This window comes from Melanerpes formicivorus, unplaced genomic scaffold (assembly GCF_026170545.1).
Source record: "Melanerpes formicivorus ecotype bairdi unplaced genomic scaffold, bMelFor1.0.p_v2 SCAF_28, whole genome shotgun sequence".
In the NCBI taxonomy this organism is placed as follows: Eukaryota; Metazoa; Chordata; class Aves; order Piciformes; family Picidae; genus Melanerpes; species Melanerpes formicivorus.
In genome coordinates this window covers 3,796,326-4,071,619 of record NW_027142380.1, presented here as the reverse complement: position 1 = coordinate 4,071,619, position 275,294 = coordinate 3,796,326, and the positions used below count along the sequence as shown (strand labels likewise).

Sequence of the window (275,294 nt, the reverse complement as noted above, 5' to 3'; positions counted from 1 at the left end):
GTGCCTGTCAGTCTCACTCCAGTATTTTCCAAGTATCTTTGCCTGCACTGGAGCAATCCAGGCAATAGGAATTGTAGCCTTCCAGAAGGAAATTTAGTTGACAAGTTTCTGACCTCTCTTTGCAACAGCGAAATGAAGAAGTTATTTTTGGCCTTCACAGAAGAGTCTGTGTTTCCACTTCAAAGTTGGCTTAATTTTTTACAAAACATAAGGCACAGTTTCTGAAAGATCAAAATGAGAAGAGAGCAGCATTTTCACCTAACTCATATGGGTTTTTATACTGTATTTCCTGGGGGGGGAAGGGAGTATTTGTTTGATCCCATTAAATTACATTAATCAACAAACCTGTGAAATTTTTCATTAAATTACTTCTGCCACTCTCTAGTTATATTACCTCCCAAGTGTTTGGAGACATGATCTGTTGACTGTAAGTGCAGGGGGGTCTGATAGAGATACAAGTCTAAGCCAAGGGAAGGTAGAAATATATTTCTCCTCTGTGAAACTGATTCAGGTCCTTCAAGGCAGAGGCTGGATATGAAGTGCAGAGTCTGGGGCCATGCACATCAATCAATTTCCACCAGGAAAACTTCAGTTTTGCTGGGACCATAAGAACCCACGTGGTTTCCATGTTATATCTCCTTAAAGCTGGGCATGTTCCCAAGCCTGTAATGTTCCTGCTCAATCTGAGCTGTCAGCAATGATATCAAGCTGCAGATACTTAAACATTTGTTGGTAGTCAGTGTCTCCATCTCTACAAGCATGAGGAGAAGAGCCAGAAATCTGGAGTAATCCCTGAATACAAACCCCTTTGTATGCAGGGCAGAGGGTGCTGGAGGAGGCAGGGCCCTGTCTGCCCTTAAAATCATTACTTGGCTCCATTCATATGCTTATAATTCCTTCACCCTTCTTTAATCTGTGACTACTTTTCAGATGAGCAATTAAATTAATCAGCTCTTTGCTGCATTGTGTCCTTCACTAATCCATCCTTGCTGGTTTGCTGACCTTTCTTCTTTGAAGCTATTCACTACTTGCTGCCTGCTTTCCCCCAACCCCTCGCAGACAAGACTGTTTTCTGTGAAATGCTTTAATTGCTCCCGCTTACGGTAGCAGGCAAGTGGAGATGGCTCCCTGCAAGCAGACTGGCAAGAGCAAACGTGTCCAGGTTAGCTGCTGTGGCTGGCAAATGCAAACGGGGGCTTGTTTGTTTCCATGCCTCCGTAGTCCCTGCAGCAGCAATGAGTGAAGCTGCCTGTAGTGAAGGATGCAAGTAGGTACCAGATGCTGCCAGGGGCTGGAGCTCTGTCCTCATGCATGGCTTCGGCTGCCGGGATGAAGCTGCCTCAGCTGCAGGTCTTTGGTTTGACCAGACTTTTGGAGCAAAGGCCAGATTTGTGGTGTCGGGAGCATGTAGCTGTGCACTTCCTTGCCTCTAAGACTGGTGCCTTGCTGGAGCTTAGCAGGAGTGGGCGCATACCCACCGGGGGTGATCTAGCCCTGCTTGAGAAAATGTAGCCTCAGATACAAAGTACCTGCGTTGGCTGAACTGGCAAATAACCGAGCTGTGAAATAATGAACTTCACATGGTGTGTGCCAAACTGATGAAAGGAGGCATAGCTCAGCAGCTGCCATAGAGGTTTGCATCCTGGCAGCAGCAGGAACAACACGGTGAGTCTTGCCTGGTGAGAGCAGAAGCCAGTGGCCTTTCTTCCCATCTGCACTGGGACTCAGCTGCTGAAAGACATTGCTGTCTTCCTCTCTCCTTCACTGGTCTCTTCCCAGGAGATTCCTGAGCATACCGGCTGTCTTCAAACCTACCTATCTTAGGGGACGATCTACCCAGGTCAGTGACACAAATGATCTAAGGAAAACTCAGCCTAAGGCGCTACAGCAGACAGCTCTGCTGCCTCTCACTTGAGCTGTTGTCCCCATCCAGGTGCAGCAAATGGAAGGGTGACACCCTACACATATATATATATATTTACAGATATTCCTAAATTCTGCTGACTTAATGGCATTAAATGGGGCATGCTGAAGTCTTTCCAACACCTCCTGTCCACATCTACAGTTTCATCCTGCTCTAGGTGGAAAATGCAGGGGGTGTGCCTTTCACTGGTGAGTAGCTCACCTGGAATAACCCTTAAGTGCTATTTGCCCGCCCTGGGAGAGGCTGCCTGCCTTAGATGCCCAAGATAATCTGGGTATATCCTCCTCTTCATCACCCTTCCTCCACGTCGTGCAAGTAATACGTGAAGCTTTGAAGATATGACTTGCATTCAGATTTTGCTAATAGTATTTTCTGGTTTGATCATTCCTAATGGCCTATTCCTTTCAAGACCCTAAATGTGGAGAAGCATTTAACTTGGGGGTATCAGAAGCTTTAGACAGCAGGTAGGTCCTGGGCTGTTTGCCTTGGCCAAAGAGCTAGCATCTCCAGCAGGTAAAAATAGCACAAATGTAAAAGCTGACAACATTGATGAACAGCAAAGAAACCATTTAGGGCATCTCAGAGACCACAGCTGTAGTTTTCTGAATTGTCCCTCAGAGTAGCTGCCTGACTCCTGCCTGATTCTAGTTCCCTACTGTCAGATCTCACTCTATTTATCAGCAGGTTTCAATCATGTGAGACAAGAAGAAAATGGCAATTTTCCTTTCCCCTAATCAGAAGAGACAATAAAGCAGCTTTTAAAAATAATAAAAAAAAAAAGAGTAAAGAAAAAGAAAGGAAGAGACCTTTCCCCCTGTAGGATGGCAAATGCATGATTAATGTGAAGGACTGAAGAACAACTGTGATGCTTCCAGTGCCACTGCAAGCAAAGGGCAGAGCGGCTCCACTCCTGACAGCTCACCTCCTGCCTCGGCTGCTGACACTTGCCTCTCTGTGAGCTACCCCAAGTAGATTTGCTTTTTTCTCATCTCCATGAATGGTCCTGAAAATTAAGCATGACAGGAGTGTGAATTTACAGCATAAAGCAAATAATTCTGTTGGCCTGCAAGAGAGCTCAAGGGAGTGAGAGAGGGGTAGCAGAAAATTACTTGTTGCTATAGCGCAAGGACGTTTTGTGCAAATTGGCAGAGCCCCACTTGATTGCTTTGTTTAGCCTCAAATTGCAAAGCATTAAGGAACAGCATGAACTGGGGCCATCCACCACCCACCTCTCCTCAAAGAGAGGGGAGGCAGAGCTGTGCCTGGGGAGCCTTGAGCTTGACAGGAAAGAAATCCAGTTCTGGGGAAAAGCCGCAGCGTTGTCATTTCAGGGAGCGAGTCACAGCCTGCAAGGGCGAGGAGGGGGCTGGAAGAGGAGCAGGAGGGAGGGGAATGGGGCGGCAGCCAGGATGCACTCAGTGTCCAGCACAACCCCTGCCCCAGAGTTTTGCCGCACCGGCAGCAGAACCTGAGGAGCCCGAGGTCCACCCAGCACCTCAGTAGCACACAGCCTGCCCAGTTTGAGGGGTGCTGAGCCCTTTTTTGAAGGGGTGAGTTTTGTGCATCTACTTGGCTGCATGTTCCATAGCAGGTGCTCCTCTCCACGGAGTGGGATTGGGCTGCAAGTTTTTATTGGTGTGGACTCCAACTCCCAAATGCTATTTACAGGGAAATTGAAGACTGCCTTCAAAATTAACAATGGATGGCTATAAATCTTACTCTGTTACCTAGCAACAAACACAATAAGGTTAAAAGGAGAAGGGTTATTTGGAGATACCTTGGGGAGTACATAATGGCCATTTGCATTCCTGGGTGGGAGGACAAAAAGAAAAAAAATTCCTGGGATATTTACAAATGACTGTGCTGATGAAGCGAAAAAGGTGAAATTACTCAGTACGGTTTTAATCAAAATACCTCAGAACTGACAAATCTAACCCAAAAAAATAGTAGTCAAATGGCTGTGATAAAGAGCACTTGGAAAATGCACGGCAATCCACAGAAATAATGGCAGGGTTTTGTTAAGTTGCTAAACCCACTTTGTTACTGTGTCTGACATCTGAAGTGTGTGTGCCGTGGACTAGCAGTGTAATGAATGTTCAAAGTGGATTTGACCAATCTGTGCCTGATGGAATATGCCCCAGAAAAAACCTACGCAGTGCAAAAAAACAACTTTAAAACTGAAGCAACGTTGCATGATTCATCCCGGCCTGGGCTCCTGTTGTGCACAGCACAGACTGAAATTCCATATCCCCACCTCAAACTGGGGTTTGAGCCTTTTCTGCCTGCAGTAATTGCAAACCTTGAAGCTGGAAAAAGTGGAGACACTGAATTGTTTCCTTCCTAAAAGACCCTCATAGGGGTATGTTTACCGAGGGAGGAGGAGGCTTGGTAGAAGAACTATGCAGTAAAATAGATGCCTGGTTCCCAGCACACTCCCTCAGCACATGGAGGTGTTTTTTAAGCCCTCCTTTTGTTGTTGAAAGGCTTCAGACAATAAATGCCTAATAACAGTCAGACATTTATTACCTTCAGGGTACTAGATGGAGACAGGGTTCATGTTGAGCTGTAATTCACCTGTGCAGGCTGCTGGCAGGAGGAACCACAAGGGAACTGACTTGGTCTGTAGCAGCCAAATTCACCTTGACACTACAGAGGAGGGGAGAAATGCATGGGTCCAGAAGACAAAATGAGAGCTGCCTTCTGCCTTGTTCCACTGTTTTCAGCTGGTGGTACAGCTACCTTGGTGATGATGATCAGATCAGGGCTCGACTGTAGGAAGCACAGGGGTGTCAGAGCTGATGGAGGGATGCCAAGAGTTTTCTGCAGGTATTTTGGAGGTGATTTTCTACCATAAAGCATGGGTTACAGTGTAGGAAGAGATCTGGGGGTGCACTCCTGGAAGGACTAGCAAACTTCAACTTTCCTGGCTTCCTACACAGAAGCGTTGTGTCTGCCAGGTAACTCCCATCCAAAAGTGCTAAAACGTATTTGGTTGCACAGACTTCTTGGTCTCTGGTGGTAAACGTTGTTCCCATATTTCCCATCCCCTGGTTGCAGCTACTGCTGTGGATCTGCAGCTCTTGTCCTGGTTGGTTAGATTTTTCCCACTGGACTTGGGCACAAGTAACTTCATTGCTGCTGCTGCTCAAGCTGGTGTCCCATAGGGGATGGAGGTCATCAGGGAAGCAGAGCCCAAATGGCATCTTCATTCCTTCACGTGCAGCTGTGGGACATACTGCAAGGTGAGACTCAGCAAAGCTGTGAGGCTGAGCACGTACCCTGGGATTAGGCAGCGATATAGAATCATAGAATTGTTCTGCTGCCAGAAGTTAAATTTGTTTGAAGAAGTGCATTTATCTGCCTGGGAGACATAGCACAATATATGTGTTGGACAAAGAGGGTTTGCAGGGCTTGTGACCAGAGCTACTGAGCCACAAGTTCTAACACAGCCTAGGTACACTGTGGCCACTGCAGTTCTTGCCCTGCATCCAGGGCTTCTTTCCTTCATGGATCCCACAAGAGCCCCTGCACCACCCAGCCTGTGACTGAAAGGTAACACTGGAGCTGTATTTACCTTCTACTGAGCTCTCTGGTTGTAATCATAAATACTTCTGTAGTATCAGGTACAACAAGCAGCAAGAAAAGAAGATCACCCCTGTTATTTCACTCTTCTTAGTCAGACAGAACTTCCAAAGGGAAAGGGATCCATCCCATAGTACATGAATGGAGCAAACTGGGTTTTAACCTGGCTTAGTCATAAGAAGGGTTGGAAGAAGTGTCATCTCCAGGCAGGTTTGGATGAAACAGAAATGGGAAGGGAAGATGATGTATGGAGCAATTTAAGTGACAGCAGAAACAATAATTTGTCAGACAAACTGTCTGATATATATTATTCATGTGTCTCTGTTTCTGAGCCTATTTGACAGCAGTATCTGACACCTTCCACCTCCAAGCTGAGTCTGTTTCCTCTCGGGAGGAAGATCTACAAGTTTAAAAAAAAAAAAATTAAAAAAAAAAGTACAAAAACCTCATTTGAAAGTACCTCTTGATGTAGCACAGGTAGGGTTGGATCTGTGTTCCTGTCCCCTGCCTGCCCAGCCATGCCAGGATATGTGCATCATCCCCTTCGAACACGGTGAGAACAAGGGAGTGGGAGTTTATTTCCTGAGAGATCTTTACTCTTGGCAGCTTTTCTGGGGGAGGAAAGAGAAGAGGAGCATTCAGGCCAGTGAGATAATGTCTTCCCTCCCTTTCCCAAATACATCCTAGAGATGATCTGGCCTGGCTGCTTCCTTATGTAGATGCAGCATCTGAACATCCACAAAATGTGGATCAAGTCCTCTTGACTAGCCTGTCATTTGCCCTGGATGTCTTGGGCCAGAGGGAAATTGCTTCCTCATGAGATATTTAGGTGCTATATTTAGGAGTCCCTAAGGACTTGATTCCACTGGGGTCTTTCATATCTGAATATTTTCATGTCTCTAGGTATTCATGATTTCCACAGATTCCCTTCCCCTCCTGCTGCACCAGAGCAGATGCAGTGAGGAACCCTCTTATCTGCATCTCCTGAACTCCCGGGCTGAGCCCTCATTTCCCCCCTCTCTTTGAACACACTGGTGCAAGTCTCAGAGCCTTCCCTGCTTTTTGCCTGTGTATTGAGAGGCCGCCCACCAGCATCTGCAGTATCTACTGAAACGAAGCTGGAAGATACAAAGCCATATAGGGTGGCAGGCAAATTTGGTGGCTCCATGAACAGCTTGGAGTGGAGGGAGGGGACCAACCTGTCTTGTTTTAAGAAGTGATTTAGGACCTGCCTCTTCATCAGCAGCCTGGAGCCGTGATTCAGCACAGCCACACCTCCAAGGAATTTACCCTCCAACTTTGACTTACTTTTGCTGTTTTAAACTTATAGCAGATGTCCTCACCAGCCCTGTTATTGAGGGCACACAGCATTGCTTGCAACAGCAAAGCAATTAAAGAGGATTTGCAGGTCACCTTTAAAGCATTTCCCACAGCACGTTGAATCTTGTTACAAGCCTTATATCCAAAAGTGCTTTTATTTCAGCAGCTTTAATTGGAGTTTTAAATATTCTGAATCTTATGAAAGACACCCAAAGTGTTGCAGATTTTCAGGTTCTCTTGCATGATTCTTGTTCCATGAAATCCTGCTGACCTTCAATTGAGATAACAGCAAGAAAAGATCACCCCTTCCCCTGAGGATTTGAACACATAAATGTACCACCGAATGTGCTGGAAACAGGGAGAAAAGACGAGGAGAAAAATGGTGAGGAAATGTAGCAGAAGGGAGCAATGGAGGGAAGCTGGGGGTGGGGTTAGGAGGGTAAAACCAGCAACTGCAGAAAATCAGAGCAGGTGGGATGTCAATATTTTCCACTGACATGCAGAATGCTCACCAAACAAACAAAACAAAACAAAAGGAAACATTTTCTCTGTAATAAAATTTCCTATTTAGTTTTTGGTAGGATTTTTGGGAGGGTGTGGGTGGGTTGCTTAGTTGGTTTGATTGATTTTTGAAAGCCCAACATTTTATGGGAGGAAAGAGTGAAAAATCTCCCTGAAACTTTTTTCTCTGAGGCTCTTCAAAAGACAGCCCCACAGCTCTCAGCCTCCTTTCAGTCTCCTAGAGAGGAAGACACAGGTGAAAAATTCACAAAAATAGGAACTGATTAAATGAGAAGAACCTATCAAAGCATTACATTTTTAACCAGCTGTGACGCAGCAGGGCAGAGGAACAGAGAGGCAGGGAAGGAGGGGAAGGAGATGACAGGATGTGTGAATAATCACGGGTGAGGCTGTGAAATGCTAATTGTGAAGCTGCTCCATCTCCACTGGGGACAAGTTCCTGAGGACCCCTGTGCTCTGTGAGGCATGTTCATTGCTCCCCCTTCTCCCCACATTTCATTTTCCTCTGTTTTGCTCCAGATGTACTGTTTGATTGCAACCCCCAGCAGTATGGGCAGCCGTTTGCAGTGGGGATCCCTTTGTAGCACATGACAATGGCTGGGCTGCCCCAAAGCTCCTAGCCCTACTGGCCCACATGTAGTTCTAAGACGACCACGAACTCTGAGGGTGTAACAAGTGCTTTGTGTCCTGGCCCAGCATCTCAGGCTGCAAATATCTTTTACATGATTATGTTTCTCCTGCACCCTACTCGTGTTTGTGGATTAAATCTGTTCTCCATGAGGAGAACGTAAGTCCAACAGGAACCCAGGCTGTTTGCTTTTGGCGATGCCAGTAAACACCCCTCCACCCGCTCCTGCTCAGAATTGTAACTTCAGAGCGTGCTTCTTCATCCGGGCAGACTCCCATCTCTTCTGGAGCTCGGGTTTTTTATTAACACTTGTGCTCTGGAGCGTTACGAGCGCGCTGCACGGCCGGGCAGAGCTGCTTAGGTGCAGCGGGACAACAGCCAGCGCCGCGACGGGCCCGGAGAGGGTCGTTAACTCTGAAGCGGAGTGATGACAGCAGGCGCTGCGCTTCGGCGGGGCGGTAAGAGCCTCTCAGCCGTGGCTGAGGAGGGGTAGCCGCGCTCTCCCGGGGCGGTGCCTGCCGTGCCGAGGGGCGGGGTGAAGGGGCGGGAGCGCGGCGGAGGGGCGGCCGCCGTGGGGGAGGGCGGGCCAGGGCGGCTTCTGCCGCGTACTCCGTCTGGGCTGCCCTGGGCTCCGCGGAGGGCGGCTTGGCGCTGCCATGTTCAGCCGCGGCTCCCGCAAGCGGCTCTCCAGCCGGTCGGTGAGTGCCGGGGCGGGGGGGGTTCTCCCTTCGACACCCTGTCCCATCCCATCCCGCAGGGTGCGAACCTCCGCCCCAACCTGTGGCTCCGTCCCGCTGCCCGCTCCTGCTGCGCCCCCGCTGCGGTGCCCATATTGCCCTCCCCAACCCCCTTTCTTCGGGTGTGTGTCCTCCCATCCCCTGGCCCATCTCCCAGCTGTGCGGGTGCTCCTTTCGTCACAAGTAACCCCTTTCCCCCGGGCGCGCTCCCCGTCCCTGTGCCCCCGGCATGCCGCTGTTTCCCCTGTCCCGTAGCTGAGGTGGCCGCGGCTGATCTCTGCGGTTTGTTGCAGCTGACGGCATCGGGGGAGCCTGAGCGGGGCCAGCCCTGCAACACCTGTGGGGACCAGTGTCCTGGCTTCGCCCTGCACAAGTGGAGGTAAGGCCCGGCGACACCTCCGTCCCATCGCCCCATCCCCGCATCTTATCCCCCCATCTTATCCCCCATCCCATCGTCACATCCCCCGAGGGCAGCAGGACCCCAGTGGCTCTCCCTTCGCAGAGGTTTGTGGCTCGCTCCCAACTCTGTGTGCATCCACAGTGCGAACGTGGCTTTTTGGTGGAGGAGCACTTGTATTAATCTTCGAGGCGTTGTCCACTCGGGCTGGTGGTTCTGGAGGCACGGGTGGGTTTGTCTGCGTCGCCGAGCAGCACGCAGGTGTGCCCTTGCCTGCCGCTGGTGCGGGGAGCAGCCAGGATCCAGACGTGGGACTGGGGTAACTGGTTTGCTAATTACCACCTGGCAGCTGTTCTGCTCCCGGCCGCGGTCAGGGGCTCGTCCTGTTGCCCTAGGTTGTGCCAGGGGCTGAAAACTCCCTTGCCTGGCAGGAACAGCCTGGGGTGGGGTGGGAAGGGAAGGGAGAGCTGATGCTAAGGGGCTTTTGAGTGGTTTACACTAAACTGCTGTGTGAAACTCCCGCCTCCCTCTGTGACTCCATGGTGAGATTTATTCCCTCTTGGTGATGCCAAACAGAGATTTAGCTGTTGAGGTGAATGGGGGATGGGTAGGCATGAGCAGGTATTTTTGGCTATTTCTGTTGTGTCCCTTTACAAAACCTACAGTGCTGGTGCCTAGGAGCCACCACTAGCTCTGGCGTTGTTCTGGATCTGCCCATTCTCCCCTCTCTGCCTTGTGGTGCCTGGAAATGAGTTCCTGCTCATGGGTTACCTGGGACTTGGTGATTTTAAATCTGGGCTGTGGGCTCTGGGACCTGGTGCAGAGACTTTGTAGGCCAGGGAGCTCTTAGTGACCTTTAAACCTTATTTTGTAGGGTATGTCCTTTTCTTCAGCATCTGCCATGCTCTGCCCTAGTTCTCAGAACTGTGTCTCAGCAGATTAAAGCACGAGTTCAGAGCGAGAAGGGGAACTGATGTATTTCCGTTGAGTTGTATCTTAATCTTCATCCTTCCTAATCATCATTCACAGTGGCATTTGCTCCAGGGTGCGGTGGGACAGAGTCCCTGGGCTAAAGTCTGTCCCAGTGGATGTAAAGCAGCAAATAGGGCTCAATGTGGTCCTCCAGCCTGGGCCTTCACACGTACTGGTGGCACATCCAAGTGCACAGTATTCCACCTCAGACCTTTAGAAGATGATGATGTCCCTTCTTCCTAGGCTGCAGGAGCTGTGGTCTCCTGATACTCTTCCAATTTGAATAGATTTGTAAGGTCATCCCTGAGCTCTCTTCTTTTTAGGGCTTATAAATAAATGCTTTCCTGAGCAGTACCAGCTTTCCTCACATCGTAGCAGAGTTGCTTTATAATGCTTAAAGGTGTTAAGGAGAACTTTCAAATGTAGGATAAGGGAAAAAAACCTCACTCACCAAAACTTTGTCCTCTGCTCCAAGGACTTAGGAGGTGCTGTGTTTTGTATTTCGTTATCTTGGAAGGTGGAATGATATAGTGGCTTTTAAAGAATGAATTGAATTTTTATATCATCCCATTGAAGGCCAAGCAGCCCAGCCAAAGAGGCACTCAGCTACTTAAGGAGTATCAGATGAGAATGGTGTGGTGGCTCTGTTCAGGTTGTGCCCTCTGCACCAGCACACCATGCTCCTGCAATATCCCACATACAGAAGGAGGTGGAGCAGGAGACTCCAAGACCACCCATCACTGTCTTGTAGTTGTCCTTTTCTGAGTGACCCTTGCCAGGATTTTGGTTAAAAGCTTGTGGAATGTTTCAGCAGCCTTTTCTTTGGAATGAAAAAGTTACCTGCCCTAGGGCAGAAGGGTGGAAATATTTTGGGTCGGGGTGGGGGTAGCCCCCAGAGGCTTTGCATCCCCTGGAGTGGGTAGGCAATGCTCAGTTAGACCTTCCACCAGGTTATTTTACACTGGAAGCTGGACAAGCCCACTGGGAAGCCCACCTGGGCACATTCACATTTAATTGCCTTGATAAAAGAGTAATTAGGCAATTAAACCAAATAAAGGCAACCTATTTGCCAGCACACAATAGAGAGGAACTGAGAAGCAGCACATTTTTCACTAGCCAGTGGCCTCTTAATGCCAGGGACCTGTAAGCAGGCAAATCATTAATAGTAATTTTGTAAGGTCAAAACCATGCCTATGCCCTCTGAACAGGAGGTGACACAGCCACCTCCTGCTGGGGATGCTCCCTGAAACCTCAACCTGCAGGGTGAGATTGGAGTAAAACAAGGGTTTTCAAGGGGATCCACAGATTAAGGATACAAACTCAGATCAATTAACCACTAGAGATTTGTAAGCCTCCTTATAATCCTTTTAATAGTAAAGTTTTGCTGATAAGTGTAAATGGGACTTTTTGCTTCAAAGATCAGAACTGGTGATAGGCTTTAGGGAAAAGGAAATGAGTTTATAAGCTTGCAGGCGCTGAGATTATTGCTGAGGTAGGCATTGCTGTATACCTAATTATGTAGGACTGTATTTTCTACTTACCTGTGATTTTAGGTGTGATCTGTGCAGCTACTCCATCAAGCAGGCGAACTGCTTCGTTAGCTGCCAAAGATTTCTGTGCCCATACGCTCCCTTAAAAGCCACTTTCCTCAGATGGGGAGATGTCTGAATTTATCATTCCTGGAAGCACATGCATACTTCCTGAGCCAGGGAAACCACTCAGAAAATAAATTGAATTCTGCAGAACTGTTTTCTTTTCAGAACAAAACCAGTCTCAGGGCTGTAGATGATGTGCAAAGAGAAGATGAAAGGGGATTGCGAACTAATTAACAAATGTCCCTGGGTTTAGAGTTTGGTTTTGAATCTTCTTAATTTTTCTCTGAAATTGTAATCTCGAATTCAAGGTAGTGAGGGAATTATCCTGTAAAACTGTTGGCATAGTTAATACTGTCTTGGTGAAAGCAAGGAATTGAAAACACCCTGTGTTACAGACACGATTAAGCTGGAGCCCGCTCCCTGTGTCGTACCCCTTGTAAGCTGTCAGACCTCCTGTGTGCCACAGACCTCTGCCCCTTGTTGTAAGGCAGAAATTCAATTTTCAGTTCTAAATCATTAGCCCCAAAGAGAAGAAAGTTAAGTGGCTTGTCTGAAAAGACTGAAGATTGAATTCCATCATCCTTGGGCGTGAAGTCTGCGAGGACACAGCTATCAAACTGTAACTGGTATAACCCCCAGTTTCTTGTGGCCTGAATGGCAAAATGACTCCTGGTAGGTTGTCAGTACAGTACATAAGGATTGAAAAGTTCATCTGCATGGGCTGTGGGCTGAAGGGTGGAAATGGGTTGTACCTAACCAAGTTCTCATTAATACAGGTCGATACTTGAAAGGTGGCTTTGTGTAGGGAAAAAAAAAAAGTGAAATCAAATTCAATAAAAATCTCCTGACTCCTTAGGAGCAGGGGTGCTGTTTTCTAATCAGATCTGCATTACATTAAACTGTGTGCCATTCAGCCTGTTAACAAGCTTTGGCATTAAATAAAGCTGTCACTGGAGTTCGGTGAATGAATAGCCATTAGGAGTGTCTTTTGCATAATGTCTTGCAGTAGAAAAGCCTTCGAGGGAGGTGGTCCAGGAGCAGGGAAAGGGAATTTATAACCTAGTCCTTGTGCAATTAGTGGGAATATGCAAACCTTAAAGGTGACAAATGGTTGGCAGCTCCAGGAAGGGAGCGAGTGGCTTTTGCTGCTGTTAAGCCTACTGTGAAGAACTAATTTTGGATTTACTCTGGGCAAAATAAAATTACAGCCTTAGTACTGTATTTAAAATAGCGGATCCTTCGCCTTGGGAGATTGACATGTGTTTAGCACACAGAGGCACGGCTTGCTTGTTCCTTCCAAAAGCCTTGCAAGAAACGATACTCTGGCAGTTCAACAGACCTTGCTGTTCCCTGCCCTTTGCTTTCTCCTCCAAAACCACCACCTAAAACCGTAGGTGCGGGACAGCGAAGTCTCAGGCTGGTAGTGGAGCTCTGGTTTGAGGAGTTGGGGGATGTGCCACCTGGTTTGCAAAGCCTGCAGAGGCTGATTTCAGAGGGAAGGCATTCAGATGCTGTGGCAGATAAGATAACTTTAAAAATAGTGTCTGAAAACCTTTGGAGAAGTCTGTGTTGCCATAGTTATTCTTCTGGTTTGCAGAAGCATTTAAATAACAGTAATAAACATGACATAAAGACAAAGACTGCCTTAGATTTTGCAGATGACACAAAGTTAGGGGCAGATGTTAGTCAATTAGAGGGTAGAAAGGCTCTGCAGAGGGACCTCGACCGACTGGAAAGATGGGCAGAGTCCAATGGGATGGCTTTCAACAAGTCCAAGTGCCGAGTGCTGCACTTTGGCTATGGCAATCCCATGCAGAGCTATAGGCTGGGGTCGGAGTGGCTGGAGAGCTCCCAGACAGAGAGGGACCTGGGTGTGCTGATCGACAGCCACCTGAATATGAGCCAGCAGTGTGCTCAGGTGGCCAGGAGGGCCAATAGCATTCTGGCCTGCATTAGGAATAGTGTGGCCAGCAGGAGCAGGGAGGTCATAGTGCCCCTGTACTCTGCTCTGGTTAGGCCGCACCTTGAGTACTGTGTCCAGTTCTGGGCTCCTCAGTTTAAGAAGGACATTGAGACACTTGAGCGTGTCCAGAGAAGGGCAACAAGGCTGGTGAGAGGCCTTGAACACAAGCCCTATGAGGAGAGGCTGAGGGAGCTGGGATTGTTTAGCTTGGAGAAGAGGAGGCTCAGGGGTGACCTTATTGCCCTCTACAACTACCTGAAGGGTGGTTGTAGCCAGGAGGGAGTTGGCCTCTTCTCCCAGGCAACCAGCACCAGAACAAGGGGACACAGTCTCAAGCTGCGCCAGGGGAGGTTCAGACTCGAGGTGAGGAGGAAGTTCTTCACCGAGCGAGTCATTCGTCATTGGAATGGGTTGCCCAGGGAGGTGGTTGAATCATCGACCCTGAGGCGTTCAAGGGGAGATTGGACGTGGCACTTGGTGCCATGGTCTAGTCATGGGGTCTGCGGTGTCAGGTTGGACTCGATGATCCTCGAGGTCCTTTCCAACCTAAGTGATACTGTGATACTGTGATACTGTGATACTTAGTGAGGTCTCCATTTCAGTGTGAGATTGTGTTTTACATCTTTTGCTTGGAGCCTCGTTTTTTCTTGAATATGCTGTGTAATCTTTGCCCCTTAAAATCACATTTTGGTGAGAAAGAGCTCTGCTTCTCTTCACATGTTGTCACACATCAGGGTCTCAGTATCAGTAGTGTATGTTTGTACAGCCTGTAATGCCTGGGCCCTGCCACCCAGGGCAACAATTTGTCTAGTTGTTGACTTAATACTCAGTCATATTCCATATTAACAGGTGAAGTTTTGGTGATACATTGGTTTTCAGTGTTGATTTCATTAACTCCACATCTCACTATAATGAACTGTAGCCAGACCCCCAGAAGTCTGATCACATCTGGCCTCATCAAATCTGAGAGCATCTGCAAGGACAAATTTCCCATCTTCTCAGGAGACCACATGGGGATCTGAAGTGATACAGGAACAGCCCAAAAGGTTATAATTGAGCACATAAAAACCTCTGGATAAGGAAAAAGAGATGTGTATTGTGAGATGGTGACCTGGTATATAAGGTAGTTGACCAGAAGCCCAGAGATGTTTGAGGTTGCTGAGTGATGGTGGATAGGACGCTTTACAACTCCCACCTCTGCCTTGTTGACTGTAGGCAAGGAGTTGCTAGTGGCAGTGGATGTTTGTTTTCTTTTGGTGTTTATCCAGTGCCCAGTGCTCTGGACATCATCTGCCTGTGCATGGCAAGCAGGGAGACACTCTGTGTTTGCAGCCTCAGACAGCATTTGCCTGGTGCTGGCCCTGACTGTGGGAGGGACGTCTGAGCAGGGTCACACAGGCACCCCGGAACATGTTAGGGTCTCTGTTTTGATGCTGAGTGCCTCATCCAGAGAGCAGAAACAATAATATTGGTAGCACAGCACGTGAATGAATAGCACCAAATTCTGAAGCATTTGTTTCTACTTTCCAAAATGGAAAAAAAAAAAAGAAGTACAGATTATTGCTTCCATATGTTTTCAGCATTTTTGGTAGGTTATGTATCTTTCTCAGACACTCCCAGCTTTCCCCTTTCATGAATAACATGCTTTGTGCCTCTCTCCTTTAGGATTCAAATATTCCACACATCCTTGCATGTTTCTTTTGAAAGGCTTTGGAGATGTGAGAATAATAATACCTTATCTTGAATGAGCTTGTGCTTGCATCGCTGCTCTGGCCAATCGTGCCAGTGGGTTTTAGCAGGCTTTTCATTTTGCAGCAGAGAACCTGCTGAAACAGGGAAAACTCTGCTGGTGTGGTCTGTCCAGCACAGTCCATCCCATTGCTCTGGAGACAAATCCCTGAGGGGGCAAACAGGCTGCTGTCCCCAGGGGACCTGTGCTTCTGAGGATGTTGCTGTCCCGGTGGAGGGGATGCACACACACACACACAAACAAAATATCAAAGGTGGGATTTGCCTGTTGATTTTTAAAGCCTTTCACAAAAGGGTTCAATATTGATAACTTGTTTTTAATGTGGTGTGGTTGGTTGGTTTGTTTTTTCCTGTCCTAAGCAGCTCAGAAAGGAGAAACCTTCCCCTGCCATGTTACTCCTTGACAAGCTGTTCTTCAGCTTCTGCGCCCAGGGTAGTTGGGGTGGGTGGCTACTGTGTGTGATGAGCTTCAGCTCAGGATGATGCTGGAGTGTGCACTTTGCTTAGCATAAATGACTTCACTTGTCCTATTTACTTAAGTGCTTGTGTGAGTGTTTGAAAAATCGAGGTCTACTTTTTCTTTGAATTTTCAACCCCTGTGGCAGCAGGGAAGGAGGAGGGTGCTGCTGCCTCCCACAGTGCCTCTGCCGAGGGGCAGCTGAGCCATCAGGTTGGGAGTTTGGGTGGGTTTGAGAGCAGAGATCAGCTTCATCGTGTCCTGGGATGATCCATCTTTACATAAATGTCAAGCACACGGTTGCATTCAAGGAACTCCCGACCAGTTTTCTTGGCCTGTTTCTTCCACATCTTCATGCCCTGCTGCTGAAACAGCACTTAGAACAGCCGAGACTGATAAGGTATCCTGTTTGTGTTGGCTGGGAGACACGATATCCACTTTAGCAGAGCATTACAATGTTGGAGGCAATGTTGTGCCTGGCGAAAAGCCTAAGACAAATTCTTTAATTTTTTGTATGCAATGTACAAAAGAGCAGGTGAGGTATGTGCTTGTTTCCGGGCAAGCCCAGGGAGCCTGTTTGAAGTCCTTTACAAGCCACTCAGGATTGTATTGCAAGAACTCAAAGGAGTTTGAGACACTTCTTGATTAAATTTCAGCTGAACACAGAGCCCTAGTCTGCAGCTGGTGTAACTGGAGTTGTTCTGCAGCCAGGCTCTGCCCTGCTCCATTGCAGCTGAGCTGCCAGCAAAAGCCAAAAAAAGCAGAGTTTCTCCTAGAGAAGGGGCAGCGTGGGTATGTTTTCTGTCTGTTTTGAAGCAGCCTTGTGCAATTCTTGTTCTGTGAATGGGCTGGAAAGCCACTAATAAGCTGTTGGGGGTTTGGGTTGGGGGGGTTTGTCCTGTTTCTGGAGTGATTGTGAATGACACTGATGGTGGAGGGGTTAGAGCGGATGAGCACTGAATTCATACTTTACCTGATATTTTACTCTCAGACTAAACAAATCCTTTTAAAAGTTGGTTGGGTTTCGTTGCATTGAGGTTCTTAGGAAAGTGACTACAGCTGCTTTTTGGTATGCAAAGAGTGAAATGATATCTGCCTGGTGAGGTTTGCCATCCAACAGCAGAGTGGCTTTCCCAGTGCACTGATCATGGACACCAGCAAAGCTCAACTTCCCCTCAGAGGCTTATGGGGACAAGACAGACGTGCAAAACCTGAAAGGGGGATAGATTGGCTTACAGGGGAGGTCTTCTTCAAGCAGACAGTTGTTGGTGCTGGAGGCTGTGGTTATGGATTTGGGTGGCACATAAAGTGTGATTTAGAGGTATATGGTGAACCGATTTAACAGCTTGGTGCTGCTGGATGCATCAGGTCCTGAACTCCCTGTGCAGACCCTCTAAGACCAGGTTAACAGGTGAAATTGGTCGTTGAAGCCTCTGCTGAGGTGGTGAGAAGGAGGGGATGGGAAATTTGGTATGCAAAGCTGGGCTGCCGTCCTTGCCTTCAGCATCCCCTTCTGCTTATTGAGTTTTTGTGCCCTGCCTCAGCTCCCTCAGTCTTCCTTTCTCGCCCTACAGAGGTGCATAGAATCAGTTTTCCCTGTCGGATGTGTCCCACTGAACCTCGGAGAGCCCCAGCGGTGCTGCCCGCAGCTGAGATCGCCCACCTGAGTAAACTCCTTTAATAAAGGGTTTGCAACAGGCGTGTGGTGTGGCATGGAAATGAGCTCCCAGCCACCAGTTTGGAAAGAAAGCCGGATTGGGTGGATGAATGCTGGTACCCAAGATTGTCAGCCGCAGGGGCCAGGGAGTAGTTATTCGCTGCCGCCTTCAGTCCTTTCTGCTGTAGGGGGCTGTTCAGTGCTTTCAAGAGTTTTTCGCAGGTTTTGTTCCCATTCTGTTTGCCTTTAAAAAAGTCAATCTGCAGTCTTTTATTTTTTTTCAAAGACATTCTTCCCCCTCACCCAGTAATCCATCCTTGTTACACCAGTGAGTCACTCTTCAAATAATCAATTGCGTTTTCATTGTCTGGCTTGTAAGTCTATCACCGAGCTTAAGGACGGCTGATAGCATCAGCTGAGACCTTTGGCAGATGGCTTTGCAATTCATGATGCTCATTTGGATATTTGCTTTTTTTTTTCCTCCAATGAATAATCTCCCAGCCGTGGCCGGGCTGGAAGCTCTTTCCCGCGCAGGCAGTATCTCTGCGGTCACTATCTAATGTCGGAGGAATTTGTAACATTAGCAGAATTGTCTGATGCAAGGAAGCCTAGTTTCAAGAGTAAGCCTCATGAGCGTGACTGTAAAGAGATTTTCTGGGTTTTTTTGTCTTGTGGGCTGTCGGTGTCCTCATGGGCTCCAGGCGTTCACCATTCCAGCCCTGAGGTGGCCAATGGCCAGAGCCTTGCTCAGGATCATCGATGCTGTGGCTGAGAGGTGGGTATGAAATTCAGGGTGCTCCTCTCTGCTGCTGGAGGGGACGTTTCTTCCCCTACAAGTGGCTTTTTGCTCTCTGCAGGGCCTTAATGCTAGAGCTTAGCACTTGGAGAGCTAAGCATTGCCATTGTTATTCTTACGGCAGAGGGAGGCACTTTGTACTCGGCCGTCGCAGCAAATATTTCATCCCCTATCAATTGCCCTCGTTCAGATGCCGCTGCTGCAGTGATAAAAGACATAATGGCTGCTTTTGCTGATAAGGGGAGTATATAAATATAATTATTGAAATCCCTCCACAGAGCCTGTGGATGGATGGAAGCAAGTCACTCTCCCTGCCAGAGGTTTCTTTTGCACTAGAGCCCATTGGGGAGAGAAGGATCAAGCTCCCCACCAGATCCAGCTCCTGGCAGCCGAAATGGGAGCTGCTCAGCCACAGCTGCGAGCAATTAGTAAAAAGATGTCTTTTTTCCTCCCCTTCTTTCCCCTCTCCACTTTTTTTCCCTCCTCCTCTTCTCCTTGAAACCAAGCCATGGGCCCCCCGAGAGCCCAGAGGAAAGCCCTGAGCAGCTTGGGTTTTAGATGCTCTTGGGGCCAGCTTAGAGGTGCTTGATGCAGGTCTAAGGATCCAACCCAGCCTTGCAGGAAGTGTTCTGCAGCCAAGGAGCCAGATATTATTTAGATCAAGCCAACAAAAAAAATATTTCCATGGCAGCAGTAACCATAGGAAACCTCCCCAGCGTGTCTTGGGTGGTTCCTGTTTCCTCGTCTTTGGCTGTTTGCTTTGCATGCAGAGCAGTGCTGCAAGTGCTCAGTACCTGTGGTGCTACCTGGAGTCACCGATGACCCTGGCTGTCCCCACTACTGGTTGTCCTCAGAGGCTCAACAGCTGTACTCTGGAATGCATTGCTGCTCTTGGTTTTTCTCTTGCACTCTAGTTGGTAAAAAAGATGCTTTAGAGGCTCCTTTAGATGCTGCAAAGTCTCAAAGCCACCTTTTTAAACTGGTGTCAGCTCACAAATGCGTGTTTGATCCTTAAATACCCAAGGCATGAAAGTGAATTGGCTCCCAGGGTCCAATTCTTCTTCTTTTCTATAGCGTCTTAGAAAGATGCTTTTATATTCCCTCTGGCTCAACTAGTGATGCTTGGCCTTCAACCAAGATGAGGAATCTAGGACAAGAATAACCGAGAATAGCAAGATGAACAGTTATAAAAATGCCATCATTTTTTTTTTTGGGGGGGGGGGGAATGCTGGTAAAGGATTTTGTTGTGCAGATTAACTGGAATATTTTGGGGCAGCTTCATGTGGGCACATTTATAGGAGGGTGTTAGAGTGGCGTTGTTTCCTTGGGTACTACCTTCTTGAGGAAATCCAGGCCATGAAGTGAATACAAATGCTGCAAATGGAGAGGTTCTGCCATGAGTCACTGAAAGGGATGGGGAACCAGTTGTGCCAGTGTGGCTGTGCCAGGTGGCAGCCAGCTCATCTGCTGACAAGGATGGGGTGGCTGTATGAGAGTACCCCCAGGGCCTGGACATCACTGGAGACTGCACCCACGGGTGCTCTGACCCCACTTGCTCCCCTCCTGCCCTCCCTGGGCAGTGTGGAGGTGTGCCCACATAGCTTTGCAGAACAGATGGGCCCTGCTTGCAGAGCCGAGGTGTTGCACAGAGACAGGTTAAAAAAAGATGTCTCCTTCTGTGGGAGCGTGAAGCAGAGGGGAAAAAAATATGTCAGGATGCCAATAACTGGGATTTTGATGTTTGCACACCATGCAGTACTGCTCCATCCTCAACAAGCCCTTGGGCACTTGTCATGGCAGGCTTTGCTCCCCAGAGGAAGACTGAGCCATCTGCCTTTGGTGGAGGTGGACCCCTTTACAGAGATGCTGTTGGGCTGCTTGTGTTGTAACCCACCCTGGCTCTTTGCAGATGACTTAATTCCTTTTGATGCTAACCCCACAACTCTGCAGAAGTTGGGCTTTTGCTTAACATTACATAACACTGGGAGAAGTGGCAATGGGACAGGGACAAGGGCGATGGCCTGTTTCTTCTCACCGGCCAAACAAATGGCAGCGCTCATCACAGAGCCGTGCTTGTGCCATATTACAGAATACAGACAGAATTAACCAGGTTGGAAAAGACCTTCAAGATCATCAAGTCTGACCTATCACCCAACACCACCTGATCAACTAAACCATGGCACTGAGTGCCTCATCCAGTCTTGCTTTAAACACTTCCAGTGATGGTGACTCTACCACCTCCCTGGGCAGCCCATTCCAATGGCCAATCTCTCTTTCTGTGAAGAATTTCTTCCTAATATCCAGCCTAAACCTCCCCTATTGCATCTTGGGACTGTCCTCTCATTCTGTCACAGGTTGTCTGGGAGAAGAGACCAACCCCCACCTGGCTACAACCTTCCTTCAGGTAGTTGTAGACAGCACTAAGGTCTCCTCTGAGCCTCCTCTTCTCCAGGTTAAACAACCCTGGCTCCCTCAGCCGCTCCTCATAGCTTCCACTGTGTTTGGTGCCATAAAGGCCACATGCTGGAAATGTGGCCTCTTTAAATGTCAGATTTGAGAAGAGCTGGGACGTGAGAAGACAATGAGAGTTAATATTCTCAAGTCGGGTTCGTGCAGCGTAGCTCGTGTTTGTAATATGAAGCGCATAATTTATGACAAGGTGTAGCGGTTTCACATACATATATTTGAATATGCTTCAATATTATCTTTCCTTCCAGGAGCAGGAACAATGCTGCTTTACAAAAGAAAAATGATTTCGTGTTGCTGTGTGTGATAGTTTCGGCTTGTACCTGTAATAGATGTGCGATTTGCTCAAGTGTGAAGCTATCAGATAAATGCCTGAATAATAAAGCTACATTGTTGGTTCTGATTTCCCTTTGCTATTTTCAAACATATAAATAAAACATTTTCACACTGTTCCTTGTGCAGGTCCAGGCCAGCCTATTTGCTTTCTGCTGATGTAACCTAGAGGAGACATGAATCTTTCAGGCTGACAGGAGGAACCCGGTGGCATTAATAGTGTGCTCAAAAATGACCAAGTGCGATTTTAATCATTATTTTGTCTGAAGTAAAGTTGTGTTTTAAAAAGCTATGTATTTTGGAACAAAGAAGCATTTGTCTGTGTGTACAGCAGAGGGCACTCTGCATCCCTGTGCTGGGCAGCTGCTGCTGCTGGGGCTGCTGGAAGGGAAGAAAATCCCTGTGCTTAAATGATATTTTGCAGAAATGAAATACTCTGTGTGTGTGTGTGTGTGTTTGCTTATATATGTGTGTGTGAGTGTGTATATAAAAAGACACAGGGTGGCATATATATAAAAATAATCCAAGCACATAATATAAAACTTAAATATTCCTAGTGGTGGCTGAAGTTGGATGAAGTGCATGTTGTGTTGATTAATGCTCAGCCTGGTGTTACGCTGAGCTTTGGAGGGGGTTGAAGCATGCTGAGAGGGGAAAACAGAGAGGCTCTGGTTAGCAAAGGGTTGCAGTCTTTATCTTCCTTGCAAAGGCACAGGGTCTGAAGACATGACATTGGGGAGCTACCCAAAGTCAAGGAAAGATCTTGAAAGGACTCCTAATTCCACGTGGCTCAATATTGTCCATCAGTCTTCTAGAAAGACAGCAGCACGTCAACAGGCTGGGGAGCTTCATGATGAAGCTTGCAATACTGAGAACCCTCTCTGAGCAGCATCAAAGCTGGTGGAGTTGCAGGGCTCTTAGTGGAAGCCCTGGAGGTGATTCCTGTCCTCATCTTAGAAGTTATCATCTCTTTAAGGAAACTTGAAGTAATGAGTCTGGTGGATGAAGCAGGGAGCAGTCCCAGCCACCAGGGCAAGGCAGCAATGCTGGACACTGGCTGGAGCATTGTCAGTTGAGAGGTGAGGCACCTGCTTGCTAGTGTGGGACACCAGCCTGCAGATACAGAGGTGTGTGTGCTACATTGTCCAGAGTCAGTCATGGAGATGAGGGCCTCACCTTGTGTAATAAGGTTTTTCCATCAGGAATGGACTTTTTTCTTTTCCCTGTAGCTAATTGCAGAGACACTACCGAGACATGTTTCTCATTGAACTGCTAGTGCACCTTGAGTTTCTTTTAAGAGCAAACAAAGAACTCCAGTGCTCATTGTGGGGTGGGAGGTATAGACTAGATGATCTGTAAAGATCCCTTCCAACTTAAACCACTTTATGATTCTAAATCCATGCTCAGCTTTTGGACTTGCTGTGACACTTAAAATATTCAGGGCAGCTGGATTTTGTGCCACACTGGGGGCAGTGTGTTTCCTGGTGAAACTGTAAGATGTCTTGCTGAATTTTCAGCTTTTAGTCATTAATTCAAGAGAAATTCAGATTTCCTCTGTCTCCCCCCAGCAAGCTGCTTGGGTTGGGCTTAATCTAAATCTCTGAAGGAAATACTCCTGTGAGGGTCTGGAAGTGTCAGCACTGTTGTATAAAATATGGGGCTGGTTAACAAGAGTGAGAGGGCATGTGGTTCAAGATAACCAGTTTATGCAAAACACACAGCTGGGTGGATTGTGCCACTGAGTATCTGTGGACTGTAATGATCAGAGAAATATGGAAATGTTGGAGGGGCTTTATAATAATGGGTGCTAATTAAGATGAAATGGATTTGGGTGGTAGGGAATAATCCAAGATTACAATACTAATGGGTTTTAAAGTAGCCCCTGCTATTTGGGAGGGCAGCAGTGCTCCTTGTTACAGGGCTTAAACCAGCCTCTCCATGGGAGTGTTGCAGGCAGCATTCACCCTTACCCAGTTATTTCACAAGAGCTTGGTACAGCTAAGATGTGAAACGTGAATAATTTCAAGGGTACAAGCTGACCTGCATGCTGTAAGGCACCTTTTCACTAGGATAAAGTTGCTGTTACACCAGTGTGCCTGGATAATTGCTTTTCTGGAGGTCTTGCTGGAGCAGGACTCTGGGAAGGGGTGATTTGTTCTGTTATGGCCATTCCTGTACTACACGTTTTGGAGCTGTGAGAACAGCCTGGGGCTGCTGCCACCAGTTAGATGTTCTTGCCCAAAGCTGATGCACTGGGAAATACTGGGAAAATGGTCCTGGGAGTGAACTCTTGTAGCTTTGGTACTGGGCCCAAAAGCAAGATGCAACACCACAGCCTGAACTACATGACCCTGGTTCTGCCCCAGTGGCTCCAGATTTTTGGGCAGGAGCAGACAAGCGGAGCCAGACACATTTCTGCTCATGCTGCTTGGCTTTTCTTCTTTTGTAAGTCTTCACAGGCCTTTTTGCAGCTCTGACCACACCACAAAGCACTGGACTTTGCACACAGTGCTTTAGGCACCCAACTTCTTCAGAAATGATGGTTATGGAATGTTTTGCAGGAGCTTGTCATCGTTAGAAGAGATTTAGCAATGCGTAGCTCAAAAGGCTGCACTCATGGGCAGCCCAGCCTTGTGCTGGAGACCAGTGAGCCTTAGGGCTTGCCTTAGCCAATGTCAATAGAAATGAAACACTTAAACACACAGTTAAAATATGTTGTTATGTTAGCATGTGGACCTCCGTGCAAGATTGCTCTTTAACTCTCGCCGTTAAGGACCCCCATGGAAGAGATGCAGGAGGCTGCTAAAAAAATTTCCCAGCCTTAACTGCTTGTTTGCTGCCAAGTGGATTTTGGGCTGAAGTGAAAGGCCCTGGGCTTGGGGTGTTGATATAAAGATTTTGTGATTCCAAAACCTTGTAGGCAGTAAGAAGAAATGGGTTAAAAAGATGCTGCGTGCTTCCTTTCAGGTGATGAAATCCAGCTGCCCTGTCTGCTGGCTTTTCTCTCCTGTGCTTTCATGCACAGTGCCCAAGTGTGGTAGCAGAGAAGGTTGCTACCAGTGGCTAGCACGTTATTGTGGTTCAGCTCAGCCATCTTCCTGGGATTTTCCAGATGATCTAGGAACTTGAATAGTTCATAAAAGGAGTGAGTAGCCAAATGGACCAATAAAAAGGAGTTTGTGGAAAGGCCCAATATATTTTATGAAGCAAGAATGGATCCTCTAACGTGAGGGCTGTGTCTTGTAAAGTTTTGCAGGGCTGCTGGTGCTCTTAAGCCCTGGCTTTCTGCTCCAGCCGCTCACTTGCAGTACACATGGTAACTATCTGAACTTGCTTTTTGGCCCCAGCTCTTCCAAGTTCAGGGGGAAATCCTGGCCCTGGGGAAGTTACTGGGAGACATGCCATGAGTTTCCCAGGGACCTGGAAACTGATCTTCAGTGTGACATCTGTGATGAGAGCCTTAAAATAAAAACTGTCTGCCCTTTGCAGAGTGTTTTAGGCAAGGTGAAATACAGCTTTACATCTTCTTAATACTCTTCAATAGCAACAACTGCACCTAAAAGATCAAAATTTGACTTGGCTGTGGTTCTTGTTGGGAAGAGCCTTTGTGTGATCCAGTAAGAGTTAAACCATTTAGATGTGAGCAATGAAGAATTTGCAGTGGTGGGGCAGTGTGTGAGCATGTGGCGTTTCTAACCATGGTAACCCAACGAGTGAAATTTCAGCCCAGCACAGAGGGCAAGCAGAAGGCTCAATCAATGATTTAAATCCCTCTCAAGCTGTTGAAGAGGGCTGTGGAGGAGAGAGCTTAGGTAGATTTCAGGCACCATTCATAGCTGCAGAAATCTCTTGCCCCTGCACTACCCTGAAGGCTGTAGGGTGGGGAAGCAGCAGATGAGACACAGCATCCCTGTACACTGAGCCCTTTCATGTCACTGAAGGGACTAGCAGGAGAGAATAAAACTACTGATTAAACATTTTATACATCTGTGCACAGAAGTAGCTGCAGCTTTGACCTTGGTGCTACCCAACCTGTGAGACTTTTAGCTAAATCTTTTTAGTATTTGCCTCGTGCAGTTTTAGCTTATTCTGATGGACTACAGAGATGTGGTGGTGCTGCAGTTAGGCTGTGATTTCTAAGCTGATAAAATGTTGATATCATTCTTCTATCTTGGCCCCAAAGGGCAGAGCTGCAGAGCTCAGCTAATCTTACGAGATCCATGCCTCTCTGGTCTGGCAGTTTCTGAGAGCAGTTACTGCTGCACACACACTTTAAAATGTGGCAAATCCCTGATTTCCAACCTGCAATTAAAATTGGCTTCAAATCCAATCTCTCAGCTCCTAAACACTGAACAGAAACAAATTTTGGGCTGTACCCCCTTTGTGAAGTGACCGCAGAGACAATGCATGCTGGTTCATGGCCTTTCATTGAGCTGGGGTGGGCTGACCCTGACTGCAATCAGCTCCAGGAGAAGGGTCCAGATTTTAATGAATTGGTGTTACATTTCCTAGTTAAAGTGAAGAGGGGTTACCTTTGAGGGCAACTTGGTCATTCCCAGCTCTGGGGAGTTGGCTATGCTGAGCTCTTCCCCTTGCTGGGGATGTTCAGCTCCTCTTTGGGTTCATGGAAGCCTCACAGTGTCTTCTTTCCTGGACAGCGATGCTCAAAAAACCAGGCTGTGGGGCTGGATGAAGCAGTGTGCTGACTGCCATACATTTGCCTATCCAAGCCCCTTCCTGGGAGCTTTTTCCAAGGTGAAGGTTGTTTTTTAGGGCTTGAGTTTGGCTGCCACTCTTGCTTTCCCCATGGCCGCTTTTTGAGGCAAACAATGGCCAGGTTTGGCAGGAGCTGCTTTATTCCTCGCTTGTGAACGTCGTGGTCTCAGCTGTCTGCGGGTCTGCGTGAGGCTCCATATTAGAGCTGCTTTGATGTCTGCACTGATACATCTTAAGGCATCTTAGAATGATTTCATGCAGTAGCCCTGAGGTGCTTGCACAGAAAAAGGTGCTTTAGATGTGTAAATTCTGTTTGAGGACAGATTTTTCCTCTGCTGCTCTCTGAATTCAGGACAAGGCGGTAAAAATGTAGCATTTAATTAAAGTTTGTAAAGATTTGGAAGTGAATTGCTGTAAACATAAAAGACATAATCAAATGCCTTCCTAATCCTCACCTTAAAGGCATATTAAATGCAGAAAGAATATAATATGTTGGAGACTAGGATTGAAAAGTGATGAGGATTTGGAGGCAGATCTTTTGTAGCTGGAGCAGCTAAATTATTTTACTTCAGGCTTAGAGATATAAATGTCTACATTTTATAGATAAACATGAAGCAACCCAATTCTCAGTTGCATCATTCTACCAAGTCATTTTAGCTACAGATCCACACAGCCTTGCAGTGCATGTTACAGCACAGTGTGTTGTCCTGACTGGGGGTGGGATGGGAATCAGCCCTTGGTTCAGCACAGAGTAGGGGAGTTCTGAATTGGATAGGTCTTTAGAGAGGAGCCCCTGAAAAATTTGCTCTGGCCAAATGGAACAGGGGGAAGAAGGAGATGTGGTGGTGAGTGGGAGGTGGGCTTCCTCAGCTGGGGAGCTGCCTTCTGCTATCTCCAGCTTCAATTTAAAAAAAAAAAAAAAAGTAAATCTGTGTGTGTATGTATATATATAATGATAGAAACAGAGTTTTCTCCTGAAAAACTCAGGAACCGAATGCTGTTATCTCTCTGGATCTCTAGGGAAATAAAATCAGGGTGCCTTGCAGCTGCCTGGCTCTCTCACCATCTCCCTGCTGTCCCTCCCAAATCCCTGGAGCCAGGCATCCTGGGTTTTCCCCACGGAATTGCTGAGCCCTCCCACTACCCTCCAGCAGTGCATTACCAACAGGACCACGCAGTGTCTTTGTTTAGCAATTAGTGATATTTGGCTTTGTTTGGTTTTGGGTAGGAACCAGGCTTTGTTCTGTGGTTTAGCTGTGATTCCTGTTGTTTAAGGCATTGTGATTTGCATGGAAACTGGTAATATTTCTCTTGGTGGAGAAAGAACAGCAAGGTGTCACCAAAAAACCCAGGGAGTCCTACATCTCATAGTGTTTGCTGGAACAGAAACAGTAGAGGTTTGCTTTCTTTGGGACCAAGGCTTGAAGATGTGGGATGGGAGAGGGCTGGCATGGACACATAGGTGGTGGTGATGCCTGGAAGAGCAGAGGTGGTGGTAGAGGATTGCCCTTGCTGGTAGAATCAGGGAACCAGCAAAGAATTAACTCGCCCTCTAAATGGCAAGAGGAGGAAAAGAGCCTGGGCAAAAGGGAAGAAGATGAAGTACCTGGTGACAGAGCTATAAGGTGCCCAGTTAAGGGGAAAATTAGTGCCGTATCTTCTACCGCAGGGCCCCATGGAAATGAGGAGGGCTTTCTTTTTCTGTTGAATCGGGCTCTATGCCAGGTGAAAGAAAACATTTTCCCAACACCAAATGGAAAAATGCAAGGCAGACGTCTTAAATGAACTGTTAAAGGAATAGAGCTGTGAAAAGAATACGTTTGCTGTGTGCTGGGGTTATGCATTTAGCAGATTTTTGACTATCTGCGACCTTTGCAATTTGTAGACAGAGAAATCTGCCGCAGAAACTCAAATTGTACTCACGGCTGAAGGCAAACGTTGAGATGTCATCGCCATTCCTGGCCTGGGCTTTGCTTCAGGAGGAATGGAGAGTGTCTTTCTATCCTCCCCCCAAAATCTTGCTGCGTTTTTGCCTTTCCCCTCTAGCCCTCTCCATGCTCTTTCTACAGATCATTGGCAGCTCTTCTCGTGCTTTAAAATAACCCAGGCTAAAAAGTGTGATTTGCGTTTCAGTGATTTTTGATTACACCCACGTCCTATATTTATTGCCGTTTAAATCGGCTGTGTTAGCTTCAGATGTGTTCCTTCTGAGCAAGGGAAAAACTTGACTCCGTTGCTAACTGTTGCTAAGGGAAAGAAGATATTTATTCATCAGGGCACTTCTTCAGAACTGCAAGGCTGGTAGTCATGGAGGAGTGTAAGGAAAAGAAATGGTTATGTGTTTAAGCCCTCTCTGTTATTATTGTTGGACTCTTGCCATATCTTCTGATGGTCAGCAGATGTCTTTTTTTTTTTCCTTCTTTTTTTTTTTTCCCCTCCCAGCATTGTGCAGCTTGGGTTAGAGGTGCAGCTTGGGTTAGAGGTGCAGCTTGGGTTAGAGGTGCAGCTTGGGTTAGAGGTGCAGCTTGGGTTATGGTGCAGGGCAGCTGGTCAACAACCTGGTGTGAAACCCAGAGGATCCCCGGACAGACCTCCGGGGCTTCAATGAGTCCCCTGTCCCATAGGTTTTATGAGGCTCCTGTGTTTTGTAGATACATTTCCCCATAGGCTCTCTAAAGAGCCTTTCTAGTCCTTGGCTTCAGTATGCTCTTTTTTACAATCCCCATCAAATCAACGCCACCAAGAGCCAAAAATGATGCACGTGGCTGCATTCCCTCCCCAAACCGCTGCCACTGGGGGACGTGGGGCAGTACCGTTGGCTGGCTGCTGCCAAGGCGAGAGGTTTTCATTTCAGCTGTCATAGCAACAAGAAAATATTGTTTTGATGGAGAGAAAATTAAAAATTAAATTTGTCTCTTCCCTAGTAAGCAAATTGCTCACTTGTGAAAAATCCCAATCGCTTTGGTCAGGGTAAATATCTTTGTAAGCACCTCTGTGGGTTCCCAAAGTGGATTTTGTAAGTCCCTCGTGCCACATAATGTCCCTGCTGGGTTTCTGTAGAGAGTCCTCTGTGTGTGAGCTTTATTTAATGTTAGGCTTAGGCTGAAAAAACTTCCTTGGCAAAACTTCCTTGGTGCTCTTGACCTGCTAGAGCTTGAGGGGAAAAAAACAGGTCCAACTAGTGCCTAGATGCATAAAGGATGACTCCTCAAATGTAGCAGTTCTATTCTTTCTCTTAATAAAATAGATGAACAAACAGTAATTTGGTGGTTTATGGCATGCTCTGGATCTTGGAACGTGATGCTGAGTACAACCTGAGAGCAGAGGGGAGGTGAGTCAGGTGAATGGGAGGGTTTGTTGCAGAGCTGGGAAGAGGAGTGCAATGTGAACATCTCTTGGATACTCTCTCACAAGTAAGTTATTTCCAGCTTGGGGACTTTCTATGCCAAGCATGATTTCTAGGTATTAGGTGGCCCCAGGTGCCTTTCTGTCCCATGAGTTGCCCGCTCTCCCTTTGATCCCTCACAAACTTTTGGCATCCACAGCATCTCTTGCTGCAGCTTGGTGCCCGTGCGTGGGATTGCTTTGAACCAGGTGGCATATGGAAACTCAAGCAAGTCCTACCTGTTTCCCCTGTGGCTTATACTGTAATAGCAATAGCAGATGTACTACAGCCAAACTGGTTCTCTCATCACTTTATCTGTTAGATTCTTAATTGCTAAGGAAAAGGCTTTTTTGATGGAAGGTAAAGTGAAAAAGGAAAAATATTTTTCTTGGCAACTGTGTAAAAGTCATGGATATAACAGGGCTTTTCGACTGCACAAACAACTCTGGCCTGACATCTGGCCCTGGAGCACCACATAATGAGGGCTGCATGAGCCCACAGTGCGGTGACTGAAAATTGTTTCCCAAACTCTTGTGGCAGATGGACACCAGGAGCTTCATCCAGATTGATATGGGGTGCCCCAAGACTAGCTGTGGCTAAGTGGGACTGTCCAATCAGTCCCTGTCCCTTGAGCTGCTGGCCAAACAGGCTTTGGCACTGGGTTGCCAGAAGCTGGAAGAGAGGGAGAAGCCACCCAGAAAATAACCAGTTCCACAGTTTATAGAAGGGACTTGTGGGTTTTTGGTGCCCAGGTCTTGCCTCAAAGGTGGTGGCTTTTTGTAATGAGCTTCTATTTTTATTCTTTTTCTTCTGTTGGGTGTTGGTCCCTGGAGAGACACAGCTGCTCTGCAGGAGATGCTACCTCTCCCATGCCCAGTCCAGGGAAACCTCTAGCCCTGTGTCCCATGTGTACGCCACAATATCTCCAAGAAAGGAGGACAAAAGAAAAGGACTGGTTTGAAACAGCAGCACTGAAATTATGGCAGAAAATTTGCTTCTTTGCCCATGGAAATCCATGCACTAAGCCTTTTCCCGCCAGGCTCCTTCTTAAGCACTCAGTATTGATTCATGAAATCAAATCGGGCTGGGGCGATGCCGTCGTTATCTGCCACAAGCCGATGGAGCAAGTCGATGCCAGCATCGATTTCCCCTTGCACGTGGCTCCCGTGGAGTTCATGGCAGACTGCAAGCACTGTGACACCACAGCTCTACCTGCATGGTTGGTTAGCACCTACTTTTTGGTCAAATCTTCCTCCTTTTCCCCAAACTGAGGTTTGCAGCGATGCTGGGGTCGCGGGGACTTGCATTCTTAGCAGATGGGCAGCAGCCCATAGGCAGCAATGCTGCCGGCTGCCTGCCTCTCCATGCCAGCAGGCATCTGCTGGGCATTTTCCTATGTGTCCCTCCTCAGTGTTACAGACGTGTGTGCAGAGCAGTGATGCACTGATGAGGATTATTATATTGCAAGGCTGCTTTTATTATTTTTCCCATCATACATTTGAAAAAGCAACACGAAATTGCATGTATAAATGGCAACATCTGTTACAGAGGCCTGGCTCAGGCAAATTACTGCTTCAGAAGGGCTGTGCAGATACTTGTGTGATTCACTTTCGTGCTTGCCAGAGTCACATCACAGGCACAGCGCTTTATTCCAGCGGCGCTAGGTGTGTCCTTTTCCTTTTACACCCACAGCAAATTCTTAAAATAAGAGCACAGTTAAAGGAAAAAAAATAACTTGAGTTTATTTTCCTGTGGAGTCCACCGGGCCCTGGAAGTTATTATTAGAGGTGAAGTCATCACAGAGGAGGCTGTAACCCTTGGGGAAGGGTGTGGGTAATGCTGCTCTTGCAGAGCAGAGCAAAGGTGGTGGTGGTGGTGGTGTCCTGGGATGAGGGGAAGGCTGGACAAGTCCCCAGCTACTTCTTGCCCAAATCCATAAGTCTGGCCAGACAGAGATGGAGTGTTTTGACATGCGTCTCTCCTCCAGCACGATGGCACCGGCAGCAAAGTGCATCTGCCCTCAGTGCTGCCAAGCTGCACCGTGTCTGCAGCACCATCCTTTCACCAGCTTGAGGTGCCCAGAGCACAGAGACAGCTGGAGTGGAGCTATTCTTTTTTTTATTTCCCATAAAACAGAGTTGGATCCTCGTTACCGTGGAAACCAGCAGCCCTAATTACAAGGAGTTTGATTCACTGGATGTAAAAAGCTATAACTCTTCTTTTTCTCATAACAACAAAAAAAAAGAGTAATAAAAGAGATATATCATAAAATGCCAACCTCATACCTGACATAAGGTTAATCTTCACTGTTTTCTGTATGAATGGTGTCTCAGGAATATGCAAAATAATACTAGGACTATATTGGTGAGCCAGGCTGGGATCAACAATACCATCCTTTGCTGCCCGCTACTTGTGGTGAACCATGGCTACCTTCAGGCTAACACAGAAAACAAATCAAAGTCATTGCATTCTGTGTGATTTTCTTCTTTATTTTCAATCTCCCTCTCTCTCTCTCTTTTTTTTTTTTTCCCCCTGTTGCATCACGTTGCAGCACAAGGAGAGGAGATAAAACCAGAGGGCAGAGGTGAAAATATCTCCTGCCGGGAACCCCAGATTGCAGCCAGGAAAAGAGCTCAGCAGCGCTCAGTGCAGGAAGGGCTAAAGTCTGTGCGGGGCCCATGAATAGCTCCATTGAGCAGCTGCTGGGCTGGAAGTTAAGCTGCGGCTTAAGCGTTTTGCCAGATCTGCTGGAATTTGCTTGTTTTGCAGACAGTGGTGAAGCAGCATCACAGTTTACATCAAAACAGGATACGAGGCAGTGTGCAAAGGCTGTCTAAAGAATGCGACGTGTGTGCAAAGCGTCCTCTTCTCAGAGGTCATCCTCCCCATTGGTCTGTCGTTGGAGGGAAATCAGCTGAAAACTGCAAAAATTGGGGAGTGTTTGCTGTCTTGGCTTTCTGGCTGCTGCTTCTTTAAGCAGACGGTGAGGAGGGAGCTGTCCCCTGCGGGTCAGAGCATCGGTTGTATTTGGGTCAGGAGGGTTACCGGGCGGGCAGGGATTTGTGCATGGAATTGATTATTTTATTCCATTTTTAGAATGTGCTTACTGTGGTTAAACTCAAATTCGTCTTGTAACACAGATACTGAAATCCTGGCCTGGAACCCTAGCTAAGAGGGGAGAGTTTAATACTTGCTAAATCCCAATTTCAAATAAACATGTGAGAGTGTGGCTTTCTGGTTTATTAGGGAAGAAACAAAGCTGGTATTTTAGAATAGATCCCATTAAATTCTGCAGAGTGGGCTTTCACATGAAGAGAAATACATTTAGGGCTGTCTCCCTCAGGCCATGAATAGCAAGGACTGTTGAAGGGGTCTTTTGGTGTAACTTCATCCATGCATGTCTCAAGGGCTTTTTCCAGCCTTGGATGTGGTTGCTCAAGTGTTCAGAGCTCATCTTCCACCTGGGAATGGCTGTCATGTTCATATTGTATGGCTTCCTGGAAAGAGCAAGGCTCGTGGTAGGTTTGCAGTTGAACTTGGTGATCCTAAGGGTATTTTCCAACCAAAATGATTCCATGATTGCCACCGTTGATTGGGTCAGCATCTGCATCACACAGATAACAAACCAAGCTGCGAAGGATTGGAGAGCAGCAGCAGCCCTGCCATTTCATCAGGAGAAGCCTGAGCTGTCTCTGTGGGTTGCATGTCACTGAGACACAGGCATCACTCCAGCTGGGTGGGACATACCAATCCTTCATTAGGATGCTCCTCCAGCTGGGCGAATGCCTCCAAACAACTCAGGCAGAGAGTCTGCTTACGTGTGGAAACGACTTTCCATCTGTGCCAGCCAACGGGTGGTTGGTCTTACCTGTTATTGCACATCCCTTTTGCAGCGATGGTCAGTGTCATGGCCATTCGTTTAAGGCCTGGGGGAATCATTTGGGAGAAGGAAGGCAAGGGTCATTCCCATTTGCTGGAGTGGGACAGGCGCCTGCACCTTGCATGCATGCAAATGGGATGAGGGAATCATAGAATTCTAGAATCGTTTCAGCTGGAAAAGACCTCTAAGTTAATCAAGTCCAACCACTGACCATGTCCCAAAATACCATGTCTATATGGTTTTTAAATACCTTCAGGGACAGTGACTCCACTGCTTCCCTGGGCAGCCTGTTCCAATGCCTGACCACTCAGTACAGAAATCTTTCCTAATACCAATGTATGGCTTGGATGAGCACTTGCAGAATGAGCATCCCCAGGGAGCTCTGGAGACTCTGGGGATGCTCATTCTGCTAATGGTTTCCACTTAATGGTGTCCTGATCTCTGTGATTATGTGGCAAATTGTGTGCTTAAAGTTGCATACTCAGATGGTTTATCAAAGGAAGCTGAGCCAGCTCCTGTGCTTGATACTAGGTGTGTGTTTAAGTATCTTGTTCAACTGTAGCTAAAGCAGCTAACCCCAGCCAGGATTTCAAGTGGCCTTTTTCTGGGCTGAAAGAATTGGTCTTCCTTTCAAATGCCTTGAGATTTTTACGAGGCATCCACCTCTGGTTTTAAAAAACCCATCAGCATGCTAGAGTGTACCAACAGCTGACAGCTGTGACCAGGTAAGAATTACAATGTTTTGAACAGAATTTATGGAACCACAAATTACCTTTTGCCTCTTGAAAATTAAAACAGTATTAGTGGTCTTGGACTAGCACAAAGGAAGCACAGTGCTTTTTCATTTAGCAGTCACCATGTGACTGATGTAATTTTTTTTAACATGCATACCTCCCCCCTCCCCCCACCCCCCCCAAATGTTTGGAATGCATAAATATATATTGGGTATTTAAAAAAATTATAAAACCCATTAGGTAAGAATAGCAGGTTAAAAAAAATTGTATTTTACATGTTTTTCTTAGGCTCAGTTAGCCATATGTTAAAATAAACCTCAGCAATGGCAACAACTCTTGTTTGAGATTATATCTTAATAAAATAGTATGTGGGTGGTAAATACAAGCAGATACATTTCTGTGCAGGAACCAGGATTCAGCTATTTCATATGAGGTTTATCTGAAACATCCCCCTGAGCACCTTCCACCTGCATCCCTCGGGTTAGGATGTGTCCCCTTCCCACCAGAGCCAGTGGGACATCTCCAGTGGGGTTGGTGGGCTGTGCTGCTGCAAGAGTGCATGTCCTCTCCTACCTGTGGGGTTGATGGACCACAGGCTGAGCGGGGCAGCTGGTGCACTGCACCACAAGTGTGGTGCAGAGCTGCTCCTCTGAGAGCAATTGTAGAGGTCCTGCATCTCCTAAACCCCTTGACAGCTGTGGTACAGGGACAGCAGGCAGACCTGCAGGACTTGGAGTATGAAACACTGTCCCACACTTCCAGGACTGGATACAGGCCCCGAGAGCAGCTGGACCCTCTTCGCTTGCTATGACTTCTCACAGGTAATTAGTGATAGAACAAGAGGGAATGGCCTCAAGCTGTGACTAGGTAGGTTTAGACTGGACATTAGGAAAACATTTTTCACAGAGTGATCAGACATTGGAATGTGCTGCCCAGGGAGGTGGTTGAGTCACCAACCCTGGAAGTGTTTAAAGGTCATTTGGACTTGGATGTGGTGCTTGGGGATATGGTTTAGGGGTGAACTTTGTAGGGTAGGGTTATTGGTTGGACTTGGTGATCCTGAGGGTCTTTTCCACCCTGAATGTTTCTGTGACTGTGTGAGGTGGCCCATGGTTGCAGGCAGGCTGGGTGCTTTTGGCTTTTTTCCCTCTGCTAGCATGAAGTCCAGAGCTTGTACTAGTGGAGACAGCCAAGGCAAATGTTCCCATCCATACACATACAGCCTTGTGGTGTGGATGGATGGTGGACACCAAAGGAGCTTCACATGCCAGAACCTGGCAGTGGGTGGTGGAGAGATATCACAGTATCACAGTATCACTTAGGTTGGAAAGGACCTCGAGGATCATCGAGTCCAACCTATCAACACAGACCCCATGACTAGACCATGGCACCAAGTGCCACGTCCAATCTCCTCTTGAACACCTCCAGAGTCAATGACTCAACCACCTCCCTGGGCAACCCGTTCCAATGCCGAATGACTCGCTCGGTGAAGAACTTCCTCCTCGAGTCTAAACCTCCCCTGGCGCAGCTTGAGACTGTGTCCTCTTGTTCTGGTGCTGGTTGCCTGGGAGAAGAGGCCAACCCCTTCCTGGCTACAACCACCCTTCAGGTAGTTGTAGAGGACAATGAGGTCTCCCCTGAGCCTCCTCTTCTCCAGGCTAACCAATCCCAGCTCCCTCAGCCTCTCCTCATAGGGCTTGTGTTCAAGGCCTCTCCCCAGCCTTGTTGCCCTTCTCTGGACACGCTCAAGTGTCTCAATGTCCTTCTTAAACTGAGGGGCCCAGAACTGGACACAGTACTCAAGGTGTGGCCTAACCAAAGCAGAGTACAGGGGCACTATGACCTCCCTGCTCCTGCTGGCCACACTATTCCTAATGCAGGCCAGGATGCTATTGGCCCTCCTGGCCACCTGGGCACACTGCTGGCTCATATTCAGGTGGCTGTTGATCAGCACCCCCAGGTCCCTCTCTGTTTGGGAGCTCTCCAGCCACTCCGACCCCAGCCTGTAGCTCTGCATGGGATTGCCGTAGCCAAAGTGCAGCACTCGGCACTTGGACTTGTTGAATGCCATCCCATTGGACTCTGCCCATCTGTCCAGTCGGTCGAGGTCCCTCTGCAGAGCCTTCCCACCCTCTAACTGACTAACATCTGCCCCCAACTTTGTGTCATCTGCAAACTTGCTGATGATATTGCCAGGACAAGAAAGACAAGGGGTAATTAACTTTCCACACACTCTCAAGAAACTCCAAATCAGACCCAGTTCCTTCTCTGGTGCCACAAACAGTTTTCCAAGTGCTGCTGGGCTCAGGGTCTTGACATACATGGCAAATCCTTGCTTCAGCGTGTTTCTGCTGTTTGCCATGGTGTGTATGTGTCCTTGCATGCCTGAGCACCCTGCAGCTCAGAGCACCACAGGCTCCTTGATACTGGCATGTGTAGTGGGTTAGAAGCACAGGAGAGTTAGCTGGGGAGCCAGCAGCCTTAGGACTCTGGTATACAACTGCAGTGTGTTCTTCTGCTGACTTTTTAGGACGTGGCAGTTGATACTTTTCAGATGACAGTTTGTGGGGGCTGGGTGATGGTGGGGTGCTGGCAGGTCAGCCTGGTGCCCAGCATGTTGTGATCACTGCTTTGTGCACTTTGTTTATCTTTGGCTCTGTAAGCCCAAACCACCCTCTGCTTGTTTTAATAATCTCTCACTTCTCTGCTGAAGACTTCAGATGAAACTGTTCCTGTATTATTTATTTATTTTTAAAGCAGGAGAAAAAAATAATCAAGGTCAGTTGCACACTGGATTGTACTAAGGGCTTCTGGAATTCACATCAAATGGTAATGTGAGCGTGATAATGAATGCTGGGAAGTTCATCTCTTAACCCAATGCAGATGGGCTGCTCCCTGTTCCCATTTGGAGGGCATTGTTTCATGTTGTATCACTCTGGTTACTTCTCCTAACACGGTGGAGGCGAAGGCTGTGCTTCTGGTGTGTGCCCATGTGCGTTTGTGTTGGGTTTAAACTGCTTTGCGTTGCTGCTGGCTTTCCTGTTGGCAAGGGGTGAATTGAGGAGAAAATGCAGGGCATACCCCTTGGATCTGACATTTCAGCCTTTCAACTTGCTCTGCACTTGAACAAAGAAGGATTTGCCTTTTGACAGTGCTTTTCCCCTAAGTCGGAGATCTGCAGTAAATTGCATTTTCACCTGCTCCTTCCTCCCTGTCCTGATACTGGTGTGGTGAGGTGAAGGCAGCTAAGTCTGCCTTAAAGACAGACAGCAAGTGAGGACTTGATGTCACTGCCACCAGTCTAAGGGCCAGGAAGAAAACTGGCTCTTCCTAGGGTCACTTTGGGGTTCATACCCTTGCCTCCCATGGTGGCAGGGCAAGGGCGCTGTCTCCTGCCCCTCATCAGATCCATTCCTCTACTATTTATCTTCACTGTTGATCATTTGCTTAACTTTGCATTTATTCAGGACTTTGCTCCAGCAGCCTGTTTTAATTGGTGGGGCTGCAGCGTTGTTGTGTTAAACTCAAGACAGATGGTGCTTAAACAGGGACCACACACAGAGACCTGCGGCGATGGTGCTGACCAGGCTGGCCAAGCATGGTCCCATGTGAATACCAGCGGGTGGGACCCAGCTCTGAGGCTGGGATGCTCTGCAGGGCTGCCCAAAGTGTGAGGTGGGGAGAGGCAAAGAAGCCTTTCTGCATGGAAGAGGAAGCATCACTCTTTCAGTTTCCCTATCTCTGTTCTTGTGGCACAGAGTTTTTCCTAGAAGAAGAGTGGAGGCTTTGCCAGGGCCAGCTCCATCCCCCCAGTGGGGTGCTTGTCACCAAAAAAAAGCCCTTTTTACTGGACGGATGGGGTGAGAAGGGCCCTGCAGAGCCATAGTTGGAGCAGTCCCTTCTCTTTTGCAGGCAGCATGGGGAGCAGGGAGGGAGCCAGGCAAAGGCTTTTGAAGGAGATGACAGAATGCCTTGTTATTAAGCATTGTGGCTGGACATAATTAGCTCAGCACAGCAGTTGCCATGGTGTCTGGCATGAGCACTGGGTTAGCTCTCTGCCCAAATGCCCATCTCATTCAGTCATTTCATCACCTGGAGCCAAGACAATGGAGATGTCCCCAGTCCTGATCTCTAAGGACCTTGTGGCTTCCTCATCATGAGAAGTAGGGGAGTGCTGGGAGTTGAGGTAGGAAAGGAGCCCGAGGATGTGGCATGGGGATAATTCTCCATCAGGAGATCCTGAACCTTGTATTCTGCTGTAGCACCTGCCCCAGGTCCCCTTAGAGCTTTCTCCTAAGGTGTAGTTGCCCTCCTTTCAATCTGGGCGCCAGCTGTTGGAGGTGTAGGGTAGAGCATACTGAAGTGATGATCTTGCAACCAAAACCATACCTTGGTGACTTCTGACTGTGAATGAGAGGCTGTGATTCACAGGAGCCCTCTGATGAGATTAGAGATTTACCCAACTAAATTTCTTGAGACCTCTGAAAAAGGAAGAAGCTGTTGTTGAGCAGACCTGTCCTCGCTTGTCCAGTCCTGCAACTGGTCAGTAAATCTGTTGGTCAGTGGTTTTGTGAGCTGCCAGGAGAGCAAATAAAATGTGCTGACCATGTAAAAGCACAGTGTTTGTGCAAAGGCTTTCTTGTCTCCCACGTGGAAATTGATTTGCAAGTAGAGACAAAGAACCTGGGAATGGTTCTGCAATTAGAAACTCATCTATCTGTGACTCTGGTGGGTTAAAGCAGCTTCACACCTACCTTAGAGTAAATGGCAAGGTAACAAACACTGGGATCCTGGCAGCTGGATTAGGGGTGATTATCATAGGATTTAAGAGAATTAATGTGGCAGTAAAATAAAGCCTGGGAAACAGTGAGAAGCACAACAGGAGAAGACCTGTCCTTCTCCATCTTCCTAACAGCTGTGTGCTCATGAGTGCTTGGTCTTGTCTAGCCTAAAGCAGCTTAGGAAGCTGCCCTCAATTTAGGAAGGAGGTTGACTTGCTGGAATGAGTCCAGAGAAGGGCAACAAAGGTGGGGAGGGCTTTGGAACACAAGTCCTATGAGGAAAGACTGAGGGAGTTGGGGTTGCTCAGCCTGGAGAAGAGGAGACTCAGGGGTGACCTTATCACTCTCTACAACTACCTGAAGGGAGGTTGTAGACAGGCGGATGCTGGTCTCTTCTCCCAGGCAGCCAGTACCAGAACAAGAGGACACAGTCTCAGGTTGCGCCAGGGGAGGTTCAGGTTGGATGTTAGGAAGAAGTTCTATACAGAAAGAGTGATTGCCCATTGGAATGGGCTGCCCAAGGAGGTGGTGGAGTCGCCATCATTGGAGGTGTTCAGGAGGAGACTTGATGGGGTGCTTGGTGCCATGGGTTAGCTGTTTGGGTGGGTTGGATTGGTTGATGGGTTGGACACAATGATCTTGAAGGTCTCTTCCAACCTGGTTTGGTTTATTCTAAATAAAGAGCTTGTGAAGTGGGATGGGTCTGATGGACAGTCATGAACCTCTGATACACAGTGTGATGGGAAAAGCAGAATGAGACGTCTCAGGGTGTAATTCACCCACTACTAATTAAATATGATCCTGGGTTGTTGGTTGTGCTGCAGCCAGGACGCTATTATGTGCATTTTTATGAGGCATTTTATCTAGAAGTGCATTTTGTCTCGAGGACCCTTTAGGTTGATTTTTCCACATCAACTTATTTTTATAATTGCACCATGTTTACTGATTCAGTCTCCTTATAAGGTCTGAATGTTGTAACTGTGAGGCAGCCAACCTTTCTGGGAGACTGCATTGAGTAAATACAATACAGAGGAACTGATACAGCCAATTAATTAGCTTGCACCCAGTCTCAGTAATGAAGAGACTCATGGGGTGTTTATCCAGGGAGTCACAGCTTCCTTTGGTCTGCCCAGGGGCAGGTAGACAGAGGTTACCTGATATCCATCAGCTGCAAGTCTGCTTGCCTGAAAGATGAAAAGCACAAAGTGGAGCTGACGTTCAAAGCTGAAGTCTGGAATCTCTAAGTAGGAAATAGAACTGAAGAGGAAAAATGAAAATAAAAAACCTCTTTATTGAAGTACTTGATAAAGAGAAGTGGTAACAGAGATGAATAGGGAAAAAGTTTGGAGTTATTAGTGAAGTAAACAGAAAGCAGACAGGATTAGAATTAATTGCCATTTTTCCTATGGATTTTTTGGGGGGTTATCTTTTTTTGGTCCCAAACCTGTATCCTATATCAGGGAATACCATCCTACTGGGAAATACTTTTTCATCACTTCTGCAGCTGATCCACTGCACAAGTCTGTTGCCACAATATTTTAGCTGTCATTTCACTTGACTCCTCTTTCAAGTTCTATACAGAAAGAGTGATTGCGCTATGGAATGGGCTGCCCGGGGAGGTGGTGGAGTCGCTGTCATTGAAGGTGTTCAGGAGGAGACTTGACAGGGTGCTTGGTGCCATGGGTTAGCTGTTTGGGTGGGTTGGATTGGTTGATGGGTTGGACACGATGATCTTGAAGGTCTCTTCCAACCTGGTTTGGTTTATTCTAATAAAGGTTTTTATTCTAATAAAGGCTTTATCTAACTCTGGGATGGAATGGTGGCACGAAGCAAAAAGCTGCACCAGGGGAGGTTTAGGCTGGAGGTTAGGAAGAAGTTCTTCATAGAAAGAGCAATTTGCCATTGGAATGGGCTGTCCAGGCAGGTGGTGGAGTCACCATCCCTGGAGGTGTTTAGGAAGAGACTGGATGGGGTGCTTGGTGCCATGGTTTAGTTGATTAGATAGTGTTGGATGATAGGTTGGATCTCAAAGGTCCCTTCCAACCTGGTTTAATCTATTCTATTCTACTCTACTCTATTTCCACTCAGTAAAATTTGTCTTTTTAGACCCAGTTTGGACTTTCAGAAAATGGCTTTGTGTTTTTGGGTGGCTCCTGGTGCAGAGCAAGCCTTGTCTGGTGCCATGAGGTGCTTAGAGTTCCAGCAGCTCCCTGAGAGCAGACTGAGGTTCCCTCTGATTTATAACCTATCAAACCTTCCCATGTTTCTCAGATTTTTCTGCCAAAATGTGGGTGCAAAGCTTTGCAGGCCTCAGTTTGGGCTTTGCACTTTGTGCCTGCCATTAATAGAGGGTGGAATATTGCTTACAGCCTTCATTTGGTGTAAAGTAGCTCTCCAGCAATAAACTGTTCATATCAAAGAGGGAAATAAATGAAATGGATGAGCAGATAGCTGGGTTTGGCAAACAGATGTGAGAAACAGAATAGAATTCAAGTTCTGGAGTTCTAATAAGTAAAAGAATTTTCATGCTGTTCAATGCCCTGGTTTCCCTCTGGTCCAGCATCCAGGGAGGAGGGAAGCAAGGACTTGGTGACTTGCCCCATGGGAACCCAGAGAGGCTTCTGGTGGCAATTCCAGCCCATGGTGAACATTTCTGTAAATAAAGGAGAAGCAGGAAATGTTTCAACAGCTTTGGGAACAATATATCAATGGCAGCTAAGCAAGTTTTTAATAACGCTTACAAAGGGGTGGAGAACAGCATTTTCCTCCCAAGATCAGTTCCCCCAACACACAAGTGCCAGTTTGTGCTGGGATGCTGTGCTAATGTGATTTATTGCTGGCCTCGTTATTATATGGCCTTTCTAAATGATTTTTTATTAATTCCAAGCATTTGTTTGGTCCCTTTCAAACAGCAAAGGAAAGAGCCAAGTCTGACAGTTTGATGGTTTGGTGTATTTATTGAGATGTGTGTGCTCTGATTATCACCCCCTTCCAGTTCTGCAATGGGTTTGTTTATTCTGAAGAGGGGTTTATGTACTGCACATGGAAGTACTATAAAAATTAAACCAACTTTGCTTTTGTTTTCCTTCCTGTCTGAGCTCCATCCTCGCAACCCATCCCAGCCAGCCAGAAGGATTTGGCCGGGGCAAAAGCAAGGTGTGGTCGTTCTCATTGACATTCTCCTCTTGAAAGGCAGAACATCCCATTCTGTGTTGATAAAACAATTTATGTTCAAAAAAAATAATAATAATTAAAAAAAAAAAAAAAAAAAGAGGATTCCAGGTACAAAAGGGGCAGAAGCTAAAAGAAATCAGTGATAAAATCACCTGGGAAAGTCACAAGCAATAGATACCTGTATTATAGATGTGCTATATGCATGTATTTTTTTTGAGCTGTGCTATATGTATATATTTTGTGGAGGTTTTTTCTGTTTTATCTAAGCAAAGGGCTTTTCACAGTCTTTGTTTGCAATTGGTGTGGTCTCATCTGGAAACCATTCCTTCAGACGTGCATCCTACACAATAGATCACTATTTTGCTGCTTAATATTGGTGCAGTTCCCCCGAGCACACAGCACATCCAGGCGCTGGATGTATTTCTTCTCATCTATATTGCTTCATTAATACTGCACAAACTGACCCTGTAGCTGTGCAGCTGCTTTTGTGTGCTTGGTATCATCTCTTGCAGCCAAAGGAAAAGTGCGTGCCAAGGGGCTGAGGTCACAAATCTGGCCACGCAACATGCTTATGGGGCTCTTAGCCTCCACTGACTAATTAAAGTTGGACTCCCATTTGCTCTGACCTGACAGATTGATGGAAGTTTTTGTTTTGTTAGGGTTTTTTTTTCCTTAAAAAAAAAAAAAAGCTCAGGTTGAGAAGAGTGAAGAGAAGTGTGCTTCTGTGATGGCTGAATCATAGAATCACTCAGGGTTGGAAGGGACCACAAGGATCATCCAGTTCCAACCCCCCTGCCATGGGCAGGGACACCTCACACTAGATCAGGCTGGCCAGAGCCTCATCCAGCCTGGTCTTAAACACCTCCAGGGATGGGGCCTCAACCACCTCCCTGGACAACCCATTCCAGGGCTTCACCACTCTCATGGGGAAGAACTTCTTCCTCACATCCAGCCTGAATCTCCCCACCTCCAGCTTCATTCCATTCCCCCTAGTCCTATCACTACCTGATATCCTAAGAAGCACCTCCCCAGCCTTCTTGTAGGCCCCCTTCAGATACTGGAAGGCCGCAATAAGGTCACCTCAGAGCCGCCTTTTCTGCAGACTGAACAGCCCCAACTCTTTCAGTCTGTCATAGGAGAGGTGCTTCAGCCCTCTGATCATCCTCATGGCCCTGAAGATGCCTTGCCAGCCTGCAGGGTCACTGCATGCTGTATGTGTAGAAGATGCACTATAGAGGAAACTAGATGGGGACTGTGCACTTCATTTGACATGCTTGTCCAGGCTCTTTTGGACATCCATGGCATTGAGCTGATTTAAATGAACCCCAGTACAATTCTCCTTAAGGTGAGAATGGCTTTTTTCCCAGACATAATAAAAATGGGAGCATTTTCCATGGGAAGTGGATAGGAGAACATGGGAAATTTCAAGGGAGGATGAATGTGTAAGGGAACCCAGCTCCTACTCCAAAAAGAAACTGAATTGATAAGAAAAGCTGTCTTGGAGCCTGGAGGAAGGCAAAGGGGTGCATGGACTCAACCTCACTGCAATCCAGTAGGATTTGTTGTTTCAGTGAGAAAGCATTGGAACCTTTCTCCTTGTTTGTCTGGGAAGAGTGATGTGCACCCAAGAAACCATAGAAACAACAAATAATAACGGCAGCACTAAATGGCTTGCTCTAATCAAAAGCAGATTGTTGTGGTTCTATCTGAGCACTGTCACTACAAGAAACTCTGTAATGAGTTTGGTTTTGGTTGTGTGGTTTTTTTTTTCTTTTACCATTTGCATCAAACAGATTCCCTGTATTAACTTTAACAGCCTTCCATGGAGCCTGAGGTATTTACAAATGTGGTGGTGCTACTTCAGCCTTGTGGGAGGATTTTTAGTGCAGACTTACATCACCCGAGACAGTTATGCCAGGCAGATTAAAAGCATGAACTACGTGGAAAGTAGCATGCAGAAGCTTTGCTGTCAATGAGTGCTCTATAGTCCTGGCTATGTGGAGACCCAGAACTTTCCCCTTTCCCCTTTCCCCTTTCCCCTTTCCCCTTTCCCCTTTCCCCTTTCCCCTTTCCCCTTTCCCCTTTCCCCTTTCCCCTTTCCCCTTTCCCCTTTCCCCTTTCCCCTTTCCCCTTTCCCCTTTCCCCTTTCCCCTTTCCCCTTTCCCCTTTCCCCTTTCCCCTTTCCCCTTTCCCCTTTCCCCTTTCCCCTTTCCCCTTTCCCCTTTCCCCTTTCCCCTTTCCCCTTTCCCCTTTCCCCTTTCCCCTTTCCCCTTATGTAATATGTATTTTTACTTACTGCGTTGTGGTGGTGATGTTGAATGCCCAGAGGATCTGGGAAAATAAAGATGGAGCATCCTGCTAATAGGATTTTTCACTTGCTGAAACCCTTTCTCTAGGAAACTTTGGATTTTGGCAAGTGTAATTTGGTTTATTCATAGGGTGGTAGTCTTATTAATAGCTAAATTGCCAAAAGTGTTAGAGTTAATATTTTTCTTTTTTCTGGAGGAGGAAAAAATTGTATCACAAAGACTAGTGTTGACAGTCTGTCTAGAGCCAAAAAATGCAAATCCGCTTGAGGTAAGCTGAAAAGCTCTTCCAGCCCTGGTTTTAAGAAGCATCAGTGAAAAGAGATTCTGCTGTGGCATTAGTTTAGTTTTGAAAGAGAAAGCACATTTAGGGTGGATGGAGTCTACCCATACTTTCTTAGCACTGAAGTGTGGCCATGAGCTCCCAGGGGAAGTGTATGCCTTCTTTCTCACATTGCAGTTGCCACAGTGCTGCTGGCCACTTCATGATGATTTCACTTCCGTTTCCAACAGCTCGAAAGCAAACTGTCCGCCAGCTCCTGCCTCGCATCTCCCCAGGGTGTTAGCAGGCATCACATCATAGAATAGAATCATCATAGAATCAATAAGGTTGGAAAAGACCTCAAAGATTATCAAGTCCAACCTGTCACCCAAGAGCTCATGACTACTAAACCATGACACCAAGTGCCACCTCCAATCCCCTCTTGAACACCTCCAGGGACTGTGACTCCACCACCTCCCTGGGCAGCACATTCCAATGGCTAACAACTCTCTCTGTGAAGAACTTTCTCCTCACCTCGAGCCTGAACTTCCCCTGGCACAGCTTGAGACTGTGTCCTCTTGTTCTGGTGCTGATTGCCTGTGAGAAGAGACCAACCCCCTCCTGGATACAACCTCCCTTCAGGTAGTTGTAGAGAGAAATAAGGTCTCCCCTGAGCCTTCTCTTCTCCAGGCTAAACAATCCCAGCTCCCCCCAGCCTCTCCTCATAGGGCTTGTGCTCAAGGCCTCTCCCCAGCCTCATTGCCCTTCTCTGGACACTTTCAAGAGTCTCAATGTCCTTCTTAAACTGAGGGGCCCAGAACTGGACACAGTACTCAAGGTGTCATCTGCCCACATGTTGGTTATACTGATGGGTAATTGCACCTCGTTGTTGCACTCCATTGGTTTGAAGGGATGGTGAAGGTAATGGCTGAGGCTTTGTCATTGGGTCAGCAGACCTTTAAAGCCTAGCTTGGAACTCTGAAAAAAAATACGGTTTTGGAGCACTGTCAGCATTGTCATGGTGGCATGATATGTTTGTGGTGGAGATGTGGTGAAGAAAGGAATGTTGTGAGGAATGAACAGCAACCAGACCTTTGGTGCAAAAGGCTTGACGAAAGCCTCCAGAAAGATAGGCACTGGGGTTTTGGTAGTGCTTGAGGACAGGCAACCTTTCTGAGGAATTGAGCTGAGGAAAGGGTAGTGCCCTGGAGAAATGTTTCCTTATTTTTCAGAATAGGTACAACGTGGTAATCCAAGTCAATTCACTGTGTATTAAAGTATGGAAGGATCACGATTGTTTCCTTTGTCAGAGAGCCTAGCACACAGAGAGCATGTGGTATCCTCCAATAAAACACAACAGTGAATGGTTAAGGGAATGTTACAAGTATTTTAATGATTTTTCCCAGGTGTATTTGTCCATGCCCTGCTTTCAGTTATGTCTAATGGACCTGTAAAAGCAAAGAGACTCAACAAAACCATACATGAGCAGCTCGGGGCTGTCTAACAGGGAAGGACAGAACTGCTCTGAGGTTTCCCAAAACAAAACTGCTAAGCCAATTCATGAGTCTTTGGTTGCAGTTAAAATTTTGCATCCCAGCCAGCTGAGCACTGTGATTGCCCTGGGGAGAGAACATGGCCCTGGTCTGGGCTGTCATGTTCCCCTCAGGGAAGTTTGTCCAACAAGCATCCCACATGGGAGCACCAGTGGGAGCAAGGCAGCCAAGCTGCAGTGGCCATCTGCATCCTTGTCACATTTTGGTGGTGTATTGAAAAGTTGCTTTTCTTCTCTTTTTTACCCCTTTTTCCCCTATTTTGATGTTCTCCAGCTCGCCTTAATGTAATGGGACTGTCTCTGCTGATCATTTCTCAGAAAAGAGTTGTTAAAGCAGAATCTCCCCGTTTCCACAGTGCTGTGTCATCACTCCATCTGCTAGGTCCTCCCTCATTAGCTGAGATTCTGGGTCAACACTCTGGACCAATGCATCTGTACAATTTAGCACCTGTTTAAAGTGGATATTAAGATTCTCATTTTCAGGTCAAGAGATACCTTATTTAATTCAGTGTTAGGTTTTCAGGGATCCAGTGAGTTCACAGAGTTTTGGAAGGCTCAGGCCTCGTGTCAGCTTTCCTTTTCTTTTGGCATCCAGATGCTAATTGCAGATTAGCCAAGCAGTGATGCTGATGAGCCTGTTCCCACCCGTAAACGCTTACAAGGAATGAATGAGTGTCTTGGCTGGAGCGAGCGCACGCTTGCCTTCAGTTTATGTGAATCCATATACCTCTGAAATCGACGTGCAAATCCACATGTCACCATGAGGCATTGCCAATGGATTTAACATATGTGTTGCAGGAGCTGGGAATAACAGAATCAAAGTGTAATTCAGAGCACAGACATCGTCGGTCCAGCTTCATTTATCATCATTGCCCTTATCGTTTGGGATTGTGACTGCGGGCTGCTGTGGGGCAGATGATGGTAGCTTTGTGGATGGTGCTCTTTGTGCATTTGCTTGCAGTGCAGCTGTTTGGGCCAACAATGTGGGCTTCAAAATTCTTTTTTTCATAACATTGTTATTCTGCTGTTCATATTTATGGCATGTTGGAAGCAGAGTGTACTTCTGCACATGGTTTTTCACGCTGCAGAGTCTTGTGGTCCAAGAGTATCTGGTATTACCAAGATGTTTCTTAATGGGAAACATCTCTGTAGATGCACTCCAATTTTCATAATTGCATGCTCAGTAACTACCAACTGCATGCTCATTTCAGCAGATGGATCTCCACCATTTCCACCCATTTGCTTCAGTTCGTGTTTAATAGGATCATTTATTTGGTCACAAGGCTTGGAGAATTTCAGTGAGCCCAATTTGCAATAAGAAATAAGGGAATAATAAATTTTGCAGAAGTTTTTGTGCTGTGTTTAAGGTACAGGAATCACTAACTGTTTTTTCAGGCATCAGCACAAGCTTGGCTGTTCCACGTCAGTGCATGACAATGTGATGCTGCAGCTAATTCCTTCCACTGCCTCTTCCTGCATGCATGGACATAGCCAGGGTCCAAGACGTGCACAATTACTCACACAGTCAATGCAGTCAACCTTTGGGGCATGATGCTGGACTTAAGGGACCTTGCATGAACCATTCTTGAGGGGTTTTGTTTGTGTTCAGTCATGTGAAATATTGACTTTATATCTTGTGTGCACGTAGTTTAGCGACAGGCTACTAGTTTTATACCATTCCTTGCTCTTGAAAAGAGATTTGCAAGGTGTTAACCATTCATCAGAGACTTACTATTGAATTCTGTGGTTGTTCAAAGTTCCCAGCTGCTGTTGGCTTTGAATCTTCCTGATACATATTGCAGAAATCACTCTCTTCTACAGTAATCATTATAGCAGGGAATATCTTGGCCCTGACTGCTTTCTACCACCATCCATTACTCCTTGGGTTTGGGCATTGCTGCACAAGCGTTTTGGCTGCCTGCTGGTATCTCAAATACTGCTTTGCACACAGGTGAGCAGAGTTGTTTTAAAATGCTTCTGTATTAATCACAAAGCGTGGAAATTCAGTCCTTTTTTGTGCTGTCCTTATATGTCATAGCCTTCTGTTGGGTTTTTAAAAAGCCAACTGTGTAATTCACAGTTGGGCTGTCGATAAAGCTGCCCAGCAGTATCCTGCAGTGGCTGTAGAGATTTGTTTTGAGCGTCTCTCTCTGGATTTCACATGGTTTGATAAACATGCTCAGTCTATCATCCCTCCCTCTCTGTTTCCTGCAGTGATAATGGATTGTAGAGACCTTAATAAGCAAATTCAGGCCGATCCATCAAATAAGCAAGTTGAAAGACATCATGTCTTTCTCTCAGCAAACAGATGCAAGATATTAGGGCTGCGAGTCACAGACCTGCATGAATTTAATAGGGAGTTTCTCATCATTCCCAGGGCCTTTGCCTGGAGTTGTAAAATAAATTATCTTGAGCAATTTTAATATTTCATGAAATCTTGCAAAGTGATGGCATTCTGGGCAGATTAATACAAAAGCTATAAAACTCACATGTGCCATATGTTGTGAGAGCACCAAACGGGACGCCTGGGATTCTTAACATCAATATCATTTTAATGTTGGCTTCAGCAGTGATTCATGACATGTTCATCCTTGATAAGAACCTTGGTAGTGTGAGTGATGTTCCTTAGGTGTTCATTTGCTCTGTGCAACTGGTTATTTGACTCAATTCATGGAAAACTGCCACACATGGTGTTTGCTGGCTGGTTTAGGTTGTGTAAGGTCTGCATGGTGTCATGGTACCACTCTGGCTTGCAGATGTGGCTAGAGACACCATCCCCTTCCTGTGGCACCTACAGAACAGGATTTGTGGCAGGCTGGTGCCTCGCTGACCTGCCAAAAAGTCTCATTCCCTCTCTGTTAAATAGCCAGGCTCAATTACACCTGGATGGTGCTTTGGTGCAGACATGAGCTCTTTGACAATGCTCGCTTCCATGCTAATGAGCCAGCTTGGATTTCTGCATTAATCCACCTGTACTGTTTTCTCCTTCTGCTTTCAGCCTCCCCAGGCTCTTCTCATCTAAGTAACCCTGATTAAAAGCAGCAGTACAGATGGCAGGTGTAATGATCCTGTCTTAGTCCTCCTGATTCTAGGGTTTATTAGGAAAGTGTTGTACCCAGTCAGCGCTATCAGGTGCTGTTTGTAAACTGACAATGTTAAACACAACAATACTCTTTAGAATACTCTTTAGAAAGAGATCTCCCAGCTGAGCTCAGGTTTGGTTTGTTGGTTGTTAATGGGTTTGGTTTTGTTTTGGTTGGTTGATTTTGGTTTTGGTTTGGTGTGGTTTTTCACTATTGTTTTTAAAGTGTATATATATATTCATTTTTTCTTTCTTGAAAACCCCTGCCAAGTCTACACTGGACCAGCACAGTCATTGACATTGCTTGCTACCTGACACTATTTTCATGGAATCATAGAATGTTTTGAGTTGGAAGGAACCTTTAAATGTCATCTAGTCCAACCTTCCAGTTTGCCTTGCCTCTGCTCAGATTGTGTATCTGTTCATTTACCTCAGACCCATCCATCACTGGTTAGGTCTCAGCCTGTCTCAGTCTGGCTGTTTTTTGGAAGGGTGATGCTTTGAGGAGCTACCCAGGTATTTCAGTGTGCTGGGCTCCCCTGCAGCACCTGCATCCTGCAGCATCAAGTCCTGGGATAACATGTTGCTGCAGCTGGCAGGAAAATGATGGCATAGCTTGGTTTGGGTTGCTCACTGGAGAGCCAAACTCTGCCCTGAAGAGGGATTTGGGAAAGCAGACACATTTCATGCTGGCACAGCTTCAGTAGTTCATTCACTGTACAACACACTGTCAGGTCACAGGGGTGTTTTAGAATCACAGAATGTTTGGGTTGGAAAGGACTTTTAAAGGTCATTTAGTCCAACCACCCCTGCACTGATTATAATTATCTTAATGCACTTTTAACCTGGAGGTTATTCTGCAGCTTACAGAATGGTTTTAAAGATCCTGTCCCACAGGCTTTCTTATGTGCTGGGTTTTAGTACCATTAACAGGGAGCACAAAACTGTGCATTTTTCTTTCCTTTCTTTCCTGGTACTTAACCAAACAGTCTAATGTGCTCAAAATAGCCAATGTTCTTCCCATGGCACATGTATTTATTTGTTAAATACTCAGCTTTCAGTTTTTCAGGCTGCTGCTTGTTCTCTAAATATCCAGTCTCGTGCTGCAGTAAGAATGCCAATATAGTTATTCCTTAGGAAAGGGATGCTTAGTTGGCAAATTCCTTGTTTTTGCAGGAATACAGCTATAAGACATGAGTCTGTAGGCCAGAGGAAGTGCAGTTGCTGTTAGACAGTATTTTTTACCTTTTGCACTCTAATTTCACAGCACTGTAGATGCCTAGGAAGGGTCTAAGCAGAGCCCATGACGCCCTGGATGATGTGTGTATTCAGGAAGAAATAAAGGCCAGGAATCTGGATTGACACTGTTAGCTTACAGCCTGCCTCTTGGACGCCTCTTGAGAGAAAAGTCAAAGGTCTCTGAAAGCCAACTAATCAAGGCAATCCAGGAGCAATTAAAAGAGTGCAGGTGTCCATGCTGCAGAGTGGGTTGCAGGCATTAATGAGCAAAGCATTAAAAAACAAACAGGAGAAAAGCGCTGGGACTGAGGTTCAAACAGAAAACAGCTTCAGTGTGTGGATGAGTGCGTTGCCTCCCGCTGCTTAACATGCCTAAAGCTCCTTGCTTCTTGGCTGGGGAGGGGAGAGAGGTATGAGGCCAGTGCTGGGGACCGTATGGGCACTCCACCGGGCTCGTTAGCCCTCGCTGGGGACAAGTCTCATCCAGAGTTTCATTTGTCCCCTGGGCATCCTTTCTTAGCAGAGGCTGCCTTGGCAATGGCCCCTCCTCTCCAGGCCTTGGGCTTCTTCTTGGTCTGAGACAGAGAAGGGCAAGACTGACAGGTCAAAGGCAGTGTTAGGCTTTGTGATGGTGCTGCCATGTCGCTGATGCATCATCCCCAGCCCCGTGCTGGAGTGAATAGAGTCCTCAGGAGGGCTGAGGCACGCTTACATTCTGTCTCTGCTAGTGATAGTAGGTATTGCTTTAAATAGGTTTTCTTGATGTGATTTCCACTCTTCCCTGTCCCCTCGGGAATTCAGCGTGTCTGAGGCAGACAAGCAGGTTTCCGAGGAGAGAGACAGCGCAGCGCTGCGCCCGCTCGCCCGTCCCACTCCCTGGTGGCGTGTCACCAGCTGTCTCAGCTCCTTGCACGGCACCGTGACATCCAGCCCTGGTGTTATCCATCTGCAGAGATGGAAGCCTCATGAGCCTAAAAGGAGGTGGGGGGGGAAGATGCAGCAGTGAAAAGAACCAAACCCACAGAGGCTGAGTGAGGCTTCAGCCAGGACCCTGATGCAGATCTCAGCCAAAGATGTATAGTGAAGATATTGGGAGGAAACTCTTCTGCAGGCAATGTGTTTGAAGGGAGGAGAGGAAGAGGAGAAGCCGTCTGTGGGTCAAGCAGCCCTGACCACCACCAGAGCTGTTGGCTTTTGTCATCCTTCCCCCCATCCAGACATACCAGTCTGGATTTTCTGGTGGTACCATGGAGATGGGGCTCATTCTCAGCTGGCAGGACACTTGGGGGTTAATTCTAGGCATCCTTCCCTCTTTCAGCAGAAGGACAGCAAACCCTAGCAGTGTTTTGTTTTTAATATCAGTTGGCCAGTGCGAGAAAAGGGATGCCAAAACCCCCATCTTTTAGTGACAATATGATTAATTCCTCCTTAAGGGGAGGAAAAAAAAAAAGCTTTGGGTATTTTTTCCTTGCTATTACCTAAAGATGGTCTGTGACAGTAAAGAACCTGTGATTAATTGCACCAAAAGAAATATAATAGACACCTTTTCTGGGCATCATCTGTATTTTGTGTGATTTTACTGCTATCTCATTGGCTTCATGCAGAAAAAAATTCTCTCTGAGGCTGCTGTAAGGGATGTTAACTTCCTTTTCCTTATCACAGATTGATCTTTGATATCTGCTTTTCTCTGAGAGCTCTTTTATTCCCATAAGTGAGGCAGACCTTCGGCTGTTTTCCCTATGTTGCCCTGAAGTAGTTCAATGCCTTTTGGAGTCCATCTGGGAACATTTAATGGTTGCATTTAATGATTGCTGTATTTTGGAAGGCTGTGTGATAGGAAAAGTTACTTTATTTTTTTAAAACCAGCTGAATATATCTATGCTGTTGGTTTCAGATAAACCAATATTTTGCTACTAAGGCAGAGAAATGGTCCCTTTCTTTTATTATTGTTTATATCCTCTAGAGTGTGAATATTTTTCCATCTGTGGTTTCCAGTAAAATGGATTTTCAATCTCTCTGAAATTTCTGCCCAAGTCCCAGCAATATTTGCTTAAGAGTAATCAGAGCATTACCCAAATCTCTGTTCAAAGCAACAGTGACCTTACCAATGGTAAGCAATAATTGGATTATTTTCAGAGATGTAGGAAGATTCACTGTAATAACAAAAGAAGAAATACCAGATGATAACACCACTTGTCTGCAGCTCTGTAAGCTGCAGCACTTTCCATATCATAGTTTAATAGCTTTGCATATTATGAATACTGAGTAAGAAAGGTAGAGAGTTGGGGAATAGGCACTGCATGTGGGTGATGCACATGCATGTATGGGGGGTTCTTTTATTATTCTCATTATTATTGTTGTTGTTGTTGGATGATGATGATGATCGTTATGCTTGTCAGCATGTATAGAACTTGCACCTATGGCAGTGTTCACCTTCCTGTGACTTGAGCTGCAGTGAGCACTTACCTCACCTTGATGGTGCAAGTAAAGGCACTGCCCAGAGTGTCCTGGCTGGGTGGTGTGGTGAGGCTGTGACCGGGACATTTAGGTGTCCCGGGTCCAGGCTGCCCACAACTTGGTTGCAGCTGGGTGCCACCACTGTGCTATGGCCAACTTCTCATTGTTGGTTTCTCCTTCTCTGGAGAGGTATTCAATACCCACCTGGATATGATCCTGTGCAACGTGCAGTAGGTGAAACTTCTTTAGTAGAGAGACTGTGTTAGGTGATCTCTAGACAGCCTTTCCAATCCCCAACATTCTGTGGTTGCAAGTCAGCCAGCAAAGCCCACGGCCATGGACTGCGCTGGGGGTGAGGGAGCAGCATCTCCATGCTGCCTGGGGCAGACGCCAGCGGGGTTTCTCCCAGAGAGGCTGAGCTGCTGTGAAGACAAATTGGAAACCATTTGGAAGAGTAAATCCATACCAGCACAGTGCTGGTCGAGCCTGATTGCCTCTCTCTCTGCTTTTAATTGTAATGAATTATATGGCTTGGCACAGCAGGGGGCCGAGCCTCTTGGCTGAAGCTGGTGTAATTCACGTAAGTGTTTACACAAAAGCCAAGTAGATGTTAAGCTTCCTACAGCTTTCAATATACATGAGCCCCTGTTTGGGAGACCAGCGGAAGGGAAGCAGCGCGGCGTATGTCTGTGTGTCGGGGCAGGGGCTGTGCGTGCATGCGGTGTGAACTGCACATGGTGAAAGAGATGTAAAAAATACTACCTTTAATTTTTCCTGGAATGGGGTTTGCAGTGACCTTATTCCCCCACCCACCCACCCCCCCAAAAAAAAAAAAAGAATCTGTGTAACTTTGGTTTATTAGGAGATCTCAGGGGCACAGAGGAGTTTCTGCCTCTTGACCACTAAAAAGAGAGTTTCGTGCCATCAAGGCTACCGGCGTCCTTTGAAGTCCCCCTGTGTGCCCACATGATGATTCTAATTACTGCAAATGAGCCTTCTGCAGCACAGGCTGCTGTGTAATTCAAACCAGCGCTGCTCACCAGATGGGATCCTTCTCAGGATAGACCTTGACCATCTCTGCTCCTGTAATAGTGACAGGGAGCATATCACATAAGTGGGATGAGACATTGGTACTGACCTCTGACGATGCCTGGCTGTGCCCTACCATGTTGAGAGGTGACCCTTGGCTTGTAACACAAGGTCTGGTCATGCACACCAACAGGATTTTTGGCTTCCCCTGGACTTCAGAGGCACTGAAATTTGGGATCCTCTGTATCAGCTGAACCCTTGTACTGACAGGGCCAAATTTGCTTTGAAACAAGCAAACCAAACCAGGCTGTTAAAGAATTTGCATGAAGACTGCTCCCTGGGCACGGTGCAGCCAAGAGATCTGTATACCTGGATGTAATTGTATTTTTAGGAAGCACGTTAAGGAGTATAACGACCTCATTACTGTGTCAGTTGCAGCCCTGCCTGTTTAAGAGTGTTTAATTGTTTTCATTCTGGGTGCACAGCTGTTTCAGTGGATAGGGCAAAAGCAGAAGAGGGAGTTTGTGTTGACTGGGAAAAATCAGGATGCTGCAGCAGAAAAAAAAAAGTGCTTGTCTTGAAGCACTGCTGTAAGATCCTCTCCCTAAAGCATTCCAATGCTTACGGAACGTACCATGTTTTGGAGCCCTTTCCTCCCAAGAGAAGAGGTTTCTCTTCCCATTGCCTTCTGAGGAGCCACAACTTTTTCCTCTTTTAGGCCTTTCTCTCAGGGGAAAAAAAGAAACCACAACAACCAAAATCAAAAACCCAACAAAACACAGCTAGTGTTTGAAAGGCTCCCAGGCTCCCACTTCATCAGGAGGCTGGGGATTGAGAAGAGGAAAGAGAAGTGGTAATGCCATGGTATTTGGAACACTGACCCTTCACAGCTGCTCCCTGGGGTCTTCTCTTATGCCTCTTTTTATCTTGAGTATTTATTGTCTCCTTACTGCTCCTGTGCAAGGCATAATGTATAAAAAGAGGTAAAAGACAGGAAAGGAGGAAAATCAAAACAGGACTTAACGTTTCTCTGGCAGTGGTTTTTCTAAGGAGCTCTGGTTATTCTGCAGTAGTGGAAAAAAAAAAAAAACACTGCAGAAGATGTAAATAATCTTCAGGATTATGCTAAAGCCAAGCTTCAGTCATTTTCCTGGAAAAAAAAAAATCCATGAGGCCTGTTCATTTAATAACGATCAACCAGAATTTCTCTAGGGCTTCTTGTATTTTTATGAAAAGGATCAGTTGTCTTGAAGAGAAATGGTAATTCTGGTATCTACAAATACCCTTTGGTTGGAAAGCTTGTGGCTCAGCTTGGGGTAGTCCTTTGATTGGCCTTTTTCCTCCCTTTTTAGGATGCTGTTGAATGCTGTTGCCCACTAAGATGATCAAAAGCAAAGAGCTGGTTTATCACGAAATGACAAACCACGGCTGCACTTTGTGGTGCAGGCTGTACTGAGATAAAAACACTGGATGGTTTTTAGGTTTCCCTGTGTTTATATTCAGTGCCAGAGGTACTTGAGTGATTTTGCAAAGTGTATATACTTTGCAGTCAGGCTTTCCAAGAAAAAAAGAAGAAGTAAAAAAAAATGATGGTATCTTTAGTAATCTATACAGGATCTTACCCTGCTGGGCTTAATTTTAGACGATTGAGTTTATCATTCAAGGAGGGGGGAAAAATGGATTTGTTGTGAGCTGCAGTTAATCAATTGCAGCAAAAAATACCCCCAAAAAACTATCACAGGCATCGTTCATCTTCACAAGCCAATTTTTGTTTCCATTTTAGTCATAGAAAAAAGCCCTGCTCTGGTAAAATGGACTCATTTATTGTGCAGATCTGATGGCACCAAGATTATGGCTGCTGGCAGGTATTGGCTGGTTTGTGGGAGCAGTCCCCATGTGGATTTTTGTTTTATGGGGTTTCAGTGTTGAGAGCTGTGTGTTTAATTGTTGTAGAAATGCCAGGAGCTGGGGATCTGAGGATGCTTGGAAATAAGGGAAAGTGTTCCCACTGCTGCTTCCAAAACGCAAGATGTATTGCAGAAGCCTGAGACTGCTGGGTTTCCAGCAGCTGGCAGGATTTTAGGGTCCTCATACATCCTTAGACAGCTCTTATCCTTCCTATTCACCCTTCCTCCTCTCCATCCATGGTGGAGGTGAGAGGTGCTCATCTCTTTCATAGTACACCCAGGTGTGATTAAGTAGTTGCGGGTTCCAGGCTTGAGGGAGACCTGTGGTCTCTCTCTGTTCTGCTCAGGTTCTGGATGTTTCAGTGTTTCTGTGGAGTCTGAGGTGATGAGGGTGGGTGAAGGGAAGGGAAATTTCCACCATGACTCATGGCAAAAGACCAATAGGTCTAGGAACAAGCACAGAGCACAGCGGAGGTTATGTTTCCCAGCAGACAAAGCCACAGCTGACGTTTCTGCTGTGAGGAAGCCTGTTGACTGCAACTACAGAATATTTTAATATTTAATGAAGGCTTGAGGAGTCTTCAGGATTCATCAGTCTTGGTCTTGGGAACATGTGAGTAGTTTAGAGAATGCTTCATCTGCTGCAGTGGTCACACATGCAGAGCAGCTAGCAAAGTGCCTGGCTGGCAGGAGCCTGAGCAATGGGGATCCTTGCTTGTGTAAATTTTGAGCAGACAGGCATGAAAATTCAAGCCCTGAGTGTGATGTTAATAAAAATGCCTGGCTTTGTACAGGAGAGCCCTTGGCGTGGTGGGGATGCTCTGATTTACTGGTGTGCAAGGCTTGTGAAGGTGGGATGTTGGGGCTCACGTTTCCAGCAGTTGCCACCCATAGGCTGCTCTGGGATTTCATCTCCAGCAGCCCTTAATTTGAGAGGCTGTTTCGGTCACTCTGGCTTCAGTCACAGGCAAAGAAATGGCTGAAGGAGAAACAAGTTGTGGGAAGGGAGTGGTAGTGTTTTTCAGAATCTGATGCATTAAACCCATAATCTTTCAGGTCTGTTCCTGGCTGTCTCATGTATCTGTGGGTCCTATTCTCCAGGTTTTCACATGCTTGTGAGCTCTTCTGGCACTACCAAAATCAAAAACAGGAGAGGGAAAAAAAAAGGAAAACCAAAAACAAATAAACAAAAAAAAACCCCAACAACCTAGAAAAGCCTGGGAAGGGGGCAGGGAGGGGATGTGATGCCAAGTGGAACAGTTCTGTCTTACCCAGCCTCGAAGAGAAATCAGCTGAATGCTGAAAGAGACAGGCTCCATTGCGCAGATTAATGTGCAGTGTTTGAAAGCAGCCAAGAACATTTTATACTCACACACACAAGGCTGGAAGGAGCTGGGTGGTTCACCTCTGCAGAAGCCATTCCTTTCCCTAAGAGGGCATTAAAAAACAAAAGGAAAAAGAAAAAGAGAGTACAAAGGTCTCTGGGAGCAGTCAGCTGCTCAGGCAGTTTAATTGGCTGAACATAGCATTTTACAGTTGGGATTAATATGGATATTTCTTAATAATGTGTCACCTTGTCAGGAGTTTCAGGGTCGTGACTGCAAGGCTGCATCATGCTGGCAACTAAGGTTCCCACCTTTTCTCCTGCTTTTCATTACTGCAATAGCTCCTGGTACTACGTGTAGAAAGGAAGGCGTTAAGTTGAGTTTCCTCTTTGGAACTAGTGAAGAAAGTGGAAAGATGAGGGGAAGGATGGTCTGCAGAGCTTGGCACTGATGATTGCAGTATAGGTTGGCTCGCAGGTCCACACCAGCTTTGTCCTGGACGCCCGGATATGCAGCATATCAGCATAAACATGGTGAGCCCAAACCTAAGCAAATCCCACCAGGAAGCAAATAAAAGGATGTGATTTAGCTGTGATCAAGATGGCTTGAAAGAACTTGAGACCATTAGCGTTTTTACAAGTATTTTACAATGGGTCTTACTGCCTTTTATCTCTGTGGGCCTCTTTTGAGTGACCACCAGCATGGGGGATGCCTGCAGGGAGAAGGCTAGAAGGCTGTGCCCTGCTCCCAGGCAGCTGAGGTGGTGTCTGCCACTGTTGTGTTGAGGATTATTTTTCACTTTTTTTTCTGGCTTTCTCCTTTTCTTTCTTTTTTCTTACCTTTCCTCCCCATCCCCACCCCCAGTAATTTCAGAGGGCTCTGGGAAGCCCACCTTCTTGATCAGCACATGTAATTGCCCCCAGCCCTAATGGGATGCACTCAGAAGAAGGTTTCTCTAATTTCCCCATGCTCCTGCCTGCCCTTACCCCCCTCCAGCAGTGATTGCCTCCACAGCTTCCTAATCAGCATCTCCCCACCACAGAGGAGAGGTTCCTCTGCCTGGAGACACCGCAGCGCGGAGCGATGAGGCTGGAGCCTGCCCCACTCTCTATAAAGTCGTTAGCAGCACAAAAGCGAGCAGCAAGCGTGCAGCTGATAAAAGTCTCAGCGAGGCTTTTGCTTCTATAATAACCATCTTTTATGCATAGATAATTTTGATAGAGTTGCACTTCCAAAGCCTGCTGTCATCAGGGCGGTGAGAGCTGACCTGTTAATCATAGGAAGAATTAATGGGAATTACAGCCGGCGGAGGCCCCTCTCTGAAGAGCTGGTTCAGGGCATACCACTGGAGGGGAATTTAAAACCCAAGCAGTGTGTGTTGTCCTTTAGAGCTGCAGATAAAGTGGCAGTGAGTCAGTTCCCAGGGGAGAGACGAGGTGTGGAGGAGATAAACTCCAGGAGTATAAACACCAGATTAACAGCCTAATTCTGAGGAGTGTGAGCACATGTGCATTTTCATTGCATCCACTTGGTAATTAATGGAGACTTTTAATTTAACCAGGGGGAGGGGAGGCAGTGGGAGACCGAGGCTGCCAGGATTTGCAGCCTTCATGATGACTGTACCCAAAGGGAGACCCAAGTGAGATGGTCCTGCCTCACCTCTCTTGATAGTACTCCTGTGGAGTGAATTAGTTTAGCACCACTGACTTGAAGGGAACTAAAATAAAAGGAACTCTGCTGATGCTTTACACCACCTGAGGTCCTGGCTGTCTCCAGATATTACCAAACAGCTACTTGATCCTTCATAAGCATTTCCTTCAAGCTTTCTTTTTTAGGATAAGTTTCCTTTTAAAATGCTGTATAGCTGTGTGGCCTGCAGAGATTAAAAGAGTAGCTGATCTCATCTGTACAGGAGATCCATAAAGTCCTTAAATATGCTTTATACTGGTGCTTCTTAAAGGAATGGTTGATTGCCTGCTCTTAAATATCCAAAAATGTGTCCCTACGTGCCTGAGCATGCATATACAAGAGATCTCTGAAGAGCAGTCAGAGAAGCTGCTCAGAGAGATTGCCCTTAGAAATTTATGAAGAATAACATAGCAAGTTGCACTGTGAAATGCTGTTGTCATTTGTGCATTCAAAATGCAGTTGGGGGGTTGGAGCAAAGGACAGCATATTCCTGGGAAGAGGAGAATGAGGGTTGAGTCAGGCATTTCTTCTTTAACAATAAAAGGAAGATAAACAGTGTTTGGTCTGGTCCATGTTTGCACATCAGGAGTTGTTAAAATCAGTTCACCAGTGTTTTGGACTAGTCCAATATAGAGGAGGGGCAAGTTTCCTGCAGAATTAGCAACTGGATTGTGCTCTGGGAAATGCAATGAAGTAATCCTCTTCCAGGACAACTGGAAAGCAAAACCCTGAGCAAAGGCAATGTCTTTACCCAGCACAGTCACTAGTGGGACTGTGGTACCCCTGTGCCATGAGAGCCAAGGAGAAATGCTTTTGTCTGTATGGGCTCACTCCAGCAGTGATGGGATTCCCCCATTTGCCTGCTGAGCAGTGATGGTCCTGCAAGCATGCAGGGAGCAGCACAACTGGAGAAGAGGGAATGGTCTGCAAAGAACAGGCTATTTTGTGAGATAGCTAAGCAGGTACCTGGAGCTCCTGGCTGGGAGCACTGCCCTGTGACAGCAATGATGCTGTGGCACAGTGCTTTCCTTCCATGGCAAAGGCCAGCAACTTAAGTTAGGACCTGAAACCTGCATACCTGAGTATGCTGCAGAGGCTATTTGTTACACAGACAGAAGCCTAACCTGTATCATTACAAACGAGGGGATGAAAATCTCTGTACAGAATATATAGCCAGGAAAGGGGGGAACCCCTCATAAAAGATTAATTTCTCATTGGGATCCACATGATTTAAGATCAGGAAAGAGAACAGATCATGCTGCTCTCCAGTTCCACTACTGCTGTCTCTGGCTTAGCAGAGATTTGTACCAGGTGGCATGTGAGTGGCTCTAACTCTGTTTGTTTTGAAGCTCAAAAGGTCACAGTCAAGGGCATGCAAGGTCTAGTGGTGAGGTGCTCCTGCTCACCTACTGAACAACCCAGGCAAAATAAAGCTTTTGCTCAGACTTGCAGGGGAGGGTGGGGAGAATGTATTTTGGGTAGTCTGTCAGTCAGCTTGACACTAATTGGTTGCAGTAAGTAATCGTTCTCCATGTAAATTAGACTCCAATTTCCTCTGTAGTCTGTCTGTGTGCTGTGTGGGCTTCGGTCTAATTAGGCTCTCGAATGGCAAACCTGGTTTGTAAGCTGCTTTTGTTCCTGTAGCACCAGGCTCAGCCCTCCCCGAGGCTGCCCGTGCTCTTCGAGTCCTGCTCCCAAGTGGGATGGTTCTTAGATCAACACTGCCAAGTTCAAAATAAGTTCTTCTTTTAATGTGTGTTTTGATTATTTCTATATTTAGAGCTTGCAATGGTGATGGGGTTAAAATGCAAAGGTGCTCATTAGATTTACAATGGGAATACTTCACAGAAACACTTCCTTGGCATTCTTGGAAGCCCTGCTTGCTCCTCCATGAGCAGGCCTTATTGAATCACCAACCTCTATGAAGGCCTGAGCACCTTGTCAACATCTGACTATCTGTGTGATAGGTTGGACTTAATCTCAAAGGTCTTTTCCAACCTGGTTAATTCTATCCTATTATATCTTGATCCTGCTGACTGCCCACTGGGACACCTGGAGCGCATATTGCTTGCTCCAGCTCCCTCACTCAGAGGTTGCTGTGTATGTGTGCATTCGGAGCTCACCCAAACACCAGCCCATGTTCTGGAGCTGCTCCAGGTTGCACTTCTGTAACAGTGTGCAGAAATGTGGATTTGCATGAGAGGCTTTTCTTCCCCATCACCCTTTGTTTGCAAATGAAGGTTTTGAGGTCGCTGCCCGCACTGGGCAGCTGCCTGTGGTGTAGCTCTGTGCTCTCTGAGCTGCTGCCAGTAGTCTCCACCTTAACCCAAGCATTGGAAGCAAATGTTGTGGTCAAGCATCTGGATTTGTGTGCAAGGGAAGATTTGTGGCTATGGGAAATGCCTGCACTAGGCTGCAAAGAAAGGAAAACCCTATGTGCCAACTGGCCAGGCTATTTGCCAGCAGTGCCTCTTGATCCAGTAGTTCTACCTTTGTGAAACTTGGTGTAACTTCAGGAACCATGTGCTAGCCTTTCTTATAAACATCTGTATGTGATAAAGCTCTGCCCCAGATGTGTCTGTGGTACCATTAGGTGTTCTGATAACTACTGCTTTTATTGGCACCTCACTGATTTTCAATCAAACATATGTGCTGTGAGCTGCTGGCCTTTTCCATTGCACTCTCAAGGCTGTGGTCCCTCGAATTGGGTAGATAAGAGACTCTTTGGGGAGAGAGAGGTGAAGCAAATTGAGTGTGGGGTTTTTTTATTGCTTCTCCTGACGTGATTTATATATTGGCAAGGTAACTTTGCTTTCATACTGCTAGTCAAAACTGGAAGGGATGTTGGCTCTGTGGAGAGATAAATTTGGGTAGAGAGACAGGATTGGATTAGGGCTTACGATTTTCACCAATAAGCTAAAACTGCGGTGGGCGTCACTCCGCCGCCTGGGTCGGCAGCTGGGAGCTTTCCCTCCCCAAATGACCGCAGCCCCGCCGGCGTGCAGGCAGTTCCTGGCCCAGCCACTGCTGCTGCCGGAGGATGCACTACGGTTCCCCGCTCCAAAGACGCTCGTCTCGCCGCTGCCCATCCATCCTTTCCAACTTTCCCATCCTTTCCTCTGCCCTTACCCATGACATGGGAGTTTTCCAGCGCACGAAGTGAATGCCTGTTTAGCCTGGGTGAGTAGTTGCGCCCGATGTATATAGCATGTGTAAATGTAAGCTGCTTTAATGCCGTGCAAATGTTTGCATTGGGAAATTATTTTCTTTTCCTTCTCTGATCCCTGATGCCTTCCCAAGCGCCAGTTCTCACTGCCGGCTGAGCCTAAGGGCAGGCAGGGGCTACCGGGGGCAAAGCACAGCCCCACCAACCCATCCAGAGCAGGGATGTGCTATATCCCCGGCTAGTATCTCTCCCAACGGACACCATGAAACTTTTCCGTGATGCAAATGTGACTTCTTTCAGCAGCCCCTGAGCCGCTCCTGCTTTTTCGCTCTGTTGAAAAACCCCTGAAGAGTAAAACCCTGCGGGAGGCTGGAGCTTATCTCAGCTCTGGGTTTCCAAACGTACCCTGTGTCTTGTCAGCTGTTGCAGGGATTTATGCAGAATGACAAAATGCAAATTTTGAACCTTTGGCAGCTGTGGTTAACACACAGGATAAAGGGGTATTTTTAACTTTGGGATGGTGAAGTTTGTTTGTCTTGGTTCGCATGAATTCAGGAGAAAATGCCCCAATTCTTCTGAGGCAAAACAAAGGCTTCTAAGTACTTCAAACTTGCTGACTGCAATTGCTTTTGGATGCTTTAGGCATTAAGGGGATCATAGGGTGTGTTAGTGACAAACAAGAAGTCTGGTTGGAAAAAGGGATTAATTCCTGCTGGGGATGGCAGAGGAATGCGCAGCCTGCCAGACGCCTTCTCCTAGGCAGTGGTTCTGGAGCTGTTTGCTGGGCAGGGGTGTTCAACAGCATCCTCTGTTTGCTTTGTTTAGGCAGGGCAAATTATTTGTGTGCTTTAGGATTCCTTCACTCTTCAGCAGATGTTTTATCTGTGCAACTGGTGGAGTAATTAGAGCGAGCGATGTGGTGCTGGTGTGCAAACACTCCCTTGGGGGGGCAGGGGGAGAGAAATCACAGAGTCCATCTCGGGAGCAGCTGCTGAGGAGCAAAGTCAGCGCAAGATGCCAAAAGCAAAATGCATATGGCCCAACGTATTTGCCTGGGGCTGCATCCCAGGACAGGAGATCGTGCTGTTTCTTACAGCAGATTTCTCTCAATGTGTGAATCATTCACTGGGGATTTTTGCAGTGATGGCTAGGGGATGATTAAATGTTCTGTCTGCAGGAAATTGCCAGGAGATTTGAGTCTTTTCCTCAGTGGCTGTGGCACCAGCAGCGGGGTGGTATGGGAGCCTCCCCCAGCATAGACTGGGATGCCTGAAGTGTATCTTTGCTCTGCTCCCATTTAAACAATGGCAATGCCTCTAATGACCTTGATTAAGTTATTGGTTATTTCCTTAATTAGCTACTTGATCTACTGCCTTAGGTGAGTCTATTTATTCACCCAAAGGAGAAAAGAAAAAAATACTGGTTTTTTTTTTCTTTCTGTTTTTAGAGGCTTTTTTCCCCCTCTCCAAAAGGCAGCTGTGATCATCATGTGGGTCAATAAGGAAGCCTAGATGAGCTGACTTCCCCAGTGCTGCTGTATCAGGGATCTGTGAGACAGTCATGGTGTGAGCATGCTGACAAGAAGACTGTGCCAGCAGTGCTGGAGCACCCTGATGGTCACTATCCAGTCCTCCCCCAGAGAGATTACTTGAGGGTCTGGAAGTGAGCTGCTTCCAGAGACTGAGTAACACAGCGCCATCACTTTCTTTGTGGATGTGCTGCTCTGTAAATCTAACCAGCCTTTTCAGGCTGGCTGTAGAAATAGTGCCAGTGGATGCAACATCAGGAGATGGATGTTGGTGCTCCCCAAAGGCTGGTTCTCCTGGTGAATTTTAAATGGGACATCATAGATTGTACATTTATTCACGGCACCAGTGCTATGCAGTCAAACAAAAGACGTTGAAGTTGTCTTCTGAAAGCTGTGTTTGTGTGCATTAAGTGGGCCAGTGATGAGGTGGTGTCTCAAGGCCAGTTCTGGAGAAGAAAATGCATCTTTTAAAACCCACCAGTCTTTAAATTTCCCATGCATTGACATCCAGCACTGCACTGACCACTCAGTGTCTCTGCATGGCACTGCAAAAGCAGCCTCACCACCTGGCACCAGTTCCTCACCAGTATTGTCCACACACCACCATTGTTGCCCTCTCTCCTGTATCTCAGAGCAGAAAGAGTCCAATTTTTCACTTTGGAGACTCCCTGTGATACATGCAGCAGCAGCTCATGCTTCAGCCATGCCTTTTGTACTGTTTATTACTCTTAATGATATTCCTTTCGTTAGCCTTAGCTTCACACCCTGCCTGATGCAGAACCCGCTGAAACACATATTGCATAATGAGCCTGCTTCCATATATAAATTGGAGAGACAGAAGTTGGGACTCTCCCAGCTGAAACAGAAATAAATGCTTGCCCTCCAGTTACATTTTAGTATCTGTGCCAAAAAACTATGTATTTGGGAGGATTTACCAAAAAGTTCTAACATACACAGGCTTTATTCCTTCCAGTCTACTATATTTTTAGCAGTTTGTTGTGGATTTGGATTGTAGGACTTCCCTCTGAGAGGAAACATGGCCCATGTGAAAGCCAGAGAGTGTTGCTCCATGATGCAAAGCCCTGAGCAGCACCATGAACATGTCTCCAGCACAAATGCTTCCTCCATCTGGGACATGGACTCCAAAAACCCTGTGCTCCTTTTGGTAGAACACACAAACCCTGTACTCAGTGCTTCCAGCCCTGCTGCCTGCCTTGGCTGGCTCTGGGTGCTTGCCCTCACTCTTGTGGTGTTGGGTAATCCCAGGAGAACTGCAGCTTTCACTTTGGTTCACAAAAGAACTTCTCAGCTAAGGGTTGGCATGAAGGACTTGAATATATCAATTCAAATAGCCCAGAGAACAATGTCCTAGAATTTCTATATCGTGACTCCTAAATGTTTATCATGACATTGCAAATGCAAGCACGATGAGTCACAAGGTCGGCTGTGCTTTGGACATCTCAGATGAGCATCACAGATGTTTCAATGCCAGAGCAGCAATGGTGATGCCTCTGGGTGATCCACGTTCCTTTCTACATCTGTCCTGTATTGCTTGTGTAACCTCAGGCAGATCATGGACATCCTCCAAGTTTCGACTGGGGGAGAGCAGCAGAGCTCCTGATGCAGCTGTTCAGGAATTGGTGTCAGAGCAGAGCAGACCCTGGGATACCTGTATCCAGATGGTACATGCACATTCCTGTTGTGCCAAGGACCTCCAAATGCAATGGAAAAAGCCAATAAAAGCAGACGTGTTTTCTTTTTGAGTGCAGATATTTATTGCTGGATTGTTCTCCCTGCTTTGCTATCTCTGCAGATCCTGGGAGGGGGTAGCTGAGATGAAATATTTGCTCTGACAGGGTTAGATTTCTCTTTACATTCCTTGGAAATTTGTGTTTGGATTTCGCCCTGTTGGTTTATGCAGAGATATTTCCAGCAGCTCAATCACATGGGTATAGCTCAAAGTCTTGGTATTTTGTACAAAGATACAGAAGAATGGAAGGTGGGCCTGGGTAATGAGGTGGCTATTTAATCACAGCAAGACTCACAGGAAAATGTGCATTAAATATTTATGGGATGGTATTCATTAACATCTGCAGTGTGTTGGCACTGGGCAGTGCAGGAAAACTGTCAAGAGAACTGGAGTCTGTGTTACAGAGCCAAAGACCTGGAGGGAGGCACAGCAGAGGAGAGACATGAACGCTTGCTCTGTTACCCTGGTGTGTTTCTCAGAGCTGGCACTGCCTTTGGAGCTGCAGCAGTGAGCAGGATTTCTGTAGTTTCACTTACAGCTCTGAAAATGCTCGTGGTAAGCATTTTGGGTCTGATTTTCCCCATTGCTGTGTGAGTGCAAGTGGCTGACACGGAACCCCTGAATTGCAGGCAGGCAATTAGAGAGATAAGCCTAAGTGACTTCATGGTTCTCTTTTGGATTGCTCAAGCCTGAGTTGCTGTAAAGGGCTGGGATTAGCAGAGATTGAGTTCTCTGCTGTGGCTGGGGGCTTGTGTCCAACAGCTGCTGTAGGTACTGAGTTATGGAGTGAGTTATCTGTGGGCGTGAAATGGTGCCAGGAAGATTAGAACTGGTGATAAAATGGTATTAATGCTGGTTTTGTTACAGGGGGGAAGGGATCGAATTGCTCTGCTGCTATAAATCTAAAACATTTCCTACAGCTGGTAAGTGAAGCTATTTCAGTGATTGAAATAAGTTTATCACTTGGCTGTTGGCATCCTCAAACAGGTGACCACAGCAAAGGACGTTGGATTTCCCATCACAGTAAGAGGAAGGTCTGAACATCAGCAGCCTGATCAATTGAATATTGAAGGTGGGACAGGGTCTTGTGTCAGATTTTAGGATACCTTACTCTAGCCCTGGGCTCATGCCAAAGGTTGTACTGATTGCACAAGTCTGCCCAATTTGGCCCTTGGGTCCAAAGGTCCATGATGCTGGCCCCCTCCAATGCCATTAGCCACAGCCAGCAGCATGTCCAGCTTAGGCTGTGCCTGTGGGCACTTCCCTTAGGGAGAGAAAGTTCACCTTGGTGTTACTGTTGATGGGAGAGAGCTTTGTCCTACTTTTTAACAAGTGTAAAAGGGACATACATACACAGGCAGAAGAGAACTAGCTCCTTTCCCTGAGTGCCTGTTGGATAAAATAAATGCTAATCTTGACTAATTAGCTAATAGACTTACTGCGGATGTCCCTGCAATCCATCTAGGTACTTGAAAGCCCCATTAATTTCCACTGCCACCTTGCAGGAGAGCAGCAAGTGAAAGGCTCGACTGTACCCATGCTCTTTGGTTTCCAATACCTTCCCCCCACGAGAATGGAGCCCTGCCACTCCCATTGACAGTCATAAGAGTCGCGTGGCTCATGCCAGGCACACAGCACCACACGCTTCTCACCACACCTCAGCCTCTGGTGTGTCATGTTTTGTCACATCACATAAAGCAATGCTTTGTAGCATCCCACTTAGATTGCTTTGATTAACTTGCCACTTATCTTCTGCATAACCAGCAGTTAATGCATGCTGATGGGGAAGGGAGCTGCATGGGAGCTATCGAGGCTGGTCCACATGGTGAACTGCATCCCAGCCAGCTTGCTGGGGAGGATCAGAGTCACAACAAACAGCTCCTTGCTCCTCTGGTTGCTTTGCTGTGCTGCTTGTCAGGGAAATACAAATGTGTTTCTTTGCACTGGGAAATTAAAGATACCTTTGTTCTGGCTTCTCAGTGTTTGTTGATATCTTGGTTCCAGCCCTGTCTGGTTACTCCTGAGCTCTCCAGCACAAGCTGATTTGGGCTTCTTTCACTAAAGGGTTAAATTTCCTCCATGTAATCATTTCCTGCTTTCCAAGGTTGTTATTTGTTGTCTCCATGTTTTCATTTTCTTAAGTGCTATAGGAAACACTCCCTTGCATGAAGACCTCAAGGTTCACACCTCCAAATATTTTCACAATAGACACTTTGTCAGTGTCTAACACCCACTAGAAATCAGTGAGAGCTGAATTCTGGTCTACTGCTAAAACACCCAGTTTTCCTCAGAACCTGACTGCTTCCCATGGCCACCTCTGTTAGACCAAGGGCTGGCAGAAGGGAAGCAAGAAGAGCAATCCCTTCTGGAGCATAACCAGTGTGACATGCCCTGTGCCAGGCACCCATGCATGTGACGTGGGTGCCACTGGTGAGCTGCTGGCAAGCCACATTTTCAGCTAAATCTCCAAATGATATAGAATGAGATTTGACCCTGTAATTTCTCTACCGTTTAAAATGCTTCCAAACCAATTAACCATTGGCATAAAAATCCACTATGCTCTGTATCTGCCACTGTATCTGCTTTCCAGACCTTTAAAATACTATCCTGTTAAGAAGTCCCCTCTTGTAAACCAGGCCTGCTTTGTATTTTGGTGAGCTGCAGAGCAATTTTTCCCTTGCTGTATGTGCACTGCCAGCTTTCTACAAACGTGGTGTGGACCGGGACAAGTCTATTTCAGATGAGTTTATCTTAGCAGTGCTTCGGAGAAGGATGTTGGACACATGCCCATCAGAGGAGGATGGATATGTGCCACAGTAAATTATTTTTGTCATGCTTTGCCATGTTATTTCTGAGGCTGTAGTGACTTTAGAAAGTTGAGGATAGCAGTTTTGACTCAATGTGCAGGTGACAGGGTTTTCTCCAAAGCCACGTGCAAAATCATGGTTGCCATCAAAACTACACCCAGCGTCATGACCCCCCTGTAAGCACAAGGGGCTGCTTGCTCAGGTGAAGGTGGAGAAGAAAGCAGAAAAGTGCTCTTCTGTGTGTCTTATGTGGAATGAAATCTTTGATAAAGTCAAAACTTTTTCCAAAGCAGAGTTTCTCAGAGTACAGCAAGTGTCAAAATCCTTCTTGGCCATTGGTTTGTGCTGGTGTTTATAGCAGACGCTCAGGGAGGGGAAGGCAGCTGTTGAGCTGTGATTGCTGCTTATTACACTAATTATAGTCATCTCATTGGTATCATGAGCTTCCCTTCTCCTTCCCCCATCTGTCATGGATGTTTGGCCATCCATGGTTGCTCATCTTTTTGAGATGTGTGTTTGAAGTGCTCAATGCCACAGGGAGCCTGACTGCACTCCCCCTCCATTTCCCCATGCTGGTACGAGGGAATAATTGCAGTTTGCACAGAGAAGGAATTTTCAGGGCCGAGCTGTTGCTCTGAAATAAAGCCACAGAAATGTGAGGTGTTGCCCTAGTTCTGTAACACCGCATTTCCAAGGATCTCAACCGGCTGAATCACTGCAGTCTGTAGCATCTCAGCCTCTTTGGGATGAAGGGAAGGGGATGACATCCAGCACTTGCTTCATTGCCTTTTTTCTCTCTGTTTAGTTTTTTGCCCTCTACCAGTATGATCAGTCTACATACTGATCAGAGCAATCCCCTCCAGTCCGAGCATGCCACAGGGAGGTTCCCAGCTCTAACACAAAGAACATCCACTGTTCTTTCAGAAATATCCTCCTGTAAAAGCTTGGCCAAATGCTGTCTTTGGTACCACCTCTGGCAGCAGCTGAGCTGAGCTGACCCGCAAATTGCTGTTCTTTTGTTGTGAGGGGACACTGTATATGAAATGCTCAGCAGAAAACAAACACTGCTCCTTTGGATGCCCACCTGGTTTTTATTTTAGTGGGGAGGAGTTACTCACTGTCACAGGGCACTGGCTTTGAAAAACAGCCTGCTCCAAAGCAGCCAGCAAAATGCTTTCTGAACCACGAAACAATGGGGCCCACTAAATCTCTAGTAGCAATAATTGCTTCTGGAAGGCTGATGTATTTAGTTCGCTTGTGTTTAGCAAACATGTTTGCTTCTCCCTTTGAAGATAATGCTGCATGCAGCACAGCATGGTAGGGGAAAAAAAGAGGAAGAAATGGCCTGTGATTTTCAGTGTGTTTATCAAGCAATGGCATTGATCGTTCTGGCGTGTCCCCCATTAATTGTAAGCAATTGGGTTTCTCCACCTCTTCTGGTGCTCAAACTGTGGGCAGGATGCCTTATGGGCTCACACAAGCTGGGAGCACCACACCTGAGGCTGGAGGAGGGCAGCAGCACCCCAACACAGTGATGCTGTTATCTCCATGAGTGCAGGACATGTGTGAAGGTCCCTGGCTGAGGACATCTGTGAACTAAGCCTGAGTGTGGCTATAATGGGACAAACCAGCATCTCTTTGCAGGGTGGCTTTGCACCCTTCCCTGGAAGCTGCTACTGGGTGCATGGGACTGGAGCTTGTGTAGTGAGAAGGAGTGCTCTGGGAACGCTGCCTGCACAGGACACATCCAGGAGAGCAGGAAGGGAGCCAGTGATATTTCTGTCACTGAGAATGGTCACTTTTGGTCACCCCTGTCCTGACAGAGTCTTGATCTCTCTCCACGGGTTCTGATCTCCCCTGTTCCTACAGCAGACAATTTAACTGTGTTTCCCTGTAGCTCAGGAAAAGCTAAAGGCATGGCCATGCTTTACAATAAAAGCAAGAGGGTTCAGAGGCTGACAGGCTGTGCGAGGAAGGGCTGCGGGTTTCCAGCTGCGCGCTCTCGCCGCCGCTGATGAGGGCTGTGATTGATGCTGCGCTTGGAGCAGGCAGCCGGCGACGCGCTGACCTTTCCCTGATGGGCTGAGAGGCTCTAATGATCTTGATGGGGCTGGCGATTTGTATATTGGGTTTGATGTACGAGGCTTGACGTGGCATGGAGAAATGGGACCGGGGTATGACTGACAGCCCGTTCCTATTAAGGGTGGTGAGGCACAGGGATTTAGTTCGCTGTGAATGGTTTGCCGAGTTAGAATGGTAGAATTGTTTTGGTTGGAGAGGACCTTTAAGATCATCAAATCAAATTATATTGCAGCAGAGAAATTTTACTGTTAAATATCTTCCTCTATAGCTTCTAAACTGTTTTCAAACAAACAAAAAAGAAAAACAACAACAACACAAATAAGGTGAGAATGCAGTAATTTGTAGGCTTATCACTAAAAGGCTGTTCAAAGGGCCCCTCAGTTTAGGAAGGAGGTTGACTTGCTGGAGCGTGTCCAGAGAAGGGCAACAAAGTTGGTGAGGGGCTTGGAACACAAGCCCTATGAGGAGAGGCTGAGGGAGCTGGGGCTGCTTAGCCTGGAGAAGAGGAGACTCAGGGGTGACCTTATTGCTGTCTACAACTACCTGAAGGGGGGTTGTAGACAGGCAGAGGTTGGTCTCTTCTCCCAGGCAGCCAGCACCAGAACAAGAGGACACAGTCTCAGGCTGCACCAGGGGAGGTTCAGGCTGGAGGTCAGGAGGAAGTTTTACACAGAGAGAGTGTTGCCCACTGGAATGGGCTGCCCGGGGAGGTGGTGGAGTCACCATCACTGGAGGTGTTCAGGAGGAGACTTGACAGGGTGCTTGGTTACATGGGTTAGTTGATTAGGTGGTGGTTGGACGCGATGATCTTGAAGGTCTATTCCAACCTGGTCTGGTCTGGTCTATTCTATTCTATTGTATTCTATTCCATTCTATATTACACACTTACATTAATTAATATTTAGGGGAATTTTTACCCTGACACTAATGCTCAGGCTCTTTAGGCAGATAAAACAATGCAGAGTAGCTTCTGTCTGGGTGGTTTGGTTCTTTCTGTAATTCAGTTATATAAAAAATCTCAAACCCTTGACTTCTCGCAGGCAGCATTAAAACCTTTTAATTTCCATGAGTCGAGCTGTGTGTAAATCAAACCCTGGTTGGCACATCTCATGGGTGCTTGTGGCAAGAGTAATGAATTTCATGGTTTGTTATGAGCTACTAAAACCAACACAAACACAGAAAGCCCGTTGTAATCTCAGCGTATCACTCAAGGAAGCAATTTATTCCTAAGTATGAGCAAATGTCAAGCCACGATAACAAATTGTTAGCATTAATTAAAACAAAGGGGGAAATAGCAAACATCTCTTGTCCTTTGTGTGCAGTGCTAGGTCGTCTTGGGGACAGTGGAGCTCCATCTGACTTCAGCCAGTGGGACAGTCAAGCTGCAAACCTTGCCATAGCTGAAGAGGCACTGACCCACTCTGTGCACTCTTAGCAGGGCACTGGGCCACGGTCCTTAGTGGGATGGAGCTGGAAAAACCACCCAGGCTTCAATCAACATGCCACTTCAGAATTCTGTTGTTTGTTGATTTTATTTTATTTCTAATCAAAGTTAACTGGATTGTAGAAGTCTTGTGGTAGGTGGAGTTTGGTGGACTGAAACATGTGCCAGTCCATCTACGTACACTAGCTGGTTTTAAATCATCCAGGTCTGCTTCATGCTCTCAGGTATGAAATAAGAACTTATTTTGCCACCTTTCTTCCCACTGGGCAGTTAGGAGGTGAGAAACCAGGTGTGCTTCTGACCAAAGCTGCTCTCCCTGTGTTTGTGAATAGAGTGGGAAAGTTAAGACTCAAAGACACCATGAAAACACATTTCTGTTCGTGACCGTGCATGATTTCCTCCACGTGTGTTAGGGGAGCATCAGGCGGGTCCAAAGATGCACTGGATTTACCATTTCCCTATGTATTTAACTCAGTTTAGAAGCAAGCAGCAAATAGGTCTGGTCTTCTAGTTGTCAAAGAGCAGGCAGCTGTGTCTTTCCTGGATGGGAGCAGAAGCATGGCCATCTTAAACCATTGGTGGTTTCTGAGGAGCTTGGACAGAGGTTTGTGCAGCCTGGGGACCTGCCTGAGGTGCATAGCTTGGAGCAGCACCCAGCAAGGGTGTGGAAAGAACTGAAGTAATAAAATCATAGAATGTTTTGCATTGGAAGGGACCTTTAAAGGTCATCTAGTCCAATCCTGCAATGAGCAGGGACATCTTCAACTAGATCAGGTTGCTCATAGCCCCATCCAATCTGACTTTGAATGCTGCCTGGAATGGGGCATCTACCACCTTTCAGGGCAATCTGTGCCAGTGTCTTACCACCCTCGTTGAAAAAAAATTCTTCCTTATACCTAGTCTAAATCCCCTCACTTTTAGTTTAAAACCATTCCCCCTTGTCCTGTCACAACAGACCCTGCTAAAATGACTGTTCCTATCTTTCTTACAGCCCTGCTGGGAGTCAGAGTAAACGTGCACAGTCTGGTTTTCAGGGATGTAAACCCCAGGCTTGTGTCACTTGGCCAGGATTCTGGGCTGGCCGGAGACTCGCCTCTGATCACAGAGATGGTTGAGCATCATGCCCCATTCCTGGGGGATGCACAGCTTTTGGTGGGGTGACAACTAGGTGGTGCATGGCTGGTGCAGAGAGGAGCTCAGTGAGCAAAAGCAAGAAATCCTCAAGGCACAACCACTGACCCGGAACACTCTATTAGACAGGTTTGAAGCCAAAACATAAAATAAAAGTCATCTAATGTGACAGCAACTCTGACAGCATCAGGCAGGGAGAAGGGCAGCAGCGAGGGAGTCCTGAGCTGCTGCCAAGGCACATGTTAATGCAGATGTGCAGGGTTGCTTGGTTATCCTGGAAGTACATCTTCTATTTTGTGTAAATGGAAACTTAATTGGTTGCTGATCAAAAGTTTAGATCTTTGGAAAACATACCACTAGATAAGCTGAAGATTTACGTGTTTCCTTTGTGGCATGTTTTCCGTGAATGCTTTATTGTTTGTGGAAAGGCCCCAAGAAAAAGATCTCATTTAAAAAAAAATATAACCGTGGAGTTTATTTGGCTTAAATCACAATGCACTACTTTAATGAGGCTTTTGTAGACATCATTAAGGGACACTATTAAAAAGTCTTGAGATGAGAAGACTATCAGGCTAGCAAAGGGGAGAAAACCATGTGAGCACCCAGACTGTTGTTCGCATTCAGTTACAAATTTGATTTCAATACATTAAAGTGAGAAAGCATTGTAGTGTCAAGTTAAAGCCAGAGGCTATAAGAAGCTGTATTGTTGTTAAGCTCTCTAAAGCTTCTTGCATTAAGGTGATTTAAGGAAAAAAGAGATCCATCGATTGACTGAAACACTGCTGGGGTGCGCTGTGTGTTGCACGAGAGCCTGCTCTGCTGGTCTGCAGGATGAGGCTGTTCGGTGGGGTGGGGACAGTTGGTGAGTGAGGGTCTTTTGGGGGAACCTTGTCGTGAGGGGGACAGTGCAAGGCAGCAATGTTCAGCAGCATGCCAGGACCTCCCGTGGCGTTATCCCTGTATTGGTGTGATTGGGTACTGCCAGAGGACATGGACAGCACAGGGTGTGCTCACAGTCGCAGCCTGCACACCAGAGGATGCTAGTGAGGGTCAGGCCTGCCTTGCTGGCAGAACTGGTAAGAAAACAAAAAAATTGTCTCTCAAATCAGCCACAGTGTTTATGGGCTGTACCTTCCCTTCTGTGTCAGCTGCTGCTGGGCTCAGCAGTGTTTAAAAACTTAATTCCTCCTTGCAGACCTACAGCATGGATTCTTACCCATGGCTCTGCCGAAAATGAGCTGTGCGCAGCAGCGGTGACAGCAGGAGGAGCAGGGCTGTCTAGCGTGGCAGCAGCTGTACGAAGGCACAAATGGCAGCTTCAAGGAAAAGCAGAGGAGGCCAAGCTTAGGGGATTAATGATCAGTGTCTGGTGTTGGTCTCTCTGCCCCTCCCTCCATTCCATTTTGCTTTGAGATAAGACATCCTTGCTTCTGATGTTGAGAAGTATGGGGAGGGTCTGTTACCTTGCTTAAACTGAGTAAAGAAAAACAGAAGAAAAAAACATGGGCTCATCCTAATTTAAAGTCCTGACTTGGATTGCCTGAGTAACAAAATACAAGGAACTTTTCCCATACCTTGGGCACAGTCCTATGTGCTTCCTGAAGAGCCAGGCATTTGGTCAGGAGCAGTGGGAACGGGCTCTGCCACACAGAGCCTTCTCTCTTCACTGCTAATAGCTTTTTTCAATCACCATGCCTTTCCCCTTGGTGTTTGTAAAGCTGTGCTCTCTCCAGCCTATTACTTTGCTGCCTATCACTGCCCCATGGCCATGGGAGGATAGCTCTGCTGGTGTCCCTGCCATGCTTGGTTTCTGGCTGTCCCCCAGCCCAGAGACTATGTTGAGCACTGGGATGGGAGCCCTGGCTTGGTGAGCAGAAAATTCTTTGCAAATTACAGGGATAAGCATGGGAATGGGGGTGGGGGGGAAGAAAATCCACTGAAAGTGTTCAATTCTGCATTTCTGTGGGTAGAAAGAGCAATGGGAAAGTAATCTGGGTTTGAGTCTGTCATTATGAGCCAGAATGGCCTTGGTTATGGGGGGGGACCTGCCATCCCTCTAATCCTGGATAGAATGGTGCTTTGTGTGGCACAGGCTACAGCTTTCATCCCTTGGGGCAGCATTTTGGGACAGAGGAGGCTGAAACCACTGTTGCATCTCAAGGTAGCAGTGCTGTGCATTGATCTGGCACACTGCATCAGACGATGCTCACTAAATAATTCAGACAGGCAACTTGAGCTGACATTCATCAGGTTAGTAGCCCAGTGGCCTTGAGGGTGCCAGTCTGCTGTCGTGCTTGGCCATGCCATGTAGCTCATTGTCACTGGGAGTGTCACATGGAGCCTTGTTGATTGATGGCAAATCAATACACCAAGGTGACAGAACACAGTGTTTAGGAAACAGGTTCTTGGAGTGATTTGTAAATTAGCAATGGGAATGAGTTTGTACAAACGGCATCATGTTTAAAGTGGACTGGGTGTGGGTCTTTGTCTTTAAAACTGGCAGTAAAAAGCAGGAAGATGAGGCTACTTTTACAAGCAGAATTATCCATCTCACACCTCTGCACCTCAGTGGGAGCTTCCTGCTCTTGATCTTTATTTCAGTCGCTAAGGTTTTACTTCTGGTCGTTTGCTTCATCACTGGCAGTTGTCAGCATCCATCCTCGTAATGATGCAAGTCCTTCACGTGACCTTTGATAACATTCTCCACCAGCTCAGTGTTCTTTTTGCTGCTTAATGAAACACCCATTTCACCTGCATAATGTGTGGAATCTGTCAAGAAATCTTGTGTGCCTTCTGGAGTTATTCTAACACGCGACCTTTTCACAAGCCTTGCAGTGACTAACGGTAATATGGAGCAATTGCCAAGGAACGGGCAGCTTTCAAAGCAGGAAGGCTCATTTCCACTTTCCTCAGACAGTTGTCTCCAAATGTGGCAGCTTCTAATCTGATTTCTTGTCTCCAAAGAGCCTGGGATTGTGGGCATTTAGGTTTGCAAGTATTGGAACAAGAAGCCTGCCAGGAGCGATGACGATTATACACGCTGTTTGGAGACATAAAGCTCTTCTGCTCATGGCTAGATGTGCTGCTGAGATGTTACAAGCATTGGTCGCTGATCTTTTTACATCAGCTCATGATTCTCGCTCCCATTGTATCTTTGTGGACCAGTTTGCAGTTTCAGGTGGAACCCCTTTCTTGGGGATGATCCAGTTGGCCAGGGCAGCGGAGCAGCACTCACCTTTGCTGTGGGATGCTTGGTGCAATGGGCATAACACCACTGTTCTCCCTGTGCTGGGATCACGTCAATCCAGTGCTGTAGATGGAGTTACACAGGGTACGTTGTACTAGAAGTGTGCTTGGACAGTGAGGCTTGTGCCCTGCTGCCCTTTCCCTGAGCATGGGGCTAGCTGGCAGCCCTTTGAGCACTAGTAGACACTCTGCTCCCAAGTGTTTATAGCTGAAGGGCCTCTGCTCCTTGCAAGTTAATGCAGATAAAGTCAGGCATTTTAATCACACTTGGTGAAAATTAGTACCTCCAGACCCTGCCTTGTGGAGCTGTATGGATTCTTTGTGCTGGTTGTAGCCCCTAGTCACTGCTGGGGACTTTCAGCAGTACATTTCCAGGGAAGATTATTACAGTAAACATGGATAATTTCTACTCTATAGCATTTGTGCTCAACATTACCATTTTATAAGCAAGCTTCTTTATTTGGTTTTTTCCCAATTCAGTTTTGTCTCATTTCCTTTGTATGGTAATTAACATGCTCTGAATTTAAGAGGGAAAATACATCATCTTGGAACTGTGGGACATCAACCATAGAGAGGCAAACTGACAGCCTACTTGCAATGCCAGTGCAAGTTGGAAGGGGCAAAACGAGACAGTTTAGGAACCTAAAGGGTCAAGGGAGGGTTTTTCCTAGAAGTTCTGTTCCTCTGTGTACCTGGAGGAATTGGAGGGGACCCTTCCTGGCACTGTGGCCACCCCCAGCAGAAGTGGAGGTGATACTCCACCTTCCTCCATGAAAGGAAAGTCCGACACAGCTGGATGTAGTAACAGGGTCAGTGCTTAATTGTTGGACTTCATTTGGACTACCAAAAACAAAAAGGGGGAGAGGGGGAGAAAGTAATAATAATAAAATATTAGCAAGAGTAAATGCTGAAATATTTAGTCAATGACCTTAAACATTTTCTTTTGTCTGAAATGATTCGAGCCAGATGAGGTTTCTGCATATTCGCAGTCCATCCTGCTTGGCTGGAGTAAGCTGGGGCAGCTCCAAGGGGGAGCTGGACTGGTTTGTCCCAGCTAAAGATCTTGCCCTTCAGATTTTGAGTTTTAATTCTATGTAATAAACTCTAATTTATGAGCCTTAATAATAATAATTTAAGGCATTTGAGGCTGCCGAAAGACTCGCAGCTGTAGTTTCTGCATCCTTCTGTGTTCTGTAAACATAGCCAATGTTGCCAAAATCCAGGGCTCTGAAATGCAGAGCCAGGTCCCCAAAGTCAGGAGCATGCTACAAAAGCACTGCATCTTGGGCAAGTTTTATTTGCTTTCTGTTGTTTTTCTGAGCCCACAGAAATGATGTTTTTGAACTGCATTCAGTTTTTTGCAAATGCTAAAGCTAAAAAGTACCTTCTCCTTGAATTAGAGATTCATTTGTGACCATCTAATTCCCAAGCAACGGGCTTTAAGAGCCACAGAAGAGATTTGGCAGTGTAGCTCCCTCTCTGCATTTTCTTTTCTGAGAAGTGGAGGACATGAGGGAAGGGAGCTTCAGCATCCCATTGTGGTGGCATGTTCCTGGGTCTCACAGTTCTCGCTTGAGATACACATGAAAGGTGTGAATTGTGCATCTCAAGTCCACGGGGCGGGGGGAAGATTTATAATATGCACTAACCAAAAGGCCATGCTAATAACTTCTATTTCCCAGAATATTTAGCCCTGTTGGTGCACAAACATGCTGCGTCGAAAAACCAGTGGGGAATCACAGCAAATGACTGCAGAAAATAATTAAGAGGGCAATGAAAGCCAGGAGAAAAATGATACGTTGCTCAGAGCCAGCGGATCATTGCTTTAACAGCCCGCGTACCTAAGAAGCGGTGCCTTAAGTTTGACAGCAAGTTGAGAGTCGGTCAGCTTCAAATAAGATGATAGCTGGGGGAAGGATAATTAGTGTCTTCACACCATTCAATTTGGGTTGCTGGTACTGAGCCAACTCTTTGAAATGCGCACATGAGAGCCGGTGAGGAGGATTATTTTTTTTTCCCTCTCCCTTTCCCTAAGCAGCCTGCAGGATTTATTGATTTCTGAGAGCAGGCTGATTTCCATGTAAATAAATGGGAGGGCGGCCGGGCCGCGGTGTACGGTCCGGATGCGGTGACTTTGGCTTGCTGACATCATTGCTCATTAGCATGCAGGAGAGGAGAGCAATGCAACAGCAGAGCCCCGCGCCGCTCCCGCGCCGGCAATTATTCTCCACGGGCTGCATCTCTCCTCGTTAATGCCGAGTGCTCAGAGAGCAAATTGGACATCCTCTTGCCACTTGGAAAGGGTCATTTAGTGAAAGGCAGGCTGGAAGGGGGAGCTGCTGGATTCATTCCTATTGGGAGCAGTAAGGGGGACACCCTCTGGAGCTGGATTTCAGAGCAAGGCAATTTGAGTGAAAGCTTAAGACTCGGGGCAGGAATGGCACGTTTCCCCACGGCAGGTTTCCTTTGGAGACGCGCCGTGGCCGGTGCGTGCCTGCTCTGAAAGGCTCCGACAAAAGCCGGTCTGGCGGCAGCGTGCTGGGGCAGCGGCTGCGCCGGGAGAACACGGGATGCTTTATGGCACTGCGGTGCTTGGGCTGGTCCTAGGAGAAGCCCAGCTGGCACAGTTAGGACAGCTGAACAGCCCGCTGGATTATTTCCTCCTGCGCTGTTGCCGTTGGTGGGAACAGGTAAGAAACTGCCTTTTGCCAGCGACTTCAAAGTTGTCATAGATTCTTAGGAGGAATAGAAAGTAGAAGAGAGGAGGAGAAATAAGCAGCATTCTGTGGTTGCACGTAGCTGCGTGCTAACTTTGCTCAATGTGCTGGTGGTGGTGATCTATGAGAGGGTTGTGCTTTTCTCCCAATCTTTGCTGTTCTCCTTGTTTATGGATGTAAAAGGTTAATTCTTAAATTGCATTTCTGCAGCTGCAGGGGGTCAGGGAGACACACTCTTGGCCATTGTAGTGTGTTTTTTCATTTGAAAAAAAAAGCATTCAGGAGGGCTCAGCTGGCTCTAGATAGGAGGAATCAGTATCAAAAAAAATCTTCAGCTCTCAGTGTTAATTTTATTGCGTTGGCAAATGCAGCTTCTGGAAGCCTGGCTTCTCTGGGTGTTTTCTGAGCAGACTGCATGCAGCCTGCTGTTGTGGATGAGGATGTTGTTCAAATGTTTATTGTGGTTGTTTTGCCTTCCTGAGGATAGAGAGTTGTAAAGTAATAATCTTTCTGCATCCTTCTTTTTCATGCCAGAATGCCTAACTGTAAACCAATCTAGATCTGCAACCCAAGGCTTATGTTTTTTAGTGCAATCTTTTCAAGTCAATTTTTCCTTTTCTTTTTCTTGTTCCTTGAAGGAACATTTTAAGCAGATGTGACACAGACGTGACCTGTGACCGTGAAAAGATTTTAATCCAGTTACTCTTTGTTTTGCAGTCATGATTCCTTGGCAGTGCTAAACACTGATTAAATCTTTTCGAGCTGTTGAGGATTAGCACTGGACAGAATAATGCCAAAATAATTATTAGCACCAGATGCAGTCTCATCCTTGCAGTTTCAGCTCTCTTATCATGTAACTTATCTGACTTATTTTGATTCAGTGTTTATTTCACCTACTGTGGGAGCACTTACGCGCCTTGCACCTATAAGGATGCCAGCTTGAGCCCGTGATAAAGGTCTAGAAAGTAAAACTGTCTGCAGATAACCAGATTATATTTTGCTTTGGATTTTAATCTTCTCTTGTAGCCTGTTTTCTACCAGCCAGATTCAGCTTAACAAAATGACCCAGCCTTGCGCACTTGCTGTTGGCAGACTTGCTTGGGCTTAAGCAGCACACACAGAGATCCGGCTGGCAGTGATTACTTTCACAGGCTGATCGGTATTGCCTGTCTCAGGGGATGTCATCTAAGCCTTAACTTCTGGAATTATTGCGATTTCCAGCCTAGCTCATCTTGCTTCTGAGCATTTTGCCTATGAACCAGGTTTTTTCCTTTAGGATGTATGGCCAGGGAGATGCTGGAATTGCAGCATGTTTACTGCTTCCCCTGATTTCTGCTTGTCATGCTGCAAATGCAAACTGATAAAGTCCCTTAAAATAGCATTTACAGCCCCAGGGCAGATCCCTGGGAATTTCTTGGCTTAGTCTGTCTGTCTGCGACTGGTGCTGGAGAGATGGGCTGCAAGCCTGGAACAGGGTGGGGGAAAAGATGGGCAGGAAGATAAATATTGCCAGTGAAGAGACAAGGATTTTACAAACTTGAGAAGCCAGTGAGGACCCACATACTGGATGGAGTCAGGCTTCTTTGTGGAGAGATGTTTTTGTATTCAGAGAGAGAGCCTGAATCTTGCTAGAATCCCAGACTTGGAGGCAATTTTTTTCCCTCCAGTTAAGCAGAAGAAAGAAACCTCCTGTGATACAGCTCTGTGTCTTCTTAGGCTGAAAAATCACTGAATGGTATAATTGAAATCTGACAAGATAACCTGTGGTGTAGACAGGGGCCTTGCAACACAGGCATGTCTTGGCTCTTAGGTGGGGAGTGCTGAACTTAGCCCAGTTTGGCAAGGGTCCTGCTGCTGCCTACTCCTCCACTACCTTCTTGGTTCCATCCCTGCCAGCCAGGGACCTTGCTGGGCCCTCATGGCCTTGGGGTTGTTCTGTCACAGGGGATACAAAACCCCTCTTGGGTGTCCACAGGCACTGTATGAGTTCATCCTGTGGCTTTCCCTGTCTTCCAAAGTCATTAAATTAGCTTCAGCATTGTTTGCCCACCAGCTTCAGGGCTGTTATTCTCTCAGATTGGAAGCTAGTGGTTTGCATTTCTTCTCCATGACCAGGGTAAAAAACATTGTTGTTATTGTTTCTGAGAGCTGGACTTCTAAAGGGAAAAATCCCAACCCTAACATAAATGTGTTGAGATGAGTGGTAAGCCTGTGAGCTGGCAGGCTGCCTCCATCATCTTGGATGTGACAGAACAGCCTGTTGGACATCTTTTCTCCTGGTAGCATGACTGGGCAATAGGCTGGAGCTCATGGTGGCTTAGTTTTCCTCTTCTCTCTTTTCCTCTTGCTTAATCTTCAGCTCACAGGAGTATAGCATCTTTCCCACCTCTGGGCAAAGTCTGACCCCCAGGCTAACCTCTATTATGGAAAAAAAAAAAGAAATAAAAAAAATTTACATCTTCTGCAAAATATTCTGAGAGCTCCAGAGTTTTTCTGAGATCTGCCATGTTATTAACATACCTTAATTTAAGCATCTCATCTTTATGCATCAGAATTGTCATGGTTCCTGTCAAGGGTTGCAGCTCACGGGAGCAGCCTGGCAGAGTAGTTCGGGTCAGGAGAGTGCTTAAACACCCTGGGGCTCTTACATGGCTCATGGGGAGAAACCAGAGCTTGAGTGAGGACCTGTGTTCCCTGCAGAGCATTGAGGTGCACCTGGGCTCCCAAGAATGACCTGTGATATACCCCAGCTCCCCCAGTGTGATTTAGCCACAGGATGGAAAAGATGATCATGTTTGAATTCATGCTGGCATATGGCTGAGAGGGATGTTGTTGAGAGGTCTGGCTTCAGTTTTGGGATGTGATCCTGGTTCCTTGTTTACCTAAGAGGGCACCATGACAGCCTAGAGGAGGAGTTTGGGTTTTGGTGCATTGTGTGGTATTTTGTTGTAATTGCTGGGTCTCATCTGGGAGGAGCACAGCCTTGTGTGCAGATAGTTGCTGTCTGCCACGTGGTGCCTGAGACCACAGACAGCAAAATTGGAAGCAGCCTAGAGGCTGCCCCGGGCTGTGCCACAGGGAAGCAGTGGTCTGAGGGCGGGCAGTGGGGATCCACAGGCAAATGTTCCACTTGCTTCTCAAATTGATGCTCCTGTTTCACCATGAAGGCAGACCAACTGGAAAACCCTCAGAGACTGCTTTTGCTCATGTTTGGTTGCAACCAGTTATACTGAGGACAGTTCTTCTTGGTTTTTTTTAGTTCTCTTTCTTCATTAAGCAAGAGTAGCTTTTGCAATGGTAAAGAATTTTTACAGAGTCTTAAAAATAAAATGAGTCTCTAGCCTTAGACCGAGCATGGACAACTCCAGCCACAAAGGAGAATTTTTCCAAGAGTGGAAATGTGGTTTGTAATAAAGAGTTTCAATGCCACCCTGGATACCTTTGCATTTGCTGCTTTTGGCACTGTGGAGGTCAGAAGGGATTAAAAATAAAAGCAACACTGAAAATTTGTCTCAAGCAAATCAAGTGAGCTGAGAAGGCAAAGTAGATGAGGAATACGGAGAAGAGTCTGACTTGTGACTCTCTCTCCTCTCAGTGTTTCCTACGTACTGCAGATGTTCTTGAGCTGTGCAGCTACACATGCTCCCCTATTGCCATTGAGACTGGGGGGAGTTGCATTTGTAGGACTGGTTTGGTTGTTGGATTATTGCTCTCCTCCTTGGTTTCCTGGCATTATTACTGTTGTGCTGCTACCACCTGTTGTTGATCTTTTAAGCCAACTGTTCCTACATCATCTTGGGTCAAGAGACCATTGCCCTCCCTTGGTTTTCCTTGCAGACCACCAAGGGCACCTTGTGCTCCGGCTTTGCGTTGCTGCTACTGTCGATGCTTGTGTCTAATTCATCTCCTTTAGTCTCCTGCACCCCAGATGGACAGACAAAAGCTTTCACTAAGCTTGTTTTTCAACCCAAGTAGCACAATCTTTGGAATTCATTTCTATGGTAAGTTTTTTCCATCTGAAGTGAGTGAAGGAGCTGTGAAGTCACAGATGTATCTTGTCTATAGAGATGCCACTTTGTCACTGAGGTCTGTACTTGTTGGCTGGGGCTACTGGGAGCATTTGGTTCAAAATACAGTGTTAGAGAAGTTAGAGAAGCAGGCAGAGCTTCAGCTCCAACTGTTTTTGAGCACAAAAGCCTGGGGCTCCCCTGATGAAGCTGATGTCCAGGGAGTCAATAGGGAAGCCACAGCTGAGTGCTGCCTTTCCCATTTGTGAAATGAGTGAGCAGTGCCCATACTGGAGAAGAGCTGCTGGGCTCTCCATAAGGCAGAGAAGGGCTATGTTAATTTTCCAGTTTGCCCTGCTTATGGGGTCTGGAGAAATAGGTCTGTGTAGCTGGAGCTCACGCAGGCTGGGAAGATGCCTCATTAGCTCTCAAATGAAGGGAGGACATAACAGGCAGGGATATTAAGACACCCTTGTTAAGAGACTCAGGGGTCACATGAGCTGCCCCAATTCCTCAGCCCCTCCCGTTTCTGAGAAGTCTTGTGATTTACAGACTGATGATTGACCCAAAAGCCTCGTTGCAATCAGAGTGATGGCACAATGCTGGAGAAAAATCAGACTGTCGTATACATCTTAAGCCAAGCAGGAAGGGAATTGGCCTTTAGCATTTACACACCCCGTGCAAGCCAAGCAGACAATTGCTTTTCGAGGGATTCCAAATCTTGCATGGTAATGTGTGCACAAATAAATGCAAATCCTTTATTAGGGAGTGCAGCAGAGGCATTGCGTGGCCCAGCATGGGCTGTGGCATTCCTGCTCTTCTCATAGTCTGGAGATGGAGCTGCTCCCTGATACAGCCCATTTATTTCCATCCCAGAAGAAACAAGTGAGAAGCAGAGATAAGCAGCATCAGGGGAGGGGGTGGGTTTGATACAGCCTGTTTACTGAGTCCCTTCTTTGTCCACAGGGAATTTTAACATTTCTGCCACGATTTTGAACTCTGCCTTCATTCTTGCTCCTGCCAGGAGGGGTTTGGACGCTCGGGTTGCCCTTTCTCAAAATATCTCTGATGCCCAGCCTAGGCAGGCTTTGCTTGGGTGGTGTTTGCTGCACTAGGTTCTGCGTGACCACCCAGCTGAGCTGGCAGCTGTGGCTGGAAAGGAAGATCCCTGCAGCCAGGAGCTTTTCCTGCAGGCAGGGATCTACAGCTCCCTCAATCCCAGGGCAGTCTGGTCCTGCCTGTGTCACCCCAGACTCCAACACATGCAGGCTGTTCACTGGAGGAGCCCAGCTCGGCCAGCTCCTTTGCTTGGAGCCATTTGCAGGACCTGCTTTGCCTTGGTTTCAGGCTACCCCTGGTCTTTCTTCCCTGGCTTTTTATCTCTGCTTGTGTTTTCCCAGTTTGGAGCTGGTGCTGGATTTTCACAGCAGGGAGATCTCAGCTCTCTTCAGAAAGCTGAGGACACATTCACAGCTCTTTCTAGAGCCTCTTGCACAGTACTGGTGTTTTCAGTGTGGTTTAACTTATGTTGGTGCTGTTGCTATGATGAAAGGGCTGTGGGAGGCTCCAGTGATGGCAGAGGCTGTGCTTTGCTAACCACAACGTACAACAAGAGACTGCCTTGTCCCAGAGACCTAACAGGTCATTTGGCTCATTTTGAGCTGTATGTAGATGGACCTGACCTTCTGCATCCCAAGCTGGAGGGACTTGAGAGCAGAGTTCTCCACTTGGTGTGTTGTGCTCTGTTTGCTTCAGATTCCCTTTGTGTGCCTGTTTTCGACCGTAGAGAGAAGAGAGCTGGTGGTGTTTGCAGCATCCCCCTGCACCAACAAGTGGAAGGGGATGTAACCAGGGACCAGGGGTTAGAGTCTGCCTCCAAGAGGACCAGACACTGTCCCAAGAGCACCACGAAAGAGCAGCTTTTGAAAAATAAAATACACCCATCTTAGAATTTCACTTCATGAAACACTGGCCTGGAGTAGAACAAATTTTTCAGTCTGTTTTTGAGCCATTGCTGCTCTGTACCATGTGAAGTCAATTCAAGACAGGCTCCTTTCCAGCTAAATCTGACACCAGGAAATGTTCTTTTTCTCCCCATTTACTTTCCGCTGTCCTGGCCCCGCTGCAGGGCAGCTCTGTGTGCAGCTCCATGCCAAGCAGCCCGTCCGGCTACTCCCCAGCCCGTGCCTCCCACAGCAGCATGGCTGTTGGCTCTCTCTCTCCTTTCCTCCCAGTCCCAGGCTAGAGCTCCTTAACAGCTCGTTTATTTGTGCTCTGTACCTGAAACTGGTTGTGCTGTCCTCTTTCCTTACACAACATCCCTTAGCTCCTGGAGCCATGTGATGCTCCAGGATGTCTTCAGCTTTTAGCAGCAGCACTGAAATATCTCCAGTCCTGTGTCCTTCCTAATGCTGGAGATCTTTCTTAATGACCACAGCAAGTACTTTCCTGCAGAGAGCTTTCAGACCCTTTTCTGGGATGAGAGCAAGAAGGGAAAAGCTTAGAAATTAAGACAGGATTTCCAGAGAGTGATTTGTGTTAGTTTCTTCTTGCTTAAAAACCCAAACCTGCCCCCATTGTTCTCATGTTCTGTGCACAGGCAGCAGAAGTCATTATGATGATGCTTTGCTGGTGGTTAGGTGAGGTTTGTGTCTGGTCAGAGCCAAGCTAATGGGTTTCCTTTTGCAGGATGTGACACCCAACCTGGCCTGCAGCACCCTTTATATGGTCAGGAATGCAGCACACCAATGTGCTGAGCATCTCCAGGCTCTGCTGCTCTTCCCATATTAATGACTAATGAGCTGTTGCTGCTGAGAGCAAGCAGGCAGGCTGCTGGGCCATAGTGTCCCATTCCCCTCCAGCACCCACCAGCTCTATGCTGTAGCACTGGCACCCATGGCACCGTGTCACTGTGGTCACAGTGCACATGGTTGAGCGTCGGCACGTGCGTCATCTCACTTCATCCTGCTCTGCTTTGAGCACAATAAGGGGATACTGCCTTTTCAATTTCATCTTACATGTGAAATGTACATTTTCATATTAAATTTTTACTACAGGGAATCATTTTTAATTATAGCAAGCTGGAGAATGATAGAATAAAGTTGAGTAAGTGAGACTTATGTGACAAAGTCATAGAAACCATATCATAGGAGTGGAAAGACACTCCTAGGACACTGAATATTGTTCCCATGAAGCAACATATCCTAATGCAAAGAAAATAATTGTAATTAAAGCTGTTAATCTTCTGGTTTTAATGAGGGGAAAGGATCTGAGTATCTCAGAGGCAAGATCTTGAAGTTTGTAGTTTGTCCATGGAGGTGGTAGAAACCCCATGCCTGGATATGCTCAGTTTTTAATGGTGCAAAATTTTCACAGAGCCTGTTGTTGTGGCCTGGGGACATCACTAATGAGTAGACAGGCTACCTGTGCCCTTTACATCCTTAGCTTTTATGACCAGGAGAAGCCACCCATTGGCAGTACCTGCCTGCAGGGACAGGGCATGAGTGAGGGTGGGTGTTAAGTCAGCTCCCAAAGCTGGTCCTTGAGCTCCTGGCTATATGTGGTGTGAGCTACTGGATAGCAGTCACATGGGGTGATCTGAGATGTCTGATTTGTCATACTCCTCTTGCTTAACTCTTCAACACTGTTATTTAAAGTCCTCACAATGGCCTGATTTATCTCACTTAGTAAAAACCAAGACCATACTCCTGCCACCCTCCAAGTATTGGAGGGGATATGTGTAGAGGAGGGAGAAGTGCAGCACTTTACTGCACTTTACTCCCCATTGCAGCACTTGTGCTCCCGTTATTGCCACTAGCCAAGCACAGACCATAGAGTTTGTCTCCTTTTGAAGCTTGTGACTGATATCCTGAAAATGAAAATTTTGGCTAAGAAGTCCTAAACTGCATCAGAATATCTATCTCAAATGCTGAATGCAGGGCTCTGGAGCTATTAATTACCCTTAGCATCTGGTTGCATATCGAGCTGCTTCTAATCATGCTGTGGAGTAAGATGGAAATGGCAAAGAAACCAGCAGCTTTGCTGAGCTGCCCTTCCATGGTAGCTGATTAATTAAAGTATTCACATGAAATGGTGCCATGGCTATTTTTTAAGGTAACAGCTGGAGGCGAGGCCGAGACTCTCCGACTGGACGCAAACCAGACGTCGGGGGCGTGGGGGGGTCGCTGTGTGGTTTAGATCTGATGAAAGGCAGGAAATGGGAAAATCTGGCAAATCTCCCTGGCTTGACTTAACGGAGCCTCTTGACTTTAGCTGGAGTGCATTTTTTGTGCTGTAATGGCCAAGTGGAAATTTAGACTCGAATCTGGATTCAAGCACTGGTATGCTTTTGCTGGCTTGGATGCGATGGTGAAAAAGAGGCAAAGGTGTTTGAAAATTAAAGCCCCTGATGTTTAACTGTTCCTACCCTCTACATTTCCTTGTTTCACCTCATAGCAGAGAAATATCCAGTGGCAGAAGCAACTTATCCTTTACCTTTTGTGTGGTAGCTTATTATTTCTGAGATGTCTCCTTTCTGCTACCTTCTCATTCCTCAGAAGTCAGTGGTGTTTCATTAGCACAAACTAATTCAGAATCCCATGTTACTATAAAATATAGTTACTATAAAACAGATACCATTGACCCATGTTGTGTAAGAGAGAGCATTGCATTTGCAGAAACAGAAACTGATCTACCCACGTTCCCTTTAACCTTCTTTTATGAGGCTGGGGAATGTTTTCAGCCAGCTTAGTCCTTCACTGTAACCTCTGATGAAGCAGTGTGATAACCCAGCAGCCCTGCAGATAAATGCTCAGGTGCAAGGCCATGAGGAAAATCTCCCAAGAACTGTTAGCTGCAGGAACAGCCTCTTAAAATAAATGCTAAGAATTTATATTTGCAGTGAATTAAGCTAATAGTTGTTGAATTGAAACCTGTGGGCTGTTCTTTCAGTTCTTAGGTTTTCCCCTCCCTATCCAGCTCTCTGGCAGTGAGCAGAGCCATGGTACATGCCACAGAGCCAGGCAGTTAAGATGCCATTGTAGTGTGACTGGGTTTTTGTAGCCTCCCTTAATTTAGTTTAGCTTTTTATGTTCAGACTGTAATCAATTTTTATGCCACTCTAATAAGCAGATTTATGCTATCAGCATGCTAAAGAGACTTGTCATTCACAGCTTCCCAGTCAATCCACCATTTTCTGTATTAGCCAAATGCTGAGCTGTCCTAAATTCGATAACTGCTCAGCAATTACCGGCTGGCATGCCGACCCACACCGGGCAGGCGTGTGGCCCTTGCCTGGGCTGGCCCCTGGAAATGCTCCTCACGGCGCAGTAAAGGGACAAGCAATTACATCTCCCCAAACACTGGGCAGTCTGACTCAGCTGGATTGCCAAGTGTTGTTACAGCAAATATGGACTTTTTATTTCCTCTTGTGAAAGAGATAAATCCTGCTTTAGAAATTGCCTGAGCATATAAATGTGTTTGGTATCTGCAGGCCAGAGACTGGCTGGAACCACTTTCTTTACTTCTATAAAGTGTAACTCACCAGGGCATTTCCTCTTTTCCTCTCTCCTCGCTTTGCAGGAAGATTTGTCTTCACTGTAAGTGTTCCCAGGAAGAGCACATTGTAACAGTTATGCCTCTGGAGATGGAGAAGACTGTCACAAAGCTCATGTTTGACTTCCAGAGGAATTCGACTTCTGATGACGACTCAGGCTGCGCCTTGGAAGAGTACGCATGGGTACCCCCCGGCCTGAAGCCTGAGCAGGTAATGATGACACCACCCAGTTACCAGAAATAAACTGGTTCAATATGCTCTTTGGAAATGGTTCCCCTGATCTTTCTTCTATTGCTGTGAGCACTTGTTGCCTGTGGCTGTTTCTGGATGCATTACGGAAACTTGCAGGGACAGGTCTGTTCTGAATGCACAAATTAAACAAGAGAGAGATGCAATCCTTGCAGGGCTTGTGGTTTTCTGCATCGGTAGATGTCACTGGTAATTGAGCAGGGGGCAAACAAAATACCTCTAGGATGGGATTTGTTGTGGTTGTGCAAAGGAACAGATACAGACCTGTCTACTACTATTTCATGGGGTGAAAAACTGATGGGATTCCACTGTTCCTTGGGAACCTGGTGTTCCTGTTCTGCCACCATCTGCGGTAAGTCCCAGGCAGGCACACAAAGCTGGTAGGTGACTCTGAAAAATAGTCTGTGGGGTTGAGTTTTTCAAGGAAGGTCTTTGTGCCTTACTGGGGAGAACTGATCAAATGAAGTACAAGTCTCTTGGTACAGGAATTGAGCAGGATGGATTAGACCTCAGCATGCTGTCTGTGCGGAGTGCGCACTGATTTCTGCTCCTTGCAGCTTACATGATACGTGTGGTTTTTATGCTGAGCTACATGTTCAGCTCAGAACTTAATTTGCAGAGGAGATTGCAAAATGAGCTTAGCTTTGATAATTGCTATGGCAATCATTTTAAACTGTGTAAGGAGGCTGGAGAGGGTGGAAAGCTTTCATTCTTACTGTTGTGTTTGCTGTCCTTAAACGCTGTGTTTTCCTGAGCATTTATTCAGAAGGACTTAAGCATTTCCTGAAATATTTTGGCACCACTTGTAGGCTGTAAATATTATCTGTCTGATTAGAGAAAATCCAGTTGTTGGGTGCTTCCTTCTTGTCTTTATAAGCCTTGCTCAGTGCTTGCTTGAAACTCCACACTACCATGTGTTTCATTTGGTGCCATCCAACCATGCAAATCAGGCAGCAGTCTTGTTTTCTGTCATCTTCCTTATGTCAGAGGCTCCCTTTGTGCTTCATGGGAAGTACAAGACACAGGGAATGGACAGATGGAGATAGTCCTGAAGTAGCTCTGCTGGTCCTTCATGCTGTGGAGACATGAACCAGTTGGGTTTCAGGAGTTCCATTGGGGGACCATACCCAAGCTGGTGCCACCTGCTCTCAGCACTACCTTCTGTCCAGGCATGTCAGTGGCTTCTGGAGCCCAAGCTGGCCCATGTTCTTTGGGTGGAAATACAGATACTTAGTGACAGGTGGCACCTGACCAGGTAGACATGGTCTCTGATGAGTACAGCATGGCATGGGCAGCAACTGAAACCCACTTCCAGCATTGTAGTGACATACTCCAAAAGACCTGGATGTTTCTTTGATCCCTCTGGGGGTTTTTAACAAATAGCATGCCATCAGGGAATTTGGAATGCTCAGGAGGAAATAAAAGTCCATTAGCTCGAGCAGTAGGTACTGATGTCTCTTGTGTTACCCACATTAATGTATTCTTAGGTTCTTCAAGCATCTGTTTCTTGCAGAGGTCACGGTGCTCCATGATATGAACACCTGATTTCTAATTCCACAGCTCTGTCTGCTCTGCTGGGCCTTTTAGCAGATTTGCCACTTCAGACCTGTCTCTAATCACCATGGAGATGAAGAGCAGCCATAAGCAGGCACTGAAATCCTTCCAGCATAGCTCATCTGCCAGCCCTTTTGGGGCCTTTCATGCATCAAATGAGCCACTATGGACACAAAAGCAAGGTGTGATTTATCTGAGCTGTGAAAGAGCCACAGTGCAGGGCTGGGGGTTATTCCCAGGTGAAAAGCAGCACCCTGATTTTCTCCAGGAAGTTACCCTGCACCGGGGATGTCATGGGGCTGGTAGGTTCCTCAAGGTACAGAAGAGTGCAACTTACCTCCCAGGAGGCTAGGAGGAACCTCTGCAGCTACTTGCTGCAGCTGTGCAAGGCTGCAGACAGACTTGTGGCTTTCCGGTCGATGAGTCAGGTGGGCGCACGTGATGTGGAGCCTCTGGAAGGCTGATGTCTGCTGTGGAGCAGCTGGTGGGCTCCGCTTTGGCTGGGGACCTACTGGCAGGCTGGGCTGAAAACACAAATTTGCAGGCAGTGAATTTTTCCCAGCCTTCCACTGTTGTATTTCTTTGACATGAAACAGATGAAATGAAACAACTTTTTTTTTGTGCAATATTCCTCCTTTATTAAAATCTCTCCGCAGCATACGAGCTAGGGAGGCAAGTGGTCCCCTGAAAGACTAATGCAGTTTGCTTATTATACTTGGACGACAGCCTTCCTACCTCGCTGTTCTTGGGAGACAGTGTTCACGTCTCACTCAGCACAGCAATTTACAGGATTTCAGGGGGAGAGGTTGGCCAGCAAACATGACATCAGTTTTTTGGCAGTTTCCAAAGGTCACTCCAGAATTTAGAAAGTCCCTTCAATCCACAGCTTAAATTATTATGTACAAGCCAAAGGGGAATTGACTTGAGCCTGCAAGGCGTTGCTGGGTTCCTGGCCACTAATTCAGGTATCAGCTGGTCGATGCTACATGTCAACTATGTCACAGTCATGATGGTTACTTCATGCCCACTGCTAAGGAGAAACAGCATTGGTCCAGTGTTTACAGACAATGATAGAGACCTTGCCTTGAATGTTATCCCTTATATTATGGCTTATCATTGTGCAGGACTACAAAGTGCTCTACACAACAGCCATAAATAAAGGGGAGACGTTATTGCTGTCTACAAGTACCTGAAGGGAGGTTGTAGCCAGGTGGGGGTTGGCCTCTTCTCCCAGGCAACCAGCACCAGAACAAGAGAACACAGTCTCAAACTGCACCAGGGGAAGTTTAGGCTTGAGGTGAGGAGAAGGTTCTTCACAGAGAGAGTTGTTGGCCATTGGAATGTACTGCCCAGGGAGGTGGTGGAGTCACCATGCCGGGAGGTGGTGGAGTGACCATGCCTGGAGGTGTTCCAAAAGGGATTGGACATGGCACTTGGTGCCATGGTTTAGTCGGTCATGAGGTCTGTGGTGACAGGTTGGACTTGATGATCTTTGAGGCCTTTTCCAACCTTATTGATTCTATGATTCTATTCTATGATTCTATATCTCTTAATGTGTTTTAAACATAAGAACAAAGAAAGCAATATGGAAATGGAAAATTGGCTAAAAATTAGTGATGTTTCTACTCAAGAAAGAGGGATATCAATGGAAAGGAGACTGGAGATGTTGTTGAGGAGCCTAGAGGAGCTTGGTTTATTCAGCCTAGCACATCGAAGGGCTGTGATCACTCCCTATGCATTAAAGGAGGAAGAGCAGTTATTCAAGCTCCAACTTTGGCACCAAATCATAGATATAAACTGGCTCCAAACCCATTCAGGCAGGAAATTGGAAGGGGTTTCAAGCCATCAGAGGTGTAAGGCTCCACGGCAACCTGCCAACAAGGAGAGTGACGGGTAAAAACCCAGGACTGAGCTCCATAAATTATAATGTGATTAGAAAATGTGGTTTCTTGTAATAGCAGTCAGCTATATAGGATGGCCAAGGGGCTCCTGTGGGCTCTAATCCTACTTGGGTTGGGCCTCAAGCAGAAGTTGTTTTATGGCAGACGAACTTCTCTTCTGGAGGACATGGATGTGAACGGGAGAGGTGGCTGTACAGGAGGCTAGGCAGAAGCTCAGGATGTGGGCTGCGAGAAACACTTTTTTCCTGCCTGCCTTTTGATGGTTGGATAAAGAAATGAGTGTGAAAGTCTTGAAATGGGCAGACACCAACAGAAACGTGTCCTCAGCAAAGCAAAATCCTAGACCAGACCTGGCTGCAGAGATGGGGAAGGCAGTTTCAGGAGCCAGTTTGTCTGCCAAGGCTGGCAGTTGGACAGCTGATCCTCCTTGCACTGACTTAAATCGGAGGGCAGATGCTTAAAAAATAAGTACTTTTGTGATGTGCTTTTCACATTTTTAGGCAAGGCATGTATAAATACTTGTGAATGGCACCCTTGAGTTCCTGGGGCCTGTCGTTTGTAGTAATCCAAAGGGGTTATAACATGCCAGCTCGAATTTCTGAATACAAGGGATTTTTGAAGATATCTGACTTTATTGTGCCTCAAAAATAGGAGCAGCTGCTTATGGGCACAGATTTCCAGTCAAACAAAAGATGGGGCTCCACTTCAGCTGCCTTTTTTATGGCTCCAGCATGCCAACATTTGAGACCCTTGTGTGTGCCATAAGAACTTAATTCCCTCTTGCTGTCAGCACTCTGAGTTCCTTGAAAAGTTATGAAAATCTCATCTTAGCTAAAATTAGTAGCATGAAGGTTAAGGGGACCATTTTCCTCTAAGGCAGCATCTCAAGAGCTTTGAGGTGGTGTGAAGCCTGTAGCTGTCACATGGAATTTATTCAGGGCTAATATATGTGTTGATTCCTCTTCTGGACCTTTTGCAAGTCCTGTGGCAAGGGCTTAAGTTATAAAACCTCCAAAATTCATCAGTTGCTGTTCAGGTCACAAGATGAGGAAAGGAGAGCAGACATGCACATGCATTTACACCTTACCTAAAGATACCCTCATGCACCACCTTGATGTGGTAGTACTGGCCCAGTATGTCATTTGGGGCATGTGGCCCCGCTTGTGCCTATGTGTCACCATCAAGTGTGTTTTACCTTCTCATCCTTTTTGGGGACCCGAAGTTCAGCAAACTGTTTCACGCCTCAAGAGACTAAAGTCTTGCATGCTGCAAGGAAGGAGAAAAACAGACCAAAGCAACCCTGTTGGGAGCAGATAAGCTAATTTATGGCCAGGGGGAGGAAGAACAAAGGTCCCATGAAGAGCTCTACCTTCCTTGATAGCTCCTGATAGCCAAACACAGTGGATAGGAAACTGAGTGTGTTGAAGAGGATCTGTGATTCCTGTCTGCGGCTGCTAGGAGCTGCAGCTGCCTCTCTCTCTGCTCCCTTTGCTCACACATATGCTGTAGTATTTTACCCAAAACCTGTGCTTCAGCACATTTTTAAAAGCTTTCCAGTTTCACGTGGAGGTGAGCAGTAAGTCCATCACCTCCCCAGTGAACTCCATTGGTATCTTGATAGCCTGGCAGTTAGCAGCTTTTATTTCAAGGCTGAAGCTATCTAAATCCAGCCTCCAGGCATCAGACCGTGCAGAATGCATCCCAGCTGGACAAAGCAGCAATCCTGCACACAAAATGCTTTTTCTGTGTGTGATGCCAGTGCTGCATGGGGGGGAGCTGAGGCAGGTGAGGAGATCCTGGAGCTATTCCCTTTGCCCTGGAGCAGAGTGGATGGAGGAGCTTTGTGTGCATCCCATGCTGCAAACCCATGTGTCTGGGCTTTTGCAAGCAAAACCCTTCACCCAACATGGTTTGATCAGTTCTTAGATGTGAACGAGCTGCATGGTTCTTAAATTTGAATGAGCTGTGTGGTGGTCAGCAGAGATAAGAGGCAGGGGAAGAGCAGAGACTAGGAAGCAAGTCAGAATAAGCCTGGACTACACAATATAAACTTGTCCTTGAGCTTTATTCCAGCATGCAATTACACCTCTTCCTTATTGCAGCCTTATTCTAATGTGCAACCCTGTGGCTTAGAAATGCATGAGCACTTTAAGTGGCATACCCAGGGGGATTATCTGTTATGATCAATGATCATTATAATTGCTGCTCCTTCAGGGGGGACTGTGGGTGCTGCAAGAGCTGCTGTGCCTGTCAGTATCTCCCAGCACAAAGACCACTCTCAGATGCTTTTGAAAAGACTGTGTCTGGTTCCTTTTAATCCAAATTCGATTTCTGCTTAAGAAAGAAAAATCATGGGATGTGTTTTCAGAAGTCTGAAACTGGTGGATGCACAGCCTTCATTCAAATGTTCTTCTTTGATGCCAGCAGGAAGCAATGTTTCCAGGGGATCTCTTACAGACCAAGAACTGCTCCAAAGGCTTGGCAGGAATGGATGTCACTTTCAACTGGTGAGCAGCAATGCTCGAATGCCTCAGCTGCCGTTAGCTGTAGGAGAGAAGCACGTGGAGAGCCACAGAGCGTGCCAGAACAAATAGCACTTAGGAAAATCATTTTTCCTTTGTCCCTGCAACTTGGGAGCGGGTTTCCGAGAGCAAGCCCAGCGTTGTGGGGTGCCAGACCATCCGACGCTGGGAACCGAATCCATCACGTTGCCAGCAGACAGGCATACTTACAGATTTGGGGGTGACAATAGTCTTCTCCCAGCTAGGGCTGCAGGGTCTCTGGGGGAACTCTGGTTCCCTTCTGGAATGTGTGCCTGGCTGCATCCCCATGCTCAGCAGTTCCCACTCTCCTCTCCATTTTTGAGCATCTGGCCTTGCTGCAAGGATTGTTTTGCTTCAAGAAACAAATAAGTGCTTTGTACCCTAATGGCCACTGGAAAGCAGCACGTGCCAGACCCAGGCCAGAGCACACTGAACCCCTTTTCCAGTTTCACACACGTGTGAGCCTACGTGTGCGAGCACTCGCAGTGTTCTGCAGACACGTCGGGAGGGTTATTTGCATATGGATTGTTGGGTTGTTTGTTTTTTTTCTTTCCTCCCCTTTGTTTATCCAAGGGAGGCCAGCAGGGATAAAATACTGAAGACACCAGGTTTGTTTCTGTGATAATTTTAAGTGCTTGGTGTAAAAGATTGTTTAATGCCTGAAGTGCCATTAGAAAGCCAGCTCTGGGGACAAGCAGGTGAGCTGCTGGAGCAGCCCCACTCGCCTGGGCTTGTCAGAGCTGGTCACCTTCCTCCCACTGCAGCCAAAGCTTATGGGGGCTCACACATGGCGAGCAGGGGGTCAGGGTCACAAGTGAGTGTCCACACACATGCCCCAACAACCGCTTCTCACATCACTGTGCTGGCAGCCCCCTATTGTACATCCCTGGGTGGCACGAGGTGGCCTGCTAAGGCAGTGGGACCACTGGCATGGTCCCTAGGAAAATGGGCACAGGGGGTGTTGGATAGTGTCAGCATACTTGGATTTTGAGCATGGCTCCCTGCGTGCAACAATTTATTGCTGTGCCTGAGCGACGGCTGACCCACCGAGGTCCCCTTTTTGGGGACATCCATGTTCAGGCACATTGCTTCCCATGGGCCAACGTGCAGGCCTCTTTGCAAAAGCCTTAGAGCTGCTTTTGTAGTTTATTTGCTTTCATGAAAGCCAGGTGGGATTGCCCAGCTGGATATGCTGGAGTTGTTATGGCTGAGCAAGTCGGCACCCATTAGCTGAGCCACGTCAGGACACCATGTGCTCCTTTGTAGTCCATCCCAGCTGTACAGTCATCCCAAACAGCCCGGTTTGGTGAGTACTTTCACTTAGGGGTGTTGTAGTAAGGATGACTACAACTAAATGTTACATCCCAACAGCAATTCGTGGCATAAAAAATGTGGTATTTCCTTCTCCACCTCCTTTAATTCATTGATCAAAGAGATCATCAATGTTTGCAAGCTTTTTCTTCCAGGAGAAGGTGTAAGACTGCAGCTTCTCCCAGCAGTCCCAGGGGTAGCCAAAGACAAATGTGCTTGTGTGGACTTTGTCTTTGGTCACCCCGGGACTGCTGGGAGAAGCTGCAGCCCTGCCTTTATTTGGTGGGGTTGGATAGGTTTGTAAACTGTCAAAGTTAAACTGGAAACACACCCCAAGCCTAGGAAGAGTACAGAACACAAAAGCATTTGTAAACTAATGTAATTACTTTCCTCAGTGCCTTTGAATAAAGTTGGCTTCACTTTAAAGGCTTTTTCCTACCCTTGTTTTACAATTACGTTCTTTCCTTTCTTCTGGTTTCTTTCTTTTTTTAATTTCTATCTTCCCCCTCCCTCTACCCTCCCCTTTTAGCTTCAAGAGGCTGTTAATTTCCAAAATATGTATCACTTTTTGTTAGCAAACCTTGGCATTAGGAAGGTGAGAAGAGCACCCTGGGAAGATGGCTATCTGCTGCACTGGTTTCTCGCAGCACAGAGCCTGTCCGAGCACTGAGGAGACCTCCCCAGGGCAGGACAGGGCTTGCCCAGCTGGCCAACATGCCACACCACCCAGCACTCACAGCCAGCCCGGCTTCCAGCATGCTGGCCAGTCCCATACCCATGGCATGGGGGCCTCATGATGTTGTCTGAAGCCTGACTTTTATTCAGCCTGATGTCTTCCAGATTCCTCTGGGGTTTCTCCTGTCCAGATGCAAGCAGATGTCACAGTGAAGAGAGGAAAGTGGGAAAACCAAGGATGAAACCTATTCCAGCTCCATGTGTCTCCTGTGTGCTAATGATCCTTGTTAGAATAGTCACAGCCCGATCAGATCTGTTGCAAGGGGCAGAGCAGTAGCTGCTCTGTTGTTCTGCGGTAGAAGTATTTAATAATAAAACAGCTAAAGATACGACACAGTTTAAAAGGGAAATGTTATCTGTCCTGGGTCATTGCCCCATGCTGTTTTCCTTATCTGGATGCAGCTCATGTTGCAGAGACTGTAAGGTCAGCAAGGAGCCATCCACCAGTGCTTTGTGGGGTCTGAATCAGGCCTTTTGGCCACAGTGGCCCTGTCAGGCCTGGTGCATGCTCTGAACTGGAGCTGGACAGAGGAGGAGTTACTTTAACAGAAGACAGTGACCTTTTGTACAAAAGCAAAGTGCAGACTGAGCAGTTTTAGTTCTCCAGCAAGTTAACATTTTCTAGAAGCCTTTTCCCTGAAAAGCCAGACTGAGCTGAGAATCTTCCCTTCCCTTCTTTATTTTCCCTTATTCTTGAGCGTCACAACCAGGCTATACCAGCTTAGCTGCCTTCACCCACCCACAGGGTCAGAAACGGTGCCAGCTGAGCACAGAGGCAGGGTTTGCTGGCAGCCTGTGACTCTGTCCCTCCCTGGCTTGGCCATCCCATCCAGGGAGCTGGGTGCATCCCATGGGTCATTCCTGATGGACAAGAGTGTGTATTTGGTTAATGTCAGCCTGGGCAAGGTGTATCCTGCACTTTATCTGTGCTCCTCTGAACCTCTTGAGATAGGAGTGATGCCCCAGAGAAAAGGATCTGCACATCCCCCTTGTTCAGATTTGTCACCAGGAAGGTTGGCATATGTAAAGGCAGGGCTGGAGGAAGCTATCAGCAGGCATAAGAAAAGGATTTTCTCCCCATGAGATGTCCTGTTGGGCAAGGACTGACAGCTGCCTCTGCTCCATCCACTCCATGAGCACTGCTGCAGAAGGTCCCTTGGCTGATATGGATCCAAAGCAAACCCTTTTGAGTTATTTCAGGCAACAGAACACAGGTTGGAGCCTGTTATATTTATTTGGTTTTGCTTTTCAAACTAAATTGCCCATCCCTGCCGAGCTATGTTGCTGGTGTGATGGGAACCAGTTCCTGCAGACCTCCTGAGCCTAAATGGAAAACTTCCTAGTGGAAGCTGGAGTGGAGTTGGGCACATACATCCCACTGCATCAGGCTCTGGGAAGACAGTGCCCAGGCTGGTAATGGAAGAACTCCCATCCCAGCTTTTCACCCAAGGTGAGCATCTCACAGCTCATTCCATTAAGGACTGGAGCAGCCTGATGGAATTTGGCAAACAACTCTAGAGAAAAAAAAAAGGCGGGGGGGAGGGCATTTCTGATTTCAGCCAGCTTCAAGGACTCAGTGGGCAAGAAAACCATCATCACAAGAAATAAAAACACAAACTAATGAACCGGAGCGCAGGGGAAAGCCAGCAGCCTGTGTGCACGTGGGGAATTTGGCAAGAGAAGTCAGCAGGCATCTGTAGCCTGCCAGCCTGGTGAAAGGTGTGGAAGCCAGGGCATCACTGAGAGATTTCCAGCTGCAGGCTCTGCTGAGGACTAGTTGCATGAACTCAGGGAGCTTATTTAACATCATTATGCTGCAAACAATCCTAGCCAGTGCGTGTATTTCCTACCTTGTGTAGCATGTTGTAAGAATTTAAGTGTCTTTAATGTGCTTTGATGTCCCTGGATGAAGGATGCTCTCTAAATGCAAAGGAAGTATCCTAATGTATGTAGTTTGTTTTCTTTTTAACATAACAAAATGCTTAGCAGCCTCTCTTTTTTTGACAGTTTCCATAGCTGGTGGGTCTGTTTCTGCTGTGTCTTAGCAAAACAAATTCAGGGTTTTGCAGCGACATATGCTCAGCATGTTCCTCAGCTTCATGACCTGAGCACTTCCTTTGTCATCAGCACTGCAGAGTTCCAGGCAGAAATCTGTTTAAAAAATCTCCCTTTCCACAAAACCTGATGATGGGGAAGGGTGGATATTAGGATTGGTTTGGAGGGGGGCCATAAAATTAGAGGAAAAGTGATTGCAGCTCTGCTCTTCAGGTATCTCTGAATGTGATCAGAGAGTGAGCTGAATGCAGAGTAATTTTTCCTGAATAACGCCAGATTTGGAAATTTATTCTGGCACAAAAAGTGATTTCTTCCTGTTGAAGGTAGCTCCCTGTATGAGCAAGCCCAGCTCCCCCGCCAGCCAGCTGTGGGTGACCTGCCTCTGTGTTCCCGTCTCTCCCAGTGACCCACAGTAGCTTGTGATCCTGCAGATGCTGTGGGCTTTTGTGGGCAGAGTGGGCTTCTCTGGGGAAAGACAGCCCAGATGGTGCTTTCTAGGCCAAAGCCCAAAATGTAGAAAGGAAAAAAAATCATCAGAAGCCACTGTAGAGCAAGTGTTATTCAGGGTAAGACCTGTGAAAGCTACAGGCAGCGTGGCACGCACTGAGTGAACAGTTTGCACCTCTCTAGCCAAACACAGAGTTAAGGAGCCTTCCGGCCCTTTGCACCCACCTGAACATCCAGAGGCATCTAGGGCTGCACAGACTCCTGATCCCAGCTGAGCTTTCTCATACCTTTACCTTTTCCTGGTTCTTCCCAAACTGTTTAACCTCACCATTGTTGTTTCAGAGCTGATCCATGGCCAGTGAGCCCCATCCTGATGCCTGGCCCAGCCCTTTAGTTCAGATCCCAGGTGTGGCAGTCAGAGGAGAGATGCTGGGGTTCAGGGTGTGCTTCCTCTGCGGGCTGCCACCGGGCTCCTGCCTCTTTAATAGCTGATTTTTAATTATACGCTCCGAGACAAAAGAGAAAAACTGAGCCTTCCAACAGATTTTATCTGCTGTTTATTTCCACAAATTCCTGCAGAAAAAAGCCCAGAGGGTTTTGATGGAGGTGGAGGCTGAGATAGCCAGCAACACAGAGGCTGCCGGGGCGCAGCCTTTTTAACCTTCCCTGCCAAGGCAGGTGCTGACACATCCCCGCAGCCGGCGAAGCATGCTAACGCTATGGAGGCTGACCGAGCAAACGGTAACGAGCCCGCCGCCTCCCGGGGCTGCCAGCCTTCTTTCTCCATGGCAAAAGGGCACCGAACCCGAAGCAGCACCTGGCTGCGCTTCCTGCCTCAAAATCCTCGTTGGGAAGACCCCGCTGGCTGGGGGGTGGCCGCTGGACGGGCACGGTGGCACGTGCTCGGCCAGAGAGCCCGACTGCAGCCCCCTCTCTCGCTCCATAGGTGCACCAGTACTACAGCTGCCTGCCCGAGGACAAGGTCCCCTACGTCAACAGCCCGGGAGAAAAATCTCGCATAAAGCAGCTTCTGCACCAGCTGCCACCACACGACAATGAGGTCAGTAACCAAAAAGTGTCTTTGGACATCTAGCAGGGGCTGCAGGTGGGGAGGGGATCCCTCCTGGGGCTGGGCTTGTAGGAAATGTGGTTGATCCTTCCCCAGCCCTTTCTGCAGTTCACACCAATTTAGTTGGAGTTTGGCTTTGTTGCTATTTGAGTGCCATATTTGCTCCCTGCTTGGATTGTGTGGGAGGTGGGGAGGGAGTTGTTTGTTTCTGAAGTTAATTTTTTTAAAACTATCTTTCTTTGTTTCTCTTGAAATAAAATTACTTTCTCGGCCCTCAGAGGCCAAAGCTGCATTAAAATCTGCATGGAAAAAATGCTGTTGAGATCAGCCAGAGCCAGATCCGAAGCTGCAAAAGCTTTTTCCCGAGTGCTGCTTCCAACTCACTTTGGGAGTGGGAGTGCGTGCCAAGGAGGGGTTTCACCCAGGCTGAGCCTCATGAGTTGGGAGAGCCTGGAAAGCTGGTGGCTGAGTCAAGACCAGTCAGAGCAAATAAACCTTCTTCTTACATCTCAAGAAAGATGTGAGGCAGCAAAATGGGTCCGGTCTTTGACATCCTGTTCTCACCGGTGAGAACATTGGCTTCCGGTAGCCCGCAAAATTTCCCTTTGTAAACAAAACAAAAAAGAAAGAGTGATTTTCCTTCTGCTTTCTGAAGAAGCCGCCCTGGGAAATACGTACAGGTAACTGGTTTGATCTAGGTCAGATTTTAACGAGTTTGCCTTCGTGTGGCTGGGTGCCATGGGCACAGTGTGATGCTGCCAGCGCTGGGGGAGCTCCAGGCACTCGTCAGGGGCTTCTTCCCGTACACCCTTGGGCTCAGACCTGCCTGCCTCTCTTCCCTGGCAGCTGCTGAAAACCCACAGCCTCTGACAGTTGTAGAACACAGGAATAGGTACACGTGAATGCCTCTACTGCAGGCTGGAGGCACGAGCCCGTGTGTATTTTCTGCAAATTGGCAGATTTTGCATCTGCTTTCCCCTTGTGCTCGCTTTTGCTCCTTTGAAAATCCAAGGTGTGTTGGTTGCTCGTGTGAGTAATCCTACTCAGCAATGTGAGCCTGCTCTCCAAAGAACAGGAGGCAAGCTTGGGCGCCGGTGCTACACGTAACCACCTTGGCTCTTCAGTCATATTCTGCGGGGATATGCAGTCATCCAAGAGTTAAGCCTGTAGAGTGAAAATAGCCAGGGGAGCCTCAGAGTTTTATAAGCTTCAGGGAAACTTCATCATTACTGTTTGTATCCTTTTGTTTCACTTAGCACCTACCAATGTGGAGGTTTTGCGTATGTGCAAACTTGACTCTACACCAAAACAATAGTTGGAGTTCCTAAATAGCTGGAAATTCATCATTTACACAGTGAAAATAGGCTGCACTCATGAAATAAATGCCAATTAAACATTTTGGAGCTGCTGTAAGATCTCTGCCATAATGAGAAGACAGGAAAACCATCATTCTGATTGCTGGCTCTGGCTGGTACCAAGAGGACCCAACTTTTAAGACTTTCCTAGAAACTTAGCACTCAAAGAACAACCTTCCTCCTCCCCTTTCTTCCTAGCTCTACCTTTTGAGATTTTGGATGAAGCCCAGATAGCTGGTGTCACTGGCCACCCTACGCCCAGGATGGAGTTTGTTTGTGTAACCCCTGTGCAGGGGTGTGCAGAGCCTGTGGGGCTGCAGCTCACTGGCCAGGGAGTCAGGGCCACCTCTAACACTGAACATCACGTTGTGTGTTTTAGGTCCGCTATTGCAACTCGTTGGATGAGGAGGAGAAGAGGGAGCTCAAACTCTTCAGCAACCAAAGGAAGAGGGAAAACTTAGGGAGAGGCAATGTCCGGCCATTCCCGGTAACCATGACAGGAGCCATCTGTGAGCAGGTGGGTAGCAGCTGATGACCTGGCATAAGCAGGGTGGATTTTTAACCAATGAAGTGAAACTCACAGGAGCAGCGCCAATCCTGTACCCTCTGTGAGCTACAAGCTCTGGGGTCTGTCAGGGCATGAGCTGGCAGCACCCCACAGTATTTGATGTGGAGCAGTCATGCTGGCTCTGGGCCTCATTCAGAAGGGAATCTGTTGATATTCCCCATAGAATGGGGATGAAAAGAGATTAAGAGAGACCAGAAAGGAAGCATGAATTAGCATATTCTTCTGCTGTGGCTGTGGAAGCAGCTGGTTGGTGATGGGCAGCAGCTGGCTCCCCAGCCCCCATTAAACGCTGGCTTTTCCGACAGTGCGGCGGCCAGATCAATGGAGGGGACATGGCTGTCTTCGCCTCACGAGCAGGGCACGGCGTCTGCTGGCACCCTCCCTGCTTCATCTGCAGTGTCTGCAACGAGCTGCTGGTTGACCTGATCTACTTCTACCAAGATGGAAAGATCTACTGTGGCAGGCACCACGCCGAGTGCCTCAAGCCCCGCTGCGCAGCATGTGACGAGGTGAGAGCCAGCTCAGCCCTGCTCTGCCCACTTGAAAAATATATCCTGTCATGGATGCTACCCATGGGAATGGCATGAGAGGATTCCTCTTGCCAGTTGGAGGGTATTGCCCTTCCATCTGCCCTGACATCAGTGAGTGTGTTAGCATGAGAAGCCTCTGCACATGAAGTACAGTGGTTTGGCTTTTCCAGGGGTTCATGCAAGCTTTTCCTGGGGTTTCAGGTGAGCATCTTGGAGATTCTTAGTCACAATCTGCTTAGGGCTGTTCTAAGAGAGGTCCTCATTTCTGTGCTGGGAGCCATGGGGGAGGCTTTCTGTGAGGGTTTCCAGTAAGATCACACCTTTATGCTGTGTGATTTTTAGCCTAGCTCTGTGTGATGGTTCTCCCTTCAGCTCTGTTCTCCCCAGAAGCCATCTCTGGCAGCATGAGTGCTGTGTTTCCTACAAGAAGATAGTGCCTGAGTACATACCAAGCTGAAACAGGCTTTAAGAGAGGCGATTAATGGACTGGAGGAAGCTGAAGAAATGGAATACAAAACAAATATAGAAAACCATACAGAGTCACCTCTGAGAGTTTTTCAAGTGTCAATCTCAGTTTAAAAGGCTGCTGAAGGAAATTGTTCTGGCTTTTAAAGTTTTGAAAGCCATAGCATGGAAAACCATATATGTACTACAAAATACTATGTCCCATCTCTGCAAGCGTGTAATAGTAAACCTCCAAGGCTATATGCTCTTCAAATATAAATAACATTGACATATGTATTCAATTAAATTTGTAATATCACCAGTATAAAAACAACTCCTAACTGTTCCACTGCCCCTATTGCCTTGTGGCTTAGGCTGGGTAGTTTTTTTATCCTTGCAAGTGAGCCTTTCATTCAGCTCTTTCTTTAACACACGCTTCTTCCCCTGAAACATCCAATGCTAATTGTGAGAAAGAGGTAAGAGAAGCTGCAAGGGAAAAGCTTTTGATACGACCCATGCCAGGGTGGAGACCCAGGCTGCTGTTTGCTACTGCAGCTTGGCTTTGGGAGTCAAGATGTGGTGGGGATGAGAAGTAGAGACAGCAAGAAAGCTAGATCTGCTAGAACCATTTCAGATGGCTGTTTCACCAGCCCACTATTACTAGTGCTCTGTGCCTCTGTTTCCCTGCTGGTGTAGTAACTGCGGTGTTCTTTATAAGCAAAGGGGTTGGAGTAGAGGCGATGGTGAGGAGCTAGGTAGCTCCATCTTTTCTCCCCTCTAGAAAGCTGCCATTTCTCCTTGTGTTTTCACTCATCCTTGTACTCAGGTCCCTGATTCAGAGACGGATAAATGTGTTTGAGTAAGCAGCTGCTCTGTTCTTCCGAAGTCCACCAGATCGATAGGTTGTATATAAGTGTGTTTATTACCCTGATCGACCCCTCAGGCTGATGGATGGGCTCATGAACATGTTACTGTGAGCTCTGCCTTAACACTTTGTAGCCTGTGCCAACCTTGGTCCTGAGCTGTTTGTGTTTTAAAGGATTTCCTTAAGAAGTGATGGGTGCCCGTGCCACACCAAACCACAGGAGTTTTCCATGCAGGATGAAGGGATTAGCTGTAAAATTTGAAAGTTGTGTGAGCAAAATTTGAATGTTGTGTGGCCAGGTCCTCTCCTTGACCAACTCTGCTCCATGCTTGTGTTTTCCTCCCCTAGATCATTTTTGCTGATGAATGCACCGAGGCCGAAGGACGACACTGGCACATGAAGCACTTCTGCTGCTTTGAGTGCGAGACAGTGCTGGGGGGTCAGAGGTACATCATGAAGGATGGCAGGCCCTACTGCTGCAGCTGCTTCGAGTCTCTCTACGCTGAATACTGTGACACCTGTGCCCAGCACATAGGTATGTGCCATTGTCCCTTTTACCTGGGGCAAGCACTGTGTGGGAGGGCAGCAGGGCAAACCCGTGCTTGCAAGGTTTTTTCTGGCAACAAGAGTGTTTGGCAATGACTCAGGGCTACAAGCAGGACTGGCTGTGGCTGGGGTCTGCTGCAGCCCTGCGGCATCCAAAGAGGCTCATGCCCCTCACATCTTGCAAAGGAGCCAGCATGGTAATTTGTTTGGTTAAACCACTGCATATCCCTTTTTGTGGCCAGAGAGTGGAGGGCTACCAGAGAGCAACCTCAGGAGCTGTTGCAGCTAATGAAAGCTTTTGCTGGTCTCTGTAATACATGCATTTTTCCCTTAAATCTCTTTTTCCCGTAAACAGTGTCACAGATTCTTCCTAACCACGCTTGTCAAAGAATCCTTATGAGTTAATGAGCTACTGACAGGAAAAATGCCTGTTCATTACCCATCATTATTGGTTTTGCTTGCCTTTTTTAATTGACCTACAGATAGATGTTCTCAGACAGAAAGATATAATGCCTCAGAGTCAATCTCCATTTCTAGAACAGTGATTTAAAATGTGTTTTATTCTAGGGGGCTAGCTGTTCCCCCGGCACTCAAGGGTGCTAAGCCAGGCAAGGCTGGGAAGCTGCCTTGCTGCTCTCCCATTCCCATTTGCCACTTGGCTGAGCATTTCCATGTGCTCACTGGTGGGCAGGGAGCCTTTCTTTGTCCGTGGAGGTGAGCTCACATGTTCAAATATTTCATAGGCTGCAGGGAAAGAGAGAAAACGAACCATTTTGCTCTTGTGCAGCATCCAGATGGCAGGAGGGGGGAGGAAACTCAGGGTTTCTGCAAAGCACTTGGAGAATGTGTTTGCTGTGACCTGCAGCACATCCTTCCCGAAAGCTCAGCTGTGGAACAGCGTAGAAGCAGCTGTTAAGGCTTCTTGTATGCTCCTTTTTCTCCTGCTTCCCCCATCTGCTGTCCTCCCCTCTTTCCATCCATCCTGGTCAGGTTTTTGTGGCAAAATGCCTGTTCTGGTGCATAGCTGCACATTTCTTGGAAAAGAGAGGCTGCAGCCATTTTGCTGAAAGTTGCTTGTGTAGTCACTGAGCACCACGTGTGAGTGCCACATAAATCAGACGTAAACATATGCTTAAGAATTGTAAGGCTTGCGTTGGGCAGCTGAGGCTCAGGATAAGGAATCTCTGCTATTCTTCTGCAAGATGGTTTGGAAAAGGAGCTGATAAAACCCAGCTACCATCTTGTCTCTCTCTTATCCACAAACATAGCACTGCAGTCTATCATACATTATAAGGGGGAAAAAAACAACAATTAGACTCAGGCAAATTTAGCTTTGGAATAAAACAGGCCATTAACATACCATTCACTCGTAAATTATCCAACAGCAGTCAGCCCCCCCAGCAACACGGCTGTGGCAGTGTGCAAGCACATGTAGTGCACATGTGGTGCAGCACCCTGCCATGCCAGCCAGCCCACCAGTTTCTCAGGTAACAGGGCCTTTTGCCATCAACAGGTGAAAGGAGGTTACCATTGAAATCTCAGGAGCTTTGCTTACAGCTTGGACCAAGAGTGATGTACCGCAGCAGGCACGTGCTCCCTAGGGTTTGGCTGGTGGGGCAGAATCTCTGCCTCAGTTTGTTAATCTGAAAGAGGCTGGTGGGGCCAGCCCAGGAAATCACAGAATCGTATAATTGTTTTGGTTGGAAGAGACCTTGGAAGTCCAACCAATAGGCTAGTACTACCAGGTCACCACTAAACCCTCTCCCTCAGCACCACATCTGTGTGTCTTTTAAATTCCTCCAGCAATGATGATCCCACCACTTCCCTGGACAGCCTGTTCCACAGCTTTAAAATCCTTTCTGTGAAGAATTTTTTCTTAATGTCCAACTTAAACCCCCTGGCACAACTTGAGGTCATTTCCTCTTGTTCTCTCACTTGTTACTTGGGAGAACAGACTGACACCTACCTTGCTGACACCTTCTTTCAGGTAGTTGTAGACAGCAAGAGGGTCTCCTTTCAGCCTCCTTTTCTCCAGGCTAAGCAACCCCAGTTTCCTCAGCTGCTCCTCATAAGACTTGTGCTCTAGATTCTTCACCAGCTTTGTTGACCTTCTTTGGACAATCTCCAGCACCTCAATGTCCTTCTTGCAGTAAGGGGCCCAAAATTCAACCCAGTATTCAGTGTACAACCTCACCAGTGCTGGGTACAGGGAGACAGTCACTTCCCTACTTCTGCTGAAACAAGCCAGGATGCTGTTGGCCTTCTTGGCCATCTGGGCACATGCTTGGCTCATGTTCATTGGCTGTTGGCCAGTGCCCCCAGGTCCTTTTCTGCTAGGCAGATGTGGCAGGGTGGAAAGCAAGAGTGTGCACTCAGATCCCTGGGGCTTGCTCTTTCTACTCTGTTTTGGAGAAGGGGCCCCAGTAGCCAAAGTAAAGTTAGGATGAGGCCATGGTAGCAGCGAAGGATAGGGATGTCATCTGTTGTTACATACTTAACCAAGGCAGCAGAAATTCCTCATTATGGTTCAGTTGGAGGTTTTTTTGTTGTTTGGTTTTGTTTGTTTTTTTGTTTTTTTAAATAGGCAGCATATTATTGCTTTGACTTCAAGGACTTTATGGTGAGCTTCTTGCATTCCTTTACTTTATGATCGGAAATATCCCCATTTAATTTGAAATAGCTGGAGGCTTGGTTCTGCTGCCTTTCCCAACATTGAGTAACTCCAGAGCGAAGGCCTGCAGCCTGCAAGCAATTAGAAATGGGCTTAACTTCATGCATTAGAGAAACCCTGCTGAAGGGTTTCTGAGAGTGAGCCTGGGTGCATGTCACTCACGGGGGCTGTGTGTGATGTACGTGGCAGCTGACACTGTGTCTTCCCCCTCAAGGCATTGACCAGGGCCAGATGACATATGATGGCCAGCATTGGCACGCCACCGAGACCTGCTTCTGCTGTGCGCAGTGTAAGAAGTCCCTGCTGGGACGACCCTTCCTGCCCAAGCAGGGGCAGATCTTCTGCTCCAGGGCCTGCAGCGTTGGCGATGACCCCAATGGCTCCGACTCCTCCGACTCAGCTTTCCAGAGCGCGCGAGCCAAGGAGTCCCGCCGCAGCGCCAAGATCGGCAAGAACAAGGGGAAAGGCGAGGAGGGAGCACGCAGCCCATGCAACCAGCTGCAGGTCACTTCCAACCGCCTCTCCACCGACGTGGACCCACTGTCCCTGCAGATGGATTTGCTGAGCCTGGCCAGCCAGACACCAAGCCTCAACAGGGAGCACTTGTGGAGGAGCCGGGATGAGCTCTATCATTATGGGAACAAAATGGAGCAAAGTCAATCCCAGAGCCCTTTGCAGCTTCTCAGTCAGTGCAACATAAGGACCTCCTATAACCCCAGCCAGGTCCCGGGCTCGCAGTCGGATTTATGGGCAAAACATTTCAGCAACCAAAAGAGGAGCTCCTCACTGGCGATGAAGAGCCACAGCGGCAGCTTCATCCAGGACTGCAGAGAGGATTACTACTCAGGGAGGCTTCGCTCACAGGAGAGCTACAGCGACATGTCCAACCAGAGCTTCCCAGAGACCAGAGGAAATCTCAAAGTCCCCAAGTATGAAGAGGAAGAGGAAGGTGAGATGCCAACACCACAATGCCGCACCCGTCACCCCATCAACGCCCTGAAGTTTTCAGAGGACCTGACACCCACCGAGCAGACTCCCCGCGGCTCCATGGAGTCCCTTGCACTCTCCAATGCGACAGGTATGTCACTCCAGCTCCTCTGTGCAATGAGGTCTCTTGTGCTCCAGGTCAGTGCCACATCTGGTGTCTTCCTGTTGCAGGGCTGACTGACATCTTGGGGACCACTGCTTGGGCTATGGGCTTGCCTGCCTAGCCCCAGTGTGCCTGGTAGCCCCTCTCACTGCTCACGTGTTTACCAAGTGCAGGGCTGTATAATGGCTGGCCTCTCTGTGCAGCTCAAAACAAGCATTTTCAAGCTCTTCAATTCTGTTTTGTGAAGCAGGAGGAAAAAAAATCAAGGCCAGCTGCTAGTGCAGAGGGAGATTCCAGCCTTCAGCACTTGAAGGGCTGCTGTAAGCCACCCTTGCAGGCTGAAAATATTTTTAAATGCTTTGAAATAGGCCCTGTTAAGCCCTTTCATATGTTACATAGGACTCAAGCATATGACTGGCTCAAATCAGTTACCCCCACCCTTCCTCCATGCACAGCTCTTTTTTTTTTTTTCACTTCCCCAGACCTCTGGTAGAAACTGCAGGGAAAAGCCAGGCAAGGTGCTTGTCCCGTCAGGCTGAGCCCTTTTCTCATGAGCTCATCCCCAGGTAGTGTTTCTCAGTCCTCTCACCCCAAACATGTTTGGGTTACGTTGTGTGGCTGTGAGGATGGATGTGCGTGTTTGGACATGTCTGTGACAGGGCTGTGGTCCACAGTTTGGCCCTGGGGTGACTGGTGTACACCATCCTTCTATAGCCTGCTGTAGTTTGCATTACTGGGTGCTTGTGTTCATCTGGCATAGCTATAGCTTGCTTCCAAGTCCCTCAGCAGAAAACTCAGAAAAGAGAGAGCTGAGCCTGGTTTGCTCACCAGAGATAGTCTTGTGTTTTCCTTGCTGCTCCCCTGGCTTTTCTCTCTTCCAACCAGGCACTGCTTGGATTTGGGCAGGTATTGCACCTGTCCCCTGCAAAATGGAGCCCATTGGTCTTGCTGTCACTGCAAGCAGTTTGGTAACCAGTCCCAAAGGCCTCCCATGAGATATTGGCACTGGGTGAGGGGGATGCATCAGTGAGGATCTCCAGGCCCCTAGAGAGCTGACTACCACTGAGCCTGAGCTCTGGGTTCTGCCCCACCTGGATAGGCAAGTTTGCTCTGCTGCAAGCCGCTCCTGGGTTTCAGTGTGTTTGTTTGGGGAAGCTGCCAGTCCCATGTCAAGATGTGAACTGTTCTCTGTGTTCAGCCAGGATCTCCCTAACTGGCAAATGGTAGAGCAGGGAAGAGAGAAGCAGCTAATGAGCTGGAGAGAGTTTTGCTCAAACAGCCTTAGAAATACACAGAGAGAAAAAGGATGTAAAATGGTAAGGGATTTGGGAATTGCTGTGTGAAACAAGGTTTCTCTAGGCAAAACTTCATGTTTCCAAAACCATTCACATTCCTGAAAGCTTGTATTGTGTAAATCCCATTAGTACAAAGAGTCTTGAGCAACACTGGGTTCAGATGAGCAATCCCCAAGTGTTGGAGGGTTTGTTGCATGCTTTCGAGCTGAAGTGTATCTGGGATACAGGTCAACAGATGGGAATCATGGCAAGGCCTTCATACTAGAATGAAACTCATTTTGCCTTTCATATTAGAAAGACCTTTTTAAAATGCCAGGAGGGAGACCTTCCCAAAGTATCCATCCTCTTTATGTAGCCAAAGTGCATATTTCCTGACAGGCAGTGCCTGCCTTAACCACGTACTTCTTTCCTGCTTTCTGGAACAGATGCTCAGCATGATGGGGCTTGCAATGACTTCAAGCACTTCCATTGCAGAGTGAGGTGATAACATTTTTATTAATGTGTAAGATTCTAATAATTTTCTGTGTTCTGGGACCTGGCTCAGCACAAGCTGGGGGCACTGCAGCAGTAACAGGCAGCTCCTGAGGGCTGTGTGCACGATTATGGAGGGCACAATTATCATACCATTTACTTGGCAGTGTTTTGAGGACAGGAAGATTTGGTGACCAGGCCAACATCTGCTCTCATCATCCCCTCAAAGCTTCCCCCCCACCACAGCCCAAGAGTCCAGCTCACCTCATGCTCTCCTCCCCAAATGCCCCAGCTCTGCTTTGCAAGAAACTCCTGGGCATTCACATACGAGGTCTCTGTGAGCTACTCATGCTGCACAGTTGCTCCACCTTATAAAGTGAAATAATTAACACTGCATCCATCCAACATTTTATGGCATCTCTGAAAATGTTCTCTTTTTTTATAGGGAGCTGAAGGGCAAACAGTCCCTGACCTGCAGAACACATGTTAAAAGCTGATCCATCCCTGGCAGCAGATTTTGCTCTGATGTTTCTATTCGGGCTTAACTGCTAAGTAGCCAGAGATATCAGTAAAAGTGGAGAAATCTTGGGGTGTGCAGCAATAGTCCCTGTATTCTGGCCAAGAGGCTTCCTCCTGTGAACAGCTGTTGTCCCTACAACATTTGTCATGCATTCAGTGCTGCACCAGGGGTCACCCACTGAGTGGGTCGATATCTCTGTGATCCCAAGCCCCCTGCAAGATACCAGGTTTTCAGCTAACCAAGCAGGCTCTTCTTAATCACTTTAAACCCAGCTCCTTGTGGGTTACTAGAGAGGTGTGACACCATGTTAATCCTGGGCACTTCCCTCGTAGTGCTCAGTTATGTTCTGCTTTCACACCATGGGTAGCAGTGCACTAGCAGACACCTGAATTGCAGAGGTGACCATGACCCTCCTTGTGCTCTGTGTCAGGGTTTGAATTAGATGGGAGTGTCTGCTATCCTCTGGTTTGTGCTTGTGTAATTGCTGCCAATGCTGATGTGATTTAAACATGTTTGCTGGCAAAGGGCAGAGTTTCCTGCTGGTGGAGGGCATCTCTCCTTTCCTCCTACATTTGTTTGAAAAAAATCCCTTTTCTACCATCAGCTGAAGGCAACGACAGACTCTGATACACTACAATTTCTTGGAGATTGGGTCCTCCTCCTGCCTAATGTGGCCATTAGATGGAAAAGCAAAGAACACAAAAGATTCCCCAGCACATTTTCCAAGATAATTATTTTTGCTGATTTTAGATTATCTTTCATATTTTATTTTTTCTTTTATTTTCTTTTTTTTTTCCTTTCTTTTTTCATTTTTCCATTTTTTTAATGACATTGGTAACCACATAAAACAGTGGATGCTGTAGCAACGTTTACCTCATAACTCCCTTCATTAAACAATCAGGACAATGCTGGGATGGATTTTGTCCAGGAAGATTTTTTCATGAAGAGGAGCCTGATCTCCTCAGAGGTTAACCAATTCCCAGAAGATACTTGGGTCCGTCACAGCCCTGATCCCAGTGCTTGTGCTCTGTCTTGCTCTGCTTGTGCTTCCTTTGCCTTCTAAGAAGGTCTTGCAGGAGCTGCATGTGCCAATCAGCTAAATTAGCAATCAAGAGCTGATCTCTGCTGATTCCAAGCAGTCATTTCCACAAAAAGCCAGCTGGTCAAATAACCCACTTCAGAAAGTACCTGAGGACTAAATGTTATTCCCTGGGAGTAGTCTTTATGTGCAGCTTGCAGAGAGCAGGAGTGCTTTGGAGGTAGAAGTTGTGTTGAGTGGTGACAATGTTGTATGCAAAAGGAGAAATAGATTTTAAGTATTCCTTGAGAGAAAATGAGTCTTGGTGATGGTAAGAACCTCATCTGTCACAGGCATAAATCCAGGAAAAAAAGAGATGGCAAACTGGTGCCATTACAGGGTGGAATGTGATTTCATATGTATGACACACATTTCTCCTGTCATCTCTGTGCTGATACACCCAAAGGCCCCATGTAGCTTGATTTTTCAGGACTTAACAACAACTGGGATATAACCAGAAAAGACACAGAAAAAAACTCATTGAAATGTGTGCATAGGTCAGTGTGTTGCAGTAACCTGATGGCACCGTCTGGCTCCAGTGCTGCCTTGCACGGCCCAAGGAGGAGCTGAAAGGTTGGGGAGGTGAAGAAAGAACCTTGTTTCTCATGGCCAAGGTTGTATTTTCCAGGGAAGCATCCTAATGGTCCAGCTTCTCCTGCACTGAGGGCTCAGGAGCAGCTCCTGAACACCCTCAGAGGTGACAGTGAGGGATTCAGAGTCTGGTGGCTGGCTCCATCCCCATGTCCTCAGTGGCACTACATCCTGTGGGTGTTCCTCAGCCTCCTGGGCTAGAGACAGTGTAGGAGTTGGTGATGCCATGGGGGAGCTACAGGTTCTAGGTTCAATGCAATCCCTTTCCCTGGCAGCACCCATGTAAGGATTCTGGCAACCAAGGGGCAGATTGGTTGGGAAATATACCCCAACACCCTTGGGATGGCACCGGGGATGCACTGTGGGAGGCTGCCAGCACCATGACCCAGTGCTTGCCCAAGTGCTCTGCTTTCCCCTGAACTGTTTACTTTCCACAATTTCCACTTACATAAGGGTTCTGCTTTATTTCTGCACACCCTGAGGCCACTCAAAAGTGAGATGAGACTGAGCTATAAACAAGGCTCTGGGCAGACTGTTTCTCCACAAATTCTTTTTTAGTTCTCAAGGTTGAACTTGAAATAAACCCAGGTTCAGGAGCAGTGATGACGTGCCTGTCTGGTGCTGTGGACACTAGAGATGCTGCACCATCCCCTCCTGTGCCTCTATGGCTGCCACTTAAACACCGGCTGTCACAGAATCACTTTGATTTAAAGAGAATTTTTAGATCATTGAATCCAAACAATAAATCAGTGCCACCAAGTCCACCACTAACCATGTCTAAGTGCCACATCTATACAATCTTTTAAATACCTCCACAGTTGGTGAATCCAACACTTCCCTGGGCAGTCTCTTTCAGGGCTTAACAACCCTGTTGGTGAAGACGTTTTTCCTAATATCCATCCTAAACCACTCCTGCCATGACTTGAGGCTGTTTCCTCACACAGCACCTCAATGTCTTTCTTGTATTTAAGGGGCCAAAACTGAACTCAGTATTCATGGTGTGGCCAGTGCTGATTACAGGAGCATGATCCTAGTCCTGCAAGCCACACTGTTTCTGATACAAGCCAGGATGCTGTTGGCCTGTTTGGCTACCTGGGCACACTGCTGGCTGCTAGTCAGATGGTTGTTGACCAACACCCCAGGTCCTTTTTCACTGGGCAGCTTTCTAGCCACTCTTCCCCAGGCCTGTGGTGCTGCGTGTCTGGGCTGAGTGCAGGATTAGACACCTGCTTGAGGCTCAGGTGGTGAGGGCTGCCATGCACACCTATGTGTGCACTGTGCTCAATGTAAAGGCAAGAAACAAGCATCAGCACAGGCCTGGTTGTTTGCAATACCCTAATTCCAAGCGTTCTGCATTCCCCCACTGGGGTGAAGCAGATGATGCTATCTCTGTGGTGAGATGCTGGCTGCATTGGGGCCTCACCCCATGTCTGTGCAGCTTCATGGGGAGTTTAATTTAATGGAAGCTGGGAGCTGTTTCTCCTCGCAGGGGGCTCTACTCGCAGCCTCGCAGCAGCGTACGTGCTCTCTGCAGCCTCTCTGCTGTCATTCGTCGAGCGGTTTAATAATTCATAATTAATGTAACTTGCAGCCCTGCTTCAGCAAAGCAAACAGGGAGATGTAAGTGCCTCCGGGTGCTTTGTTGTGGCGAGGTTGCAGCCGTGATACTCACGAGGAATATCTTCCTGCTGTCACTTTGCTTACTTGCTTCTTATTTCCCTTGGCAATGTTTTATGTGATAAACACGGTTCTTAACAGGGGTGGGGAAGAACTTCAGAAGGGATGGTACAGAATGTTCTTAGCTAACCTTAATGTTAACCAGAAACCTGCTTTGTGTTCCCAGCGCTGTAGCCAACTTGAGTTTTATATCAGAACGCCTGCAGATGAGCTGCAGCTTTCACTTGTGCTCATCCTAAAGGTGTGCGTTTCTGTGGCTGGGGGGTGAAATATGGAGGCTGGCAGCTTCATGCAGTGGAGAATGGCAGCAAAATAACCTGCTGTGTCCACATGTCCCACAGTATTGGCTCCAATCTGGCCATGGCACAGCCAGACCATGCTGCCGGCAGCGGGTGCCATTGCTCCTCTTCTGGTGCAGGAGCCACTGCAGCAGCCACCGTCAGATGTGCTTGGTGTCTCCGACCATCATTTTGCAGAATTCTGGTGGGGTCAGCACATCACCTCTCTACGTTTCCACCCTTGGAAGGAAGGGGCTTGGTAATGTGGTAACAGCCATCCTGTGCCATGGGCCAGAGCTGGGCTCCTGCTCCTCTGGACAGCTTTGGGAAACAGATTCTCAGGTTTCCTTGTTAGAAAAAAGTCACTGCTGCATGGCGAGGTCTCCCCTCACACTCTTTCTTCCAGGTTAGGACTCACTTGGGTTATTAGTTGTGTTCCCAGATGAAACACTTCATTAAGAGGGAGCTGTAGTGGCTGTAAATAAGTACTGGTAATTCAAGAAGATTTGGCCTCAATGCACTGCTGTAGCTCTGAAATGGCAAGTGACCACAGGAATGGAGGGTCACGGCCAGCTTCACCCCTGAAGAACCCAGAGCCAGCCTGCATGTTGTGCCTGGACATCCACTGCCTTTGGGTGCCTGGGAAACCCTCCAGTACTGGAGGCCGTGATTGCACAGGAAGAGTTTTCTTCTCCAAGCTGAAATTTTCCTTGCAGGCCTGGAGAATAATGTATTCCCCTCCTCTTTGCATTTTTTACTGTGTTTGAAAGCTGTTATTATATCCCCATCAACCTTCTCTTCTCTAGACTAAACAACCCCTCTGCTCTTTCATGCTTTATTCCTAGGTTATATTTTCTAGATGAAATTTTTTTAGACAGATAGTTATTGCTGTCCTCTGAACTCACTGCAGTCAGGCTGGAGCCCTCCTGGCTTGCTCCTGCTATGCATTGCTGAGGCTTTGTGGCTCTGCAGAATGGAGCAGGATCATTTAGGGAGCTTTGAAAGACTAATCTGGGCCTAACTCCCACTCATTATGCTTTTTGCCTTGCACTGGTGTAAATGTAAAGTTAATGCTGGTGGCACTTTTGTGTTTTACTCAGGTTAGGAGTTACATCCTCAACCTGGTACCTACTTTGGTTACCCTAAGTGCCATGCAGAGCCCCCAGTGCCTTCAGTGATGCTGTAAAGGCACAGCTTTGCTCCTGTTGAGGTGGAAGAATTCCTTCTCTGCCACCATGAGCAGATAAAACTGATTTTTCCTGGTTCCCTAGCACACAGCTTCCTGGGTCACTTGCTAACATGGCTCCCCAAAAAAAAAAAGGCTTGTGCACATGCAGTCTGACAGATCTTCCTGAGAAGATGCATGTAACTCTCAGCAAGAAGCATTTCCCACTTGTTCATATGGAGAAATAAAGCCACTGGGTCTTGAGGTGGCTTTGCTGCAGCCTCCCAAGCACGAGCTCCGTTGCTTCCTGAGCTCCATGTGATGGTGGTGTACGTGTTCCATGCTGGAATCCTCTTACAGCTGACATTTTCCCAGAGATTCAAGATCTTAAAACGTGTGTGCTTAATTATAATCAGGCTGGCCGGATGCACAGCCAGAAACGTCCCCTGGACCTAATAATCACTAATTAAAAGTTGTGCTCCAAGCATGAGCCATGCATGTACCACAGGCCCCTCATCTGCAATTGCTTCCCCCTGTGCTGGCCTTCACTTTAAAGGGGAAAAGACAAAACTACTCACAGTGTCTGCTGGAAGCGTGTGTCCAAGGAGCATAAACTAAACCTATGGAGCACTGGCTTTTCCTTTCCAAAAGCCTCTCTCCAGGCACTTGGGAGGAGAACTTGGTTCTCACTGGATGCAGGATAAGAGGAGAGAGATGGCTGTGGCAGAGGGCGCCAAGACCTGTGGATGCCATCTGATGCATGTGGCTGTGCAAAGCAAAGCCGGGAGCAAAGCACTGGCTCACCCAGTGCCCCTGCCAGGCAGGACAAGGTCAGCCCCTTTGAAACGATGCTGCCAGGATCAATCTGCTGGCACTGCAGAAGCATCCTGTGGTGCTGGGAGCTGTGCTCGTGCACGGCGCTGTCGTCGCTCGCTCTCATGGCGGAGCTGCACTGGCTCTCTTCGTAAAGGGTTGCATAAATGTCACCGAGGGCTCATTTTCTTTGGCGTCAGCTATTGTCTGACAGATCTGATTAAGGCCACATTCGTCTGTCAGCAGCTGTGATTCACGTTCGGATCAGCTCCGCTGGCAATCCCATTGTTATTCTGGCTTTTCAGGAGGGCTCTGCGCGTGTCACTGAGTTGCTTTTTCCACTCGGGGGGCTGCTGGGCAGTGGCACAGGAGGGATGTGGCCAACAGTACCTGGATGTGACAAGCGACATCACTGGCAACAAAGGCAGAAAATGATGGCTGCAGAAGGGAGGTGGTGTGTACATACAGCAATGGCTCAATCCTCTGATGGGAGCAGGGAGCACAGGTGGGCAGGTCCTTGGAGGGGATGGGGAACCTGTATGGGACTGTTTCCAAAGGGTGGACAGCAGGGTTGGGTTAGCTCGCTGGAGAACAGCATGGCCTGGGGAGAAAAGCATGAAACTAGCTTGAAAAGTGTATCCTTTTCAAAATGAAACATGGCTTTAACATTCATTTTAACCCAGACTCTCCCTTTTACTACAGTGTTCAGGGATCACCTTTGCTTTAGCTTCCTCTGAAACCTGAAGTTCCAGAAACATCCCTGTTAACAGCAGCACAACAAAGGAGCAGAGAGAAATATCTGCAGTGGCTGGGACTCAGGAAGCAAAGCCAAATCATGTGAGACCCAGCAGTGGCTTGTGCTCAAGTGCCAAAGCTCTCCCTGGTGTCACTGACAGGAGGATTTGGAAAACCTTGCCCATCTTTGCAGAATCTGTTGATCTTTATAAGACTGAGTCCAAAGAAAGCCTGAAGCAGCTCATGAGCAGGGTTGGTGAGAGCAGCCCTTGTTCTTGTTCAGGTTTGGCAGGCAGCAGCTCATGCCAAAGGAGCTGAGCTCCCGCTGAAATGTAAGCAGCTTTTATTAAGGGAAAAAAGAAGTTTATTCTTGAATTGTGGGCTGGGTTGTTGATTTTTTTAATTCATTTACAAAGCCATAAATTCTGGGTGATTGCATAAGGGCTGTGCGTCATGTTGAAAATCCTGCTGATGGTGCACAGCTCTCCACGTTTGGTCTGCGCGGGGAGATTGTCAGAGAGGGACGGGAAGAAGAGTGCCAAAGCAAACACTCTGCATTTGATTTGGGATAAAATGGATTTCCTTTTGAATAGCTTGCGAAACGTTGTCCTGAGCTTGCAGTGCAGGCGCTGACTGCTGCTGGTTGCCAAGCCAACATGGGGATAGTCAGAAAATAGAAAACACCCAGGAAACAGGCCAAGGACTAGGGTGATGTGGGCTGTGTTGAGTTTTATTGTTGATGGGTAGGTGCTGAACATGCCCCACTTCTCTGCTGCCAGGGGAAGACTTCCTGAGAAGGAAGAGAGCACCTTGCAGAACTCGGGGCTGGCTGACACATGGGAGACACCCAGTGGGCCACCTTCCTAAGCAGGGCATCCAGTCAAGCTGGAGCTGGTATTCCTGGCTCCTGTCCCTGTGCAGCTCCTCGGATATCACAGTATAACTAAGGTTGGAAGAGACCTCGAGGTCTCTGCAGAGATAGTCTGATCTTCCCACTGTCCCACTGCTTACAGGGAAACTCTCTGGGGCTTGGGTGTTTCCTTGCCTCCAAAACCTGACTGCACGCACGTGGCCAAGGCTGCCCCATCAGTAACTCCGCAGGTGCTGAGGGAGACCTGCATGATCTGTCATGGTAACAAGCCTGAATTAGTCAGCGGCCCATCTTCAGTTGCCCCTGATGTTGTTCAGTCTTTCAAAATATGTTGTCATTGTACAAGGTGTGGGTGCAGGATCATGGCACCCTAGTTATCTCAGCGTGCAGGAGGCCTTGGGTTACCTCTGGCACATAATTTCCCCCTGGCATCAGTAGTTATTCCTATCAAGTTGCAGACAGTGTAGACATATGGGAAGGGAAGTGGTGAAAAGCAACTTGGAGTCCAACCCAAAACACCTTAAATTGGTGTGATTTCCCCAAAGGAGGAACTGCCTGCTCTTAAAAAAAAAACAACAACACATCTTGAAAGGGCTCTTTAGGACAGCATTTAAACCATTGAGTTATTTTTGAAAGCAAAAGTCTTGGGCCAAACCCAACCTTCTCCCACTGATAGCAAATTCTCCTTTTTAACTCTTTTTTTTCCTTCCTTTCCCCTTTTCCCACAAAGGCCTCTCAGCAGATGGTGGAGCCAAGCGCCAGGAGCACCTCTCCAGGTTCTCGATGCCTGACCTGAGCAAAGACTCGGGCATGAACGTCTCGGAGAAGATGAGCAACATGGGGACGCTGAACTCCTCCATGCAATTCCGAAGCGCCGAGTCCGTCCGCAGCCTGCTCTCAGTGCAGCAGTACCAGGACATGGAGCCGAACCTTCACGACCTCGCCAGCCCCATCGGGTACCGAGAGCGAGCAGGGGGGATGCAGGGGCGGATGCACCAGAGCTTCGACTATGGCAGCGGGGTGCCCGGGGGCAATCTGGGGGTGCAGGATGTCTCGAGGCACGCCCCCATGAGCGAGCGCACGCGCCGCCGAACTACCCTGCGGGATGACGACCGACACTACCGCCCACACCGGCCCCGGCGCTCCCGCCGCTCCCGCTCCGATAACGCCTTGCACCTGGCCAGCGAGCAGTGCTACCGCCTGAAGGAGAGACCCTCACTGAGAGCCAGGGAAGACTACGACCAGTTCATGCACCAGAGGAGCTGCAGAGAGACAATGGAGCAGGGTCCCCGCAGGGACGTCTATGGCCACTGTCCCCGGACAGTGTCAGATCTCGCCCTCCAGAACCACTTGGGCGAGAGGTGGGGGCCCTACTTTGCCGAATACGACTGGTGCTCGACCTGCTCCTCCTCCTCGGAGTCCGACAACGAGGGCTACTTCCTCGGGGAGCCGATTCCCCAACCTGCCCGCCTGCGGTATGTGACCAGCGAGGAGCTCCTGCACAAGTATGGCTCATACAGCATGCCCAAGTCTTCCACGCTGAGCAGCAGGGGACAGTTGCACAGCCGGAAAAGACAGAAGAGCAAAAACTGTATCATATCCTAATGGCATCCTTGCCAGGCACCTTGGGAGAATGTAAATTAACTCACAAACTTGCACTGGTTTAGATCATGTAAGCGCTTTTATTGTAATGAAACAAAGACCCGAAGGGTAGGGAGTTGTAAGAAGGTTGTAGACTGGCTTCTATAAATAGTCATAATCCTGGGCACAGTGAATATATTTTGCACATCTTACTTTGGAGTAAAAAAGAATAATGACAAACAAAAAGTTCACTTTAGCCTGTTGTACTATTTACCCCGTAGTTTTCCCTCTTCCTCCCCGATACTGCCTCCCTTTTGCGTTCTGTCTGTCTGTACGTTTTGGTTGCCACTGTTGACTCTCAGCCATCAGTTTGTCGGTAGCTTTTGCTTGCCATCACATTTTTGTTTTCCATTAGCCATGTTGGTAGGTAATTTGTCTCTCAGACAGCGTAGGAGCCTAAGTTATTTCCATGGTTGTTGTAAATGCAATGTAAATGAGAGTTTGGAGAAAATATTTTTGTATTTTGTAATATCAGAGGAATTTCTATATCTTAGGAGTCACTGGAAAAAAAAATGCATGCACATTCAGAACTGTTTTCAGCCAGAGCTAACCGAACAGTGCTTTTAGACACACACACACACTCTCTTTTCCATTTTCTCATCAAATGTCATTTGTTTTGAGGGTTGGGGTTTTTTAACCCTTTTTCCTGTTCATTTGTTTTGATCCTAGTAAATAAAGAGAACATTTTCTGATTCATTAAATCTTGAAGAGGCTTCGGTGGCAGATTGAAGCCTGTGCTTTTCAGGTCTGCTCCATCAGTCAGATACCAGAATCCTGACAGCTGCAAAAGGGACTTTCCCCACCCCTACCCCCCCTTTTTTTTCTTTTTTTCCCCCATTATTAAGTAGAAAAGAACAGAACTACCAAATGTCTGCAATTTTGTAAATGACCAAAGCCAGAGAAGGAATTTCACACCTCTGTAGAGAACGCTGATAAACATTGAACTATTCTTTGGAGTAAATAAAAGTGTAAATGGTGCAATTGTGTGATGTCAGCATGATGTTGTTTTGAATATAGACTTGTCTTATGGTGCTCTAGTCTCCTGGGTTATGTTAACTGCTGTTCATTACCAAGTGGAAGTCTCAATATTGCCTACTGCATAACATGTAAGAGAACGACTGCAGCCTGCTCCCCACAGGTCTCATCCTGCCCTGGCGCAATACCTTCATCCCTCTCAGGCCCCTTGTGGCCAGGGGGCTTGTTCCCTGGGTGGGCTCAGCCCTGGTGCATGGAGCTGGGCCAGCCCCACACTATCCTTGCCCTGGCACAGCACTCTGAAATCAGGCTCATCTGTCTTGTGCTATGGTGGATGTGAGTGCACTCTGTATGCTTTAACCTTTGGGTACTGCCATGGCAGCAGGTGCACTGGGGGATTCCAGACCAATGCTGGTAGTCCTGGTGCTTCCTGGGAAGGAGGAGGTTTACAACAGGAGCTCTCGGCACCCAGAGATGCAGGTTAGCACCTGGGAGCGTTAAGATAAAGCTGGGCTTTGAGCCGCAGGAGGGCTGAGAGGCTGAACCAGCTGCATCACCCTCGCCCCACGTGCTGCTGGCATCTCGGGGTGCCCCAGCACCTCTACCCTGCACCCCAGGGAGGGGGGTCCCACTGCAGGGCTGATGTCAGCACCCCAGGGTGTGCACAGGGTCACCCTGTTGGCCACTCAAAGCAGCAGATACAGAAAAATCCTGAAGATGGATGTCTCCATACCACAGACTATTGCTAGGAGTTTTTTTGTTGTTTGTAAAGGACAATGTGATAATTATTATTCCTTAAAAAAAAAAAAGAAAAAGAAAAATAAACTTAAAAACATTACACTTAAGTATATTTAAAAAAAATAATGTTTTTTTTTTCCCAGTTGGAATAAATGGAAGTATTCATCCCAAGGGAAGAGTCTCATGTGTATGTTTCTTTCTCTTAAGGAGTGTTGGTTAATCATGAGTAGAAGACTTGGTTTTCATTTAGCTGCTCATGCAATTAAAGCACAAGAACCAGCTCACATGGTTTCAGTGAGCAGGGATAGCCAAGAGAGGAGTGTCTCCTGCACACTGTGCACTTTCCCCAGGGTTGGTCACCTGGACCCATTTTTTTTGGTGTTAAAAACCCCAAGTCTTCTCCTGGGGTAAGTCAACACCAAAATCTCTGCCAAAATCTCCAGCAGGCCTCAGGCTTACACTGGGGGAGCCTTCAGTCTGTAATTGATAAATAACAGCCTTTTCCTTAGACAGATCACAGATCTTCCCATGTTTTACGAAACAGACCTGCTAAGTCGAGTAGGGGTATTGCTTTCAGTGGCAAGTGTGACACCATAACTACAGGTTATAGCATAATTGGTATTTAATATGTACAATTTAATTCATTGTCAGTGATTAAAAGCACAATGAATGTTGTCTGTCAGCTCAGTACAGCTGAGCTGCTATTTATACAGCAGGAGCCTGAATCGCTCAGCAAATGGTGAAAAACTAATCCCCAGCCTTTCCCCTTTCCCTGCTGCTGCCTCGCCCCAGGGGTAATGTAACAAGCTGTGAAGACTCCTCCCAGCAGAACTCTAGCACCTTTTCCCATGCAATTTTGTACCAAAATCCAGGGCCTGGAGTCCCTATAGGTGGGATGGTATCACTGCTGGAAGCAGCCCTTCAAAAGGCAGAGAGGCTGTAGAACATCTCTGCATCCCTACAGGCCATTGATGTGCAACCCACCTTTGATGCAAGACAGGAATCAAAACAGGCCAACAAACTGGGGAGATCAGACTACCTTGGGTGATGCTCCCTTCCCCTGCATAAAGGAAAGGCTTCATTTTGTAAGGATAGCGCTAATAAAGACTGAGTTGGTACAAACTTCAGCAATATAAGTGGAACCACAGCTTCCAAACCTCTGAGCTCCCAGAAGTCCCATAACCTTTGAGATAGATGCATTTAAACAAAATTAAAAAGAAAGCATATTTTTTTTCCTCTCTCCCTTTTCTTAGCCCATTTGGAGTATGATTAACCATTTCTGACAAACCCACTGAACCTGAGTGCTGGAGTTCCGAGTCTGTCAAATTTTGCTCTGCGGCCATCTGGCCCTGCAGCTTTGCCTCTCTGTGCATGCTGCGCACGGGTGCCAGTGCCTGTGGGAACAGGGTCCATGTACAGGCATTTGCTTCCATGTCTCCAATAATGGAGTAAAGGTGACACAACCTAAAGCTCAGGATGAATGTCAATAGGTCCAGTTTCCTTGGGTGGGCAGCTGGGCACAGTGCTGGGGTTACTGTCTGGATGAGGGAGTGAGAAGGTTATTGCTGGGACCCCAGCCAGCTGTGTTTCCAGAGTCAGCCTGGCACACTGTCACTGTTGCTTAAATAAATAATAAAATGTGATCAGGTTTGTTGCTGCCACAATTTTCTTCCATTAAAATTGTTTTCATTATTTCTCTCTCCCTACCCCCCCTTTTTCTTACCCACACACTCTCCCTCCCCCCCCCAAAAGAAAATAAAAGACCTTGTGACCCATGCAATAGCCATGCAATGCTGACCATGGCCAGGGGATTAGGCTGCCTTTAGGAATCTGCTTTGGAGCAGCATCATGTCCCTCATGCTGGTCCCCAGCAGGCAGCCACACAACCCCTCAGCAGCTGTTCCCTTGTTGCGAAGCCAATGTCTGCGCTGCACGCTTGGCTGCAGCCCAGGCACCAGCAGAAGTGCAGCATCCTTCGTGTCCATTCTCCCCAGCAGGCTGGGGTGGCTTAGCAGGGTCCCTACAACACCCAAAATTCCCTGACATGGGCAGCGTGCTGGCCCCAAAACCACTGGAGCTGTGCAGGAGAAGCATCCAGCACATTGAGGCTTGTGGCTGAAAGCCACACAACCCTGAACCCATGCAGATAAATCATAATCAACTGCACAAAGATGCAGAGATAGGAAGTACGAGGTTAGAAAGAATTATAGGCACCCTGATTTGGAAACTATTGTAGGCAGATAATCCTCTACCTGCAAAAGACCTGTTGGCTCTGGCTACACAGCTGCTAGCAAGCTCAAAGGAGAAGAACTTGGAAAATTCAGGGAGAAAGCTTGGCAAACCCACCTGCTTATGAAGAGACAGGTGTTTGTGCAGAGCTTAAAGACAGCAGCATTGGGTGGGGGTTTAATTAAAGGCAGCAGTTAGAGAAAAGGCTGCTGAGAAACAGGCATGCATTTAGCACTACGATTTAATACCCCAAACAGCAGCACAGGGCTGACGGAACCCGGCCCCTGGCACTGCTCTGGCACTGCTGCCCCTGCTCCCCTTTGCCCTTGCAGCTAATCTGGCCTCCTGAGCTGGGAGCTGCCATGTTATCTGATGAACTTTCAGGCTAAAATAAATAAATTAAAGCTCTCTGTGCCTTTTACATTTACATACAATTGTGCTATTCTTGAAATCTAGGCTGTCCTCATTCTCCTGGAGATTATCTGTCACCTGTTAGATCACCATCCTACATGGCCAGAGGAAGCTCATTAGCTGAAAGCAATTTCAGAGGACTTCATTTTAAAGATTTTGCTTTTATGCAACACATCCTCAACCTAGATCCTGAAAACTCTTTAGTAATTCAGCTCCTGTTTGAGTGCAAAGGGCCATTAAGGAGAGAACAGGGTCCCATTTCCAAAAATGGGCCTGTATTAAGAATAGTGTGGCCAGCAGGAGCAGGGAGGTTATTGTGCCCCTGTACTCTGCATTGGTTACGCCACACCTTGAGTACTGTGTCCAGTTCTGGGCCCCTCAGTTTAAGAAGGACATTGAAACACTTGAACATGTCCAGAGAAGGGCAATGAGGCTGGTGAGAGGCCTTGAGCACAAGCCCTATGAGGAGAGGCTGAGAGAGCTGGGGTTGTTTAGACTGGAGAAGATGAGGCTCAGGGGTGACCTCATTGCCCTCTACAACTACCTGAAGGGTGGTTGTAGCCAGGAAGGGGTTGGTCTCTTCTCCCAGGCAACCAGCACCAGAACAAGGGGACACAGTCTCAAGCTGCGCCAGGGGAGGTTTAGACGCGAGGTGAGGAGAAAGTTCTTCACCAAGCGAGTCATTAGTCATTGGAATGTGCTGCCCAGGGAGGTGGTGGAGTCACCATCCCTGGAGGTATTCAAGAGGAGATTGGATGTGGCACTTGGTGCCATGGTCTAGTCATGAGGTCTGTGGTGACAGGTTGGACTCGATGATCCTTGAGGTCTCTTCCAACCTTGGCGATACTGTGAAAAACATCCACAAGTCATGACATATTGGTGCATTTATAAACTGTGCCCAGTAATAACATTTCTTGTAGCAACTGGATTTACATCAGCCCACAAAGTGGGAGTCTTGTCAGCCAGATTTTACCACTCCATCTCCCATGAGGAAGCCACCACCCTTCTGGGCCACCTAGAGCAACCGCAGCTGAGAACTGACCTTTTCCCACTCTGTCATCACTGCATATGAGCTCACCAACCCAGACACCTTCAGTATCCATTTTCTGGGTTATACCAGCATGGCTTGATCAGCTCCCTTCACTTTGCTGAGGGTGAGATTGCACCTTTCCATTCCTTTTAAATCGGTTGCAGACAAGCACTGACCAGCTGAAGGGTGTTGGCTCCCCATCCAGGTCCTTTGCTTTGGACAGTCCCACTGCTATCTGCCTACGTGTCCCTTAGGAAAGCCATTCCACAGCTATTTCAGCACTTGACAATGTTGAAATAAATGCAAAATATTTAATAAATACAAATTAATAAATAAATGAAAAGCTTTTATGACCAGGTAGGTACTGCTGGGGGTTGAGATTTCATGTGCTAAGACAGCAAGACACTATTGTAATCACTTCTAGTGGCAAGAAAGCCTGTATGGACCTCTGAGTAGGAAAAGAAAAAAAGGGGAAAAAGAGACAACATCTAAATTAATTGAGTCTGCTGCTTCTGTCCATTGACACTGGACTCCAGCACTGTGCTAGACGTGCCTCCAGTCACGTAAGACCATCAGCTTCATCTCCCTCCAGCCTCACCTGGGAGAGCAGAGGAAGGCAGTTTGTAGGCATAACCTGCTTGATGGCACACTGTCCCTTACCTCAGGGACCTAAGGCCCCTTATCTACAGCTCCACCTTTCTGCTTCTTCTCCTCTTCTTATTAATAACTCAGCAAATTACCAGTTTCTCTGTTTTAGACAAACCCAGTCATTTGCTAAAGCAGTCTCAGGAGAGTTTTCCTGTTGTAAGAGCAAATATTTATATCTGCTGCTCTCTTGGAGGCTCTGGATATGATCAACTCTTAAGGCAAGATTAATCTGAAAGAGCTGATTTATTAAAATGGATAAACAAAGCCCTGTGAAGCAAGTTAATTCAGTCTAAATAAAGCATTAAGCTCTGAAGAGCACACATCAGATCACAGTATATACATGCATACACATACACATGTGTGTGTATATACAGATATATACATAAATATATATACACACACACAATTCATACAATCAAGTACACAGTCTCACAGACTGCCATACCATACAAACATCACCCCCAGCGGAAAGCTAGCCCTGAGCCAGGCTCTGTGTATATTAGCCAATGTATATGTTAGCATACGCCTGGATTTGTAACAAACCCAGCCCAGCTCCCACCCCAGCTGCAGTGATCCCCTCACCCTCTCACTCCTGCTGCTTCTCCATACCCCTTTCCCCATCTCCAAGCCTCCACCACAAGAATGGTTTTACCAACAAGGAGCTTCAAAACCTCAGATGAAGGAAAACTGTTTTAATGTAAACCAGTGGCTCTGGCTCAGGGTTGGAGGCAGTTTTGTTGGCAGTTGGATGCGAGCACACTCAGGCCCCCACCCCAGCCATACCTCATTCCTATCTACAAAAACCTTGTCAAGATCCTCACTACTCCAAAGAGCTCAGTTAAGCTGTATACAAGGGGGGGGCTTATTTTTAAAATTCTTTTAAGAAGTCAGACTTTAATTATCAATTATTTGCTCAGCTTTGATGGCTGATGCTGAAGCAGACTCAAGCAGTTTTTATTTTGGTACTCAATTAGCTTTTTTTGGAAGAGTAAGGCAGGGCAGAGATCCTTTCTTGCTGCTCATCACATACTCATTAGTTACATTTTTCTGTATCCCAAGTAACTCAGCACACAAAACAAATAAATGAAGACTGAAACATATACAAAACATCTGGAGATGCTGCAGTTCTGTAATTATTTCTGCTCATTCACAAGGCACCAGGGCTCCACAGAGTGCCTGTTGGAAAGGCCATTCAGATATTGGCCTGATTGAGATTTTTTTTGTGAGCCCATCCCATCTGCTTGGGTCAGATCTCACCTTGACACACTGCCAAATCTGAAACAGAAAAAAACCCATCAGTGTCAAGAGGCAGCAGACTTTGGAGTTCTTGGCCCAGGACAGTAAATACAGCTGGTCAGATTAGGGCTGCAGAATAATTTATGTGGTGGCTCTGCAAAATAGTGAAATACTTATGTGTCACACTGAGGAAAAGGGAAAGGGAACAAGGAAAGGGAAGGGAAAACAGGGAAAGAGAAAGAAGGAGGAGAAGGAGAAGGAGAAAGAAAGGGAAGGATGGAAAAGAGGAGGGAAAAGAGGAGAGAAAAAAGGAGAGAAAAGAGGAGGAAAATAGAGGAGAATAGTAGGAGAAAGAATGAGAAGGAGGGGGGAAGAGAAGGGGGGAAAAGAGAAAGAGAAGGAGAAAGAAAGAGAAGGAGAAAGAAAGAGAAGGAGAAAGAAAGAGAAGGAGAAAGAAAGAGAAGGAGAAAGAAAGAGAAGGAGAAAGAAAGAGAAGGAGAAAGGGGAAATAAGAAGAAAAGGGAAAGAGAAGGGGAAGGGAAAGCTGGTTTCCACACTGGGTACTCGGCAGCACGGTGGACAGCCCCCTGAGGCAGGGGCATCAGAGCATCTCCCACAGCAGACGCGTGCCCTGGTCGGCAGCCTCCTCCTGCCACACGGGCTTCCAGCAGCTTATTTTGGAATTTGCAATGATTAGGAGTAAGCGTGCCTGACTTCACCACCTGGCCCAGTTGGGATGGTAAAGGGTTTTGCTCAGAGGAAGCAACTCTTTGCATATTTATGAACATAATCGTTTATATGGCAAAAGATGCAAAGAGAGGAAGTTGATTTTGGATGCACAGAGAACTGAAGCAAGCAAGCATTGCTCCCCACGGAGGCTTTACTGCAGCCCCAGAGACCGCTGCCTTTAATGCTCCTTGCTTGTTAACAGCCAGGAGAGTATCAGGAGAGCCCGACTGGTATGGAAGAAAGTCAGAAAATCTCCCAGTATCACTTTCACAGTTTGCAGTTTCAAACGAACGCTGACGAGAATGTCATTATTGCTGAGCATCCACTGGGCTTAGGGAGTAGAATTCCTTTTATTCATCTCAAGTGTCAGGATTTGCAAGTGCAAGAAATCTCCAAGTGCTCGTCTAAGTCCCTGTTTGTATGCAAATGATATTGCAACATTTCTTAGGCTGAAAGTCCTGATTTTCAGTTCCACTAGTCAAAGCATCTGTCAGCCTTGTCATAAAAGAAACACTTTGATTCTTTCAGGTCAAAACAACCCAAAATTGTTTCTAGAATATTGAGGCAGTTTAAAGACATGAAAACTCAACTGGTTGTAGACAGGTGGGGGTTGTTCTCTTCTTCCAGGCAACCAGCACCAGAACAAGAGGACACAGTGTCAAGCTGTGCCAGGGGAAGTTTAGGCTGAAGGTGAGGAGAAAGTTCCTCACAGGAAGAGTTGTTAGCCATTGGAATGGGCTGCCCAGGGAGGTAGTGGAGTCACCATCCCTGGAGGTGTTCAAGAGGAGATTGGATGTGGCAGTTAGTGCCATGGTCTAGTAGCCATGAGGTCTGTGGTGACAGGTTGGATTTGATGATCTTTGAGGTCTTTTCTAACCTTGTTGATTCTATGATTCTAAGCCAAAGCTTGGGGGCAGTGAGAGAACCTTCTATATCAAACACTTGCAGGGGTGTTTTGCCAAGTGCTCAGGCACAAGGTCTTCTCCAGGAGGTAAGCCCTCTCTCCAGAGAGAAAACAATACCTCTATCCCTGCACACATAGACACCAGAGGTCTGAAGTTTCTTTCATTCATGCTGTTGCCCACAGGAACACTTTTCCCTTGCTGTGGCCTGGACTCATCTTTTGGCAAGAAAACCAGAGCATCCTCCATGAAAACACTGGGTAGCAAGCCCAAATCTGCTTGAGGCAATCTTTCTCAGCAGTGGGATTTCTACTTCCTAATGAAAATGATGTTTTGACAACCTGCTGGAGAACTCACAATGTTCCCCTGGGTCTCTGGGAGGGGGTTCTTACTCTGCTCTTGGCAGAGAAGGCAAAATGCTCTCCCAATAAATCCCCCCTTACCCATTTGTCACTGATGACACAGCTGAAGACTGAACAGCTTTAGCAAAACTATCAACCAAAAGTGCAGCTCCAGCATTGTGTTCTGCACTCAGCCAAGGACTAGGAGGACTGTGGCCAGCAGGTTGAGGGAGGTTATTCTCCTCTTCTACTCTGCCTCCAGTTCTGGAGCTCTCAGCCCAAGAAAGACATGGAGCTGTTGGAGCAGGTCCAGAAGGGAGACACCAAAATTATCTGAGGGCTGGAACAACTCCCCTATGAGGACAAGCTGAGAGAGTTGGTGTTGCTCAGCCTGGAGAAGAGAAGGCCATGGGGAGACCTTGCAGCTTTTCAGTACTTAAATGGGGGCTTTAAAAAAGATGGGGATAGTCTTTTTAGCAGGACCTATTGTGACAGGACAAGGGCTAATGGATTTAAACTAGAAGAGGAGCAATTAAACTGAATATAAGGAAGAAATAGTTTGTGCTGAGGGTGGTGAAACACTGGCCCAGGCTGCCCCGAGCAGTGGTAGAAGCCCAATGCCTGGAAATATTCAAGGTCAGTTTGGATGGGGCTCTGAGCAACCTGATCTAGTTGAAGATGTCCCTGCTCATTGCAGTTGGACTAGATGACCTTTAGCAGTCCCTTCCAATCCAAAACATTCCATGATTCTATGTTTAACTGGGATGTGCCAGCACTGCTTGGGATTTCCCCCAGCATCATGAGCAGGTTCCCAGCTGTTTGCATCAAAGCAAGGTTCAAGTCCCTGGGTTTGTTGGCAATAAAATAGCTGGTGTAAGGGTTTGGCCTGGGACCAGTGCCCTTCTATTAGCTGGTGGGAAGCAGTGTGCTGGCAGTACTGGATTGTGGACCAGGAATAGCCAAGTGGTGTGAACACTCCAGCACAGCTCTGGTTTGTTTCCACTTGGGTACTCTCTCCACAGAATCAGCAACAAACACTGCTGCAGAAATGGGGAGAATATCCTCAGGACTCTGAGCTGCTGCTTTGGGCAGCTTTAAGATCTGAGGGGCTTCCAGAGGAGCCCCATCTCTGTCCTCAACCAGTTACAGAAAGCTTCCATTCCTGGTGCATGGAGTTTGTACCCCTCCATCAACCAGTGCTCACTGCAAATGCCAAATCAAGCTGCCTTTGCTCTGCACTGAGCATCCATCTCCAGCACAGAAAGCAGATAGATTTTCATTTACTGAAGCTCTCCCTCTCCTGTGCACACACACACAGATGCACCGAGTTCTGCAGCACAGCCTCCATCATTTATATGAGGAGCCATGTGGAAAGAACATATTCTAATAACAGCATGAATACATCCCTTGAGCTCTGAATGATAAGGCAGTAATCAAGTTTCACCGATGTGGAGCCAGATTCCACAATGCTCTTTCCTAAAGATAAGCTTGTCCCAGGACCAGTGTCATACCCTTACCCCACCAGCACATGTGGCCTTCCAGAGAAGTGATTTCTCCAATAGCCACAACATTAAACTAGCAGAATATCCAGATCTAAATCAGCTCCCAGTATAATTTTTTGTCTAATAGCCCTGATAACCACATTGCCTTCATTTTCATACCACATTATTTATTCATAGAGCCTTGGGAATGGAAGAGCCTCATGAAGAGTGGGAGTGAAGCTACACACCCCCAAGCGAGAATGTTCCTCTCACCCATGCATTACCATAACTTCCCCAGCAAAGGACTGAGGAAATTACTTGCTTCCCAGCAGCAGCAGCAGCACACTGCCCAGCAGCATCCCAAGCACGCTAGCAGCATCCCAAGCACACTAGCAGCATCCCCAGCACGCTGCCCACCTGCAGAGCACATGCTCCTCATTCTTCACCCACACATGGGGTTGTTTTCTCAATACAACATCAACATGTCCAGATTTCTTCCTTCAGACTGAAATTCCCTATATTTCAGGATTTCAGCAGCCTGAATTTCTGAGCTTTATGGCTGGCTGACCCATCTGTCCTGCCAAATGCCATCTGCACAAGCAAGTCTGAGCTCTGGGATGTGCAAGTACTTCGGTAGGAATGTGAACGCTCACTCCTCTGTGTGCAAACTTGCCTGCAAATGTGCCCCATCCCGCCCAGGCAGGGCAAGCAGGTAGGATGAACTGACTGCTGCAGTCATGATATAATGTCTTGGTACTACATAATTTTGTCCTTCTAAATTAGGCACATGAAGTGGGTAGATGGTAGAAAGCACAATTGGTCACATGGTGGTGGTGAGTACAAATTCTGCGTTGAAGAAGTGGGGGGAAAGCCCTAACTGTTTCCCTTGGCTTCACCCACATTCCTAAGGTCAGCCACCCAAACCTGAACACAAGGAGGAACTGTGAACATCTCTCCAGCTGTTCTTGGTCCATAAAAATGCGCTGTTTAATGCCAAGGTTATTTGGTCCTTGCCTCCAACTTTCAGCTAAAAATGTACTGATTTCTGAAAGGTTTAGGTAAGAAGAGGAAAGAGCATTTGGAGTTCTTGCAAAAAGGTACAAGGAGATACAAGCTCCTGTGAGATTTTTACCTATTTCATCCCATAACTTCAATCCCATAATTAGGTCTCCTGTCACTTCATTCAATGCTCTGCCCCATTTATCTGCAGCTTTCTGACCCTGTTTCCATATCTGGCAATACTTTTTTTTCCATTACTGTTCTCAAAAGAAGAAAGATAAAGGATTCTTGACCTTCACTCAGATGGCAGAAACCTGTAAAAATTGCTCTAACTTTGTATTTTGAGGGACATGATCATATGTCATCTATATACATATATATGTCTCCTACTTTATAGATAGCCTATAAAGTAGGCTATCTATAAAGTAGGAGATAGATAGATAGAGAGGTAGGTAGGGAGAGAGGGAGGGAGGTAGGGAGAGAGGGAGGTAGGCAGGGAAGTAGGTAGAGAGGTAGGTAGGTAGAGAGGTAGGTAGGTAGAGAGAGAGAGAGAGGGAGGGAGGTAGAGAGGGAGGGAGGGAGGTAGAGAGGGAGGGAGGAAGGCAGAGAGGGAGGGAGGAAGGCAGAGAGGGAGGGAGGGAGGGAAGTAGGTAGAGAAGTAGGCAGGGAGGTAGGTAGGTAGATAGATAGATAGATAGAGAGGTATGGAGGGAGGGAGGGAAATAGGTAGAGAGGTAAATAGGTAGGTAGATAAAATAATGGAATCTATAGAGCAGATAGACCTCAGTCAATTGCCTGGCGGTCTCTCACATGATTGGACTGTGAGAGGAAAGGGCTCCCCACACTCCAGAGCAGAACTATGTGCAAGAAGTTTGATTTTGGGGGACAAACCTAAGCATAAAAAATGCAGGTGCCCTTCCAGGGCAAGGAGGATGTATGCTCATCTTGCATTTACATCGGAGTCAGCATTTATTAACAGTGAAGAGCCTTCCTGCCTGGGAAATGGTACATGCTTCCAGTCGGATCTGAGCAGTGAAACTATGTTCCCAAATGCCAAATCTAAGAATAGATGAGCTGCATGTCAACAGCATCACCTTTTTATCTGATAGATGTTTATTAAGTGAAGACAGAGTAACTGTTGCATAAAAGGAAAAGGAAGCCACCTGCTGCCAAACAGCAACCTTCACTCTGCCACAGATAAATGTGTTCTCAGCTAATTTATGCTAATACTGTACTTCAAGCTACACCAAGCTTGCCAAATTTTGAAAGGCCAGATTTCTCAGTGCTACAGCACAACCCTAGAAAGAGCTACCTCCTCCTCTGATGGGGACCTAAACACCCAGCACTGGCTGGAGTAGCTCCCAGCCACGGCAGTGAGGCCAACCTGCATCTGCAGAAGATTGCACTCAGGATTTTTGGGACGGAGGTTTGCCTCCCCCTGTCAGTCCATCTCCACGTGCAGATCATAGAATCATAGAATTGTTAGAGTAGGAAGGGACCTCAAGGATGATCTAGTTCCACCCCCCCTGCCATGGGCAGGGACACTTCACACTAGATCAGGTCTCACTAGATGTAGGTCTCAGGCTCAGCTTTATTACTTCCAACAGTTTCACCACTCTGGCACGTGGGTCCTCATCAAGCTGTCAAGCACCTCGTCCATACTCTGATTTCAACAAGCATCTCTCTGAGCAGCAATATTGCCTGGTGTGGGGCTGTTTTTCCCTCCTGCTCAAGTGTCAGGCTGTGCAGCCATGTCCCCCAGGAGGGAAGAGCCGGCAGCAGAAGCCAGAGCGGTTCACCTGCCTTATAACCAGCCTGGGCATCTCCATGGCAACTCCAGCGGATGCTGCACTCCTGATGGCTCCTAAGGAACTGCTGCACTCACAAACAGCAGCTGCAATCAAGCTCTGTCTTGGTCATCTCCAAGGGGGCAAGAGGATAATGCAAAAGAAATTAGTAAGAGGCATCAAAACTAGTTTGAATAGCATAATTGCCATAACAATACCCATGGAATAAAATCACCCTGTTCCTTACAATACTCAATATTTCTCCTGTCTCCACTTCAGCTCTGCCTTGGCTGCTCATTGATGCTCTGCACGTGAAGGGGCTGAAAGGTACCAAGCAGGATATGCTGCACACAGATGGACCCTCTGTACCAGGACTAGGTTTCACCAGCAGGATGTGAAAGACCTTGAATGACAGCATGGAAGATCCAACACTGTTAACCTAGTGCACCTTCTGACTGTGGCACACTGGAGGGAGGAGCATCTGAAAACCTGCTGGAGAGTTTTTGCAGCAAAAAACTAAAACCAGCTTCATTACAAGACATATGAGGGTCCTGACCTTAACTTCTAGGTCAAAGACTCAGTCCTGCCCACAGCACCTTCAAATCTCCAACCTTCAGCTTTCTCAAAGTCATTTACATGTGGGTAACCATGATGTAGTAACCCCTGAGGGATTTTGTCTCTCAGGTTAAGCGAAAACCTTATTTTTCATGCACAAGCTGCTAGGCAGCAATCCCTGAGGGCCACACAGCTGTGGGAGAGGTTTGCACTCTGACCTTGGCAGACCTGGAATCACAGAATGCTTTGGGTTGGTAGGAATCTTTAAAAGTCACCTAGTCCAAATCCCCTGCAGTGAGCAGGGACATCTTCAAATAGATCAGGTTGGTCAGAGCCCCAGCCAGTCTGATCTTGAAGTTTTCCAGGAATGGGGCTTCTACCACCACTCTGAGCAACCTGGATCAGTGTCTCACCACTTCCAGCATAAAAAAAGATCTTCCTTATACCTAGTCTGACACCTGCAGGAGCAGGTGGTGACTCACCTCACTGCTGGGATGCATCCCTGCAGATCAATGGACAAGATTTATCCATTACTATTCAAGAGCCAAAAGGCATTTCTGTCTCACAGCTCACATCCTACTCACCCCTAGGCTCTGCTGCCGTGGTAGGAGCTCTCCCACTGCAGCTCCACACACCAGGCTATCAGGGAAAACAAATGACATTGGGTTTAGGGTTAATGTGTTTGCACTCATATTGCAAGCCCTGCTTCCACATCTATAACTCATTTTCCAACATCTTCAAGCAAATTTCACACTGTTGGAAAAATGTCAAGGGTTTAATCTGATATGTGTGATACTTACTGATGCCACTAGGGAGAGAGATGATCATATCTTCCACTTCCCATCATGTTTCTTGCATGAGTGAAAACAGATCAGCAGACTTCACTGGGTTTTGCTGTACTTGGTTTATGCAAATGAACACAAATCAACTATCTGAGGAGCACAGACAAATAACTTTGCATATAAGAGACCCAAGGAAGAGCTTACGTGACCAAAAGCTTATCTGCTTTTTCCAGTTGTATTAGGTGGTCTGAGGGCCTTGCTGACAAGCCTGGCCACGGCTGTACTTTAACTGCACCAGAGAGCAGGACATGAAGCCTAGGACCAGCTTCCTCCATGCCTTGTGCTTGGCATCAGATGGATTAAGAGTGGAATTAAAGAGAGCTGGGGAAAAAAAAGCAGATGGATGAAAACTGCAGTGCATCAATACTGGGATTTTCCTCCAGTTAATTTATTCCTTGGAATATCAACAGGAGAAGATTCCTCCAAACATACAAGAAATCCAGAGAGAGTTTTCACATGCAGCAGAGAGGTCAGTGCCAGTCTTATGCCACAAGACAAAACAAGCAGAATGAAGCAAACAGCAATATTCCTTCTGGTCTGGGATGATTTGAAACCCAAGATTCAAAACAAAGTGGCTGTGAGACTGGAAATTAGTGGCTTGCAGAGCTGTGGTGAGGCTGGGGCCACCGCAGGGTCTTGGCGAGGGGGTGACAGATCTGGCCACGATATGGTTGCCCACTTGGAGCCAGCCCACAGAGCCATGCAGAAGGGATTCATGCCACAAAAACAGCTGAAGGAGCTCAGTGTGCCCAGTGACTGAGGGAGCAGGGATGTGATGTGGGCTGCAGCTGGGGCTGCTCACCCTGCACCCAGGCAGTGAGGTTTGTACCGCTCCACATCTTGGGCAGAAAGAAAAGGCTCAAGTTCAGCCCCTTGCTGACTCAAATCCTTTTATCTACCAGGAATAAAGATCCTCTATTTTAAAGCTTGAGATATGGTGAGCAGAGACACAAAAAACCTCTCAGTATTTGAATTGTGGTGCTAACCTGACCATCTGCAGACCTCAGGCAGGGCAGAAGACAGGGACAGGGCTCCAGTACCTGTGGGAGAGAGAAGCAGTCATTTCAAATGTCACCCCAGCCTGGCCAGTTCCAATACTCACACCACTGCCGGGAGCCCCCTTGGGCCTGTGGATTAAACTCAGCTATCATTAATGCATGACATTCTGCTGATACCCAGATACCAGTCAATATTATTGACTGCAGTAAATTCTGCACCGAGCAAATAACTATAATTTGCTTTTGCCCAGACCACAACAAAAAACCAGAAAGCATTCTGCATGAGAGCAATCTTCCAAAAGCTTCCTTTTGGAAAGGAAAGATGGGTCGGCTCTGAGAAACAGGACTTGGAGTGTTTGTGGCAAGGAATATGCTTAATTAGATTCATGTCTGAGAAGCCCCCAGCTGTTCCACAGACAAACAGAAATATCAGAGATTTCTTCCAGCTCTATGGAGACACAGAGCTTGGCTCCTCTCCCTGTTGCCCCAGCCTGAGAGATTTGCACGTACAATTATTCTCTGGTGCAGTTTCAGACAATACAAGATGCCACACAATCTCTGAGCACGGAGCGAATATTCCAGCGGTTTCTTTCATGATTACTTCCACCCTGCTCACTTCAGCATCCGAAAAATTCTTTGCTTTCCTTCCCCCCCACCTCCCACCTTCATGTAAAAGGCTTTTTGGAAGTTGGACATCACATGCATTCATGATGAAATGAAAATACCTCATGTGTTCAGGATGGAAAAATGAATAAATAAAGAACGGAATCCCTGGCTTTCGAGAAAGCTCTGTGAGCTTATTAAAAACAAGAGTGCTCGCTATGTATGTCATTCTGCCAAATGAAAAATTCTCCCCCCCCCCCCTCCTCTCAGGCTTGTAAGCTGCTTTGTGTGCTCAAGACATCTCTTTCCAGTGTCCAGTGCATTTTCATGGTCTGTCTAACGTGGAAGAAAACATCATCTGCCCTGCAACAACAGAAGGGGACCACTGAGCAGCCACTCCCTGGCTCCCTCATCATCAAAAAGTGATGCTGGGAAAGCCACAAACAAAACACCCTCCCAGTGTGAGACCTTGGGAGCAGATCTCTGTGCTACCCAAACCATGCATCTGGGGAGAAGCTGAAACAGGAACTATATGCCAAAACCACAGCTGGTCATAAACACTACAAATCAAGAAGAAGCGAGCCATGACCATTCCCAAAATCCACATCCCTGGGGCACCGTGGCAAGTTCAGCCAGACATGGAAAGACACTGTTTGGGAGCTCCAGCCTGGCTACTACTTTGAGACAAAGCTGTGGTGCATGGTAGGGTACGGAGGTAGGGGCTTGGTCCTAAACTGCCTCTTTTCCTCTAATTTGTTCTACCATCACTTGGGCATCCTCATAGTCCATTCCACTACCTGGGCTGGCCTTTCCTTTAGTCTCTCTGCCACCTCTTGGACTTCTTCATAGCCATGTCATTACCCAACCTGGCCCAGGAAGAGGTGCAGATAGGCACTGTACAGATCAGGCAACTTGGAGAAGCCCAGCTGGGCATCTCAGCACGACTAGCTGAGTATAGCCCTAAGCACATGGCATCTTGTAAATACAGCCCTTACCACAGTTTCTCTCAAGCTGTTGGGGCTGGAAACACAGCAGGGCATAAGGATAGAAGAAGATCAAACACTAGCAACCCTCAGGAAAGTGAGGTTAACTTCACAGTGCTGGAGCTACCCACAACAGGCAGCCTCTGGGTCCCGGTAAGACACCTCACACTAGACCAGGTTGCCCAGAGCCACATCCAGCCTGGCCTTAAAAACCTCCAGGAATGGAGCTTCTACCACCTCCCTGGGCAACTTGTTTCAGTGTCTCACCACCCACAGGAGGAAGAACTTCTTCCTAACATCCAATCTGAATCTACCCACTTCTAGTTTAGCTCCATTCCCCAGATGTCCCTCCCCACTCAAGCAGGGTCACATACTGCTGGCAGGCACCCAAAGGTTTTCCCAGACTGGGATAATTTGTTCCCAAAGGGCAGGGTGATTCACCCAGTATGGCTGCAAAACTCTGCATTTCATCTGACTAAGGATGAGATGAGTAAGAGCAACTACAAGGATGAATAAACGCTTAAAGAGCTTTGAAGAGCTGCTCTTGGCATCCAGCTAGTGGCATCCATTATCCCATAACCACCTTAAATGGGACCTCTTGCTCTCCCTCACACACTGGGAGCTGAATTAGTCAGTTGATAGGTGGTGGCAGTTGGGCAGGTAAGTTGTTAATTGGGGACAATTTACTACTGGATCATACATGACCAATTTTCAGGTCACATTCTCCATGTGGATTATCTGCAAGGCTCTCTATTTCCCTTCATTCTTCATTCCTGTTTGTGCTACAGGCAACTAAGGCTGCTTAAGAAGACAATCACTTTGGACTTTGGAAGCTTTTCTTTTTTTGTCTGATCTGGTATGTTTGCTCCTTAAAATATAACTTCAAGTGTTGTGACATTCTGGATGCTTTCTGTTTCAGTAGCAGGCTGGTAATTGTAATTAGTTTTATCATGGTGGAAATTCAGAAATCTGCTCTGAATGCTCTGCTTTGATTTGAGTTAAAAGACACTTTTGGAGCTGACAATCATCTTGACTGCAGTTTGTGAGAAAGACTCAGATTTTCAGCTTACAGGAAAGGCTCATTTTACTGCAGGGCTGAGAATCCACTGTCTCAGAGCTCACTGGCATCGTGAGGTGTGAGTGAGGGCCAGAGCAAATATTTCTCTGGGCTTCCACTTCCATGCAGCATGTTTTAGATTACACTTAAGTGGATTCAGGAGAGGAAGCTGGGGATGGTGAGAGAGAAGGACATGAGTAGGTAAAAAATGAAAGGAGGCAGCGCATGGAAAAATGGAAGGAAATGGTCCACTAAGGGGGAAAAACGATACACAGAAAGGGTAAGGAGGTACTGGAAGGGTTGAGAGTAGATCATACAGAAAGCTCAGAGCTGGGCTGCCCAGGGAGGTGTTTGAGTCACCAACCCTGGATGTGTTTAAAGGGCATTTGGATGTGGTGCTTGGGGACATGGCTTAGGGGTGAACTTTGTAGAGTAGGGTTATTGGTTGGACTTGGTGATCCTGAGGGTCTTTTCCAACCTGAATGTTTCTGTGATTCTGTATGTACCAGGTGGAATAAATAAGAATAATAAGGAAATACATAAATATGATTTATCAAAGGATTGCTGCTTGGCACTTCAGGAATGGCTGTGAGTCACTAGATGTTGGATGGAGAAAACAGGAAAGGAGGAATGAGCAATAGGAAAAGCCCAAGGAGATGCTAGAAATGTTAAAAGATGTTGAAATAGTCAATATATGGTTCAAAATATTCAATATATGCTTCAAACAGTCAAAATACCCTCTTTTTTTTTCCATGTTTGGAGAGCTTTGCAGTATGAGAGTAGCATTTAAGCACTGTAGAGGGCAGAGGCTGTGCCCAGGGGAGCTGGTGCTGAGGTACAGTGGGACAGAAGCCAGCCAGGGCTCAGGGTCTGCACAACTGGCACCCACACACAGCCCAAACCTGTTCTTTCCACATTCCTCTTTTATTCTATTATGTGCCAAACCTAGCTTCACTGTACTGGTGGGAATCCACGTTAGGCAGTAGGTTACCTTGGTAATCCGTGGTACAAATCCTTCTGTGGCCAATCTGTCCTCTTCCACCAGTCACAATATGCCGCTCCCTTCAAGGATGAGACAGCTCTGCCCTCCAAACCATTTCCATAGCAATATGTGAAATGCAATATATATATATATATATATATTACAGCAGCCTGCAGCACCTGTATAGTGCTAGTGGGACATACAAGAGACGTGAAATAAACCAACAGAATCCAGCATGAACTTCTGCAGTCAGATTCTCTGATGGCCAGGAGCGAGGGCAGCTTTGCAAAACAGCAACCAAGGGCAAGGCTGCCTTTAACTCTGGGGATAATTGTCATGGAAACTACAAGTAAAGCAGCACAAAACACAAGTAGGTATAAAAAAGGTAGCTGAAAATAGCTGCTCCAAGAATGCTTCTTTGCAAAGGTTCTAGACATTAAAAGTCAATGGAATAAACAGTTTAGTAATTTTAGATGTTCTTCGAGAATAGATTTTAAAGGCAAAATGAAGCAAACCAGAAAATTATGTCTCAGGCAAAACTCCAGGAAGAAAAAGCTCTGAGAGGAAAATGAATGCAAGCAAGACTTTTGCAAGCTTTATTATATGCATACCTATTTAGATAGATGAGCTCATGCATGTGTGTGTGGTTACAAATATACAGTGTAGTGTGCATGTATAGAGCAATATATTTAACTATATAGAGTGTCTATACATATATATAGAGAGAGAGGCTATAAATATACACCAGTGAAAAATAAGACCGAAAAAATGAAGCCAGCACAAACCAAATACTTCCTGCAGCAAACTGAAGACGAGAGGGTTTCTCAGAGATTAACTTGACTGAAGTCCAAGGCCTTCAGCAGGAGAGCAAGTTGTTTGATGAGTTGGACCGGTGTCTAAATGGCATCTGACCAAAGATGGCTATGACCAGAAAATACACAGCAAGGGTGAGATCCAGCCACCCAACAGCAGAATGGATGGGTGCCAAAGAGCTGGCACAATCAGCAAATGCATGAAACAGGGAGCTCAGCATGTCTGCAGAGAGCCCTGCTGATGGGCACGAAGTGGGGGTGCAGTGGATGAGGAGGCTTGCTGCAATTAACAGCAAGCATTTGATGACCGCAACCCAGGACACCTTTGTCTCTGCTCAAGAGAGCAGCAAACAGCATTTCACAACGTGCCTTTTCTTTGCTGTGAGGAACACCTCCCCACACCAGACTGATGATGGTTATTCTTCCAGCCAAAATTGCTGGTAGGCTGGTGCATGCAAGCTGCAAGTGCAGGGGAACGGACCATGGGGTGCCAGCTGGAAAAGCAGAGCAGCATGGTACAACCTCTGTAGGATGGTGCTGGGAACAGCAAGGCAGGACTCAGTTTGGACATGGAGGAAAATAGATGAGATGTGAAAGTACTGTCATGAAGGTCACACTAGGAAAACATTCAAGGGCAATTTAGGTACTTAGAGAGGAAAGAATTGAGTTGTAACAGGCAAAAATGTTAACTAAAGGATGCAAGAAGCAGAACGTATGTTACATCACTCACCAGCACATGCTGCTGGCTGGGGCCAGGATAATCCCACTCCATTTTTTATGCCACATTGGGATAAGCAGTGAATAAATGGGAATAATCCCGTGACAGCAAATGGTGTCTCTGCAAGTAGTGTCTGCCATGTGGTTTGTCTCAGCAGGCAAGATGAAAAGAGGCTGGCTCAAGGGCGAGTAGCTGAGAAGTGCTTGCTTTGCACCAGGTTTATGTGAGTTGTGGAAGGAGTTTTAGAAGCTGGTCATACCCATACCATGTAAAATATAATGATCAGAAACTCAAACTGCACCCCAGAAGGAGGCAACAGCTAGAGAAGCATCTCATTTACCAGAGGAGATGATTGCTACCAGCAAAAGCCAGGAACAGGCCCAGAGAGCAGAGGATGAGGAAAGGCAGAGGAGAGATGAAAAGAAAATGGAGAAGAACTGAGAGAAAAATAACCCCACCTAAGAGACAATTCCAACCAGCTCCAAACCGAGATTTAAATGCAGCCCCAGCTGCAGAGCAGCATGCTGTGGATATGGCTAACTAACTGCCATGGCAGTAAGGGCAAGGTATTGCAGTCATCCAGGGCTTCACAGGGCACTAACCAGGTATTTCCAAGGTACAACTGAAGCACAGGTTTCTTCACCTCTGAGTGGTAGCAACAAGGAAAGACACCAAAAGGAACTAATCATTCAGGGTTTTTTACTCAATAATGTCAAATCACAGATACATGACAAAAAAAAAAGAGTTACCTACCTTGCCACAATGCCACTAACAACACCTGCATTTGAAAGCTAAACCATGCTTTCCTTGCCTAATGCCTCTCTCTCTGACTTTTGAAGGTCTGATCTCAAGACATGATGAAAATCATCTGGAGAATTTTCCTCACCTCTACCAGATGAAGGATAATTCTGTTCTGGGAAAGCAGGCTTAGTCTTCCAAATAAAAGAAAGGAAGATATTGGAGGTACTTGTGCAGCTGAGTTCTCTGCTCCCCCCTGTGCAATGGCAAACCAGGTTCCATCAGCCAAGAAGCACCCTCCAGCACTGCACGCAGAGATGGACTCTCAGTTCCAGATGGTTTGAATTTTCTGCACATATCAAAACTGACACAAACCCCCTCAAGCAGCAGTTCAGCTATTTTCACCCAAACTGAAGTTTCTCAGGCTGGCAACTTGTCCATTAGCAAAAGTACAACACTGAGGGTGACTGGTGCCAGGGCAGCACAGCACTGTGAGCACACACCCTCACATCCCACTTGCTCTGGGACTCATAGTGCACTCAGGAGCAGGAAACAAGAGCACCTTCTTCAGTTAAATTGATGTTCAAGTCAATATGCATTCGGTAGGTGCTCTCCAGGTACATTCATAGTCTGCATCGATGGCCAGAACCAAATTCCCATATGTTTTAGAGAAGTACCTTGCCCTGTGAACTTAGCAGGATTTCAGACTGCTTCCACTCCATCACAGGGTTTATTTTAAAGGTACATTAATATTAATTAAGTATTAAATCCTCACACTGATGTTTGCATCAAACACCACTTCCCTTGATTAATAAATGTTTGCTACAAGATCTCAGTAGAACTTATGCAATGCTTCTCTGCCAAGCACTTTTCTTTGGGTGATGTGAAAATGACTTGTCATTAGACAGACTGGGGGGAAAAACATGAAATAAATGAGGCTGAGTGTTTGGAAAAGAAGCTGTGGAAAATACATCAATATTTGTAATTTCAGCGACAGCAGCTGCCCTGTGAGCAGTCAGGGGTGAAGGCTACTTTCCCACAGATCCCATACCCCTTCTCTCCTCTTCTCCCCCAACCCCACCATGGGAACATTCCCAGCTCTTCCTTCCTATGTGCCTCGCATCTATATATTTCCCATGAACCCTGTGATGGGCACACATTGGCTGGCCACATTCCCTGAACACCAGCTAAGCAAAAGGCACTGCTAGCTTGGGGTACTGGAGGACAGGCACCACAGGGCAGGACAGTGTGGGTTAGACAGAATGTCTGATCCTTGCCAGTTTGCATATGACTTACCTGATCTCCTCTACCTAACTTCAAGGAATCTGACATCATTGAGAGCTCCTGGTAGCTATCAGATTTGTTCAAGTTGACCCAGGGGTTCAAACACATTAGAGCACAGGAGCAAAGACTGATGGGCAGAGGGTATAATTGCATGAGACTACTGCCTTCAAAAAAGAGGCTTAAAAGAATCATCAAAGGACAAAAGTCACCAAGACACTGCAAGGAAAGCTGACAAGGCTTGAGCTAAGGAGAAGGGAAATGGAGTAACTCCCCAGAGGACTGAAAGATTTCAAAATCCTTGCTCTCCATTTCAAATGATCCCAATGAACTCTTAACTATCGTATCAACCTGACAGCAACCTGAAGATTTAAATAAGCTTTTGCTACCAGCACATGTAAACCCCAATGAGTTCCAAAGAGATGATTTATTTAAAGATCACATCATATGCACTATAATCAATATCCAGATTACAGCAGAGCTGTTGCAAGGAAAAATATGTTAATTGTAGACATGAAAAAAACCCCTCCAGTTTGGACAGAGACTGGGCCAGAATAATCAGCACTTCTTAAAGTCTTAGAAACACAGTGAAAGAGCTGAAGTGTGTGTAATTACCAGTAAGAGGCATTGTAGCAGAGCAGATAAAGTTAATTATACAGTACAAGAGCATTTTCAGTCGATGTGGTAGTAATCACAGTCAACAGAGAAGTGCCCAACAGAAGGAACCACGCACAATGAAAGCAATCATGTGGTGAAAGTGCACAGCAGAAATTACCTTAGAAACAAAGGCAGACAGACACGCAGCTGGAGCTGGCAAATATTAATACAGGTTTGTGGATTTCTACCTGCAACAGGACACCTTAAAAAGCAGCAAACCTTACCCCATGGATGGTATCCCCCAGAACTGTCACATCAATGCAGAGGACTTATCAGTATTTGTGCTGCATGTGGGGAAGCAAGAGCCAGATCCCACACCAGTCTGTGTCAATAATCACACCTGGGTGCTGCTGCTGTTTATCAAACAATTACACCAGTAAGTTGGTCTAGAGTACTCATTTTCTGAAAGTAAATCTGTACTTAGGAGAAAAGATACAGTAAACAGACCTCACACTGCAATTCAGCCTCGCAGGCTACCATTTTGTACGGAACATTCAATGTCTGCATCCATCAGTCTGCATTAAAAACAGGCAGGCTGGAAAACAGGACCTACAACAACAGCTTCAAGCACAAATCATTTGTGTGTGTGTGTATATTCACACATCACCACAAACATCTATAGGATAGGATAGGATAGGATAGGATAGGATAGGATAGGATAGGATAGGATAGGATAGGATAGGACTGGACCAGGTTGGAAGATACCTTTGAGATCATCGAGTCCAACCTATCATCCAACACCATCTAATCAACTAAACCATGGCACCAAGTGCCACGTCCAGTCTCTTCCTAAACACTTCCAATGGTGGTGACTCCACTACCTCCCTGGGCAGCCCATTCCAATGGCCAATCACTCTTTCTATGAAGAAATCCTTCCTAACATCCAGCCTAAACCTCCCCTGGTGCAGCTTGAGACTGTGTCCTCTTGTTCTGGTGCTGGTTGCCTGGGAGAAGAGACCAGCCAATAATGGGACCGATGTGGTACAGAACTTTGCTTTCTCAGGCCAGGGGTGCTCTCTCCCACTCCCCATTACAGCCATTTCACCAGGAGCTGTCTCTCCCTGTATGTTTACATAGCACCAAATACATGGGTTCTCATCTGGTCAGAAAGACCTTTCCTTCCAAGACCTCCTGAAGCTGCAGCACTAAATCAACACAGCCTGAAGTATTAGCATGCCATCAATCTGCACCCAGCACTGCCACAGGTATGGAATGAAGAAAGAGGCTCCCTCACCATCCCCTTCCCACCTGCCAGTTTGATTTCTCATGGCCATTAGATATTAATGGCTTTTCAGGTCTCTAATTAATGATGTGGTCTCATCCTGTCTTCCCAGGGTAATAAACTCCCCCTAACATGGCTGCTTGTTGGAACACCCTGATAATAGACTTTAACACTGTGAAAGACTTAATCTGGGGACTGTGTGAAACGTTGTCCTTCAAAGCATGATGGGGAAGGATGTATGGATTTGATAATATGAAGATAAATAGATAAAATACACTAACTGCTGTGAAACAGATACTTGGCTGAGCAGAGGCAATTAGTAATCCAGAGAGGGTGACAAAATAACTTCAAGGAAATAAAGAGATGCAAAATCCCACTCCAAGGGCATTTTCTAAGTGTTCTTACACTTGTGCCAGGACTTGCCTATTGCCAGCCAGCAGAGCTGTGCTGGCAGAGGGCTTGACCCTGTGCCTTTCACTCCTTGCTCATACAGGCTGTGGTTTCTGAGAGCCAGACTCACAGAGATGAGAGCCATATCTATGCCAACAGTAATTACTTATGAAAACAGATAACTTCTAGGAGCTTATTCAGAAGAAATCCGTGCCTAACACCTGTAGGTCTGTATAGTGCAGCTGTGAGTATTGCTGTCAACACTTCCACTACTGAAGGATGAAGAATGAAGCCAGAGGTGTCTCAAGTGCCATCTTTCCCAAAATTAAGTTAAAACAGCCCTGCAAATGAAACGAATGAGTTAGCCTTGAAGGTGTCTGAAGATCACAGCAAGCTATGAAAGCATAATTGGTATCACTGAGGTGAGCCTGCAACTCCTGGTGTGATGGCTGTGCACAGAGCTCTTCATTACAGCGTGGACATGTCAAACAGCTTCCAAGACCCTTCTCATATCTTTCATAATGCGAAAGGAAAGACATTCAGCAACACCTGGGTCTAATCCAGGAGCTTGGCATGGATCCGGATCTGCTAGCAGAGGATGCTCACAGTGCCAGAATGGTCCTTGTTTCCAAAGCCCAGGAAGGCCAGGTGGTGCCACAGGACCTCTTTGGAGAGGAAGGCAGAGCAATGCTGTACCCTGAGGTGATGTGAGCTTTTCCTTTTGCAGGGAGAGAGGGGCCCCCACACCCAGAGGGGCTGGATGAGCAGAGGCAGCAGTGACAGCTGGGGTCCCTGGCTGCACTGACAACACTTGTGAGCAAAATGCCCAAATTCTGACACTGCCACAATGGGTGGCTCCCTGCAGGCAGCAGGTCAGCCTCCACCTGGACACAAAAGCCTGTACACCAGGTATTGGCTGGTGAGTGGGACAAGCAGGTTTCAGCTATGTCCATGCAGAAAGCTGGTAGTCCCCAGAGCTTTCAGTGGGCATTTAGTGACAGTGGGGCTTCACTTTGTATGTTGGGCACACAAAAACACCCAAGCAAATCAAAACCTGCAAAGCAAGCACATAGAAGGCAGAGACTCAGCATAGTTATTGCTCTGAAACACTGTCACCTTGTGGTAGCTCAGCCCCAGCCAGACATGCTGCAGCTGATGGGCATCACTGGGCATTGGAGTGGTCTGGGCACAGCACTGAGGCTGAAGGGCTGGCCAGGACATAACAAGAAGCCTCACAGAGTGCAGAAGGAGCTGCCTTGCTTTGGGTAGCATTTACTAAGAGCTGTTACTGAGGAAGGAACAGATCTGTATTTGCACTTCAGCTCTGTCTGTGGCCTCCCACAGCTGCACGGGGTAATGACCATGCAAGATGTGGCCACCTGAGAACCACAGAGAGGAAGCAAATCTCTTCATGTGTATGAGCATCACTGGGAAGAGGGCAAAGCCCTCACCATCCTCTGTAATGCCTAGGGAGAGGCAGACCTCTGCCACAGGGAGGAAAAGTCACCATGTCTGTTTCTCTTAGACACCAGAGTGCTACCATATCCCTTAATTTAAGGAGTGGATGGCAGATCTCCACTACCCATGAAAGGAGCTGAGCCATCAGCTGCAGAACAGGCAGCATCCAATGGCAAATACTATACCAAATCAGAAGTCAATGGCAAATATCACTGTATTTTGCTATTTTTCAGCTTAACTGCACAGGTAAAGGGGCTGACAAACCTGTCCTATTCCAAACCTCCACCAAGCAGAAGATACCTCCTTGGATGCCCTGAATGCCACCAGAGTCACTCCTGGGATTGGTGCAAGGAAGAAGGTAGGAAAGATTAGTGCCTTGCAAGTGCAGAGCCATAGGGAGACGCTGGGGAGCTCCTGCAAAAGGGGCTGGCTCCTGCTTTCAGCTGGATAACCAGAGTTATGCTATTTAAACAGCCTGCAGCATCTCCATACTGTCAGTCTTTAAGGAAGGCCATCACTAGAGTGACTAGTGGGCCACCACATGGCTCCTTGCAGCCCTGCTGCATCTTGCACAGAAGGAAATTATCATTTGAGGTCCACTTTGGTGAAGAAAAAAAAAAAAGTGTTTATTAGTTTGGATCCCTTTGAATTCTCTAAGGCCACATGAGAATTACAGTCACCACAGGCTCTCTTTCTTCATATAAATATTTAAGATACAAATACTCTGCTTGAAATTTCCTGTCATGTTTAGCAGTGAATGTTACATGTACATAGCCAGATCCACTGCTACCAGTTATTGCTTAAATATACATAAATATGAAAATGCAGACAAATGTTTACAGACAATAAATGCTGGGGGGTTTATTTAATTAACTAGTGTTTCATACGGTTACAAAGCAAAACACAACACTTTAGCACTCACTTAAACCCAGGAAAATTAAAACTCGTCTCCTTTACTCTTCTCACACCTTATAATTTATTTTGGGGCCAATTAAAATGTGGCAACTCCAGAAATGGGAGAATGAGAACCTTTTTCTCCCACAGTACACAATGAAGCTGTGGCTTTCTCTGCCCCAGTGAACTGTGGAGGCCAAAAACACGGTGATGTTGACAGGGCGTGGGTACTTCTGCGAACAGTGAGAATGGCCAGAGACACAATAGTTCTGAATGACACGAATTTTGGAAGGGAGGCAGATCTCCAGCTGTGGTTGCAAACTAATCTTTATCAGGGATTAAGAAAAAAGCTAAGGTGACAGCCAGGTTATCTGCTTACAAGGGAGCCACACACACTTTCCACCTTCCTGCCAGCACCGGCTGCAATAACTGGGTATTGAATTTTTTTTCCTTCTTCAGTTTTTGTGAGCTAATCCTAGCTTGGCTGCTGACAGGATTAACTCTCACCTGTGTGTGCAGTGCCTCAGTGTGTGAAAGATCAGCCTTACTTAGCAGAAACAAAACCAACCATCCTTTTTCTTCCTAAACAAGGCACACTAAGAATAAACAGCATACCGCAGCGCCAAGCACACTGCCCAGGAAATGTAGCTGAGGACAAGATTCAAATGAAAAATATGCAAGAGGCCTAAAAGTGTCCATCATAAGAAAACCCCCCTAATTAATAGGCCTCTGAGCAAATGCAAAGGCCAACAGGCAAATAACATAAACACTGCTGCAAAAGATCTACGTGCAGTTCTCTGCAAAGCATCAAAGCAATTCCTTGTTGTGCAATCGGTACAAAAGTGATTGTGACTGCAAAGAAAAAACTGGAACAGAGGGGAAAAAAATTATCCCTGCTCACAAAGAAACAAAGGAGCTGCCCAAGTTAAAACTCAGATTCTCCCTTATTTTACTCTCAGACATTATAACTACAAGGCAATGGCTTAAATGAAGAAAAAACCCCAAACAAACCCAAACCAACCAGTCAGAATCAATGTAAGAAATATTAGCACTTATCAAGAATGCAGCAAAGGACAGTTCCTTCCAGCAAACTTCTAAATAATTCACACCCAATATCAAGAAGCCAACCTTAGGAATATACTGTGCCAAAGCAGTCAGGGGAACAGTTTCTTCTATGAACCAGGCAAAAACATCCAACCCCAAAATATGAGGCACAGGCAAGAAGCATTAAGTTTAAAACCCAGTTCCAGCAGAAGACATAAATTAAAATCAGAAGCATCTGGATATTCATGAAGACACACATGATGCTGTGCCCATATGTCACATCTATCAGATTTGGCACAGACAATCTTCAGGCAGGTGGGCACAGTGAGGCAGGAGCAGGGCTGCTGGGGTAGAGTGACCCACAGGGGCCACTCAACATCAGTGCCAGCCATCCTGGCTCACCTTCACCAAAGGAGAGGGAGGGCACTTTCCTGAAATACATTCCATCCGCTAGTGCCAGCAGAGAGGCTCAAGGGGAGACCTTCTTGCTCTCCTCAACTACCTGAAAGGAGATCAGAGGCAGGTTGGAGTATGTTCACTCAAATAGCAAACAATATGACAAGAGGAAACAGCCTGGAGTTGCACCAGGGAAGGTTTAGGCTGGATGTCAGGAAAAGTTTCTTCACCAAAAGCATTATTAAACCCTGTAACAGACTGCCCAGGCAATGTGATCATTACCAATCTCTTCTCTTTGGTAGCAACAGGACTAGAGGAAATGGATAAAAGCTGCACCAGGAGAGGTTTAGGCTGGATATTAAGAAATGTTTCTTCACTGAAAGGGTTATCAGACATTGGAATCGTCTGCCCAGGGCAGTGGTGGAGTCATCATCCCTGAAAGTGTTCAAGCAATGTGTGGACCTAGTGCTTACACACATGGTTTAGTGTCGACCCTTCACTGCTGGGTCAAAAGCTGAACTGGAAGATCTTGAAGTCTCTTCCAACCAAATATATTCTGTGATTCTGAGTTAGGTACAACCAAAACATGAAGGTCTAAATTTCCTTCTATTTGCCTTCTGGTGGTTTGTTTGGTTGGTTGGGGTTTTTTTGAGCCACAGTGATGCTTTTGGGTAACACATTCCAGCTTCCTTCTGCAACTACAAAGGCTACACGGCTCCTTCACTTTCCCCACACCAAATGCCGAGACTCCTTTTCAAGTCCCTCTCCCCTTGTGCCCAAAGTACCGAGCACTCGAGAAGCCATTCAGCAAGAGCTGAGCAAAGCAAACCGGGGTCGAGGCGGGGCACGGGGGCGGTACACAGCGGAGGCATCGCAGTGCTGCCCTGCCCACCGTGCATTGGCACCCCCTACAGACGAGGCCACCGCCCCTACAGCATAGCCCTTATGCACTGCCTGCGGCCAGGGCCATTGCATCCACTGTAGATCACACTGGCCGCTTGCAACCCTGAGCGCCTGCCACCCGTGCAGCCTGCTCCTGCCCAGCACAGGGGCGCCCGCAGCCCGCACAACCACTGCTGCGCCTCCCCGACAGCCGGCGCACGCCCAGCCCCTGCAGGTCACACCGTGCAGCCGCAACCCCTGCCGCCTGCTCCTGCCCAGCACCGGACGCCCCCTACAGCCTATAGGGTACGCGCACCCTCGGGGCACACCCCGTGCTCTGCCCCTGCACAGACGCGAGGGTAGGGGCCTACGCATGCGCATGTCCTCCCGCGCTCGCGGGCCTCCGCATCGGCAGGGGGCGCTGTCAGGCGGAAGCGCGCCGCGGTTTCCGCCCGTCGCGGCTGAGTCACTGGGCCGCGCCGCCTGCTTGCAGCCGTCTGACCGCTGCCGCCCGGAGCCGAGCCGTCCCGTCCTGTCTCGCCGCTATGCCGCTGGAGAACCTGGAGGAGGAGGGGCTGCCCAAGAACCCCGACCTCCGCATCGCCCAGCTCCGCTTCCTCCTCAGCCTCCGGCCCCGCGCACCCGACCCCGCCGCGCGCGACGAGCTGATGGCGGCCGTCCGGCTCCACAGTGAGTGCGGCCTGGTGTGGGCAGCCGCCTTCTCCTCCCCCCGCGGAGCTGGGGCGGCTCTGTGTGCCGGTCTCCGCGTCTGTCCAGAGGCGTGCGTGCGTAGGCGAGGAGCCAGTCTGACTGTCTCTGCTTTTATCCCAGGCAGGGGGTGGGGGGTGTTGACACGTTTCCCAGCTGGAGAACATCAGTCATAAAACCATAGAATGTTTTGAGTTGGAAGGGACCTCTAAAGGTCATCTAAGCCAACACTCCCAGCAGTGAGCAGGGACATTTCCAACTAGATCATGCTCCTAATCGGTCCCTGGGGCACGAGCAGTGTGAGAGCAGCAGAGGTGGGGAACTGGGGAGGCGGAATGGGGGTTTGGACCTACGGGTGTGGTGCCCTGTCCCCAGCTTTGGCCATGTGCTGGTGTTTTAAATGACATTAGTTGAGTGCTCAGACCCATTGTTCTTGGGGTCAGGTAAATAGGCAAGCCCAAGTGTGAGAGGTGTAAAGAGAGCAGTGATAGGAAAGAGCCAGCAAAAAGAAGCTAAAACCACTGCCTCTGTCATGTCTGGAGTTAGTAGGTACCTGTCTGGATATAGCTGTCTGTGCCAATCAGTGGTGCAGTCCTTCAACGCTCTGCTCTAGAAACATGTACACTCTTGTCGCAGCAAGTAGTAGCAGAAGCCTTTCTGCTTTTCTTTCAGATATGGCTCCATATTATGAAGCACTCTGCAAGTCTCTGGAGTGGCAAATAGACACAGATCTGCTGAACAAAATGAAGAAAGCCAATGAGGAGGAATTGAAACGACTTGACAATGAGTTAGAGGATGCAGAAAAGATCCTGGGGGAGAGTGAAATCCGAGATGCAATGATGGCCAAAGCTGAGTACCTGTGCAGGATTGGGGACAAGGTGGGTTGGCAGAGGCTGTATGGACTCACATTAAAAACACTGGGACCTCCACTGGCAGGTTCCAGTGAGCACCAGGCAACTTGCAGTGCATTTTCTCTATGGCACAACTTGGAGATGGATGGGAGATAGAGGAAGGTGTTACTGAAGTTCAGATTGCTGAGAGAAAGCAAAACATATCGCCCTTGAAATAAAACATTTTGTTTTCCTTGAAAAGGAAGAAAGTTCTTTCCCATTTGTTTTTCATAACATTTGCAGATGTTATTTTTCACTTTCATTACCTCTTCAGACTTTCCTAAGGTGTTTACCTAGTCCAACTTAATTTCAAGTTACAGAATAGATTGTCAGAGCCCTTAGAATTTTTAGCAAATTGGAGGATCAGCTTTTGCCTTGCTTTAAACTTTGATTCCTTAAGACTGTTCAGAACGCATCACGTTAAAGTTCTGGGGGAAAGTGCCAAAGTCAAGATTATCAGAAGAAGATAAATGTACATACAGGAGACATTCTGTAAATATACCTGGTGCTTTTCATATTCTCACAGTAGAAAAATCCTGTCTTCTTTAGGAGGGAGCTCTGACTGCCTTCCGCAAGACTTACGACAAGACTGTGGCGCTGGGACATCGTCTGGATATTGTCTTCTATCTTCTGAGGATTGGCTTGTTTTATATGGATAATGACCTCATCACACGGAACATTGAGAAGGCAAAAAGGTACTGCTTGGATTGAGTGCAGTTAAGGCACTTTGCAGACAAGCTATAACAAAAGAAATGGAAGATAAATACCTTGATGTCAAGAAATTACTGAGACTTGATTGCAAGACAGAATCACAGAGCGGGGGTGGGTGTTACCTTGCACTAGAGGGCTTCATAGTCCTGGCTCTGTTTTAAGGAGGAATCACAGAATGGTAGGGGCTGACATTGGGAAGAGAAAAAAGAAGTTAACATTTTGTGCCAGCTATTTTCACAGAATCATATAATCTATAAGGTTGGAAAAGACCTCAAAGATCATCAAGCCCAACCTGTCACGCAAGACCTCATGACTACTAAACCATGGCACCAAGTGCCACATCCAATCCGCTCTTGCACACCTCCAGGGATGGGGACTCCACCACCTCCCTGGGCAGCCCATTCCAATGGCTAACAATTCTCTCTGTGAAGAACTTTCTCCTCACCTCCAGCCTAAACTTCCCCTGCACAGCTTGAGATTCTGTCCTCTTGTTCTGGTGCTCGTTGCTTGGGGGAAGAGACCAACCCCCTCCTGGCTACAACCACCTTTCAGGTAGTTGTAGACAGCAATAAGGTCTCCTCTGATCCTCCTCTTCTCCAGGCTAATTTTCTAGCAGCTGACCTGAGTTAATCTTGTAGCCTACCCCTTGCTCCCCTTTTCTCCCACTTTCTATTCTGTCACTGTTGGAAGACAGTTTAGGGTGTGAAGGGATAATACAATGAGGTGCAGCACAGGATTGCCAGCTGCATCCAGCAATGCCACCTATCTGGCTCTGTGAAGTGCCAGCATTTCCTCTGGAAGCAAGAGCTGTGTGAACACAGTGTGCTTCGGTGCAGCTGTCCTTCAGTTTCCACTGCTGGCTTCAGTGTCTCTGTGCTCCCAACATGCTGAACTTCAGTGGTTCCTGTAGCAAGCTGTGATTTCAGTCTCTTTTTCTGGTGCCATGGGACACCAAGGTTCTCCCAGTTACAGTGTTCTTTGGGCAGTGATTTTTTTGTGTTGCCTTCTAAGCAGACTTTGCCCTACGCTTCTGCTTACAGCCACGTCAATTTTGTGGTAATGTGATTCTTGGAAAGGGGCAACTTGGAAATTTTTCTGTGCTGTTGGTTGGACTGCTCCTATTTCAGCATCACAGGCAGGGGAAATACATTGCTATAGCTAAGGCTGACAGTACTGTTACCTGCTCATCTCAAAAGACTGCTGTCACAACTTCAGAGGCTGTAAACTTTTCCTTTCAGTTGACATTTGCAGTGTGTAAAAGCATCTGGCCTCTCGTGTCCCAAAAAGCCTCTTTCCTGTCCCTGACAGGCGTGCAGTGCCTGAACTGTCTCAACAGGCTGCAGCATAAAACAAGTTATTCTTTCCTGACACGGCACTTCAGGACATGGCTTAGTGGTCATGATAGTGTTGGGCTGGCTGTTGGACTTGATGATCACAGAATCACAGAACATATCTGGTTGGAAGAGACCTCCAGACCATCCAGTCCAAACTTTGACCCAGCACTGAAAGGTCAGCATGTCCCTAAGTGCTAGGTCGACACACAGCTTAAACACCTCCAGGGATGGTGACTCCACCACTGCCCTGGGTAGACCATCCCAATATTAGAGAACCCATTCAGTGAAGAAATACTTCCTTATACCCAGCCTAAACCTCCACTGGCACAGCTTGAAACCATTGCCTCTAGTCCTGTTGCTTACCATCAAGGAGAAGAGGTTGGCTTCCTCTTCAACTCCAGCTTCCCTTCAGGTAGTTGTAGAGAGTGATAAGGTCTTAACTCAGCCTTCTCTTCTGCAGACTGAACAACTTCTGATCTCAGAGATTTTTTTCCAACCTTAATGATTCTGTGATTCTGTAATTCTTTAATTACATGGTTGATTGGCTGCACTACTTTCATATAAATTACTGGATAATCCATTGTGATAAGCAAACATTTCTTTCTGTTCTATTTTAAGTTTAATAGAAGAGGGAGGAGACTGGGACCGGAGAAACCGACTCAAAGTGTACCAAGGCCTTTACTGTGTAGCAATTCGAGATTTCAAGCAAGCAGCAGAGCTCTTCCTTGATACAGTTTCAACATTTACATCCTACGAACTCATGGATTACAAAACATTTGTAACATACACTGTCTATGTCAGCATGATTGCACTGGACAGGCCTGACCTTCGGGAAAAGGTAAGCAAAGCAGATGGAAGCACACCTCAGACACCTTAAACTCTTTTTATCTCCAGGCTGAAAGTGATGGTACTCAAACAAGTTTGTTTGCTTTCAGGTGATTAAGGGAGCAGAGATTCTGGAAGTGCTGCACAGTTTGCCAGCTGTACGGCAGTATCTCTTCTCTCTTTACGAGTGCCGTTACGCAGCCTTTTTCCAGTCATTAGGTAAGGCTGTGCTTTGTCCTACAACACTACTCCCGGTGCTTTAGTCAATTGTTCCAGATCACACACAACTTTTGTTGAGTAGCTACAGTCTAGATTTAGAACTACTAGTTGTAAAAAAGAAGAAAAGTATTGTTGCCTTGTTGTTGGTTTTGGTTTTGTTCCTGTAACAATGACCTCAAATTTGTGGCTGTTTTGGGTTTTGAAACAAAGCTTCACATACAGTAAGCTTTATGTAAAATCACATCTGATTAGGTAGAAAATGGCTGTAGAGCGCTGTCTTACCTGAAGAGGCAGGTCAGGTGGGAAAGCTCTGAAAGGTTTTGTCTTTGAAAGAAGTTATGGGACTTGGAGCCTGAAGGCCTTGAAATCTCAACCTGTGAGAGAAAGCACATAGAAAGTTTTCATTGTTGTCACCATTGGCTTTCTGCTCTGCTTTCTAAGTCGAAGGGTGACACTGAAAAAAACTTCAGAGAACTCATTCTTGCCAGTTCTCAGAATGCTTGTCTAAATCTGTGATACTTAGAATGCAAGACAGTGAGGTATTTAAAATAAACCAAAGAGATCCCTTTGTTTTGCAGAGGTCTAGGTCTGCTGAGATTAAGAGCTAAGGGCAATATTTTTCTAATGCTGGCTTTATCACTAGCTGAACTAAAACTGTCAGGAGAAAAAGCCTGTAAATCCTTGTAACTAACGTCAGAAGAGGCAGTTCCAGAGAGTTCATGTTGTTTCCTTACCCAGCTTTGCACAACAATGTTTCTGCCAGTGGTCACGTACATAGCCCTGCTGTTCCCAGCACCACGCTGCTCCCCGGGTGACTGCAGATCCCCCAGACAGTCCTGCTACAAGGAGGGACTCCTTCACACCCTGAAAGGAGGAGTCCCTGCTGACAGAGAGGGTCTTACTAGCTTTGCCACAGTTTTGTTTGCACATTGTTGCTGCTTCTGGCTCTAGCACTGATACAGATTGTACCGACTTTCTTCTGTGTACTGTCAAATACCTTCCATATCCTGAAGTACACAAGAATACAGTATGGTTATATTCACACTGATTACTTATTAACTGGTGCTATGTGTTTTATGTACTGAAATGATATTTTACATTTCTTAGAGATTACTGACTTTTTGTTCTTTTCTTTTCAGCTGTTGTAGAGCAAGAGATGAAGAAAGATTGGCTGTTTGCACCTCACTACCGATACTACGTGCGGGAAATGAGAATTCACGCATACAGCCAGCTCCTAGAGTCCTACCGGTCACTGACATTAGGATACATGGCAGAAGCATTTGGAGTCAGTGTAGAATTCATAGATCAGTAAGTTAATTGCTTTTACATATTCATAAAGATCTCACATTATATTTTTCAACTATTTGTAATCTTATCAAGAACAGAAATCTTTGTGCTGCTTTGATTCTAAACATGCAAAGTTAGGTTTCTGTGGAAGAGCCTGGCTAAATTTAATTGCACCTTGTGAAAAGAAAGTAATCTGGTTGCAGTCTCTCATGGCTTTTCCACTCCAAGTGCTGTATGAGAAACCAGTCTTTTATTAAGAACTTTGTTCTTTATACTGCTCTGTCTATTGACCTCCACGTTCCATGGAACTTAAGATGTTAGAGGATGACTTTTTTCACAACCATATGAATCATAGAATCAATAAGGTTGGAAAAGACCTCAAAGATCATCAAGTCCAACCTGTCACCCAAGACCTCATGACTACTAAACTGTGGCACCAAGTGTCATGTCCAGTCCACTCTTGAACACCTAAAACCTACCTTTGGAGATACACACATTCTACCTACTCTGCAAGTCTTTATCTGGTTTTGCATTCTGGTTTGTGGGCAGAATCTGATGGGTCTCACTTAATCAAACAGCCTGCAGTCTCAATTTGCAGTTCTTTACTAGCATAAAAGCAGCAGATTTAGGTCATGATAAGAACTCATGGGAAATGAGAAACTGACTTTTCCTCTACATACATGAGATGCATTGCTCCAGGTGCCCTCACAAGCCATTCTTTCACAAAGAAGCTTCAGATTTTCTAACAGAAAAGTGTTACAGAAATATGAAATCTGCTGGAAATATTCAGAAATTAATTAATAGGTGTTTCAAGAGAAACCACACACCATTCAATTCAAAGGTAAATGTTTTAAAGTAATACCAGTTCTTATGCTTCCCAGTAATTTATTGCTAGTTGGAACTTGTCTTACTCTTGATCACAAGAAGGTTTTCTTTTACCATCAGTAAAGTGCTGCAAATAATCAGATTAGGCAAAACAGTAATTAAAAACTATCAGCATATTTAGAGCTACTGGAGAGTAGGGAGCTATTAAGAGACTTTCCTAATGAGTCAACTGGCAGGAAGCTACTGACCTCAGGATAAATACCCAATAGGCACACTACCCGACTGCTACCTTTACATACGTTGCTGAGTGATAAATTTCACTAACTCAAGTGTGACACTTCGGCCTGACAAGAAAGTTTTGTATTCACAGTGCTAGAATGATCATTCTGATGTGTAACGTCCAAGCTTTCATAAGAGGAGGATGTGTAAGATACAGGCTGTTGCTTCAGGAGTAGTGTGTACTGTTGTAACAGCAGGTTCAGTGCTGCTGGGTCTGCAGGCCCTTGGTGAAGTGTGATTTAACCAGCTTTTCTTTCTCTGTGCTTAGGGAGCTCTCAAGATTTATTGCAGCTGGGCGGTTGCACTGCAAAATAGACAAAGTCAACGAGATTGTAGAAACAAACAGGTATGGAATCAGTTCCCAGAAACAGGCTTTGACAGACCAGTTGAATTCTGTATATTTTGATGACACTTGCTACAGAAATGTAAAGTTGCTTGGTGTAAAGCATGCCCTTACTTTTCAACTTCCATGTCTTTTTTTGTTCCCCACAACTCCTAGGCCCGATAGCAAGAATTGGCAGTACCAAGAAACCATCAAGAAAGGAGATCTGCTGCTAAACAGAGTTCAGAAACTTTCCAGAGTAATTAATATGTAACCTTTTTTTTTCTTTCTTTCTTTTTTTTTTTTTTTAATGCAAGGGAATGCAAACTTTAGGTGTTTAAAACATTTTGGAGGTAACCTATATATATATTGTATAACTTGGTATACTGTAGGTTCAAAAAATGCTAGTGGGAGAGGTAGTGTTTTTACTTTCCACTTCATTATGTAACCAATGTTCTGTTTTGGTGTATGGAGCCCAGTTCATTTATTAAATGTATGATACAGTTGGTGATCTCCTGTAATCTCCTTTGTTCCTTTACTTGGCTACATATACGGTGTTCAGCTTTTAACAGCAAAGCAGGGGCAGGATCTGTGAGCAGAGAGAACTAATGGTGATCCTGTGCTTGCTTTTTTAACACTTCTGTATTTGAATCAAAGAGGAAAAGAATCAGCAGCATAATAGTAAAGCAGCTACAAGCCTTAGCTGTCCAGACAGGACAGACTGTTTTTACAAGAGGACTGCAGCTTAAGAGAGAAGAAATAAGGATGAAAATTGCTGTGGTGAAGCAGTAATATGACCACCAAGACTGAGGACTGGAGCATCTCTAAGGAAGAAAGGCTGAGACACCTGAGGCTGTTTAGCCTGGATGAGAGTGATGGATATCGGTGTCTAAAGGGTGGATGTCAAGAGGGTGTGGACTGGCACTTTTCAGTGGTGCCCAGTGTCACGACAAGTGACAGCAGGCACAAAATAGAGCACAGAAAGTTTCATCTAAACATAAGGAAAAGCTTCTTGCTTGTGGGGGCCCTGGACCAGGCTGCCCAGAGATATTGTGGAATCTCCTCTGGAGAGATTCCAAACCCACCTGGATGTGATCTCATCCAGTGCTCTGGATGACCCTGGTTTAGCAGTGGGGTTGGACTAGATCATCTCCAGTGGTTCCTTCTAACCCCCACCAGGCTGTGACTCTGTGTGTGAGGACTCCAACTTTGGGAACATGTTTAACTGAAGTAGCCTCTCCATTAAGGGATGATTTTTGCCAGCTGTTTAAAAGAAGGGCAGCACATTAGCAAAGCCTAACTCCCTCTGTTAGACCTGCAGATGTCAGAATGAGAGGAGGAACAGTGGAAGATCCCACTGCAGTGATACAGCTGATCAGATATGGCTAGAGGGTTACGATTTCTTCACAGCTGCTGAGGAATCAATGTTCCAAGTGGGCTGCTGCCATACTGATGACACATGGTTTCTGGCCCTGGCAGAGCCTACAGCAGCAGCTGTTTACCCTGCTGGCTTGGCACAGCTCAAGGTTTCTTCTTCCCTCCCAAAGAAAGTCTGTGACTTGGTTCTGTTAGTTGTTTGATGCCACTGCACTTAGCAACGGAGTCCTGGTTTTACCTACGGCAAAGATCCACAAAACAAATCATAGGCTCTCCATTCAGCTTAAGTATTGCCATATATATACATTAACTGTAAGTTAAAGGGAATGGAGACTTAAGAAAACCAAGGGAAAATAGGCTTTATTCGCTCAAAAAACCACTCTTGCTGATATTTTAGTGTAGGTAAGAGCAATGGGGAAAACCAGCCAGCCAACCAACCAGAAATGCCCATGCGCTGAGGGAAATGAAGATCCTCAGCGTGCTGTAAGGTATTTGCAGAGCTTTCAACTTCTAAAATTTTATACTAACCATCACTACCATCCCATGGGAGCCAAGTATTGCAGGATCTGGTGTTCTCTGCTCAGGTGGGTGAAAAATCAATGCTCAAAAAAGAAGTGCTCTTACCCTACCAGAGAGCAAAGACGCTCTTTAAAGATGCTGGCTTACCTTGCTCATTTTCTGATCTCAGCCTCTGTCCTGCAAAGGAGGATCTGGGAGGACCCTGCAGGGATTCTTGACAAAGCTTTTTAAGCCAAGGCCTGGCAAAGAAAATCATGGTAATAAACAGGATAAAATTCCAGACAGTTGTAGCTCCTCACATCCACAGTTAGATGCACAAAGTGTAGCCACAGCAGTGATTTACATTGCTCTCCTGGAAACAAGACAATGCAATCTGTGCATAGTTCTTTTCCAAAGCGTAGGCCTGTTGAGGGGTCCAGGGTGGTCAGGCTTTGAGCTGACCCAGTTTTTTTAACTGCCTACTTCAATTTCTATGTCAAATCAGAAGCAATAGGATTTCTGCTTCCTTTAAACCCTGAAGGAACCTGAAGTTACCTTTGTGATAACTGTCCTGTGGTTGTCAGTTTAACCTTTAGTTTATTTCATCCCATGAGTTCCATTTATTTAACGCTGATTGTGAGTGGCACTCTACACACACCCGTTCATGCCTCAGTCTTGACAGCTTTCCACGGATTTATAGTCCACATGCCAAAGTTGTACATTCTCTCTTGTAATTTAAGCTCCTGCAGTTCCTTGACCTGAGAGCACTCTCCAATTTCTCTTTGGAAGGCTGACTTCATACTCGCAACAAGGTAGCCAGACTCAGACACAGATTTCAAGCCTTGCTCTGCAATACATTCACTGCCCCTGCAGTGGGGGATGGCAGGAAGGAAAGACAGGAGATAAGATGTTGGAGGGTTTGCCAGTGAAGCTCTGCTACAAAGTAGTTAAAATCTTTGGTTCACTTGCCTCTGCCGACCTGCCAGCAGCTCCCTTTCCTCTCACTGAACACTGGGCTCCTGAGGTTAAGGTCTAGCCTTGCAGACAAGAGGCAAGGAACTTGCTTTTGGAAGAAGTCTCCAGTTGTGGATAGAAGGGATGCAGGTGAAGGGAGCTCAGCTGCAAAGTGGACAAAGAAAACTTCCAGCAGTGTCAGAGAGCACCTAGACCAAGCAGCAACACACTGTCCCTCCTGCTGCTGAGGAAAAGCTTTTGTAACAATATGTGTGCAGATGTCAATTCCAGACATTTCTTGTGGGCTTGGACAAAACTTTATGACTCCATTTCTCAGGCCAGTTTTCATCCTTTGTAATGAAGTTTGAATCCAGGTTAGTTCATGCAACTTCAGAAAGGGTTTTCAAGATTGCCCTGAAATGTGGTGGGCCAGGGAGGAAAAAAAAAACCCAAACACCAACACCCAAACCAATACAAAACAAGCATATGTAGCTTTTTGGTGACAAAGATCCCATGCTGCTTGTTAGGAACAAATCCAGCAGCTAACACAGCTCTGAGCCAAAGCCCTGAGAAAAGCATTCAGTCAAATTAAGAGTCCCATGGCGGATCCTACAAGCCACGTGTGTTTGATTATTTGTTGCAGCAGAACGCGATAATAATGACCCAACAGGAATTTGCATTTCAATAAAGCCAATGGCGAACCCTTGTATTGGTTGTTTCGGTAGCTGGCATTAAGTAACAGCGGCCGCAGAGAGCTTCAGTTTACAAAGGCAGCGGGTGCCAGGGCTGCTCACTGCCGGCCGGGCTGTACGCAGCAAGGGCACTGTGCCAGCTTCACATCCCTGCCTCAGAGCTGCACATGCTGCGGGCGCGGGACCAGGATTCGGGAAGCTTTTCTGCCAAAGTCGGGTTGTAGCCTTTGAGCCCAGTATCTCCATTAGGAGAAGGCTGACACCTTCAGGTTCAGAGGACATGCCACCAGCTGCCATTTTAAATGCAAAAGGCGTTGACAACATGCACGAGCACAAACCCGTACGCACAGAGAAGCTCTGACATTTGGATTTGCGTTGCATACGTTATTGGGCTCAAATTCCATCACCAAGTGACTCTTCCTGGATATAAACCGGAGTATTTTCATACAACACTATCAGTGACAGAAGAGAAACGGCTTCCGACCCACGTCACTGGCTCACTAGCTTCCACTCCAGCACCTGATCAGAAGGCAATTTGCATGACAAACCCCTTTACTGAGCTGATTGAGTCACGGGGAGAAGCAATGACTCACTGAGCAGCTCCGCTCTCTGTCCTGGGGTCAGGGCTCCCTGGCACTGCACTGCAGAGTGCTGGCAGCAGTGCCTAAAGCAGCAAAGAGAGCGAGGGGAGACACCGCAAACCCACACAGCTCCGAGATAGTTCGGAGAGCTTTGAGTTATACAAGACACATGTACCTTTTTTCCTATGTCTTCACCTTCCCAGTTTTGTAGGACACCAAAGCCTACTTCAAATGCAGTTAAATAGTTAATCCTTCAGTTCTGAGGCAGACACAGACAGCGCAGTCACAAACTTGCCTGAATGAGATGCCAGGCTGAGAGATCTGTTCAGCTCTGCAAGCTCAGCTCCGCAAGCTCAGCTCCTGCACGCTTCTTGCTGCTGTCACTCACACAGCCCAGCACAACCACCTTCAGGGCCAACAGCTTATAGGGTGGAGCAGAACTTAGAAATTCCTACCAGAAAAGAAAGATGCTTGCAGGAAGGTAAGACAAGAAACATACAAAACCCTTGAGACAATACAAAAAGTTAATGGATAAATACTAGGTGTACTCATAAAAAAGCAAAGCAGAACCTACCTTGTTGCCTGACCCCTGTTTATATCTTGCAGCATTTATTCTAAATACTACGGAAAACTTGTTATAAAGGGAAAAGGAGAGAATAAACAAAGCACTTTGTCCTGGCTTGAGTTGAATCTGCTGCTGGTATTCAATACCACTCCACCATCATGCCAGCTTCAAAGTTGAAGTGCTGGTGGGAGCAAAGCATTGTGGGGCTTGAAGTTCAGATTGTAACATAAGAGGCTTCCAGTTTTGGTTGCTGCTTCCAGATTCTGATTTTTGGGGTGTTGGTCTTTTCTGCTGGGCTGGGTTGTATGCATGGGTGGGGGGAACTGTTTTATCACTGGCTTCTGCTGCTACTTCTGCATCTTGCTGCACTTTGCAGCCAAATAGGCTCAGGTAACTGTGCACTGTAGCATTTCCAGTACAACTCCAGCTCAACTCTTTCTCAGCCTAAAGGTTGGGTTTTGTTTTTTTTGCTTTGGTTTGGGTTTTGTAGTGTGGTTTTTGTTGTTACTTTCCCTCCCATCTGTGTGCAGAAAGAGGGGAGCTTGTGAGAGTGGGCTGTATTGACCCAGGGTGTTGTAATATAGATGCCATGGAATATCTATGAATACTTATCCCCCTATAAGGAGTTTTACCACTTTTACAAACCCCTCCTCAGCAGCTGTCCACTGCACATGGGCCCCAAGTCACACGCAGAGAGACGCCTCCAAGAGTATTTAACCTGTTCAATTCACACACTGGAGCTTTAAACTGTGAAAACACAGAAGTTTTGGAAGGGAAATGAAAGAAGAATCACAACTGTTGGGACCATTCAGCACACCACATTTGGGGCTGTAAGAGCTGCTGCTCTTAGAAAACAATAAAGAGGGATCCTTAAGTAACAGAATACCCTTTGCACAGGAAAAAAACCGTGGAGCTGATATAGGCACCTCCCCAAACCAGGTACCTAAAACCTGCAGGATGTACAGGACCAACCCTGCCAGGCTGGCTCTGCAGCTGCTCCCGTGCTGGCTCTGTAGCTGCTCCCGTGCTGCTGAGGTTCAGCGAGGGAATTTGAGCACATCCAATCGTGTGAAATCAGTTCACATAGGCACCGATACAGGTCATGTTTTCCTTTAATGGTGAATGGCTTTATAATGAAGCAGAAACATATAATGTATTCCATGCAACCAACCTCATTTATTGAAAAGTCCTATTTTTATTGCCTTGTTTAGTAACATGTTTGTTCAACAAACTAATCTTCTCTTTGTTTTTTTTCATGAAGCAAAGCACAACTTTTTCTTATAAATAGTATAAATTATTTTATTTACAGAAACTTGTTACAAAACAAATAGACTATATATTTATTTTTCTTTTTAAATATCCAAAGTAATTTTTCTATCCCATGACATTTGTTCATGTACTATACAGCAGCCAACACAGAGTTCAGCTGATCAGATGCTGTTGATTATGTATACAAATTATCAAACTATTCACACATTTTACACAGGAGATTGCTTTTAGAACCAGGCTCAACACCAAGCAAGATGCTTTCAAGGCCTACATTCACATTGACATTATGTAGTGCTCATTTTAAAATTCTCTTTTAAAACCTAAAATTATCTTGCACAAAAGGTAAAAATTATTCTCTGCTGAACAGTGAAACATTTAAGAATCTTTCTAAGCCCAATTCCCTCCTCCGGAACAAGAACGAGTGAAAGACGAGAGAGAGATTCCTTGGCAAGAGAACTCTTACAGGAAGACGACTGCCTTAGAAATGTCACTTGGAAATCACATCTTTATTTTCTAATGGTCTTAAGAGGTACTTACTTTTTGTTTGTTTGCTTTCCTGCAATACCAACTATCTGGAACATTCCCCAAATCATTCATTTCATTTAGCAATACCTTTCCCCCCCGCCCCCCAACAATCCCTTCCCGAAACAAGGCAGTTAAAATAAACTGCTGGTTAAAACCATATTTGAAACCCTTGGCATTACATTAAACATGAGTTTTGTCTATGGGATTGTTCCAACACGAGGTGTCCTAATTAAAAGATTTATATTTAGGAATAAAAAGTTACCAGGATCATCCACTTCCTTTTGTCAACCCCTCTCAATAATTTCAGAGGATACATATATATGGTAGGGGTGTATGGGTGTGCATATACACACACATACACTCACACATATAGATGTATGCACACACGTATTATTTATAGGTGGAAAAAGCAAGCTCCATAAAATTTCAACTGAACATTCAAGTCTTTTAAGGAGAAGCTGTCTAAACAGTCCAAGCTTAAAACTAGTTAGATCAGGCACTTTCAGTTTTTCCGTTAGTTTTTAAACCACATGAGACCCACACGAATGCGCACGCACACACACGCACACGAACACTAAAAAAAGAGAAGCAGTGTAGTCACTTCACTAAATGTAGTCTTCTGGGAATCAGGCAACTGATAAGCAATGCCATCTGGACCGTGTGGGGCTCCAAGCCTGCGCTCGGGTTCCCACCTCAGAACCCGGCTGCGGGCCGTAGCTCGCCTGCATCCGCTCCCCCGACACGAAAAGGGACGCAGCTTTCACGACACGGCGGCATCCCTTAAGTTGCAAAAGTAGGCAATGTTTAACTATTGGCTTGGCAGTGAACCACTTCAAATTATAAAAAGGTATTTGCCTTTTCTTTTTGTTTTTGTTTTTTTTTTTTCTTTTTTTTTAAGCTTTTTAATTAATTAATAAATAAATACTAGATGATCTCAATTGTACCAAAACTGGATATAAGAAAAAAAGACCTGTGCAAAAATACATATTTAAATATGTACAATCAATTAACAAAATATGTCTTCTGAAATAGGGATACTTCAATATTTATAATAGAACAAGAAATTCCAAAATAAAGATACAAAAGTATGTTGTTTGTTTTTTTTGTTTTGTTTTTTTTTTCCTGTTGTTTTGTCTTTTTTTTGTGTGTGGTTTTTATGTTTTGTTGGTTGGTTTTTTTTTTCCTCTTCCTCGTATAATTCTTTGTTCATCGTTGCAGCAATTTTTGTTTTTTTAGGTTAAGAAAACTGCAGGAGTCGTTAACGAGAAGTTGGAAAGACTATAAAAAACTGTATCTCTTAAATTAATACCAAAATCTGTCTAGAAACAACCCCAGCCACTGCAAATTCAATTTTGCAAGGAAAAAATTAATTTTAAGCTTCCTTAACTATTTACAATAAGAACTACGCGACAATAAAAGCTTCAGGAACAATGTTCTGCTTGTAACCAAGATCTAAAACACAAGATTTAAGCATGTCTATGCTCAAGGGCAGACAGAATTTACTGTGTTCTAACTCTTTAGTCCCAATGGCTTAAACCCACACGACAGAGGTGGCTGCAGACACCAGCCCTGCACGAGCAGCGATCAGGAATTCACTGTCCGACACGTCTGCGCGCTATCAGAGCGACACCAATTTGCCATTACGCTTTCAGACCAACAGAACCTTAGAGAAGACAGAGGAGAGTTCGATCACAAATTCACTAGTGTTCAATCTTGCCAAATTTTTGTTTCCTTTGCCTTTGTGTCTACTACCAAGAGTCAAATTGCACTTGTGACTTACACTATCCTGAAGTGGAAGCTCTGCCCCAGTGACTTCATCAGAGCGTGGATTTCACTCCAAAATACGCTTTGCTTTCTCTTTGTGGCATATCACTTTGGTTTGCATCAAACCAATTGCAATTCTACCAATCCTTTCAACAGGGCATCTCACTAAATACGAATCCTTTTGTTCCTGAAAAGTTGTCTATTTCTATTTTTAAAGTTTGCATAATAAGTGTCTCTAGTACGTTGCTTTCTCAGCGGGATCTTTCGTATCAATTCTAAGCTAAAGTGTCTGCATAGAGGCTTCTTGTTGTTTGTGTTGATTTTGTAGCAAGTTCAGGCTAAACTGAAAGCATCCTTAAGTAAACAACTAAGCAACTGCTACTCAGAGTGGCTTTGGATTCCCTGATGTACTGCTTGCCACCAGAACTGGGGAGAAGGCTGGGCTATGCAAACAACTGGACAGGCTCAGATTGTCTCTTCTCAGCAATAGCTGGTGCCCTTTAAGGCAGAAAAAAATTTATCTTCTTGGTCAGGAATTTGTTTTCCTTTGCTTTAACTCCTTAAGAGTTTCATCAGTTTTGAGACTTCACCTGACATTAAAAAAAAAAAGAAACTTAACAAAAACATCCAGACAAATCAAATCAATACAACAAGCCCTTTAGCAGAATTCATTTTTTGAGGTGTTTTGAAGCCAGAGAAAAAACACTTCATAAAAATTGACTGGACTGTACAGACCTGTGTAAAGTCCCCTTTAGCCACAGAGCCTGGGCAGGTGGGGGATGACTGCTGCACACGTCTGTGCTCCCCACTGAGCTCTGCTGTCGAACTGGCCTTTATTCCAGAAGTGTGAAAAAATAAAACTATCTTACTGACTGGTGGAGAGCATAGCACGGTAACAATTTAGGTATACAAACAAGGCATAAAGAAACTGACTTCTGTCTCTCATAGAAAATACTTAAATACTTTAAATAGTTTTAGAAGGGCTGGTTTTACCAGCTGGAAGGCAAATCCAGCCTAATTTAACCAATATAGCTGTCATTTTAAATAACAAAGGCCTATGGTATACAGTATAGGTCAATAAATACCTTCTTTGGGCATAGAGATTTAGAGGCCATTTGCCTTTGTCTCTTTGATGGGTTCGGATTTTTGTTTTAAAAACAAAGTGAACTTTTTCCTTCTGCAATCAAATCTCACTCCAAAGAACAGAAAACAAGTTTTGTACCATGCAAGTATGGCATTTGAATACTTGCTTGCCAAGCAACAGCCTCAGACAACCTTTTCTGGGTTTCGTTGGGTTTGTTTTGTTGGTTTTGGTTGTTGTTGTTTTAAACTCCTGATAGCTTCTTATCCCACATTACTTGCAAAAGGCTGGGCAAAACACAAACTATTTTTTTTTTAATTGTGCTATTTTTATATTCCATTAAAGGAACATTTGCTATAAAAACACTAAAGCCATATTCCCTTCTTGAGGGCTTCTTTCCATTGTGCCTCACATTTATTTGTTTTTCCCCCTTGTCGCGGGGTCCTCTCCGTTGAGGGTGTCTGTCTGGTTAGCTATCACCTATAAAAGACACCATCAGTATAAAAATAAGTCCACAGTAATGTTTATTTTCCCCCAGAAAACATTCCTTTGCCCAGCCAATCTATGTCAAATAGTGGCAAGATGATGTACTCCTGTAAGTAAAATCTCACAGATTCGTAGCAAACAGTCCAGACCACCGTTAACACTGATAAGAGCAATTATGTGGCTGAACTTCATCCAGTGTCCATTTCTAATATAGTCGCTGCTACAGACATGGCTTCAGGGAAATTCCTTGTTTAAGTGACAGTCCAGTAGATTTCCACACCTGAGGACCATGGGAAGTTGGGAAAACTCAAGGCATCTTGGAGTCCAGAAATCCAGATGGAGATTTTGCTTGTAGTGAAAATTGTCCAGTTTGTTTCTCACCACGGTGCATTCAGCTATCAGGGACGTGCCTTTGGCTTTTGAGCAAGCAAAAGAGAGAGAAGGATGAGTGAGCCAGGCTGGTACAGCAGAAGCCCTTAAAAGACATTTGCTGGTTAACAAGAGCATGTTAGAGAGAATCAGCAGGGCACAATGTGACACCACTAACATGTGATTGGAATCTCCAAGACTTGACAATCCTCAGGCTAAAGCTCTTTAAAGTTATAATGGTTTCGGGCATGACTTCCTTCCTTAATTCACTCAAGTTACACTTCGCCTTTATTTATATTGCACAGCCAAAATAGTAACTATCAGGCAAGTCCAAAAGTAAGTTCAGCCATCTGAATGGTTTTTGTTTTTGTTGCAACAAACACAACAGAACAGCAAAAGATCTTCCTCTATGGCTGAAACTGAAAATTAAGAAACCATTCTGAAAAAGTTCTCCCGGTAGACAGATTTCAGGTTATTAGCACCAGATGAAACAGAAGATTTCTAGGGTTTTCAGTTTCCACTTCCAACCTCTATGCTCTCCTTGAGCTATGTGAAATTATTTTTACTCCTCCAAGTTAATTTGAATAGTATTAAGCCTGAGTCACCACTTTCTAAATGATCTCTCATCCTGACTTACCAAGACCTGTTTGCTTTACTAACAAAAACGGTTTCTATCTTATGTACCACATTGAATCTTGTCATTACTAAGAAGTGAGCAATGACACCTTGGGATAATAGGCTTACTTCATCACAATATCACAGCTCTGCTATCAGCATTGTTATTTCCCACTTTGTAGCATGTTTATTATTGACACAGAAACAAGAAGTCAGGCTGAGACACAGCTCAGTTCCATGGCTGGCTGGCAAGATTTACTACTTCAATTATGTATTTTTTTCTACAATGGAAGGACTGAATTTCATCAGAGAGCAATTTGCAGGCAACTTCTAATGAACTCAGAACATCCTATTTAAGGTTACTTTAAAACCAAAAGCTATGCTTCAGCAGAGTGATTATAAAAATCTTGTGTAATTGTTCTATAAAACCATTCCAAATGGTGGAGCAGTGGACAAATAAGACAGCTCGAAGGAGATGTGTAACTGGCTGGCAATTAGGAGAACACATGCAATACAGGCACATGAGAGTGATTTCTGATGCCTGCAGGTACAATGTAGGTCACTTCTACTGCTGTCTGGACTGGTTAAAACAGCTCAGACTCCTTCCTTCGCAGTGTCTGGACCACCAGACTTTAGCAGGCGGTGTGCTTCCAAATGAAGTTAGCCATTAACCAATGCATGTTTACACATATCTAAAGGGTGCACATCGGGAAGGTGCTAGTCTCTTTTCAGCGGTGTCCCTGCGATAGGATGAGGAAGAATGGATACAAACCGGAACACAGGACACGCTGCCTCAACCTGAGGAAAAACTCTGCTGTGAGCATGTTGAAGCCTTGGCCCAGGCTGCCAGAGAGGTTGTGGAGTCTCCTTCGCTGGAGAGATTCCAAACCTGCCTGGACATTGTGATCCTGGGCAACCTGCTGTGGGTGACCCTGCTTTAGCAGGGGGGTTGGACAGGATGATCCCCAGAGGTCAAGTCCAACCTGCACCATCCTATGATTCTATGTGAAGAGATATGTGCATACTGGCTTAGTTAGAGACAAAGTTTCCTACCTGATGAAAAAGAGAATTGTTCATCAGTCCTTGTGTCCCTGGGATTGCACCAGTGTGTTTTGCATGAACATTGTTCACCGATGTCAATTTGGCAACTTTGTTTGATTTGCTGCTGTTGCTGCTGCTGTTTATGCTGCTTGAACCAGGTGAGCACTTTCTTTTCTTTCCTATTAATTTGTCAAGGGAAGTATGTGAATGGGAAAAACTGCTGTGTGAATTGACAGTCAGCTCGCTGGACTGATGAACAAAGGGCCCTAAGGAGAGCGTGGAGTCGCTGCTGTTCATCATCACACTCATTCTCTTTATCGATTCTGCAGGGCTTCCAGTCGGAGGACCCCTCCCTGATTGGTCATGTTTGAGACTAACAGAGTTAGCTTTGCTAGTCATACAGTTGAGGCCAACACTGTGGGACGAAGCTGTCACCGATGGATGGTAAGAGGTCCCAGAGTTTCCAGAGTTAACCACACAGTTTTTTCTAAAGGACTCTGTGGAATGAGAAGGTGCTAGCAGTGCGGAACTGTTTTTACGCTTCTTTCCTGAGCCGCCGCTGCTACTGACGCTGCCGGTGCTGTTACAGGTGCCACTGCCAGCAGAAGATTCCTTAGGTTTAAAAGATTTGCTGGATTTCATTTTCTGAGGTTTGCTGGGCATAGGTGAAGGTACAGAGGAAAGCACTGTAGGTGTTGAAGGGGACGAAGACACTTGTCTTGATTGCATACTGCAGACAGGATCCACTGCACCCAAAGTGGCAGGATTGGCATTTAGTGTCGTTCCATGTGATGGTACCGATTTGTTATTCAGAGACACACAGGAAGGAGATACCAATGCTGGCGATGACATCACCGTGGCAGGCAGGAGGAAACCTGCTGCACTGACACCATACTGTGAAGCAGGCACCGAGTTTGTCCGATGTGGTGCACGAACTGATGTTGTGTTGCTAGACGCTGGAGGAATTTTTCTGCAGGTGAAGAGAACAACAAATAAAAACCTACGTAGCTACTGCTCTTTGGAATCACACCCAATCTAATAGTGCTGTCATTAATGAGATTGTATCTTGAGGTTGATTAATGCCACTAACATGTTTTATTAAAATAACAGTTCATTGAATAGCTCATTCATGTGAAGCACAGACCATCAACCTTTGATGCAATTCATCTGTCACCAGAATACAGAATGAACCAGGTTAGAAAAGACCTTTGAGATCGAGTCTAACCTATCACCCAAGACCATCTCATCAACTAAACCACGGCACTAAGTGCCTCATCCAGTCTCTTTTTAAACACCTCCAGCAATGGTGACTCTACCACCTCCCTGGGCAGCACATTCCAATGGCAAATCACTCTTTCTGTGAAGAATTTCTTGCTAATATCCAGCCTAAACCTCCCCCTGGCACAGCTTGAGACTGTGTCCTCTTATTCTGGTGCTGGTTGCCTGGGAGAAGAAACTGAGACCCACCTGGCTGCAAGCTCCCTTCAAGCAGTTGTAGACAGCAATAAGGTCTCCCCTGAGCCTCCTTTTCTCCAGGCTAAACCACTGCAGCTCCCTCAGCCTCTCCTCATAGGGCTGTGCTCCAGACCCCTCACCAGCCTTGTTGCCCTTCTCTGGACACGTTCAAGCAACTCAACATCTTTCTTAAACTGAGGGGCCAAGAACTGGACACAGGATTCAAGGTGTGGCCTAACCAGTGCTGAGTACATGGGCACAATGACTTCCCTGCTCCTGCTGGCCACACTATTCCTTATACAGGCCATGATGCCATTGGCCTTCTTGGCCACCTGGGCACACTGTTGGCTCATGTTCAGCCTGCTGTCAACCAGTACCCCCGGCTCCCTCTCTGTCTGGCTGCTCTCCAGCCACTCATGAACCCAGCCTGTAGCACTGCATTGGGTGGTTGTGGCCAACTGGGCACTTAGCCACAAGATTACTATTCTTTGACTAGAATCCCAGGCTTCATGTGTTTCTACAAATACCAAGAATCATAAGAATCCTTTCAAGGCTACTCACTTCCACATCTGTGAATTCAGATGCTTCTCCAGCATGGTGTCAAGTGCACATCGAACACGGTTCCACCGCTTGTCAAACACGTAATAGCCTCTTCCAATTTGCCGACTACCAAATGTGCAAAACTGAGAAGACAGGGATTTTTTTTTTATTGGTGTTTCCTACTTGCAGTAACAATTCTCTGACCAGCATTCCACTTGTTTATAAATAAGTATCGCTAGATTCAGATGCTTTTAGATATTTAAATCAAATAGACAAAAAAAAAAAGCACACCAAAAATAAGAGAATTTTTGCTTCTAGGGCATAATGAGTATTTCACTTTTTGGCCTTGGGATCATTTTCTTCCCACCTGGCACTCTCATACTTCTGACCAAAAGAAAGAGTCAAATATGAATCCCTCTGATAAAACTAGGAGGGACAGTGGTAAGTGTTTCTATGGGTGTATAAAAAAACCACACCCCAGTACCTATGTAACATATGCTTATGAGGAGCTCTCAGCTATCTGCTCGCAGTCTGGTTTTGGTGGTGGCTGTTCTTTCTGTTTGTGTTTTTGGTGTTTTGTGGCTTTTTTTTTGGTTTGTTTTTAAAAAGGAGATAATTTGATATAGAGGCCAGAGAACAAAGCTTGTGTTTTAAGTTCAACTGACAAGCTTTTGTCACGATTTAAGTATAACACCACCACCACATTACTGCTACCTGGAGTAAAAGATGTGAGCGTGTGAAAGTCTGATAACAAAAATCTTACAAAAGAGGTACTGTTTACATGTCCTTTTTCCAAAACCACAGCCCTTCAAAGCAGTTACCAACCTCTTCTTAGGTGTTTTGGTATTTTGCTTTCTTTTAGATTGGGGAAGCATGTATTTCTTTAAAACATCTACTTTGCAACTACAGTTAAACCTTCTCTGCCTTCAAAGCAACAAAACAATTCTCTTTAATAAATCTAGGGGGAAAAAAATCCCACACCCAACAGAAAGCCACCCTTAAATCCCCACAGTAGTTTGTGTGTAATTTCAGAGGAAGTGAGAGACCAAGGCTAAGTTTAACGTAAAACGTACAGCGGCTGGTTGAGGATGATGACCTGAATAATGACAATCCAGTTTTTCAACAGGCTCTTCTTTTTCATCACATTCTCCCTCATCACTGGATAACCGAGATGCTGGCTCAGCTGCAGGCAAGGGAGGGTGTGGGGACTCATGGACAGAAGGAGACTCACTAGGGGCATTTCCACTGTGCTGGGCTGGACAGCCTGGAGGCCTGGGCAAGGCAAACGGTAAAGGTGTTATTGAACCAAGGGTAGCTAAAATTGCCAAGCATAAGCCCTTACCATTACTGACAGAAGGAAACATGATATTATATTTCTGCTATTTGCCAGTCTTATAACACATCTACTGAGATGAAGGTCAGGAGGTAATGGTACCCCTGGAAAAGCAGCACTGCGCAATCATTGTTGAACTGTTGTCAGTGATGCAAGCTGGCTTTTACTATTTCAAACACCAAACCCTTCTCATTAGGAGTTACAGCTCAGCATGTACTTGCTAACTGCAGGCAGACAGTCACCAGGCCTAGAGCAAAAACATTGCCCTATCCAACAGATCTATACCACTTTCAAAATCCACCTGATGAAGCCACCAGTATTAAAAGTCATACAATTGAATCTGCAGATTTTCCTTACCTTGGAAGACTGGGGGGGTGAGGTTTGGGTTTGTTAGGTAATAAAGGCTTTGTTTCTGTAAGAGTAACTCCATGAGAATTTTGGTGCAGCTCCTGGGAAGTTTTAGTAGGTGAGGGATGTGGTTCCCTGAGAGGGGGCATCTGCTGATGATGATCCGAATGTCGAAGAAGTTCCTTTTCCCTGGTTTTGCTTTTGTGCTCGGCTAGTAACACATCAAATCGTTTTCTTCGACCCTGTACAGCCCTCCGCTGGGTTAAGGAATGTGTCTGCAAAACCATGAATCAATCATTAATCCCAGGCTATTAGACTGGTGGAAATCAAACACTCAAAACATGTGTCTGGAGCCCTGAAACAGGAAACATCACCACACTCAGTTTAGTAAACAACTGGAAGAGTGACTGAGAAGGAAGACCAAGCTTTAAACTGCCTGGTGGATCATCGTATCCCTGTCTGATACAAACTAACACAACCCAGCAATTAAGTAAAGGGTGGATTTCACATTTCTTCTTAAGAAAAAGAAGCTGCTAGAGTTTCTTATAAGGTTCAGAACAGAACTGAAAATCCTTTCCAGTTATATTTTAATTGCCAACTAGCAGGCAACTGGAAATACTAAACATTTACTTTCACTTATGAAAATATTTAACACAAGAAATGTTTAAAATCAGACTTCTGATGGGAGAAGTGAAAAATATTTATAGAAAGACTTTGCCTCCTTCTCTATCCTAATGTATTCCTTGAAAAGTAATCAAGTGGATATTAAGGAATGTAAAAAAATACAACAGAATGCACAGTCAGAGAGAACTCTAAGTGTCCTGAATGCTGCACATAGGAAGATGTGTATGTGCACACATGGCACAAATTGGAGGTGAAGTGAAATAAATGGAAGTTATCTTCCTGAATTGTTACAGTCACATCCAATACCTTGTAAGTTTCAGATGGCATAAAAGGCTTGACTGGGTTCATTTTAGTCAGTAAAAAGTTATTATTACATAATTCAGACACAAGTAGCAATTCTGAAAAATACTTTGAGTAGGCACAATACAGGGAATTGCTGAGGAACACTTTTACTTTCTCTTTCACAGTTCTGATTTGCCTAGTTCTCTTGTAAAATCTTGAGGCTTTTTCCTCCACTATGAGCAAAACAATTGCCTCCCCCATGTAATTCCAAAAGGGCAATGTGTTCAAGTTCAGTTCCTTTGGGTCATTAGTGCCAGCTTCACTTACCTTTGTTCTGTAGGTGGTTTATTTACCAGATGCTTCCCCTACTGACAGTCTAGCTGCTTTGCAGGAAAGTAGCTAAAGATTACACAGTTGCAGGGGATCTGGATTTCTGAGTCCTTGGGACTAAGTGATACCTCTTTATCCCCCAAGATTTTTGAGCCAGAGGACATGTTTCACCTGACAGAGTTTTTATGGATTGTATACATTCAGAGTTTGACCCCGAGGCACACCCCATAGCTTTCTCAGAGGACTCATTCCTGAGTTGGCTGTAGCTGTACATGAGGTAGCATTAGCATTTACACCTATAGCTCCTCAGTATCTGCTCCAGACTTTGCAGGGGGTAAAGGAAAGGATGTGAGAAGGAAAGAGCTTGATTTATTTAAATTCTGTATGAATAAATACTACTTGTAATGCTTATGAGGAATTTTAACATCTAGCCTCTATGACCCAAAGGTTATCCCCAAAATGCAGAACGTGCTGGCCCCATACTACTTATATGGGGAGTAACAATCTGTCCTATGCCAACATCCATATTAAAGGCTTTAGACAACAATACAAATCTTCAGGTTACTTTAAGAAATACCTTTTTGAATACATGATTAACTGAACTTCAAAACCAATTCCTTCTTGGTGCTGGGCAAGTTTGAGAGTTTGCATCATTTAGAGTGGTAATTACTGACAGCAAAAATGTGTATTTTCCTATCATATTCCTCAGGAGACTGAATTAAAACTTTACATAATCTTATTCTGATTAAGATAGCCTACCTTGCATGTCAAAGACCTAGTACAAGGTTTCCTGGTTTCCACATCAATGACACCACAGTATATATCAGGATCAAATTCTCTCTCTGTCAAAGGTACATAGTATTGGAAAGTTATCAAAAGACACTTTGAAAGAATAATTTGTTTTCACCATAAAAATTAACCATAATGGTAACTGTTTTCAAATGTAACACAGGCAAATGTACCAATAAAAATGCACAATAAGTTCTTCCTACACTCTGAGGCAAGTTTATGGTGTGCTGAAATCCAGATCTGTAGTCTACAGATAGAAGGGAGAAATGCACTGGTGCAAGGGACCCCAAAGGAGGAGCAGATTGTCCACGTTAGCATTAGAGGTTGCCATCAGTGTGAACTGTGACAAACAAATGGTGGGGGTTTTGCTGTTGGTTTTAGTGTTAAGAACTTTTCTACCATTTTACTAACACCCTAAATGACTGTGGTTGAAAAGTGTAAAGAGCAGACTGGCTTTACATTTTGAGTTTGAGGTGCCAGTTGTGCCATTCTTGTACATTTGGACCCTCCATACAGGCACAAGGAAAAGAAAATCTTTCAAGATAGAAGTAGAGCATAATTTTGAAGCTGTAAGAACTGACAGCCTGTAGTTTCTGAAAGCAACAGACACATCAAGTTGTGTCCTGTAAGAGTGTATCAAGTTACAGACTTAAATTCTAATTAAAAAACCATACTTAATTGCAAGTTACAGTGTTGTCAGAGTGTGTAATTTATCTTTGAAACTTATACCTATGTAGAACATGTAGAAATATCTATAGACACATTAAGAGGAATACAGCAAACAGTAAGAACAATTACCTGACAATCTTTTATGTAAAAATTTCCTGTTATTTGTGTTTTCTTCAGGTTTCTTTTCCAAAAATGGAGGCACAGAGAGAAGACCTTTACCATTCAGTATCTGTCCAGGGGAAGGCAAGGGTGGCTTTGGTATTGAGGGACAATTAAGGCCAGTCTTTATTGAGGAACTCACAGTAGTAGAACAAGTTGGACCAACAGCAGCTTTCAGTTGGGCACCATCTATCTTTGGATGAATCTTTTCCACTTTGACAGATGGAGTCATACTATTATTTATGAAAAACAAAAGAGGGAAAAATTGGAAATTATAGTCATAAGCTATAAAAAGTACTTACTATGTTACTGCTCAAAATTATTCTGTTCCATTGACAAATGTAGACCTTCCTCCTTTATTTCCAGTTTCCCTTTCCTTATCTTTTATAATTTTCACTTTTTTTCTGGTGACATCCATAATCTCTCATTTTTCCCCCATTTCCTTCTAATGATTTCAGTCACCAGGGCCTTCAGAAACTGTTACGTGGATTCACAGGTACAGCTCATCACCAAAGCAACTGGAATGGGCCAGCTCTGCCAATGAGAAATGCCCTTTTTTGTGACAGTACTTTATATTATCAGTTGCAATCTACTTGTGCAGGTGAAAAAATCACCTAAATCAGAGCCCAAGCACCCTTATGATCAAAGTATGCGGATTAGATCAAAGAATTAAGAGTCCCTAGTAAAATGGCCTTTATTATAGTAATTTAAGATGCAGCTTTGCAGGAGTTCTTGCTCAACACAGTCATGAGTATCATCTATAATCTCACACTGGGCTGCTGGAGGAGTTGAAAGTGATTCTCTCTCAAACCAAAACCCTTCTAAAAGGAAAGGGAATTCTACTAATACAGCAGTGTCTATGCAAGAAATAGTATTTAATCCTCTGTCAAGAGGCATACTCACAGTTTGTCATGGGGAACTTTGCTGTGCTGTACCGAATGCATTAACCTGTTGTTTCCGCTGATCTGCAGTTTGTCTTTGGGTGATTTCAACAACTTGGAATTTGATGATGATGCACTAGTAGTACCTCCACTGGATGAACGATTGCTCCCACTTCCACTGCTACCTTTGTTTTTTGAAGGGAAAGATGAAATGAGGGAAAATACTGAAGAGGTGGGAGGAGTCAAAGGCGGCTTGCTGGAGGAGCTGTGTCTTCTTTCTGTAAAGGTGGGGGAAAAAAGGGGGTTTGAGATCCCATACAGAAACAATTCTTAAATATTTCATGTGGTCACCCACTCCATTTAGACTTTACTGGCTTGGAAGATTCTCTGCAACAGACAGAGCAGAAAGGATTCAAGCCTTGCTGTAATCCATGAGGCTCCACTCATTGCTGGTCCCAGCTGATTGTACAAGTCTCTCTTAACTTTAGGAGTCCTCAACCACAAAAGCTTAGTTTTTAGTAACATACTCCACTTCCACTTTCTTTTCATCTTAAAGGACTACCTACAGACCTAGTCTACCTAGACTACCACAGATCTAGTCATGAGGTCTGTGGTGACAGGTTGGACTCAATGATCTTTGAGGTCTCTTCCAACCTTATTGATATTGTGATACCAAGTGAAAACCAAACTTAGACCTCAGATGCATAAAGCAAAGAGATCCCTAACCTCAGGCCAAGGAAGCTTAAATATCCATTTCTTCAAAGGCAAGTTTGACTCCAAATGGTCAAAATCATGCTGGAGAGCCAACATTTTAACTTTCACTTCATGATGACCACTAGATCATGGTATGGTCCACTAGATATTCAGTGTGGCACATCCCTGAGATGAGCTGCTCAAATACTGACCTACACTGGGTTTTGGGATGCTCTGGTTGTTTTTCCTTTGTGTTCTATTATTTTTTTTTTCCACAGTATGATCAGTTTAGGGAGGTTTTATATTCAGGGACAACAAAAGGAGCAACAGATACCGTTCTACAAAACAAAAAATCCTGAACACTTGAATTAAGAGTGGTCAAGTTCAACTCATCTGGAAAGAAATTATTTAATTAATATTAAACCATTACTGTGCATGTTTTAATTGAAATAGTGCTAGCTATATACTAATGTCCATTATGAGGGTAGTTCTTGGGAACAAGAAATTCTCAGTCACAAAACACCTGGCAGTTTCAGTGTGTACCAGCTTTATGGTAATTGATTGTTTGCTCAATAGGTGCTTGGACACCTGTGACTCCTCGATGATCTGTGTAATGAACAGCTGCTTAAGAGACATATCTGGCAATCAGGTATATGCTAGCCACAGCTCTGAGAGAGAACTAAGAATCAGCAGGTCTACCAGGGAAGTGGAAAGGCACCTTTCTCCTCAATGGTGGTAACATCTCTTCCTCAGCCGAGAATGAGTAAAGGTATCCAAATCCATGACTGCTCAATCCCAGGATCAGTTTACAGATTTTGACTTAAGGTTAAGTAAACTAAAAGAAGCAGGCTTCTCATGAAGCAACAACTACAACCAAGAGTGAAAGTCAAGTCCAGCGCAAGCTCTAAGTCTCTAATACTCTGGAAAAAGTTGAGTTAATACATCTGTGTTCTGCCTATGTGACCTATTTTCCCCTGAATCCTAAATACAGCAATCACACACCACTCAGATGGTGACCAACCAGGACTCCATTTGTAGCTGGAAGCCATCAAACAATGCAGCATCACTGCAGCATCAGGTGCATCACTGTCTGCATGGCTCCTGCAAGCAAGACTCTACCAGTGCACAAGAGCAATAGGGCCCAGGGGAAAAAAAACTCAAGCCACTTCAGCAGTGCAAGGATGTAGGAGTAACATCTGGCAAGCTAATTTCTTACAGAGGTAGGGAAAGCAGCATTTAAAATACATTCACTAGCTCAGGGGAATAGAAAAAAAGTGCAGACCTCGAACTAGGGAACACCTAGGAAACCCCAGCCAAGAAGGTGTCTCAGACTGAAACAAGTGGTAGGTGTTTCTCTGTTTAATTGCAAAATGCAAACTGCCTAATGAACCTTCTGCAAGAGTCATTGCTTCTTAATTATACCAAATAATTTTAATACCAAAAAGGATGAGAAGTCAGGTGAAATGCTCAACAGAAATATGTAACAAATGCTGTAATTTATTACCCATCTCAAGAAGCACCTGCTTTAAAATTACAGTATTTAGACTAACTAGTTATCTGTGATGTTCAGAATCCTCGATTTTCTACAGCCAGGTGCCACTGAAGAGTTTGTAAGAGAGGCAAGTTAGCATATTTACGTCCCAGCAAATGGCTGTGTTTCTAATATGACAAACTGCTTATTACTAAATGTCTTTTTATAGCAATGGCAAGAATCCCTGAGCAGCTCTGATAAGTTCCTACTCGAGGGCCATTAGTTCAGTGATGTTACACCCTGTAAGATTACTCCATGAGATAATGAGAAAAATTGCTCAATACTCTTCCACCTTCTGTATATTTAGAGAATTCAAAGTCCAAGTTCTTATCACAGTTACATATAATCTCTAATAAGGCAGAGGATGACTAATGCAATCTTTGGGAGTTTGTTTTGATTGTTATTTTTTGTGAGGGAAGAGAAGGTGTTACTTCCTTGGAAAAAAAAACCCTGGCAGATGAAAAGAGAAAGGGACTACAGTAAGACTGAGTACCTCCTCCTACCCCATTATTAGGGATAAACAAAATATTAATCTCAGCTATTAATTCACTTTTTATGGCAACCTAAGCTGGTACTGTTCCTGGACTAAACTGAGATGTTACTGACTACTACTTGCATGAATGTTGCACAGCACCAACACCAAACAAGTAAGTTAATATCTAAAAGTGTTTTAAACTGCTGAAATCAAGAGCTGACCTCAGAGATAAAGCTAATGGTTGATTACACACCAAGATTACAACATACACACACAAAAAATTTGGGACAATTTCTGAGAGCTACTACATTTTAAGTCTATGCAACCTTCACCCACTCCTTCCATATGTAACCAAGACCTGGGTAATTTATGAAGAAAATGACAAGAATTTTCAGCTGATTTTCCATAACTTGCCTGGACTTGTTTTGTGTTGACTTGCATATAAGCAGAGGCAGTGTTGACTTATGAGCAAGAACTAGTACTTGTATGTATGTCACCTTTTAGTCTCTTTATTAAATTCACGGGTTTCAGTGAAATCTGCTTATGGTCTGTTTTGTAAACCATCTGAGTGCTACTGATACCTTGTCTGATCGGAGAAAGACGATATTAATTTGGAAGCCAAGTGTGTTTGAAGCATGGCATACTTGATCTAATGAATGTATTTATTGACAGACTGACAGAGTCTTTTAATGGAAAAATTACTACACAAACTGTCACTGACTAATCAAGACCACCATGCTTATTATGCTAAGCATATTATAATGATAAATTATACTAATCATCTGCCAATCTAACACGGTTTCCATTTGCCATTAACTCTGACTCAGCCCGAAAACATTTAAAAACATAATTATCTCCAGGTGTTCAGTTTTCAGATTTTAAAAGTTAGCACTCACATCCCTCCCCTGCACACAACTTTTAGGAGACAAACCATTTTTTTATGTCATGATTACTTTTATAACACAAAGTGGCATTTCAAACTCTGTCTGTGTAACATGGTTCTAAAATCTAAATTGGGGGGAGGAGAATTATTTTTTGGGGGGGGAAGGATCATTTTGGGGGAAGGATCATCTTTGGGGGGGGATAGAGTGGATGTTGTTGGGTTTTGTGGGGTAGGGGGGTGCTGGCTTTGGTTGGTTTTTTTTTACTGTGTTTTTTGTGTGTGTGTTTGTTATTTTGTCTTTGGTTGGGTTTGGAGGGGTTTTTTTGTTTGTTTAGAATCATAGAATCAATAAAGTTCGAAAAGACCTCAAAGATCATCAAGTCCAACCTGTCACCCAAGACCTCATGACTACTAAACCATGGCACCAAGTGCCACATCCAGTCCCCTCTTGAACACCTCCAGGGACGGTGACTCCACCACCTCCCTGGGCAGCACATTCCAACGGCTAACAACTCTCTCAGGGAAGAACTTTCTCCTCACCTCCAGCCTAAACTTCCCCTGGTCCTTCCTGCTATGGGCAGGAACATCTTTCACTAGGTCAGGTGAAATCTCTATCCAACCTGACCTTGAACACTTCCAGGGATGGGACATCTGCAGCTTCTTTGGGGAACCTGTCCCAGTGGCTCAACACCTGCACTGTTTCTTCCTTATATCCAACACAAATCTACTCACTTTCAGTTTAAAACCATTACTCTTTGTCCTGTCACTAAAGGCTTTGGTAAAAGTCTTTCTCCACCTGCCTTATAAGCCATCATTATATATTCATAGTGTCAGTCAGGGTTTAGGGTTTGGTCAGTTGTTTCTGGCTCCTCTTTGTGTGCTGCTTTGTTTGTTTGTTTTTAATAACAGAAGATACAAATCTGGCTTTCACCTAAGATTTGAAAGATTTCCTTGGTCCCACTGCACTTTGGAGAACCTGATCTAAAATGAAAGCCACATTCAACAAACCCTAAATGATAAGCTTTTCTCTAAATATTTTTGCAGTTTTACAACCCCTAAGCAGAAGGGTTGTGCAGAGAGGTAGAAAGGTATGAAATGAGACAGCATCCCAGCAAAGGCTGTCTCTTGTCTCTGCTTGGTGACCAGGATATCTGTTAGCTATCCATTTGGAAAAATACAGTGACATTTTGTGTGCTACTGGACTTAGAGTTGAGCAAGAATTCTATATGGATACTGCCAAAGCACACAGAGCCCTGATAAAATGGATTTTGAGAACTTAAAGCTCTTGAAGAGATTTAACAACTTCACTTGGCCTACAGTCTCACTGACGGTTTTCCTTGGTTTAGGATTTTATTTTCCATTGTTTCCTATGAAACACACACTAACTTCTGACAAAATGTGAAAAAGTAACCTGGAAGGAGAATGGGGGGGGGGGGGGAAAAGGCGGGGGGGGGGGGGGGAGGGGAAAAGCTTCTCACCACCTATGGCTACCACTTATTTTTCCAAGTAAACATTTAGGTTTAGTGTGACTTATATATTTTTCTGTATTTATGTTTCTATACAAGGCTGGTGAGAGGCCTCGAGCATAAGCCTTACAGGGAGAGGCTGAGGGAGCTGTGGTTGTTAAGCCTGGAGGAGGCTCAGGGGAGACCTTATTGCTCTCTACAACTACCTGAAGGGTGGTCGTAGCCAGAAGGGGGTTGGTCTCTTCTTCCAGGCAACCAGCACCAGAACAAGAGGACACAGTCTCAGGCTGCACCAGGGAAAGTTTAGGCTCAAGGTGAGGAGAAAGTTCTTCACAGAGAGAGTTGTTAGCTGTTGGAATGTGCTGCCTAGGGAGGTGGTGGAGTCACCATCCCTGGAGGTGTTCAAGAGGGCATGGACATGGCACTTCGTGCCATGGTTTAGTAGGTGTTGGGTGACAGGCTGAACTTGATCTTTGAGGTCTCTTCCAACCTTATTGATTTTGAGATTCTATTCTATATTAACATAACAGAAGATAACCTTTTATATTGAAAAACATTCTTTTGTTTTGGGTTTTTTGTTATTTTTTAAAATGTTACTTTCTTTGCTGTATGTTTAACAAAAATCAACAAGAAAAGAATTAAGAGTAACAACACTCTAAATTTTTCTAAGTATTCTCCTAAGTCTACACTTGGTTCCCAATATTTAGGAAATGCTTTGTGCTGTTCATTCTCTCTGGGCATCAATGAATATCTTTAAGCAGCAATTACAAGATGTACAGATAAAATGTCATAACCCCCTGTTTTTATTATACAGAATTCTTATGTAAGTACAGGACAAAAAGTCAAACTGACCTGAGTGAGTGCTAGCAGAGCTGTGACTGAAAATGAAGCACACCCATTGGAACACATTCAAGTTTAGTGCAGTGAAATAAGGTTTAGCTTCAGTTAACATTCATAAAGAGAGTTTTACCATAGGTCAGTCTAGATGCAAAGACTGTCCATCAGACTACAGAATTAAATGTGTGTATTGAAACAAAGCATGGAGATAACTTTTAAGTATTGCTTCATATATCTGTCTCACCTTAAGTACAAGCATGATTAAAATACAACTTAAACATTTTTTCCATCATACTCAGCTACTGTTAGATTTATCTTCTAAGACATTTAGTACAGCCATATTATAACAAATATCTTTCACCTGAGGATACAAATTTATCTCCTGTCAGTATAACTACTGTGTTTTTAGAGTAATTGTGGAGGGGTAATTTACTTGACCTTCTAATTTCTCTAGGAGAAACAGAGCTATGACATGACAGGAGAGCACTGGGACTGGGGGACTGCTGTGGAAGGGCACCTTATCACAGCTCCAGATTTTACTCAGCAACCAGCTAAAAATCCCTTTTGTGGCTTCACCACAAGTGCCAGTGTTGGGCTCTGATCCACCATCTCTCTGACCTCATCATGAGAAAGATTAAAATAAAAAAAATAGATCCATAAAGATTTCACAAGGGAGACTGGAGATAAAACAATCACGGGCATAGCAGGCAAATTGCTCTTCCTTTGATGCCACTCTGGCAGCGTGCAGCTGCTTGGGAGCAATCGCCTGTGTGGGACCTTGATCTGCTGCTCACTCACTTATTGCTGCTTCATTATCTCCCTCTAATCACGGGGCCTAGATACCAAGGATTCTGCCTTAATCTTCCACTGATGTCCCTTTAATCATCCCATCAGTTCTGTTTGCACTCTAAATCAAGATGAGGTCACTCCATCTTCCATTGTGTGGTGTTTAAGCTGAACAGACACCGTCTAAAGAATGAGTTATATTTTTTACTCTAGCAAGAAAAACTTTCAGAAAACAGTATTTATGGAGTCCAAGCTATCAGTATGACAGATTGCCAAGGCTTGATTGGCACCACTACAATCTGTCATGTCTCTAGAGAGCCTTCTTGTTATTTCATATAAAACCATTGCTCTGCAACTGGCAGCTGATATTATTGTTTATCGCCCAGTGTTAGCAAAACCACAAAGAGAATCTGACTGATAGTCATGTATGCTTATGGCAGTCCATTCACAGAGAAATAACATCTTAGCAGAAGAAGGGGAAAAAGAGGTACAACTTATACTGCAGCATACCAAATGCAAGTCAGTGGCCCATATGTAAGTAACACATTGCTTTGTGCATTTATATCACTTACCACAATGGTCTTCTGTATCTTCATCAGAGTTCTTAAGCGTTATAAATAAGTAGGCTTTACTACTAACAGTAATAGATACAAATTAAACCTAATAAGGAGCTTGCTGTAATTTTGTTTATGCAGACTATGGCCAAGTTAACTATACTGATACAAGCTTATGTCCTGTACCACCTCACTTTAAAAATAATCAGTGCAGTTGCACCATGGAAGGTATCATGCAACCTACTTCCTATCAGCCCAGGACTCCTAGACTGACAGATTTTAGGTCAACTTTCACTTGAGTTTGCTTTTAAATGCAGGTTTACCAAAACACTTGATATAGGAAATGTGAATAAAGCTGGGAATTGGAAAACATCCTCTAAAAGGTGTCCTGGCTTTCATCTTCCCCAGCCTCTCTGCACCACATTGGTTCTGCCACTTCAACCCTCTGAAGTTTTCCAATGTTTAAATTTGAATATTTGCTAAATTATTTACTCAGCTCCCAAGAGGTGTTGTGACAGTTAGCTATTACTATTGTGTTCATTTAATTACATTTGTTACAGAGGAACGTTGGCTACTTTTACAACTGTAAAACCAATCGCTCAACTCCTGATTTCTAACTGTGCATATCATTTTCCTAGAGTTTTACTTTCAAGAATCAAAATCCACTCACAAGCACTAACTGTGCAGAATACCTCAGAAAAAAGCAGCATGAAACTCGGCTTAAGTAGAGTCACAGTTTTGTTGATGCCATTGAAGAAAACAAAAGGAGGAGTGGAGAAAGATAACTGTCACTACTGAATACCAACTTCTGAATACCAACTTCAATACTTCAAAATCACATTTTGGTCAATCCTGTAACTATTATTTAAAGTATTTAAATGATGGATTAAGATATGGTACAAGTACAGCACAGCTGGGACAGCGTTGCAATTGTCTAACAGCACAACACTAACTGGGCAGGAATGGCCACCTCCACTGCAACAACTGCTGCAAAACAGGCCCACACCCAGCACACCTCCTCTGATCAACAAGATTACCACCACAGAGAGTAAGAAGCAGATTGCAAAGACTTAAGAACATAGTAAAAAAATAGCAAGGCTGCACTGAATTTGAATAAATAACCTTCATGTACATCCCTTTCTCCACTGCTGCCTCTCCACAGCTCTCTGTACATCGCTGGTTTGGAAGTTTTGCCATATTTGTTACGAATCCTTTCAAAACCCTTGTATCCAGTGCTCAGGAGTAGCCCTGTAATCAGTTTCCTTTCCAGGATTTAAAATTCCACAATACACAAGGCTTGCCCTAAGAGATGTAAAATAACCTTTGAAGCATCAACCAATTAATACTGTCACCCCAAGCCTGCGGACTGACTAGGATTTTGCTGTGTTGTGCAGTGACAAACTGGTATTAGGGACACTCCCATCAGGTTTGTTTCAGCCACTCAGAGCCCCATGGAGACCAGTAAAACTCTTATGAGCAACTTGGAAAACTGAGAGGCAGAACATCATTCATGGAGCTGAACCAGAAAGAAAACAGCTGAGCAGATCACCTGTTGGGAGGTTGCCCTTCACCACCCACAGAAGGATGTTTCCCCATTCTTCTGCATTCTCCTCATCCCCCGAATACAAGGGCTTGAACATCTCAGAAAGACTCTGGCATAATATCCAATGCCAAACTTGTGATACGCTTTCTTGAACAACTTGCCCAGAAGTGAGGGAGAGGACAGATTTCTCACCATGGACCTGGCCCTGGCCTTTTTGGCCAGTGGATGTCTTGTAAATCTGTCAAGCACTGGAATATAAATATTGCAAAGTTATTACAGAAGGACAGTAGAGTGTCTTAGACAGTAATGGGGCCATGGAGAGATTATAATGTCCACATTATGAGCACTAATCTCTGTATAGCCTGTTGATGACATGCAATACCTGCACTGTCTGATTAAAAGCAAGTACGGAATAAATCATTCTTTGACTATCAAAAAAAAAAGTTATTTGATATAAACTTAAGAAAACCAACAGTGATGATAAACCAAAGTGTCAACAGACACAGGTAACCAGTATAGATCAGCAGTGTACCAACATGCAGTATGGGGCAAAAATACAGCGGGAAAACTGATGTCTCATGTATGTTTACCCAGAATCATGGTAAAGAAAGACCTCAGGCTTTCAAAACAAGCCTAAAGCAAATGAAAAGTAGTAACAATTACAAAAAATCATTATTCCAAAGCTTAATAAAAAGTTGAGTGCACAGAAACAGGACTGTGTGCTGAAAGCATGGGAAATAAAGAAATAAAGGAAGAACCAGCAGTGAATTTCTGATGTTCTCTCGGCCCATTTTCTACCCAGAACTCAGGTTTACACCTTGAGCATCATGTTTTCCCCTTCAGCATCAACAATAATCCTTACAAGAGCTTAACATATCATGTAACACTGTTTAGGTATTCAGACAAGTTCACATGTCCAAATGCCTGTCTAATTTTCATCTTGATAATGCTTCTATTCACACCACAATTGGGAATTTTAATGTTTTTCCCTGTAGCCATTTCTTTACATGCAGCAACCTGCAATCATTGTATGTTGATGGTCAGACCCTGCTCCAAAAAAGGCAGCTGAGACTAAATACTTGCTTAAAATCTGTCAATGAACCAAAATACAAAGGGTATTATGAGCTAACTAATAAAGTTCTGGAGATGGGTGTAAAAACCCAAAAGGCCTTGAAATGAGAAGGTCTCCATATGAAAGAAATCAAGAAGAGTGAATTGACTTTGTTTTGAGCAGGACAATAAGAGGAAATATCACAGGCTAAACACAAAAGTAGCGTGTCAGCTAAGCAAATCACATTCTTTGATTTTGTCTTTCATACTGCATGACTAATTACTGACATCCACTGCCACACAATATGGAGGCCTTGTAAAATTAAAAAAGAGATAAACAAATAGATGGCTGCTTAGAACTAGCCAACCACTTCACACCCTCCTCTTCCCAAAAGTACTACTGCTCACAGTGGATAGGAGGAAGTGTTGGCTGATGGAGCTCTGAAAGAAGGTCCTGTTGCTGTCTCTGATGTCATCCATCTCTCACTTCTGTCCCATACACCTATTGATACAACAACCCATGCTCTTCCTTGTGGCAAATGGGACAAAAATGTTACCAAGCTTCCATACCTATGGGCAGCACCCAGCAGCAGGAAAACCTCCTGGAGAAATGCAAACAGTATGAGAGGTCCAGGTTGTGGTTCTGCCTGCACAGCTAACAATCTGTTTTCTGTTCTGAGGTTTTAAACACAACATTTTTAACCTTTTCTGGATGGAAAAGGAAGATGGGAACAAACCTGTGGCAGGGTGAAGGGTAATATTTCTACAAGATGTCTCAAGAGCCAAACAACCTTCAAGATTTGAAATCTTTTGGAACACAAATACCCCATTTGCAATATCAATAGAAAACAGAAAAGCCAATTTGGTTTCTTGTTTTAAGTCAGATCTTTACATTCTCTTATCCTGATTTAACACTTCTAAGCATTAGTCATTTTTCAATTATACAAAAGGATCATTACAGCTTATTTCATTAAGACTAGTCAATCACAATTGGCATGTAACAACAGTTTCCATGTTTTAAAAACACCGACAACGTTAACTATATGCTGATTAAAAATTCACTGCAGCATTAGCACAGCAAAGTCTCACAGAAATCACCAATACAGTCAAACAAGGGCAGGAACCTACTGTGCTTGCACAACAACGTCTTTCAAATTAAACAAACCAGCCTTTTCACATCTCACTTCGAAAGAATGGAGCAATGCTGTAATTAGGATGTGCTAACTGAAATGCTTGTGCAAGTTTAACTTTTTATTTAAAAACACAACTGCACTTGACACCTCCGGGCTGTGCCTGCATTTCCCATCTCCAAAGCCCAGATGTAACAGCACACACCATCCTGCCCAGAGCTAGCCATCCCCAGAGCCATAGCAAGGAATGGATTTGCCCTCTGATTTATAAACTACATGGCTGGGCACATTCAGGAAAACAAGCTAAAATGAACATGCTCCTAATAGTTTCTTTCTTTAATTAACACTTTGATTAACAGCTGCCAATTTATCTGGAGGCCTGACAAGACTGCAATCAGCTGTCTCAGGTTTTATTGCTCTTTTCTCCTCTTACACTGCTGCCATCAGAGCTGTGGTTTCAGAGTGCTTTTGGGGGATTTTCCGCAGGGAAACAATCTGAGGACAGAGGCCTCCTCTTGCAACACCCCCAGGTAGAGGTCCGCATACAGTTAGCCCTGAGCTCTGGAGGGCAGGCTCCAGTGCAGGCCTCAGCAGGGGCTGCAGGGCACGGCGTGGAGCAGAGCTCATCGGTTTGCCCCTGGTCACGGCTGTCTGCTTTTGGAACTGGGCCAGCCTGCTCCAGTGACATTTCAGCCGGGCTCACGCGGGCCGCTTGCAGCGCCTAATCCTTCGCTGGGGGATTATCCACGGACTCAGCATGCTCCGAGGCCTCGCAACACCCACGGGCATTGCTGCCATCCGCACCAGGCCACCTGGCCACCCGTGCTGGGGACACCTCGTGACACCCACAGGCAATGCTGCCATCCACACCAGGCCACCCATGACAGGGAGACCTTGCGACACCCACAGGTGATGCTGCTGTCCACACCAGGCCACCTGACCACTCATGCTGGGGAGACCTTGTGACACCTGCAGGCATTGCTGCCACCTGCACCAGGCTACCTGGTCCTCATGCTGGGGCTCCAGGCTGGCCTCAAGGCACTATGCAGCAAACAGCTGTTCCCCAGGCCTCTGGTCAGCCTCTGGTTTACCTACAAACCTGCTGCGAACAAAGGACAATGGAGTCATGGAGGTGGCAGTGGCAGTGGCACTGGTGAGGCATGGCTATGACACATCCACATTGCAATGTTTTCCCTGAAGCTCCCAGCCTAGGGGCACTCAGCACCTCCAGGGCTGCAGCTCACTGGGCTGCTGGTGGCCCAAGGGGACACGGCCCCTGTCACCCCAGTAGAGCACTCAAGGATGCTCTGAGGGTACTTCTCCAGCAGCAATATTAACTGTCTGGAACTTCCAGGTATGTCTCTCAACATCCCAAATTTCTAGGCTCTGAGGTTTGAAGGTCAAGCTCTAATTCCACCCAAACGCAGTGCATGGATACTAAGTTATAATTTTTACCAAGTTACTAATTTCTGGACCATTTCACTTGTAAACATTACAGTGTATCTGTAGCTGAAGAAAAATAAATAAATAAAAAGAATGGGAATAAACAGCTTGGGACTTTTGCTCATTTAAAATTGCCATCATTAAATCTGAAATCACTGGATTTGTCCTCACTTACCAAATCACACTCAAATTCATTAAGAAGAAACCAAAACACTTTTTCAGTAAATCAGACAGTTTGCCAAGAAGAAATGCAGGTGGCTTGTACTTTCTTTCCATTCAGGAGGGTTCAGCAGAAGCAGGGAACACCATTTCAGCAGACTGGGTTTTGTCAGGGTTTGGTTTTCTTTCCTTTTGTTTTTTTTTTTTAAAGGAACATGGAGAAATCTGGAGACTACTGCTCCCATTAACAACTTAGAAACAAACACTAAATCCTAAACCACGAACACTAAATACTAACTTGTCCGTGTCCCACACACTCAGAACACAAGACAGCACCAAGCTCCTCTTTTGCTCTGAATTTCATGAGAAGCTGACAGCTCCTATCACCTACCTGTTAATTGTAAAGGACAACTCAGGAATACAAAGACATTTATTTCCTTGGATTATGCTCTTTTTAAAATGCATCTCCTTCCAGCACTAAAATTATTACCAGAGGCATGCATGTATTTAAAAGGTTTGTTTCTACTGTACACTCTTCTGTTTGACAGCCATCATTAAACTTGGGTAAGGCTCCAACAGATTTTAGTGATTCACAACATTGTTGACTTTAAACTACTATGTGGGGAGCCAGCATGGGTGTATTTGTCATCATAAAAAAATAGAATTTGTCCTTCTTTGATTTGGCCCTACTCTCATTTTAGGACCAAGAGAGCAAGTAATTTCTTTTTGTTGCTTGTTCCACAAATAAACTGACCAAGATCAGGCAATTTAATTCTCATGTGGAACAATATAGAAAGCTGTCTTCCTTCTGAGTAAGAGTGAGGACAAAGAGCTCAACTGCTATGAAACCCAGCAGCTGGGCATCAAGGCAGGAGCTGGAATGGAAGGGAGAGGCATGACGGTACATTCACATGGGGAGAAAGCAGCACCGGCCCATGGGAAGGCACACAACAGCACAGAGAATGCAACGGGATTTTATGCCTGCTTATGGTACAGTAGCATCCTACAGGCCAACTCTTCCAATCTGTGTGTTTGTTTTGATTTACTGTTTTCCAGTGACTAAGGCATCTAAGTAACTTTATATAGTGAATCCTCAGGAGGTTTCACCTTGAAAAGGACCGTGCCTGTGCTGCAGTTAAACCCCACGCTGCAAGCGTACGCTGACAAATGCAAAAGCAATTTTACTTGATGTAGTAAAAACAACACGTTATGTAAGGCAACGAAAGCACCAAGCTCTTTCTCTGGTGCTAAATATCACACCAGCTTTTCAGTTTTATTTTCTGTCAACACTACTTAAAGTCATTAAAAAATAAAATAAAATAATAATCCTTAAAACACCAACGACATCAGACTCAATATAAACACTTACACCATCAGTTAATACCCGAGTTCAGAGGCCTAAAATTAGCCTTGCAATCTGTGGTAATACTTTGTGCAGATCCATACGCAAAGGGGCACACACCTGCGCCACTGCTCACTCCCAGGGAACAAGGCTGAAGTGACAAAACTTCTGCTCTAACGTCAGAAGGACGGCGCAGGCAGAGCAGGACGGATAGCTGCAGTTCAACATGAATCACTGCAGAGAATCTAATTTCCAGGTCTCTGGTGTTGTGAGATCATCCAAGGAGGACAACTTGAACTCTGTCGCAACCATTGCAGGGGCAGAAAGTTTGCTTCCTACTACTCAAGATAACAGAAAGAGCAGCATCAACCCCCTCTCCTTTCTTTTGTTTCCTCGCTGAACACACATAAAATGAAAAGATAATTTATCTCATTCATAATGCTCCACTACATACAGACATCCAGTAGCTCCCTACTATGAATGAATACTGCAGAATGTTAAGGAATGCAAACCCAAAAAGCCTCTAAGCATTCTACAACCTGAAGTATTCTGCACATTTTGCCTTGTTAAGGAATCATTTTAATGATTGGCTAGAGAGTTTTTCCATCATTCACTTACATTATATTTTTTTGAGGTAAATGCAGCTTTACCATGTCTCCTTCCATTTATCTCCATTTTAGCATTCTGTATTTTGAAATTAGGTTAATTTTAAGAAAGCTGAAGAGCTGGACTTGAGATGGATGTGCCTCCCCACTCCCCTGGAGAGGTTCTAAAGATACTGGGGTTTAGCATTAGCATCAGTGTTCAGACAGCAATGCAAGTGTTCTCATGGAAGAAAGGTAGAAAGAACTTCTCTGGCTGGTCAGCATGTGCACACTCTAGCCTAGCTGTGGCATACATGTCTTAAACTGGTGGGCAACAAAACAATCCCAAAGCAAAACATGCCATAACACCTGAAGCTACATATGTGTACAGAGCAGGTGTTGAAATGGGAGGGAGAATGATGGCAAAACACACAGGACAAAGCCACAGACAACCAGACTTCATTATCTTCACTGCACATGAAACAACTCATTTATCCTTTCTCAAAATTCAGCAATCCCAGGCACCGATTTCACAATCACTTTAAGCTGGCTGGTGTGAACTAATACTGCCACAGCAAAGAGTGCTCCTGCCCTCTCCCCCAATCCTGACTGTTCAGTTCAAGCCTTTGCACCATCTGCTCTCTCAGCAACAAAGAGCAAACCCATCCGTTCAAAGACCTGACAGCCTCACAAACCTCAAGCCTTCTTGTGCCAAAGCTAGCAATTAACAGAGCAGGGACCAGCAAGAATTAAAGTGTGACCTGATCCCAGGGAACAGGCTGGAGGCCTAAGCAACTGGGGGTGACAAAAGAACTGGGATGTGCACTGCAGTAATGATTAGTTTGCCAGTTCCTAGAAGTTTTCAGGGGTACATTAAAAAAAAAAAAAGAAGAAAGAAAGAAAGGTCAAAGAATTAAAGCTGGGCTTGCTTATACTGCAGTCTGCTTACATTTAGTACTGTCCAAAATGGTTTGGTCGTAAATATTTTACTTTGAAGAGATTGTTTAGTGACTGGCTACTAACATTATTCTTCCTGGAAGGAAGAGAATGATGGGCCTTGAGCCAACACCAAACTTCTTAAAGCTGATCAATTGAGAACTCCAGCGTGGTTACTCAGAAAAATCAACTTTGCTGCCATGTGGGGTGCATGGAAAGAACCCTGCCTTGTTCTATGTGACACCATGAAATCAGCCTTAGTGAAGGCAGCAGGAATATCATGTAAAAAGTAGTGCTACTGACTCGTACTTCAGGCCTTGTCTTTTTTTTTTTCCCTGGAAATGTGTGCTCCTACGTACTATCATGGCCAGAACCTCCAGAACCATGGGGCAGTGGATTTTGAGATTGATGGCTTCCCCTCTCTAGCAGCTGTCATTTTGGAGTGTGTCATACATGCTACAAAAAGCATAAATGTATCAAGCAAGATTTCTGGGTTTGTTCTTTTCTTTTCCAAGTGGGCATGCTAAGAAGTTCCTCGGGTTTCAGAAAAGTGGAGCATGACCAAAATAAAACGGATGACTAAGTGCAGAGGAACAACTTGACGGGCTTGTTGGTGCACAATCAAGTGACAGCATTTTATGCTTTAGTATCAACTCCACTTGCACAACATGCTTGTTTATACCAGAAATACAAAACATAACTGCTACCCATACAGCACACATGTACACACAGAGAGCAAAGGCTTCTCCTTAGACTTCTGTCATTTTTCAGGGACTAAAAGCAGACAATGACATTTAGTACGCTAGATTTCAAGCATACAGCCACAGCTATTGTGAACCACTGCCGTCTCAACAACCGGGACATGGCAGAGGAAATAGCAAGCAGCCCAGGAGCTCATCAGGGCTTTCAGCATGTCCCATGTGCCAGGCCTCCAGCCCCTTTGGGTACATTCTTCTTGCCAGAAAAAGGTGATGGGTACGATCCTAAAGGTCAATACCCATCCTCATGCAGAACACTGAACCTATGTAGAGTTGGAATGCAAAAGAAACTGGTCACTACCAACTTTAAGTGACACTAGATGCAATTCTCAAGCGCTGACAAGAAAGACATGAGCATCAAGCCTTGCAGTACACTAGGCACATGTATAAGCTTATATTACTTCCACAGCTATCAAAGCAGTCACAAGTATTTTTAGAAGCTGGCCAGTGGATAGGTTTGTGACCGACATTATGACCTTTGGTCATAAAGTACAAGGCACTATGACAGAGGGATCACTGAACTGTGGCACCTTAAAGCCTTTCCTTTGACCTTAGAGGCCAGGAGATGGCAACATGTCATGCTTTCAGGCATACACATGGGTACGTGTGGCTCCTCAGAGGCTCTAAGCCAAAATGAAACTGAAGAAAATGAGTGCTAGCTAGTCCTGTGTCAATGATGAGAAGGGCCAAAGCCTTACAGTACTCTGATCTGAACAATATGATCCAGAAAAGGGAAAGAAATGGAAACACGTACTAAGGCCACCCTAACACAGCAGGACATCAAAATGCTCAGCCTACAAACTCAAATGAATACTTCATCCCTGTAATAAGAGAGGAGACACAGTCAATTCCACGTGAATACCTACAGCAGCTCTTAAAACTATCAAAGCATATCATGCAAAACTTCTGACCAGCTTTACAAATAATTTGAAAAAAATCTGGAATTTTCAGGCTCTAAGGTGAAAGGGGTACATTTGCCTAACCCCCAGAGTTAGCTGCAATGCAGGGCAGAAACTAGGGCTTTTACTACTGCCAGACATGACAAACAGGTTCTTTGCAGCTGGCAGGGTCACACATAGAGGACACGGCACAATACAGCTTCTGCCTGGTGAAGGAAGAAAATCCTGTGGGGTGCAAAATGTAAGAAGGTGATCTGGCTAAAAGAACACTTCCTTTCTGTAAGCTGCTCTGTACAGAATCGAGAGCTAAAGATTTTCTGACAACCTTGCCAAAAAAAAACCCCACCAAAAACACCCAAAAACCCACAAACCCAAAAAATACCAAGCCAAAACTCAGTTATGTAGGACCTGCTTCAACTCTCCAGGAGCCTGGTCTAATTGCATCCTTTACAAAGCAGTGCAAAGAGTGAGAGCTTCATACTAACATGGGCTACTCATTATCTGGGGAACTGAGAACAGAAAAGAGAACAGGATTCTCTTGATGATGGCTCTTTTATTCTCCAACATAACCTGGGGAAACAAAATATAATTGCAATTTTTGTGGTCAGCAGCACTCTTGCACATTGCAGAATTTGTATGAGGCAGCAGAATAGGCAAAGATTGTTGGCAGTTTATGTATCAGACACACTGATGGCTGTCCTCCTGCATCTGTTTGTTACTCTTCAAACAATTAACCTGTTGCCTTGCTACATAAGAAACGGAGGGACATCTGCATAGAGTAAAAAGATTTTCTATACAAGCACTACATTATGGTTTTGCTTCATCAATAGCAGAAAATTTAGCCTGGAGAAGAGGAGGTTCAGGGGAGACCTTACTGCTCTCTACAACTACCTGAAGGGAGGTTGTAGACAGGTGGGGGTTGGTCTCTTCTCCCAGGCACCCAGCACCAGAACAAGAGGACATAGTCTCAAGCTGCACCAGGGGAGGTTTAGGTTGGATGTTAGGAAGTAGTTCTTCATAGAAAGAGTGATTGGCCATTGGAATGGGCTGCCTGGGGAGGTGGTAGAGTCACCATCCAGTACTGGAGGTGTTTAGGAGGAGACTTGATGGGGTGCTTGGTGCCATGGTTTAGCTGATTAGATAGTGTTGGATGATAGGTTGGACTCAATGATCTCGAAGGTCTCTTCCAACGTGGTTAATTCTAGTCTATTCTGAATAAAGTTTGGAAGTATTTTTGCTGTTACAGGCTGTGATAGCTAATAATGGCCTATTTAGGCAATAACAGCATCACAGACTTAGGTAAAATGTCATGCCCTATTTATACATTTCTGTTAGCAGTATTTTATTTTTTTTTTTAATATGACAATGTGTTTGTAATAGTTTCTGAGATTCACATTGTTATGAAGCTCTTAAAAGATAGGCACTGCAAGAGCTAATCCAAGACTGCAATTGAAAAGCTGTCTGGATCTTTGTTACAGGTAGATATAACCCAAGCATTTAGGAATCTGAATTTACTTCAAGGCTGCTGACATTGCTTGGATATGATGATTTAGTGTGAAACTGAGTTAAGCCTAACAAGAGACTTACAAAGTTGGCATCAATTGCACTCTTTTCAATTTCAATCTGCACTTTTTATTTTCATTTATTACATAAATCATATGGCTATTGACTCCTATTCATCAGTAAACTTACAGGTTTCATTGTATTTGTGTATTGTTATGCACTCCCTCTTCTGGTAATACCTTAAAAACACAGTTTCTAGACTATGTGTATCATATGTCAGATTTATGTGTATCATATTTCCTGGGGGGAAAGAAAAAAACAACAAACCCAAAGCAGTATCATGTCAATGCCTGCCAGTTTGTTTTTAAAAAGATGCCAAACTGATGATCAAAAATGAGTAAACAGCAGGTGAAAATTACTTGACATTACACCTGAGTAAATATGGTAACAACTACTTTGTAGCTGTGGCTAAAAATTTAATGTTCATTTAATTTGGCAAGAATCGCATTGTATTAAGTTTTTCCAATAGCCTGACCCTCACATGCTTGCCTGGTTACTATGTGCTGCACAGTTGCTGTAGGTGAGGATATGGCTTTCAGAATAATGCCTCCTTTTCCTGAAGCAGCTCCTACAAAACACAGCTTTAAGTAGGTCCAGCACAGGTAACTTTCTTGCATCTTCTGTAATATCTCCTTCTCTCCACCTGTAGAAATCTGGTGGGCATTCTTTTCATTACAAAAGGTGCTGAAAGCTACACATACATCCTACTCTCTGTAACAAAATAAAATATTAGAGTACTGAAAACTAGAATTTTAACAAGTCCAGAAAGAAAAGAAGAAAAAAAAGAGATGTATAGGAAAACAAACCTAACATAAGCTACTAATCAGTGCACGTGCCTGTATATATCTAGCTCTTTACTAAATGGTCAATGTCCCAAGCCAGGAGACATGTCTCAAGTAGGACATGCTATTGTTCCTCGCAACCCCCATCAAATGTGCAAAATCCAAGAATGTCTTGACCCTACACAAGGCACACTAATAGCACTGCTGCCAAAACACAGAGGAAAAAACAGTGAAAAAGCTTTTGTTTGTTTTGCCCTGTGAAACCTTTCCTCCTTTCTTCCACTTTTCCTCCCTCAATACAGAGTAATAAAACCAGCATCACACCTACTTCATTCTCCCTCTTGCAAGGTCATTTTCTCCTACCTTCCTTACTTAGCTTCCTCCTTATTGTCTTCATCTATTTCTTTTTATATGTATTTTACTTCTGTTCTTTGTTTTCCATTTCCCTTTTCAGCTGTTCCCTCATGTCCTCTCTTTCCCCTTCTTGGACACACACCCACTCAGACTGCAAACCACTTAATTCTAGCTGTGCTGAACCAGCCCTGCCAAAGCTGCCAGCCTTCTGCCTGTGCTAGCTGGGCACTGCTGCCCCAGCCACATGCTGCACAGCTCTGTGCTGGGAACAGTGCTATCTTGTCCAAAAAAACAATAATGATGGTTAATGATGAGATTTCCTATCTGACCTTTGTAGCTGTGCTTGCAGGGAAAAAATAAAAGACTATGTGCAAATTCTCTCTCTTCCAAATACAACAGTTGTTCAAGAGTTGGCTGGAGGGATGAGATGGTACAGTCTGTGCAACTTGAAACTATGTGCTTCCATAAAAAACCCCAAAAAACAAACCAGCAACAAAAAACCACCAAACAAACAAAACACAACCCAAACTAATTTCTTCGTGACAGTTCAATACTGAACATTGTTTTACAAGCTTCCAAGAATATTTCTCCCTGGAATCACCAAGCACTGTGGTGCTCATCTGAGGTTTGCAGTTCCTGGAATAATCTATACAGTTCATGAGAACATGCAGTTCTCCCCCAAAAATAAATTAGGAAGTCCTTACAAATAATTGATATGCATGCAGTTAGATTTTGAAATTAAACTATTTTCAACTCCACCCTCCAATACCACGCTGACATTCCCAACTCTCCTCCACAACAGCAGAAATCCTGCCCCTTTTTATTCAGATTCAGACTTCTTCCACCTCCCTGGCTTTTAAACAGGTTGCAGCTTCATTCTTCTGCGCTCAGCGTTGGGATGTGTGCCAAACCCTGCGTGCCCATGGCCTGCCCTCGCAATGCATGCCACCTCCTCTGGCTGAGCTCCAGCTTGAAGGAGTGGCTTAGGCGTTAGAAAGGGCCCTTTTAGCTGTGAAGGAAACCTTCCAAGGATGTAGAGCACGTAAGCTGATGCAGAACGGCCTTCCCTGAACCTGCAGGAAATCTGAAACGCTGGTTATGAGATCTGTGTTCTGCTCCACGTGCCGCTTCATCATCCAAAATGAGTTCTGAATGATGAAACTTAACATTGACTTTTCAATTGGTTAACTCTCTCATTGTTGATCATTTTTAATTATAGACCTGATATGACTACCTCAGCTGGATTCTTCCAAAGTGAAGCTGTAGTCTAATATACTCAACAGCTACTTTTTATTGGAACTACATGGTTTCTTCAGAATTTTACTCCAAATTGATCCAAATATTAGCTTTCTCCCTCTTGCTGAACAGCTGTTTCTACAAGTGACAGCCAAAGCAGCACCAATTCCCCTTTTCCCACAAAAATATTTGTCGTCAGTTCTTTCCACTTGCTCTTCCCCATCAATGTGTGCCTGGAAAAGGGAACACTTGGGCCCAGTTTTCACCTGCCTAGCAAGGAGATCATTATGACAGGGCAGGGTTTTCACAGAACCTGTGCATAATTTTTTCCATTGGACCACAAGGATTTCTGCATGCAGGCCTTCTGCTACGGCAGAACTGCAGGAAATTTGATTGATGCTAACCGAGGGTAAGAAAAGCCAAAAGCACACCAAAGCCCTTTAGGTTTGTATTGTTTTAGCATGCACAGTGCTGTGGGTAAATTAACATGAGTTACATGGTGAGCAGTAACTGAGCAACCAAGTTCTTTTTTAAAACTGAAGCGGAACACCACTTTTTGCTAGCTGATACGTACAATTACTTTGTGTCTTAAATAAAGAGCTTGACAAATCCATGCACCCACAAAAAAGGAGGAAGTTTTACTAGAGAACTGCCATCGACTTCTCAAACACACTCCCTGTGTTTTCATGTAATAAAGACCACAGCCATTACGCTCACAAAAATAACCCTCTGCATGTGGACCGTTTGCAATGTTACAATTGACCACAGCATCTAACATCCTTAAATCTGCATGGCGCTCTCGGTATTCAGCTAAAGGCTTTGGGGTACACATTTCAAAGCCCAAAGCATATTTACAGAGTTTCCTTCCAGGTGGTGATACTTTCATATTTAATAATGCAAGGACTAACTAATCAACTGAAGCATGGGTTGTTGGGGTTTTTTAAACGAATCCTGTGCCGACCTCTGAGTCCATTCCCTTCTGGGAAGATGCCAAGATGATTCTTGCAAAAGCTACAGAATTTCACAGATCTCTGCCAAGAAATTAAACTAGCTGCTGCTGGACCCAGAGACTAAGATCCAACTGCTGGAATCTAGACTGTGCGAACTACTGTGAGAGAAGAGTGTATTTAAACAGAAGCTGTTGAAAGCTGCCAATGATAATTTGTTGAATCATATATATTAACTCAAGCCATAATATGCCAAATGCCACCTGTGCACATTTGGCAATATGCTTGGCAGATTACTCCAGCACATCTGTGAGACACCACATAATATTCGAGTTATATTTTGGGTATTAGGCTACTCCAGAAGACCACTGATACCCAAGAAAATTCTCATGATTTCTGTAAAACGTTTTCATCACTGCTTTAAAGAGACATTAGTGAACAGTGGACACTTAATGACTGAAACAAATTGCTGGCTGCCAAAAGCATGCAGGCCGTAATGAAGGCTTATCCCTTCAAAATGCGGATGAGCTCAGGCAATCTCCTACTCCACAGGAAAAAAAATAAAAGAAGGCAAAAAACACATACACAAAACCCCTCACAAAATAAAGCAAAATAAAAGAAACACCAAACACCACCCCCCCTTCCAGTCCTCAGCTCCAACGGTTTTGGAACAAGATTGAGTACATTCCTTTCTTTTCCTATCTGCTTCAAATGCTACCCTGTACAGACAGTGTCTTTGACTTTGTGATCCATGCTAAACAGTCTCTCTGCTCTATCCTAAACTTGCAACATCTGCACAACTTTGAAAGATAAAACTCAAAAATATTAATGCCCATGTCAGATGTTTTCAGAACAATTAGCTGCTGCCAAACCTGCGGCAACAGAAAGAGGATAAGAAAACTTACATTCTATTTGCAGCATGTCAGAAGAACCCAAATACGTAACACTGTAGGGACTGCTGTAACACTTAAATTCCATGTCATAGCCAAAATCCAAGATTATCTTGGCGTGTTCATAGATCACTTACACCAATTAATATCACAATAAATACAACAAGTCATCTCTGAATCCAAGCACTCTTAACATTCTATTCACACCTAGACCAAAACAAAACACCTTTATAACTATCCAAAGTAGTAAGCCTGCTAACTAAAGGTGGCTGTGAGAACAGGCTGAGGGAGGAAGGAGTATGGTTATAGCATTAGATGGAGACGACTCACAAGCCCTTACACTGACTTGCAGGATGGATACAAGCAAACATCTCTTTCTCTGCTGGCAGGATCTACCTTCTGAGTCTCTCCAGGCTGAGCATAAGGCTATGCAATGACCTTGCCTATTACAGTCGCACAACCTCCTAGAAATCGCAAAAGGTGGGCAAAATCTGTATTAGCCTATTTCTGAATCCTATGCCTCAGGTTTAAGCATGCACCAATTGGAAAACAAAATGCTTAAGTGAGTCCCCACCAGCTCAGAGCAGCAGCAAGCAAAGCTCACAGTAGTTGCTCACCTTTGCCACTGCATGTCAAACCTATGGAAGTTAATCAAAACATTAGACATAGCCTTTTAATGACTCAACAGCCCAACACACTATCATCATCTCTTTCCAGTATGTACTGTATTAATGGTTTTCACAATCACTACTGTGACTCATGGGCACTCCAAATTTAAGTTTCACAGGTAGCCCTTATTATTACTGCTGAGAGTTGAACCCCACTTTGCATTTACAGAAACCAAGGCACAGAAAAAAAGAAAGAACTCTGGAAAAAAACTAGGAAAAATTAGAAGGAAAAAACCCCACATCTCTACACTTGATGCTACTTCCACACTGCTGAGCAATCTCCTCCCTCCGAGCCACAAAGCAGTCCACACAGTTGAGAGAAGCAGCTCTCCTCAGACAGGAGACTGATAACCACAGGGAGATGTGATAAGCCCATGGAACAGAAAATGCCAACAAAAGGTCATTCAACCCAAACCCCATGCCACTTCAGGGTTTCCACAAAATAACTGTCATGATGGCTTCCTCAAAGAGCAACCTTTCAGCACAGGAACTGTATCTAGCATGTTTTTGTGGAAAGGAAAGGGGGGAAATAAAAGGGACATCCCACTGTGTTGAGCAAGACAGTTCACAGTTGGACAGACAGCAAAGTAATTTCTACCGTAAGAATTTATACATTGAGAGGAAACTATTCAAGGATTTCTGAAATATTCTTGATCTAGCTGGTAAGGGTATGTAAGTTGGAGAGGCTGGCATATGGTCATGAAGAGTGTAGAAAAATACTCCATCTGAAGGAAAACACTGCCTTCTGAGAGCAGGTCATCATGATAAACAATCTCAGGTGCTCCACCTGTGAAACTGAAAGCCTGATCACTATACTTTTTTTCCCCTCTATCATTCACCTTTGACTTGATCTTGAGCTATCCAAGGAAGATGCTGAGACCATGAACATGTAGCTATTCCAAAAGCGGCATCAAGAATACTAGCAATAAAGGACTTAAAATTTTACAACACAATGATAGCATATATAGAATAAATCATTAAAAAGGCAATTCATACCCCAAATGCATATCTAAATTGTCTCAAGAAGTATAACTTAATTTTTATCTCTTATAGTCAAACCTATGAAATATGAAGTAGCAGTTACACAAAAGTCTGATTTGTATCAATGAAGTATTTTACTAAAAAGGTCAAATACACTGAGGAATAAAGTTACAGTTAAATTATTCCTGACTATTTGTGGTCCAAGATAAAAAGCCACTAAATATCCTGCAATGGGCTTTCAGCCTCCCTAGTTATGTCATTTATCACAAACATGCATTGGAAGAAATTAAGTAGCTCATTAGGTTTAGTTAATAGTTTGTTTCACCTTCCTGTGACAAATGTGACACAGAAAAGGAGCATATTCCACTGGTTTGGAAAACAAAATCCCACGTGACAAGTTCCAAAGAACACCAAGTACAAGTGACACATACCACCAGGGGTCGTAGAGGGAGGAGATTACTATTCCTCTGGAAATGATTAAAAATAACTTTAGAAGACCTTAAGAACATCACCAAAAAGGTAGAGCTTCACTGATGCCCTGCACTTTTTCAGAATTTGAAGTAATCTCTCTTTATTCAGTGCCTGAAACAATGCCACAAATAAAAGACCTAACTCAGAGCTAACTGACTGTGATGAATCCAAGAAGTGTTTTACTTTCTTGTTATCACAATAGCGTCCTTTTTGTTTTAAAGGCATTGTGTGTGTTTTGAGGGCTTCAGCAATTTCCTTTGCCTGAAGTACACTTCAGAAGTGCTTAAAAAAGCCACCACTGAAGTGTTTAAAAACAATTAAAAAGATACACCACTGCCTGGTAATCAATCACTTGCCACATTTATCAGCTTTCACATTCAATTTGTTAAAACAAGGGAAAACGTTGTAAGGATTTCATGAATGTGAAAGGCTGATAAAAAACAATGAGGGCAATGCTACAGAAAACTCACTAAGTCAGCCTTCTTACCTTTCTGAGCCTATTAGCTGGCAAACTGAGGTCCTTTAATGATGTTCACCCCACCCAAGCCTGTTTTTCTCATCAGATTGACCCCGCCTGTTTCCTCTGTGTGCCGCAGCGTCTTCATTGTTCAGAATGGGCTTAAGAAATACTAAGAATAACCTCATAATTTCCATCCCCTCCTTCTACCCTTCTCTCAAAGTATTAACGTGCCGCTGATGGAAGGTTTACATTAACGAAAGCTTCATGTCTAGAGATCGTGCTCCTAGGATGTGATACAGAAAGGGAACATCCTGTTATAGTATTTCTTCTTCTCTTTTTAAAAAAATATTTTCCATATCTTCATTTTGCACTTCTCTCTTCACTCTGTCCCATTTAAACTGTAAGTAGTGCTTACAGAAGAGTTTGAATTAGCTTCACAGAACAAGATAAACACTAGTACAAGCAGCATTACAACACCCCATGTTTTCTCATCCCTGGTCAAGAAGCAACAACCTACTTCTGCAGTTCCCGAACTGCTTCTGCAGTCTGCCCATACAGCTGTCATGTCAACAGCTATGATAGTGGCTCATAGAATTACAGATACCTGTTTTTCAGACAGTATTTGAAGATCCCCTGCTCATTTCAGAAAGACAACCTGAAGTGTCTGCAGATACCCACAGTTCTTCACCACTACCAATCTGAGCCATTTCAATTATTACTAACCTCAAAGTGGAAGATTCAAAATACCAACAGTCTGAACTGAGCACTGTCCAGTCCTCCCACATACATCTACTTTTAACTGTTAGAATCCATTGAATAGGATATTTTAGATGGATTTCTTAAACATCCCAAACTGAGAACAGTGACAGGTGAGGAATCACACTCACAAGGGGTAGACTTGCTCTTAACTGATAAAAAGGCTTATGGCAATGAGAGGAAGAAAAGCTGATGCCCTTTTCTTCTGTCTCCCTAAAGGTCTGGAGACCTATGCCCACAAAACTGTGGATTAAAACAAACACACGCACACAAACATAAACACAAAGCACACAAAAAAAAGCCCCAAAACTTTTATTAGCATTGCCATCCACAGAATAACAAACTATTAGGAGTTATGTCTGAAATGCATATCCTTCTCTGTGTGGACACAACTATGTGAGTCACTCTCTGACACTACTGCAGAGCCCAGCAGCAAGGGTAAGGGGGTACTAGACATCAGTGAGGCCTTACAACATGAAACCAAACACAAGGTGTCACAGATAAGTTTGACATCTGTACAGCATACAAAGACCTCTTCCAGGTCTCTGGGAAACTACAGAAGCAAATATCTTCTCTTGCCAAAGGGCTTGATTATTTAAGATGCAAGAAAAGTCAGCCCTTGCTCTCAGGGTAGGGGGAAAATCTTCCCTAAGCACATTCACCATCTTCTACCCTTCTAACACCAAGGCAATCAATCAGTAGGTGCACTAGCCTGGAAAAAAGGGAATGGATACAAATCCACACAGGGGGAAGAAGATGCTCTGTCCATCTTTTTTGGCACTTGGGCAGTAATCAGCCTCTAAATGTCTCCAGAAACAAAAACTTGAATACAGAAAGCCTCCTGTGCAAAAACTGGCATGAAAACATTCAAGGTTAATATCTAGATTTGAGAGGAGTGTGGAAAAGATGAACTTCCAGTCTCCTCCAGTGATGAGGTTTGTAGCAGTAATTGAGCACTTGAACTTGTTTAGCAATTAATTTTCTCAGTTCTCCATAAACCCTGGCTAACACCAACCAGTGCACAAGAGCTTCCTACCATAGTTTATATACAAAACCATCAGAGCAGTAAAACAAATACAAATTGATACTTCTGAAAATAAGCAAGCTTGCTGGCCATTGGAAGCATACCATGTTTTACCACAGAGTCTGTGATATTAGCTTTTAGCTCAAGTTCATTGTTCATGCTGTATCAGAACCCATGTAAAAATAATCTGTATAAATACACAAGGAGAAACAGCACACACAAACTCAAACACACTACCCATCCTCTCTGTGAAATATATACACTCAATATATATGTCATTTCAAAACTGAACTCCATGTAGTATCATAGTATCAGTTAGGGTTGGAAAAGACCACAAGGATCATCTAGTTCCAACCCCACTGCCATAGGCAGGGACACCCCACACTAGATCAGGCTGCCCAGAGTCTCATCCAGCCTGGTCTTAAACACCTCCAGGGACGGGGCCTCAACCATCTCCCTGGACAACCCATTCCAGGGCTTCACCACTCTCATGGTGAAGAACCACCTCCTCACATCCAGCCTGAATCTCCCCACCTCTAGCTTCATTCCATTCCCCCTAGTCCTATCACTACCTGAGATCCTGAGAAGCCCCTCCCCAGCCTTCTTGTAGGCCCCCTTCAGATACTGGAAGGCCACAATTAGGTCACCTCAGAGCCTTCTCTTGTCCAGACTGAACAGCCCCCAACTCCTTCACTCTGTCCTCATAGCAGCATTTCAAGAAGCTATTAAAAAGATTAAAAGGAACAAGTTCCACACATAACTGCATCACAATGCATACAAAATGGTTAAACATAGGTTAAGTTCTTTGGCACTATAAATAATGCAATGATCTATGTACCATCAATTAAAAAGAAAAAAAAAAAAAAGAAGAAATTGCCAGGCTTAATCCTGATTTAACCTCACCCTTAATTATTAAAAATAGTTAAGCACTTACCATAATGTGATTGAAATGCCTGTGGTTTTACGACCTGATTACAGTGGTTACACATCACCAAATAGAAATCATCATGAGCCGGGCAAAGACCAAATATTGGCATATCTAAAAACAAAAAGACAAAATGGCATCTCTCAGCTGCTGACAGTTATTGAGAAACAGTTTAATTACAGAGCCATGACACTAGTGTTGAATCATAATTTCAATACATTTGTATCAATTTTGAAAATGAGGCAAAAATAACATAACACAATAGCTAATTTTGTGCTGGGGTATTACAAAAGCAAAGGAAAAAAAATCTTCCTACAAAGATAAATGTAAAATGAGTGATTACTTGTAGAAAACATCTATTAGGAAACTGATTTAGGACTGATTATCTTATGCCAGATGCAAGAATGCAACAAAAAAACCAGACTGACTTCAAATGACGACCACAACATAACAGGGGATGTTCCATGTATTCTGAAAGGGGTTTGCACATCTACTCCAATTCCATTAAATGAACTCAAAAAATGAATTTTATTTTCTATTTCATTCTTTTAAAAATCATTTGAAACATGCAGTCTTTTACCAGGCAGTATTACATGCCTAATGGTTTTATTTGTTTAACAGTGCATTATAGTCCAGCCATCTGCTGCCAGAGATCTGTGTAACAGCTACATGAGAGAGAGAAATAGAGATAACAGTACGTCAGAGCATGTGTGGATTTCAGAGATAACACACATACTTGCAGACTTATTACTAAGAACATTAGTTTCTACAATTTGGGGTACTTTTATGAATACAGTTTAACAGCTAAAACTGCATTCAGAGACCACTGGAGCATTAAATACAGCAATTTCTACACAAAGGTATATACACGTATACAACTAAAAGTGTTAATTGTCAGACAACAAAAAATAGAAAACTGTGACATAGTAGCATAAATTTATTACTGCCAACCATGTGGCTAAGAGATCCATAACACTATGTAAAGGTTTAGAACTTCTATAAGAACACTTAATGTCTTTAAAAAAAAATGCTCAAGCAATAGATTTAGCTTAATAACTTCGAAATTAAGTTAAACTTATTTACCTCTCTGCTGGAAGTGACCTCAGAGTTTTAGTTTAAAGCTATTAATTTGTCTATGTGTATTTTCCACATCCACATTTCTGTTCAATACTAGAACCCCACCTATGAGATAAATTGCGTGGGCTGCATGGTAAGAGTGAACAACATGCAGCCACACCAGGTAACCACTGGCAGAACGATGCTGTCAGCCCTGTAAGAGCCCCACAGTCTTCACTTTGTTCTTCACAGACAAAAGAAGGCATCCACACCAAAGGGCTTCCAGAATTAGGGGCTCCCTTTGTAGCACAGATCCTCAAGGTAAAATATTAATTACTTTTAAAAGGCTGTCCCAGGTTTTCCAAAACCCTCATTAGTGTTACATAAAAATTAAGCATGGTACCTGCAATAATAGCTGCAACTGGATTTGGCAGTTGTATGCAAATACAATGACCATGGGCAACCTGACATGGCTGTAATAGATCAGAGCTACCCTTAGATAAGTCACAGGCAGCTTTTTGCAACTGAGGGTACATTAATACATAGCCATCTGATTTGTTCTTCAAAAAGCAGTAACTCTTGTTTTTCTTTATATAATACTTATTTTTTAAGGAGTCTTAACACCACAAGCACACCTAATTTACTGCAAATTAAGCAAAATTAGTAAATGTGTGCTGGGGAAAAAAAACAATCAGGAAATATAAACTTCTGATTTTCAATATCTACTTTCTGTGACATACTATTAAGATACTATTAAGCTATATGGGGGGGGGTGTGGGGTGTGAATGGTGTATAAACTTAAATGTCATTGTTAATATTTCATTCAACAGTTCTTTGGGTATGCCTGCACAAAAGGATTTCCACACAGCAAGCAAATACTCCGGGGTCACTTCCATTTGACTATTAACACACAGTGATGAATGGGACAATAACAGCGTGCACTGCCTGATATTTACATTGTTAATAGCACACAGACAAGCTACTACTGTATAATGTCTAACCAACTGTAAATCCACACCCTGTAACCTGCTCTCATAAGCATACCTTGTAGACAACGCTGCATTTGCAGTCTTTACACCAGCTTGCACAGAATGTGTGTGGGGGGAAAACCATGAGTGCCGGTGAAGAATTGCCTACTTCTGTGTCCCTTGCAAGATAAAGCCCTCCTTGACACCAGTCTGAGCCATCACACTCACTCTATGTAAGCACCCTTTGATGCCTGCTGGCAATACAGAACTGCAATTTTGAACAAGTGAAACAAATTGGCAGAAACTGATGCAAACAAAAATGTTTTCCCTATCTCACTTTGGGTATCCCAAGAAACTGGAATTATTTACAAGCATCCTTCACGCTGTGAAGCACATCCTCATGAAAGCTCTAAGGGACAGAAAGCAATGCCAAAATACTAGAAAACACTCAAACCCTTTAAGAGCCACTCTAAAAGTAAAATCATGTAACACAGCAAAGAGGATTTGCTGCACACCCAAAAGCAAACTGTGATTTCAAAGGAAGACATGTGCCCTATTACATCCAGGTCACACAAATCAATGGAAAAGATCTTCTACCCCTGCAGTACTCTCCTGCAGTGCTGATAATAGAGCAGCATCTAAATGTAACCAGTGAGAGGGTAGTCAAGGTTAGAGTCGTAAATGCTGTTCCTTTTGTTCTCTCATACAAGATAAAATGAACTATAGTTTTTTATTATCAAAGCTTTTATTTAAAACAAATACTTTTATCAGAGAAACCCATTGGGCCCCCCCAATACCACTGGAACCTGCCTATGCTGAGCACATCATGAACACAGAAGATCAACCTGTAAGTCCCACAGCCTAGACACAAGAGGGCAAAAAGCAGTATTGATGCCTCTGAGTCCTAAACATTACTTTTATCAATGGGTTTGAAGCTGTGACCCAACTAAGCTCAGTTAAAACAACTGGAAGAGATGCAAATCCACACATCCCATCCCAGGAACCTCAGGGCTAAGCATGTAAAAACATCCCATGTATTTAACATGCTTCACTGTCAGTTAAGTTGAGCAGAGCTAGAGCAGGTTTCAGGGAACTCTTATTTCTGTTTCTGTGCTCCAATGAGACAAACACCTGTGTGGTACTGTTATGAGAATGGCAAATCAGAGCACGTGAATTCTAGAGAAGAATATACAGAACACTTCAACGAGACTTACGTACGAAGTACATTCCAAAAGCAGGAGATGGATGTCTATTCTTTCTATTCCCCCCTGAACCACTTCTGAAAGTTCACAAGCCTTGCAAACGATATTCTAACGTCTAATACTTTATACCCATTTCATTTAATGACATGCAAATTCTCCATTTAAAAGTCTAATGAAGTTTATAGTATTTCACCAGTGTCATTTCAAACGCACTGTTCCTCCGAGTTTAAAGATTACTTTTTGAAATACTTCACTGTAAATGTAAAGCCTGGGCCTCTCAAGGAAGAGCCTAGCAACCATGATTCATATGTTCCTCTTTCAAAGCTGGGTTCATTTAACTCTCTCCATCTGGGACTGTTTTTCAAGGTCAAACTAAAAATTTAAACCGAGACCTCGAGCTTTCAATTTCTTTCTCCATAAATGCAGTATTTACACAGAATCAACATACAAATACTGTTGTAGGAGCTGCTAGTTACATTATTTAACATCATCAAGAAAACCAACTTCATTTACCCTCATAAAGTGAAACCTCTCAATGTTGTGACCTCCAGAATTCACTTCTCCTTTCAAATGCAACTTAGTTACAGTGGTTTTTAAAAGGTAATTTGAAATGATATATTGCTGTATGCTTTACCAAGACTGTAACAAGTCCATGCCGTAGGCAATTCTGAGGTATCTTCAATGTATTCTTTGTTGAGCATATAATAAGGAAAACCTTTCTTATTTGGAAAAAAGGTCAATATTGCATCTTTTCTAATAAAAAGAAAAAAAACCCCGAACAATAGTGGACAATCTGGCATACTGTACTTCAACTAACATGGAGCTCAGCATGTCTGCTCTGAAGCACTTCCTTAAACTGACCCATCATCTCCTCTTCTGTGGAGGGATGCAGAAGCAAGTAAATTATCTAGTAACTCTTAGTATTTCCAGCATTCTCTTTCAGAAGAGTTACACTACAGAAATTCAGGCTTGTGGCCATCAAAAGTAACTGTGTCTGTGTACTTCCAATTCTATTACTTAACATTACAGACAACAGAGCAAATAAAGCAGGCTAAACCCACCACAGATAAGGTCTGCAGTTCCACTGTGTATTTTTATTGAACTTCTCTTTAAAACCCCCAAAACATGAGATTTCCTACAAATCTCCTTGTCCTCTTTTCAGTCTGGGACTACTGCACAGTCCATCTATCCTGACATCTAATAAGACAACATCCCTTCTATAAATGAAATGAAAACCCACAGAAAAAAAGAGAGTTCAAGATCTCCTACAGGACAGCAAACTCTAGAGGAATAAGGTAAAAGAAGCCTTAATCCTGGCTGTTTGCAGAGACCAAAACACAAGATGCCTCTTTTGCAGAAGCCTGCTCACCATGACTGAAAAAACAAGGAGAATGAAAACTGAGAGGAAGAGAAAGCAAAACCAGCAAGGACAGAAGTGAAAGGGCAAAGAACAAACTCTATCAGAGTTAGGACACAAGAATAGAAAACTCGATGAAAAAAAAGTGAGATGAATATATAAAAGTACTGCACAAATATTTTTAAGCCGGAGCACTGCTATTGCTCACTTCTTCCCTATCTATGCCCAGCATGAACATCTGCTTCTTAAGATTATTTTCAAAAGGCTGGGTCTGATTTATCACAAATACATATGTACTGCTTGCCATTTAGTGCAGTGTGACAATGGACATTTCATGCTGATACTTGATGCAAACAGTAAAATGTTTTGACTACAAAGATACCCAGAGCATAGCATAATGCCTTCGGCACAACACCAACCTGACTGTACCTCCAGAATATTTTAATTGCTATAGCTGATATTAGCTGCAATAAAAACATGGTACCTTAGACTATTAACTTTACACCCACAACAGATATACCCCTCTATTATCTTTATAACTCCTTAAACATGGAATTTATTTTTCTTTTTACTGGGGTCTGATCCAAAACCACCCTAAAGCAAATGTACCAACTTATATTGATTCCCTAGGCTCTCTGCTAAGACATCAGGGAATTATTCTGGAGGTACTATATAAGGAAATTGTAAATATATCCCATTGTTTTGAAATGTTGCCAAACCTGAATTGTTTGAACTTCATGGACCAAGTAAGTTCAAACAATGTCCACAACAGCTATCTTGAACACATTTGCTGTGTGCTAGCTGTGTTTTCTCTTCTCATTAGAGGAGAATTAGCCTTGATCATACTAAGGTAAAAAAACACATGTGAGTACATCTCATTTTAAGTTGATTTCACTGGTAAATCTCTTTCTCTAAAGACATGCTTTCATTAGAACATTTATTTAAGATAACACAATTCTTCACTAGTATCTGAAAAAAAAAATTCAGAAAAGGGAAGAAACCCCCACCATGTCTGTAGTCACTTAAAACTAGTTGTTGTTTTGAAGGAAAAGAAGTTTTGTGCCACCTCCAGTACCTCCCTTAAAACACTTGTCCCAGGTATTGTCACATCCTGTTAAAATAATAAAAATGCTTCCATTGTTTTACCCTTTATGGTTGTAGAGAACATGAATGTCATTTTAATATCTGAAAGCAGACAAATTGGCGTTCTTAACAGCTTGTGATTTGGGGGAGAGGCAAAAGGAGGGAGAAGGAAGTTGACCAACAAGCATCGAGGACCACCTGAAACAGCCTTCACCAATCCAGGGCAGATTTCAGACAGAAAGCTGTGCTTGGTTACAACCCAACTAACAGCCAGGTCAGCCCAAAAAGCTGAAGTTCTGCCAGGAAATCTGCACATCAAGTGAGTCCTGCCAGAGTTGTTGCCAACACCAGTTGTCATTAACTACTAATCTTCAGGTGCAAGGAGGATCATCAGGTGTAAGCCTGAGGCACCCAGCACAAACAGCAACACAAAAGTATCTTAACTAACTCTGTTATCTCAAGCAAAGCTCCCATCAATTCCAAGCCATAGATTTCCTTAATTTATATTAATGTTTACAAAAAAAAAAAAGTTACTCAAGTTAGCACCTCAAAACTTACCAATCAGACACAAACACTTCACTTTCTGCAACTGAAACATCTTTTTTTTTCCCAAGCTCTTTTCCAGAAATATCAAGTGCTTATCATTCACGAACATGCGCAGCCCTCGGGGGGAACACACGTGCCCCCTAGGGGGAACATGCGTGGCTCTCCATACTTATCCATGCTGAAGAGAACACAGAGGACACAGCCTCAAGATGGAGAAAGGGAAAGTTTAGGCTCGAGGTGAGGAGAAAGTTCTTCTCTGAGAGAGTCATTAGCCATTGGAATGGGCTGCCCAGGGGGGTGGTGGAGTCACCATCCCTGGAGGTGTTCAAGAGGGGATTGGATGTGGCACTTGGTGCCATGGTTTAGTGATGAGGTGTGTGGTGACAGGTTGGACTTGATGATCTTTGAGGTCTCTTCCCACCTTGGTGATTCTGTGTGAAATGAAACTAAACTACTGGCCAATTTTTTACTGTGCGCTATGCCAAGATGACAACAACAACAAAATATTCCTTAAAAAGATGCTGCACATAAAAATAACTAAAGTTGTATGACATTCAGAGTGCTCTGCTTCACACGAGTTTTAAACCAAAACAACAGGTTTTAGTAAAACATACATACATTCCCTGCAAAATTTCAATTAATGAACACTTTAGGTATGAATAGAATGCAAGTATTTTATGAACCATATGTGCAGGCACAACGAAAGCGTGCCTGCAAAGAACATAAGCACAATCAAACAAACCAAACATAAATCAAGCTCATATACAGAAACACTTGAAAAAAAAAAAAAAATCAAATAAAAACCTGTCCCATGAGGTTTGTGCTCATGTGGCTTCACATACAGGAGAACCTCTTTAATACGAAAGAAAGGAAAACAAATGGACACTCTCATACCTGAAGCTGTTTCAATTAGGTTCAGAGAGAAGTATGGCTAAAGTATTTTCTGCAAGGTTACCTATTTTTTAAACTCCTTGCCAACTCTGCTCTATAGATTAAGTAACTTACACTTGTGCACATGCAGCTTTGAAAGCCCAGCTATTTGAGACGCTGGAAAAGGCACAGCTCTCCTTGGGTTCTGAGCACAAGTGCATGAACTTTGTTTCACCGTGCAGTTGCTGATTGATCAGATGAAGGAAGGAACAGCTGAAGACTTGATTAAATGTTTTTACTGCATTTTCCACTTTGGCAAATAGAGCAATTGCACAGCATTTTATTGAAGTCCTAAGAATACCAAAACCTCAAAGTTTTGACTCAGAGAAACTACTTTCACTCCAAGACCGAAAACCCCACAATCTAGTTTAACTAATCACAGGAGCTGCACTACAAGATTTGATCACTGTTATAAATCTTCACTAGTGTTCGGATCCTTTAACAAAAGCAGAGTCTTGTCTGCCCAGTCCTCTGTCCTTTCAAAATTCAAGACAGTGTATTTTTCCAAAGCTATGATTCTGTAGTTTTCACTTGGGTATTAATAGAATGCCAGTACTGCACTTTCCCAAATTCAAGGCAGAATCTTAACCAGTGAAACTTGAAGGGGTGAAGGAGGAGGACCTACCTCTCCCAGCTTATGTTTTCCATGGGTCCAGCCACGACATTTCAAAATCCTGTCCCCTGCACTGACCCCTCCAGCTTCACCTCCAGCAAAAAGGTTTGCCCCATGCTGCAGGCAGTAACACTCCTCCATGCACAGCCAAGTGGCAAATCCAAACCCATTTTGCAAGGCTAGCAGCACACAATCACTGCAAGGATCCTTCAGCCTTCCCTCCCTCCCCCTGCGAGGGTGCAGAACGCAGCACTGACAGTTGCTAAGTCTCTGTTCTCTCAAATTTAACAGTCTTGGAAAATTTCTGTATCATGCCCACCGATAAAAACTGAGCAGCAGCTACCAGAGAGAAGTGTGTCATGCACACGTGCACCTGCAGCCTAGCGTGCAGCTGGGAGTTCTAATTTTAGGCTCCTAAGATTTGAATGTTCCTGTAATTACATATAAAACACATACTAAAGCAGACATCTAAGTATTTAGTTAAATTCTTTGTATACAAATTCAGCTACAGCTAATTAATCTTTTGGAAAAACTAACACAAAACATACGTCAGATTGCTCATTCAAAGCTAATAAACAGGTTTTCTCAGTTTATTATACAGAATAATACAAACTTTCAGTGAGCCACTTTACAGCAGATCGTCTGTAGAAAGGTTAATACATTTCTCAATGAAACACAAGGAATATTTAAAGCTTTGCAGCACATGAAAGCCTCCCCCCACACACTGTATATTCTGTTACATCAGGTTTTCATCAGCAGTTTGAATGAAGTCAGTCATCTGCAAAAACTATTCCCATTTCCTCCTTAATGAGTTTTCAGAGTTGAAGATACTTTAAATTCTCCAGCCAATTTGTATTAATACTACAGAAATGCTGAACACAATTTGTCATGTAAAAAAAAACAAAAAGTCTTCAAAGTAGTCCTGCATTATTTTTAGGTGACATGATCTCATTGTGCCACTGCTGTATTTTAGGGAAGCCAATAAACTATTATTTATGGGTTTGTGTCAAAATAAACACCCATTTGTCACACATCCAATCTGAAATTGCTTAAGGAAGCCTCAAAGTTGAATTTTAATTTGGTAATTATGACACAAAAATTAAACAGAATTCAGGAAATTAAAAAAAAAAGGAAGTTTACACAGCAAAATTAAAATCAGGGCTAATGTAATATGAAAAGTACACACAGAAACAATTCCGTTATTATGCAGAAAACCAGGGTCTGTTATGAGGGGGAAATGTTTGGGATAAGTAACTAGTCATAAAACATAGCATTAATTCAAATTAAATAAATCATCCATAGAGCAGCCCAAATAGTGTCTTACAAGTCATATACCCTAAAGCATGCTACTACTTTTTAACATCTACAGGTTTGGTTCTTCACAGAAAGAGTGATTGGCCATTGGAATGGGCTGCCCAGAGAGGTGGTGGAGTCACCATCCCTGGAGGTGTTTAGGAAGAGACTGGATGGGGTGCCTGGTGCCATGGTTTAGTTGATTAGATAGTGTTGGATAATAGGTTGGACTCAAACTCAAAGGTCTTTTCCAAGCTGGTTCATTCTATTCTATTCTGCTCTGCAGCAGCTGTACTTTTGTAGTTGGAAATAGGAAGCTTGTTTTATTTATACCTGAACCCACAATTTACATAATACTGCTTATTGCAGCAGGAATATTTTGGCACATCATGGCTGGAAATGGTGAAAGTGTTCCAAGCTCATCACCCTCTTCCATCTCCTACCTAGACATGCTTTTGAGACAAAAAGAAGTTGATGTGTGATTTTTGCCACATTTTTCTATGTAACTGTCCATATAACAGCAACACAACTGGGTGCTGGCTGCCCAGTAATTAAGGAAGTAGAGCAATGACAACCAGTCACTTACAGATTTACACATTTTCTTACTAACTGAGAACTAGAGGAATACCTTGTACCCATGACTACATCTTTTGTGATAGGACAAAAGAACGAAATTTAGTAATAAAACCCCCCACAAACCAAAAAGTGACATCAGAAACATCCATTTGAATAGTCCTTATAAAGAGAAATCTATTCAAACCAATAAAAATAAGAACTAGAGACAGTTAGGCATTGCTTGTATGATGGCATTATTGCAATCTTCCTATTAATAACATCATCAGGTAATACATTATTTTCCCTGCTACATGTGAAACTGATACTGCTCATCTTTCACCCTCTTCTTCCTTCCTGACCGTGGCCCAAATCCCTGTGTGACAGCAGCATGGCACTACTCTTTAATTGCTCAAAGACAAAGCATCTTCACACAAAGAATATTCTCCATACGTTCTACATCCTGCACCTGATACCTGAGGGAGCAAATCAACATATATATATATATAAATAAATGTTTACAGTTCAGGAAAATAATACAAATGACCTGCTAACTGAACTGTATTTCAGCATTTTATTAAGCAACCCAGCTACCTAACACTGCCCCACCCCTGCCACTCCCATCCTCCACACACAGGAACATCCACTTCAGAAATATGAGTGTTTCAATCACATCTCTCATAGCTATAGGGAAACTGGTGCCTGTCAATGTTCACATACCAACTTAAATCTCCACACCCCTCTCCACTTGGCAGGCACAATTAGTTTTTCCATTCAAATTTACTTCCTTTGCTTTCCAGATTTATTAGCAGTTGATTTGCTACAATTAATAAAAATAAATAAATGCAGTTTGCACAGCAACAGACCTGTCAATGTGCTATAGCTTAAAAAAAGAAACCAATAACACTGTGATACTTCAGAAGATTAAAATATAAAGTGGAAAATAAAACAATGGGGTTTGTTGTTAAAGCACAGTGTAAGAGCTAGCTCACTTCTGTATCTGAACACACATAATGGTACAAAGCCTTTTAAACTTGACTACTGCATACCTTAAAAAAAGAAATATGACCATTTCAGCTATCTAGCTGAGGAACTGGTAAGCCCTAAATCTTTATTTCCAACAATTGATATATTCCAGCACATAGAGAGCTGTCAGAGCTTCCCTTCCAAGAGGAGATCTATACCTTCAGAAGTGCCAGGCTATAAATCAGTGCTAGTTGTCCTCCGACACCTAGTTATAGCAACTAAATAGCTAAGCAGGCTACCTGTTCACAGTATAAAGTCAGTAACTCTACTGCTGGGTGTTTATGACAACACAAATCCAGTTCAACCTGAAAACACTTTATGGGAGTGAGTATTATTTTTTTGTTAGGGAATTTCAAATTATTCTAAGTAAGAAATGTAGGGTTGGCCTCTGCACATCATCTCTCCTTTAGAATAACCCCATCACTATCCTTATTTCAACATGCATTTCTTTAGTGTTAAGAGTGATTCTCCTTGGTTTAGAAGCCTGTCTTCACAAAACTTTCCAGAATTCCATCTCCAAACAGTACACACAAAATACATCCTACCTGATGTAATAAAAGACGACTTTGAAAACACTGGGAGAACAAATGTGTAGCAGGTGTTATTCTCCCGTATCTGGCACTTGTACTCTGCTACCGAAATCAGCAGTTTCACTCAAATAGAAACAGGTTGGGAAGGACTACAACTTGTAATATTTTAATGTATATGTAAAAAGAAGATGATTTAGATCATATTGTACATGCAGAGGGTCTGAAGGGGCTAACATGCTTTAAATAACTTTTCTGTTCTTTCATGATCTAGACCTCTGTAAGACAACCAGAACTACACCCAACTCGTGATAGGCATAGAAAGTAATATCTTCAGCAAACTAAAAGGAAAAGGGAGGATAACTTCCTCAGACTACTGAGAAACTAGTCCTGCTCTTGTCTGCTCCTTCCACATCTAACAGTGCTCTTGTTAACACTTGGAAAGAAGGTAAATTGATACATATGAATGGACCTAAATACACAGGAGGAGGTAAAAAATTAAATTTTCTCCTTTTTCTGGGCCAGGTAGAAGCAAAACGTTTAAATTTTTAGACACCTCACATCAAAAAGGACACAAAAACAATAAACCTGATTATACAAGCAGCAAGACAAAGTTATCCTTATGCAGACAGAAAACTAGACATTTTTGGTGTATGACCATGCAACGAGACAGAGGCACCCCCATGAACACCACGGATCTCAGGCACTGGTCCTGTTGGAGTGTGACACAAGATTAGGTGTTTGCAAAGGTCTGTAGACATGTCACAGAAGACACATGGAGTCAGGATTAAGCAAGAGGCACAGCAAAGAACATAGAGAGTTGGTATTTCTAAAAAGGCACAGAAAAGAACATTTCATAGCACAGGCAACTGCCCCTAGATGACTCAGAATGACAAGAAGTAAGATCAAATAGACAAGAGAAAATTGAGAGGTAAACAAGAACCTTTGATATTATACCAAATTTATAGAGTTTACCACCCTCAGTACACTGACACGAAGTAACACATGCACCTTTCTACAGCAGACAAAAGATAACTACAGCAAACATATCTAGGATAACCAAATTGTGGTTTACAACAGAAGCAGATCCTTTGCCAGACAGCATTTGCACGCACATGGATCAGGACCCAGGCTTGAGGTCTTCAGCTCAAACCTGCTTGGAGACTGCGGCAGCCTCTACTGGTACCTATCCAGGGTAGGCAGGAAGCCAAAGCCACTGCTGCCAAACTTGTTGAGCCAGTCTTCCCTGTGCTGGCCCACAATGCACCACTTTGTGTTTGGAAATTGCTCAAAAGCTTTTGCTTCCAGCAACAGTGCTGAGCACTTGGGGAAAGACGCCAAAGGAGTCCAAGAAAGGGTATTGCAGAGCCACCATAACCGTACAGACACCCCAAATGCTCCTGTCAGTTGGTGACATCACCTTGAATCACTGTGATGACAAACAACCGCGCACTTCCTGTGAACCCTCGATCTCACAACATTACTCACAGGACAACTCTTAGTGTGATTAAATCATAAATAACACTGCTGATGCTGCACCTTACCATCACATCCTCCCATTTTACAATGAAGAACACTATCTATCCAGACTGATTTTGTACCTTGCCCAGGACAGGGTCCTTCGTTCACATCTTTGAGGTTATCAACTCTCAATGGTGTCAGCAGGAGGACAGAGAATTGCAGTGTTGCACATAGAACCCTTCTGCATCCCAAGCAGTTGTAAACAAGCCTCAGATAAGAGACACTAACAATGCACCGAAGATTTTACTCCTGTGCTCTACCTACTCCATGGATAAAAATAGCATTCTTATCTCCAAGGCTATCAAGCTAACACTTCAGATCATTAAATTAAGGCCACAACAACAACAGAAGGGACTCGCAAGTTTTATCCCAGCAAATGATGTAGTGGTCCACAGTCCTGCATTTCAGGGCATAAGCCGACAGTCAGGCAGAACCATTATGAAATTTCCCAAACACAAGTTGATGTGTTTTGGACTTCTTCAAACAACCCATGGAAACAGTGGTGTTGAAACAGGCAAGTGAAGCAAAGCAAGTCATCTGGCTATTAAAGCAGGTTCAGGAGCAGACAAGGAGAGGGCTCTGCCTAGCCTAGATACAAAACATTATCATACTCTTACAGGCATAGTTCAGACGACAGCATTTCCCCAAGAATCTCTTAACACAACTGGCAGTAAAAGTCTTCCTTCAATCACTAAGCCACAAGAACAGAAAAATAATATTTAGGACAAAACCTGGCCATTGATTACATAAGCAGGTATTACACTATCTTTGGTAGGCAACAGAGATAGTGAATTTTGTTCAAACCTTTTCTTCTGTAAATTACTAACTACAACATGGAACAGGAGCTCCTCAACAAGTGTGATTTCTGGACAGGTGCTTTGGGTAACACAGCTTACACAGAAAAAGAAAACAAAATTACTTTCTGAAATTCATCTTCAAGCACTTTCATGAAGCAAATGCTGTCTATCAGGAAAGTCATTGAAGCCTTTCCTCTCACTTCCTTTTACTAGCAGTGGAAGCATGATGACTGCCATCTCTTAGAAGATCAGGACACATTCAAACATAGATTACATGTTAAAAAAAGGAGGAAAAACCAACAAAGAAATTATCTAAAGAAATCATCAAAACCCCCAAATTATATTCCTTTCAAATCAAAGCCCACCAAGGGCTTCTAGCTGTGTTAAAGGAGTTTACCTTGCCTTTGACATTTCTGAAATCATCCTAAGTGAACAGAAGGGAAATGGACATTTTTGACATTTCCTGGGAAAACCCATTATTTTGAAACCTGCTTTCCAAACAATTTTACATGGTTGTCTCCATAATTCAGCACCTACACCCTGTCTACAGAGAAAACTTCTTGTTCCTTTGGCATATCCATCAGAAATAAAGCCAGTTAACCCAAACCTTGGTAGAGTTTGAGGCCTCTGGATATGCTACACTACTACAGATTTGTTCTGAAGTGATAAAAGGAGTATTTGGTATGGTTCACATTTACATATACTGTATAGGTGATGTCTCTTTTCCCTTTTGGCAGCCTTTGCAACAGACCTCCAATAAGAGATAAAAATAAACGACTTCCTCAGCAGAATAACCCAGATTCAAAGGGTATTCCTTTCCAGTTCACAAAGTTATTGGAAACTGTCTCCAGAATTTCAGTCAAAGAAACTTTTGATCTCTATTACCTGGCTTTCTGACATATTAACTACCAAAAAAAACCAGTAACAAATATGTCAAATGATATAATCTAATTCTTACTCACTGATTAGTTTTCTCCATATTCTACTTATATCTGACCCTAACTCACATTGCAGTTATTCACTGATACAGCCTAACACTCTAAAAGATAACCAAGATAAAAGATCTGCTATGCTACACAATCACATTGGTAGCCATGCAAAACTCCAATCAGATTCACTGTGAAAAGATGCAGAATCAAGCACAGTCCAACAGATTCTAAGATAATCAGGCCAAACATGCTAGAAAATTTAGTATCTTCTTTAAGCAACCATCGTCTTGCTTTGGAAGCAATTTTAAAGTTAGAATGCAACCACTGTTTCACAAATGTTTAACTCAGAGATGGAGGAGCTGCTTAATCCAGTATTACTGGGAGGAAAAAACCCCACCACTGTAGAACCACACCCTAGGTGTGAATGGATACAGATTTTCTTCTGTATTTTAGCCTAAAACAATAGCCAGAGGGTGTCATTTAGGCTATACACACCTTGACAAAGCAATGGCTACAATATCTAGGGACCGACAATTAAAATGTTTGCATAGCCAAGTACCTTCTCACAAGGTGATCTCTGCCTTGTGATCTCTGATGGATCACAAGGTCAGCGTGTCTGCCTCATACCCGCAAACTTTCCCCATAACCTGGCCCTGCATCCTCCCTCCATCACAAGCAAACCCTTTCTTTTTGACTCGAGTGGATCACAGTAAGACCTCACATCCCCAGACACCACTTAACAGAACTTCAATTCTCCCACTGACATTATCTGCTACATTGTTTATTCTGTCAATGAAAAAAAACTATAGACAGAATCCTGAATTTATTAAAGGAAAAATACAACAGAATATGCCAAAGGAAAACAAACATCCAATTTTCTGTGTGTTCAGCATATTACTGCTTTTCACATTTAACTCATTAAACCTTCTACACTTGATTTCAATGCAAGCTGCTATAAGACTTTCAGGCAACTCTAACAGCGTGAAATTATCCTATAAACTTTATCTGAAATAAAATGTGAGAGCTCTAAATTTCAGAACAGAAGTGCACATCACAAACTTACAACCTCAAGGCTGCTGCCTGTTGGAATTTAGGCCTTTTGTGGCTTCGTAGACATTTTTTCAGTGCCAGCACAGAACATTGCATTTTCTATTCCACTACAAACAGCTGATGAAAGATAGAACTTCTGCATAACCACAGAAAAACAGCTCAAGAACACTATGTTAAATTTTTTGGCTGTTACAATCCCACCAGATGAGAAGGGAATTATCCTTTTCACCTTTTATTATCAGTGAAGTTTGTCTATGGGCTACACTGGAGCTATCAAAAGTTGAAATCAGGGTGGAGGTGAGCTTGCAAATAAACGATCTTTCTCATGGGAAAACAGGTTACCACAAAATAGCTTATTCCACAAGGGCTGACAAGCAACATTTACACACAAATAACTGAGCATTGGTGTATTTCTAATCTCCTTGAGCCAATCATTTAGAACATTTCCCATCACAGTGACCATTACCAAAGCTAGTGATAATGACTCCAAGTGATGTGGGAGCAGCTGCATGTGCAGTTTACTTTGATGAAGTCATACCCTGTAGTATCTGGGGTTACCACAAGAATCAGCTTGAGAGAGCAACCACGCCACCCATCCCAGCTCACAGCTGAACTCAGCCCGCACAGACAGGGAGAGCTTTTGACTGTGCAAAGCCTTCTAGCAACAGGAACACCAATTACAATAAATCCATTGCCTTTCACAACTGCTTCTGCAGTCGTACTACTCTGCTTCCATTACACTTTGAATTCCCTTGGCCAGATTTTAACACTGCTGAAAACTGAAAGTGTAAGTACAAAGCAGCAGTCACCTCTGCGCTGTCACCTACATGGTTACAAAGTCTAAAAAGTAACACTGAGTATCACACAACTCCAACAGCAGTGATTCTTTTTTTTTTTTCCCCTTCTTTATTAAAAGGGAAGAGAAATAATTTTAAGCAACTTATAGACTATACAGAATATTTAATTACAAATCAGATACTACAATCACTTGTGAAAGATGAAACCTTTCCTGTCCTGGAAGTGATAAGAGATCCCAGGTCTCCCTGGCCAGTCTTTGGCGGTTACAGCCATAGCTAAGGCATAGCCAGAAAAGGTGTAAGAACCATTTGCCTTTTCTTTCATAGATCCACTTTGATAGAAGAAACAGATTTAAAATAGTTACCTTAGAGGAATCTGCATCCTCTTAACCCAATTTATTTAAAAGTACCCTTCACTAAGCCTTTTTGTCTTCCCTGCTCTACTTAGACAATAGCATTATCAACTCATGTGAAAGCCATATTTCTACATAATATTTAGTGCATTGTTCTTCTACTTAGCATTTCCTGTTGAAGTATAGAACAGAAACTGTACAAAAAGCAATGTTTAATCAAGTGTTATCAAGACAGCTTCTCTTCTGCATAGTGATAAGCTAGCTAAGTGTACATACCACATAAGAAGTGTTACAACAGTAAATTCCTGACTGTCACATATAGACAACTATTCAAGGGTTCTTAAAATGTTTAGAAAAAATCCTACTTCCTCACATGTTATGGATAGATTGAGGCAGGTTTGTGGCTGCAGTTCCAGCCAGAATCCCCAAGAACTCGCAATATCCCACTAACATTATGGTAATATCTAAACCCTGCAAAGTATCTTTAAAGCATAAAAGATGACACAGTTCTAACTTGCAGTCTAACATCACAATATTCTATTTATAGCATGTGACTCATCTCACCAGAAATAATTAAATATTGTAAACAGAACTTGGATTTAAGGGGGGAGGAAAAATAACAAGAAGAAAACGAGGGCCAGTCACTGCAGATAATCTTACAAGTAGCATCCTTTCACACTGCATGCTTTTCAAGCTGTGTCATAAAATCTCTACAATTTTCTTGAACAGTTCAATGCATGTTTAAATTCTCTCTGTAATTGTTTTACAATAACCAGTCCACAAATCCTTAAAACACTCAGTGTAAATAGTCAATTAAAATGCTATGAAATGAAGAGGAGATTTATCTGATTACAGATTGTGAATAGCGATGCAGAATGTCAAAAAAGAAGCATGGCACTTTGTACTGCTACCTTAAAATATTTATTTCAATCCATTAAAAATTCTCACAGTGTATTTGCAGGCAGCCAAGGACTATAGAGTCCTCTAAGCATCTTTGACATGATTTAACACAATAAAAATCAACTCAATTGAGCACCTCCCAAGACTGAATAAAAACAAATTTAAATTTGAAATGAGATGCTGTCTCTTACTTGTATTTACAACTTAATATTGGAATAAGTTTCACCAAGGCTTTAATTATTTATTGAACCTGCTGCTGGGAAAATTCTAGACCTTGGGTCTATATGATAAAGATGCTTCTAGTAAGCCCTCCTGGCCTGATCCTGGAATTCACTGCTCAACACTGCCCAGCACACTCAATTAGAACAACAGGTTCATTGCACAGCTCTCAGCAATAGTAACTTGCATTAATAACAATTAATATAACCAAATCTCAAGGCTTCTGTTGAATTCCCTCGAGGTTCATAGAGTCTCTTCCCATCTCCCCAGGATATATTAACTCTTCAAGTTAAACTGTTGTCAGACGACATGATACAGAAAAGAATTTGCTCCCACCTGCTCCCCTGATAGATTGCTACAGTCACCAAGTCATCTGGAGCGTCTTCTAAAGATGCCTACCAAGAACCAACTATCTGCATTCCCACAGAAAATTCAGTAGTTGCTGTACTAAGGCCAGTAGAGTCTAAAAACTGTATGACTGGTGCCATGCTACATCACCATGCAGCCATCATCAGTTCTGACTTGTGATACCTCTGCATCCCTCAACTAACCTCAACCTACGATGAAGTAACTGCCTCCTCTGCATATCCCTACATGACTATCATCAGGACCACCTCATCCAAAAGAGCTTAGTTAGGTACAGAGTGTAATCAGAAACTTCTTCGGGATTCTCAGAAGCACTACATACAAATAGTAAGAACAAATCACTGGCAGACTGTATGTATGCTGTAAGGGAGGAAAAGATCTCTTTTTAGTCAAGGTTCAACAATCTTGCTCAGTTGCAATTGATTAGGTTGAGCTCAAGATTCAAGTGACAAAGGTTCTGTCCTGCTCCTATACCTTGTGGCCAGTTAGCTATGAACTATGGTGACAGTACTAGCAAAGTGCTTCAAACAGGCAGTACCAAGGGACTCACCTCTTGAAAGATGTAATGTACAAAACTAAAAAAGGGTGTGCATATGTAACAGAAAAAACAAGATGCTTAAGCTTGGGCTGAATACCTTATTAAACACAAACAATTTAAAATTGTTTGACCACAACTCTCCACACTTATTTTCCATTCTGAGATGCTGTAATTTCCTTCGAATTTTTGGCATTACACATACCTCAAAATGATTTCATGAGCCAATGTAAAAATCTAAGACACTTTCACCCCAACCACTTTGAAAGGATTTCACACATTAACAACTACTACTGTAAATCATCATGATCTCTGTTAAGAATAGATAGGTTCTTTCTCTCTCTCCAAGATAGCCTTGGAGGTGGTGGTTTGGTGTTTTGGGGTTTTATTTAAAACAAGATAACTGGCAGCAAACAGAAATTTACTGTGGGGAGAGTCAGAGTGTCTCAGGGAGTGAGGAAGGGTTAAGTCCCCAGTCCCTTTAGGTGTCATTGTTTCTACTCAGAGCTGCCCTACTCTTCCAGCAGAGTGAAAAAAGATCTATTTTGAGATCATCTTCACAACAATAATGGGCTAGATTTTTTTTTTAATCAAACCAAATTCAATGCAAGTGAGCAAAAATCTCCTGAAAGAAATTAACTTCATTGCCCACATTTCAAGCACTAATTACAAAGTCTGACGTTAAGAATCATTTCTTCAGATCAGATAGTAGACACATCAACCTCCTTTTGAGACGTCTCCCAAGGTGAACTGTGTGATGTGAGCACGTTAGCTGTGTCTGCTGGCACATGCTCCCAGTATCAAACAAGATTGAAAGATGCACTTCAGCAAAGTTCCATTTCAAAAAATGTAAGAAAAGGCCGAGATCGTCTGACACCGTTTTAGAATGCATTCACAGATTACAATGCATCATGCTCTGCTACACTCGCTGCATCACAGCAAAAGCTGTGTGGCAGGGGAATAACACCTTGAGCTGGTTCACAAGCAGTCAGTAATTAAGTGAGTGTATGAGCTAAAAGACTGTCATGTGAACTACATGTGGAAATAACGGAATTGCTTCTAACATGCTCTTACATTGGTAGTATTGCTCATCACTAGAAGCCAAAGCATATAAAGTCAAAGTAAATTGTAAAGGGTACTTTAGAGTAAACGTTTCCCCACAGTTATAGATGCCCCTTTCTTATTTCTACCTGTTAGGGATTTTTTCCATACCAAAAGCAAGCCAAGTTCATTGTTCCATCCCTTATTCCCACAGTTCTAATTTCCACATTGAAGCTCATCATGCACTATAACTACCTCAAGAAGCAACATGTAGGAAAGCATTCAGTGAGCTTCTCACATTGGTTAAGGTCTGTGACAATCCCAGTAGGAATGACTGCATATTACGGAGTAGCAGAATAGAGAACATGTAAAAGCAGTGAAAAAGAAACAGGGAAATGTGAGACACAAACATTTGGAGTTTGGGAAGCCCAAATTCTGTTTCTAGCTCTTCAGTGTGAGCTTGGTTACGTCAAGCAGGGTTAGACTGGGAAAAAAAAAAAAGTGTTTGAGACTGTGAACTAATTTTAGTTTCCTGATCCCTACGTGGAACTAGCATCACTGACAGGTATTAAGGACTCATCAAGCTTCACAACCACCAGCATGCTGAGAGAGGAGCTGCCTGATCAGCAAATAAGAAATGCCAGCAACAAAAGGTGTGTCTGAAATCCTGCCTCTCTCCACAGCTTGCAAATATCTTGAAATTACAGAGTTAGGTCCTTTAGTCCTTTAAAAGAGTAACAGGCATCGTTCTTTTCCTTCAAAGCAATGAAAGGAGAAGCTAGCAATGTTAAGCCATTTTTTAACACAGTGTTGTAACAACAGGAACTCTCACTCCTAATTCAGGAGACCCGGACTCTACTGCCTGTGAGCCCTAAATCCATCTCTTGCCACCAGGCAGGCTGATGAGGAAGCTGCTCCCACTAGAAGAAATGGCATGTGGGAAAGAAAACAACTACAACCTGCAACCCAGTGTGTACACTGGCCAGTGGGAGCCTGACATGAAAGGTGACAACTGTTAAACAGAGAAAACAGTTCTTGGTTTTGCACCCAATTCTAGTAAGTGGGCTGTAAAGTCAAGCTCTCTCCTTCATTCCCTCTCTAGGCCATGAATATTTAATTCTTTTATGCAAACTGGAAGAGTTGCAATGCAAGGTTAAATTAGCCTAAATAACCTTGAAACCCTTTTGTGAAGTTAGGCCTCTGAGTCAACTCCCAATCCATAGAGAAAGAACTTTCTTACACAACGAGTTCTTTTGTTAGCCAGATTTAAAATACTGTGTGGTACCACAACCAAAACCTTGGTTAGAGTTGATTTGGCAAAATTTATACCTTTGGTTCACCTTTCTGTATTAAGGTCCATGGTTTATGTAGTCCAATCATTTTAGTAAATGTTTGTTCCTGAGTTTTGAATGCAAAATTCTTCTTGGGAAAAGGAATAATTTGTAGTATTCTCCAAACTTTAGTTGATGACACAACATATACACATGCTGACATGCTTTGCTGCTCACCTAGTTCTTTAACTGCAGGTTTTATCAATACTACCTTTTCTTTTGCTCTGTTTTGCAGTAGTCTGAGCTCCCTCCAGACCAGCTACAGGTCCACACTAAGTCAGTGTCTCATTCATATGTCATAAAGTGACCAAAATAAATAGACTTCTGGAAGCCTCAAAGAGCTACCGAGTTTCACTTTTAACTCTCCAAGTGCTTTGTGAACTTCCTTCAACTCATAACCCTACAAATTGTTCACATGGTTGGAGTCAGTGCAGAGAAGCTGTCTCTCGGTGGTCAGTCTATGCAAAAACAGTTTCATGATCTCTCTCCAGACAGAAGGAGGAGGGGAAGAAAAGAAAAAAGTATTTTTCACCCTCTTAGGTAATCTTTAAAATCTATAAACCTTAGATGCATGCAATTCAAGAGGTAGAAATATGAAAGAATATTTGAAAATCCTCAGTAAAATCTTTACTAGGGTAGCTTGTATGCTTCTTGCTATAAATGCTGGTTTAGTACTTGAATGATTTGCCTGTTCAGAAAAATGAATATCCAACTGCTAGCCTGGACCTCAGCAATGAAGTGATAAAGTGATTTTTCAAATGGCTAAGAACTTACACGTACACTTAGAAGATGACAAAATGGAACCCACAGTTCTGAATGCCACAGCATAGCTGTCTATTACATCTGTCTCACAGGTCAGTGGCCACTGACTGGTTCTAGCAATTGACTTATTTTTTTTCCTGTGATTTTATAAACACTGGGAATTCTACAATAAACAGGCATTTTGATTCAGCCTCAGCACCTCCCCTGCCTAACTAGCCCATACCACCTTGCTTTAAGCTTCCTTTGCTGTTTGAAGTTCACAAGTGCTGAAATGGATCATCTCCCTCGTAGATTTTGCCTTCTGTGATTGTAAACCACATTTACAAACTCAGTCATCCATTTCTAACAGCATCAAGTAAATGACCCAGGTCTATCTGATCAAGTATTTAGAAGAAGGAGGCCTATCCTGTGGCACTTCTCAGAAAGCTCAATGGAACCGAGCTAGTGCCAAGGAAGTTTTAGAACATTTCTCTGCTACAAAACAATTGTTAAACTGGAAAAATAAACACTAACAAAAAAGTGAACATCACAAATCAGACTCCTCACTGTTTTTTTTTCCACTCCCTGTTACAAAGTTACCAATAATCTAGAGCTTCCATTCAGCATCTGCTTACAAACTCAAGTAACATTGTTACTCTTGAAACAAACTGGGCTGTTAATGGGCTTTTGCTAATCACAGGTGAAAGGTCACTCTCATTTAGCAGTACACTAAGAAATAAACAGAACACAGTGACATGACAGGGGAAGAAATCAGTGTTCAAATATTGACATGGATTATATTAAGGACCAAAACATTTCAGCTCAAGATATATCAGTCCTGGTCACACAGCTTCCTTCGCACTATTTATAGTAAAAAAGAAAAAAAAAAAGGAAAGAAAGGAAAAAAAAATCCAGCTAGAAATACAGCAAAGGCAATAAGTAACCTATGCCCTACCTTGCAGTTTTGAGATTATATGTTAATTTAATAATAATACTAATACCACTGACAAATTGAAAGTCCCAAATCCAAAAAATTGATGTTTCCCTTCTCATTCCCATGCACGCCCTCTAAATAGTTACGATCAGGAAAACTTCTCGGTGCACTTTTCTTCAGGAATGAATTGCACTCACCTTCTCGGCAAAGTCGCATTGCATCTCGGTTTCTTCCATATTCCTTGAAACTTTCTTCTAATGCTGTTCCTAAAACCAGAAAGTAACAAGATCTCGATCTATGCATAAACTGAGAGTTGGGCTGACCCCGCTCCGCTACTGACCTGTAGCCTTTCTTCTAAGGGAACAGACCACCACATCAGGGATATGCGCTCCCACCGCTGCGGCAGTAAATACAGCTTCAGACGGACCGAGACCTGCCGTCCCGTCCCAGAGAGGGGAGCCGGTGCTGCCCGAGCCGCTGTCAGGGGCGAGGGATGCCTCACCTGAAGCTAGAGCTCCCCGCGCCCGAGCCCAGGCGGAATCGAGGGCAGGAGGTGCCGGCCTCCGGCGACTGGCTCAGACCTCCCCGCACCATGTCCCGGATTACAGGAACTGGGGCAAGCACTGCCCGCTCCGCGCCGCATCCGACTCCCCGGCCGGGGGGCGCCGCCACCTCGGCAACCGCGTACCGGACAACGAACTCGGCCGCGACGTTGGGGGGGGGTGGTGGCGGTGGAAATGGACCCAACCGCCACCCCGGACGTAGGACGCCCCCGTGCCGGGCACCCTGCCGTGTTGTATCGGCGTCCCATGGTCCCTCCCTCGGCGGGGCCGTGAGCAGGGCACCCCCAGCCCCGAGGGAGTGGGGGCCGGGCCGGTAGAGACGGAAGGGGGGGAAAGGAGGGGGAGGGCCGCCGCTCACCGTCGTTCCCGTGAAGTTTAGCAGCATCGACCCAATGGCTCCAGGGCTGCCCCAGCATCGCCTCGGGGCTGGGCAGGGACCTGCGCTCCCCGACAGCCGCCATTGCCGCTGCGGTGGCGGCGGGGCCGGCGCCGCTCCCGCCTCCTCCGCCTCCGCCTCCTTCGCCGTGGCGGGGCCGCCGCTGCCGCTGCCTGGCCGCCGCCGCGCTGCGCTGCTCCCTTCTGACGTCACCCGCGGCCCGGACCGACATTCTTTCCGCTGCTAGAATGTAACGAGAACAAGTCATCGGGCGGTTAAGGTGGCGCCGCGATTTTAAGGAAGCGCCGCGGCGCTGTCAGCCCGCCCGCCCGCTGGCTCTCCCTCCTCCCCGCGGGCAACCTGCGGCCCTGCGCCGCCGACCACTCACCTCTGTGGCAGCCCGGGGGGCAGGAACCGGGTGCCCATTATTGTAGGGGGAAGCACTCCCTTCCTCTTCACCGTGTAGGTGAGGCTCGTTTGTGTATTTGCGCTAACAAAGCAGCGGAAGGGAGCGAGGATGGGGGGGGCGGGTGTGAGGGGGTAAGAGCAGGACTACGCCGCTCGCCAGGCGTTCCCCAGCTCCATGGATTGCCTTTCTCTCTCTCTCTCTCTCCCTCGGCACCACAGCCCCGCGACCCTACAAAAACAACGGCCGCATCACAACCCCGCCTGGCACCCGCTGCCCCGGGAAGGCCGGGGGGGGTGGACCAGCGACGCGACGCTGAGGGGAGGAGCCGAATTTGCGCGCCCCGCCCCTTCTGGCCGGTCCACCTTAAACCCGGAGCCTCCTTAAAGGCATCGGCGAGCAGGAAACTCGCTCCGAGCGGGCGGCGTCGCTTCGGCGAAGGCGGGGGGGGGGGGAAGGCGCCACCCGCTCGGAGCGAGTTTCCTGCTCGCTGTTGCCTTCGCTATACTCCTAACCTGTCTCTCGGGGTGGCTGGGGGGGTGTCTCGTCATTACTATTGCTCGTTGCTTTTAAAACAACAGCCTTTTTATTTTTCCTAAACTTTGGGATGAGGTTCAGCGGTGTTAAAAGCTAGGATTAAAGGATGCTCTCCTGCCTGCAAACTCTTAGTAACAAAGTTTAAACTTTGCAAAATCAAGTTCTTTGATTAAAATAAAAAAATAAGCTATGTGGGTTTGGAATACATTTCTTACGCAGTATTATCTCCCATCAACCAATATATACTAGCATTAATATCAATCTCTCGGCCCACGATCTTGCGAGTATTTCTAGCCACACTTGATGCCACCTTCAGTGACAGGCCAAAAAAGTATATAAAGCTGATCTGCTTCTCCCTTATAGATGCTCAGCCCACTCGTGGGACTCATGCCCTCAGTGGAACTGCTCATGGACCCCAGAGATCTATTCACAAAACTAGACAGCAGAAATCAAAACTGTAAATAAATTTGTTTAGACTCTGCAGTCCCAGTCCTGCAGAGCTGTATTTACATGCAGGCTTAGCAAAGGCTTTGCTACTTCTGTTTAAAGTGTGGAACTATGCAAGCTATAGATGCTTCTTTCCACATTTATGCCTATAAAAGATGTATAAATACAAGCTCATCAGACAATTGTCATACGGGAGGGGATAGGGTGTAATTATAATAGTTTCAGTGTTACACCCAGCTGATAACTTATGTCACGCTCATTAGGTATCTGGTAAAATTGTAGATCCAATACAGAAGAGCTAGTGGGACTTATCTCTCCTCTTGATCAGTGCAAGTCTAACTTAACTAAAGGCAAATACCAGGAGATTTAGACAAAGAGAACAACAATGACTTCTACTGCAGCATCTGTGATGGGATTAATCAGCAATGGGTAGCAACTTCTTGAGCTGGGCCCTGATCTTTCTGGCAGCTACATTTGCTCTTTACTGCAGCTTCCCAAAACAGTGAAATAACCATTCATCTTAGTCTGAGTGCGAGTGAAGGTGTTTATGGAACCACAGTCTAAAGACAGATGCTGAAAGGGAGGGCATTATTGTTTGATTCACTATCAAACAGTATTCTTTATAGCATAAAAAATGACATATAAAAACTAAGAACATCACTGCAAGAAAAATGTGTAGTAAGGTGCAAAACACTTTCTCAACAGAACTCAAGCTCTTTTGCAGTATAACAGTCTGACAGGGAAAAAAACCCCACAATCCACGACAGATCTTTTTCAAGCTTAGTTCAAGCACTCCATAAAATGGAGTCCAACATAACACCTGTAGCTGAATTCAGACTCCAGACATAGGATAAGGCAACTTACGGACAGAATAACTTTCTCTGTGTCAAACATTCTGGTTATTACTATAAACATCACTCATAGAGCTCTCCTTTGTTCTGCAGAAAGCTGTCAGAAAGCTGCTCAGCTGCAGTTTGACAAAGACACCTCAATACATCCAAGTATCCATCAAATTCATAGAGGCTTTTTCTATTACTTATTTTACATAGAGCATCAAGCAAATACAGTGATGGGTGACCAGAGAGCCACAGAGCACCATCATCTACCTTTTAATAGTGACAGATTTTTACCCCAGCATATCAATTTAATGTTCACGCATCACATGATTCTTTTTCAAAAACATTACTGATGTATGTATGCCAAAGTACACAAAAGTAAAATGGCTCAATTTGGCAAAATTACACTGATTAGCTAACTACTTTAACAAGCCACTATATTATCAACTTTTCAGTTTCTGATGCTGACACTCATCAAGTTACTCAAAAGCGCCTCTTGCTTTAAAAGTGCCAGCCAAAGAGGTCAGGCACACACCACTGCTATTTCATACAACTCTGATAATCCTCTTTCTTGCTCTTTGTTGTTTGTTTTTTTTCTCTTTCAAACTGCTTGTTGCATTTTTTACCCCTCCCTCTTTCACACCTTTTCTTTTTTTCCCCTCTACATACCCACTCAAGATCTAATTATGTAGTCCGGGCCCGAGGCTGTCCTTTAGGAAACCTTCTTCTGCTAGTAAAACATTTTCCCACTATGTTGTGAATACACCAGGACTCCAGCAGAGGGAGGAAAGCAACAGCAGGAAGATTCACCTCTCCAATGCACAACACTGATTAGTCAGAGAACAGGAATATGGGCAGATTAAAAACTAATTTTACAAGGATTGGAGGTGGAGAAAATTTCTTTCCCTGCAAAGTCAATAGGCTGAATATGTGTTTAGGTTTATTTTAAGCATGCAAGTACAACTCTCCCAAGTTGTTTCCATAGTGCTATATATGGCTACATTGATGATTTTAAGGGAAAATAGGGAAAATCCTGAAAATGCATCCTGTTAGAAGGAGATCAGAGTTGAGAACATATTGACAAGCCACAGATTTTGAACAGAGGTGACTATTACGAATCAGAGATATCTTGATTAGCAGTGCAGTCATCCGATGATCCCTTGGGGAATCAGCAGAGAGACGTGGATACTTTTGGGGGCAGTTTGGTCCCCCCTGGTCCAAAGGACTTTTTGAAGAAGCCCTTCTCCTCCCACTGACCACAGAAGCACTCAAGAATGACCATGGACATAAATTAAGCACTGCAAATAATGTAGAATGAATATGATCAGGACTGCACAGAACACTCAGGTGTGCCAAGCACTGTCCAGAAGCCAGTGCACCTTTAAGAGAAAAAACAAAGGGTCCCAGAAATGCTACTAGTTCAAAGGGCTTGAATGAGGCAATAAAATACCCCAAGAAGTAGCAGTGTGTGAAAAATCAGACTGCTCACCTGTGTGGATGTGAACCACTATTCAGGGAAGGGACAAGCAAAGAGGAATTAAGCACAGGTAGAAAGTGGAGAACGAAAAATGAAAGGCAAGAAAACAGCAGAAGATAGTAGAAGATGGAGAGAAACCAGCCAGATAACAGGGTGAAGAAAGCATAAATAACCAAACAAAAAATGTAGCAGCCTCCAAAAGGCATCAAGAAGAGGAAAAAACATACAAAAAAAATTCAAAACCTCACAACTTTAAAGCTCACTAAATAGATTAACATATTGAATATGTTTGGTAGTACTACAGCATGCAACTGCTCAGAAGTGCCAAGGGTGGTTATTTTGTGGCATGATGCTGCAGGTGTTTTCACCTGTACTGGCAGGTTTCATTCTTTCACTAGGTGGTCTGGGAAAGCCATTCAAACTGGGAACACCTACTTCAGCTGCTCAGTTAGAATCTGTAAGACAGCCCCCGTACAGGAGCTGAGATGTAACTCTGAACTGGAATGAAAACGGAAGGATGAATCTGCTGCTGAACTCTCTTAAGAACAGAAGTACAATGACACAATTCACCAAGGATTTTCCACAATGGAAGCGAAAGGATGCAACAACTGAAGCGCAAAGGCAGAGACAGGGAGGGAGAACCTACAAGGATGTCACTTTATCAGTGCTCAGAAGAAAGAAAAATAGTGAATTCATTAAAAAGTCTGTCAAGGAAAAGATCTGAGTGGTATCACAGCATTAAAGGAAATCAACTAAAGTTATTTTTAGCTAGAAGAGAAGGAATGATCAAGAAGGGCTCAAAAACTAAGAACAAATATAATTAGCAAAGACTTGGTAGATGTGATTCAGGATGAAATTGTAACTCCAGTAGTTGACATGCTGAAGTGAAGTCCTGACCCTCCTATCAGGTCCTGCTGACAGCAGTGGAACTGTGAGTACATTTTGTGCATTTCAAAACATGTCTCCAATATGAGAAGTATGAGAATGTAATAGGGCAAGCAGGGAAGAGATAAAAAGTTTGCATGTATCAGGTCATCCAGCTGATGAGAGAACTATTGGGCCATAACAAACCAGACCATTTCATTTCAGCCCCACCACAGAAAAATATTAATGCATTAAGACAAACGCATTATGGTAATCTGTAGCTTGCTCTCACCTCCAGTGAAATCAAGCAACTTGTGCCTTTATAACTCCCCTTATAACTATACACACGACTAGGCATTCTGACATCACAGAATAATAATCATGAGCAGCACACAATAAAAAAAATCATACAATCAACCATGCCAGTCTATCATCCTTTTTTTTCCCCCAGATCCTGGGAACAGGTTGATGTGTATAATTTTATTTATGAGTAACACTTCAAAGGGGGAGTTGGAGATGCTCATAAGTGCTGGAAGGTAGCACTTTACATACTGGAATATGAAATTATTGTGTGTAACTACTATAAACCACCTGTATCAAGGAAAAAAATAATACTGTTAAGATTAGCAGACTAACTTAAAGTACCATTTTCTGAGGAGGGATGGGGAAATGGAGGGTAATAAATGTAAACCTGCAAAGGATTCTGCATTAGGATAAGAATTCAATAGATGTTTATCCAAACATCACAATGACTGCACTGAAGATAGTACACTTTTACACCCAAATTATAAGCCAGTGTCACTGCCATGTGTTAGCAAAATACACAGTATCTAGAAAAACATTTCAGCCACTTCTTTCTTAGCTATCAAATATGTCTTAAGTGCAAGTCAAATTTCTGCAAGGATTGATGGCTTGGAGATCTAAAGCAGAGTAAGGAGCATAAGAAACATAGGAACACAGATATTTTTGCCTTTTTGGATATCACTAAACATGGTCAATCTTTGAAGAGAATCTTGCAATGAAAACACTGAAGAGCTACATGAAGTTTTCAAGTGTTAAACAGGTAAAACTATGCAAAGTCCATCCAGTTAATTACTATTAAATCAAACTAATGTTTATTAATTTTATATAAGGTATTGAAATCACCTTTTGAATTTGGAAATGCTAAAACAACATTGGCGACCTAACTATGCAGATGAATTATTTCCATCAGAGGAATCAGAAATGGGTATGACCTTTTAAGTTCTCATTTACACACAGAGAATACAATATTGCAATTTGGAATTATTAAAATGTGCAGCTATTCAGGCCAGCTGTAACACAACATTAGTGCTGACTTCCCACTTATTGACACCAAAGCACTTAATGGGCACAGTCTGACATCAGTGATCTTCTAGTGGAACCTAACTACCATACAAGGTTTCACAACCCTTCCTGGTTTCTTGCCAGCTTGGCTACGTTGCTCCATGGCAATTCATTGAGGCAGAAGACTCTGGCACAAGACTCAAGAGTTCCTTGAGACCACAATTATGCCTACCTATGATGCAAAGCTGCCCAAGTCCTCATACCCTCAGAAGTCTGACATGCTGATTAACATCAAATTGAGGAACCTGAGAACCCTGGCACAAGGAAATTTAAGTTTATGCCGTTCTTCTCACATTTGATTACTGTTTGCTGCACTGATGACACAAAGTTAGTAATAAAACACTATACAAATTGGATACAGACAGGTGTATGGGACTTGATAGGATGCATGCAAAGGTGCTAAGAGAGCTAGCGTGAAAGCTCATGGATGTGGACCATGAGACTGCTCACACACTGGCTAAATTATTGTGTTCAAAGGGTGGTAGTAGCTCAATATCAAACTGGCAATCAGATACAAATGGAGTTTCCTGTGGGTCAATACTGTGCTCAGTCTTACTCAGTATCTTTTAAAATTATCTGGATGATGGGAGTAAATTTGTCCTCATGAAGTCTGCAGATGATACAAAACTTGGAAGACAAATAGATACACCTGAAAGAAGTGTCACTATGTACAGAGACTGTGGCAGGCTGGAAGACTGGGCCAGTTCAAGAGACACATTACAAAACTGGACAGGGTCCAACAGAGGGCCAGCAAAGTGATAGAAGGGAAAACTTACAGAAGAAATAAGAAGGAATTGTTCTGCCTAGAGAGAAGGATCAGGTTGGTTGTAATCACAGTTTTCCAATAAATAAAAGGTAATTATAGAGGAGATGGAGGTAATTTCTTCACAAGAAACACAAGGCAAGAGGCAACAGGCATAAGCTGCTTCAGAAATTCTGTTGGATACATGAAAAAAATATTCACTGTCTGAACAATTAAACACTGGAACAGGTTGCCCAGAGAAGCGGTGGACTTTTCCTTGCAGGAAATATTTAACACTTGGCTTGACCAGGCCTCAGATAACCTGCTTTCAACAGAAGGTTGGTCAGATGATGTCCAGAGATTTCTTCAAATTTAGAACTTCCTATGACTATGTGAAAACCTGATAGATGTTGTGACCCTTATTTAGTGACAAGGAGCAAGGAAGTAGATAGTAAGGCAAAATTTTGCAACCCCAGGTACTCTGGGTTCACTGATATAGCTGCTGGAAAATCCACTTCTCAGGCTGCTGGAAAATTCAGGGAAGCATTTTGTTACAGAAACTTCAGATATTAGAGCTTCCAATATTACACACTGCAGGAGCCACATCATGACAAATGTTCCTGGCTTTTCTTGAGCCGAGGTTAACTCTACCACTGCAATAAGTTCTGCAGACCAGCTCCATGCTAACTGAAATGGCCCTTGCTGCTGTAAGCTATTTTAAAGCACATTAAAGGTGATTTGCACAGCAAATACTAGCTATGCAGGCCATAACAGACTGGATTCTTCAAGTCTGTGCCTAAGAAAAATGCAGTCTTAGAGCAAAGTCTTTTCTTTTGTGACTTCAAGCAAAAAATGTGGAATGCATGTGATTATAAAGAACAGAGATGAACATAAGGGAAAAAGAGAAAGGACCAGATATTGTTTCAATGTATTAGCAGCACCTGATAAAATAATCTGCACTAGCACCTTTTTAGCCAAAAGTTTCCATCTATTGTCATCATTTTCTCTTTGTCCTAACATTCTGCCAGGTGCACTAGTCATGAAGAATTACCCCACTGTGCCAGGCAACTGTACAGTCTTTGCCTCAGTTCACAATTCTACTTTCTGAACTTGTCAGATAACAGAACTGATGCAGCTGGTAGGCCATGGCTTATACAGCAGAGCCTAACTGTCTTCAGATGCTTTCAAATATGACGGAAACACAGAAGTAGACAAAAATAATTATTCTTGGAAAATTTGTTCACTTCTAAAATGTAAAAAAATAATGTAAAACATTTACTGTCTATCACATCTTATTTGTACAAATCACCTCATATAAGTGACTGAGAGATATAACCCACCTTACTTTTACCTTTGTAAGTCTGACTGCTCCATGCATTGAACTCCTTTTAGGTTGATTGTAAGGTCACTTTATTTCCCACTGAAATATATATTAAACACCTGTGCTTCTTAAACTAAAAAAAAAGGACTCCCTGCTGCATCTGGTAACACTTCAGACTTGCTTTGCAACCCTGCTAATATCCTGTTCTCCACGCTTCTCACATCTAAAGTATGTGAATATTATGCTTAAGGAAAATATTTGGGTAAGTGTGTCACAATACCTTAAAAGTGTGGTGAATCGCTGGGTTGATTTATCAATTGATCTTCATCTGTTCAGATGTTGGAAGCTTTCTCTAACTTGTACCTGATTAATTCTGAAAGAAAACAAAAAGAGGACAGCAGTGAGACATTTGAAACCTTCTCTTTGGTTCACAACAGTAACTGTATCTGTTGAAAACCTAATCCAAAGAATTCTGTCAATTTTACAAATGCAGTTTCTGCAATGGATTCAAAATTGAAAGGTAAGCAGGGAGCTGTTATGTACTCTTATGTGCAGAGCAGCTCTTTAAATGGCAGCCTGACATTACCAGAAAGGTATGCATTGGATGAAATCTCAATCTTCAGCCCAGTTACTGCACTTAGATCGACTATTACTGACCAGATTTCCAAGCAGACGGTTCTGTCTGTGCCACAGGCTGGTAACACAACAATGCTGGATTTTCTGCAGAGGATTTTTCTAGAATTATAGCACAGCTCCAACAAGAGGGGCTCTTGGTACACACTCATTGACATTTTTACCACCATGTCATCGAGCGCAGATAGCTAAAACTGATCCCTCCCATAACCGTCCTTAGTGACTATTGCTGTACCCCTGGTGAAGAACTGAACAAAAATTAGAGAGATGTACAGACTGAGGCCTTTCCCACTAAAGGAACTTTTGTCATCTCAAGCACAGGTTTTTTAAACCCTTTCTTTCAATACTTATAAATGTACTGTTTATATAAATCAAATTTAAGCCTGGTTTGCTTTGGTGTAGCATAAATCAATGTCTAATCAGTTAAAGCTAAGTCAAAGCCCTGTTAAAACTTCAAAAACCCCAAACCATACATTTTAACCATCCTTGTGCACAGGTTATAGTAAAGATTCAATAACTGATTTTTTAAAGTGCTCTGAAATTAAACTGGTCAGTTGTTTTCATCTACCTAAAAGTCATGAAGACAGATAAAAAAGTAAGCCAGTCTAGCACTGGGACCAGATGACACTTCAGAGAAAACTATTTTTTTCCCTCTCAAGGATTAAAGTCCAGACAAGAGGAATGCAGTCCAAGAGGGCATCCATGCCATCCCACAGGCTTGCAGAACAAACCTTTTCCTGGCTTCTATAGCTCCTCTGGGAAGCTGCCTGCGAACTGAGTTCATGTCTTTAAACCTTTCTTATGCACTGAGAATAGCAGCCCTTTGTTGTTTTTCCTCCTAACCTCCAGCTTACTAGCTGAGACTATCTTGTCTGAGAACACCTACAGATATATTTACTCTTTCTAAGTTTTACTCTGCTCAGTGATATACTTAATCCTAAGAAGCACATCCAAGCTTAACCATATTGTAGTTACTCCATAACATCCGAAGTTTTCTTGTCTTCAGTGGACAACACTTGAGAGCAAGTCCAGCATAATTTTTTCTCTCTTCCCTGCAATTATTTTGCTGCTTAATGCTTTATGCTTAATAAAAATTTCTGCACTAGTCAAAGTCTCAGAAAACATTGTTATTTCCTTCTTACACATACAAATCTCAGTGAACACTAAAGTGGAAAATTTTCTTTTCAGCTCTTGTTGCTGCAAGACTGGGAAAGGCAATGCAGTGTTTGTCAGAAATCTTTTTTCTCCTTCATTTGTTTAGGAGAGGAGACTGACTTCATACAATTCCCTTCACAGGGATCCCAAACATTTCAAGCATATGACCTCCATGCTTTGGAAGTAACTTAATCCTTCATCTCCACCCCAATTTCTTTAGGGGATATGAAAGCTCTGCATGCAAAGTGCTCTTTCCTTTATCCTGACATAAATGTTGTTTGTTATATAAAACACAAGTGAATTGCTTCATGCAAAAATGAAAACAAGAACTACCTAGACAATAGAAAACTTCTCCAAAGACTCACAAATCTAGAGATGGGGCAAGAAGTGTTAGGTACAAAAAGTGGACCAAATGAGGGTGAAGGAAGGATCAGCAAAAAATTTATTCCTGTACAGAAGAGATCAGAGCATACTATGTCACCACCTGTGAATTTTGCTGTAGGGATTACATCTGGAGTTGAGTTTGAAGGAAGTCAAGAGAATAAGTTTCAAAGGAGTAAAGTGACAGCTTAATGACCCTTTAAAGAGAACTCTTTCTGTGGATAATGGGTGCAAAAACCAGGAATGACTCTTGTTGAGAATTTACAGCAGGTCAATTACAACCACAACTGTCAGCAAAGAGTAATGCAAGGAACCGATGGGATGATTGAGGATAAGCCAGGAGGAGGCTCCTTCTCCAGAGGGTAAGTGCTCTCACATCATGGAAAAGGGAGAGCTAGATCTAAGATGGAAAGATGACAAAAACAGTCAAAGCAGCAATTCAAGAAAATGGAACAAGGCTTGCATTTCAAACCAGCTTACAGCAGAGAACTTAGAGCTATGTCACTTTTGATGCCTGACTATCAAAGAAACTTGGATGCAATTGCTGTTTGATACTTTGAGGAGTTACTGTTACACATAATAGGAAACCACAGCCCGGCAGGGCAAAAGCTACATGCCAGTTAAAATGCAATAAAGGTACAGTTACAATGACTAATGTGTACTATCCATGTAAGGGGAAACATATTTACATGAAAACTATAATTGCAGATCAATTTGTTAGAATAAAGGAAATGTAAAGGTATGTGATAAAACCATTCCTAACTTTTGAAAGTATCAAGACTAATGCCTCAACTACCCAAACTCCTTTAACTTTTCAGCTGTCAGAAACAAGCACCAAAGCACGTGCCTAGATTTCAGAACATTCTTTCTCCTTTGTTGTCTACTAAATACCTACATTTAAGATAAAATACTACATTGACATTTATATAAGCAAAGATTTGGACATGCTAGGTATAACCACCCCAATACCAGTCTTCATTTAGATGCTTTGTCTATGGGGATGACCTACTGAGGTCTTTATACTACCCCTTGCAAAGATGGTTGCAGGAGGTATATGTGTTGGAAGAGCATGAGCTGGCCAGCAGAAGGCCAGGGGCTGCTGTTGTGGCCAGCTAGTAACACAAGGGTAAATCACAGCAATTTTCATTTGTGCTGGAGACTGATACAGGACCCACCACCACCATCCCTGGAGGTGTTCAAGAGGGGATTGGACGTGGTACTTGGTGCCTTGGTTTAGTCATAAGGTCTGTGGTGATGGGTTGGACTTGGTGATCTTTGAGGTCTCTTCCGACCTTGGTGATTCTGCGATTCTGTAATCTCAACAGGCCAAAGATGGTATAAAAATTGTAAGCTCTGCCAATTACATCAATTACACCAATTACATCCCTCCTATTCTGTTTGGGAGACACAATTCTTTACATCCTCACAGATTAAGAAATAAATGCCAGCTACATGCTCCAAACAGAGATTAGATACCAAGAAGTAGATACCAAAGTTCTACAAATACCAATTACAAAATTGCAGCATCTGAAGATTTCAAACAGTTTCTGTGTACACTAACATAAACTATTTCTCAGAACTACCTCAATATTTACTATTATCTATGCAAATACAAATGCATCAGAACATTCACTGCAAAATATAATCAGGATGAAAGTCACTTTACAACTGTTTCAAACATGCATTGGTATCTTCCTATATAATTAGAAGGCCCAAACAACTAAAATCTTAGTTAATGAAGAAGTAACAACAACTTTGAGCTAATTCTAAATAACTTTATAAAAATTGCCCAAAAAATTATGCACAGCAAAGTGCATTTGAGGGGTTTTAATTATGACTACTGTCATTTGCCTTAAGGGCAAGGAAATGCCCCCCAAACCAGGTTACCACTAATTTTACCTTCATCTTCCAACAATTTCTCTTTTAATTTGAAGTTTTCTCTAGCAGTAAGACTAACAGAGCCATAAAGAAGCGTTTGCATACTGCCTTTCAACTGTTTAAGCACAACCACATAAAGCACAGAGCAGACAGGTTAAATAAAAAAGGACTTGGTTTCAGAAATAATGAAAAATATTCTGTAACTGAGTATCTTGTCTTGTCTTATATTTCAAAAACACCTGCATCTTGCAGCATGATTTACACCACCATCTGAAAGTTCAATCCATAAACCACATTAGCTTACTGCATCTAAGATAAATAAGGACAGTGGAAATGATATTTAGGCATTTCTTTTAGAATGGTATTTATATACAACTGTAGAGCAGAAAAACCTATGTTCTGTGGTCTGTGCCGAAAGAATATTTCATACGAAGTACAACTTGCATTACATCAGAAACACAAACAACTAAAGACTAGTAGCAAGCAGTAAGATACTGGGCATTAGGATTTTCCATTTCAAATATTAAATAAAATCCTGATTAGTTCATTTCATAGAATTACTCAGTTTGGAAGGGACCCCCAAAGGTCACAGTATCACAGTATCACCAAGGTCATCTAGTCCAAGCCCCTCTGCAGTAGGCAGGGGCATCCTCAACTAGATCAGGTCGCCCAGAGCCCTGACAAGCCTCACCTTGAGTATCTTCAAGGATAGAGACTCAACCACCTCTCTGGGCAACCTGTTCCAGTGCTCAACCACCCTCAGCATAAAGAACTTTTTCCTAACATCTAATCTAAAGCTACTCTTCTCTAATTTAAAACCACTGCCCCTCATCCTATCACTTTGTAAATAGTCCCTCTCCGGCCTTCTTGCAGGCCCCCTTCAGGTACTGGAAGGCTTCTACTAGGTCTCCCTGGAGCCTTCTCTTCTCCAGGATGAACAACCCCAGCTCCCTCAGCCTGCCCTAGTAGCAGAGGTGCTCCAGCCCCCTGATCATTTTCATGGCCCTCCTCTGGACCCACTCCATCATGTCCATGACCTTCCCGTCTTGAGGGCTCCAGAGCTGGGTGCAGTACTCCAGGTGCAGTCTTACCAGAGCAGAGTGGCAGAATCACCTCACTCGATCTGCTGGCCACACATCTTTTGGTGCAGCCCAGGATGTGATTTGCCTTCCGGGCTGCAAGCGCGCACGGTCTGCTCATGCCCAGCTTCTCGTCCACCAGCACCCCCAACAGGGTGCGTGAAGTAAAACAGTAATGTTAAAAAGAATATACAATTGTATCATATAAACATACTTTTCAAGACTGTAAGGCACAGCTAATCAAGACAATGCAGAGTACATGATTAACATGATTTGCAAGACTTATTACTGAGCCTCTCTGTTAAAGGTAATATTATTCAAACTACACCGTCACGGTTATTGCAGATTAAAGATTTCAAATTAGCTCCTCATGTATATCATTATTGTGAGTGGTTGTATTTTATCTGTCTAATTTTAAATTACTGCAGGCAGATGAAAGTCATCTTAAAATCTGACTCATAATTTAGGTACCATACCACTAACCTTAACAGAGATGCTGCTTCTTACACAGGTACAACACTATTCTCAATGTAAACAAAGGACACCGCCATGCACCCCAGGCTAAGGATGTCAGCATTTTTCAAACACCTTTCTGACTGTTCCATTTTATGGTGATGCAATATGACCTACATTTTCAATGGCCAAAGAGAGACAGAGAGATAGAAAGGGAGGAGACAGAGAAAAAGATAGACAGACCTTTGCTGTCTTTATCCTCCATTAGCTACAGCTTTAACTCTCCCTCACAAGGATGGTAATGGGTAGGAATAAAAGCAGAATAACCTTATGGCAATTTCTGAACAAGAAGCTGATAGATAGCCTAGCATAAGAAATTGCAAGATTTTTTTTTCTGCAATCCTGTGAACAAGTACATAGTAATACCCTCAATAGGAAAGAACAGCAGAATCAATAATTTTATAATCAGTTGCCAGTACCAAGCTGTCTCTAGTACAGATGCTTATTTCACCTCCTCATATTTTGTATCATGTTACTACCACTTCATTTCTATGTATTCCCTTTAGATCTCAAAGTAAAACACAAAAGAATAGACATATTATCATCATTTTTACAGACAGAAATTGAGGAAGGAGGAGTGATTTGTCCACAGTCACCTATCAGGCCCAACGCAGGGCTAGGAACAGGAAGCATCACTCTTCATTATTGCTACACTCTGCAATCTATTAGGGACTCTGATACCTGTCATCCTAATACATAATCTTGACATAATACCAAAATTATCTCTACCTTGTCTTTCTTGCACATGAATTTCACAGAGAAAACTGCACTGGATTACTGCTGACTCTCAGAAAGCTTTCCCTCACAAATGATATGCCACATTTCTCAGACTGGCTCTGAAAATGCACTTGACTCTGAATTTCAAAACTTGGCATAAAACACCAGTGGTATTTTTCATGACAAACATGGAAAAATAAAGATCTAATTAGAGCTTTGGTTGATTTTTCATTCTTCTGCAACTAAGACACCTTTCCTCTCAAAAATCAGCAGTTTTCCACAGTTACACTAGTACATTAAGAAATTAAAAGCTTGTTGCTAGGATTCTATTAAGCAAAGAACAAGATCTTCTGATTTGCAGTTATTCATTTTTAGTGCAAAAAGATGTCCTACCACATAGTTGCCAAGTGCTTATATGATCACAGCCTCTTCAGTAATGCTGGTAGTTAATACAACAGTAAATAATTTTCTTATTATTGAAACTGAAGGCCCAAATGTGATCTTAAGTATATCTCTGTAAATCCAGAATGACTCCAGTGCTTTTCCAAGAGTTTCTTGGGATCTGCACATATGTAAACAAGACTGTAATTCAGCATTGTCTGGGAAACCAGAGGACAACCAAATCTACAGATTATTTCCTGTTTTTTTTGAATTGTATTTATTACAACAAGTAGCTTTCTTATCAAGCAGTATTCACCTCATGAATTGAAATCATGCCCACACAGCAAGCACTGAAAAATTGTTGTTCCTTTGCTAGAGTGCTGTGGCCTTTTTAACTGCAACTTTACATCAAATTGTTCAGTAGCGGTAAGTTTGGAAGGCAAACAAACAAAGAAAGGAAGATCTTATCCTGCTTTAAAGAGAAGAGACAGAACAGAGAATCAAAAGGCAGACTGCTAACAGGTATGAAGGAATTGCCTCTAAGATTATAGGAAGGAGTTTTGAAATTAAGAGAGGATGGACACTGCAAAGGTAGGGAGAGAGTGGAAAACACAACACCTTAAGCAAAATTAACTACTTCTCTAACAACATGCCCTCACCAGACTGTGAAGAAATCCTCACTTGTTAAAATGAGATTACACTCACACATTTCCTCCACTCCTATTACCCCTGGTTGTACCTTGCTCCATCTATTTCTCTCTTCAAAACTGAATGTAGTGGGAAATTGGTATTTCTCCCATTATAAACAAATTTATTTCTGTTAATGTAGGATAAGGTCTTGCCAATATAAAAGAATCTCTTCACTACTTGTCAACATTACTAAAGGTCTCTTTATGAATGTTTCACAGCAACATTTTCTGTTTCTCTTATTCTTTTGCCCTGTTTTCTCTTTCCTTCTTTCACAGTATCTCTGTTGCAATTCGGAAGAGGGAGAAGCTGAAGTGACAGGTTTATTGCTATCCAAAACCATAAAAATTCCAGCTAGAGAAGCCTACCGATGCAGACATTTGCAGGGCCCAAGCAAGCACCCCAGAAGGATCCTTCCCTTTGCCTACCAGTGACTGCCATCTAGAGTCAGAGGACACTGCCTCACATTCAACACAGTAGGACTGGTAACAAGGAGAGAAATGTTAGACTGATGAGAGAAATGGTAACCCAATTAAAAAAAAAACAGCCAAGAACTCACATTCTAGAAACTATCTTTAAAAAATTATTTGGGTCTCTTCTCTTAGCATGCCTCCTGAGTAATGAGCATTTGGCCCACATCTTCCCACTTCTGCTGGAAAACAGCAACTGCATTTGTTATAAGCACTAAAGTTGTGTACGTGACGAAAATACACATAAAATAGCACTGCTCTGCTTTTCAAGTAAATCCAGATTAGTTGCTAAAAATTATGGCAGGCCTTCCTAAGAAATGGAATACAACATTTCACAATCAGCTGAAGATGAAACAGGCACCTTGCAAAGACTACCTGTGCAAAAATGCTGGAAGTGTTTAAGACCAGGCTGGATGAGGCTCTGGCCAGCCTGATCTAGTGTGGGGTGTCCCTGCCCATGGCAGGGGGGTTGGAATCAGATGATCCTTGTGGTCCCTTCCAACCCTGACTGATACTATGATACAATGATAAAGCTTTACTTTTAATGACATTACTGATAGTAATGAGATGAAAAATGCCTTTCTAGTGGTGAGAAAATCAATTCACAAACTTTTCCTTGGTCATTGTAAGAAATATTAGTATATTTGGGCCAGTATGACTATGTCCTCAGTGCCTACAAAACACCACCACCACTTGTTATGCCCTGTAAATTTGACATATATTTATACACCATATATAACTCACAACTGCTTATTACACTCTATAAAAATCATGTATTTTTCTAACTGCTGCTACTCATGTTGCTATTAATAGGACACTCAATACTCAAGCATTAATCAAACAACCACCAGATACTCTTTAACTGAAGAAAGGGAAGGATTTCTTTGGTGTGCTATTGTTTACCTGGAGAATACAGTCATTTGCATTTTAACATATTCCCAGTAGCTGTCACCTCCTCTGCAAACCACACACCGACATGAAGTCACAGCTGTGTCAGTAAGTGCTAGCACACTCTTTAAATACTTCATTAGCTATGGCTAATAAAGTTGTGGGAACTAATCAGTTCTCCAGTTTCCCAATACTTCTGATCATGGTCAAGAAGACTGCTAATGAAGCAAGATAAAAACACACAATTTCTTCTCAAATCTGTCCTGGCAGTAGGTGCACAACCACCAGGACACACTGAATACCTCCTCTTACTGCTAGTCTCACTAAGAAACTAATTTTTCCTAAGGGAATACATATTCACAGATGAAATGAAATTATGTGAGATCATAAGGCTTGCTGTTGAACCCAGCTACCAGACATCAAACTATAGTCTATTTGAATCAGCAATTCCCACCTCATGCATGCACACAGCCAGGTGGAACAATTGCTCATTCTGGTCCACACTTCTTCCCTACAAGGCACTCCACAAATCCTCTTAATTTTACCACACTGAATAATAATTCTGTAACTAGCCTGCAACATTAATGCAGAGAAGAGCATGTGTTTAAATGGAGGAGGAGAAGTACTCACTATAGCATAGTCCTGGAAGATTATATGCAAGAAACAACTCCCCAAAATGCAAACCCATTGAAGAACATAATCTTTACTTGGCAACCACCACAGCCTTTCTTACAGCTATAACAAATTCCATTTGAAATAGAAGTGCTAAACAGGTTACAGAGGTGGGAAATAAGTTTCAGCATGTATCCGTTACATGCTCCAATTAAAACCTGTGCAATGCGCAGTTAGAGGTCTGTTAACCAAAGGAGGGATGGAAGGAACCTCCAAAGGTCAGACAGTCCATTACTCAGCCCCAGGGCATGATAACTAAACTATGTGGCAGTAACAATACAGGCAATCGAACTTGTTCTTAAAGACCTCAGGCAATGGAGGTGCCATTATCACCACAGGCAATTATTCCAACCTTTCAGTACTCCCACTAGAAAACTGTTTGTCAAAGATGAAACTTAGTTGCTGAAACGTGATTTATTTCTTCTCCTACCTGCCATAAGCCTCCCTGCTTTGCAATGCTCTTCAATAGATCTGTCTTCTCAGTCTCTGTGCCCTCTCAAGGAATTGCTTTCTTTTGACACTTGTTTATGCATCAAATTTTCAGATATTTAACCAATTGCACAGGTGTCTCCATACCTCTTCTTTCCTAATTTCATTCCACAACACATGCCCTGTTGTTGCCCTGCCTGTGTGCAGTTAATTAACACTTTATTTCAAAACAAATGGAGACAGAGCAGTCCAAATTGCAAAAACTCAGGATTCTTATTAATGTATGCAACTTTCCACCTGACAAAGTTTAGGAAGCTCAGATGGAACACCACTGGCACTCCACCCATATGCAGTGGTTTGTACTTACAAATAAACCAAGTAAAAGCATACATGCTGCTCTATCACCTTAAAAATTCAAGCCATGTTCCTGAGACAATAAAATGTCCTTATTATATATGATGTGAGCACAAATACAAAAATTAGGTTGACCCCACTGTCTTGCAGCAAAACTATGCATTTTCCTGCTGCTGTCACATATGGTGTACAAAGAAGCACTGGTCATGTAGCAGAAATACAGAAAAACACTCATCAAATGGAAATAAAAAGTTTATAAATCACGTAAAAACATCAAAGTAAATCTTCACAAAACAAGATCATAGAAAAGTGCTTTTTTTCCTTGTCTGTACTTTTCAGTATTGTATTTCTGTCCATAAACTCCCAATAGTTACATTTTTTTGTTTTTGAAGTATTTCTAAAGTAAATTTTACTCTTAAGCTTTAAACTCTGTGAGAGTAATGGACAACTATATCACAGTCTCAACACTCCTCTTGATGAAGACCCTTGCCTGGGAAGATCTTTGACTTGACATCAGGTGATTTTGGCAAAAGAGATCCTGGAATTTTCAATTACTCTTTTCCTCTGATCTCAATAAAAAGGTTAATGGAGCCTAGCAAAACCTGGGCCCTGTTGACAGCTGGATTAGGAGAAATCATTCTTCTTTAACTACACTGACACACAGTTCTGGTAGTCTTTTCCTATTTCTATAGCTCTGTCAAAAAAAACAAATCCAAAACCCCAAAACAAACAAACAAGCAAAAAACCTTAATGTATTTGGCAGAAATTTTTGCAACATACTACTCAACAGCCCTGTACCCTTCTCAGCTACTCATACCTACTAGACGCTGTTTTGTGCTGGAGCTACCTGTTACTTATTTTTGCCCAAGCAATGACAGTATTGCAGCTGCTTAGAAGATGCCACCTGCACAGAAGCCAGCAGAGAACAGCTGCTTACTTGAAGATGACTATACTTGCCCAATAATGCCTCTCTGAGGGAGCAGCACATTCTGACAGCATCCATCTCCACAGAAGAGCAACAAGGAGAACCACCACCAGAAAAAGATATGGAATAGCAATTATACTCACTGATACAAGCAGAAAGAGAAGGAACTGTAGGTTGCAAAATGGCAGTCTTAGAGGTGTAACTCTCTGTGCCAAATCTAGTAGGCCAGTCCTAGAAAGACATGATGGGGAACAGACTCTATAAAGATGTAATTACAGACAAAGATTTGATAAGAATAATCCAGTCATTAGGAAACTTGTTACCTGTTTTATCAGCACATTACAAGCCTACAATGACATTTGAGAGGACCAGTAAAGTTAAAAATTCCTTCAAGAGCTTGCAAGACCAGAACAGACTTCTTTCACATAAACATTGGAAAGCAGCAGCTCTTCAGCTACTTCCTTCCATTTGTTTGATGACATAAACTACAGATGCTCCTGTTTATGCAAGTCTTTTACCTAACTACAGGAAAGAAAAGCTTTACCAGAAAACCTGACAGTAAATATCCTCCTATTTCAATCTGGGCAAAGTGGCTGCAGCTCAAGTGCAATGTAGGTACTTTTAAAATCAAAGTTCAAATCAATGACATCTCTAAAAAAATCTTGCTACTTGCTTTACTTTAATACACACGTCCTCAATTTTATTTCAGGATATGTTATTGTTTAACACCATCCTAACTTTACATATACATCTACACACATACCAAAAAATCTAAAAACCAAACCCAAACAAACCAACATCCAACCCCTAACTGCTAAGAGACACTGGAGTGAAACTGAAGTGAAAATATTTACAACAAACCACACAATCCCAGGTGCGGACTTGCAGTTATTACTAGCATGGCTTCGTTTTACACTCATCCCTTACAAGCCAATCTTCATTCATCTAATTTATAAAATCCAATTGATCTGCCTTGCCTCTTTTATTAGTTCAATTCTCCCCATGTATAACCAACATTTACATTTTTATTGAAATAAAAGCAAAAGGCAGAGAACCAAAGCAAACTCGCTTGTGGGTTTCAAGGACTCTGCGCTAATGTTTTGCAGAAGAAAGAACAAGCAATCCTCAGCGTTTGTTTATACCAAGTCTCCACTAAGATATTATTGTAAGAAAAGTTATCTGGGAAGTTTTGTAAATACTGTTCAGAGAAATAACTTTTGAGGCTCAATGTTTGGGGCATTTATGTTCTGGTGAGGGTCTTTTTAGGGTGTCAGGTAATGACAGGTGTTTCATAGAATCAATAAGGCAGGAAAAGACCTCAGAGATCATCAAGTCCAACCAACAGGACTGGGGGGAATGGGAAAAAAAATAGAAATGGGTAGATTCAGATTGGATGTTAGGAAGAAGTTCCTCACCATGAGGGTCGTGAGACACTGGAACAGGTTGCCCAGGGAGGTGGTAGAAGCCCCATCCCTGGAGGTTTTTAAGGCCAGGCTGGATGTGGCTCTGAGCAATCTGATCTAGTGCAAGGGCTCCCTGCCCAGGGCAGGGGGGTTGGAACTAAATGATCCTTGGTCCCTTCCAACCCTAACAATTCTATGATTCTATGATACATGCAACCATGTAGCATCTCAACTGAAAATGTACATCGATATATACACAGATATGCATGCAGATATACTTTATAGATACTATATTTTCTGTTCAATTTCTCTTTTTCCCCAATGTTTGATATTAATTTTTCTATTTACTTTTAGCAACTCGCCAAAACATTTCATGAAGCACGTTATCTCATTCCAAAATGTGTGTTTTTCTGTTTGCTATCCTTTCCCAGTCCAAATTCTGTATCTATTTGCAAGTAATATTTGGAAATTGCCAGGAGGGCACTCATACATCTTTGAACAGATTCTGATCTGCAGTGCAAAAATTATCTTGCATGTTCTTCTCTTGTACTTCTGAAATGACTCTTTCACTTTTAGGGATTATTTCCTTAAACACCTTAGTCCTCGGTCATCCAGTACTTCCTGTGTTGGGCTATACCATCATGTTTAGTCTACCTTTCTGCAGCAACACCACCTCACACTAGTCAACAGCCTGATGATTACAAAATTCACTCTGATAGAAAGAATTATGGGCATTAATCCCCTCAGGAAGAAGGACAGCTGGGTTGAAGTCTCCCACACGTGGTGAGCAGTCTAGCGGATAACAGCTCTGCTAATGACAAAAAGGGAACCAGAACCATAGCCACCTCCTGGGCTTTGAAAGCAAAGATTGACCTTTGCTCTCTTCTTGAAAGTAAGGGCTTATGATCCTAATTTGAAGAGAGCGTGATTCCAAAATGCTCCCTAGAGAAAGGTGCTTAGCCTTGGATTTAAGCACATTCCTACTTCAGCTACTGCATAGAAAATGTGCAGATACACCATCATCTCTTTCAAGCTGCTGTGGTTGGTATAATTTTAATGAAACATCAGCATACACTAAAGCATTTGACCCTCTCCACCTTCACAGAAACATGATCCATCAGGCCTCAGCCAGATCAACCTTCCCTTTGGTACAGCCAGCCTAAGTAAAGGCAAAGAAATGCCATAACCTAGACCTCTCTCTTCTGGATCTGAGAGTCTCTACTGGAAAAGACCAGTTATCTTCTCATCATACATTTCTTGAAATACTTCAGATGGCAACTGAAGCAACAGCTAGAAGCCACATTTGGCCCACTCAGAAAAAGAACCTGAGGAGAGAATGCCTTCTATCTCAGAAGGCCACAACTTCTCTTTGGGTTTCACCCTTCTTCCAGTCATTACTGATAGGATAATAGTCAGAAACAAAGCTCAGTGTTTTCAATCAACATACTTAACCCAAGCAAGCATCACCAAAGCTTGAAACCATGCCTCCAACTATTTCTGTTTGTCTGCTCAGGCTTGTAACTAACTCTCAGAAATCAGTGGGTGAGAACATGCTTTAAGTGTATCATGTTTCAGGGGACCTGTACATTTTAGCAGCGCTTAAGCACTACCCGCTGGCAGAGTTACTCTATTAAAAGAAAATAAACCATAAATTAATCCAAAGCAAAATCCATATCAAATTTAAAATGAGATGCCAATGTTTATCAACAGAGACCTGATACCCTCTTTCTTCATCTCCTGAGACAGAAACATTTCTCCTAACATCTCTCCACGATGTGCCCAAGCAAAAAGCCTTATACAATTTTGTGTGTCTCTCATTTGAATAGAATAAACCAATTTCTAGGTCTTCTTTCACAGATTTGGATTGCTTTAAAAAAAAAAAAAATCAAACAAAACAAATCAACTAACTTTTATTACACTTTGAAAAGCTGACTCAGAAGCTGCGCAATAGCTCTGATTCAGCTTTCTTAGCAGAGTCAAAGCATCTGGCCACGTGATTCAGAAAACACCACTCTGAAGTCGGGCAAGAGCTGCTTTCCAAAGGAGGAAATGCCTGTTTTCCCTTTTAAACTCTGTGGAAAATTTCCTCAGTAGCACTGACATTTATTTAAACATGGAACAAGTAAATATGATAGCCACAATTCTAATATTGTTCATCCAATGTTTCAGGCCACAGTTAAATGCAAACATTTACAAGTTGGCTCCATGCCCACAAAGACAAAGTCTTCTTCTCCGTCAGTGTTAGAACTGCATTCAACATCTACCTCTTCCTCTGAAAACTCTGGCACGCCACTGATGATCTTCAGGGCACAATGTAAATGCTACCAACCCTATGAACTGGAAGCTTGGGTAAGGAAAAATAAAAACATGTTATGGCTTTTTTTATTTATTAGAAAAATCAAATAAAGAAAGCCACACTAAAAACATCCTGCCAACAAACTAAGAGGCTACTAGGAAACTGCCTGATCCTGCCAAAAATAATTCTGAAATAATAAATGGCCATTTCCTTAGAAAACAAACAAAACACCACCCTAAAATTACCTGACAGGCCTTTTACATCACGGAACGCAGACTCGCTGTGGGAGCTCTGAGGCATTGCACAGGCAGCTGAAGTCTGTGCTGTTAATGGTTTTACGAGGAAAAGAAAAATCCAACTGTCTAATCTGTCTTGCAATCCTTTCACACCAAGTTTTGTGAGATACCTGTTACAGCACCTTGACTGTCTTGCCAAGTGACTGGGAATTGGTATCACGACCTAGTGTATCAGTTCTAACTACTGGTAATTCCACTGCCTCAATTAAACCCCCTTTTGACAGATGTGTGAGGCATGCTTGCATTTGCTGGGTGCATCCCTCCTCCTGTAAACTGTTTTCTACACTGAATACCTTAAATTGCCAGTATCATGTCACTTCAGCAATAACTTGCAGTTTGACAATCTTTAACAAATTAGTGACAGATCACCTTAAAATGTACAATAATTGATCTTCAAGCTTCATAAATATTCATGACATGAAGAAAGCTGTTACATAATTCCTGTGAAGATATCTGTAAAAAGGGCAGTATCAGAATGCCACCTGTGTAACAAACACAGTATTTCTAGTACTTGCATTTTTCAAACTGCTTCTGTCAAAAATTCTGCAAGTTTACATGCTTCTTTCAGTCACAATGTGAAAAACAAGAAGCAAAACCAATCCTGCAGACCACAACTGGTGGTTACCTTACTTTCTGATAGGAGTCTGGGTTTTAAAGTATAGTATTAACAGTACATGTAATCAATCGTGGTAACGCAGGCAGTGGACAGCAAAATTGATTACTGTTTGGATAATAAAATGTTACATTTTAAAATGATTGCTGTTGTCACTACAGTGGCAACAAGTATTTTCACTCTCCCTTCTCTTGTTATGTTGTAATTCTGTGAAAATGTGCTAGCTCTGCAGAAACACAAGGGTCCATGTTACGAAAGCTTTTTACAAGGCTGAGAACCACACTGCTTAGCATCTAAAGGAGGGGAAAAAAAAAAATCCTGCTACATTTTTACCCCTATCACTGGATTGAAATATTTCAGGTTTCTCATCCAAAAGCAAGTATTTTAATAGGTGCAGAACTAGACAGCCAGAGTCTAAGAATTTGTACGGAACAAGATGACAAGCACTTGAAACACTGATGCTCATTTTTAGTAAGCACCGAGGCTGAAGAAGACTGCAAAGAAAATAGAATAGCCTAATATAATTTACCACAAGAAAATAGAGTGAGACCAGTAGGTTAGCTGGATATCAGTCTTGCACAAAATCATGGAACATAATCAAGAAAGAAATAAAGAACAGTGGTAAAAAGTAATGCTAAACACAGGCTGACAGAAAATAGGTCTGGCTAAGTAAATTTCATATGGCTTTCTGACAAGAATATAGGTTGAACTGGATAAAAATACCTTGTAGTTTCTGACCTACTATACTTAGATCTCTGTAAGATTTAGTGCCACACAACAGTCTGATTTAGAAGTTATTCAACACGAAGAAAACCTGGAATCTAAAACCACCTCATAAATTATTAGGGAGGCGTAGGAAAAATATTTTAAATCCACCTCATCAATAGTTAAAGCTGTTTCTTAGCTCTAAAAATCATAGTTCATTATAGCCTGAAATACTACAAAAAGCTTCTTCCCTTTTAACTTTTCTTCAGTTGAAAAGAGAAAGAAAAAATATTCACAGTTAAAGAAAAGGGGAAGAGGTAGAAGAGGTACAAGAGATAGAAGAGGTAGATGAGGTATAAAGTCACTTTAAACTTGTCTTTCATAGATTATTTTTGTTCCAGGAAAGAAAATTTACACTGACAGATTTCCTCAATAATATATATAAAAAAGGCAAACAAACAAAAAACCAAACCCCAAACCAAACACCAAAACAACTGATGTATTTAAAAGCCATTTTTCAGCAAAGAAAGGATACTCATGAAAAATCGGAGCCAGTTCCACACACGTGTAACATCTTGCACTACTAAATCTACCCAGCTTATACTTCCTGTGTTGAGTCACCTGGAAACATTACAAGGGATCATTTAACATTTTTGACAAGGACAGGTGTGCAACAAATTATTATGTATAAGCTGTTTCAGGGCCTTACCATATGGCACACATAAAGGACTTCATGAAAAGAGAGAAAACAACATCACGTTTAGCTTGGTTGGGAGCTTGCACACACAGGTACGTATTCCAAAATACCTGGCACAGAGTAGGGTGCCCTGTGCAAGGCATTTGTTCCCTGTTGCATGAATCTGCAATGCTGATGCATTAAGGAAGGCCCAATGCCATTCACTATTTCTGTCAGTCAGCTGAAGGATTATATAAAAGACTGTAGCTGATAGAATCTGCACTGAATACAAGAACTGGTGAAGGACAAATAAGAGTAGGTCAACCCTGCTCCAGAGATCTACATGACACAGGATTAATGGAAAAAAATGTATCTGTACACATCCCAGTGCAACACACACTCCATGTATGTGAAGCAAGGATTGTTTCCTACTTACAAGACGAGAAACTCTACTTGGAAATCGAGCAAGTCAAAAAAAGACTCCAGAGGCATAGTGAATACACAAGTGCACACAGAAACCCAGCAAGCTGGAACTGGCTCCCTTAGCAAAAAAATCTCAAGAATGTTTAAAATGGCAAGATAGTGCAGGAAAGAGAACATGCTATTACATTGATACATAACCTTACTGAGATTTATGATGATGCATTTACCAAGTTCTACTTCCCTTTCTGAAAGAGAAAAAGGTAATGAACATTGATAATGCCTGAAAGTCCTATCTTACCAAGAAAAAAATAATAATGGCTTTGTTCTCAAAATTGTTCTTATGGGCCTAAGACCCAGAACAGAGAATTTGTAAGAATCCTGTAATCAGTAACACATATGAAGACAAGAATAGCACAAAAGTCATTAAATATTATTAAGTAATCATATGGGCTGCTCTATTCTAAATGAATGACTCAAAGACTGTCTATTTGCCATTCTGGAGAGTTTAGTAAGACTGTGACCAATACTAGAATGATGAACAAGAAGTGAGAAAATGTGACATTGGATTGAATGACAGAAAATAACACAAGAGTATTCAAGCATGATTACATAAATAATTGTGGATTTTCACCTACAATAGTCTTCAGATCAACTTCTCTCTGGAGCAGAAACAGAAAAGGCTCAGAAAATGGAAAAAGCTCAGAGAAGGGCAAGAAAAACACTAAATCTTGATTAAACCGGACGTGTCAAAATGCTTAAGGCTTCCAAAAGGTGATCACTAGGTAAAGAGGGAACAGCAGCAACAAAACACACTGAATAAAATCTGTGTAGAGAATTTCAGCTAGCTCTTCTTCTCCCATTTGGTAAAATACTGGGGCTATACCGCAGTGACCAAAGCCTTAGGAAAAACAAAAGGTTTTATCAAAGCAACAAATGGCAACAAATTCAGAGTTTTTAATAGCACTTACATGAATCCATAGCCTGTTCTATGGCCAAAACTTTGTATAACTGAATAGCTGGGTTTTCATACAAATTATAAAACTCAGAAATCACAAAATAATAGATAAAAACTTCAAGAACAGAAATAACTTATCCATATTTTCTATGTTGGAATCTTTATTCCCTACAAGTTATGGCTGAGTTTTAATGGCCATGCCATGTAATGCTTTCCCAATAGCACCTTCCAAAGAATCTGCCCATTGAAGACAAAGTACTGGCTTGAAAAAATTTACAAATCTATAAATAGCTCTTAAATGCCAGTATCCAGAACAAAAAAAAAGTGCCTCATAATCACTCACAGCTCTAAAACCAGGAAAGCACAGATTAAAACACACATTCTCTTTGTGCTCTTACCCTGATTTTCCCCACACTGAAATTGTTGGTTCAAAGTGCTGAGCAGAACAAGTCCATAAACCACTTCAGTGTCCAAACCAAAATTAAGAGGGGATGGGAGGTTGCCAGGCTCTGAACTTACATCTCATCTACCATGATATCCACTACAATGACATTGCCAGCTTTACCACTGCCCAAGTGTCAATATCTAAAGGTCAACACTCAGTATTGCTAACATCTTATTTTTGCCCTAGTCACCTCTAGCCATTTTTTTTTTCCCAGTGCTAGCTTAGTTTCTCTGGGTAGGAAGAGACAACTTTTGCCTCTATTCACTGCTGACAGCCAAACTCACTAGGCAACATATTGGAGTAATCACAGGATCACAGGATGTCAGGGGTTGGAAGGGACCCAAAGAGATCATTGAGTCCAACCCCCCTGCCAGAGCAGGACCATACAGTCTAGCTCAGGTCACAGAGGAATGCATCCAGATGGATGCGTAATGATTCTTTGCACACCCTGGGCCCTGCTTCTTGTCTTCCCAGCGTCGTGTTGTAATGTGCCCAGGGGTGGCACAAGGAGACCAGCCTGGATCCCTTATGTCTGCACCATTGGCTTATCCTACACACCCTCGCCAGGGAGCAAGCACCAAAGCGCCATCAGTCCCACTCCCTTCAACCACACAGATCAGCCAGCCACCACCATGAGTCCCACTATGCTCGTGGCAGCATTGCCTTGGTGCTGGGCACCATGGAGGGACCGTCCACCTGCTCCTGTGCTGTCCCGCCATCACTGCAGCGTGAGGCCATACAGCACCCTCTGCGAGGCCAGGACAGGACCACCAAGGGTGATGGTGGTCCCAGGAGGACACTCTGAGACAGGCGGGTGGCACAGGGGCAGTTGAGGGCTGCCCCGGCCCGTTGGCCTCCCCGTCGCGTCGTGTCGAGGGCAATGGAGCATGTGCCGGGGGCATGGCAGGGCGGCCCGGGCGAGGGGCGGCGGGGCTGGGGGCGCGGTGGCGGGGGCGGGGAGGTGGAGCCTGGCTGCGGGCGCGGGGACCGCCGCTTCCCTCCCCCGTCGGCCCCTCACCTGGCGGGGCCGCCCCTCGCCAGGGGGCCGGTTCCACGCGGGGCGCAGGCCTCGCCCGCCGGCCCTCCCCGCCGCAGCAGCCGCCGCCGGGCCGTGCGTCCGCCGCCAGCCGGCTCAGGCCCCAGCTGCCGCCGCCGCCTCCCCCTCCATGGCCGCCGCTCTCGCCGGCTGCATTGTGGGAAGCTGACCTCACTCGCTGCTGCCGCCGCCCCGCCGGCTCCGGCACTCGCCGCCATGGGGGCCGTGACCGACGGTGAGACCTCCCTCCTTCCTTCCTTCCTTCCCTCCCTCGCCGCGCTTGCCGCCCCGCGCCCCGACCCCTGCCCGGCCCGCTATGCTCCCCTCGGCGCCGGGCCCGCCTCGCCTCCCGCCCGCCGCGGCGCTGTCCGCCGCACGGTTCTAGCCTCCCTCCAAGGAAGAGCTCCCCGCGCCTCCGGCCCCAGGCCTCCCTTGTCCTCTCTACGAGCCCGATCCCAGGCCTCTTACCCCGCAGACCGGCCTCCATCCTGGCCCCGACCCTGCGGCCCCGCTCCCGGGCCCTTCATGCCGCCGCACGCCCGGGCCTTTGGGCGCCCCCCGCCCCTCGACCTCCCTCTCCCGGGCCTCAGGGGCCCTCCGGCCCAGGGCCCTAGGACTTCTCGTGTTCAACAGATCCTCCCGGTTTAGCCCCGGGAATCGTTCCCTGAAGGCCTGGGGTGACACCCGCGCTCCGCTCTGGGCTGCGGCTGCCATTAACGAGGAGTTTTTCCTCAGATGAAGTTATCCGCAAGCGACTTCTGATCGATGGCGATGGTGCTGGTGACGACAGACGGATCAATCTGCTAGTGAAGAGTTTTATTAAGTGGTGTAATTCCGGATCTCAAGAGGAAGGGTATTTGTTTTCTGTTTGTTTGGGTGGTTTTTTTTCAGTCTTGGAACTGTGCAGCTGACGTTTCAGTGGAGGACGGGGCTTGCTCATTTTTTTAAAAGACATGTTAAAATGTATACATCTGCCTTTCAGTCTGTCTCTGTGGTATTCAGTACAAACGCCGAGCACAGCGATAGGAGATGAGGACTAGAGAGAGGTCAGAAGTTAGCGAAGGCTGCAGGCACTATCACGAAACGTGTCAGCACCGCCCAAATGGCCTCGGGATTGTCGTGCTGCTGCATGATCCAGTCAGGAGTCCTGCTATTCTAACAGGATCATGGCTTGAATATTTTAGCAGTTCTGCAGTTTTTCTGTTAGGAAAGAGTGGTACCACTGAGGTTCTTGCTGCTGCTGTTCGTTTTTTTTGAGTAAATACAACCAGGCTAAAGTAGTAAGGGATGAATGACAACGTGGTGTTCTGCTATGAGGTGTGCTGCAGTACCGGATATAAGTTCCCAGAGGTCACAATAATGGTGATTCTGTATTTTAATACAGCACCGCAGTATTAGAATACTAATGCCCATGGTCACAGAGCCAGCCCTAGCTAGGAGGTTTGTAAACCCTGGATCAGTCTGCTCCTTGCTTTAATACTCACTTTGCACCTCTAAGGACACGATGGCAGAATTAATGGGTACAGTGTTTCTAACTGCGTTGTCAGAAAAGTTAGACACTGAGTCTTTAAACTCTTTTGTTTATTTGGTAATTGTTACTCAGCTGTCCCTTGGTGCAGCATTCTTATTTTGTAAATGCAGGGGGTATTTTTATCCTGCTTAGGAATGAATAATCGTGTCTGCTTTCAGTTACAGTCAGTACCAACGAATGCTGAGTACTTTATCCCAGTGTGAATTTTCAATGGGAAAAACTCTGCTGGTGTACGACATGAACCTGAGAGAGATGGAAAACTATGAAAAAATCTACAAGGATATAGGTAAAGATGATAAAAATATTCCTGGTCTCAGTTGGACAATTTCTCTTTTATGAAACAAGCTTGAGCCAGTTGTGCTGGGCATAATATATACAGATGATGAGTAGTTTGGGTAGGTTTTTTCCTTAATAGGCAGCATTCAGCCATGCCCTGTAAGCATCTTATCAGTGTATAAAATGCATACAAATAAAAGCATTTTACCTGTTAAAGTGCTTGAAGTTTTGAAGCTGATGGAGCTAGCAGGCCACAGTATCACCAAGGTTGGAAGAGACCTCAAAGATCAAGTCCAACCGGTCACCATAGACCTCATGACTAGACCATGGCACCAAGTGCCACATCCAGTCCCCTCTTGAACACCTCCAGGGACTGTGACTCCACCACCTCCCTGGGCAGCACGTTCCAATGGCGAACAACTCTCTCAGTGAAGAACTTTGTTCTCACCTCAAGCCTAAACTTCCCCTGGCGCAGCTTGAGACTGTGTCCTCTTGTTCTGGTGCTGGTTGCCTGGGAGAAGAGACCAACACCCTCCTGGCTACAACCCCCCTTCAGGTAGTTGTAGACAGCAATGAGGTCTCCTCTGAGCCTCCTCCAGGCTAAACAATCCCAGCTCCCTCAGCCTCTCCTTGCAGGGCTTGTACTCAAGGCCTTTCCCCAGCCTTGTTGCCCTTCTCTGGACACATTCAAGTGTCTCGATGTCCTTCTTAAACTGAGGGGCCCAGAATTATACACAGTACTCAAGGTGTGGCCTAACCAGTGCAGAGTACAGGGGCACAATGACTTCCCTGCTCCTGCTGGCCACACTATTCCTGATGCAGGCCAGGATACCATTGGCCTTCTTGGCCACCATATCACAAGCAGCTCTTTTTATATTTTAGCAGACCCTGTTTACATGTATTTAAGTTCTGCATAACTGTCTATACTCTTGTTTTGCTTCAAAGAAAACAGTATTGCTGCAGCACATGAGAAGATTTCTGAATGCAAAAAGCAAATCCTGCAAGCAAAAAGGATTCGGAAGAATCGCCAGGGTAAGGAGCAGTATCTGTATTTACACTGGTCAGTTTCATTGTTTTGTTGTCTTTTAAAGTGCTGTTGTATTGGAAAGCAGATTCCAAATGTTTTAAAGTGCTAGGGAATATAATGGCATCAAGAATAATGTATTTAGTCTAATGGGTTCCACACTCACTGCTGAAAGTTTTTGGTGCATGAGGCAGGGTTGAACCAGTAGATCTCAATGACATGCAACATCAGGAAAACCTAAAAGAGTAGATCAGAGAGATATTTCAGGCCACAGAAAAAAAACCCAAAGCATCCTATCACAATTCAGGCGATTTCACAAGAACTAAAGCACATTATTAACTGTGAGACAAGAGTTGGACAGACTTACACCCAGCACTGAAAATCATGCAAGTGTATCCCTTCAGCTCTTAAGGGAAGGTAATGTCTTGCCGCATGCAGAGACAGCGGTGCCAGTTACTTAACAACTCTTACTGAATACCTTTTAGGAGAGCTGTATTTTTAACCTGCTCTTAAAAGCATGTGCTGATAATTTCATTGAAACTTAAAGCTATAACACTATGATCAAATGATGAGCAGTTGAGGAAAAGCACGAATTTGTTTTATTCTTGATAAATGAAATGAAAGAAGAAAATATTTAAAAGTATAACCGATCCATTTCGTGGATAACTTTAGGAATGAAAAGAACTTTAACCAATAGGAATGTGGAGTTCTTGCATCTTGACAAACTGTGTCAAGTGTTTGCTTTTTGATCTTTCTGCCCAGCCTGCAGCACAGATTTTCTCATGTTTATGGAGTAATTGGCATGTATACAATCTTCCTACCAGGAAATGGCTAAGTTAGTTGCCGGTACAACCATAATATTGTTCTTACTGTGTAATACAGTTGAAAAACCAAATCTTTGTGTTTTCATTTGCAGCATTTTACACTTGAAAAAAGAGTAAATCTTAAATAGGTATCATCTTATCAGCACTGTTTTCTATGTGTAGGCATTACACCATATCTAGAACTAATGCTTGCAAATCATGCACAACAGACCAAGCATGCAGAGCTATCTAAAGGTTTTCTGGCTCCATCCTTTACGAATCACTAGCATTGGTTAAGTTTGAGTAGATAATGGCCTGCAGTCAACTACAGTTTATTTTAAATCTCTTTTCATCTAACAATCTCCTTTGAAATGTTACAGCATGGTATAAATTGTATACATTTTTATATAGGTATTTTGCAGCTACTTTTTTTTTTTCATATATGAATTAGAAAAGTGTTAAAACATTTCTTTTTTCAAGAAGGAGGAAGAATCTGTACCATTCAATGGTATCTGAATTTTGTTTCTTGAATCTATACTTTCAGAATTACTTAGACTGTTTAAATTTCTTTCAGAATACGATGCATTGGCCAAAGTCATACAGCAGCATCCAGACAGACATGAAACACTGAAGTAAGTATGGGACTACATTAAAATAGCAGCTAAAAGTGACCAGACTTGACACTTGTTTTTATTTCAGTTTGACCTCTCCTCACTTTTAGACACAAGAAAAACTTGGGTATCTTGGGTGGGTCTCATTTTAAAATTGTGCCCTTAGCAACTTTCTTATGGGTTCAGGACTGTTGCTACTACTTTTATACTTGAAATCTTTCCATTTTTAAGGTGAATGAAGTGAACTCAGCTGTAAGTGCACATCTAATGGCAATTTACCAGAAATACGAGAAAGATAGTGGGGAAGTGCTGTGAAGTGCACCAGCAAAGTATCCAGTAGTCACACAAAATAACACACAAGCAAGTAAGGTGGAATAAGAAAGGAGGAGAAAGGTCTTAAGGGTTTTTATGTTTTCCTTGTAGTAGTTGTTCCTGCATGCCCAGTTATAAATTACTACATTGTGGACCCACTGTGTAACCTGCCCTGACATGCAGCTTAGACCTACCTGTTAGCCAACTCACCTTGCACATAACTTAAGAGTAGTGCTTGTGTCATTGTTGGATCTGTGCTTTTGAGTCATTTTAGGCACTTGTAGGAAGATCATCTTTTTTAACCTCATCAAGCCAAAGGAACATTCTAAGTTTCTTCTATCAGTTTGTTCTTAACCTGATGAAGGATGTATTGCAGGGTTACTGTTCTCAATTAAGTGTAGCTTGTGCCAGTCTTGTTGCCCAGTTTAAGTGAAATTGCAGGGGGAGGTTCTCTTCATATTCCATAGTCTTTCATAGCAAAAGGAGAAATTTTTTATTATATTATTACCCTAATAATAACATTTTCATAGCCATAAGCCGCTGGGAATATTTCACACATTTCTTTCTTGTGTGTTGTTTTTCTGTGCCTTGACTTCATTACCACAGCTTTATTACAGGCAATTCTCGTGAGGCTTGACTACGTGTTATTTCATAAGCCAGCATGTGCCATTTTTCAAGGGTGGCTTCATAATAAAGTTATCAAGAGGGAAGCTTTCCAGTTAGGTCAATTCATTAAGAATGGAAACAACTAAATAATAATACTGCTTTTCTTAGGGAAGGCCAGGTGTTTAGGCTTGGAGGGCTTATTCTCATGGTTGTTAACATATCCAAGTATATTTTTTTTTCAGCAAAGCTAGAAATAGTAGTAAGTGACAGTTAGTGAATTTGGCATTTTGTCTTTTCTTAATTTTGTAATCTCTTTAGGAGAGTAGATTACACTTTTAAATACCAATGTGTTCATCTGCTGGAAGAATAGCAACAAAATATGCCCATTTGTCCTTAGTTCTTTCTATCATCTCTAGTCAAAGACACAGACTTGAGCTGTGATCCTCTGTTTTACAGATAAGAAAATAGGACATGGTAACAGGATGGAACATTTTTTTACAGGGAGCTTGGTTCATAGGTAGTTTAGCTCTAACTGGCCTCTCCAAATGAACAGACTTCAAATATAAGAACTAGCAGAAGTTTTCGTCTGGTGTTTTAATTACAAGGTTTCCTTTCTCTCCAGTTTGTGGAAAGTATAAAGAAAGTCATACTATGAACCAAGAAGGGCCACTCTTAAAGCCAAATGGAATCTCTCTAACAATGTCAAGGTTTTTGTGGAACCCTTAATCACTTAAAACACTTGAGAAAACTTCTTGTGGGGAGAAATGTCATGGCTTACTGCAACAGTTACATTTATAGCTTCTGCAGATCATATGGCACAATAGGACAAAGTTCAGAAAAATACTTTCTTTATGCTTTTCTTGGAACAACTAATCATAGAGCACAAAAGAAAAAGCTGTTACCAGCTTAGTCACAGGAGCCAATTCAGAAAGTGACAGGAACTGAACTACTAAAGGGCAGTGCCCACAGTGTAATTAGGTACAGTATCAGAAGAGCTGTTAAGAGGACCAAGAAATGACACCAGCTCTTACAAAAGGAATACAAAAATGAGAAGGCTAGGCAAAGGTTGTCTAGAGTGGAAAGTAAAAGAAGTAACATTTCAGATTCCTAGAAGGAAATTGCATGTCTTCTCACAGTCCATTTATACCTGACAGCATGGTGTAAACAGCAAGGTTTAGGCAAACAGAAGTCTGTCAGAAACTAGAAACCAAATACTTGCAAAATCACTGTACAAGCTTGCAAGCTGTTAACCTGCTTCAATTAAAAGAATAATAATGTCACACAGCCAACCCTTCTTCAGGCATTCTCTTCAAGGTACCAAGCATACTGGCTCCAAAAAAGACAACACCCTCAGGTAGCACTAAACCAGACCTTTTTCCCAGCCATTGTGAGTTACTTAGGACTAAAGGCCTTTTCGTGGTTCTCTGCCTAGAGTAGTTGCAGCAGTTGTCAGTTCTTCGGGAAATAAAAGTTTTATTTCCTTGCTGACCTTTGTATGGCTCTGTCTGCTAATTAATCAGGGATGGTCAGCCTCCATTCACTTCACCTTTAAAGAAATAGATTTTTCTTCTTGCATGGAGCATAAATTACAGTAGGTATTTGAGGAAATGTAGAAGGGCCAAATTGGAGGTTGGAGTGTAAGAGTTGATGTTCCATCCTCATTTTAAAGCTAGGATACTTGTCATTCTTTGCCCTGCCTCAGAAAGGAGTGTGGCAGTCCATAGTGGCTGCAAGAGAGAACAGAAAAGCCATGTGCTTGCAGAAAGATCCCAAAGAGTTGTTGAAAGATGATGTATTTCAAAAGGGTGTTAATGAGGATTATAGGTGTTGCATGTTTCCTTTATCTCTTAGCACCAGAGGCAATCAGTTAAAATAAAAGATGACATTTGAGAAGGAAATGAGTCTTTATATGGATCACAGTGTTAAATTCTGTATGTTGAAGCTGTATCATGAACTAAATCATATAGTTTCACTAAAACCATGGATTATTCTACTTATGTACTGTAGGGCCTATATGTTCCCTAGTTCTCTCTCTGGGCAACTACTTGACTGTGTTTGGTCAACTACTTGACTGTGTTTGGTCAGTTGTGTCTGGGAATTGTGTTTCCATGTTGGGGATGTAGGTTTATCACATATGTTCTCCATGCTGATGCTATGTTTTTATGTAATCTTGCTCATGTCAAAATAAAGAAACCTGTGAAGTAGCAAAGCCTATGAAAATGCCATTGGTGCTTGGTATTACCTACTTTTTCCAACTTTCATTGCATGGCCAAATAAAGTGTTAGTGGCAGGACTGAATTGCTACAGTTCACATGCCCAGTGTACAATTGTAGTCGAGTGTATGCAAGCCTGGAGGCTTTGTTTTCTATGAAAGTCCTGAAATTACAAGTCTGTGACATAATAATTTAAAATATATGTCTCTATGTCATTTCATTTGCTATGCTTTGTTTACTTGTACTATTTATTTAGTGGTTCTTTTTTGTCTACTTGATTCAAATCTATTTAGCAAGAATTTTACAGAACTCTCTTAAAATATTATGACAATTTCCTTTCAGGCAGCTAGAAGCTTTGGGGAAAGAACTGCAACATCTTTCTCACATTAAAGAAAATGTTGAGGATAAGGTAGGCTTTCCTTAGATGTTTTTAATGTAATTATTTAATAGGAACATAATTAACAGAGAATCTGTTATGTGTTGTTTGGCTGTATGTGCTTTTTCCTAAAACAGATATTTTATTATTCCAGCTGGAGCTGAGAAGAAAGCAGTTCCACGTTCTCCTGAGCACCATCCATGAACTTCAGCAAACCTTAGAAAGTAAGTGCTGTTCTTAGGTAACCTGGGTTGGGTTTCAGCAGATCCAAGGGAGCCACAGCTTCCAGCAGTAGGCCAGCTGTGTGCAATTGAGACTGGTGGCCTTAGCAGCACTTTTTTTCCAGTATTAATTGTAAGCCTGAGACTGTTCATAGTTGCTTGAGTTTTGTTTTCTACAAGATAGTTACTGTGTCATTTCCTAATTAGCTTCAGATTAATCTGTAGTCAATAGACCTCTAAAATGTAGGTATGGAGGGCAGCAATATAAGGTTGGGTTTTATAAGCACAAAAAGTATTTCTTACAGAAAAGTGTTCTTGTGGATAGTTTCCAAACTGATTTCTGTAATTCCTGTTTCAGTAGTTTTGAACATCTCACTGCCATCATGGCATCATTTGAGGTTTCACTAAAAAGAAATTGGAAGAGAGGAAAGCTAAGTGATTTACCTGCTCAGACAGTGAGCCTGTAACAGAGCCAGGGACTAAAACTGTCACACTCTAATAAATTCATGGAATTTAGCTAAAGTCAGTCATATTAGTGCTCATTTTATGTCATACAAATACTTACTATATTCAGATCAGTGCTAACTTTCCACACTTTAATATGGATAATATTTTAAACATATTTTTAAGACTATTTTCTGTCATTCCAAGACTGAACAGTGGCATAGCCTTTGAGCATGACCTTGTGGGCACACAGAGGTGTCCATAGGAGCAGATTTTTTTCATTCTCCAATGGCATCTCGATCAGCAGAATGAACTGTTAATCCTAGCTGCACTTTAGCAGAAGGTTATTATTGTTATGTGCTACTAACACTTGCTTAAGTATCACATTAATATATAGATCACCTTTTACCTTCTAGAATTTTGTGAAAGAAGTAACACTGTAGTGGAAAGCACAGGCTTGAAATAAACCATTAACAGAAAGAAGGCATGTTCATTTGAAGCAACCTGATAACTGTTAGCTTGAATTGATACTGTAGGATGTACCCCATGTTTCCTGGATCAGCTGTTGCAAGGTAATAGCCTTAAAAACTTGGAGTTTTTTGGGTTTTTTTTAGTTTGTTTGAACATAGGATTTATTTTATATAATGAGGTACCCAACTATGCTTCTAAGGCAATCAGTGTTAAGTACTTAAACTTGAGATAGAGCTCTGCAAAATAGTCTGGAAATATAACCAAGAACATTTGACCAACAGTAATATTGACTTTTTAGATGATGAAAAGCTTTCAGAAGCTGAAGAATCTCAAGAAACACAGATGGAAACAGAGACCAAACAGCAAATATAATAGAAGACTGCTGATCATGCTATTAAGAATATCCAAGTGTCTTCACTTGTACTGAAACCAACAGTAAGAGAGATGGAGCTGAAAAATAGTTTTCTGCTGCATCTGTGAATTGTTTTACAAAGATACTTGTTTTGTTTATGCTTCAGGGGAAACCAGTTACAGATCTGTGCAGACAGGCACTTTCTGTTAATCCACCAACTTTCTAATTTGTGACAAAGATTTTGTTTTACAAGGGATGAAGCTTCTGCACAGTACTTGTGAACTTGTGTTTGCAAAACATTGTCAATAAAAGGCGTTTACAAATACTTTCCCATTTTTAGTAGGCATTGAGCCTAACAGTATGGGCTCCTCTTACGTGACACTGGACTGCAGGCAGTGCATCTTTGTATAAGTTCCAGTTTCCATACCCAAGTCCAGATGGGACCTAAAACTAAACTAAGTAGGGTCTTAATTTTTCAAAGTAGCTGCCATTTTAGAACTTAGCTGTGACTAGACTAGAATTTCTACTTTCATATAAACCAGATTGCTTCTATACAATTTGTGCTTGTCAAGATCTGGAAAACAATAAAAAAATCTTACTGTACTAGCTCTACTTTTTTTTTCTTAAGGTCATGCAAATAATTGCAGTGATGTGACCCTTGCTATGCTGTGTTCTGTGCAGCCACATCAAAAGTCACATTTTGAAATGACACTTTTAAAACTATGATTTAAAAGCTTTGTACTTGGAGAAGCAGGAATGTAACCTTGTTACCATTTGTAATCTACTTTTGGATTTTATCTTTCAACTGACTATTAGGAATACACTATAGCTCCTGAATCAGGTAGTGGAAGCCTCCCTTTCTCATGATGACAAACTGAAGGAGTACAGCAGCAATCAAAGAATCTCAAGATATTTTAATAGAGTGTAATCTATCCACCTGGATCATCCTGAAGACCGAACAGTGTTTGGAGGCAGGAAATACAGGTTTCAACCTTCCCAGCAAAAGAAAATAACTGAGTATGCTCTAAGCTTTTGTAAGGCAGGGGGGAAGGAAAAAGGGGCACTAGTATGTCCTGTCACTGCCTCTTAGCCATGTTCTAAAACACCTCCTAAATGAAGCCTTCCACTGGCTTGCGTAAAGGAACATGTTTTGGATCTCACTCAGACTGAGTCATAGGCGTACGTGGTTGAAGTAAAATAATGATGCTACACAGAATAGTGCCACCTCCTCAAACTAGGTGACAGCTGAGGGGGTTTTCCAGGATTGAGACTTTGGACTTTTGCAGTCTAAATGCCATATAATTCCCACTCTTCAGTGGCTGTGGATCTGTTTTCATTGTGTTGAACAGGCATATCTGAGCTTGTTTAGCTCACATTCAACGTTCGCTGAAGGCAAGCCAACTGACCAAGGACTCGCACAGCTTCAGTAGTGCAGTGCAGCCCCAGACTAATAAACTGTCAAAAGGTTTCTAGTTCACAGCTGGTCAACTCAGAACACAGGGGAAGCTCAGGTTTGAGTCTGCATAGACATGCAGTGCTTCTTGTGCACTTCAAATTTTGCAGACGGGGGGTGGATTGGTTAAAGGTCGTTTAGATGTGGTGCTTGGAGATATGGTTTAGGGGTGAACTTTGCAGAGTAGGTTTATCGGTTGGACTTGGTGATCCTGAGGGTCTTTTCCAACCTGAATGTTGCTGTGATTGTGTGGAATAAGTAAACAAAAGGGACTGAATACAAAAAAATGCAGTCCAAATAAAAACATTTACTGTTCTATGTTTTTACCCCTCCTAACAACAGTCAATAGTAAAAAATGTTGTGAAGCAGCAATACTAAATTGCCAAATCTGGGAGGAGTCACTGTCATGAATATCTGAATTATGAAAATCATAAATGACAAAGTCTCAAGACACTTCTAAAGCATAGTAGCATTTTATCTAGATGCAATGCTCTTCCTGAGCTACCTGGATTATATATTGGTGCAGAGGTGGATGACATTTAGAAGCTAAAAATGGTAACAGCACTGCCATGAAAACCTCAGATTTTTTCCTTTTTTTTTCACCCAGTACTTTGGAATTTTACTTGGATCACTCACATATCTTCTCTCAGAACTTGTGCTGCTCCATACAGAACCTGACTGGAAGTATGCCAATGCCTGAGCCTGTCCTGCTGGTGAGGAATGCACACATAGAAACAAAAGTTGTACAGGAGAGAAGCTATAGGAACGTGCAGCAAAGTAAGGGACGTATTCCTGTTTGAAATTACAGTGATGCAATCTTGAAAAGCAATTACTGCCCTAGAAAACCAAGCTGCCCTTGTGCAGAGTGGCAGCAAGAGGGTGATGTCATCACATCATTTTAGAGAGTGCCAGAAAAACCCAATGTCAATTCATAGCAAATGCAGCTTGGTAGGACATCCAAACATTTTTGCTCCTATTTTTTTCAGTATTTATACCTCTAACCTCTTGAGTGTTAGTTTTGTGCCAAAACAGAAACAAAACCAAATGAAACTCTTAAAACTGGGCAATCTTTAACCTGCTCTGTTACTAAACTCCATGTTCCAGGTTCCAGACTGCTCTGTGTATGTTAAATAGATGCCTGCATGTCCTTGATTCTTTTGAAGATTTTCTGTGTCATGTTTCCAAGGCACGTATGATAGTCACTCTTTCAGCCCTGCCTGGACAGCTGTCCTGCTATGATGCTGCTTACCTGATTTAACTCTAAATATGTAAAAATCAGTACACATATAAACTCAGGATGTCAACAACCACACTAAGGAATCTTGCCCATTCTCGGGATCTGCCTTGTCCCTATCTGAGCTGAAAGATTCTTACATCCTTAAATACTCTATCTTAATGCCATTGACAGGTAGATGCGAAAATGGAAGCCGAAAGATGCTGAAGTGCTAAGCTTCTATGCCAGGATTTGTCTTTCCAAACAAGAGTGTTATAGAGGGAAAGTGATTGGACAGAACTGGTAACCTGGGGAGAATTTTTGAAGGGAGATTTAGTGAGCTCTGTGGAGGGCTGGAGGAAGGAGGAGATAGTCATGGTGACACACTGCCAAGTGATGGATAGCTCTCTGACCATGGCAATTCGAAGACAGCTGCTGGCAGCAAAGAAAATTGCAAAAAAGACATCCCAGAGATTTACAGGAGAAATTAGGAATTATTTTAGATACTTGTCATATAAGTTTTCCAGCTGTCAGAGATGACTTGCACCATCCTTTCCTCCACTTCTTACCTCAGATGGTTCCCTCTCTCCCCTTCCCCCCCAATTTTTTTTTCCCTGGCAAGTATTAAAAAAAAGGGAGAAAAAACTATAATTGAGAAACAGAGGTGAGCACTCTCAATTTTGCTCTGGGAAGCTGTGTGATTTTTATTTTCTACAATACATGCATAAGGGAAGTACCAAATTACTGTATGAACCACTTCAGACCTACACACACACAACCAGACCCCAGGGAGGGCAAGTTACAATAGAGCAGTGCTCTGCCTTTCATGCTTCATCCTGACCATCATATTATTGTTGGGTTACCTCAGCCTTCATTTCTCAAGTCTATTTTAATAAACGTTTTTATCTGCTTTGCAGAAGTCCCTAGAAGCACCCCTCTTAGCCCAGGGGCTGCATGTTGCTAGGCACTGTGCAAAGGCAGAACAAAAAGGCAGTTGCTGCCTCTGTGCAGCACCACAAGAGCCAGGAAGCAAAGCCAGGCTTGGAGCAGAGCATCCTGAGGTTAGCACTCACCACACCCCACCCGCAAACACCCTGATGTTCACCTGCCTGCTGGCAGCAGGCAAGAAGCCATCAGGAGCTGGCACAGCACATGAGGCTGCTCAGTTAGTGTATTGGGTTTGGCTCAGCTGGAGTTAATTCTCCCCAGAGCATCGCTCTAGTGCTGTGTTTTACAGTGATGTAGCTGGGTGTTGATAACACCCCAGTGTTTTAGCTACTGCTGAGCTGAATACCAAGGCTGTACTTTTCCAACAGTTCCCCGCCTCAAGAGAGGCGTGGGCAAGATCTTGGGAGGGGATGCTGCCGGGCCAGCTGACCCAAACTGACCAAAGGGGTATTCCATGGTATATGATGTCAGCTCAGACATACAAGCTAAGCAAAAGAAGGAAGCATGGGGACATTCACTGATGGTGCCTGTCCTCTGGAGCAACCCCTGCACATACTAAAGCCATGCTTCCCAGGAGTGACCAAAACATTGTTTGGCTTGATGGGAAGTAGAGAATAACATCTGCCTTTGCTTTTGCTTCTGCATGTGGCCTTTGCTTTTGCTTTGCACTATTAAAATTGCTTATATTTTGTTATGGGCCTTTTGTTATATTTTCTCCTCTCCCCTGTCCATCTAAGAAGGGGAGTGATAGAGTGGTCTTGGTAGGCTATTTAGTCCCCAGCCAGGGCCAAACCAGCACAGTTATGCACAAAAAGCACTTGGGGAATGGGACACCGAGGCTTGGACCCAGCACATCCTTGCTAACAAGCGCAACATCCTTATATCAAGAAGATTTCCAGGTATTCCAGAGTAAAAGACACAGACTAAAGCCAAGGATGCAATATGCTATAGTCTACGTCCAGGTTAGCAGAGTCCTAAAGGGACTTGCATCTATGTGCAAGGTGAAATGGTGAAGGGCTTGTTTCAGAGGAGGAGCTCTAGGTCCATCCACACTAGCCCAAAGTTGGTCGTGTTGGGCAGTTGCTGCTGATGTTGCTGGCTGGATGGCAGGAGCTGCTATTAATCAAGGAACGTGTAAGAAATGAATTCTGGAGCAAATTCGGCTTTCTACATTGTTGTTTGTGTTTGGTGTATCTTGTGTGGGGCCACACGCCTGGATTAAAGGAACTCCTGCTGCTCCTGGGAGCCAGGCAAAAGCCAGAGCCGCCAGCAAGGAGGTGTGATGACAACTACCCGAGGGGTAGGCCCTGTGCAGGTATTGACAGCTCAAACTCACCCGGAATGATTCATAGCTGCGCAGACAACAGCTTCTGAAGCACGGTGCTAGCTGGACGAGTTCGGGAGCGTTTAGTTTCCTCCCCCGCGGCACAAACCTAATCCCCAGTTCTCTCATTTCCCTCAGCAGAGACTCTGCGCTCCCGTTTCTTTAAAACGCCTCTCCCTTGCAGCGCAGACAGGGATCTCCTCCTCCCGAGTAATGGAGCCCAGGAGACGCCCCAGAGGCGGCAGGGAGCAGATCTCCAGGCTGGGCCCCCGCGGGCCAGGCTAGAACCGAGGCCGGGGCCTGCGGCGTCGCGGAGAGGCCGGCAGGGGGCGGCAGAGGCCAGTTGGCCGCCTCTCGCCGCCGGCCGGGCCGGATGCTTCCCGCCTGCGCTGAGAGGTGGCTGTGGCCGGGCATGGGCATGTGCCTGTGCCCTCATGTGTGGGTATGGCCGGCACTGCCCGGCCCTGCGAGACCTCTTTAAACCGATCTTACGGTCTTAGGTTTCCATCGTCCCCCCGTGGGCAGTCCCACGGGTGTCTGCATCCTTTAAAAACCAGACCGGGGTTTCTCTGCTCACCCTCAAAGTCCCACCTGAGCTACCCCTGATTCTCAAAGCCTCTCCTAAAACGTCCAGAAACACATAAAAATACTGCCAGGGATCAAAAAGTGCAATGCTGAAACCTTTACTCTTTGCAACACCCTTGTGATAGGACACACAGCACCCCAGCATGGTGGTGGTTGGAAAGGACCTCTCCAGATGACCTAGTCCCAACCCCCTGCTAAAGCAGGGTCGTCCAGGATCCCAGGGAGGTCTGAAATATCTGCAGTGAAGGAAACTCCACAACCTGTCTGGGCAGCCTGAGCCAGTGCCCCAGTACCCTCAAAGTGAAAAAGCTTTTCCTTCAGATGGAACCCCCTGGGTTTCAGTTTGTGCCCCATTGTCCCTGGTCCTGTTGCTGGACATCACTGAGAAGAATCTGGCCCCATCATCTTGACACCTGCCCTTTGAATATTGATAAGATCCCCACAAACAAATGGTAACCGATGCTTTAATTTGCTTGCTGATGTTAAAGAGCAGACAAACACAGCTCTCCAAGCTGTCTCTCCCATGCAAGGGTGGGAAGAGGAAAGCCTGAAAGTGCTTGACTGCTGCTGCAGGCACTTTCAGGCATGCAAGGTTCTCCTGCCTACAGCACACCCAGCCTGGGCAGCTCAAGGCCAAGGCAATAGATGTTTCAGGATTGTTTGATAGCAGGATGCTCAAAATTTGCAACATGATGGTGAGAAATTTGGCAAAAGTTTGCTAGAAGTATTCTATTATATGAAAGTTCCTAAAACAGTTAGCAGCCCAGACACATGCATTTTAAAATTGATCTCACATTAAACAAAAATTCAAAAAGCAAACCAACTAAACAACCTTTGCTATGCTTTGCCAGTTTGCTTGCCATGGAAAAAGTCACCACCAAGAGGATTTAAACCGATGTTTATCTTGAAGGAGGGAAGGACTGTGTTCTTATCAACAAAAAATGTTTCATCATAAGTACACACTGGAACTAACAGCATGTACTGCATGTAACAGGCAGGGCATACCAGTAGCCCTTTTCCAGCAGCAAAGAAAACAACATGTAATTTATGAGTTGGCAAGGCAAGTTGTCTGTAGCAAGCTTTCCAATGACTCTTACATAAAGCATTACTGCACTTAAATCGCCTTATATGAACCTAAATGAAACACACCTTTACATTGAACTTACTGCACCAGAATCCCTGTGCCTTAGCTCCTACTCCAAGCAAAATACTTTCCCTAAAGCCTTGTATTGTTGATGAAAACACTCCCAACCACCACTAAGCTTCTATCTCAAACAAAAAGCCTCTGGCTGATTACCAAGCACAAGAGGCAAGTTCAGACACAGCACGCAAACAACTGCCACTGTCCAGAGCAACTTCTCCCAGTTATACTCGGGAGACTTTGACAATTTGGTGGAAATTTGAAAGGGAATATGTTTTTAGACGGGAAACATGTAGAGAAAAAAAATAATGTCTGATTTCTTTCTTCTTTTTTTTTAGTGCCTGTTAGCGTTGTTACTCTTTGACTTATTCATGAATTCACAGAAAGGTTTTGGACCAACTTTGCTTTGCTTTGTTGTTGCGACTGCTAGAAACAGGAAGGGCCATGGAGCAACGGGACCACCACCCCTGCTATCCATGTCATTGGTGTTTCCAATGTGCAGCAACTTTCCCTGGGAGATCTGTGCCTTGATCGAATGAATTAGGAGCATCAAAACTACTTGTATGTAACAGCATCAGGATTCACTGAAAGAATGAAACAACTGCATCTCAGGAGTCCTCCTGTCAGGGGCATATACTCATTTTGTTTCACATATATAAAGGTAAGTTCTTCCCAGCACTCTTTCACACACTGACAGAGAGAACAAAATCTCAAGATCAACCTCTCCTGGCCCTGTGAAACCAAATAAACCCAAGGGAAGATTTCTTGCCATACATTGTGTGGACTCTGATAATGCTCATGGGTTGCTTTGCTTGTGTATGTAGGTCAGAGGGTGGCAGCAAGGGAGGACAGGGAGCCAGGCTGGCCACATGGACAGCATTCCTCAGGTAAAGGTTGTGCCAAAGAACTGGGGAAGCAGAATGCTGCACATGGGAAGTGTTTGGTTTTGACTTTCCAGTACTATTCATTCAGGACAATGCTGCAAGGGACAGCAAATTCCTCTTTGAATAGACAGATTATATTTGTATTTAACTGGTGCTTAAGTTCTCTTTCTTTCTCCTTACTGCCTCACCCAAACTGCCAGCTGCTTCACTAAATACACCGAACAATGACAAAGGATCTTGAGGCACATGAGGAAAGCCCCCCCGTGTAATCTCCTTGATCCCATATAGTAAAAGGCCAGCATATTTAAGGAACCTAAAAGAGGATTTGTGCTCTACTGCAGCATCTCTCAGATGCAGATAAAAGCATTCCCTAAGCTTGATGGACTAAACCCAGATCCCAGTCCTACAAGGACATCAGCTAACACTTGTATGCCTATACTGTCCTACACAAAATAACAGAATATGGAATGAAACAAAAGCAGTTCACCTGTGTTTAAGGCTCTCACATGATGCTGCTTTGCTTGATAGCATGTAAGGGCTGCAGCTAGCACCCAACAAGCATTTCTCTTTGTAGATAGAGTGGTGGCAAGTCTTAAGAAGGAAGCAAGACTGCCATTTGGGTAAGGGGCTTTGCTGAAAACTATGCAGGGATGATGCAAACCACTCAGATAAAATCAAGTGAAAAAGAGCAAAACCATCATAGTTTTGTTTGAGGGCAAAATCCTAAGGAAAGCAAAAGGGTCATTTGGCAGCATGGCATTTCCACAGAGTTTTGACTGCAGGACCAGCAGGAAGGCTGTTCTGTGCAAGCCCAGCCTTGGAGATGCAGCAAGGGACTGCAGGCTCTGCCCAGAGCTGCCTGCTCCCACAGGCCTGGGCTTTGCCAGCGTTTACTTGGCCTGTGGATGCTTCCTAATCCAATGTCATGGGTTTTTCAAGTGTGCCAATTCCTGCTGTAGCCTGCTGCCAACTGATAGATGGTTTATGCCATTAGCAGTGCCTGAGAACTGCTGAAGAGCAGTGGGAATATTTACTTTCTCCCACTAATGCTAGTAGCAAGCAGGGGACTTTAAAACCCTGTAACCTGCGTGCAGCCAGCTGGAGACCAAGCCTGCCTGAGGGTGAAAAGAAACTGTGGGACACGGCTCCATAAGGAGAAACTGCTGGGTACATTGTATGAAAGCACTTCTGGAAGTTTAAACTGATTAAATCAACACATATCTTAGCATCTCATTATTTTCCAAGCGTGGCTTAAAGCCTTACACTCATCACTACCATGGTTCCTCCATCAAGCCAAGCCGGAGTCCCTCCACTGCTTCCACTCCCACACCTCTGCCAGCAATACAAACACAGGGCTACAGTGAAGGAGTAAATACTCATTAATACTTGTCTTGACACTGGCAGAAGCACTAGAAACTTCAGCTACCTTGCTATTTTGCATTGTCCAGTTGTCACCCACTGTCAAACTTCCTTCTCTTGTTTGCTGTACAATTGCTCATCTCTTGGGAGAGTGGCAGGGAAAGTGACTGGGCACACAGAAGAGAGAACAGCAATTTCACTGAGAAATAATAGCAACCGACCTAAACAAACTGATTACATGGATACATCAGTGCAAATGAGACAAGAAAGAATCCCAGTTGTGTTGTCTCCAAATTGCTACCTGTCTGTTGCTGTGCGTGTGATTAGCTGCATCAGCTGCAGTAGGATGGGTTCAGCACTTGGTCCTTCTCCTGCTCATTAATTTCAGCAACAGTTCCCAGTGAGTGCAACAGGAGCAGGTTGTGTCTGTTTGCTGAAATGCTGTAAGGCTCCTTGGACAGTGCATTCAAGCCAGAAAGACACTGAATTGCTCTGAAGTGTCTGTTCCTAGGGCTCCATGGCAGAGCAGTTGCTGTTACGTGTGCCTAGGTACACCATGCAGGTGCTGCATACAACTCCCATCTCCTCCTGGGACATAGGTAAGGGACCTGCACACCTTCTCTTTGCCTTTCCTTAGCACACAGGTCAAAGTAACGTCATACAGGATCATTCAATGATTTAGGCTGCAAGGATCTTTGGAGGCCTCTAGTCCAATATTCTGCCCAGAGTAGGGCCAACTTCAGGTTTAGGTGAGGTTGCTCAGAGCCTGGACCTGGGTATTTGAGTGTCCTCAGGGATGGAAGTCTCACAGTCTCTCTGGGTACAGGTTCCAACCTTGGCCATTCCTAATGAGAAATTTTTGCTGCTTTCTGTCCAACTGACATCCCCTTACTGGCCATCATGCCCCAGGTCTTTGTGAACATGGAGGAAGATGGGCTGTCACATGGCCAAGAATCATTGCCTGGATGTGGTCTCCCCTCCTGGCCCAGCCACATCCTCCAGGCCTTCGTGTTCCAGGATGTGGCCACTGAATTTAGCATACAATTCTGCTACTGCTCATTTAGACAAGGCATTGATTAGGTTAAAACCCTCCTCTATTGATGGTGCTCTTCCCCCCCCCCAGCAAAATAGGAGTCAAAGTGTTCAGGTTTCACCTAAAATGGGAAACAAGCTCTTGGATAGCTTTATTACCTCTCTGCCATCCACACAGCCACCATAGCTTTCCAGCAGCCAAGGGAAAAGAGCAAGCCCAACATTTATCATGTCAGATCCCACTCTGCCATCAGCCTGAGTGGCTGAAAACCCCAACTTTTCCTTTGCCTGAAGTCACCTGCTGAACACACACCGTGCACCACATCAGCTCAGTATGTTCCTCCCACTGGTAGACTGACATGATGACCATATCCTTTGCAATAATACTTTATTTGAAGAAAAATAACTACTCATGCTTCCCATCAGAAAGCCAAACAATTACAGTGCTGAATGATATCGTAGCAGTGCCTATTATAAACTGATATCTTCAGTTGATGACAATCCAGCTGTACAGCAGATCTGTTAAAAGCAAGATTGCCAGTTCCAGAGTTCTAGGACAGCAATTAAAATTTTAGGGAGATTTTCTTCCCCTACTTCTTCCTTATTAAGATGTGTTT

General features: G+C 44.5%; 4 protein-coding genes across 13 annotated transcripts; 3 read left to right on the top strand and 1 right to left on the bottom strand.

Moving 5' to 3' along the window:
* The first annotated feature begins 8,606 nt into the window (after positions 1-8,606).
* On the top strand, positions 8,607-120,992 carry PRICKLE2 (prickle planar cell polarity protein 2). Of its 4 annotated transcripts, XM_068154274.1 has the most exons (9): positions 8,607-8,674; positions 9,007-9,092; positions 88,075-88,258; positions 99,790-99,903; positions 101,647-101,784; positions 102,141-102,344; positions 104,023-104,209; positions 107,106-107,969; positions 118,206-120,992. In XM_068154274.1, the coding sequence occupies exons 1-9, from the start codon at positions 8,633-8,635 to the stop codon at positions 119,078-119,080; spliced, it is 2,694 nt and encodes an 897-aa protein (XP_068010375.1). In that variant the 5' UTR covers positions 8,607-8,632; the 3' UTR covers positions 119,081-120,992. The 4 variants fall into 4 exon arrangements, with proteins under 4 accessions (XP_068010375.1, XP_068010377.1, XP_068010376.1 ...); XM_068154276.1 differs by lacking the exons at positions 8,607-8,674; positions 9,007-9,092 and adding an exon at positions 61,761-61,796; XM_068154275.1 differs by lacking the exons at positions 8,607-8,674; positions 9,007-9,092 and adding an exon at positions 77,946-78,460.
* A 28,594-nt stretch (positions 120,993-149,586) lies between these two features.
* Positions 149,587-157,045, top strand: PSMD6 (proteasome 26S subunit, non-ATPase 6). Its single transcript, XM_068154273.1, has 8 exons — positions 149,587-149,824; positions 150,515-150,720; positions 151,282-151,427; positions 153,396-153,615; positions 153,713-153,821; positions 154,961-155,129; positions 156,481-156,558; positions 156,712-157,045. The coding sequence occupies exons 1-8, from the start codon at positions 149,680-149,682 to the stop codon at positions 156,806-156,808; spliced, it is 1,170 nt and encodes a 389-aa protein (XP_068010374.1). The 5' UTR covers positions 149,587-149,679; the 3' UTR covers positions 156,809-157,045.
* Positions 157,046-163,851: 6,806 nt separating this feature from the next.
* On the bottom strand, positions 163,852-255,631 carry ATXN7 (ataxin 7). 7 transcript variants are annotated; one of them, XM_068154263.1, is made up of 13 exons: positions 255,481-255,631; positions 235,769-235,861; positions 227,476-227,736; positions 226,752-226,820; positions 203,897-204,001; positions 175,784-176,039; positions 174,851-175,113; positions 174,023-174,105; positions 172,037-172,302; positions 171,420-171,618; positions 170,368-170,489; positions 168,364-169,321; positions 163,852-166,742 (listed from the first exon to the last, which is right to left on the bottom strand). In XM_068154263.1, exons 3-13 carry the CDS (start codon positions 227,723-227,725, stop codon positions 166,725-166,727), a joined length of 2,589 nt encoding a protein of 862 aa, XP_068010364.1. In that variant the 5' UTR covers positions 227,726-227,736; positions 235,769-235,861; positions 255,481-255,631; the 3' UTR covers positions 163,852-166,724. The 7 variants fall into 7 exon arrangements, with proteins under 7 accessions (XP_068010364.1, XP_068010367.1, XP_068010366.1 ...); XM_068154266.1 differs by having other exon boundaries at positions 227,476-227,733; XM_068154265.1 differs by lacking the exon at positions 255,481-255,631 and adding an exon at positions 246,794-246,845.
* THOC7 (THO complex subunit 7) lies at positions 255,478-265,341 on the top strand. Its single transcript, XM_068154270.1, has 8 exons — positions 255,478-255,733; positions 256,234-256,351; positions 257,188-257,315; positions 258,251-258,337; positions 259,707-259,764; positions 263,217-263,283; positions 263,405-263,474; positions 264,685-265,341. Exons 1-8 carry the CDS (start codon positions 255,715-255,717, stop codon positions 264,756-264,758), a joined length of 621 nt encoding a protein of 206 aa, XP_068010371.1. The 5' UTR covers positions 255,478-255,714; the 3' UTR covers positions 264,759-265,341.
* Positions 265,342-275,294: the final 9,953 nt, after the last annotated feature.

Excerpts from the sequence above, each read along its gene's own strand:
- PRICKLE2 (XM_068154274.1), top strand. The coding sequence starts at position 8,633 with ATGTTCAGCCGCGGCTCCCGCAAGCGGCTCTCCAGCCGGTCG. Across the intron at positions 88,259-99,789 it reads CCGGCCTGAAGCCTGAGCAG|GTGCACCAGTACTACAGCTG; the intron begins GTAATGATGACA and ends CTCGCTCCATAG. Across the intron at positions 99,904-101,646 it reads TGCCACCACACGACAATGAG|GTCCGCTATTGCAACTCGTT; the intron begins GTCAGTAACCAA and ends TGTGTGTTTTAG.
- PSMD6 (XM_068154273.1), top strand. The coding sequence starts at position 149,680 with ATGCCGCTGGAGAACCTGGAGGAGGAGGGGCTGCCCAAGAACCCCGAC. Across the intron at positions 149,825-150,514 it reads GGCGGCCGTCCGGCTCCACA|ATATGGCTCCATATTATGAA; the intron begins GTGAGTGCGGCC and ends CTTTTCTTTCAG. Across the intron at positions 153,822-154,960 it reads AGCCTTTTTCCAGTCATTAG|CTGTTGTAGAGCAAGAGATG; the intron begins GTAAGGCTGTGC and ends TTTTCTTTTCAG.
- ATXN7 (XM_068154263.1), bottom strand. The coding sequence starts at position 227,725 with ATGTCGGTCCGGGCCGCGGGTGACGTCAGAAGGGAGCAGCGCAGCGCG. Across the intron at positions 226,821-227,475 it reads TAAACTTCACGGGAACGACG|GAACAGCATTAGAAGAAAGT; the intron begins GTGAGCGGCGGC and ends TTCTGGTTTTAG. Across the intron at positions 174,106-174,850 it reads TTTACATAAAAGATTGTCAG|AGAGAGAATTTGATCCTGAT; the intron begins GTAATTGTTCTT and ends TACCTTTGACAG.
- THOC7 (XM_068154270.1), top strand. Across the intron at positions 256,352-257,187 it reads TCCGGATCTCAAGAGGAAGG|TTACAGTCAGTACCAACGAA; the intron begins GTATTTGTTTTC and ends GTCTGCTTTCAG. Across the intron at positions 257,316-258,250 it reads AAAAATCTACAAGGATATAG|AAAACAGTATTGCTGCAGCA; the intron begins GTAAAGATGATA and ends TTTGCTTCAAAG.